The sequence below is a fragment of the Miniopterus natalensis genome, chromosome 1 (genome assembly GCF_054644295.1).
Source record: "Miniopterus natalensis isolate mMinNat1 chromosome 1, mMinNat1.hap1, whole genome shotgun sequence".
Classification (NCBI taxonomy): domain Eukaryota; kingdom Metazoa; phylum Chordata; class Mammalia; order Chiroptera; family Miniopteridae; genus Miniopterus; species Miniopterus natalensis.
The window spans coordinates 60,419,870-60,708,227 of NC_142081.1; the positions used below are offsets into that span (position 1 = coordinate 60,419,870).

A 288,358-nucleotide genomic window follows, 5' to 3' on the forward strand; every position below is an offset into this window, starting at 1 on the left:
AATAATGCTAGTTTGCTTCAGAAAGTCGTTTAGAATTCATATAACATTTTAGATAAATATGTATAAAACATTGAGTTTAATGAATTAAAATATTCTGGAATTCATTTATTTATTATTTAAGTTTCCATCTACTTAAAACATATCTAAAGTGAATGCAAAAAAAAAGCAAAGAACGCGAATGCAATATAAGTACATTTGCATTAACTACTTCAAGTCATCAGAATATTATTTAGAAGATCATAATTTTAATTTATAATACTCCAACTTAAAGTTTATTCCCTTGGTAGCATTTGGCTTCTCATTGTCTGCTTTGTATTTATATACGATGTTTCGCTGGAGGATATTAAAACACAGCCCACGGATTTTCTGTAGGAAATGATAAGATCTCTGTTTTGCAGCTGGGGAAACTGGAAGCACAGATGGCCACATCATTAGCACTGAGATGAAACAAGTTAGAGGCAGGGCTAAAAACAGTACAGAAGGCGTTAAAGCCCAATTCTCCCACCGCAGCCTCCAAAGCACTGATGATCATTATCATCTATCGTTATTATGACTATTTTTGAATGCCCACTTGGCACATATTATTAAACTGTACTGGCGAATGAATTAAAATCCTTAATGCCTGGCAGCTGTTTTTCTCGATGCTATTTCCCAAATTTCCTTCTGCTTCATAATGTCCCGTTTTGCTGTAAAGGCGGTCAGTTCAGAGCAAATGTTAAAAAACGCTTAAGGGAATGCCAAGATTGAGATCCCCGGGCCGAGTACTCACCGGCACCACCTTCTGCCTCATGTGCTGCTTCTTAATTCTGCACCGAGTTTACCCTTAGCTTCATTTAAGCGCCTTGGTCATCCAATCAATCACTTTCATCAGTTGCCCGTGCTCCCTCGGGTCCCTTGATACTCTCCCCTGCAAATGTCTGAGCTATTAACAAGGTTTATTCATTCATAACAGTAAATATTGTTGCATTTAATACACCCAATTATAATGGAGTATAAGGTGTCCAAGGTGTGGTCCCTGCCCTCTGGACAGCTGAGGGGAGAAAAAACCTCACAAGACACAGGGAGCAGAATGACCGAGTGCTGACGGGAAGGGCTGACGGGAAGCGGAAACTGTTTGAGAGTGTGCGTCTCCCTCAGTGATACTGTTTGATGGATAGCATGGCTTTTCTTTAAATCCAGGAAATTCTTTCTCCATAAAATGCCTATTTGCTTCATATAGTTACAGCCCTTGGAATTTGGAGGGCTTTAGCCTAGTTGTAACACCACCTCTGTAATTTAAGAGGAAGAAATCGAGACCCAGGAGAGAGTAAGTGATCCCCCCCCACCAAGACCTTGGACCAGAATTCACGGTTTTAAAAAATGCTTAATCCATAAACAAGATGTGAGGAGCAGAAACCAGTGCTTTTAAATGTCCTTTTTCGTGATGAAATTGAAATAATTCAGTAGATCGTAGATTGTGAAGATAAAAAAATTATTTCCCTAACTAAGGCCTTCAGTTTTCTTCCTGCTAGTTACTGTGAATAGATAGGCAACTACGACATAGTTAGCACTCAGAAACTCCCCTTACTCCTGACACTTTCTGTCTAAAATAAGTGGAGGTAAGAAGCTGAGGGGATTCGTGTGAACATCTAGCTTCAGCCCCTGGCAGGACCTCTGGGCAACTAGGCATGAAAATAGAAGGAAAAGCTCACTTGTCCAGAAATAGCTTACTAGGGGATTTGACTCAGAGCACACGTCCAATACAAGGTAGACAAATCAATGCACGAATGCAAGTTTGCCAACTGGGTAGTAAATTCCCCTAAATTTGGGCCAAGGTAGTGTTCTCTAGATTCATAACAAAAAATAGTTGGCAATTTTCACAAAAACACCAAGTCATCTGTAGCAAAACGTACAAGGTAAATGAGCATTTAATGGATGACAGATGTGACTTGAACCTGATAATTCACTTTTTCCCCATTTTCCAGCATAGATTGGAAGCCTGTTTTATTTGAAACAAAAGTCCTCATTTTATTAACCATTGCAGAGAAACATTCAATCTGGAATCTCAAGAACATTTAAATTTCTCTACAAAGTAAGAAGAGTGCTTTGGAGTTATCTTCCCATTATTTAATAGATGGGCTGGTAAATGGAGAGGTTTGTCCTAGAACCGGCAATAGAGGGGGCTACAAACCCAAATCTCACAACACCTAAACCAACTTTCAATTCATTCTATTGCATCATGCTATAAACGTAGGGCACACCTATTGTGGTTTTGCTTTGTTTAATTTTTTGTTCGTAGATTGCAGAGGACAAGGCAGATGGCTGTTACCATTACCCTGATGTTTCTAAACAGGCAATTCTTGCTGCCCAGCCCATTGAGCAGGTGCTTTCACGCTGGTATGAATATTGCTGTAGTTTAAGGTGGGACACATGAGCAGGTTGTTTCCTAAGAGAGCCCTGCCTGCTTAAATCAGATTATCACAGAGTCTCGGCTGAAAGTAAGCATAGAAACCTTTAGCCAGTCCCTTATTTTACTAGATAAAGAGACAGACTGAGAAAGGTGAAGACACCAGGCCCAGGCCAGCTCTTAGCAGAGACCAGATGAGAAGCCAGGAATGCATTTAAATTTAATAAATTAATTAAAATGATTTTGTGTGTGGGTGTCAATGTATGAGTTACATAACAAATTTTGAGCCAAATTAGAATATTAATTTTAGTTTGTCTGTTAGGATAAAATGAAGAGGAAATAAATCAGCCTCTGTTAAATAAGGAGTTTGGATAATCAAATGAGAAAAAGATTTAGATAAAGCCAGTAGCCATCAAAATGATGATTAGTTCCTAGTCTAATAAACATGTATGTTCAGATGGGAACATTACTTTGAATTTGAAATAAGAAAAAAGATAAGTAAGAAGCAAGATGCTAAGCTTGCCAGGATGGCAGCCTGACCACTGACCGAACAACCCCCTGTGGCTGTTGACCCAGTTCTTCTTTATCTCTGTCATGTTAACTCTGGAAAAAATAATTTCTCTACATTGCTGCTTAAGACCCTTAATTTGGTTTGAATCCCTTCCTTCCTTCCTTCCTTCCTTCCTTCCTTCCTTCCTTCCTTCCTTCCTTCCTTCCTTCCTTCCTTCCTTCCTTCCTCCCTCCCTCCCTCCCTCCCTCCCTCCCTCTCTCTCTCTCTCTCTCTCTCTCTCTTTCTTTCTTTCAAATGTGTTTATTGATTTCAGAGAGAGGAAGGGAGAGAGAGAAACATCAGTGTTGAGAAACATTGGTTGGCTGCTTTCTGCACACCCCCTACTGGGCATCGAGCCCACAACCCAGCAAGTGCCCTGACTAGGAATAGAACCAGTGGCCGCCTGGTGCATGGGATGACTCTCAACCAACTGAGCCACACCATCTGGGCTGAACCCATTTCTAATATGCTATGCGAATTGCTTTTAACATCTTTTACTCTGTGTTAAAATATAAAGGTTCACCTAATAATCAAGGTTTATGTAATTTATATACTAAAAAATGCATTTTAGTGCATAGATCTGGAGACCAATTTAAAGCAACAAACAAACAAAAAACCCCCTATAGGATCAGAGACCTAGGCTTGATACAGAAGTTATGGTTTGGAATCAAAGACAAGCTCACCAGTAGATTGAAGCATGAAGCATGACACTCAATGCATGGACAGTGTTCAGAAACTGCGGCTTTCAGCCCTAAGATCAATTGTTGCAGTGAAATTACTAAATTTCTCTTCAGCCATTATCCACAGCAGTGTCTGGTCCATCTCTTTGGCAGGGGCAAAATACCAAAACAGAACACCATAATCTCGACTGGCATCAGCAATGGAAACTGCAGCTAGCCTCGGGAAGCTTCTGGAAACTCTTTAATTCTTTACAGGTGCAGAATTGCTGCAGGCAACTGAACTATGGAGCCAGCAATATAACAAGAGAGTTGACCAATCTGTTACTGTGAGGGAATTATCTGAGAAAAGAGGAGAAAGATTTCTCCCTTTCTGGTAAAAAAAATGACTCACTTGGCAGAGCTGATCTCTTGAGGACTGAGCTGAAATGACAAACAAAACAAAATAACACACCCACCACCAATAACAAAAACCTCTGGATTTTAGAAGGTATATTTATTTTATTTACTTCAACTATCTTTTAAAAAACAAGACTTTGACAACTTTCTGGGCCATAAACATATAGCTGCCCTGCGTGCGTCTGTGTATGTGTGTGCATGTGTGTGCATGTGTGTGTGTTGATTTTTATGTAGTGTGCGTGTGTGTTGATTTTTATGCATCTCCACAGTCACCTAGCACAGTTCTGTTTTTTCCACACTGATATTCATATCAAGTGAACAAGTTAAACAAGGTCACATGACAATGCATGGACTAAATTTCACTGACAAAATTCAAAAGGTATCATGTGTTTGGGCTAATGAATATTGAGAAGTAGCGAGCTTCCCCCCCCTGATTTTTAAAACGGGGACACCCTCCGACTAGCACTTGATGCTTTGCAGCTCTCCACAACAGACAGGAAGAAGAAGGGGTTCAGGATCAAACAAATGGGGAGGAGACCGTCTTTCAGTTTCTAGCTTACTGTTCGCAAAGGAAGCACTGGCTGTCTCTGCCCAGGGGCCCTGTGTTGCCCCAGACCTACTAAATCAGGGAACAGAGACTAATGTCAACATTTCAAATAGCACCGGAAATGATCCTTATGAACAACAAAATCTGACAGCCGATTTTTAGCAGATTTATTTCATAGTTTTTTAAGTACTAAGCACGTACTAAACTTAAAGTGCATTTTTAAATAAAGATAGGATTGCCTGTTCCAGAACTTGACTTTTATTTTTTTGTTGTTAATCTTCACCTGAGGCTATTTTTTCCATTGATTTTTAGAGAGAATTCGAGCGAAGGACGAAGAGAGAGAGAGAAAGAGAGAGACATCGATGTGAGAGAGACACATCAATTGGTTGCCTCCTGCACGCACCCTACCAGGGCTGGGGATCGAACCTGCAACTCTGGTACGTGCCCTTGACCAGGAATCAAACCTGAGACCCTTTGGTCTGAGGGCCGACGCTCTAACCACCGAATCACGCCAGCCAGGGCGAGAACCTAAGTTTTGCTCTTTAAGGCTTTCTTTACTTCCCTGTTCACGAGTCTTGGCTACATGGATGGTATTGTGGCCCAGCTGGATTGGCAGGTGCGGGAGGGAGTGCAATAGGGATAAAAGGGTAAATGAAATAAAACATGGACTTCTTTTTAAGTCTGTGTGAGGGCTTCATTCTCTCAAAGTCACCAATTAGATATTTATATGTACCAAGATATTTTAAAAATCCATTGTTTTTTTGAGATCTAATTTTCACTTTCCCTATTTGGATAGCTATTTAAAGATGTACCCAAGCAGAGTTCAAACATACAGCAGATTTCAGTTCAGTGGTTTCTTGAATCACACCTAAAATCCAAGCAAAGTGAGTTTCTGAAAGAGCTGCTGCAGTTTGTCTTTAACAGAGGACAGTCAGCACCATCTAGTGGAGGCAAAGAACCTCTTTTCTTGAATTCAGTCCAGTGAGGAGGTGAAGAGAGGAATCTTCAGAACTTGGGTTGGAATCCCAGAGTTCGTTTCTGAGTGACTTCGAAAAAATTACTTACCCCCTCCGTGCTCTGCTTCTCAACTATAAATCTGGATAATAATAGTGCCAACTCATCGGATGTTATGAAGTGAAATAACGCATCTAAAGCGTGTCCTAAACACTTAGTAAATGTTGTTTTTTAAAAACCCTGAGCCATAGACTCACAGGAGGTAGAAACTGTCCAGTGGCTCACACTTTTAACTGCCCCTCAGAAGAAATGACTAATCCAGTTTCTAGATTATATGAGGCTTAATGAGGTTCCTCTTCTAGTGTGTTGCTGTGTTTGGCTAAAGCTTATGGTGAGAAAAAAGAAATTGGGGCAACAAGACTGGAATGAGAGTTGCAGCCCAGATGGAATACAATGTGGGCTCTCTCTCAGTCATTCAAAATCTGACTCCACTCAGAAGGAGAATGTCAAGAATAGAATGAGATTGAAAACAAAAACGAAAACCAGCTCTGAAACCAGCACTGCCATATGTCCCCAACCTGGAATGAGACCAGGGGAATTTTAGCTTAAAATATCTTGACTCTAGAAGAAATCTTTATGAATTTTCTTGGAAGACACAATACCTCCTAGATATGTTTGGGGTTTTTGAACACAATATTTCAGAGAATAGCATAGAAACATATGGTGCTCTCTGACTTATATCTGAATGTGATTTGTTTTGAGGGTGTCACTTGCAGTAGCTGACACAGAAGTATTTCACTAAATTAAAAACAAAGACACAATTTATTATGCACTAAAACACAACAAATGCAGTTTATTAAAGTTTGCCCTCAAGGCACATACGGCTTCTCAGCAGTTTGCGAAATGGAAGCAGCAGGAGGTAAATAAACAAAGTGAGAATGACAGAAAACAATCCAGGAGGAGATGAGTTTTATGCAAAATGTAATCAGTGGGGACTTAGTTTGGAAAGATTACAGTGAAGAGACAAAGTTTTTATTGAACCTGAATTTTCTTCTCACTTGCTTTATCTTATGTTGCAAATATTTTAAAAGCAACAATTTAAAAAATAAAGACACGAATTAATCATGGGCATTGATCATAGCCCTGATTTTAGTTAGCTGTTTCTTTCCTTCCACATCCCCTCTAAATCTGAAATGCGTTATTTTCTTAATGAGTATCACTAGATGTCAAAAATAACAATGGAAAGAACGGCCTTTATTCATAGAATATTGGAACTGTGCGGGCATTTGGAAATTATCTGGTCCGTGGACCAGAAACATTGGCATGACCTGGGAGCCTGTTTGAGGCCTGGGCCACCCAGCTATTTAGTATCAGAATCCAAACAATGGCATCTCTCCTCCTTATAAAAAAAATAAAGCAGAGTCAAGGGCACAGAGGGTAGGGAGTGTGGAGATGGGGAGGGATTATTTTTTATAGGGTGGTCAGGAAAGGCCTGCCTGAAAAAGCCATCTGAGCGAAGAGAAAAAGTGAGCCACGTGGTTAGCTGGGGAGCTGTATTCCAAGCAGAGTAGTAGCAGGCCTCTGTGTGTGTGTGTGTGTGTGTGTGTGTGTGTGTATGTGTGTGTGTTGGGGGTGGTTAGTTGTACTGGAGGAACAGCAAGGAGTAGTGTTTCCAAATTCCCAACAGATATTAAAGAATCAAAACTGCCAGGAGTTCTCAAAATCTTATTCAAAAATACTTCTAACCACCTTTGTATTCTTTACCTGTTATGACTATCTGAAGCATTTGTTTAAAAAGTGAGAACTCTTAAATTAGAAGTGTTTACAAGAATTGTCACTTATAGCAAATATTCAAACACTGGAGAACACAGGGAACATCATTGGGTGCCACTGGAATAATGGAACATACAAATCTCCAAGCAAGGTTAACAGCACTTCACGGAATTATGAGTTGGAAATTGCCATTTAAGGACTTACTTTGAATCAAAACGTATTTCTTGAAACACCACTCACAGAATTTGTATAAAGTACACAAGTAGTATTAACTTATTAACATTTAAATTATTTGTAAGAATGACTCCCTGTTAGCAACAGACAGGGCCAGGAGCACACACTTATAACATGACGCCAGCTCCAAGCAAGGTCAGATTGCGACCACATCCTCTCCCAGGTGCTCCTGGCCCCCAGAATCTGGAACGTTCACCTCAACTTCTGACTCAGAGCATCAGCGTTTCCTGCTCTTGCTTTCAACTTGACATCAGTGAGAGGATTCCTTCAGCAACATCTCTATAGTGATTGCTAAGGTTTCATTCTCATAGGAGAATTAGAATGCTTTCTCCAGTTTTCCTGATTTCTCAGCTGATTTTTTTTTTTTTTAAATTTGGAAAACCATAAATTTCCTGAGAAACGCTGGGAAGAAATTCCTGTGTAGAAACACTAACAAGGAGGACAGTGAGGCTGAACCAAAGTGCACGAGGAAAGGATGGTAGGGCTGGAGGTCTGAGAGAAAATGGAGGGCCTGGTCATTTAGGACTTGTGGGCATTGTCAGGACTGTGAGAAACGGGGAGCCATGGAGAGTCCTGAGCAGAGAGTGACATGGTTTGACCTAGGTCTTAAAAGCATCATTCAGGCTGCTGTTAGAAAACAGTAGGGGCAAGGGAGGCCACAGTGAAACGGTTACTGCAAACATCCAGATGAGAGAGCGACAGGATGCGCCTCAATGGAAGCACTGAAGGCAGTGAGAAGTGGTTGGATTTTGGATATTTATTGAGTGTAGAGCTGACAGGATTGAGAAACTGATCGTAGAATGTGAGAGGAAGAGGAACCGAGGAGGATTTCAAGGTTTTTGGTCTGAGCCTGGCAGGATGGAGTTACTTTACTGAGATGGATTAAGAGGGTCGTGGTGGTGGAGGAGACTGTGGAGAAGGTGTTTTTGTTTTTTTAATCCTCACGGGAGGATATTTTTTCCATTGCTTTTCAGAGAGAGTGGAAGGGGGAGAGAGAGAAAGAAACATCAATGTGAGAGACACACATCGATTGGTCCCCCCCACGGGGGGCTGGGATCAAGCCTGCTACCGAGGTACATGCCCTTGGCTGGAATTGAACCCGGGACCCTTCCTTCTCCGGGCCGGATGCTCTAACCACTGAGCAAACCAGCCAAGGTGAGAAGGTTGCTTTTTGACATGTGCAGTCTGAGATGCTTCTTACACCTCGGTGGAGCTGTCTAGGCGGACACGGCACAGTCAGATACAAGACTGTGGAGTTCAAGGGAGAAGTCTGGGCTGGGGGTAGAAATGCAGGATTTAGCTGCATATGGACGGCACTGCCCTAGATTTTAGTTGTGTGTTTTTTGAGTAACTCACTTAACCTTTGTCTATCTGCTCTGCTGAAAAACCCGTAAAGAACCCACCTCCTACCTACCTTAACCAACGACGATAAAGGGGCCAAGTATGTGAAAATGCCCTGTGAACTGTAAAGTGCTGTTTAGACTGGAAAAAAAGCAGATATTTCATGGTACCAGGGATGCAGGAAATCAGTTTATGGACTTAGCCAGAGCCTTCATGCTCTGAGAATGACAGGAACCACGAAGAGCGATTATTACCCTTTTGGGGCTATAGCGCAATTTGTGCAATTACTATTTTTAATTTACATGACATCCAAAGTTTACCAAGAACGTCACATACATGATCTTTTTGAGCTGCACAACCGTCTTGTGGGGAAGGAATTATTATCATCCCCATTTTACAGAGGAGCACGCTGAGCCTCAGGAGGGTAGTGGACCTGCGGGGCGGGCACCATATGACAGTGAGGGCCAGAGCCCCACAAGCATCCAGACATCCTGGGTCCGAGGTCACCCCAAACACGAACAAACTCCTCCCCACCCCACCGTCCTCGGGGAGCCCGGAGGAGCCCGCCGGCCCGCCCCGGCTCCGGGCTCCCCACGCTCCCCGCTGCCCCGCCCGCGCCGCAGTTCTGGGCGGGGCAGCGCTTTTTTCTTATCGCGAGACTGGAGGCGTCGCGACTCTGGTTGCCAGGGGAACAGCGTTCTCAGGAGCCGGGGAGCTTTGGCCCCGCTGCTCCTTTCCCCTGCAGAGTAGGTAGCTCTCGTGGCAGGAAAGACCCCCTCCTCTGTGGGGGACAGTGGGTGACGGTGCGAGCGTCAGCGGTGCGCTTCTGAGCCCTCAAAGCTCTGACGACTGGCGGCTAGTTCCTGGAGGTTCCTCCCGGCAGGTGAGGAGCCGCACTGGTAAGAGCCGGCTCGGTACCCGCGACTAGCCAATGAGTGAGCGACAAGCCAATGAGTGAGCGACGACAAGCCAATGAGAGAGCGACAAGCCAATGAGGGGGCGGAGCGGCGTGCTGCAGGCTGCTGCGCCCAGAGGCGGGCTGTTAGGCGCGGAGCGGAGCAGGGCAGGGCCAGTGGGGGGCGGGACGGTCCCGGTGCGGTGGAGGGGCCTGGAGTCTCACCAACATCCTCGAGTTTATATTGAAAATCAATCACTGGCTTTTTAAAATAGACCGTAAGTGGCAAAAGGTGCAAATAGGCATTTCAACGACAAAAATGAGAATACAAGGTGGCCAGCAAACATTTAACGAGAGGCTCCACGTTTCTCGTAATGAAAGCGATGTAAGTCAAACTCCAGGTGCTTTTTCACACCGGGCTGACAAAGATGAACAAAGCTTTGCTGTTAACCAGATCGACCCAGTTCAGTGTGGGGAACCAGACTTCCATCTCATCGCACCTTGTCGGTAGTAGTGTGATTTGGAAAGGTGTTTTTGGAGAACACTTTCGCAGACTACCAGAATTTGAAATGCAAATGTTCTTTAAGCAATTCTCATTTATCTTCTGGATGTATAAATATAACAAGACAAAGACTTGTAAAAGAGGTTAACTTAAAATTGAGGTATGCTTTCTACATGGTAAAATCCACCCTTTTAATGTGCAGTGCAGTTCAATGAGCTTTGACAAACATAATTGCAACAACAACCAAGACACAGAACAATTTTCCCCAAATCCCTTACTACTCTTTTGTAGTTAACCCCTCCCTGCCCTCAGCCCTGGCAACCATTTCTCCTATAGTTTTGTGTATTTCAGAATGTCCTACAATTGGGCAAACACTGTGGAGTCTTTTGAACCTGGTTTCTTTCAATTTAGTATAGTGCAGCTGAGATTCTTCCGTGTTTTGTATCAGTTGTTTGTCCCCTTGTACTGCTGAGTAGTATTCCTTTGTATGGATGTACCACAGTTTGCTTATTCCCTAGTTGAGGGACATTTGGTTTGTTTCCAGTTTTTTGGCAATTGTTAATGAAGCTGCTATAAACATTCATGTGCAGGTTTCTGTGTGAATATATGTTTTTATTTCTTGGGTAAATATCTAGGAATGAGATTGTGGAATCATATGGTAAGTGTATGCTTAGCTTTTTAAGAAAATGCCAAGCAGCTCTGTAACACGGCTGCCCCATTTTGCATTCTCACAACCAATATATGACAGTTCCAGTTACTCCCCAATTTTGTCATTTGATTGCTTTCTTTTTTGTACAGTGCTTCATTTTTCTTGTGGCACTTTTATGCGGCTATTGAGGTTTCTTCTTAAACACACAAATACATCAATAAGACACGAATTCAATGCCCTTTGTCCATACTTTTTTCTGTATGGCCAAATTAAAAGATTGTCATTTACACCCCTACTCACCCTCGGAACTGTATTTTGTTTAATTTATTATTTTCAGAAGCAAAAATAATAGAATAGACCTATTTGTAAAGCAAATTGGAAGATTTCTGGAGCCTTTTAGCTGATCTCTGTCACTGACGATTCCCTGGGCCTGTTTACTGCCATGTATTCTACTGGCTCTGCACATGCTTCCATCTCACTGCTCCTTCTGTGAGCTGCAATAAGTCTCCCTGACAAGCTGCGTAGGCCATTTATGAGACATCTGGCCTTTTGGTGCCTTATGCTTTTTGATTGTGACATGATGGGCCAGGGCGATCCGTCATCCACATAATAATGTCAGTGCCTTCCTGAGTGAGTCAGGACCCTTTTTCAGAGTTGAATAACGTTGAGATCAATGCCTTTTTCATTTGCTGAGATGGAAACTGTTGACCTGCTGGTCCCTTAAGCATCAGCTTTGGCACACTGAATAGTTGGAGGCCCAATCATGTTATCCCTCTGTGAGCCTTGGAGAAGCATCAGGTGGTTTATGTTTGTGCTTCCTCCTGTGTCCAAAAACTTCCCTGAACTCTGCCTGTGCTGTTTAAAAAAAACAGAGAAAGATGAGTCATTTTGTAGGGTAAGAAAAGGACATTGTTACATGTGCTGAGACAGATGCAATTGCCTTTTCTTCATTCTGTTATGAGAGGAGTGGTTTAGTTCATAATTTATATAGGAATTTAGGAAAGGATTTGTTGGAAGATATCCATTCACATATAAAGCTAAGTATTGAGAAAGCAAAATCTGGAATTCTCCCTATTTCTTCCATTTAATCCAGCATGTATGATATCTGTACATTCCCGAACAAATCTGGACCATTCCTGATCAGTGGCATAGTTTGGAAGGATCAATGTGCCCACGATACCCAAGTTCTCCCACTAGTTTAAACCACCCTGCCTAATATTTCTTCCTTCAGAAAGCAGCACTGGGACTAGAGCAGCCAGAGTGGTAAGAAGCCTGTGGATGGTGTCACACGAAAAATAGTTAAAGAGATTGGCAATGTATAGCCAGATAATGAAAATTTTCCCCTAGTAGAGAGAGTAGGTGTTGTTCTCTGTTGATCAGAGGGCAGAAGTAGCATCATGGGTCTTAAAAGGGGAGGGTTGATAGAAAAAGAACAGTGACCTGGAGGTAGGTGCTCCATGAAAATGTGGCACCAAAGAGGAGAGGAGAAATCAGAGCTGAGAGGGAAGACTGGGCAGGAGGCTGGAGTAGGGAAGGCAAAACCAGGAGGCAGAGGCTTTAGCCAGTCATCCTGACAAAGCATGAAGTCTTGGTTGAGAGGTGTGGTGCTCCACGAGTGTATTCTCAACTCAAGGACACAGAACATGTTTCTTGGAGGCACAGGAAGCCATCAAGATTGCATTCACTTCTGCATTCTTTTTTAGCCACTTTCAGAAGCTAACATCCTTTACAGAATGTTTTCCATCTACAGTGACATAAGATTTAATGATCCACAGACACAGATGTCTTGTCATGAAATTAGGGTAGTGTGACTTTGGTAGCAATATAATCCTTATAACAAAGGCTCTGAATTGCATATTAACACCAATGAAACACTTTAATACACGTCATAACTTGCTTTAAAATTTTTGTTTCAGGATATCAATGGATATTATAAAGGGGAACTTGGATGGAATTTCAAAACCAGCCTCAAATTCAAGAGCACGTTCTGGGAGCAGATGTTCAACGGCTTCTTTGGAGGTGCTCTCACCAGAGCCAGTCTTCTTCAAGGTACTCTACTGTTTATAAATGGTTTAAACCCTTTCTCCTGACTTCTAGCCATTGATAAACCAAGGTTGTTGTTGGCATCCCATTTTAAGGTTCCTTTTTAGAGGGTGTGCTGGGAGCACTCATAGCTTTCTTAGATTTTACTATAGATCATCTTACATAAGACACTTTTTCCTTTATCTCCCTTTCCTCCTCTTTTTTAAAATTTATTTTAAATCTGGGGTCACAGGTTCAAATTGGGTTCTACTGACCACACTTTATGTGATTTTGGGAAACTTACTTTGACTCTCTGTGCCAGTTTTCTCATCTGTTCAAACCTCATAAGGGTAAAATGAGATAAAATATTTAAAGTTCTTACAACAGTGACTAGCACCTAGTAAGTATTCAATATTGTACTCTTGGGCTATTGGTTTCAATTCTTTTTTTAAATCCTCACCTGAGGACATGTTTCTATTGATTTCAGAGAGAGGAGGAGGAGAGAAAGAGGGAGGGAGAGAAAAGGAGAGAGAAAGAAGCATCGACGTGAGAGAGAAGCATTGCTCGGCTGCCTCCCGTACTTGCCCCGACCGGGAATCAAACGCATTACCTTGTGGTGTATGGATGACGCTCCAACCAACTGAGCCACCCGTCCAGGGCTGCTTTAAATTCTTTAACTCAGTTGGTCAGTCCTTTCTATGTCATTCCTAGCATTCAGCATAAAATGTGGCTCATAGTAAGTATTCACGAAATTAGTGTTCAGTAAATTTAGAATGAAGATTTCCCCTCTTGAGGTAGGTAGGATAATATACAAAGACCTGACAAAATTTAGATAGCCTAGAATTAGTATTTCTGCTTATATAGTCCCGAGTCATGATTTTTTTTTATAAAGCAGCAACTTCATAATATTGACACACAGATTTTAATGCATAGGTTTCTATTACTTTGTTCAAGACTTATTTAAAAGAAAAACATCAGCGATCACTTCAAGTTAAGATTTTATTTGAACCCATAAGCTATAGTTCAAACCCTAGCATATTTATTAGTCAACAAGGACTTTGATAATTATAGCAAAAGGAAAGCCTCCTAAAAATTGTGATTTGTGTTAATCAAGTTCATGAAAAATAAGTAAAGTTTGTCTTAGGCTGGGGAAGAAAGCCACAGATGTGCTGCATGCTGGCTGCTGACTGCAAATGATTCAGTGTCTGTGAAACCTTATATATTGTCTGAATAGTAAATCCTGGAATTTTGATTAGTTTTATTGTTCAAATTTGGCTTTTATTGATATCTTACCCAAATTTTCTGTATGGCAGAAAATAAGTTTAAAGTGCTAGATTTTTAATGAAATTGTTTTAGTAATAATAGATTTCTCATTCTAAAATGTTTGGTTTACTGTTGCTTACAAATTTTTTTTAAAAAGAGTCTATAGTTGTAATTCATTTAAAAATCCTACATCTTTCAGGTAGGGAATATAATTGTTAGGAAGGTTTTTACAGGGTATTTACCTTTCCTGGGACTAACATGCAGGTACGGAGTGGGGGTCATGGAGCAATGAAACATGGAGGTGGACTGTGGCTTTGAGAATGAAGAAGAAAAGAAAATCATACGTACAGGAGGCAGGATAGACGAGCAGGAGGGTTAGGGACAGAGAGGCGAGCGGCAGGGAACAGGCTGGGAGAGGTGGGTGGGGAACTACGGGTAACACTGAGAAATGGGAAAGTCTGCCTTTTGTTCTTCAGTTTCATCTTTTTACCTTATTACTTCCTGCCCAGTCTAAGAGTTAGAACCATATGGGGTGATACATGCGAAAGAGCCTTTGTGTATCCGAGTATATTGCTAATACCTAGTTATCTTTTGTATATTCTATATTCCTCTATATAAAAGCCCACCTCAGGGTATGGTTGGCTCACTTCATTTATGCCGTGATATAAATGACTGACAAGTGACCTCTCCTAGCATTTTCAGCATTTTCACAGAACTATATAGCTTGAAGGATTTACTGGATATTATGGAATTTCAGGTTTTACCTGGCCTTTGACAGAAGTATTTTTTTTTCCTAAATATACCTTTATTGATTTCAGAGAGAGGAAGGGAGAGGGAGAGAGAGAGAGAAACATCAACGATGAGAGAGTCATTGATTGGCTGCATCCTGCAACCCGGGCATGCGCCCTGACTGGGAATCGAACCCCGATCCCCTGGATCCTAGGTCAATGCTCAACCGCTGAGCCACGCCCGGCTGGGCCAGAAGTATGTTTTTGAACAGGGAACCCTCTTTAACATGTCTGAGACTACATAAAGTAGGGATTATTTTGTTTGCTTCTAAGTTGGGCCTCCACTAGTTTCATTCTGTGCTGGATCTGTTACATTGGGTAGCAGTGCCTTTACCACAGGGTCATTGTGTGGAGTGAAGGAGCCAGTATGTATAAAGTACTTGGCACAGGACAAGGCCAATAGTAATTCATCAATAAATGGTGGCTGTAATTATTATACCACTGACTCAGCTCAGTTCCTCTGGGATTTATGTACCAGTTCAGGCGAACAGAGATGCTTCTGCAGCCCTGTATCCCTGGCACTTTAGTTCTCAGGCCCACGAATCCTCTGCCTTGGAGATTCACAAGGGGCACAGATTACAATAGGGGAGACTGGTCATGTGGGTGCAGCGAGAACATAAAACCCTCCAAGGACCGAGCCCTGAAGGGCTGGAGCAGACAATTCTTCCGCTGGGAGAGAAGAGGTACTCCTCTCAGAAGCGGCTGCCTCTCTCGCCCTGGCTGCTAGAGTGGCTCCGTTGGTTGAGTGTCGTCCGCGCAGTCCCTGCATCGTGCATCAAGGGTTGCTGGTTTGATTCCCGGTCAGGGCACATACCTGGGTTGTGGGTTTGATGGCCCTCAGGGAGGGAGCATATAGAAGGCAGGTGATCGATGTTTCTCTCTCTGTCTCTCTCTCTCCCTCCCTCCCCCCCTTCCTCTCTCTAAGCATGTCTTCAGGTAAGGATTAAAAAGAAAAAGTGGCTGGCTCTCTACCCCCAAGGTTGCGACTGTCCCTTGGGCTGTGTTCATTTCCACTGTGACTCTCACTGCCATGTGCCCTGTGGTCCCTGTTTTCTCCTGACTCAGCCATGGATGTCTTTTCTTGTTCTCTCTCAGGAAAACACAGCTGCACCACTCAGAATGAACTTGTGTAAAATGGAAAGAAAAAACATAATGAAATAGAAAAACTGTGACTAGCATAAAAATAATCACCAAAGTACATGGTTCTGACTTGAAGAATCACAGTAGAAGCACATCTCAGTTCAGACTGTTCACTTTTCAACCGTTCAGTGGCCGCGTGCGGCGATCGCGGTGGCCTGGGCGGCACAGCTCTAGGCCTTGACTCTCCGCCGAGCGTAAGCTCCGGGAGCAGGGCCTGTCGTGGCTCATCACCGGAGCCTGGCAGCGAGCCCTTCTCTTCAGGAGCGATTCCTGACTTTTCTCCAGTATTGCTAGAAATTGCTAGAGAATGGCGCATAGTTCTTTGGTGCAGATTGTTATTACATTTAATTGTGTAGTTAAATTACATTTTATTAAAAGGTGTTACATTCCTAGAATACTTTAATGCTAGTGTATGTGTGTCCCCACATATATTTCCATCATCTAAAACAGTCCAGAAACTTAAAACAATACATTATTTTTGAAAAATGTTTCATTGGAAATCATTTTTAGATTGACACTGCAATCAAGTTGAACTCTGATAAAGAGCGCCACTCAGAAAGTAGTAATACAGAGGAAAGTGGAGACAGTAATGATGATAAAGGGGAAAACTCTGAGAATATAGGACTGGCTGAAGAGGGGTCACATGAAGATTTGAACTTGGTTCAACATCAGATCGTCTCTAAATGTTCAGGTGGGTGATTGGCTAATGATAATTACAGATGTAAATATTAGAATTAGATATGTTTTTTATCAGCTAAGTAGAAATAATTAAAAAATGAGTTATTTTTTGTGAATAAACAATCATAAGTTATTATTTAGGAGAATATTGAGTCCTTAAGTATACTTAGAAAATAATAAGATACGTCATTTAATAAAATTGTTGTTGTCATTTTACATGAATCAAGTGGGAAGTATTTCTACATTTTATTACACAAGTTGTTGATCTTTTTGATGACTAAAATTGCACAATAAAATGTATCCTGTAATTTATAAATACTTTTTTAGGGATGATCCCATTTGATCTTAGTAATGTTTGGATTTTAAAAGACTCCCATTTTCATGGTTATTAAATTAATACTGGTCACAGTGAATTAGAACAGCACTTCTCAAAATGTGGTCTGCAGAGCTCTGGGGGTCTCTGCAAAGTAAAAACCACTTTCATCATAATACCTACATAATATATTAGTAATATAGTTTATCATAATACTGAGATAATCTCTTTGCTTTCTTGTCCACAATTTACACTGCTGGTGCAAAAGTAATTGCTGGTGCTTTAGCATGAACCAAGGCAATGGCATCAGACTGTACTATTAGTCACTGTATTCCTCATGACCAGGCACAGGCGGAAAAAAGAAATAGCCAGTGTCACGCAAGAATGTCTTTGGAGCAATAAAATTAATAATTTTATTAAATCTTGATCTTTGGATACACATCTTTTTAATATCCTGTGTGGTAGAATGGGAGGCACGTGTAAAATAATTCTACAATATACCAAACCATAAAGGTCATGTTGAGGAAAAGTATTTGTGTGGTAGTTTAAGTCAAGAGCTGAAGTGGCCACTTTTTAAATGCAACACCATTTTTTCTTGAAAGAATGACCAACAGAAAAACTGTTATCTTCAGACTGGGTATTTGGCATTCACTTTTTAAAAAATGAAATGAGCCTGTTGCCTCAAGGAAGACAACTGACAATATTTTTGGTCAATGACAAAATTTGAACTTTCAAGTGAAAATTAGAATTTTGGAAAACTTAATGTATGTCCATGGGAGCTTGACAGTTTCCCAATACTTAGACTTTTCTGATAAAAATTGATGGCCATATTAACAAGGTGATTTCTTTGCTATTGTGTACTGAAATGTGTCAGCATTTGAAGATCTACATAATTTAGTGAACCACTGTTTTCCGAATGACCAATGCATTGGACATGAAAGATAGATCCATGGATTTTAATGGAACAAGTACAAAAAGCTCACTAATGTGGTTACAGATTTTGCATTACAACTAACCTTTTAGAGACCACCCTTTGTTGAATTTTGATATAATGCCAAAGAAGAATATTTACCATTATCTGAAAAGGCTATTAAACTTCTCTTCTTCTTTCCTACTATATGTCTGTGTGAGGCCAACTTTTCTTCATATACTTTAACTAAAATAACAGATTGCTAGAGATTGATGTTAGAAGCAAATATGAGAACTCAGCTGTCTTCTATTAATCCAGATATTCAAAAATTAAAACAATGCTATTCTCAGTATTTTTCGGGGAAAATATAGTTTAGTTTTTGTTAAAAAATGTTATATTTCTGTTAACATATAATTAGTAATAACATGTTTATCATTTTAAAATAAATATTTACAATATTTTTCAGTTTTGATATCTAATATTGTAATTATCAACAATAGAACTCAAATAAACAAAAGCTACTTTGGGTTCTGAGTAATTTTTAAGGCTGTAAAGGGAAGCTGAGATTCATAAACTGTGAAAATTGCTGATTTAGAACATGTTTGGAATGAGATTAACTCTAAAAGTAAGGCCAGGTGATTCAGGTTTACAGCTCTCAGGAAACAAGGTATTGTAGTTGAGATTAGCTATCACCCAGTTTACATTGTATTTGTTGATATTGTTTCAGTCGTGCATGAGTTACTTCAAAATGCCTGTCCTATATGGAGCCTGCGAATGCTAGGATTTGCAGTTGGGAATTAGAACTAGAGGCTGTTGCATTTGAAGTATGTAAGCATTAAGATTTGCAGAGCCTCCTTAATAGGTTCAGTATTCTTTTTGAATAAGCTTATTCCCTTTAAAAATATTTTATTTTCCTTAAAAAGGACATCATTGGACTCTTTGGATTTTCAAAAGTCACAAATTTGGCCTTTCTTAGTATAATATAATATGCCATGTCTAATTATCTAAACTAGGGTAGCTGAGACTTTAGTATTTGAGCACTTATGCTTACTGCCAGATTATCATCTTTCACCAGAGCTTACAGAGGAAGTATCGCCTGCTGGTGAAGAGCTTTGGCTCTGGAGTCAGACAGATCTGGGTGGAAGCTGACTCCGCTATGTGTAGTTAAGTCATCTTGGATATGTATGTAACTCAGTTACAAAGTAGCCTCAGGTCACAAATTCGTAAAACGGGGACAATAATGATACCACCTGACGGGGTTATGGCGAAGATTAAATGAGATAATGCATGTAAATAAAGCACTTGACACTGTGCCTGTCAGGTAAGTCTGCAAATGTTAGCTGCTATTATTAACATCATTAAATGTAAGTTAAAACCTGAACGATGGAAGTTCTATAGAGTCCCTAATTTCAAATAAGTTACTACCAATTATCCACAACTCAAGAACATTTTTAGGTACTTCAAGAAAATAGAACAAGCAGGAGTGGCATGGATAAAAGGTGTCTGGGTTACGTGGAATACTTTTCTGGATTTGTTTCCATACGTGGGAGCTGTTTTGTGTCGCTCATGACATGCTCCATTTTACTGTAGCGACTGTGTGCATGCCTTCCCTTTCAGTTAGTCTGAAGCAGCTTTAGCCTTACGCCGTATTTGTTAGTCATGAGTACAGAACATACAGCAGAACAAAGGAGAAAGAATATGGGATTTTAAATCATGCAAGACCCACTTCTGGGTTCAATGCTATCATTTATTAGCTATTTAAAGGGACCCAGTTATCTCAACTGTAAAATAGAGATGTATGTCTATTTCACAGGGTTGTTAGATAATGATATAAAATAATATATATGTGAAAGCACCTTGTAAATCAAGATACTTGACCCCAATGTTACTTATTACCGTCAACTATAAACATTTGTTGAACGAAAGAAGAAAGAGTAAAAACGAAACAAAACAAAGCTTTGCAGTTGGCTAAACTTCCAGCTTATTCCCACTTTATTCCTACAATATAGATGAACCCAAATTAAAAGAATTAGATTCTCAACTTCAAGATGCTATTCAGAAAATGAACAGGCTTGATAAAGTGCTGGTGAAGAGACAAAACAGAGAAAAAGAAGTTAAGAAGCAAGGCCTAGAAATGAGAATCAAGCTGTGGGAAGACCTCAAGGTAAGACCCGGTGCCCACGTGCTGACAGGTAAGAAGTGATCCCCCTGCGCCGAGCCGCGCACCGTGGCGGTGGTGAACGTGGCCCGCCTTTACTGACCCATTTTGTGGGGGTGGGCGCCGCACTGGCACCGCACTGGCACCGCACTGGCAGTGTCCTCATTCCCCACCCGCAGCCCAGCGGGCCTCTCACCAGCGTCGGGCTGGGGCGCCTCCGCTTCTGGAATAGAAAGGGCTGTGATGCCCACTTTCATTAAGGGTGCATGTCTGCTTTTTCTTCAGCAAGCTTACATTTTGGAGATAAATATACAAATATACAAAAATCTAACCTCCCGTTTCTCATTATTATTTGAGTAAACGCCTGTGACCATGAAGTGGGGGAGCTCATTGTCTCATGAGCTGGTCAAGATCTCCCGGGGAAGCTGTGACATGCTTGAGGTCTGGGACCGGGCTCTACTTGCTTGTGTCTCAGTATTTCTTGCGCAGTGAACTTGCCTTGGCCTTCTTGGGCCTCTTATTCTCTGTAGTGTTGAGGGGTGGATGTTGACCAGAGACTGGCACTGACTTGATGTATAGCTATTGGCTCACACTTGAACTTTGCCCCTCAAAGGAGAGCACTGTAAGGTAAGGAACATTGAAATAAGTGGTTGTTTTTGATGAATTCCTCCTTGATCAATTGCCTGACTTTGGAGGAAATTTCCAAGATGATAATATGAATTAATATAATAAGGTAATTTGGCTATATTTTTACAAGGTTCCCAGGAACACCACTGGGATGGAAAGAAAGCAACATACGAAATGCAGTGCTTTAAACTAGAGAAGTAATTTGTTAACAGAAAAAAAAATTAGCCTATAACTTACTCCTGTTGAGTCTCAAAGCAAAGTTTACTTGCTTGGAAACAAGAATTATAACTGGAAACATAATAAAATACCATAGTGATCTTGAAATGTCTGAAATTGTAATTTGACAGTGTACTTTTAGGTTACTCATTAGTTAAAGAAATATTAAACAGAAACTTAAGAAACTTTAAGCAAGGTAATTATGATATAATGGCAGACATATGCTCAGACTCTATTTGGGAATACTTGTGGACAGAATTTTGTGGGGACAGGAAACATTAATAGATTTCCTAATTAAAGGAATAAAAATGACCCGAGTTGTCTTGTTTGTATGTACATGATTGGAAACCATGTTGAAATTTAACAAAATATCAATGTTGCTTTTTTTCCTCATATTTAAACTTTCATTTCTCTTTCATTAGTCTGCAAAAAATAGTGAGGCTTTGCCAAGTAAGGAGGAAATGGAAAATACAAAGAAGTTTCTAGCTTTGACTGCTGTATCAGAACAAACTGTTGGTGAGTAAAAAGTGATTCACCTTTATCTTTATCAGTCATTTAACTCTTCTTTAGAGGAAGTGGCCACATTAGGTGGATTATATGAAACTACCTTGGGCTGAGGTATGTTGCAGAGTTTTTAAGGGCTTATATCTGCTCAAAGGTGGGGGGCCAAGGCAGTGAAAAATTGGGAATTAGACAAAGCCTGTCTTTGCCTTTACTCTCTGTATGTAACAGATACCTCTAGACACCCAGTGCATGGGTGTTTGTGATTTCTCCCTTCTGCAGCTTTCTTTTCCTTTCCCTCCTTAGTTTCCTTCTTACACAGAACTGTTGTGGGATCACGTAACCTAGTTAGCCTAGTTAGATACTGGGGGCAGTTTTAGGGATTGGGAAGCAGTTGGTATTTTTTGGCAGGACTTTCGAAATCCTTTAACCTACATCACATAAGTGGTCATCTAGTGTTGCTTGGGCATTAGACTGGCTCCAAGCAGGGGCCTCTGATTTCCCAGAGAACCCTGGAATCCATTGATCTTTTACAAAATGGGTGTCTAACGTTTTCGAGTCCCAAGAACCTGATCCAGGCGACTGCGACTCTTTAGCCTGAGCTTTGACGTGGATGAAATTCCTTCAGGCTTGTTCCTTTCCAGGCCCAGCACTGGGAGCTCAGAAGCTTCCTGGGTCTGTCTCCATGCAGAGAGAGAATGATGCTGGCCAGTTGCCGCCTCTAGGGAGCTCAGTAGTGTCCCTCCAAAATTCATGTCCACTTGAAACCTCAGGATGTGACCTTATTTGGAAATAGGATCTCTGCATATGTAATTAGTTAAGATGAGGTCATACTAAATGAGAGTGGGCTCTAAATCCAATAATTAGTGCCCTTGTAAGAAGAGAAGACTGAGAGAGACACAGAGAAACAACGACACAGGGAGGAAGGCCTTGTGAACATAGAGGTAGAGACTAGAATAGTGTAGCTACCGCCGAGGAGCACTACGGATTCTGAAGCCAGCAGAGCTAGGGGGAGGCAAGGAAGGATCCTTTTCCAGAGACTTCAGAGGGAGCATGGCCCCGTTTATTCAGATTTAATTAGAATATATGTATATATTTTTTGATGACTGGTCTTTTATAGAAGTCAAATTCCTTAATGAAATTTCCTGCTGGCTCTTTATATTATAGGTATGTATTTAGCAGTAATATATCTAATTAAAAAAATCTTTAAAACCAAAAGAGAGAGTATTTACTTCAGACTACATTATTAGCCTAATTGCATAATTAAAAATATTTTACATAACATAATTATTACCTTATTCCAGAAGACAAAGCTTTGCAATCTTTGGTTTAAGAGTATTATTAGCAGAGTATGAAGGAAATGAATAGAAATGCAGGAGCCAAGTTTGACCACATAGCAAAGCTTTTTTAAAGTCTTGTATCCCTACTGTTAGAACATAGCAGCATATTATAAAGTGATGTGAAACTTCCTATGTCTGTTTCATTCAGAGATTAGTTTCTTTCCCATGTTTTTTACTGAACTTCGGTTACCTCTTTTAATTAAACATATAAAATATCAAAAATTAATAAAAAATTGTTTTGGTCAAGCATATATACAGCCATAAGTTTTAAAGTAAAATGTCCCTATAAGGCTTATTATGAAAACAGAAATCTTTTCCCCTTTTTTCCTCCATGAACGTGCTTTCTTTGTTACCAGGAAAGCACAAAGCCCTTACAAATTGTCCAGTAGATGGCAGCATCTAGTTAAAATACGTACTACTTTATTTAAAAATCTCTTGAAGATGTTACAGCCAGATGTATTTGGACTTGAACTTTAGGCACACATGTACAAACATACCGAAACCTACTTTCTACTTTTATTCTTATTTTTTCCCTTTAAAAACAGGGTAAATTCTTAGGGTGAGTATTATTCTTTCTTTCTCCCAGTCATTTCCTTAACCTTTTATTTAGGAGTAACTTGACAGACTTCAGACTGGTGTCAGAATGGCAACTTCCAACCTGTTTTCCAGGCCCTTAGAGCACAAAATACATCCCAGTCCCCTTCTCACATCACAAATAACCAATAGAAAAAAAAAAAAAGAGATAATTGTTGTTGAGTTGTTATTTAGCTTTATTTATAGGTTCTGAACACAAGTGAGGCCTTCACTCCAAGAGAAAGATGAAAGCCACGATAAACTGATTTTTACCACATTTTGATTTTATAACCCAGAGTTAATAGCCTCAAGTTTACTGAGATTTTGAAGTAGACAATATTATACTTGCTAGAGATTTTGGTAACCTTTAAAAAGTCTATCCCACCCCATTTTTGAGAGATCACTTTTAAGTTTTTCTAGAGAATGTTGTGAAAATCAAAACTCTTTTTTTAAAAGGTCATTGATTTTACAAGATACTTAAAAAAATATATATATATTTAATTTTTAGAGAGAGAGGAAGGGAGAGGGAAAAAGAGATAGAAACATTGTTTGGCTGCCTCCTGCACGCCCCCTACTGGGGATCGAGCCTGCAACCCAAGCAGGTGTCCTGACCAGGATGCAGGGGGGTTGCTCAACCACATTTATAAGTGACATAAGCTGTGTGTGTGTGTGTGTGTATGTGTGCGAGAGAGAGAGAGAGAGAGAGAGAGAGAGAGAGCGAGCGAGCGAGGGAGCGAGAGAGCGATGGTGTCCCCCACCTGCATGTATATTGTGGTGTTGGGGGTTGGGTGGGATTGGGGCGAACATATGTGTGTATGATTTGTTAGGCTATGTTAACTTATAAAATGAACGGGGCATGGCTGTTCATTTTCTCTGCTTTAAAATAGTTTATATGACATGGGATTATCTGTTCCCTAAAAATCTGAAAGATTTCACTGGAAAAACCATCTGGTTCAAATAATTCTTTGGAGACAATTCTCTGACTTTTTTCAGATTCTTTCATATTTACTATTGTATTTCAGTTTACTAGTCTTCTGGAGTCAATTTTGGCAATAGAGCCATGTCACTGGGGTTTTAAAGTATCTATTTCACTGAGGTTTTAATTTTTACTAACATAAAATTTCTGATACCATAGTATTTTTAACTAATAATTTTTTTTATTGTTTATATGTCCCATTTCTTATTTCTAACTTTGTTAATGTTTTCCTTCTACTTAATCTAGATGGTTTTTAAATTAACCTTTTTAGCATAATTTTAGATTTACAGAAAAATTTTGAAGATAGTACAGAGATTTTCCATATACCTGCAACTAATTTTCCCTATTATTAACTTTAGTATGGTACGTTAGTCACAAATAATGAACCAGTATGGACACATTATTAACTAAAGTCTATACTTTATTCAGACATTTAGCTTTTACCTAACGCCCTTTTTCTGTTCCAGGACCCCACCCAGGATGCCACATTTCCTTTAGTCCCCATGTCGCCTCAGGCTCCCCGTAGCACTTTCTCAGACTTTCCTTGTTTTTGATGACCGTGGCAGCTTTGAGGAGCGCCCGTCAGGTATTTTGTAGAATTTTCAGCAATTGGGATTGAAGTCATGGTTTTCTCACGATGTGACTAGGGTCGTGTGTTCTTGGGAGACCAGAGTGAAAGTGCCTTTCCGTGACATCACATCATCCTATCGACATAACAGAGTCGACCTTAACTTTGATCAGCTGGCTGAGGACACGTTTGTCAGAATTCTCCGTGTGAAGTTCCTCTGTTCTTACCCCGTTTCCATAGTATCCTCTTCGGAAGGCAGCAACTACGCGCAGACCATACTTAAGGAGTAGGGAGTTGAGCTTCACCTCCTTGAGGCAGAGTATTTACATACATTATTTTAATTTATTCTGCAAGGGAGACTTGTCTGTTCTCCCTGCTTATTTATTTACATCAGCATAGACTCGCGGATATTTGTTGTATACTTTGTATTAAGATCCGATAGCACTTTATTTATTTTGTTGCTCAATTTTTTCCAGCTTTGGCCATTGGGGAGCTCTTTCAGTGACCCTTGTGTCCCTTTGACATAGCTCCATCACGGTGAGCTTTGTTTTGTTGTGATCTCTGAGCACTTTCTTACTTTCTGGCATTACAAGATGCCCAGACTCATCTGCTCTATATCCTACCTGAGTCCTGGATTTGGCCACTTTCCCCAAGGAACCCTGGCTCGTCTGATTAGAGACTCCTAGAAGCCAAGATTTGGATGTTAGGTGTGCTTGGTGCTGCTGGGGAGTTGTCGATTCTGGGCCCTCTGAGAAAGGAAACATTTATGTGTATATTAACCTGTTATACACGTATCTATAAATATTTCTATGTGTAATCATCTGTATCTATATTAAGATAAAAGTGAGTTTATACTGATGTCTCCGGCTTTATTACCACATGGATTGTTCTAGCCTTTCCCCGTGCTCTTCTGTAACCTTCACTCCAACAGTGAGAAATCTGGCTCTCACCACTGGCATCTATTTACTTAATTGTTCAGTTCCACCGCACATGCGTAGTGATATCAGAGTTGTTGACCTGTACCCTCGTAGCACCCAACTTAATCAACTGGAGCGCAATGCTCAAGCGCAGTTTCTGCTGCCTTTAGTCTTTCTCCACTCTTTCCGAAGTTACTCAAGGCGAGCATGGTTTTCCTCCGCTCAGTGAAATTGTTTCCTATGTCTGTAATGCAGTTAGGTTGTTTTGAACATTCTGTATTCCATCTGGGATTCTATGACATCCTAAATAATTTTTTGAAAATTTGCACACGTTAAGGTTCACTCTTAGTGCTGTGAGGTTACAGGTTTTTGAAAATGTGGTGTCATGTAACCACCATTACAGTATCATACAGAACAGCTTTGCCACCCTAAAGACCCCCCGTGTGAATTTCTACCTAACCCCCCTTCTTCCCAAAGCCCATAGCCAACACTGGTCTTTTTACTGTCTTTAGTTTTGCCTTTTCCAAATATTATGTAATTGGAATCATGCGGTATGCGGCCTTTACAGACAGTTTTTTTTTCACTTAGCAATATACACTTAAAATTCATCCATGTGTTTTTGTGGCTTGATCACTAGTGTTCTTTTTGCTGCAGGATGACATTTCATTCTATGCCATGGTTTATCTCTTCACCTGTTGAAAGAGACCTTGATTGCTCCCAGGTTCTTGTGATTATAAGTAAAAGCTCTTTAAACATTTGTGTGCAGGTTTTTGTGTAGGCACAAATTTTCAGTTTATTTAGGTTAAATATCTAGGAACGGGATTGCTGCATCATGTGATAAGACTGTTTAACTTTGTAAGAAACCACCTGTGTTCAAAGTTGGCTATATTATTTTCCATTCCTGCCAGCGAAGAATTAGAATTCCTGTTGTTCTGCATTCTTTCCAGCGATTGGTATTGTCAGTTTTTTGGGATTTTAGTCATTTTAATTGGGTATATAGTGATATCTCATTTTGTTTTAATTTGTATTTCCCTAATGATATGATGTCAAATATTTTTTCAGATGCTTATTTGTCATCTGTATATTTTCTTTAGTGAGTTGTCTGTTCCTATCTTTTGCCTATTTTTAAAATTTGATTTCTTTTTCTTATTGTTGAGTTTTAAGAGGTCTTTGTGTATTTTGGATACAAGTGTTTTATCAGATATATGTTTTGTAAATATTTTGTCCCAGCCTGTGGCTTGTAGTTTGGTTCTCTGTGTCTTTGCAGAGTAGAAGTTTTAAATTTTTAATAAAGTTCAACTTATCAATTTTTAATTTCATGGATCATGCATGCTTTTGGTATTGGATATAAAAACTCATTACCACACCCAAGGTCACATAGATTTTTCTCCTATATTTTATTTTAGATGTTTTATAGTTTTGCATTTTACATTTAAGTTTATAATCCAGTTTGAGCTGATTTTTGTGAAAAGTGGAAAGTCTGTGTCTAGGTTCTTTTTTTTGCCTATGGACATCCAATTGTTCCAGCACCATTTGTTGAAGAGGTTTTCTTTGCTCTGTTGTTAAACATTGGTTGACTACAATTTTGAGGGTCTATTTCTGAACCCTCTATTCTATTTCAGTGACCTGTCTATCTGTTCTTTCACCGGCACCATGCTATCTTGATTACAATGAGTGTTTTCTCTTTTTAAAATTATACTTGCAGATTTTTCTTTTTGTACCTTTAAGAACTAGTTTTGAATTTCTTTGCTAAATGTGGCTCTATTATTTCTTTTCTTGAACTTGTTTTTAAATTGGTTTCTCTAGCTTTTTCCATTAACTTAGGTAAGCTCATTATATTTTCTCTCCAAATATGTATCTTAGTCTGCTAGGGTTGCCATAAAAAAATACTGTAGCCTGGGTTGCTTACAGAAATTTATTTTCTCACAGCCTGGAGGCTAGACGACCAAGGTTAAGGTGCTGGAAAGTTTGTGTTTTGGTGATGTCTTTCTTCCTGGCTTGCAGATAGCCACTTTCTCACTGTGTCTTTATATGGCTTTTTTTTTTTTTTTTGCAGAAGGGGTGGGGGAGGGGTGAAGATATCTCTGGTGTGTTTTCCTCTTATGATACCTATACTGGTTCTATCAGATTAGGACCCCACCTAACGCCTTCCTTAAAGGCCCCGCCTTGAAGTACAGCCACACTGGGGTTAGGGCTACGACACATCAACTTTGGGAGGATACAGCTCAGCCCAAAATAATAAAAGCATCACTGCTGTGAATTTGTTCCTGAATATAGCTTTATCTCTATACTTTATTCTTTGGTATGTTGCCCTTATTCTTTATAAGTTGTTACTGCACCCTTATTTCCTCATTGATCTAAGAGTTAATTAGGAAATGATGGTGCTTTTCTTTGTTCTCAGAATTTTTTATAAACCCTGTAGTTTAAAAGCTAATGTAGAAATTTATAATATTGTGGTCATTGTTTTGATATTTTGAATTCATTTAAATTTTCTTTATAGTCTAATAGAGTGGTTCTCAGTGGTAGGGTCATTTGGACGTGTGCATTTTGGTTGGCATAATGGTGGTGGGGGGGGAGGGCTTCTTCTAGTTCACAGGCTCGACTGAGAAGTTCTGAATCTCCCCCATGCCACAGGCCAGCCATGGGGAATTGTGTGGGGTGTGTGTGTGTGTTGTGTAAATGAGAGAGTGACTATTTCAGGCCCTGTCTTCCTTTAAACATGGCACACTGCTGTTGCGGCTTTGCAGCTGCCGTGGGCAGGTTGAGCACTGTGTGAGGAGTCTGCTCCCAGAGCTCCAGGTGTGCAGTGAGGCAGCGCCCACGCTGCTCGGGGTTTCCACATTGTCTTTGGGAATCTCTGTCCAGCTCCAGGGTTTCACCTCTGCGGGGCTGTGTGCCAGGCAGCAAGCAGCCTCACACTTGTGTCACTTGTCACTTTCATCTACTCTAAATTTGTCCCCTCTTTTAGGTCCTTCCCTGTTGCCTGGGGTGGGCTTTCATTTCTTCCCTGGGTGGCAGCAAACAAATTATATCCTCAGTCTTTCTCTTTCAAGACTTGTTAAAAATGGTGCACGGTCCTTCAAGCTCTGGCTCTTGATCTCTGAAGAGATTCTTTTTTCCAGATAAATGTTTGTAGTGAGGAGAGGAATGTAAAAAATTTTCCTATTAACTTTTTATTTTGATGTAATTTGAGACCTAAAGTCTCCAAACAAGTACAAAAAATTCTCAAATACCCTTAACCCCGATTCTTTCTCTAAGTGTTAACATTTTACCACATCCTTTCTCTCTCTGTACACACACACACACACACACACACACACACATCAGGAAATTAACATTGATATAATACTCTTATCCTATCTATAGGTTTTATTCATATTTTGCCAGTTGTCCCACTAATATCCTTCATAGAAAAGGTCACGTATTGCATTTAGCTGTCACCCTCTCTAGGTATCCTTTGTGTTTCCTGGCGCTGACGCTTTTGAGGCCTGCAGGCCCCTGTGTCGCAGGCTGCTCCTCAGGCCGGGCTGTGTTTGTTGCCACCCTGTTTGGTTCGGGTTATGCACGTTTCCACAGGAATCCCATAGACTGGATACTGTGTCCTTCTCAAAGGGTCGTATCAGGAAGCACACGGTGTGGTGCTGACTGTCCCATTACTGGTGACATTCACTTCGATCACTGTCTGCAGACTTCTCCACTGTAAAGTTACTGTTTTTCCTTTTGTGCTGCGTGGGTTGTCATGTGAGGAGAACTCCGAGACTATTATCCTGCTGTTCTTCAAACCTCCACCCGCTGGTTTTATCATGCATCGGTGCTTTTTACCTGAATTGGTTATTATTATGATGGTTTCCAGATTATTTTCTAAATCCATCAATCTTCTACATTAATTAAGATCCCCCCCTTCCCTTCCCTTCCCTTCCCTTCCCTTCCCTTCCCTTCCCTTCCCTTCCCTTCCCTTCCCTTCCCTTCCCTTCCCTTCCCTTCCCTTCCCTTCCCTTCCCTTCCCTTCCCTTCCCCTTCCCCTTCCCCTTCCCCTTCCCCTTCCCTCTTCCCTCTTCCCTCTTCCCTCTTCCCTCTTCCCTCTTCCCTCTTCCCTCTTCCCTCTTCCCTCTTCCCTCTTCCCTCTTCCCTCTTCCCTCTTCCCCCTTCCCCCTTCCCCCTTCCCCCTTCCCCCTTCCCCCTTCCCCCTTCCCCCTTCCCCCTTCCCCCTTCCCCCTTCCCCCTTCCCCCTTCCCCCTTCCCCCTTCCCCCTTCCCCCTTCCCCCTTCCCCCTTCCCCCTTCCCCCTTCCCCCTTCCCTCTTCCCTCTTCCCTCTTCCTTCTTTCTTTCTTCCTCTGACTGGAAGAACTTTCTAAAGGGGGACTTTTGGAATTCAGAAAATGCTTTTTTTGTCTTCTCAAGGAGTTAAACTCCTGCACTGAATGCTTGACTTTCAAAACTGTTGACTTTTAAATCCAAAGCTGAGCTCCGAGCCTTGTTGGCTGCCCTACCACCTTCTGTCTGAGGCAGGGATATCACCGAGACTGTGGGTTAAGAGTCACAGGCACAAGAATAATAATTTCAGCCTACAAGAAGCCCCAAGGTTTAAAGTGTTTAGTGTTGCAAGGTTTTATATTTTTGTGTTTTTATAGGTGCTTTATTGTATAATTGAGCAAAACTGCTATTAAAAAGTAATTATGGGATCAAGAATAAATATATTGACACTTCAAGTATAGGAAGTAACTTAAGCCTATAATATAATGTTGCCAAATTGCTGACTTGCTGAGCGTGCTTTAATGAATATTTAAGACTCTTAATAATAGTGGTTGCCAAAAAATTAAAGTTTGACAAAATTGAAACAGACTTATAGATACAGAAAACAAACTGATGGAGGTGAAAGGGGAGGGATATTGGGGGGTGGGGTGAAATAGGTGATGAGATCAAGAAGTGCTAATTGGTGGTTACAGAATAGGCCTGGGGCTGTAAGGTACAGCATAGGGAATATAGTTGACAATATTGTAATAACTACGTATGGGGCCAGGTTGACACTTGAATTATTGGAGGGATTATTTTGTCACCTATATGAATATCTATCTGCTGTGCTGTACACCTGAAGCTAATACAAAATAGTGTTGAATGCAAACTGTAATAGAAAAATGAACTAATTAAGAGGTATATACAAAAAAATTAAAGTTTGAAAATAATTTGAAACTTTTTTGTCTTTTGAATGGCTTACCCCTTTCCCCCCAAGGCCTATACCACCGATTTGATAGAATAACTCATCAAAGATTGTACAAGGATTAAAGTTGTAATGCAATCCCAGTGATACAATATTATCATGATTGCAAATTAGGGAATTCAAATTGGTGAATTTGTTTTTATTATCCAAAATTGTACGTGTGGAATTTGGTGCTGTTTGTGTGTTGGGGTGAATGTGCCTTCTGCCTGCTCCTTTTGCCTGCGTCATCTCAGGGGCGCTTGAGCCAGAGGTTTGCTTCAGAAGTAAGTGGTGGATCCTATAATATCTTCAAGATTTGTGTTTTATGAAGCAAAAACATTTCTGTGCCACAACCTGGCAGATTCTATCATGTTAAGGCATAGAGAGAGAGAGACTTAAAAAAGGGGCTACTGACTTATGTTAGCAGTTTCTTGCAAATATAGTGTCTAAATTAGGTAAGAGGAGAACATAAATTACATTAAAACAAAAAGAGCTGAAAAACACAATGTCCTAATTTCTTTACAGGTATTAGCCCAAGAGACTAAATCACACAGTCTTTGAATATATTAAAACCCACTGAATTTCATATTTTAAATGAGTGAATTATATGGTATATGAATATCTCAGTAAAGCTGTTATATAAAAAACATCACAAAAGGATAAAGCTAAGAGTCTCTTAGGTTTTTTCTTTCAAACACACTCTTCTATCTTTTTATTTTTATTTTTAAAATATGTTTTTATTGATTTCAGAGTGAAGAAGGGGGAGGGAGAGAGTGATAGAAACATCAGTGATGAGAGAGTCGTTGATTGGCTGCCACCTGCACCCCCCTGCTGGGGATTGAGCCCAAAATGCAACCCGGGCGTGTGCCCTGCCTGGGAGTCGAACCCTAGTCTCCTGGATCATAGGTTGATGCTCAACTGCTGAGCCACGCCAGCTGGGCACACACTCTTCTACCTTAATGACTGACCATATATTTGAGGCCTTCACCTTGGTGATCTAAAATAAGAAATAAAAACACAAAGTTACTCAGTGTGGGTGACCTCTGTATTATGAATGTTGGAGTTTGGCTGCATTATCTCTGGGAGTTACTGTGATATTTTAGCACGCCCTTGTACATTTTCTGTGCACAGAAGTTTTAGGGAAATGCTGTTTGACTACCTTGATTTCTATTGTTTGTTTCAGTGGCTCATGTGTACAAAAGTGATTATCGTTTCCACCTGGAAGTGACATTATCTTAAAAAATGTGCGTGTAGAGGGGATTGAGGACTATTGTAGAGAATATTAGATCTTATATTTTTCTGTAAACTGTTCATGTACACAATTCCTTATTTATTTGTGTGTATTAAACAAGTGATTTTTAAAAATCAATAGATCCTTCTCACTATGAGCGTGAAGACACCTGTATCTCAGTGTTTCATACTCAGGTCCCTCCAGAAGACTATGAAAACCATATACAGTGTGTCAATCAAGGTATGTTTGAATTTGTATGATTTTTTGCATATTGTTACAAAAAAATACTAGCTGTGTACAGAAATCTTTACAGATGAAATGATTTGATGTGATTTAATCAGGAGGTGGGTGGAAGTAGGTAAGGTTCTAGATGAAACAAGATTGGTCTTTGTTAATCGTTGTTGCAGTTAGTTGTTGGGAATTCAATATACCATTCTTTCTACTTTGGGATGTTTGAACTTTTATATAAAAAGAGTTAAAGGAAAGCTGGCTGAAAGTAATGAAAACCTAGCTTAAGCAAAAAAGAATATTTATGGAAAGAATCCTGGTGGTAGCCTCTTCGATTCCCAAGAGCATATTTTGTGGGTAGTCATTGAGAGTGACTCTATTCCAAAATCTTAGAGATCAACTGATCCATCTTGGATTAGGTGCCCACCTCTGCTTAAACCAACTCCTCCAACCCAGCATGGGCTGGGTCTCTGTAGGAACATGGCAGCTTCTACCATGGATCACCACCAGATGGGGAGGAGAGGAGGATATTTCTAGTGAGACACTTCAGACCAGACAATCCAGTGTTTCCTCCTACAGTTTATTAAAAGTATATTTTAAAGAAACTCTTATAGACATGGATGTGTTTAATTTGAGTTATTTTAATATATTGTTTAAGAGTATATGAAACTTCAACTGAAAGAATAAACCTCATACTTAAAAGACTATTTACAACTTGGATTATAGAAAAAATTATACATTTTATATCTAAGGGAGCCACTCACCAAAAAAGTAACTCCTACTTTAACTATTGGTAGTTGATTTAAAAAAACTATGCTATTGATTAGAAAATAAAAAAGCACAGATTTATTTGTCTAGAAACTCGTAACTTAAATTTGACTACAACTTTTTTTTTACTCGAATTTATTTCTGCTTGAAAAGAATTTAAATCCAGAGACCTTACTCTTTTCCTGGTTCTTTTCAGCTATTGTTATCAAAATTTATTGTTTAATTATTAAATTTGTATTGAATCTTGGTTAATTAGCTACAAATACCCTAATCCTTTTTATTGAGGTAAACTCTCTTATAAAACAAGGATAGCTTTTAAATAAACCTTGTCTGGAGTTTTTCCCTTTTGGACTTTAATGTGGCAGTTTATCCTGTTTTGTAGGGTGGACTCTGTTTGTCATTTAAGAAGACTCTCCTTTATGCAAAGTTTTAAAGATTAGTGAGGGGTTCACGTGATGTTTTAAATGCTTTAAATATGACTTTAGTGAAAACAAGATATTTAATAAAGGGAATAAGAGTGCACAGGTATTTTTTTTTTTTTTTTTTAAATATATCTTTATTGATTTCAGAGAGAGGAAAGGAGAGGGAGAGAGAGAGACAGAAACATCAATGATGAGAGAGTCATTGATGGAGCCCACAACCCGGGCATGTGCCCTGACCGGGGATCAAACCCTGATCTCCTGGATCCTAGGTTGATGCTCAACAGCTGAGCCACGCCCGGCTGGGCAACACAGGTATTTTTATTGCCCTTGTTTTGAGCACTCAGGGTCTGAACAACTCAGAGGTTGACTTAAGCCTCCATTCAAAGGTTGAGAAAACTGACAAACTAGGATGGGCTCTAGGGGTTTGTGCAGATGGGCTGTAGACCATCCAGGACACTTATGCAGACCTTGCTTAAAAGACAGGTTTGAACAAAAAGTTTATTGTTCAGAGAGGGTGATGGCAAAATTAATAAAGAATCTAATCTTTAAGGAAAGTTCTATTTCACATAAAGACTAAAGTAAAATATATTTAAAAATTCCCATAACATCAGAGATTTCTCCTTCACGTGTATTACTTGCAGTTCTTTTCATATTCCCCATGATTCCAAAGGAATCAACAGCAAGCAGTTTGCCACATGATAATGAATGACAGAAGTTTTATAAGAACTTGCAAGTTATGGAGCACATTTATCTTTTTAAGAATAAAACTCTCTATATTAGGATTTTTAATCTGGGGCTTAATAGTTCTTTTATATGTGTTTTACTTCTTATATATTTTATATATGATTAAGGTAAAATTTTAGCATAATGGACAATTATAATTATGAAAAAATTTTGAACTTTTAAAATATTAGATTTTACCTGTGATGTGGAAAGAAATGAGTCACTGATCAAAGCAGAAAAGAGACCTTTCTCAAATACAGAAAAGATTGAGCTCAGGGGTAAACACAGCCAGGATTTTATTAAGCGAAATATTGAGGTATGTATTTAGAAATTTAGAAGCCAGAATGTGAACTAAATGACTTGTGATAATAGTTGTGTTTAGTGTCCTTAAATATTTTTTGACCGTGATCCATGTATATGTAATTTAAACAGCGTATATGACTGAAAGAAAAGTTTTATGAACCAGTACTTCACTATTTTCTATTCAATTTTATCTTATTCTATCCTACCCCCTTTAAAAATGCTACTGCAACTCAATACACTTATTTCATTGCTCAGAGATGAATTTTGTTCCTGCAATTTGAAAAACACTTATTTAGATGAGAGCTTTGGAACATGTTTCCCAGATTTTAAATTGCATATTAGTAACATTGGTTTTTTTAAAGTAATGAGACTGATTTTATAGCTGGTACAATTAGAAATTTGAATGGAAAATGCTCCCAGCACAGCTGGAGAGGCCCACTGGTTGCTCCTCCCATCCCTACCTGGCCCCACCCAGCTGAGCCTCCTGACAGCCCGTCCCTTGTCACTTGCCTTGATTAGCTCCCTGCTTCTAAGGCCTGACCTTGGTCTTACAGGTCTGCAGCCTGACTTGGTTTGTTCTCAAAGCAGACTCAGACTAACCAAGGGCACAGAGGCTCTTGTAATAGGCTAGAATGCTAATTCATTAATTTACAGCAAGAAATGTACGTGTAGTGGACAGAAGGCTCATGACAAACCACGGAGGCAGTTAGGTCACTAGAAAACTGCATTGGTGAGCGTGAAGTAGTAACGAGAGCAGAGAGTTAAGTGATTTTTCACAGTGGAAGCCTGACCTTTTCCCCACAGTGGTTATGTCATTTCCATGCAGCTGTCTGACCCAGTGCTCATGGGTCACCCTGCCCCTGCCAGACTGGACTCTGGAACCCTCAGGTTTTCTTTGCTCCACGTTCCTGTGACCTGAAGGAAACCTTTTCCAACTTGACCTGTGAATTTGTGCTGGCCCATTGTATGTTGATTTATTGTTTAATTTTCCAAGAACAATAGTGTTTTTCCCGTATCTAAGTTCTTGCTGACACAGCAGCTCCACCATAGATTTCCCTTTTAACAACAGTAACTGAATCTTTACTTAAACTCCTGATAGGATTTTCTTGACATTTAAAAGCAGTTTCACTTAGTGGATATATGTCACATAGGAAATAGCAAGAAGATTCTTTGCATTGATATAATATAAAGAGAGGCTTGAAAATGGCTTATGTTTTATATTATTATTATTATTTATTTATTTGTATTTTTTAAATATATCTTTATTGATTTCAGAGAGAGGAAGGGAGAGAGATAGAAACATCAATGATGAGAGAGTCATTGATCGGCTGCAGCCCACAACCCGGGCATGTGCCCTGACCGGGAATCGAACCCTGATCGCCTGGATCCTAGGTCAATGCTTAACCACTGAGCCACGCCCGGCCAGGCTATATTATTTTTTAAATAAAATGTTTGTTAAAATGGTTAACAGGAGGGCCTGTTTATAGTGTAAATGTCTTTGCTTGGAGAATGACCTGTACCAAAAACTTGACATAAAATAAAATTACCTAGCAAATGAAAAATGGCTAATCTTACCAATTTTACCTTTGTATATCTGTACTGTAGTAACCTCACGTTTCATTTTTATTTTCCTGAACTATGAATTGCTTTGAGTTTTTAATATTTTTTATTAATACATTCTGTAGTTGGCCAAGAATTCAGGAAAACTAGAGGTTCTGGTTGACAGAGAGAAGAAGAGGCTGATGGAACTTTTGAAGGACTTAGATGACAGAGATTCTGGGTTGTCCAGTTCCGAGGTATGTAAACTCTGATAGTCAGTGACCTCTATGCTTCTTTTTGTGTGTGTGTGTGTTTTAAAATTTATTTATTGATTTTAGAGAGACAGAGAGAGAGAAACATTGCTTTGTTATTCCACTTATTAATGCATTCATTGGTTGTTTCTTGTATGTGCCCTGACCAGAGATCGAACCTGCAACCTTGGTGTATCAGGATGACACTCTAACCAACTGAGCTACCCAGCCAGGGCCACTCTACACTTCTTAATATTTATTTTTATCATGTTATTGACCTATTCGTATAAATTCACAATAGTTTTTTAAATTATGAAATAATGTTCTCTCACTTTAGAAAATCCTGTTTCACACGTTTCTTTTTGTTGAACTTTTCAAATTTATTCTTAGTCAATTCATTATTGACTTCCAAAGGATTATTTTGTGTCATTACAAGAGTTACTGCACACTGGCTATCCCAGTAAAACCGCTGCCTGACATGTCATGGGCTTAGTGCTGCTGACATATAGTAGTTTCCCTGCATCCCTTTCCTGTGGGCATTTCTTATTACCCCTGAACTGGCTCCGTGATATTTCCGTGTAGTCTCCCGTAATCCTAAGGGACCCTGTCCTGTGCCTGCCCAGCATTCAGTTCCCTGACGAGTCTGGCGGGAGCACAGGCAGACAGTCTAAGAACAGCACGTAATCCAGGGTGCAAATGCCAGTATTTATACCACCCTGGCAGGTCAGAAGGGGGGTGCAGTGGCTCAGCATTTACACTTGTTTGCATACTAAACTTAGAGCAATATTCTTTACTTCTACAAAGAAATATCTTCTTCTGTGTTCCCCAATGCTCTTAGCCCTATTATCTAGTTTTTATTCCCCTACGTTTAATGGAGACATGATGTAGTGGATGCTGCTGGACACCCTGCTCAGATCCCTTTTACCTGGCACCTGTCTGTGTACCCACCCCCTGCTCTGCTCCAAGGGTGCACAGCTGCCCCCTTCCCTGGGGGATTGTCCTGGGCTAAATGGGAGAAAAGCACCCCTCCCTAACCCCGCCCTCCCACTCAAGGTGAGATTAGAGGTGTGATGCTGTTTGTCTTCCAGAGCTTCCCCAGGGGTCAGCTGATCTTCAGCTGAGACCACATCCTTGCTTGGTGGTGTTTCCTCGGCCTTGGCCTAGGCCTAGCCTGCTTCTCTAGCTCCGCGCCCCCTCCCACCCTCACCATAAGTCACTTGAACAAGAGTCCCTGTCACAGGTTCTGAATCTAGGGAACCCAGCTGAAGACATGTGGGTTCAGAGGGTAATTTTGTTCTAGGTACTAACACAGTGCATGTGCAAGCAGTGCCTGTGGCCCATGGGGGAGGGCTTGCCAGTCCCTGGGAGCCCGCACTCAGCATCAACTGGCCGCTGCTGTGTAGAAATTCCAGCCAGGGCTGCCTGGGTCCTCCAATTTGTCAAAAGAAGCTAGAAAATCAGATTTTTTAAAATGGGAAACATTCCTTTTTTAAATGATGACAACTAATTTCAATTAAAAAAATTTCACGTGGGCAAACACAATCTCTGCTCCAAACCAAAAGCAAATCTACAGAACAACACAGACTCTAAGCTCTAAATAATCTTTTCCAAAATGGTGAAGGCTCAGCAGGGGCTGTGCCTAGGAATGGAGTAAGGTGTTGCTACATTTGGGGCTGGCGAGATTGCCCAGGGAGTTCCCCTGACAACCCAGAGGACAGCCACCCCTCCTAGCATCCAGTGTGTTTTGTGAAGCAGGGGCCTGGAATGGGTAAGACAGATTGCTGAATGCCCACATAATCCCGAGATATTTTAGCTTTAGGATCCATGGGGTGATTTGTTTATCTTATAAACGAAAGCTAAAGTAACAGTAAGAATTATCTACACACCATCATTTCTTAAGGGGAATTTTCAAAAAAACAATAAACCATAATAATTCAAGAGAAATTATTTGTAATGAACAAAATGAACTAACAAGCAAAATACAGTAGAGACAGACTCATAGATAGATCAGATCTTGAATGACATCTAAATCAGTACCAAGTGGGTGAGTCTGGTTGTGGACCCTTGGTGACTACCTGGGCCCTGGCTGTAAGGGAGGGTGGTGAAAAGCATTTTCTGGGCTCTGTCTTAGGGAGGTAAGCTCCTAAAAGCTACAGATTTCCCCTACACAGCAAGGGTGTCTAGAAGGTGCTAGACAGACAGAAAAACATGATAACATCTACTACACGTTACATATAACTTCCTTCTGTAACTGCATAGTGAATGATGCATTTAAATTTCTATTGAATTTAACCTGACATGTTCTTTTACCTCCAGTGTCATTAAAAAAGAATTCCATTCAGACAAGAATTTAAAATTTATTAACCAATATTTAGTCATTGTGGTTTCATAATTTTACATTTTGTGTGATTCTTTATTATTTCTCATTTAAGTCATTTATATCACTTTTATTTAGGAAAAATTAACCAGAGTTTCTTATTTGTGAGTAACTAGGTGATATTATTTTAAAAATAACTATGTGTGACTTTCATATGCCAAATTACAAGTGTATTTAAAGTATTTATTACTATGTCATATCCTTGTATGGATATGCTACAATCTACTCACTCTTTGATTACTTTTAGACACTTAGGCTTTTTGCCTATATTCTTTATTATAAATAATTTGGCAAAAAAATATATTAGTCAGTGTTCTGGGTTGCAAGAAACAGAGGTGGACTTTGGTTAAAAAAACAGAAACTGGGGAGTGATCAATGGCCTACAGAGCAACATGCCTAAGTTTTATTGTGACTACTACAATACATACCTCATCCATGACTCTCCATCTGTGAGAAAGACACACTGCAATGGTAGGAAACACAAAGACAATGTGAAAGACTACTATCAGAAAAGCAAGGAGGAGCACACTCAGGGCCTGATACAAAACAATGGCAGCCTTTCAGCAAGGACAGGTACCTCCTACTCCATTCTCTGCTCCTCCGCCTGCAGGGGCAATGATTCCCTCTCCCCCCAGTCTTCCAGGTCCATCTCGCCCTGGTATGATGCCAGCACCCCATATGGGGGGCCCTCCCATGATGCCAAGGATGAGCCCTCCTCCTCCTGGGATGATGCCAGTGAGACCTGCTCCTGGAATGAGGCCGCCTATGGGAGGGCACCTGCCCATGATGCCTGGGCCCCCAGTGATGAGACCTCCCGCCCATCCCATGATGGTGCCCACTTGGCCTGGAATGACTTGACCAGACAGATAAGGAGAGAGGGGAGCCTCTTCCTGTCAGTTTTATATTATTGTTTTACTTCTCTAGGAGCTCATGGTGCTGTGACTCTGGGTGTTTTCTAACAGCACAAGGAAAACTCACTCCCTCTTTCTAAGAGAGAATAGTTTTGGAGGGGAGTAGTGGGACAAAAAAAAAGAAGCAATTTTCATTTGTATTGTGAAATGTGAAAATAAAATTTTCAAGTCTTTTAGTTAAAAAAACAAAAACAGAAAATGAATTTATTGGGAGACTTGGGTACTTCACAGACTTAATGGGAAGTTTGGAGAACCAGGTTTGTAAACCATGCCGATATCAAAGTGGCCAGAAACAAGGCCACAGAGACTCCTCAGAAGCAGGCTGCTTAGGAGCTGCACCGTAGGCGCTGGGTACTCCCGCTGGGCATCACTGCTGCCACCTTCATGGCTGCCAACACTGGACTCACTGCCCTGCTGTCACCTTTAACCACCTCCCGCTTTCCCTGCATCTCTGCATCTCTCTTTTTCCCTCAGAAGTCAAGGTCCATGGTGTTCGCTTGTGATTGGCTGAATCCAGGCCATTTGCTTGTCTTCTTGGTGCCAGTGGGTAGGGAGAGGGAGTGTCTGCTGGGGACCTGTCTCCTACCAAGACTCATGCAGTGTTTGGTTTCACTGAGCAGGAAGGCAGATTGGATGCCGGGGCCAGGGACACACACATATAAGTCCTTTTGTATAGTTTTTCACACGTATTTCTTCTGGTTACCACCTAGGGATTGATTCCTGGTATAAAAGTCACAAAACCAAAGTGTTTGAAATTCTAAGCTTCCTTGCCCTCCACCTACTCCTTTATTCTAAAAGTGTTCTTCATGATTCTTCCGTCCCCATACTACACGCTTCCCTGTGTGACCTCACCCATTCCCACGGTCCGGGGCCTCAAGCCACTATAGACATATGGGTGAGTCTAAAATGCTCATTTCCAGCCCAGGTCTCTCTCTCTTGAACTTCAGACATATATTTAACTACCTAACATAACCTGTGTTAGGGATACCTGGTGCAGATGTCAGTAGGTCCCAAACAGAATAATTTTCCTTCTCAAACCTACTGCGTCTGTATTCCCTAGTTTGGTCAATATGACCCCCACCCCACTAGTTGATAAAACCAGGAATTTAGTTTTCATTCTTGACCCTTCCTCCCCCCTTTACTCTTCCATCAGATTATCTCCAGATTCTATAAATTGTGTTTCCTGCGTTTCTCTGGAACTGCCCTCATGTTCTGCACTCCCAGGACACTCCTTAGCTCAGGTGCTCATCACTTCAGTTCTAGATTATGGCCTCTGCTTCCTGACTGAGTTTTCTGCCTCTAGTCTTGCCTTCGCCCACGCCAGTTTTAAAGTGCATGTTGTTTCTTTTATTAAGATGTGGTTAAGCTTGATTATTCCTGCCAGGAAGCCTTCTCCACCCACTTTGTCCCTTCCTGTCCAACTAACAGAGGGTCGTTAACCCCCCCTCCATTCTCATGGAGCCCTGGGCTTACCAGCTTGTTAAAATCTTTGCTGCCAAGAGACTGAGAACTCCTTGAGGGCAGAAACCTGTGAGATTCATATTGAATCACCAGTGTAAGGCCACACAGAGTAGGCCCTCAGTATGAGATTTCGGAGTGAATATTATGAATGGTCTTAACCTATTTACGAAACTATAATGTTAGTTAAATGAGTTAGATGACCAATTAAGCTCATAAAATCCAAACAACTGAGTTTATAGATCCTATGTTACTTTTCAAGGACAAATTTTGAAAATACCATGCCATTTTAGGGTAAAAATGATTCCTCCCTGTTCAACATATCACAACCACTTTTTCAAAGTGGAGACATGAGAATGCAATGAGAACCAGACTGTGAGGCTGAGATTTATTCCACAGGGCAAAAACCCTCAAAGTGCAATTTATGAAGATACTTTGCACAGAGTTGGCAGATAATGAAACCATAAACTATTTAATTTTTTTTCTTTCACTGTGCCAGTGCTCATTCTGTGCTTTTGTTTTATTTTCTTTTTGTTTTCTGTTTGAAATTTGTTTTTTTGTGAACTCCTGAGGATCGAAGTCAACAGTCTGAAAGTTATATTATATTTTGGAAAAAATGTGGCATGGGAATGATTTGGTGACTGTTGTTTCCTCCTAGGGCGATCAGTCTGGCTGGCTGGTTCCAGGGGAAGGCTACACACTTGCAGTCACTCAGCATCAGCAGCTTGCCGAAATTGACACAAAACTCCAAGAACTCTCTGCAGCCTCCCCAACAATGTCCAGCTTTTCTCCAAGTCTTGAACATCAGACTGACCAGGTACATTAAACTCGAGTGCATGGACGGTTCAGGTTTATGTGTGCCTCAGCGAGTTCACATTTGGCAGTCTGCTTGTTAACTAAAGAGATTTCTTCGCAATTGCTTTTCATTCCATGATTACAACCGCAGGGACAGTAATTTCTACAACTGTGTGTATTTTCCTTTGGTGACTTCTCGCTATTCAGTTTTATTTCAGTTGATAATTTGCTGGGATAGAGTCACTGAGGAAATTTTATTTTAATATTATTATTTCTTTATGATTTAAGCTAATTTTTAAAAAATAAATCGTTATTTTTTAAAATATATCTTTAAAAAAAAAACTTTATTGATTTCAGAGAGAGGAAAGGAGAGGGCGAGACAGACAAACAGAAACATCAATGATGAGAGAGTCATTGGGGATCGAGCCCGCAGCCCCGGCATGTGCCCTGACTGGGAATCGAACCTTGATCTCCTCGATCCTAAGTTGATGCTCAACCGCTGAGCCACGCCCGGCCGGGCTAAGCTAATTCTTGATCATGATCACGAGAGAGGGGAGGGAAGAAAATCGCTCTAGCACTCGGTCCCCTGAGAGCCGTGTTTCTGTACGTTCCTCTAGCTGTGGGTCTGAGCGCCGGCAGCCGCCTGTCCCTTACTCTGACACATTCTTTTAACACCAAGCAGCGAAGCTCGCCAGGTTGATGACTGCTCTCCTATGAGGGTTTTGACATGAGTGTTTCCTCTCTCTAGAGCTCCCTAAAATATTCTTTTACAAAGCTCGTAGAAGATGTAGAAAAACAGAAGAGCAGCAACTTTGGAAAAGTGAAATTCTTTTTCTTCCCGCTGTATTCCAGCACTTCATGGCATCTAGTTCGGGGCTGGGCAGTAGTTTCACCTGAAGAGAAAATGGCTGGCCTCTTGTTATTTTTACTGACCCTCTACCAGTTTTGTGGACACCTCACCAAATCATTTTGTGTACGATCTTAGATGCATGTGATTTTCTTGTTTTTTAAAAAGATTTAAGTATCAGTAGCCTGTAGGTAGTAATTCTGCTTTATGGTGAACCTTTTCTCCAAGCTATCAATTGAAGGTTAGGGATTTGGCTTTGGGCAAGTTGAAACTACCTCAGGGGAAAGAGCAGTGTTAAAATGTTCCAAAAAAGTTTGGTCACTGGCAAACCTTCATGGAGCCAGCTCAGCTTCCTTAGGTTATGTGTGTAAGGCCAGACATGCTGCTTCTGAGCCCTTTACACAGCAATAGTGGTGGCGGTGGAAACCGCCGATTTCTGGATTGCGATCAGAGTTCTTGGAAAACAGAGAATTGGAATCCCTGTCCCCACCCAAATGCACCCCTGGACATTGACACTAATTGCGTTGCTAGTTTATTTATGTTACTGGGTGCCATTTCTCCAAAGGAGGAGGCCAAGAGAAAGAGAAGGGAATAAAATTGTTCAGGGATATTCTTTGTTCTTTTTGTGTTACAGCTGATTTTTTAAAAATTTGTTACTGTTTTTAGAGTTCAGGGGTAGCTGAAATCTCAAAGCTGAATAATGGTCCTAAGGATAGAAAATGTCCTTTTCATGGCGTCAGATGTTATTCTTGAAAGAGAAACTGAGAATTTGGAGATTTGTTTAGCCATTAGGACTTTACATAAAGCATGACTATGGTCAGACTCTGTCATCATCATCTAAATCACATTTTCAGAATTCACATTTATGGTTCTGATAAAATATTTAAAAATAATAAAAGGGAAACCAATATATTACTTAGTTGTTCCATACTGAGATTATATATTTTTATGTGAAACATTAATTAGAGGGAAGAGAGAAAACTGCATTTTGGGACTCCTGTTGGATGGAGAAACAAATATAACATCCTAGTTGTTGAAAAGAAATGATGAATGCTTCTTGCATGCAAAATAAAGAGTGTTTTTTGAGCTTTTGTTCAATTTCCTCTTGGCATTTCCTCATTTCTAACTAAAACCAGCATTGCACATTGAATTTTCAAGCCAGAGCTGCTAACTTGGCACATTATTTTACGGATATTATTTTTGGATTGGAATTCTTTTTGAATAAATACTCTGAAAATATCTTGGATAAACCCAGAGTATCTATTCAGTTGATGAATGGGCTCCAATCTGTTGCTGAACCACAAATATTCATAGTGAATGTTCACGATATTTTTATTTTTCAACCCTTCTGCAAACCATTAACTGATTAGTAATTTTTCTCCATGCTTCTTAAGAAAGAATGTCTTTTAAGTGAAATATAAACTTCTGTTTTCAGCAATTGATTCAACAAATATTAATCAAATACTTGCTGTGTGCAAGGAATTATAGGGCACTTAAAGATAAGTCAGGCAAATATAGAACTGTGGAGTTAAAAGCCTCACTTCAGTTTCTGGCTCTTTCACTTACTAGTTCTGAGGACTTGGGAATTAATTAGAAACACTTCTAATTCCAGTTATCTCATCTATAAAATAGTAATAATACTACTATTTTTTAAAAGGGTAGATGAGTTAATATATGTAAAGTGGCTCAGTGGTTGAGCATCGACCATGATCCAGGAGCTAGAGGTTCAATTCCAGGTCAGGGCACATGCCTGGGTTTTGGGCTCAGTCCCCAGCAAGGGGCGTGCAGGAGGCAGCCGATCAATGAATGACTCATTGATGTTTCTACCTCTCCCTCTCCCTTCCTCTTTCTGAAATCAACAAAGATATATTAAAAGAAAAAAATGTATGTGAAGTGCTTAGCAGTGTCTGACACAGAATTCAACCAATGATATTATTTTAGTCATAATAAGCAACTTAAGGAATTTATTTCCTTATGGGAAGCACAGATTATACAGATCACTGAGGTATAAGACAACCTAGGTTAGCACAATAGAAGCTATAAGCAAAGTACTGTGGTGGTTCAGAGGGGAGAGAGAAAGCACATCTAGAAGGAATATTAAGAAAGTCTGTTTCTGTGAGAGAGAGGAGGAGTAAGGGGAACTTATGAATGAGGGAGAAGGGGTCAGAGGCCCAGGAGAAGGCTGCCATTATACAGTAGGGGGTTGAGAACTGGTCGCCTGTAGGGCAAATCTGGCTCACAGATGGGTTTCCTTCAGCCCACATAGGGTTTGCAATCTTTTTTCCCAGCCAACATTTAAAAATTGGGTGACCTCATATAAAAATCCAACTTTTTAGTTTCTCTTAGAAAACCTGGCAACAGTAGGCCTGAATCCTCGCTCCGCCCACTACAGGACTGAGCGCTGCAGCAACTGCTGCTTTATATGGAGCACAACTCTCTAGCTGTTCCAGCACCCACCGCTCCGTATTGTATTGCAGGCCCAGAGGCCTACTGCACGCATTTATTGTTGCTTGTCCAGCCCCTGCATAGGCCATCAACACATCTTTGAATGCCGGCTTATTTCATAGGAGATGCTGTGGTGGTTGATGGTACGCATTCAGATTAGTATGTGGCTTCATCTCTGACCTTAAAGCAGATTTGTTACTGGAGGATCGGATGTAAACACAGAACAGATTGTGGAGTGATCATATAATGAAACAAAAAGCATAATACGGGAACTGAGAAAGAAAAGGTTTTTTGATGAAGGCATGATATTTAAAAGATTCCTTTGGAAAGTTTAAAAATTTTGTTTTAAAAAACGGTTTCCCAAACAAGTTGAAACATGCAGACTTTCTGATTAACCTGACTGTGCAGCTATAAGGTGCCAAGTTGGTAGGCACCTAAACCTAGGATGACAAAGTACCTGAGTCATAATAATTTGAGAGATGCCAGGAGTGTGACTCACAGATTAAGAAAGTGTTTGTTGTTGTGAAAGGGGCAGAGAGGAAACCTTTTTCTTATGAGCTTGCTGATTACAATGTTCTCATCTAGATGCCCTGGCCTGGCTCTTAACTTTATGGCAATATTTTAAAAGCAGCATTTGGCTTTTACGTATCTGATTTCCTTAGTGTAGAACAAAGCATGTGGTCACATTCAGGAGGACGACTGGCATATTACTGCTCTTGCTGTGATGTGAATGATATCATGTGGCTGCAGTTTTTACATCTGCTTTTTATTTTCATTTCATCATAGCAAAAGAGAACTAATTGAAGGAGCTTTTTTAAGATCTGTGGTTTAACTGTGCATACCTTTCTGTATTCATCTCCTAACTCTCCAACAAATCAGTTAGTTCTTCCCGCTATTGTAAATCCCACCATAAAATTGAGTGAGGTTCCATAATTTTCTACTGCATTTCTTATTTGTAGCTGTATTAGATTCTAGTTTTCTCCAGAAATATCTAAGATATAGGAATTATGTAAGCATTCAGTTTCTTAAATCCTCAGCAACTGGATTCAATAATAGATTTATTCAGTTTGGCTCGTGTAAAGAAGTGTAATTTATTTATCTTTCATGCAATCAGTCCCCTAAATCTAGAATTCCAGTTCATGGTAAGATTTTTTTCCCTGGTTGGAAGAGGGTCTTCAGAAATGGATCTCATTGACAAGAGGTATTTCTTTGTTTTTAAACCAAGTAGATTAATTGAATATAAAGATCCTGCTTAATTTGATTTATTTTCTTGTTCTTAAAATATTGACTCAGTTGTACACAATTTGGTAAGACCAACAAAATATCAACAAACATTTGATTGAGGAAAGTTATAGTTGTGTTTATCTCTTCTTGCCAAGAGCATACTATTGCTGATAGCAACAACTAACTGTTTTTTGCCTCTTCCTGTTTCAACAGTAGCTAAAACTAAGGAAGCATAAACCATCGTTTGACATGTAATCCTGAAAGGTGTTTTATTGTTGAATCCAGGGATTTGCAGAGTTCCAACAATGGCCATGTAGTCCAGTGGACTTCAAATTACTTAATGCACTGGTTGAGGGCAGGAATCTGGGAATTCTTTATGTATGCTAGTCACAAGCACAGAAATCTTATTGACCATCTGTTCATTTTCAAAAATTATAGAAGTGTGCCACTCTTAAGAGCATGGAAATTTGGACTGATGAATCAGCAAGTTACTTCAGAGGTTCTTGCCTCTAATGTTAACCTGTCAAACATTCCCAATTAAATCTGGGGGATTCTTGCCACCTATGTTTTATAGATTACTTTGAAGTTTATATACATATATATATATTTGTTGTTGTTGTTAAGCCTCCTGTGTAGTGAACGTTTCTTTCATTTTGTGGCAATATTCCAAGATGATAAAAACAATCTGGCTGAAAGATTTTCCCCCTACTTTTTGCACTGCCAGGCAAATGATCCATCTGATGACAGGAAATTGCGGTAGCCTGTGGCAAAGCATAGCATTAGTTTAAAAACACTGGGAAGCTGGCTTTATTTAGGAAGGTTTGTGTTTTTCTGGGCCATAACTCATGCCTTATTTGCATGTCAGATAACTTATGGAGATGTGAAGATGTGAGTCATTTCCTCTGTGTTTGGCTTTTGGTAATAAGTTTACTGAGCTTCAAAGACCCCTGTTGGCTCAGTCAACACCATAGATATTTTTCTAAGGATGAACTTAGAATCCCTTGGCAATCAATTAGTCAAATCATCAAGTATCTATTGACCTCAGGGATAGTTCTCTTCTTGTGGCTTCTTAGATATTCTGTGCATATCACGAGAGCTTTTACCAAACTGAACGTTGCTGAATAAAAGCATTCCTATATGACTCAGAAACACAGAACAGATATGGATGGTCAGAGTCTGCTCAAATATTTCTACCATAGGAAGTCAACGTATTTCCTGATGATCATGAAAACAGACAGTACTAGTTGGCACGCTGATGTGTCAACAGCACCTCCCCTGGCATCACAGAGCTTCTTTAATATGCCCCTGGGCAGTTCTTGCCCGAATTGGTGGCTGCCTTTTGTTTCTTCCTCTTAGCCTCTGCTTGCAGCATACGCTGTCTTTGAAATATAGGAACTATGTGGTTACACTACAGAGACCATGACTGAGGAAAGATGTTACATGCTCTTAGGTCTAACTATGGAGGATTACAGACATATAAGCTAAATGAATTTGAAGAAACTTTATCAGAAGAAATTGATACCCAGAAAGAGAAAGTAAGTTGCTCAAAAGCACACAGCTGGTCATACCAGTATAACTGGGGCTAAAACCTAACCTTCAGGCCGATACCTTTTGGATACAGAGAGTCACACTGTTAGAGAAAAACAAAAATAGCCTTATTTGTTTTCTTAAAAATAAAAAATGACTTTTTCTACTTATGAAATGAATATATGCTTAATGTAAGGAACTCAGGAAATACAAAAACATCTAAGAAAAAAAGATAAAATAATCATGATTTTTAGTATAAAGTTACATTTTCTTCTAGTCTTTTTCTCTGCAAGTACACACACATACACACACACACACATACATACATACATGCATACATACGTATAAGCAAACATAGTACTCCAGTTATAGTTCTTTGTAAGAAACATAAAAAATACTCAGCTTGAATTTTGAAGATAATTAAATGAAGGAACTATTTAGAGATTTAACGGAGCCAGTAAGGGGTGTTGGGACACCCACGGACTAGCAATAGTGGGTGGGGTAAGGAAAAGTATGTCGGAGCTTAGGGAGGTCTAGAGCCACCGTCGAAGAATCGGCCATCCAAAATTGTAATCATAGAAGGTGTGGGCAAAGGATTAACCAACCCTTCCCCTTCAGCATGAGAATATGAGCTGCTGTTAATTTCCTAATTATTTCCCTGGCAATTGATGAAAGTTGGAATGTCAACAGTGTTAGGAGGCAACTTCACTTATGCTAAAAATGACCCCTGGACTGGGAGAATTATGAAGACCTGATGGGGAAGCCATACTTTGAGCTTCCCTAAGTGTACTGATTCCTGTGGCTGAGCATGCCCTTGCTGGCACCTTGGATGCTGTACCTATAGAGTTATTTCAAGAGATAATGCTCCTGTGAGATACAAAGCTTTTAAACCAGGGTAGCTTCTTTGCCCCTTGTGCCTGTACTGCGGTGACGTGAATTGCAGCAAAAACTCCCATCCAAGTGGGGTACCTGACTGCCTTGCTGTGTTCCTGTCCTAAATCCTTCTGAATAGACTGACTCCAAGTGTGGCCTCTGTCTTTGAGCTTGAATATGCAGCTGAACCTAAGAAAACCTTCCTGATGGGCACCTCAGGGATACATCACTGCCCAAACCATAATGCCAGAGCAGCGAGGGGAAGGGGAAGATACCCCAAGCTTTCTCTCATTCTGCCCTCCAATCTCTTAATACTCCTCTCCCACATTGACTAAACCTAACCACAAGACAGAGGTCAAGCAGAAAGAGTGTGACCATCCCAGCTTGCATCAGGCACTCACCAGTTTATCATCCTCATGTTGATGGGCACTTGGGATGTGCGTAAAGTTGCTACAAACATTCGTGTACAAACCGAGCAATGCATTTGCCTTTCTCTTGGGTAGATTCACAGGAGTGGAATTGCTGGGTCATAGAATAGACAAATGTTTAACTTTTTAAGAAACTGTCAGTTTTCTGAAGTGGTAGTACTGTTTATTCTTCCCACTAGCATATGAGAGTTCCACTTGTTCCACTACTCTCCAGCATTTGGTGTTAAACTTTTTCATCTGGGTCATGCTAGTGGCTGTGTAGTGATACCCTGCTGTGATTTTAATTTGCATTTCCCCGATGCCTTATGATGTTGAAGACTTTTTCATGTATGCATTTATTTGTCATTCACATATCTTCTTTTACGAAGTATCTGTTCAAGTTGTTTTAGAACTGGACTGTCTTTTTATTATTTATCTTGTTTACTATTAAATTGCGTGAATTCCTTATATATATTAGATTCAACTCCTTTGTCAGACTTGTGCATTATGATATTTTTCTCTCAGTCTGTGGCTTGTCTATTAATGGTGGCTTTGCAAAATTAAAAAATATTGATGAAGTCTGATTTAAAAGTTTTTTTTGGTCTTTTCTTTGCCTACCCAAAGATTTAAAAAAAATCATAGCTATAGATGGTTAAAGTAATGTCCTTTTAAAAAAATTGATTTTATTTAAAAATGAAATCCAATTTGGATATTTTTTTAGATCACTATGTTGTGAGACCTAATGTGTCCCCTCCAAATTCATATGTTGGAATATAATACCCAGTGTGATAGTATTTGGAGGTGAGGCCTTTGAAAAGTGTTCAGCCACGAAGGTGAAGCCCTCTTGAATGGGATTTGTTGTGCTTTATAAAGAAGGCGTGCAGAGCTCCCCTGCCCCTTTGTCCCTGAGGACAAAGCCAGAAGATGCCATGTAGGAACCAGGAAGCAGGCCATCACCAGACACTAGTGCTTACAGAGTTTCAGGACTAGAGTTTGTGTTGGGATTCGGAGTGGGAGCAGTCAAGGTCTCTGGCTGGGCAGTGACGGTGTGGTAAGTACAATGATGCGGAATGCTGGAGAGGATGGTTGCCCTTCCTGGGTATGTCAGGGAGTATTTTATAGTAGATATATGTTTGTATTGGGCTCAAAAAGAGTAGGAATCTCTGTGAGGAGTTGGAGGGAGGAGGTATGGAGTAGAGAACTAGCAGTAGTGAATATTGCTGAGGTTTTGGGTCTAAGATGCAAGTATTGGGAGATGAGACTGAAGAGATAGGCAGGACTCGGTCACGGAGTGGCGATGACTTTGCACCTTGCTCTGTGGCTTCTCTGCCAAAGGTTTCCACCTTTGTGTCCACCTTGTGAATGGGGAGATGGGTGGCACTGAGCCCCGTTAAGAGGCTCAAGAAGTAGCTCAAGTTGATAGTTCTCAAATTCTCAAGTGGATGTGCTTCAAGTTGTCACTCCTCAGGCCTTACCTATTGAATCAGAATCTCTGGGGTGGAGGCTGGGCCTCTGAATATTTTCGAAGGCTCTGTGGGTGAGTCTGCAGCACAGTGGAGTTTGAAAACTACTGGTTCAAGTGAGTGAGGAGTAGACAGTGAGAAAGAGAGAAGGGCCTGATTAAAGAGGTGTTGGAAAGTAAACGGTGACCATTCTTGATGACCAAACGTATGTAAGGATTGAGAGTGTGAGGAGATTCTGGCTTGAGTAACTGTAAAAATGACATCTATGCCAGTCACCTACATAGCAGCACAGAGTAAGAGATCTGTGGGAGGGAGGATAGGAACTTTAGTTATAAAAATAGGACTGACTTACTGTCAAGAAATACCCTTTAATATAACTAGAAATAATACTAACTTTGGGAGAGTATGGCTCTCTGAGCTCAAATATTGCTGATAATAAAATACTTTCATTATATGATGCTTACTCTTTTCAGAGGACACATTCAGCTCACATTTGTCAGGTACTAGGGTTTGGTGCATTTCTACATGGACTTTCAGGCTAGATCATCATCATCTCCTCTTCTCCATTATTATTATTATTATTATTATTATTATTATTATTATTATTATTATTATTACTATTATTTTGCAGATGGTGAAACTGAGGCTCGGAGAGGTTACTGATTTCCCTAAGTCCACCTTGGAAACCGGGGAGAGCCAGGATTCAAAATTCTTGACTTTGCCAAGTCTAGATCTCTTTTCGCTACTACACAGCTGCCTCTCATAACATGGACGGGCAGGGTTTTTCCTTATGATTTATATGTGATGAGCTCGAAGTCTATGGAAATTGTCATTTGCCCAAGATCCCAAGCTGATAAGTGCAGAGCAGGGACCAGAGCCCAGGTCACTGCTCCCTGGCCACTGCTTTTTTCCATTCTGACTTCCTGCTTTCCATATGCTTGAGTTTATTTCCATCTTTGCTTTATGCACAGTTGGACCTTTCCTTTCTCAAATAGGAAGAGTTTAGGGAATTATAAATATCATTTTTAAGTGAAGGAATATTGTTTGAGAAGCAAAGCCAACTTTAAGGCTCAATTGCTTTAAAGCGTTGTATGTCGGTACATTTTCAACCTGTGCATGTTTATTTTTTTTTAAAAATTAGGAACATGACCTTAATGATGATGATAGAAATATGGAAATAACTCCAGGGGAAAAGGCACTTCGGAACACCAAAGAGCAACGGGATCAGCAAAATCGGCTGAGAGAGATAGATGAAAAGCTGAGAAAGCTGAAGGAAAATGTGGTAAGTCTTTTTGTTATTTAAAGTTTAATTGTGACCAATGATTGTATTTAAGAAGGTTCCAGTTTCCTTTGATTGTTTTATGGCTATTTTTGTGTTAAATCTGTCTATTGAACTGACATGGGAATTTGTCAGTAAGAATTAGAATGAAAGCTGATAACATGGTTTATAGAACTTAAAGGCGTATTATACTTAATTTATGTGACAAATAAATCTGTGAAATACTACCTGAAGTCAGAATAATGATCCATATGCCTAATATTCTGTCTTCCAGTGACATAATGTCCTTTTTATTTTTTGTGTGGAAAATTTGGTAGTAAATTTATCTTTACATACTGAACTTATCACTTAAATATTCCCCACTTTTTGTTCATAATTCATAAAATATTGTTACTCATTATTATTTTTCTTTTTTTAAAATATGTTTTTATTGATTTTAGAGAGAGAGGAAGGGAGAGGGAGAGAGAAGTGTTGATCTGTTGCCTCCTGCGCACCACCCCCTACTGAGGATTGAACCTGGAGCCCGTGCACATGCCCTGACCGGGGCTCGAACCCAGGACCTCTGAGTGCATGGGACGACTCAGCCGAGCGCATCGGCCAGGGCATTACTCATTATTTTTAATCCATTCCAGATCCTTCAATCTATTTCATGTTTTAAATACTTGCCATTTAAAGACATATTGCTGATGAGAGAAAGCTCTTAACTAAATTGTGAGCTCCTATTAAAAAATGCTCTATGATATTATGATTTTTCCAGCTACTCACAGGATGTTAACATGACAAGGCTGAACTTGTGATTCTACCACATCCTCTCTCCCAGGGCTGGTCTTGGCGTAATCGCCAGCAGTACCTACTTTCTGTCTCCTGCGAAATCCTATTATCTTGGGTGATCTTCGAGCCTCGTTAAGTTTTAATCAGTCTGTCTAATTTGTTGCCATATCTTACCATAGTTCCTTATGGCTCTTTGAAAATATTTTTGTCCTGACTATGTCCTCCTTCTCTTGGCGTTGCCACCTCCTGTCTTGCCACTTACAACCTCGTCACTTTCTTCTCTCATTATTCCGTTTTATGTGCTGCTCCGTGGGAGTGACACCAGGTAAGTGATTTGGGTTAAACTCTGATCTCCTCAGAGCTGTCCACGCGTGTGCGCCGGTGCTGCCCGAGATTCTGCGCCCCGCACGGCCACGTCCCCTGAGCTGCTCTTCCCGCTTCCAGCCACCGACAGCAGCCCCGGCCTGGAGCCGCAGGGTAGCCGGTGGCCTGGGAGCCAGGCAGCGGATCTGAAGGGAATAAATGCGTTGCGCTTCTCTTTATAACTCACTATTTACATTATGGGAAATTGAATGCGGATTATATTTCAGGGAGACCTCTTTTATTTTCTGAGGGATTTTTTTTCTCCTTGCGTCTGTAGCTGTGGGGACGGGGCAGAAGTAGGAATGGCTGGCAGAGCAAGGGGCGTTTGGCCAGCACTGTGCTGGTGGTGGAGCTTTGCAGACTTGCTGTGGCATATAAAACGTTTGTGGTTTGGCTGGTTTTGAAAATTGTTGTTACTTCTTACCCCACACCTGCCGACCAAGGCAGGCAAAGCCTGGTGTTCTCTATAACTCAGCTTTCCTGATTTCTGCTCATTTATCATGTGCCCTGAACATGTATCTGTTCTTTTCCACCACATCTCTATCATTATTTAATTTTCAACTCAAAACCTGGGTCCTGTAGGAATCTTATATTTTATTCCAGTGTCGTCTGAAGGTTGGCTAGACTTAAAGAGACATGATAAATATCAAGAGTTGGTTGTTGACTAAGTGGAAATAACATATAAGTAGAGAAGAGCAATTATTGTGCACCTACTATATGCCAGGCACTGTTCCAAGTACAATTCATTAATCTTCACAGCCTCTCTTAGAGGTAAACACCACTGTCTTCATTTTACCGGTGAGGGAATGGAGGCCGGGAGATAGGCCGAGTAGCTTCCTCCAGGTTATATAGCTGGTAAGTGGAAGAGAGGATCCAAATGACTAGCTTTCAGCATCTGTGCTCCAGTGCCTTTCTGGTACCTATTTACTTTTCTTTTAATGATTAACATTTCTTTTGATAATTAAAGTATGATAAGTTTTTAATAACCAGTAATATTCATGGGAAAAATGTTTGGAATCTCTCCTATAAGTGATAATTTCACAGTGTTGTGTTTTATAGTCAACACTTTCAGAAATTGGTATCTGGTTGATAAAGGCACATGAGTGTTGATCTATATTGTCTTTATGTTTTAATTGCTTAGTGTTTCACAGTATCATATTGTGTACTGTGTGTGTACTTTTGAGGGAAGAGACTGTGTCTCCTTCAATCTCTGCAAAGCCCATCATGCCTCACAAGCTTCTAGATACTTTGTGGGTTGGGAATCTGGAGACCCAAGTCCTTGTTTCAAAATTGTCAGTACCCTGCTCTGTTTCCTTGGATAACTCAGTCTTGGTTTGTTACTTTGAAATCAGGGCAGGGCTACATCGCCTTATCCTTTGCCTGTGATTCTTGGAATACTTATTTTTGGTGAGAGATTATGTTATTTATAGTACTTAAAACTCAGTTTGTGTGCTTCCTAAATACTTAGTATTAATTGGCTTAAATATTCTATTGAAAGTTGCTTTTGGAAGTTTAGTAACACTTTTTACAAGAATGTGAGATTCTCATGTGTGTGTGTGTGTGTGTGTATATATGTATGTATGCGTGTGTGTGTATATGTATATATCCTTATATCCTGCTATCTATAGACCAGAGAATGTTTTCTGCATGATAGCTTCTGGAAATGGCTAATTTTACAGTTTTGTTTTATTCTCTCTATTGCAACAGGACATTGTTTTAAATCACTGATTTGGGTAAAGAAGTAATCTGTGGCCATTGAACTGATGATTTAAGGATCAAATCCATATTCAGTCTTAGGGGTGGAAGAGGGGAAGAGTGAGCTGAGGGGCAATGCAGGAGTCCTGGGGCGGGTACTCCTGGAGTCACATGGATCCCAAGCTTGATTTGTCAGTAAAGGCTAGAAAAGTGACTTAATTCAATGTTTCAGAGGGTGGGCTGAGGTTGTGGATGCACATCGCCTTGGTTAAGATTGGCTGAGGAAGTGGGATTTGATTTAGTCTGAAGATGGTGGCGGTGGTGTTGCTGGTATCAGGGGATCTAGCTGGTAGGAGCTGGGGGAAGTAGGCGTGACGAAGTGAGGTGGGGGCTCACAAGTGTAGTGTGAGATTCAGCGGGCGTGCAGGGGCCCCGAACACCAGCTGCCTAAGTAGAGGAAGGACGAGCCATGCAGCTAGAAGCAGCATATTGAAACAAATGGTTAGGATTCACTCCGTATGAGTCAGCAATGTAGTGTAGCCACTGTGCTACACATTCAGGGAGAGGTAAGCACAGTGGGTCATATTTGGATAGTAGAGTGACAAGGATCTGGATGAGATTTAACACCAGGCCGTATGAAGGATTGTTGATGGGACTGAGTGTATTTAGCTTGGCCAAGAAAAGTGTGTGTGTGTGTGTGTGTGTGTGTGTGTGTGTGTTGTCGGGAAGAAGGGGTGGGATGGTTTGGTAGAAAAAAAAATCACACGTGATCACTTCCCAAAGAGATTTAAAGGACTATTATTTGAAGTATTACTTTTATTTTTATAGTGTAGGGAAAAAACATGGCGATTGGCAGGCCATAAAGAGACAGATTTCAGACAAATATTAAGAAAGAAAGTTAGAATTATCTCAGTGGAGATGGTCTGTCTCAGAGAGTCTCTCTCTATTGCTTTGGGTGCTCTAAAAGCTCCTGTGTCTACTCAGTCTTCTAACCTCATTCTGCTTTATATTACCTCCTGGGCTGTCCTGCATATAAGCTCTATAGATGGGATGTCGTGCTTAAGCGCCAGATAATGGAGCCAGACTGCTTGGGTTTGAACCTCAGCTCTGTACTTACCAGCTGTGTGACCTTGGTCAGGTCTCTTGATCTCTCTGTACTTCAGTTCCTTTATCTGTAGAATGGGGATAGTTATTATTACCACTTACCTCATAGGCTGTTTGAAGATTAAATTAGTTAACATATGTAAAGTGGTTTAAACAGGTCTGGCACACTTTAAGTGCTATATAAATGCTTGCTATTAGTACTGCTATTGTTATTAACACCCATTGACCCGTCACGAGTATACACGTGTTTCTGTGCCTGAACGTTGCTGACCGTTCATGAGATAACTCGTGTCTGCACTTACATTAACTTGAGTAATTTCAAACACCTTGCTGACCAAAGTAGCCAGCCACACGGGCGAGTTGTGTCTCGAAGGAGCCCGTCAGCAAGGCTCAACATCCCTAGTGTGGCATTTACACAAGCTTGTTTCTGTGGCACGGATGGGGAGGAGGCAGGAATCAGGATGAAGCTGGAGTGTCTTGGAGGGGAACCGCGATGCCCTTTTTATATGACTCTGGAGGCAAGAAGGGCAGGATGGGCCTAGAAAGGCAGGCGTAGAGGCGAAGAGAAGGTGACAGAGGTCACGTCTGCATGTTCTCTGCTTGCTCTGTAAATTAGCATCAAGCCGTGAGGCTAGAATGGGAGGGCAGAGCGGGGGTGGGATCTTGAAGCTGGGTAGGAAGGGGTGGGACTGGGCTCTGTGGGGTGAGGAGAGAGCACCAGTAGACAGCGGCGACAACCTGCTCAGGCCGCAGGGCACAGCGATGCGGGGAGCCGGCGGCCAGGCATTGAGTCGCCTCCAACAGCCCCCAGCCCTCAGCGGAGATGGGGGGGGGCGGAGGCTGAGGCAGAGCAGAGGCAGAGGCAGAGCTGAGGGTGGGCTCGGTGACCGCAGTGGAAGATCCAGGGGGCAAGGCAGTTGGTACCTGTGAGGCCATAACGAAAATACAAAAAGAAACAAAAGTAATGCACATACCTCACACATCAGCTGGGACGGCTTGGCCCTTCTTCGACCTATTTTCATAGCTTCTTGTGTGTGCCCTTTCCAGAACAGCCTGCTGCTGCAAACAGATGAGGTCGTGCTAGATTATGATTCTTTACATATATTAAGATAATGCAGACGATATTGTTATAAAAGGTGTAGGTGTTGTGCTGTTTCTGAATGAAGTGACACATCAAGAAAGTGATCTTAAAAATGAAAATTTTGATGGCAACTTTGTTATACCTGTTTTTTTCTTTACAACTTTATTGTTGAGCAGAGGCTCTAGAAATAGATAATAAAGCTAGCTGGGTCCTGTCCAGCCGGTGTGGCTCAGAGGTTGAACATTGACCTATGATCCAGGAGATCCAAGTTCAATTCCCTGTCAGGGCACATGCCCAGGTTGCAGGCTCGATCCCCAGCAGGGGGCGTGTAGGAGGCAGCCCATCAATGAATCATCATTGATGTGTCTGTCTCTTTCTCCCCCCCCCTCTGAAATCAATAAAAATATATATATATATTTTAGAAAGCTAGTTGGGTCCTAACATAACTCGCCCTTTGCTTTCTGAATCAGCTTTCAGAGTTCATTGGTTGAGCCACGTGCCATGGATGTGGTTATATGGAACAAGTGCATGTGCATGCTTCAGGAAATAAGCAAATAATATCTCACTGAAGGATATAATTAAATGTAACTATATAAGGTAAAATAAATATTGTAAAAATTATAATATGCTATATATACACATATAAAACACATGTAACCAGTATAGCATTTATTGACATAAAATTAGAGTGCATAAATAAAAATTATGACAGTTTTAGAGGTTGAACTCAAGCCTATTATTTGGATGTTAACATCCCATTTAATTTCTTTTCTAACACCTAAGGTCATTTTTAGTGTCATTCTTTTAGTATATTAACCCTTTGCGGTAGTTTGTCTACTCTCAGCCACCAAAGCTTTTTTACCATTCTGGTCGTATGTCTGCTCTCAGCCACCACAGCAAGGAACCGTACGAATCTTAACTCTATTCATTCATGTATCGGTTCATAAACTTATTTATCCTTCATAATCTTGCATGTTATGTATCACTGCTCTTTCAATGGAAATTAATTCCAACCGGTACAACACCCATGTCCAAATTTAATACGACCGCAAAGGGCTAAATTCTTGAATTATGTTTTCAATGGAAGTGTTATTAGTATTCATGTGTCATCTTTACCCTTCATTAGTTTTTAACTAGCTACAGCCAGTTTTTTTTTTTTTACAAACCTTCAGATCCTAGATCTACCTCTAATTACCTTCTAAGGCTACTTCCTGCCAAAGTAAGATTATCTAAAGCAGTGATCTTAATGGAGAGGGTCAGAGAACTGTATTTTACTGTGGGGGTAAGGAACTTTCACCAGAATTTAAATCTATACATTCTTTACTTCATCAAGAAAAGCTTGCTCTGTGACTTAAATGGTTGATTTAAATCCTGGCATAGCTCCTTATCTCATAGCAGACGGGTAACAAACACTTAGTTGGAGGACCAGCACTGGCTTTGAGGAGCACTGAATGCAGGCCCATTCCTGATCTCTGATGTGGAGGCGATAGTTCTGAGCAGCCAACCTCCTGGATCTCAGTCATGTGGACGTAGCTGCCCTCCCCCTTCTTTACCTTCATCTGTGTCTCCTAAACTATGTTCCTTCTACACAGTGATGTTTTGATATCACTGGATTCTGCCCTGGTCTTTGATTTCCAGCTCTTTGGCTCATGTATATTATATGGAACTCTAGAGGCCTCCATCTCTGGTTTATTGGGCTCAGAGGTTCATCAATTTAAAAAAAAAAAAATCTTTATTAATTTCAGAGAGAGGAAGGGAGAGGGAGAGAGAAAGAAACATCAATGATGAGAGAGTCATTGATCGGCTGCCTCCTGCACGCCCCCTCCTGGGGACCAAGCCTGCAACCTGGGCATGTGCCCTGACCGGGAGTCGAACCACGATCTCCTGGATCCTAGGTCGATGCTCACCCGCTGAGCCATGCCCTGCAGGGCCTTTATCAAATTCTTGTTCTCAACATCCTGTATGAGTCACATGATACCATCAGTCACTGACACTCTAGCTTTTATACTAGTGTTTTAGGAGAAATGAAAAAAAATTGCTCGTGAAATTCTACCTGAAAATTCTATAAAAAATAGTTTAATCTTGATTTCTGGTCAAGGTCATGTATTGACCTAAATCTACACTTACCGTGGCTCCAACCATGTAGAAAATGTAAGACATAGCATAACAGTACAGCAAGACGTATTACTCTATGGAGCAGAAATGCAATAGGAACATAAAACTCAGCAGGCCTGAAGCTGGGAGTTGGCTGCCATGAGATGAAAGTGATGCACGTGAGGCTGGGGCCAGGACCAGATTCATCGCGTGCAACTGGGGCCAACGTGGGGTTTCCATGGGCTTGGAAGGAGGCTGGAAGAAGCTGAAACAAAATGAAAAATACTGCCTTGGACTCTGAATCATAAAAAGTTTCATACTTAGAAATAGAAGAAAAGGTGCTGGTGCAGTCAGCCCCTGTGCCAGGTCTCTGCGGAGGAGAGTTCTGCTAGTTGTATGGCAGACTAGATGTTCGGAGAAACTCCCTTAGTAGAGCAAAACGAAATATGGTGGATAAAATGTATTTTTTTTTTTTTTTAAGTAATTTTTAAAGCATGGCTGAACTGCAGAAAAGTGAGGGAATTCCTTGGAGGACAGAGATGACAGGCTAGTATGAATCAGCAAGGGCAAGCGGCCACTGGAGGCAGCGTTTGCCCCGAGGGTTCTGTTGATGTCCAATTGCCTAAGCCTGGGTTTAACAGACCGTGCAGGGGCTCAGGACACGGAGCCTGAGGCTGGGGAACCGAATGGGTGCTCCCACCCCCCACCCCGAGTCGCACCCAGTGGCTAAAGTCTCAGGGGATGAACTAGGAAAAACCTGCCCTGGAGAGGGAGGGGTGGAAATTTATCTACATAGCCGTATCTTTATCTGTGTCTGTATCTGTCTGTCTATCTCTGCTTTGGTTGTGGGTGGACTGGGAATCAGTCTCCCACGAGAATTCCTAGCTACAGGCCTGCATGAAGGTAGGTTTTGGGTTTGAGTTCATACTTCTTGTAGGGCCTGAAAACCCCAAGCTGCATGTTTAGTTGAAAGTGGTCTTAGGTTCGCAGTACTCTTGGCTCCTGGTAGAAAGAAAGGGAAATCTCTCTGGAAGAACACAATTTAAAGCTAGACCTTAAAGAATTCCCACAAATAAAGTTTGAGGACCATGAATTCACAGTAAAGACCCCCCATCCCCAGGACCACATAAGGAAATAAGCAATAGTTAATAGAAAAAACACACTATAATCAGTTCTACATAGACTGCAATTTGGAATAGTCTATTTCAGAATGTAAAGTAAGTCTGTTTAATATATTTAAAGAAATAAAAGGGGCTTTTGAGAGTTTGGCAAAGGAAGATTTGAAATGAAACCAAGTAGAACTCACAGAAATGAAAATATAATGAAAGTGGGAATTTTTGGAGCTAGGCCTCCTTGATCTCTGTGCAGAACCCTGGCACTCACACTTATTTTCCCCTAATTTTCCTGTAGATTCTCTAAAGCTTTATACCATCTCTCTAGTAAGAACGACACCAATATTTTTTAAATAAGCCATAGAAAAATTGTTATGCAGCATTTCTGGAACAGCACATCAGCCTCTGAACTTAGGGCAGAAGAAAGAAAAAGAAATATAATCACATACAACCTACATTTGCAAGAATACATCACTATTATTTTTTCACCAGTAAGATGGATTTTTTCCAACTGTTTACCTGCTTTTCTTACTGCCTCTCCTAACTTTAGTTTTTTAAAGTGTTAGCTCTTATTACTTGAACTTTTTACACTTTACAGTTTTTTAATTGGGACACACACTAGATTTAATAAAGAAATGTATTCCCTGACAAATTAAAATTTTTAATAGACTTTATTTTTTAGAACAGTTTTAGGTTTATAGAAAAACTATACAGAAAGTATAGAGTTCCTGTATACCCACTCTCAGTTTCCCGTTAACATTAATTGGTACAACTGATTAATGCATTAATGTGGTACAACTGCTGAACCAATATTGACACATTATTATGAATTAATGTCCATATTACATTAGGGTGTATTCTTTGTGTTGTACAGTTTTGTAGATTTTAACAAATGCATAGTCATGTTTCTACCATTATTGTATCACAGAATAATTTCATTCCCTAAATATTTTGTGTTCTACCTATTCATTCATTACTCTTCCTATCCCCTCAACCCCTAGCAACCACTGATCCACAACTTCCCCTCTTATTAACATCTTGCTTTAATGTGGCACATTTCTTGTAATTGATGAGTCCATATTGATGCATTATTATTAACTGAAGTCCATAGTTTACATTAGGGTTTACTGTTTGTATTGTATATTCTGTTGGTTTAGACAAATATATAACGTGTACCCATTACAGTATCATACAGAGTAATAGTTTCATTGCCCTAAAAATCACCTGTGCTCCACCTGTTCATCCCTCTCACACTGTGCATGAATCCCTGACAACCACTGACCTTTTTACTGTGTTTATAATTTTTCAGAATGTTTTATTTTTACTGTCTTCATGGTTTCCAGAGTATCATATTATTCTAGTTGGAATAACACAGTATACAGAATTTTAGATTGGCTTCTTTCACTTAGCAATATGTATTTAAGATTTCTTCATGTCTTTATGTATGTTAATGGCTCATTTCCTTTTATCAATGAAAAATATTCCATTGTATGGATGTACCACATTGTCTACTAAAGCACATCTTGGTTCCTTCCAAGTTCTGGCACTTATGAACAAAGCTGCTACAAACATTTGGGTGCAGGTTTTTGTGTGGACATAAATTTTTAGCTTACTTGGGTAAATACCTAGGAATGTGATTCCTGGATCCTGTGGTAACCTATGTGTAACGTTGTGAGAAATTGACTGCCTTCCAAGGTGGCTGCACAGTTACATTTCCCCCACGAAGGAGAGAGAGTTACTGTTTCCCTATAGCCTTGCCAGCATTTGGTGCCAGTGTTTTGGATTTTGGCCATTCTAATAGGTGTGTAGTGGTATCTCGTTCTAATTGGTAGTTGCCTAATGACAAATGATGTCGAACATCTTTTCATGTGCTTATTTGCATTCTGTATATTTTATTTAGTGAGGTGTCTGTTCATATCTTTGCCCATTTTAAGAGTGGATTGTTTGTTTTCTTCTTGTTGAATATTAAGAGTTCTGTGAATATTTTGGATGGAAATCCACTTACCAGATAGGTGTTTTGCAAATATTTTGTCCCAGTCTGTGGCTTGTGTATTCATTCTTCTAATGCCTGATACATTTTTCTCTGCTTTAAGGATATATTATAAATCAGAAAGTTCTAGAATATAATTTAAAAACAATATGAAATACTGGAGTTTAAAAAATATTAGTTTGAACCAGAGGACTTCTGGGCAAGATGGCGGGGTAGGTAAATGCAGAACTCACCGCCTCCCACAACCACATCAAAATTACAACTAGATCACAGAACAACTATCATTCAGAACCTGAAATCTGACTGCATGGAAGTCCTATGACAAGGAATTATGGAAGCAGTCACACTGAGACTGGTAGGAGGGTCAGAGACATGGAAGGGGCTGGTCCCACACCCACATGTGGTGGATAAAAGCCCGGAGGTTCTGGGCTGCAGAAGTTCCCCCATGAGGAGTGAGGGGTCCCAGCCTCACACCAGGCCCCCAGCCCAGGGTCCCAGTGCCAGGAAGAGAAGTCCCATGACTTCTGGTTGTAAAAACCAGGGAGGATTGAGGCTGAGTGAGACGGAGGGCTGCTGGAGCCCCAGGCAGTTCCTCTTAAGTGATCCACCTATGGGCTTACTCCGGCTCACTCCCTCTGAGTTCCAGCACTGGGGAAGCAGCTTGAAAGGCATCAGAGACATCCAGGGAGGAACTGAATTGTCTAGTATCAGGGCGAGAGCCTAGGGGAACAGCTTTCTCCCAAACAGAAGTGCTGGCAGAGGCCATCACTTGTTCCTTTTCTGAGCCCTCCCCCCACAGAGCCAGCAGGCAGGCACCATATCTGAGACTCCATCAACCTGGCTCACACTGTTTGATCCACCCTGGTGACTCCCTGAGGCCCTGCCTCACCCAACTTTTAGGCACCCCCCCAAGCTGTTTCCAGTGTTTTTTCCATACAAATGGGCTATCGTGGCTCATGCTTAAGATTTTTCTAAACTCTCTCAAATAAGCAGTATCTGGCCTCAGCAAACCCCATACCTCTCGAAAGTGGCCCCATGCCTGGCACTAGCAGCAGCCAGCCTTGGTTCACAGCTTGGCCTTGCCTGGGCACCTCCAAGCCCAGCACAAGTAGCAGCCATATGCAGATTGCTTTGTTGCTCGTGCCAGGTGGTCCCAGGCGGAACACAGGCAGCAGCTGATCTTGGCCTGCACCTCCTGGGAAGCCCCAGATCCATGCACTTGGTGGACAGCTTCAGACCACATTGAAGAACCACCCAACTACCTCTACAAGTGACATACTCAAGGGATAGACTCAGCACACACCAGAACTCTGCTGAAATAAGTCCCACTCTGTGGAGTGGGCCCTGCACAGCTGATCCTGCACTGTGGTTGGAGGTTGGTGGTTGGTGGTCACAGCCAGTCCTTGCAGCTGGTTGGCTTGAAGATAAATATCTCTCACCGACATGCCAACAGCAATCAAGGCTCAACTACAAGAGGAGGTTTACACAGCCCACATTAGGGGGGTGTGCACTTCAAGCGCCCAGCTTGGATGATTGGGGAGGCTGTGCCACTGGACCCTACAGAACACCTACTACATTAGGCCACTTTACCAAGTCTGGGAGACATAGCAGCTCTACTTAATACATAGAAACAAACATAGGGTGGCAGCCAAAATGAGGAGACAAGGAAACATGTCCCAAATGAAAAAACAGAACAAAACTCCAGAAAAAGAACTAAACAGAATGGAGACAAGCAATCTGCTGGATGCAGAGTTCAAAACACTGGTTATAAGGATGCTCAGTGAACTTAGAACCTCAACAGCATAAAAAGGGACACTAACTCAGAAATGAAGGATACACTAACTGAAATAAAGAATAATTTATAATAGAGTAGTTAAAGCTGAGAATCAAATCAGTGATTTGGAATATAAGGGAACAAAAACTACCCAATCAGAACAGCAAAAAGAATTAAAAAAAATGAGGATAGTGTAGGAAGCCTCTGGGACAACTTCAAGTGTACCAACATTTGCATCATGAGGGTACTGGAAGGAGAAGAAAAAAGCAAGAAATTGAAAACTTATTTGAAAAAATAATGACAGAAAACTTCCCCAGCCTGGTGAAGGAAATAGACATACACGTCAGGAAGCACAGAGAGTCCCAAACAAGTCCCAAAGAGGCCCACACCAAGATAACATCATCATTAAAATGCAAAATGTTAAAGACAAAGAGAGAATCTTAAAAGCAGCAAGAGAAAAGCAGTTAGTTATCTACAAAGAAGCTCCCATAAGACTGTCAGCTGATTTCTCAACAGAAACTTTGCAGGCCAGAGGGATTGGCAAGAAATATTGAAAGTGATGAAAAACAAAGACCTATAACCAAGGTTACTCTATCCAGCAAAGATATCATTTAGAATCGAAGGACAGATAAAGAGCCTCCCAGAAAAGAAAAAGTTAAAGGTGTTCATCACCACCAAACCAGTGTTACATGAAATGTTAAAGGGTCTTCTTGAAGAAGATAAAAAATATGAACAAGAAGATTAAAAATATGAACAATAAAATGACAATAAATACATATCTATCAACAATTGAATCTAAAAATCAACATAAAGGAACAAGCAGAACAGAAACAGACTCTAGATACAGAGAACATTTTTACAGTTGCCACATGAAAGGAGGGTTGGAGGATGGGTGAGGAAGGTGAGGGGATTAAGAAGTACAACTCAGTTGTTACAGAACGGTTATGGTGATGTAAAGTACAGCATAGGGAATATAGTCAATATTCTAATAACTATGTATGGTGTCAGATGGGTGTGAGATTTATTGGAATGAGGGAAATCGAGGGCTGCTGGAGTCCAAGGCAGTTCCTCTTAAAGGGCCCCTGCATGGGCCTACTTGGACTCACTCCCTCTGAGCTCCAGCACTGGGACAGCAGCTTGAAAAGCACCAGAGACATATGAGGAGGAACTGAATTGTCCAGTTATGTAATGTCTAATCCCTGGGGTATACACCTGAAACTAATATAATAATGTATGTCAACTGTAACTGAAAAATAAAAATGATTTAAAAATTAAAAAAAATTAAAAGGCTGGCCATTAAAAAATATTAGTTTGAACCAAGTGTAATTGCTCTTTTCATAGGTCAAAAAATGATGATAGAGTATTTGCAGTTTTGTGTACTTCAATCTAATAGAAGCCAAAAATCTTTCCCCACAATTTTGTGTGTGCATATCCATCAGCAAGAAACCATTATCTTGTCTTTGAGGCGATTCAAGGAAAAAATTAAGCTCATATTGGAATCAAAAGCAGATGTACATGTTATAACACACAGCTTTAGTTTGCAAAGACCGCTCTGGTTTCAAAGTGCTCTGGTGGACACTGGGAGTGTCCCAGTTATTCTAAGACTTTTTGCCACTTAAAGCTACATATTAAATGGGAGCTCACTTGGAACTGGCACAAAAATCCTGCGCCCTAATTTTTAGTTTAGGAAATCTGCTCATTCTCTGCAGAAGCTCAAGAAATGTTGTGTTATTTGGTTCTGCTGCTAAATTTTTTTGGTGGGGGGTGGGGCAATAGGCCGCACAGTGAAATAGTGAGTGCCTTGTGTGGACACCCATAAGCAATCTTTCTTCCCTGCTCAGAAAGCCATGGGACATCCCTTAAGATGTTTAATAGTTTCCTCTGGACCTCCAAATGAAAAGCGATGGGTTAATTATTATTTTGAGGGTCATAATTCATGACCAGATTTTAAAAACCATGGCAGTCAATAATGTTGCAAGATTAAATAGTTCTGTCAAGTAGAAAAAAAGAAATCCAGACTTAATTAAATGCAAACAAACTTTTGTGTGTTTAGTATCTATAAAACTCTCTTCGAAATGTGGAGTATAGAGTCAAGCGTTCGATCAAGTGGTAGAAGATAGACTGAGTAAACAAATATGATAATATAAGGCAAAATAAAGCAAGTGATGTGAGAGAGATGCAAAGAAAGTGCTGTATTTGTTCAAATCAGAGAACGATCAGAGTGGAGAGATCCAGAAAGGCTTGTGGAAAATGTGGAATCTGAGTTGAATCTTGGGGAGCGAGGAGGGCTGCACATGGCTTAGATGCAGGTGGGCATTACAGAAAGGAGATACTTTGTGGAAAAGGGCCGGATATGGGAACACTTGGGCATGTTAGGGAACAGTAAGCAAGATAAGTAGCAATTATGGACTAAACATATAAAGTTTTGACTTTATGCTAATGACAAAGAGATACATGACACTTTAGAAATTTGAATTTTGCTGCAGCAGGAATTTGAACCAGGCTTTCTTCAGGGCTCTTGTTTGGGAGCGAGTCACTTATGAGTGCCCCTGGCTGCCGCCCAGCAGCCACAGCTGGGCCAGCAGAGCCCCCCTACCCTCAACTTGGCAGCACGTGGACCATCACATTAGTAAAGTATCAAAAGCTATGCGTATATGTGTGTGTTTTTTTAATTAAAAGCACTCCTAGTAGTGGTGACTGAGATTGCAAAGAGAGCAAATACAGTAGTAAAGTGGGTAAAGCTTAGTAACAACAGCAGTGCTTCAGATAAAGGTTAGCGTGGGATGTTGAATTGTTACTAGGTCAGATTGTTGGAGTTTGGAGTTTTGCAAATGACTCAGGACAAATTTCTTTGTGTGATGAAGGGTCTACTTTTATCCAGGTTGATGGGAAGGGAACAGAGGAAAATAAAACCATAAAGGTACAATGGGGTCATATTTAATAGCAGCCTGTGGCAGGCTGGTCACAGTTTTCTGAGCAGCTGTTCGATATGACCTGAACTGTGCTTTCAGAAAACTTTTTATTAGTGTGTCATTAAACTTTTACTATCAACAGAGATGATGCTGAAAGTTAATACAAGGACTATTCGAACAAGTAGAAGTTCAGTAAAATGAATAGATTCACGTTATAGGTATTAGATTCTCAAGGCTTTTAGTCTCCCAATTTGTACCCTACATTAAGATGGTAGATTGTGTTGGACTTTTCCTGTAATCTTTCTGTCTGTAGGAATTTTTCTCTCTAAAAGAATTGCAGTGATTTGTTGTAAAAAATATTGCTATGGTAGACATTACCAATTGCCTACCCCAAGTTCATTTACCCTTCTTCTTACTGATAGCGCCCAGTTGAAAATACTCACCGTCCCAGATTCCTTTATATTTAGGGATGGTCATGTGAACCAATTCTGGCCAATGAGATAGAAACAGACATGTGATAAAAAGAGAAAGAGAAAGGCTCAGCTGGCATGCACCTTTCCCCCTTCACCCCTTCTCTTTTGCTTGGAGCATAGTAATATTGCCGGAACCTTCAGGTGACTCTTTGAGACCCCAAGGGCTGAGCAGAAAGGCAGAGGCAGTGATGGCATCGTGAAGCCGCTGCGTCACCTGTTGTCTGCTCATCTCTGACCTATTCTTAAGGAAGAAAAGCAAACTGACCTTGGCCACCTCAAGCAGGTTGTCTGGTTTCTCTCATGGAAGCAATCCTGGTACAGCAGCCCACTTCCAGGCAGATATAAAATGGTTAACATTTCATGCTGGTGTCCTGGGGGAATGAGAGGAATTAATGAGTTTTGCTGGGGACTTGCTGGGGCGCTCGCAATGTGTCTGCCTCGTGGGAAGTGAGCTTCAGCCCCCAACCGAGAGCTACATCTTCGGCCGGTGGGAGCAGGCTGCAGCCCCCCTGCTCCTAAGGCCCGCGGGCACAGAGCAAGGGGACGGCCGGCTGGAGTAGCATGGGGCTTCCGGGAAACACAGAGTTAATTTTTTGGGAAGGCGAGTAATTAGCGTTGGGCGTTTTGCAGACTGTGGTGGAAGGAGCAGACCTCCCGCAAAGGGCCCCTGGTGCAGACTCACTCTTTGCAGAGTTACAGAAATGGTAACGGGAAGGCCGGTGCGGTGTGCTGACACTCCAGACCCGCACTGTCCAAAGAGACGCACAGTGAACTACTATGTAACTTTGTCTTTTCGTAGTCACTTTAAAAAAGTAAAGAGAAACAGATGAAATTATATTTAACTCAGTATACCCAAAATATTGTTTTAGTATGTAATCAATATAAATTATTAATGAGATACTATATGTATATTCATATAAAGTTTTGAAAACCAGTGTGATCGGACCAGTCATATTTTAGTTGCTCAGTAGCCATATGTGGTTACTGACTACTGTATCGGACAGGGCAGTTTTAGAGAGGAACAAAATGATTTCTGTGTTATAGAGATACACTTATTCTTTAAAAAAGTGAACATTTTCACCAAAATTCTCATTTACTAGGGTTTTAGAAGAAATGGGCATTAGTAAATGTCTAGGAGAATCTAACAATGGTGAAGGAAAAGGTCCTATGGGAAGTGTCCAGCTGTCTTTTTAAAGTAAGCCTGACTTGGGTTGTTAGGTATAATCTAAAAAAAAAAAAGATGACCAAGAAACGAAAACTGAAATAAAAGATTTATTGTAACCATATGTGTAATCTTGGAAACAGAATACTCTCAATTTCACCTCTTGGGTATATTAAGAAGTAGGAAGCTATTTGTTTCTTTTTAGAATAATTCACAATGTCTTTCTAAAATGGTGGGACTTCATTGAAATTCTTTTACCATCCGCTCCTATGGCCTGTTCCCTTCTTTAATTGGGAGAGATGAGAGAAGACAACTTTGGAGAACACAGAGAAGGGTTTATTACTGCATCTTTCTGGCTGGTGAGCTTGATATCAACTCAGTTTGTATTCAATTCCTGAAGTTAGAATATCTCAGTAATCTTTCTTTGGGCGTAATATTTGCTAATGCAACTGTTATTTATCCCAGTGTATTTAATGATTGAAGAATACTTCATTTTTCTTTATTTCCTTTTTGGTCAACAGTATCAGATACTCTACCAGTGGCAACAGTCTGATGTTTCAGGTCCCGCCTCCACTGGAATGCCTCTCCCATTGGAAGTACTAGAGAACATTTTTAAAGTGTCTCTGCAGACATACAGGAAGTTTTAGTGGGTTTTTAAAAAAAAATAATATAACTAGAAACACGCTTTGTGAAGACAAAGGATTCTCCTGGGTCCGAGTATAAATAATAGATGACTAGTTTCTAAAGATGAAGGAGAATGTGTTGAAAGATTAAACATTTTTAAAAATGAAATTTATTGAAAGAAATATTTAATTATAAAGTAATTATGCAAACCTGGTTACAACTTAAATTTATTTTCATAGTGATAATGGCTTTTTATAGAATTCAGGCAACCAAGAAAATATAAAGAAGAAAGGAAAAAATCACCCATAATGTTACTTCTTAGAAAGGTAACCTGTAATACAACCATAGTTAACCTTGGCCATGCTCCCCGCATGCTCACAACTCCCACCACAACACACAGACACCCTCTTCCCCTCTTCTCTCCTCCCATCTTCTCTCTTCCCTTCCTTTCCTGCTTTCTTTGTTTTTTCACAACATGGGCATCATATGCTAAAGGCATTTTGTAGCCTGCTTTTTCATTTAACGATACATTATGGACAAATTCGTATGTTAAAGTATATACCAACTTCATAATTTCAAATAGTATGTCACTATTTGAGTGTGTCTATGGAATCAACCCTCTAATTGTTCATTTGTAGTCATGTTTAGTATTTTTGTTATTCTAAATCATGACACAGTGAGCATCCTTGTCTATGTATTTGTTGAATTATTTTCTTAAATATGTGTAAAGAGTTTGCCTCTATGTTGCCAAATTAGCCTCCAAAGATGATATTTAGTTTATACTTGTACTAACTGTGTTCCCCAGTGCTATATCTATGCCAACAGTGCTATCATTAAAAAAAATTGCCAATCTGATAGTTTAAAATGATATTGTTGCTTTAATTTGCATTTTTTGGTTACTAGTGAATTTGGACATGTTTCCAGATGTTTATTGGCAGTTTGCATTTCCTCTTTGGTGAATTGCCTATTTGTATCTTTGTTTATTTTTTAATTAAGGTTTTTTTTCTATTTCATATATAGCTATCATTATATATTTAAAATATATACTCTTTGTTACATATGTTACAGATTTAACTATTTCCAAAACATTTATTCTACTTACAGTTTTGTAGTGTTACAAATTTTTGAAAGGTCCTTTTTTTCTAGCTTATTCTCATATAGAGCCATTTCTGAGAACTATATGTTGGCTGTTGCAACTTGCTTTGTGTTTCTTGAAATGATCCATCAAAATTATTTATATCCTTTTATGTCTAAACCCTACGTCATCTCTAGAGTATGTTTTGAGTAAGTAATGTCAAGGAAATCACCGTCTAATTATGGCCTTGCTTAAGTGCCTGTTACTAGCTTTGAAGTTTGTAGCTAATCTCTCCTACACTTCTTTGGATCTTAGGTTTAGATAAACAGTGACATGTAAAAACATAGAAGAACATAATTTCTTTTCTTGAGTGAGCCTGCTTTTAATATCTTAATTTAATGTTAACAACTGAGAATTAGCAAACTCACTGTTGTTATTTTTATTTACTTTATCTCTACATTATGTGAAAACACATGATCAACATCTGTGGTCTAAGAATATCCTTCAGAAAATTTCTGATCCAGTTACTCAAGCAATATGCTGCCGTCGGCAAACTCTTTGATAACGTATTAAGATTTCAAATCCGTGGTAACTGATACTGTATTATATCCTGGAATGTTGAATGTTCTCTTCACAAAAAAGGAATGGTAACTATGTGACGGGTGGGAGGAAGTAGCTAATGCTGTGGAGCTAATCATGTTGCAGCATATGAATAGATCAGATCAACACTTTGTACACCATAATCTTTATAAAAAAATTTTTGTTGTTAATCCTCACCTGGGGATATTTTTTCCATTGATTTTTAGAGACAATGGAAGTGAGGGAGGGAGGGAGAGATAGATAGAAACATCTGGTGGGAGAGACACATCGATTGGTTGCCTCTGTACGTGCCCCCGTGCAACCCAGGTATGTGCCCTTGACCAGGGATTGAACCCGTGACCTTTTGGTGCGTGGGCTGATGCTCTAACCACCGAGAACACTGGTCAGGGCTATACACCATAATCTTTTTTTTTTTTTTTTGATATGTTTTTAATGATTTCAGAGAGAGGAAGGGAGAGGGAGGGAGAGGGAGAGATAGAAACATCAATGATGAGAGAGTCATTGATCGGCTGCCTCCTGCACGCCCCTGACTGAGGATCGAGCCCACAACCCAAGCATGTGTCCTGACGAACTGAACCAAGATCTCCTGGATCCTAGGTCAGTGCTCAACCTCTGAGCCACGCCAGCGGGGCCTATACACCGTAATCTTATACAGTGTTATGTGTCACATCTCAATAAAGCTGGGGGCTGGGGAAGAGTTGAAATACCTGTTTGAAAAAAAATAGGGCTTTTCATGGTGTGGAAAGTCCACATACGGAGTGGTGTTTTTACCCACTGTCATAATTTTGGGTATGAAAGAACATGGTAATATTAAATTTGACTATGAAAGATAGTAACTTAATGCATTTGTGCCTCTAAGAATTTAAAATTAATTAGGAGACAAAACAAACAAATATATAACTAGTGGGAGATCATAAACAGTAATTCAGAGATTTCTATAAGTCTATAGGCATATAGGCTTATAGAATTTTTAGAGGTAAGTCTGTAAGGTGGTATTTGATACTTGGGCAAATAGGGAAGAAAACTTCACAGGTGGAACTCGAAGTATTCAGAGGGAAGGAGCGGGGTGAAGTAAGCAGGGGAGAGCAACTGGGACTGGGCGCCAAAGGATACAGGTGGCGCCTGGCAGCCACGAGGGCGGCTGGCGGAGAACGCCAAGGGCAGTGGCCGGCCATCGATCCTGATGTAGATGGAGCCAAGGACCGGAGAACGCCAAGGGCAGTGGCCGGCCATCGATCCTGATGTAGACGGAGCCAAGGACCCACTCAGGTAGGCAGCTGGAACCGTGTCAGATGGGGCCTGGCAGGGCTGTTGCGGGCAGTCTCGGAAAACCGGTGTGATGCCCACATATGCAAACATTGGAAAAGCACAACCTGCTTATACAAGCGAGACAGAGCTGAAACCCTATGGTTCTGCGATTGTGGATGCCGGGAAAATGTAAACCCCACTGACAGCACATCTCTATTATAAATTTATGGGGGGAGTAAATGCGCTAATAAGGAGACATTATGTAATTCATTATGATTTTCCTATGGTGCCCAACTTACAATGGGTAGATTTTTGAAAAATGAGTCATAGTGTACTACAAACTTTGCACATAAACATGTATAAAGATATATATATATAATTTGTGTATATATAATTTGGATCTTTTAAAAGTTGACTTTGTTTTATAGTGCTTGCTGTTTTTTTTTGTCATCCATTTTAAGCTTTATTTCATTTAGACAAATTTCATAATTCTTAAAATGTTGATATTCTGACTGCTATACTTTTTACTTAAAATTTTTAAAAATTTTTAAGTAAAATTGAAATTTAAAAATTTTTCCCAGTGGTTAGAGTGTCAGCCCACAGACTAGAGGGTTTTGGGTTCCATTCTGGTTAAGGGTACAGTTGCAGGCTAGGTTGGGGTGCGTGCAGGAGGCAACCAATTGATGTGTCTCTCTCACATCGATGTTTCTCTCTCTTCCTTCCACTTTCTCTGAAGAGCAATGGAAAAAATATCCTCAGGTGAGGATTAAAATATTTTTTTCAATTACATTTTATATTTAATATTATTTTGTAGCAATTTTGGGTGTATAGCATAGTGGTTAGACAATTGTATATGTTACAAAGTGTTCCCCCTGATATTTCTAGTGCCCACCTGGCACCACCTATAGTCATTACAATATTATTGACTATATTCCCTGTGTTGTACTTTCCATCCCCATGACTATTTTGTAAATACCACTTTGTACTTCTCAGTCCCTTCACCTTTTCACCCAGTCCCCCAAACTCCCTTCCCTCTGGCAGCCATCAGTCTGTTCTCAGTATCTATGAGTCTGTTTCTATTTTGTTTGTTAGTTTATACTGTTCTTTAGATTCCACATATAAGTGAAATCATACGGTATTTGTCTTTCTCTGACTGACTTACTTCACTGAGCATAATACCCTCTCGGTCCACCCATGCTGTTGCAAAGGGTAAGATTTCATTCTTTTTTATGGCTGAGTAATATTCCATTGTTTATATGTACCACAGCTTTTTTTATCCACTCTCCTATTGATGGGTACTTGGGTTGTTATAAGGTGAGGACACCAAGACACTGGGCTTTAGTGGCCTGTCCGTAACCCTTATCTCCTGAATTCCAGGGGAGTTCTTTAAATATATATAGTCTCTACCATCCTTATTTGATCATAGCTCCTCAGTTAGGTGATACTGTGAGGCAGTACTTTGTATGTGTTGTACTTTTTCTAGGCTTAGCAGAGTTGGCATTCAAATATTTGAATGCATTCTTTTTCTTGAGAAAGGTAACAATATAACTCTATTAAATCTTACTCTGACAGATATTTTGAAAAATGAGAGGTAGGGATAGGTCAACGGCCAATCAGCGTGATTCCTTGGCAGAGATTTATTGCAGCAGCTAAGCGTGGAGAGTGAATGGGCAGACAGATCTCTTAATGAGCCTACGATCATGGAGCTTGCTTCATTTGCTTAAAAATCCGCAAGGGCACAAAAGAAAGGTTGTTTCAAATAATTTTCATACTGTTTTTTGTGGCTTGTAGACTTGACCATTCAGGAGCTACTAGACCATAAAATCCAGCCAGTGAGAACATTGGAAGTCACAGAGCTCAGAGGTTTATTAAGTGGTGTGAAACTCTGTTGTTTTGTGCATGTGTTAAATAATTGCTGTCAGTGCAAGACTGTTAAAAATTCCCAGCTAGTAATAACACAAATAGTACTTTGTGGCCTTAAAGGGAGATTAAAGAAATTTCTTAGTCAGCACTTTGGCGCTATCACAGCATATGTCAGTTTTGTTATTGTGAGGACTTCACTTTTGGCAGATGTTCTCGGGCCTGGCGGCAGCGCTCTCATTACCATATAAATGAAGCTGGGAAATGAGTGGGGGGCACAAAGCCCGGGCCTCCTGCTCCTACCCTCCTCGAGAGGGCACGCAGGCGTAATGTGTGCCGACGGGGTGGCGAGGGCGCCACTCCTCTTTCTTTCCATTCAGGATGATTGGGAGGCACATTAGGCTGCTTAGCTGCTGGGCAAACACAAGGGTCATTCTTTCTTTTTTTTTTCCTTCTAATTCCTTTTTTTTTTTTTTAACTCAGGGTCTTCTCTCCTAAAGCATTCCACAAATTAGCTTAATCCATCCTCCTTTAATTCATAGGCACTAATTATATTTCAGCATACATTTTTACGCACTAAATTATAAGTGTCCTTACTTTAATTGGCTGTAACTAGTCCTTAAATTGAGGGTTTAGTGCTTTCCTTTCATAGGATAACAGGCTTTGCTGTGTTATGTGATGGGATTAAACCCTTTAGGACGGGAGTTGAAGATGTGGACGATGCCATTATCCCCCCCTCCCCAAAGAGCTCTGTGTTTTTTTCTGGCCAGAATGTAATTCAAAACTTTATAATGTCCCTTAAAAATGTGTAAAGTAGTTGTTAACGCTTAGGTAGATTTGGGATGTGAACTAATAACCGCAATTTGTAGGGACATAATTATAATACAGGTGAATAATGGTTTATAGTTGCAAAGCTTTCCTCACGTAATCTATTTTGTCTGGTGTTTAAATAGCCCTCAACATGGGTAATTTAGGGATTAACGCGAGGTAGTTGCTGAAGGCCACTCAGGTAGTTGGTTGCACAGCTGGTGTTAGAATGAGTTTCATCTCCCTTGAGGTGAGGCTCTTTCCTCCCACCGCACGCTGCTTGTTGATGGGAGGTTTCCTTAGTGTTCAACTTATATTCTTATAAAGTTCTGTATGAAATATCTTTTCCTATCAGCATTCTTTATTTATATTGGTATTGGACTTTGTGGAAAATTATCATAATTTAAAGAGAACCCACCTGTGAGCATTGTGCAAAAATTTACATTTATTGATAGCATAAAATAAGAAACTATTCTCCCCCCCCTCCCCCCCCCGACACTATTTGGCAAGTAATTGATATTCTAGCTGTGAAATGAAGAATAAATGTGGAGGTGAGTGCTTGGCTGGAATGGAACTTCCCCAGCTACCGCTGACATGCTGCGTAGGTGTCTCCTCCAGGCTGAGGCCAGGCCTCTTCCCTGCTCCATCTTATGACCCAGGACAAGGCTCCCAAGGACGAATGTTGCTGCTCTTCTTTGGAACCTTGACTGGGCCACATTTCCCTAGGGATGAAGCTCTCGTGTGAGTGTGTGCTGTTTTCTTTCTTTTTCCACTGGCTGGAGTTGTGTGGGAGTTGCTTCTTCGACATGGGAAGAGGCCTGGCCTGTCCCCCCTCCTTTCTCTCTCTCTCCCATTCTCCTTTCTTGTCCACGGGCAGGTAGGTTCCGGGGCCGTGCCCGGCTAGGTGTGGCCTGGGGTAGGTGGCAGTAGGCTTTGCCTGTGGTCTGGCTCTGTGGTCCGGCTCTGTGGTCCCTTTTCCTTCCCTGCTGGTGTGCATGCCTGTTTGTCCCTGTGCCGTGGGGGTTGCCCTGAAGCTTGGATTTGGGCATGGCAGAAAATATGGTGGCCTTGTGCCCTGTTCTGGTTGGAAAAACACCTTTTTCATGGGTGCATTGAAATCTCAGCTAACATTAAATTTTGCCCTTTGCACACAGCAACTTCCTCAAGGATCTCTTAGACTGGACCAAGGCAGGATTTTTTAATTCTTCAGAAAAACTCCACTTCAAACTGTCTGAATCCAACCCCGAAAGTCTTTTACATAGGTGCTGGCCTCCTATCTATAAGGCTAGTCTTGATTGATGGTTTAGATGTTGGTTAAAGGGAGAGTGGAAGAGTAGATTTTCATTGTGAGAAATGAATGACTTAAAACCCACACTGGAAAACAAAAGGTGGAAATAAAATAATAATGCACCCAAATGATTCTCCGTTTACTTCCAATATTTTCTCTTGGAGGACTTTGGTGATTGACACCGTTTTTCCCCCCCAGGTAACTGGTTTATTATTATTATTATTATAAATATAATAATTTGACCTAAGTTGGCTTTATCTTTCTGATGAGAGGGTTTGCTGTATATATATTCCTTTTATCTTCTGCCTGTAGTTGTGGTTTCATTAAAGTACTTATTTTGTGAATACATGTGGTTGCAACAACCTTGGAACAAACTGGCCTGTTTTTCTTCATAGAGACTAGCCTGTCTACTTTGTGTTTAGGAGATGCTACTTATAAGCAGAGTAGGTAGCTTCCTACTGAAATGGTTCTGGGGTTGCTTGGAAGGCCCCTTCGACCAATAATATACCTCTTTTCTGATTCCTCACATGTGAAGTTGTTAGCATGTTTTGGTTCTACATTTTTGGGGTTAGAGACCCCTTTTAGAATCTAATGAAAGCTTTGAACCTCTTTCCTAGAAAAAAAAAAGCTTATATACATGTACATAAAAGCTTGTTCTTTAACTCCAAGATTAAAAACTCCTGCATTAAATGGAGGGAAAACCTTTCTTACCACAAGTAGAGAAGAGGCTTAAAGTGTGGGTAGGGCAAGTCAAGGGGAAACAGTCATTAAAAAAGCAGTTCTCGAGGACTCATTTGCAAACACCGAGGACAGTGACAGAGGGAGGTAGTAAGGGCTTAACAAGGCAGGTAACAGCGTCAGGGACCACGTGGGAGGGAGGGAGGAACCAGCTCTGCCTAGTGACTGGCACGTATTTACCTTAAAAGGAAATGGCTGATTCCATTTCCGGAGAAAAGGCATCGAGTGTCAAGAGCAGTAGATGTTATTGAACAAGAGGCTGAAAAGCAGGGAAGGAAACAGGTTGTGGAGGCAAAGGAGACATTGAGGTTGCCTAGGAGAAACTGCACGTATTTTCACATTTTTCTTGGGAACCAGCCCATTGGTAGTCGTCTGAAACGGAAGTGATATTTTGCAAATAAATAGGCAGAACTGCCTGCTCCATGCCCCTGGCCCTGCCAGTGAAAAACAACAGAAATTTAAAAATTACAAATAAACAAAATGCCCATTACTTAGGCTTTCCTTTTCAATCTAACGATGCTACCCAAGTCTTGGGAAATTTATTGATTGCTTGTGAATGGTGTAAGGTCATAGTCTAGACCTGTTATATATATTTAAAAAATCTTAAGAACCTCAACCCTGTTTATTTAAAATGGATGAAGAATTTATATACATTCTACCTGTCTGCAGGGTTATTTGACATTTATTACCATTGACTGGGATTTGAAAAGTATTAGAGGTTACTGTTTATTATTTCTTTCAGTTAGACAGCCTAATTTGTCAACTACCTTATATAGGGAGGGGCAGAAAGGATTCCTGTTATGTGAATTTAGAATATATTTATGACAAAAAAAGAATGAAAATAAATTCATCTCAATTCTATATATATTATAACACTGGAATAGTACATTGCCAAAGAGAGTGGGAGACAGAATATCAATTTATAATTACAGTATGGTGATTATATCACAAACCATTTTATGTAGAAAGTTACAGGAAACATTTTTTTATTAAAAATAAGTTTTGTAAATTTGTTTTTATTATTTTCTTTGTTAAAGTGAGACACTGCTTTGAATTTTGCACTGCTGATATTTTGGGAAAGCTAGAGTAAAGGAGGAAATATTTCCAGAGGAAAGAAATGGTGTGAAGGTGCCACCTAGTGGTCACATTGTTGTGTTTATGGTCTCTTTCTTGCCAGTGGTGATTGGGTACCAGTGGTGGGTTGCCCCCTAGTGTTGGGGTTTCCGGGAGAATCCCTTTAAGATATAAGTGGTAAATTCGATTAGCTTATTGCTGTCTTTGATAAGATAATGTTTTTCTTCTGTTTTATGGTCACTAAAATTATCCTACTCCAAATTCATTATTTGAAATTAGTTTTATTAGCTGGGTGGTTTTGTTATCCTTTTTGCTAATGCTTTTATCTAATCATGTCAGCAAAGATTTGACTTAAACTCAAAAATCATAGCCCGGTAATGGTTTACCATTTCATTTTAATGATATCACATGTAAACTGATAGAAGACATATAGATTGTCTGGAGTGTATCATGGGACCTCACCAAAGGTCTGAATGACAGCCAGGTGCAGTGCAATTTTATTAAAAGTTTTTCTTGTTTAAAACATCACCCGAGGATGTTTTTTCCATTGTTTTTCAGAAAGAGTGGGGGGGGGGGGGAGAGAGAAACATCAGTATGAGAGAGACACGTCGATTGGCTGCCTCCCACACACGCGCCAAGCAGGGCTGGGGTTCGAGCCTGCAACCGAGGTACGTGCCCTTGGCCAGAATCAGACCCAGGACCCTTCAGTCTGCGGGCCAAAGCTCAAGTCCCTGAGCCAAACCAGTGAGAGCTGTTTGTTTCTTTAGGATTAATTTCTCTTTAGTAGAATGTTATAGAAGAAAAATATCAAGGGGAAGACTCATCTTTTGGAAGTTTTGTTGTTGTTCAGATGAGCTATGTTTAGCAGGCACACACTTCATTGGAGAGACAGCCACCTACAGGTGGCTACAACCATTTCTTTACCTTTAAACAACACACAGTCCAGAACTGTGTCAAATATTGAGATTTTCCAAAACAAACTGTTAGGACAGAGACCTTAAGAATGATCAAAATTCTCAGAGGCCATGTGTACTTTGTCTCCTCAGTGACAGGAATTCTTTGAAGGTTCCTCTGTGTGTGGGGGTTGGGGGGAGGCTTTTAGTAAAGGATGTTCACTGGAATATACAATAAATTTTCTCAGGAGGATTTTTACTTTATTAGTATTGTTTTGGTACATTTTGGGCAATGTTTACATAAAAATAGTAACATATGACTAAGTACTAATATTTTGTCTTTATTACACATGAGTAATTTTTTTTTTTTTTTGGTCAAGAAAATTCTCATGGTGGAATGAAATAAAACATTAAAGAAACTATAGGTGAACTCTTCAGAACAATGCAGATTTTAGCATCTTCCCCCTAAAGATGCTCTCTGAATTCGCAAAGACAGCACAGGCAACATGCCAGTCATTTAGATTGTAAAGTGGCTGTTGGATGCCCAGCACTGTGTTAGGTAATATTTGCTGAGATGTGTGATGGAGTCTGGGTTCTTAAGGTCCTAGTAAGAGGGAGTATTGAGACAGGTAGTACGGAGCCAAATTGCCTGTGTTTGAGTCCCTGCTCTGCTCCTTACTAGTAATGTGACCTTGAAGAAGTTACTTGACTTCTGTGCCTCAGGTTCTTCATCTGAGTGGAGATATTAATAACTGACCTTATAGAGTTGAATGGGAAGTGCTGAGGACAGTGTCTGGATATATGGTGGGGTCTCAATCCTCATTAGATATTTTCATTCTCTCTTTTTTTAAAAAAATATATCTTTATTGATTTCAGAGAGAGGAAAGAAGAGGGAGGGATAGAAACATCAATGATGAGAGAGTCATTGATGGAGCCCGCAGCCCGGGCATGTGCCCTGACCGGGAATCGAACCCTGATCGCCTGGATCCCAGGTCGATGCTCAACCGCTGAGCGACTCCCGGCCGGGCGATATTTTCATTCTCGTCATCTGGTTAGGAAGCCAGTGGAATACAATGGATAGTGTTCCATTGTATGGATGTACCATAGTTCATCCATTCACCCACTGAAGGACATTTGGCCTATTTCCATTTTTTGGTAATTATAAATAGAATTGTTATAAACTTCATACACAGGTTTTTGTGTGAACATAAATTTTCGTTTCTCTGAGGCAAATGCTCAAAAGTGAATAGCTGAGTCATGTTGTAAGCATACGTTTACCTTTAAAAGAAACTGTATAAACTCTGTTTTTCACAGTGGCCGTACCATTTTGCATTTCCCTCTGGCAATGTATGAGGGTTTCAATTGTTCCATATTCTTGCCAGCACTTGGGATTGTTAGAATTAAAAATTTTAGCCATTCTAATAGGTGTGTAGTGGTATCTCATTGTTGTTTTAATTTGCATTTCCCTGTGGCTAATGATGTTGAATGTATTTTCATGAGCCTATTTGCCATGTATATATTCTTTTTGGTGAAGCGTCTGTTTTTGGCCCATCTTTTAAATGGGCTGTTTATTTTCTTACTGTTTAGTTCTTTATATATTCTCTTTACATGTCCTTTATGAGATGATGTGATTTACAAAATATTTTCTTCCAGTCTGTGGCTTGTCTTTTCATTCTCTTAACAGTGTAATTTGCAGAACAGAATTTTAAAATTTTGATAGAGTTCAATTTATCATTTTTTTCTTTTGATGGCATGTTTAACAAGTCTTTGCCTAATCCCAGATCATGAAGATTTTCTTTTAAAAGTTTTATAGTTTAAAATTTTATATATATAAGCCTGGCCAGCGTGGCTCAGTGGTTGAGCATCAACCTATGAACCAGGAGGTCACAGTTCGATTCCTCGTCAGGGCACATGCCTGGGTTGCGGGCTCGATCCCCAGTAGGTGGTGTGCAGGAGGCAGCCGATCAATGACTCTCTCATCATGGATGTTTCTATCTCTCTCTGCCTCTCCCTTCTTCTCTCTGAAATCAATTAAAACACACATGTGCGCGTGTGCGCACACACACACATACACACACATTTTGAATTAATTTTTGTGGCATGTATAAGGCTTAGGACAAGGTCCTTTTGTTTTTGCATATGGATGTCCATTTGTTCCAACATCATTTGTTGATGAGCATTCTTTCTTTCTTTAAATTGATTTTTAGAGGGGGAGAGAGAGAGAGAGAGAAACATTGATCAGTTGCCTCCCGAACACCCCCCGAATGGGGATCGAACCCACGACATGGGTATGTGCCCTCACCAGGAATCAAACCCTCCACCTTTAGGTGTATGAGATGATGCTCCAGCCAACTGAGCCACACGGGCCAGGGCGAAGACTATTCTTTCTCCATCGTTTTTACACCTTTTTTCAAAACCACTTGGCCATATTTGTGTTGCTCTATTACTGGACTCTTTATCCTGTCTTTTGGTCTTTTGCCAATACTAAACTGTCTTAATTACTGTAGTTTTATAGTAAGTTTTTATCTTAAAATCAGGTCATGTGATCTCTCCAACTTTGTTTTTCTTTTATCAAAATTATTTTAGCTATCCTCGTTCATGTGTCTTTTCATATAAATTTTAGAATTAGCTTGTTTGTATCTACAGACAGTCATGCTGAGATTTTGATTGTGGTTGCACAAATCTATAGATAAATTTGGTGAAAACTGACATCTTTATTATGTTGAATCTTCCAGCCCAACAATATGGTATGTCTGTCTATTTAAAAAGGTCTTCTTTGATTTTTTTCAGCAGCAGTTTGTAGTTATCAGTGTATAGATCTTATACATTTTCAGATTTAACAAACTTAAGTATTTCATTCCTTTTGAAGTATTGTAAATGGTATTTTTTTTAGTTTCTAGTTGTGCATTGCTACTATATATAGAAATATGATTAATTTTTGTGTTGACTTTTATCCTGTAGACTTGCTAAAATGACTTACTATTTCAAGTAGGTTCCTCCTCCCCACCCCCCTGTACCTTAGGACTTGCTCCATAGCCAGTCATCTTGTCTGTGAGTAGGAATAGTTTTATTTACTTCCAATCTGTACGCCTTTCATTTCTTTTCCTTACCTTTTTTCTTAGGACTGTTGGAACTTCCAGTACAATGTTGAATAAAAGTAATGGGAGTGGACATTGTTGCTTTGTTTCCAGTCTTAGTGGGGAAACGTTCAGTCTTTCTCCATTAAGCATCTATGGCATTAGCTATAGATCTTAGCAGGTTGAAGAAGTTTCCTTTCCTTCCGACTCTGTTGAGTTTTTATGTGAATTGTCAAATGCTTTTCTGCATCAATTGATGTGATTATGTTGCTGTTTTTTTCCTGTAGACTGCTGATCTGATAGCTTACATTGGTTGGCTTTAGCATATTGGACTAGTCTTGCATTCCTGTGATAAACCCCATTTGCTCATGCTCCATGTCAAGTTTTGAAGTTCCAACTGGAAATGTCCAATAAGGGATCAACTAGCAGAGAACATATAGCTTGTATTTGGGCCGATATACTGGAAGTGAGTTGGCTATTTGGGCTGTTAACCACCCTGTTAGCTTCCGCTGACCTGTTCCCCTCCCACTCGTGTACCAGCCATGCCTCTGATGCCAATATACTTTGCCTCCACCCCTTCTATCTACTTAAATTTAGTTTCATTGTCTTTCCTTGCCTGTACTGGACCAGGAACTTCTATGGGCTGGTCACTTCTGGGCATCTCTTTCCTCCATCTGTGTTTGGCGTATTTAATTTATAGTGGGAGAGTTTGGGGATAAATTGTATTTTTAAGAAACAAACACTTGCTCTAATATAAACACATCTGTGATTAGTGTACTAAAATTTAAATGATATTAAATAATTGTTTTCACAAATTCTTTTCATGAGGCAAGAAAAGAAATAATATGGATGTCTTGTCATATGTAGTCTTCTAAGATCTGATTTTAAAATGCCATTTTTTTGGAAAGGCATGGAAACAAACCAGAGAGTAATATAAATGTTTGCATGTGGTTAACATAATTTGCTTGCCTTCCCAGAGGCTAAATTCCAAAGAATTTGTGTCCATATTTTTGAGTCTGGAGACGGTACAAGAAGACAGAAAGATCCCTGTGAAAGCAAGCCCTCATCCGGGGACCTCGGCATGCACGGCCACCCACTCGCCCCTCCTGGGGAGCAGTGAGATGCGTGGGTTGTGGCATGAGCTCAGTGCTGCTTTCTGTTAAAACATAGTCTCAGTTTCTTTGAGCAAACCATTAATAGATGTCAATTTCACATTATAGGTTTTAGTTCTCAAGCAGTGTTAAAAGCAAATGTGTGGGGTTTTATATTTCCAGCTGCCTTTTTTTTTTCCAAAGTAAAATATGTAGGTTTTGGTTTTCAGCAGGCCACATTTCTTCTAATATAAACAGTTGGAACAAAATGTGTTTTATAAGCATATAAAAATGTCAGACTATAATGATTTTAGTGCTGCCTATTTAAAAATGGGTCACTAATGGTTAAGATATTAGTATCTGCAAAGAAAGTAAATTATGGAAAGTAAATTGCAATATACCGTTTATATAAAGGAGTAGGTGGTTGGAAACTAGGCCACTATATTGAGACCATTTTATTTCAGCTTCCATATAATATGCATCTCTTTCAGCTTTAAGTTATTCAAATTTTAGACTAAAAATTATTAAACTTTTGTATTTGTAACTGGGCCCCAAAGTTTCAAAAATCCTTTTTGTGTTTGGAGACACAATACATTTTGTGAAAAAGTACCTTCTTTCTGTGGCCTCACCAGAGAAAGCATCTCAGCAGGTTCCAGCTTCAAAACTAGTTGTTCTTCCTTCTAATGGCTCACTTCCTGTCATCTGATTGACACTCTGAACTTCTTTGTGTTCTGTCTGCCAGGAAGCTCAGGAAAAAAAAGATTCAGCCTATCTATACCAAGGCTACAGGACTTGAACCCGTGAATTCTGCACACTGAAGACATCTGGAATAATTTTCCTGTGCATTCTTTCATATTTATTTTTCTTTTGCCTAAATTAACTCTCCTCCCATGTTATATTATAGTTAGTGTTACAAGCTGCTGTATATCTCTATTGGAATAATATAGTTGGAAACATGTTTTTAAAAGTCTGATTTTTTTTCATCACTTTATCCACATCATTACATTTCTCTAGTACTTTGGCATTTCATCTTCATAAGTTACAATTACACATTCTTAAATGATAAAATTCCAAACAGGAAAATTCCTAGGACATGTTTTAAGAAACCTTTATTGCCTTTTCAGGTAATAAAAGTAATTCCAGCTAGTTATAAAACTTCAAACAGCGTAGAAATACATCATGTAGAAAATAAAGGTCTTCTATAATCTCCTTTCATACATCATGTAGAAAATAAAGGTCTTCTATAATCTCCTTTCATACCCCCCAAGACCAACAAAAAAACAACCCCAAAAGCCAAAACTGTTAGTTATTTGGTATGTAGCTTTATAGCATGACTTTAAGTTGCATTATATTGGAGCGGCAGGGGGAATGATAGTTTTCCTCTGTGAATCTTGACTATTTAACACTCTCATTTCTGTGCTGTGATGTGGAATGATATATATATCACAAATATATATATTTGTCTTCTGCACAGTCTTTAAGATATGCTAGTAAATCGGAGGGACATACAGCATGTTCTTGGAGTGCTTTGTCGGAGGGGATCATGGTTGCTCTCCATACCAGGCAGATGGAATTGAGGGTGTGGAGGGTGGTTCACAGCCTGGTCGTGGCATTGGCATCAGATAGGTCTGTCTTCAAGCCCTGGTAGCTGAGTGGATCCAGAATTGGTTGCCTCTCCCCCACAGGCCTGGTTTTAGAGTGTTGTTACGAGCAAATGAGAGATTACATGCAAAGCACTTAGCACAGTGTCTGGTACTCTAGCAAGTGCTAAGTAAATGTTAGCTGCTGTATTATTTTGACTAATCATTGCTTGCTAGTTATAGAGAAACTCTAAATAATCATGGTGCAAACAAGATAGAAATTTGTTTCTCTCCCATATGTATGTCTAGATAGAAGGTCCAGGGCTGACTGTGGTTCCACAGTTACCAGGAACCGGATTCTTTGTACCAAGATGCTCGTATATTGTCTTGTCTTGCAGTCTAAGACGGCTGCTAGAGCCCTGACCATCTCCACCATATCCCAGCCAGGAAAGATCACGACTGAGGAGGTGCACATAGCATAAATACTCACATCCTATTAGCCCAAACTTAAGTATGTGGAGATACTCAGCAGCAAGGGAGACTGGGAAATGAGTGTTTAGCTAAGTGGCAATATATCCAGCTAAAAATACCAGCTATAGCACTGTCTCTGAGGCAGGGCAGGTGCTCTGAACATGTTCTCTTTAAGAACTGGCTCCTGCTCTATCATCTATGCATTTATCAAATACTTTTGTAAACTTGTTTATATTTCTATCTTTTACTAATTCCTTGGAATAGTGATTGCTAGATCACTAATTAATAGCTTTTGAATAAAGAACTAGTCAGCTTTATTCTAAAATTACTTTTTTTTTATGCTTCAACACCTCCCCAATATCTAGGATTCTGAGCCTTAGTCTTAGCATTTCCCCAGTTCTGTGTTTTAAGACGTACAATTCGTTTATTGAAATTAGTCGAGTACCATGAGAACTTGCTCAAGAGTTTTACTTTTTCAGACTAATGTGGTATAGACTTCAATTTATGATTATAAACATTCAGATGAATGCTGAACTGTTTAGAGTTGGAAAAGCTGAATGTTTATTATCATAAGTAATAGCTTTGGTGCCTGTGGCTATTTCAAATATTAATGTTAAAATTTGTGCCTATGACAAGTGAAAATTATATAGCCAGGGATACACCTGTGGTAACATTGCCGGTGATGACATTGTTGGGTCTCCCCCCATTAATAGATGAGTATTTCTTAGCACTGATGAATCATTAAAGTGCTTTAACATAAATATCCTTGTTGGTATCTATGATATTTTTGCATGTGGTGGTAAAGTCTCCGGTTTGATTAGGATATCTGTATACCAAATTCTGTGTCATCTCAGATATAGCAGAACTCTTATTTTTAAATTAGACTTCATGGTTGTTTCAGCTGAATAGTAGCTGAGACTATGACCAAAATTTGGGTGTTACTTGGGGCAGACATTCTTTTCCCCATGCCAGTTTGCTAGGGCAACAGTTCAGAAAAATATACATGGACTTGCAATATTTGTCCAAATCTGTTTGGTTTCTAAAGCTCAATTTAAGATACTCAGGGCTCTTGGTTGCTTAGCTTTTAGCCTACTTGGACTCCTAGGCCACGTCAATAATTATACTGAACTCCCCATCTTTCTTAAAACCCTACTGTTGGTTGTCCGCATACAGAACTTCCTAAAACGTCATGAAAATCTATTTAGCTTGTTTTAATTAATGGAGAAAAACGGATTCAAAGACACTAAACGGTGTAGTAAAAATAAACTCAGCTGAAGAATGAATATGTGCATTTGAATAGCCTAACACCCAGACGAGACCCACGATGGCTTTTTGAATTCTGTTTTGAGACCTTTATAGTGGGGACTTTTCCTAGATTAAAAAAAAAAAAAAGACAACAACAATAAAATAACACCTAAAGAATTAAAAATCCTAACAGCCTTTTGATTGCCTATCAGTGAATCTGGTTTCCACTGTTTAATTTTAGCAGTTTTTGTGACTTGGTGCAGACAGGTTACAAGGGAGGCAGACTTGGGCATGTGGTTTCAGATTGCCTTCCTGTAGGGATGTGTCATTTCCATCAGATGAGCCCAGAATTCTGATACAGTCATTGAATTTATGCAGCAATAGCATAAACCAGTATTAAAGAAGGAAAATCTGACATCCTTGATAAGAATTGGTAGCAGAATTTTATTTTTAGAAAGCAAAATTTGGAAACAAATGTATGTGTTATTTTAAAAGACTTTAAAGTATTTTTATAAAGTATTTTTCACTGTTATCATTACTCTAAATATGAATGCTTCTATATTTCAAATAAAATGTTCACTAATATTTACCTTTCCAATGAGATATTTTATTTGCATGACTATTTTTAAAACATGTGCTCATTTTGGTGGAGTTGCTCTTGTGTTTAAACTGTATTTACATATTTTCCTCTCCCTTGTGAATGTCTCATTTCTGTCTTATAAGACTAAATGCTAAATGCTTTTTTTTTTTTTTTTTGTGGTTGTTGGATAGCTTACAGATAGAACACACAAAAAAGTATGTTTATTAGTAACTAAATTTATTTATATTTCATTTATTAAGGGTAATTTTATTTTTGTAAGTTTTTAAATATACTGACTGCTCAGTTATATTTATTAGCAAAATGCAACCACTTTTTTTTAACCCTCGCCTGAGGATATGTTTTTATTGATTTTTAGAGAGAGAGGAATAGGGGAGAGGGAGAGAAAGAGAGAGAGAAACATCAATCGGTTGCCTCCCATATATGCCCCTACCAGAGACTGAACCTGCAACCTAGGTATGTGCCCTGACCGGAAATTGAACCCCCAACCTTTTTGTGCATGGGATGGTGCTCCAACAAACTGACCCACCCAGCCAGGGCCAAAATGTAACTACTTTTAACATTTTGGTGTATTTTTTCCCCCTATTAAGTTCTTTTTCTATGGATACAACTATACACATGCATACCTATATAATAAATTAGAATTTAGTGTGTATATTATATATATACTATGTATATGCATTATATAGATTGTATATATAATGTTATATTGGGAAAATTCCCCTTGTCAATAATTATACTTTGTAAATACATTTTTAAATAACTGCAGGTACTACATTACATTGTGTGATGTACTACATTTTACTAATTCCCTTGTTGTTGATCATTTAGATTTTGGGTTATTAGAAATAATGCTGCAACAAACATCCTTGTTTATTTATCTTTGTGTCTCTGATAATTTCCTTAGGGCAAACTCCTAGGAGTAGTGCTGCTGTTTTAAAGGGGTGTGAAAAATGCTAAAGGCTCTTGATATATAATGCCAAGTTCATTCATTCCGTCAAAAAAATATTTTCTAGGCAGGAGTATGGTGTCATGCCCTGGGGATACGGTCATGAACAGGACGCCCCCGCCCCCCGCCCACGGCCTGGCGGGGGCCCTGCCGCAGCCCCGTCGCGCCCCGGGAGGGCTGTATAGTTGGCGTGTCACTAACATTCTCAATACATGCAAGTGGGCTGGGAATGTGCATATGTGTTCTTTTGAAAGTATGGCATTCTGGAATACTTTATAGGGAAAATATTTGTGTTTTGGTTATTGTGTATCATGAACTGCATCCCTAATAACTGGAAAATGATTGATTTAGAAAACCAAATCCATTTCGATGTCCTCATCTGTGTAGCAAGGTGTCTATCTCCGTTTGTATGGTGGTGTCATTTCCGTAGCTTTGTGGGCACCTTTCTACCGTGTTCTCCCAGCATCTGACACTTTCTGCCACTGAAAATAGGACGCTACTCTGACACTTGGGATGGTTGATAAAGATCACGAAATTCACGTTGCTTAAAACCCTTACCACTATTTTGTTTTCCATTTCAAAGGAGAAAGACCCTTATTTTAGATATGTTCTTTCTAAGTGTGGATAAGGCATGGAATCTAAATAGTGAAAACTCATAGTAATGCGATTATATTTAATTTGCAGATTCTCCAGTACCCACTAAACTCTGCCTTAATATTCAGGACAGAAATTTCAGATTCTCTAGTTTTCAGGACAATAGGTCGATTAGTTGTGTCCATATAGGTAGTATATTAAATGTCTGGCAGTCAAAGGCAATTATTTGTCATTAGAATAGACTAATGACATTAAGGAGGGACCCCCCTCCCATATTTAGTGCTTGGGAATTGCGAGGGCAAATGTGGCTTTCAAGGAGCTCTGAGCTGCATCCCCATGTCCAGAATACACAGTCCTTGGGAATAATTATCCATTCACTACTCAATAGGTTTCCCACATGTGAAGGCTGCTAGGCTCCTCGCTAATTTAGGAGCTCAGAGATTTCCTTACTGGGCTCAAAAATGATCTTTGAGCAAATGTATGGCCTTCCCCATTCAGTCAAAAATGGCTACAGATGGATGCTGTACCGAGTGGCAAGATAAATTATGTGACTAAGCTGTTTTCCAGAATGTGCCTTTTCACAATAATATAACTAATGTTTTTCTGGTTCACTAGCGTTCTTCAAGATTGTCTTTGTGACTGAGTGGGTGATCTCCATCCTTAAATGAGCAAGCAAACTCTTCCTAATAAATAACTAGAGGTGGTAGAACATTTATCACTCTGCACTTTTAGTTTTATCCATTTGTAATTTCATTTGCTCTTGGTGAAATACTTAATTTTATATATCAAATGAAATAAGTGTAGTAGATTGCATATAACACCATGGAATTCTGGAGATTTATACTTTTAGGATGAGTTTTTAGAGAGGTAGGGGTTGATTCTTATTTTGATTCCTGGTTTAACATACCCTTAAACTTTATATTTGATAAAATGGTATCTTGGTATTGGTAATCTTTTGGGACTTGATTTTTCAGGCAGCATTATGTTGCCGATATTTGTCTATATTTTTGTGTGCACCAGTACTATGCTCTTTTTGAGGGCAGCATAACATTTTCTAGTGGGAATATACCTGAATTTATTTGCTATTTTCCTGTAAATAGGCATCTGGGTTACTTCCAGACTTTTGTTATTATGACTGCTGTTGCTGTGAAGAGTCTTGTATGTGTTGTCTGCTATATATAAATGAGAGTTCCGCCTAGTTTCCACCTAGGAGTGGAGTTGCTGGGTCATCGAGTATTTATCTGAATGTTCAGCTTTACAAGATAGTGCAATACTGCCTTCCAGAGTAGTTGCACCAATTTTCATTCTTAACAGCAATACGTAAGAAACCTGTCATTCATATTCTCTCTAAACACTTGGAATTACCAGACTTTTACATTTTTGTTAATTATGTGGGTTTATAATGGTCTTTATTTGCATTTTTCTGATCACTAATGAGGTTAAATATTTATTAGAATACTATTGCCATATGTATTTCTTCTTTTAAAAAATGCCTATTTATGTCTTTTGCCTAGCTTTTAAAAATTGGATTAATTGAGTTTTTATTATTATAGGAGTTTTAATTATGTTCTTGATACTATAGTAATCCTTTGGTGATTAAATGGGTAGGAGATATCCTTTCCCAGCTTATAACTTATTTTTTCACCTTCTCTAAGGTGACATTTAATAACCAGATGTCCTTTTAATAGAGTCAAATTTATTAATTTTTTTTTAGAACGAATACTTTTGTGTGTTTTTTAAAGAAAGCCTTCCTTGTCAAAGTGAGAAAGAAAAAATATTTCCCACTAAAATATAAACTTTTTCTTTTGATATTTTAAGTTCTGATCCATTTGCAATTAGTTTTTGTATGATGTGAAATAGAGATTCAGCTTTCAATTTTATCATATAATTTACCACCTTTATCATATATTAAAGTTATACGTGTGCATGGGATTTTTTTCTGAGCTGTCTTATATGCCATAGATATGTCTATCCCTCCTCAAAGTCATACTCTTTTAATTAGTGAGCTTCATGAGAAGGCCTAGTACCTGATGGGGTGCGGTTCCCCTCTTGCCCTTCTTTTTCGGAATGTCTTGGCTGTTCTTGGCTCTTTGCTTTTCCATGTGAATTTTAAAATCAGCTTCTAAAGTTCCACAAACAACCCCTCATAGAATTTTGATTAGCATTATATTGAATTTTAAGGTCAATTTGGAGAGAATATCATCTTACTGATATTAGGTCTTTCTAATTATAAACCTGGTATAGTTCTCAATTTATTTACATATTACTTAATGTCTCCTAATAAAATTTTAAAAGTTCTTCTGTTTGAAGCTTGCATCTATTTAAAAAATGTTTATTCTTAGTTATCCTTGATGTTTTAAATGCTATTTTAAGTTGTCTTTTTAAATTATGTATTTGCTGGATACTGGTGCATAGATAAGTGATTAGTTTTAGTATATTGATCTTACATCCAGTCATCTTGCTAAATAAACTCTTTTAAAAAAAATAATAACTTACTTTAGATTCTTTTAGTCATAGTTGACATTTTCATTTCCTTTTTTCCATTTATTTTGCCTTTTTTTCTTGTATGGTTTAGGAACTCCATGACAATATTGAATAGATGTGGTGATAATATTTATATCAAATTTTTATCAAATGCATTTCTGAATCTATTGACGTATATCTTCCTCCTTTAAACTTCTAATGTCTTAGAATACAACATAGCTAAACTAAACAATATGCTTTTAAGATATGCAATATCTATGATAAACTATATTAAAAAACAATTCAGTGATAGACATGATTCAGGACAATAGTTAACAGAGGTGGGCTAGGGAGAAGCACTTGGTAGATGTAAGTTGTTGTTAATGTTCTAGCTGTGTAAGGTGGCGGGTCCATGAGAGTCTATATATTACCTCAAACATACAAATATATGCATAAAACACAAATTATTAAATACAAAAGCAGATCACGCTGGGACCATTAAGGAAAGATAAGTGTATGTATGTGAACTAAGAAGTATAATCAATCAAATTTTGTGTTTAAAAAATTCATTATTTGTTTTCATGAGATTGTTGCATTTATTCCTGAGTTAGTGAAAAGAGTCTTTAAAATGCCCATATTCATCGTTATTGCTTAGGCTCCTCTTCTTTAGAGACCCTTTGGGCAATTTTTGGTTGTAGACTTAATGCCATGACTCACTTGTGCTTTAGGGTCTACACACCCTAGAGCGAGAAGTTCCGAGACTCTCCTGTGCTCTCTCTTTTTAGCCCTGGAATCACTCGATGATTAAGTGGCCCTCATTTTAGGCTGACGCTTCATGCAGAGTGGCCTGTAGCGCACAGAGGGCTTGACCCTCTCTTTCGGGTACTTAGACTCACCCTGAGTTTCCAGCCGGCCCGTTCACGCACTTCGCCCCGTCGCGTGGCGCCGCTGTGAGGTTTGTAGCCTGCGAGGGGCCTTTGGCGTATGTTAGGAGCAGCTGGAGGAAACGGACTTGGGTTTGAACCTCGGCTCTGCTCTTGACCGGCTGAGTGGTCTTTAGAAACTTTAATAAGCACTCTCAGCACCTTATCTGAAAAACTGGAATGACATTTTTCCCAAGGCGGTTGTGTTAAATTGTATCTGCTGTTACTATGATTATTTTCATATCATCATCATGTATAATTAATTTTTGTACCTCGAAGTATACTGGATACAGTTTCAAGCTGCTGATCTAGATTTTTCTGTGGGTGTGCTAAAGGTACCTGTTGTTTTATTCTTCAAGTGCTGGAAAAAACCATATGCCAAAATGTCCTTACTTTTACTTTTTAACCAGTGATTTTTCTACTTTGTGCCATTTCTGGAGACAGGGGAAGACAGGCAGTCAGTCATGCTGCTCCCGGCCAGGCCCCTGCTCGGCGCGGCTGGCGGACGGAGGCGCTCGGGCTGATCTCGATGTGAGAACAACCCCGCGCCCGCGGCGACTGCCCCGCACCCAGCTCCTCTGTGGCAGCCACTGCGCCGAATGCCTTACCCGCAGCATCTCACCGAGATTCTCACCCAGCTCCCCAAAGCAGGTCTTTCACCTTCATCTTGACATGAGGAAGTTGGGGCTTGGAGAGGTTCAACAGCTGGCTGGCCCATTGTCACACAGTTAGTAATTGGGGATACCGGGAGGCACCCCTGGCCTCCTTGACTCCCAAACCCACACCCATCACCTCCGCCTGTACAGAGCCTATTCCCTGGCGCCTTTACATCCCCGTCTTCTGGATGCTGACTTGGAAGTATATGGAGCTGGGAACTCAGTGGGACATGCGAGGAGGGTGCCTAGTTGGATTCTTGGTGGTATTTGGGGGAAGCCAGCTCCCTGCTGAGGCCAGAGAGGCTCTGGAAACTTTGGAGACCATCTGGCCGTTTTCTACTGAAAATTAAATCTAGAGTGATTTAATTCTGGGATGGGTAGGTTTGAGAGAATTTTGCATTAATCACTTTGGATAAGGAATATTTAGATGTGTGGCATTCATGGTATATTTTGGACTTTTCAAGTCAGAAAACTAGAGGGTTTATAAAAACCTTTGGAAAATATCTGTAGCGTGCAGAAATAAAGTGAGAGCTTAATAAAAATATGCATTAATGCAGGAATCCACTGCCCTCACACTAAGCACAAGAGATCTCTGTTGAACCTTGGGAAAAATAAACTTACTTCCTTGGCTTTTATGGGGGTGGCACTAAAATTTGGTGGTTGTGCCCAGGAGCGGGGTAGTGGCATAGAATGAAAACAGTCTGCAGGAGCCTTCAGGTTCTTTAAAACACAACCAACTTAAACATTAACTTAGTCTTTGCCGAATGAATCCCTCATTCCCTCATCCCACACAGACAGTTGAGTTTTTTTAAAAAAGAAATTCAACTTAAAAAGTTAGTTTGATTTTCTCCTTTTACCATGTATTTAATTAACCATAATTAACTGAAGGGTAAAAGAATACAATTTGAAGTTTAAAATTCTTTCCTTCTCCAGCACCCCCCAAAAAGTGACTTATTAGATTTTTGTTTTTTGCTTTTTTTTGCTAGTTCCCTACCTTGATCCAGTTAATATTAAAATGCTCAAAAAGCAATTAAAATTCATCTTTCAACTTGATGAACAAGTATTTTCATTGCAAATGAAATATGTCCTGTAAATGATTAAACACTAATAAAAGCAGGAATCAACCTGATTTGTTTCAACACCTCTGCTTCTCTGCAGGAGGTGACATTTTTCTGTCAGTGTGTCAAAGTGTTATTTTCACAGCCTCCCTTTCACTCAAATACTGTATATTTGGCTTGGTTTTAAATTCAGTAAAGAATATGGCTGAATTCTAAAATGAAAAATAATATCATACTTCTCAGATTCTGTTTATAAAAATGTTGCATAAGCGCTTACAATACATTTAGAAGTTGGTGACTCCCAGGAATTTCTATCCCATCCTTCCATATCCGGTATTCGCAGTGTATTTAATTATTGGCAACACTGCCCAGCCTGCGGTGTAACGTGGCAGCCCAGCAAGCGGGCTCCCGACAGGCAGCCTTCGTGAGATGGTAGTTGATTGAAAGCTCACAGCTCTTTCTGCCTGTGAAAGGAGCTGGGGTCAACATTCTAGCTGGACCAATGGGCCAACTGACCTGTCTCCCGCATTCTTTGTGCACCATTAAGAGAGTAATAACCACTACTCTTTAGTTCACCTAATGTATGGTTCTTTAATTTACTCCTAATGTGTAGGAGCACATTTTTTTGCCATTTTCACGTGTGGGATTTTGGTCCAAATTTGTTTTCTGAGTTCTTGCTTCTGTTTACCAAACAAAGCAATTACTACTGGAGTAGATGTACCCACCCAAACATTGACTGACACATAATAGGTGCTCAATAATGTTTGAATGAATAAATTCCAGACAGCGGATGCAGGGACTTTCGGCCCCTCTGCCTATCTAATTCAATGGTCACCATGGGTGTAGAGTGGACATTTCCTTTCGTATGTAGGTAATGTTTTAGAAATTAATCTTACCCGGATGGCTTACATTCCAGTGTTTGACCATTACCTCCAGATTTAGATAAAAGTGAAATTGTAGCATTAGCTATAAGCAAGCAGGGAAATATATCAACTTCCAGTTTCTTAGGAGGGTTGGAAGAGAGGCTTTCCTGGAAGAAGCATGGTGATTTCACCCTAATAGGACTCAAATGAAGTGGCTCTAGTTTCATGAAGCCTCAGCAATGACTCATGAGTGGACCTTCTTCCCTTTGCTGGTTTTATATATGTGCTTTGCTGGCAAAAATGCTGATAATTTATTGAAACTGAGCAGTTACAGGACCTGCTTTGTGCAATACATTGAAAACCAGAATAAAGGCTGTCACATAGGTCATGGTTATTGTGCTTGGCTTTCTACTCTTTTGCATTGTGGAGCTGCATGTGCACATTTAAAAACAACTCTATTGATGTTATTAATTATCTTTTTATTTATATTTCAGAATTTATTTTTTAAGATATAGTTAAAAGTTCGTGCTCTGGAAGAGTAGAGCGAGAAGCCCTTTGAAAGATAACCTGAAATAATCTATTATGAGAATACATGTGTTATTGCTATTTTTGAAGTTGACACTTTTGTTTTGATATGATATTGATATGAAGGGAAATGCTCACTCTAAACCCTTAAGTATACGAATTACATGTGCAGAGAGGCCGAATGTCCCCTTTTGTATTGGCTCCAGAGGAGTGTTGCCTATTTTTAACATAGATCTCTTCCCTATAGTGTGTGGTAGAAGTGCCACTGTCACCCTATTAGATGTGCTGTGTTAGTGTTATCCTCTTATTTTCAGCTTAATAACTTCTTTCCAAGTTATTTGGGATTAAAAAGTCAAATGTTCAAACTTGGCACATAATTAAATTAATTTGAGATTTTTTTTTTCCCTAAAGCATCAGCTAGGACTTAACTTGCTTAAAATATGAAATAAAAATATATTTCTATTATACTAGAACAATTTCAAATCAAGTTACTCAGCAGGTCTGTTCTTGGCATTTCGGATATGTAGTTAAGTTTTATATTGACCTCGTTAATATCTCCAAAGTAAGTAAGAAGAGTGTGTGGCAGTTCGGGTTCTCCAGGAGATGGGGTTTGGGGTGGAAGATGTTTATTAGGAACCATGCCCTGTAAAAGCAGGGGGAGGAAGCTCACCCGGGCAGAGGGAGAAGCTGAGCCTCCGTGCGGACCTGGCAAGCCTCCGCGGACCCAGCAGGGAACTGTGGAGCGAGCAGTGCCCTGTGTTGGCTGAAGTGGCCGAGATATTTCTACCCCCCTTGCTCAGTCACTGAATGTAGGCCCTCCGGGAAAACGTGTGACTTCATGCAAGTGGCTTTAGGCAGCTGAGGTGGTCCAAAGAGCTGCTTGCTAGAGACTGTCTGCTGACCACACTCCCTCAGCTGGGCAGAGGTCCCTGAGGAGGGACCAAGCTCTGTTGTTAATAATTATTATTAACAATGTACATCATTATCTTCATTTGACCAATAAAAGATGGAGGCAAACAGTTTGCTTAAGATCTTGTGGTTAATTCCAGGCAATGCCAGAAAGAATAACTCGTATGTCCTAACTTATTAGCCTTCAGCAAACTGACATGTTGCAATGGACATGTTTATTATTTTTGACTTGGTGGTCAATGTATGTGAGGAAAAAGTGAGGGAAAGGAGTTGTAGCTACTCAAGGACTAGTGTGGTAAACAAGAAAGGGCAGAGGTTTAGGCTCCAACTGACTTGGCCTCCCCGTTTGTGTTTTCTCTGGCTCTGTGACAGGCAAGTCCCTTGGTCACTGTGACCTTCAGGGTTCTGATCTATCAATAAAAGGAATGAAGCTATGTGTTGACTAAAGAGTGTAGATTAAAGTACATAGTATCGGTGTTCATAGTAGGAAACGCAGTGCATGCTTATTTTCTTAAATACCTGAAACAAGGCAAGCAGGAAAATGTTGGTGGGAAAATGAAGATTTGAACTTGAAGGCAGAGAGAACTTTCCTCCCTAATATTTTTCTTTTGTATCTCTCTTTATCTTTAGTGCTGTTGGGCCATTGTAGACGTGGGGAGGGCACTTTTTAAAATAAGGAGAGGAAGAAGCATGGAATGAAAAATACTGACTGACTCAACCAATATTCATGAAATACTTATGGGCCAGGCCTTTTATTTTTAAATTTTTAAAAAATTTAATGATATTGTTCATTAGAAGATCAACGTAAGTACCAGGTCTGAGATCATTAAAGACTGCCGGCTTCTTTCTTTTCCACCGCCATCCTCTTGGTTTAGTCTCCTGTTATCACCCTTGGTTCAGTGCAATAGGCTGGCAACTATTTTCCAGCAACTTACTGCAGGCCCACCTTCAACCCATTCTCTGTAGACACCCTGATCCTATTATACCCTACTTCACATTATTTTCATAAAGACCAAAATACTGTACTTGGCATTGATTATTGCATGGAACCCACCAACCTCATCTCTCACTGTTTACACTGCCAGACCCCAACCCCCAACCCCAGCCCCACGCCCTTACCACTCCCTTCTGCCTCGATAGCTCCTCCAACAGGATTTGTCTCTCTTGCTTCAGGCCTTTGCCCTGGTAGGTTCCTAGTCTTGGAACGCTCTTTCCCTTTCTTTCTACGCCTGGTTAGCTTCCACTTAGTGTACATATCACTTCCTTTGACAAAACTTTCGCTGATCCCTAGACTTGACTGGGTCTCCCCCTTACTGTCCTCGAATAGTCTCTCCTAGAACTGGTCACAGGAGGTGATTACATGTGACTGTCTGCTTCCCTCATCAGACTGCAGCTCCGTGAGAACACTGACCAAGTCTGTTTTGGCTCAGTTGCCAAGCACAGTGCCAGCACAGAGGAGGGACCCAATGAATCTTTGAATGAAGGACTTAGAAGGCTCACATAATCCTTTCCTGACCAGCCTGTGGGTCCTACCTCACTGCCGGGGTCATCTCAGGATGCACATAGACCAGTGTAAATCTCACCTATATTAAGCTATACATTTGCTAGCGCAGAGACTAAGAACCAAGACTTAACTCTGATGTCTACATGTAAAAAAAATTCTTATCTTTGTTTAAGCATAGTATTCTTTATGTTTTAGCGTATATTGTCAGGTTAAAAAAAAATCACTGTACTGTTGATTTATTTAAAAATTATTTTCCTAAACTAAGTCATTGAATTATGAGAAATGACGACTTTTAAATATTATTCAAATCTTTCTTTTAAGGACCCATTTTTTTGGGGAAGAGAGAATTAAGCACTTCATTCACTTCTAAAAACTCTCCAGATCTAATATTTTCCCTTGGACTGAAAGCTCATCTCTTTACAGTGCCCAGCGTCTTGTAGGGAAGGGCTGAGAGGAAGAGTAAGGACGGGACTGAAGAGTGGAAATCTCTGGCTTGTTTAAAGAGCAAACCTATTCGTAATAAGGGCACGTCTTGTCTATTTTGTGCTAGCGTGAATTCAGGCTGGCCTGCTTTAGCGTGGCCATCTTCTATTTTTATAGGAAGCGCATGGAATGTCTGGAATTCTGCTTAGAAAAAAGGACCTGCATCCCGCTGAGAGGCAGAGAGCTCTGGCTTTTTGTTGGCTGTGGTCTTAGCTTCAGTTCTAAAGGCGTCCGAACAATTGGCCATGACTGACTCAAGGCCGCGTCGCGTTGTAAGAAAACACGAGAGTAGTTCGACGTGGAGCAATAAAAAGTGAGAGGGGCTCTAAATATTTAGCTTGGAAAATCTGAAAATTTGTGCCTCATTTGCTTTGATAGTATGACTTAACTGGCCAATCTGTAATAATTTATTTTATGAAGCTTTTTACATGGATGCTTATTTTCACTTTGAATAAATGAAAACAATGGGTAGTTGAATTTAATTGTTGCCTCTTTGCCATTCCTGTGGTTGCTGTATATGAATGCCAGCACCACTGGGCTGAAAAATAGTGTGAAATCATTTGTGCAAATAACAGTACTTAAATCACAATAACTTTATTTGGAACGTGCTCTTATCTTTTTAAAATCATTATTAAAACAACTTAGGAGTTGTAGGCTTAGGGTTTACGGGTGATGTTAGTCTCTCTAAGTCTTGGCCGTGCCCCTCTGCCATGTATGTTAACTGGGGCTGGCTGAGTTTTTTAGCCACATAAACATGGTTTTATCTTATTATTTTCAGGACAGTCTGCCATTTCAGTTTGAGGAAACGATATGACAGATGGACAGGGTGGGTTAACTCGGAGTTTCTTGCTTCACTGTTTATTTCCTTCATGATTAACCACAGACTCCAAACTGCTGATATTTCATTTAGTTTTTATGTTTACTAGGGTTAATAAGTATGTGAGATTGTTCTAAGAGCATCGGTCTCCACATTAGGAATGTGGCTTCTCTTGGGAAACGCAAGAATTCAAGAAAAAAGGAAATTAGGTGTTTTTCTTGCATGGTCATTATCTTGTAGGAATCCACGCGGAGAAGCAGCTATTGTGCTCTGAGGGAGTTTTTAAAAAGTGGCTTTTGTTTAGCTCTGTGTGACGTGGCCCAGAAAAAAATCTTGTTTGTTCATATTAATAGCTTTCCCACACTGCATTTTACTTAGTACGATTAATTAATTAAAAATTTTACCTTGATTTTGTTAATAGACAAAATAAAATTATCAACTACATAATAACAAAAATCTTGAAATCTAAGGATGTGGATGGATGGAAAATGAAAGCTTTTCTTCGGTGTCAGTGAGATAAAGAGTAGTTAACTGACTTTGCCATGGCCTTGGTCTAAGACGTTGGGGAAGAAACATTTTCAGTTTTCAGTTCTCTCTTTACAGACTTAGACTATCTTTCCATCAAATTAAGTGGTACTCTGTTTGTGAACTTTATGTCTAAATGCGTTTTGCAAATAAAGAAAAGTAATTTTTTGTTATTCATTAAATAAGTATTTTTTCTTACACATTTTTTTTGTGTGTGTGTGTGAAAAATACGAGATGAGTTAGGAATTAATTTATAAAGCATTTTTGGAATTTCCCCCCCAATTCATTTAAAGAAACTTAGTGAGTTCATTCAGGCGTGATTTAGAATCCAAGAAACAGAAAATAATGAGACGCAGTCTTTCCCCATACGTACCTTATTTTATAGTGGGGGGCGAGAGTCAAAATCAGGGCGCCCTGGCGGGGAGCCGAGGTGGCGGGCGCCGTGCCCCGGCCAGAAGGCTGCGGCCTGATTCCCAGCCAGGCCCGACTGGGCGGCAGCCAGCAGATGTTTCTCTCTCCCATCCATGTTCCTCTCTCTTGCTCTCTCTCTAAAATCAATAAACATATCCTTGGGCGAAGATAAAAACATAAAAACTAATAAGGGAGAATATAGTTTTTAAAAGTCCGCCCTATGCTGTAAGAGGAATACAGATGTTATGGGAGCGCTTCATTTTTTTCGGGTGTAGTCGGGATTGTACTGATGGATAGTGCTGGTGATGGGAGTGGCGGGAGGAGAGAATGTAATTTTCAACAAGTGTTCAAGGGAATGCTTAGTGCACACCTGCCACACACGAGCGCTCTTTCACGTGCCGGGGAGCCAGTGTGAAGAGGACAGCAGAGCTGCCCGCACGGAGCTCTGTTCCAGTGGGCGGAGTAGAGACTTCTGACAAACAGGTAGTATTTAAAGGTAGAGAGGAGGAAAGTTATTTCTGGTTCTCCACACACTTTCTCCCCTTGGATGGGTCAGGAATGCTCTGTGGAAGGTCAAGAGCACATGTGGGGGCTTAGCTTTGACTGGAGGAGGGGCCCTTCTCCCTAGAAACAGGAGAAAGAAAGGGAAAATGGGAATCGATGCGGGGGTTCGTGACTTGATGGGGGGGGGGCTTTCGAGAGCTCTTATCTAAAGGCTTTTGTTTCCCAGCAACATGGAGCAAGGTCTTCTGCTGAGGTTTGGAGCCAGGAGTGGTTGAGGGAGAGGAGCGGGTGTGAAGCAGTTGTCTGAGATGAGAGACACACTCACAAAGGCCAGAGCAGGATTGCTGGGCAGCGCTGAGGTGAGCGACCAGGAATCCAAAATAAAATACAGCTGCTTGGTTTGATTTTTCTTTACTAGTCAGCTCCTTGGCTACAGGTTGATGCCTGGGTTCATTTAGGACTGAGGTTTTTGGTTGCCAATAAATTTGATGAATGGATGGATTCTTGACCAATTTTATATGGGTCTGATGAAACCCAAGTATTCATTTAAAAAATCCTCTAAAATGTACTTCATTTAGTCAAAATTATAACATTTCTTAATTCTGATACTTTTTGATCATAAAGACTTTTGCAAATTGACATTAAAAATATGCCATACTCTTTTTCAATCGACATGTCAATTCATTAGCCTGCTTTATAAAATGGAACAAATTGAATCGGGTGAAACTTACTGCTGAACATTTTTTAAAGAATAATATAATTTTAGAAATATGAAAAAACCTGCTTTCTGCCAGTGCTGTCTGAATGTGAAGGGTCCACCCCCAGCCCTTGCATGTTATTTCATGGCTGTACTGCTTTCTGGATTTGTTTCTTTTAACGTTTCAATTCAGAAAGCTTTTAGTTACCATTAAGAGTAGATCCAAAATCAGTGACAGAAATTAAGAGACAATACAGTGCTTTGTTACGTTCCACTGCACAGTGTCTATCTCATAAAATTCTTTCCTTGCCAGTGAAGCAGAGTTTGAATAAAGCATAGGCTCACTGAATATGCTTTAAGAAATACTTTTAAAAACCTAGTTATCTCTTTAAGACTTTTGTCTATTTTCATCTCCCCTTGGATGGTGTTTTATCCTGGATATTAATTCTGCAACCCCCCTTTTTTCATACCTTATTTTTCTCAGTACATTTCACATTGTTACTTCTGCTCAGGTTACCTTCAATGAAAATGATTTAGTTCGTTTTCATTCCTAACCCTATAAGGATGTATTGTAAGTATACGAAATATGCCTGTTGTTTTGAGTTGAACGTAACTGCCGCTCCCATAGAGACCGGAGTGTGAATTTTCATTACCTTCCCTTTATTCTCTATCAGGATTTAGTTTGTACTGGGTATTGAGTTGGATATATTTATCTTAGATATGGATGCAAATAGATAAACAAATAGGGTGGAGATTATTTGTATCTATTTAGATACAAATTTAAATTTATATATATTATATTCCCTGGGTAATAAATTTATTCTGTTGTGACATCGATTATTTTTGGTGTTTTAGAAATTCAATGTGTTAGTGGCCCTATAGGTTTTGTGGAAAAACTGCTCAAGTGTAGGAAGGTATAGTAATGTGATTGCCTCATTTTCAAGTGGAAAGCGTTGGATTAAATTTAGTCGCTATTCTGTAGCTTTAGGGGTTTGAAAGCCACAGTGTAAGCCTGTAAGGGATCTTTATTTTACACATCATGAATCTTCCAAATTTTTGGCAGAGTTAATTTATCAAAACAAATTTATAACAAGTGAGCTTGCTTGAGTTTGGCAAGGATGTTTTCTATGATTATGTTTTAAATATACCATTTTGTATTTTTGCTAAATAAGTTTTTGGTGGTGAAAAACATACAGAATTCATGAGGCAGTAATCCCTGGGCTGTGTTTTGATTTATGGTGTCTTATTTTATGACACTAACCAGATTTGTTTATATTTCCAATTAGCAGGGAATTGTTTTGCTTTTATATGTGCTATTTAGTAGCACTTACATTTTATTTTCATTAATGGGCTTTTTAAGAAAGTCAGTTAATACAGAGTATTAATTGTATCATATTTCCCTTAATCTGACAGCCTAGTGCTGGATGCTAAGGCGATTCCCCGTCTAGCTGAGGCCGCTGATTTAATTCCCCGTCCTGCTCCGTGTGGAAGCTGGAGAAGACCTCGCTGCCTGTTCCTGTGCCCACTTCATTCTTCTCCTCTGAGTGACATTGTGCAAATTAACTGAGAAAATAGCTACAGACTATGAGACTGCGTATCCTTCATTTCCAGAACATCTATTATTTCAAAACATCTTACCTGCTAAATCTTTCCTTCTCCTTTTTGGGAAGATAATGAGATAATTCGTGATAATTCATCTTCTAAAGAACCTTTTAGGTCCTGGGTTTTCAACTTTTCTAAATTCTATATTCATAGCTGATATTTTTTAGGTTAGATTTATTCTACACATTTGACTCCTGCTAACCAGTATAATTTTATTAAAATTTAAACAATGCCATTGGCTTAAATTTTTTGCTTGAGTGCTTTTGAGTAATGACCTTCACCACCACCCCAACCCTTTCCATCACCCCTACTCCAGCCAGAGAGGTAAGCAGTAGAACATTAAATAAAAAGTATCTTGAAGCTCTAGTTTACTGTATTTCTGAAAATTGGATACTACCCTTCTTCCAGTTAGTCCTATGACTCATTCATTTGGGGTATAGTATTCTTTGGGAGGGGGGAACCTAATAATTTTTCAAAGACATCCTGGCCTGTCCAAGAATATAACCTTTTCAGTGCTTGTGCTGTGTTAGAAGGTGTTAATGGAATGCAGGAGAGCAGGCCCCTGAATGGCTAATTAAATAATATTTTTATATCCTGAAGTAATGTTAAAACCAGGCATCTTAGTGGGAAAAAAGAGTGATTTCCAGCTGGGCAGAACTCTACTAAACATGACCTAAAATTAAAATTTGTGGTTGGGAAGCTGTATCTCTTACAGAGTCAAATTTTCTCTGGTGTGTGACTTGAGGGAAAGACTAAGGTAATAAGCTAATTAGTTCTGGCATCTGTAACCAAACCCGTGATGCTTCGACTCTAGATTGTCACATTTCCAGAGATTTTGACAAAATGAATTTTTACCAACATTGCCCAGAAAAAAATGTATGGCCATCTTGGACCTTAAGGTGAATGAATGAAATCCTTTTTGGAATTATAATCTAATTTTCATTTCATTCAGATTTTCCTCAGAGTAATTAGGTCCTAGTATGAAAAATATCCAAGTAATAAGATTATATGAAAGCATCTGGGATTAATTTAAGCGTGTGTTTTTTTTGTTTTTTTTTTTTTTACATTAGCTAAACTTGGCTCAGAAAGGTCAAAATCTGTAGCAGAAGTTCAGTTTTCCAATTATTTATCTAGATCTGTTGTATAAAGAAAGCCACCTCATCACTTAGATGCAGTTTAACTGGAAGTTTGCCTCTGTTCTATATGCTGGAAGTTTGTTAAGAAAATAGAAGGGAAGAAAAATTCCAAAGGGAATGTTTAGCTCCTTATATTTTGAAGTTCTTAGTTTACATACCAACAATCTAGTATGTTGTTCACTAGAGAAGCCAAGGGGTCTCCACATACTTCATTTTCTTAATTATTGTATCTGGGTCACATGCAACTCGATGAGGAATCCGTTGACTTTAAATACAACTTCTGGATAGAAAGCAGTCAAATATAAGCAAGATTTTGGAATTAGATTACTTTGGGATAAGCTAAGTATTGCTATAACTAATTTAAACATCTTATTTTAATACAACATTCTTATTTTATAATTATAGATAATTTAGGGAGACTTGTTTGGTTGTATAAGTTAAATTGCTTGAAGGGATAGATTATTATGTCTGCTGAGGCTGAAAGAAGATTTCCTGGTAGAATACTGGTTCATTTGCATTAATTCTTCATATCTCATTTCCTAATATGGTAACCTGATAACTAATGTTAACAGATTCCGCATATTTTAAAGGACAGAATAAAAGAATATAGCATAAATATTTAAATAGTGGAAATGTGTCCACATGTTTTGTTTTAGGTCAGAGTATATAGTCAATGATTCTTTTGCTAAATTGCCAATTGAGCGCTTCGTCAATATCCCAGTGTTCCTGTGCTGCCCATCACTTGGTTCTACTAAGTACACTGTTTTTTTTCGAATGAATGGCCAAAACACTAATTAAGCATTTTCAGAATTCTTTTGTTGCTAATGTCTTTCCTATGAATTTATACAGTCATCCATTTCTATGATATCTTTCTTTTTACCCACGGTTCATGATTTTGGGCACCTTTTTTGTACTCTTGGATGAAATCACTCCAGTTCCTGTCTGCTGGCTCTGATTTTGTATTAATATTATTTTATGATCAGAGTGTAGAGACTTTGGTTGTCTTCATTTTTCTGTCCCTTAGGATTCATATAGTGTTGGCCCATTGTGGGTGCTCCCAACGTGCTTGAGTAAAGGAGAGAGTGAATGGGATTTGATGCTGTACTATTTTATTTTCAAGAAGGAGGAACGGCGGAGGAAGAGTTTATTTGCTATTTTTATAAACATTGTTTAAGCCTCCCAAAACACAGGAAATTCACTATCGAATTAAAGGTGTGCCAGTTTTTCCCAAGAACAGAATATGTTTGCCACTATTTTCTCTTTGTCATGATACCAATTTAACCTGGTGACCGCGCGGATCAGTTGGGATGTGTGAAGCCTCCTCTGTAACTTGTGCCTGCTTTTTTGCTCGAACCCTCCTGCGAGTTGAGGACGTGAGATCCTTGTTACGAAGCTGACCCACATCGAAGACCTTTTGGTTGATGCCCTTACTGTTGGTCTCGATTCAGGTTACTGCTCCCCTGCTCGCCACGCAAGACAATGTCTCTCAGATGATAAACATTTCATGGACTTCTGGACTGAGTCTGGATTTGAAAATCCAAATTTCTTACTTCTTGATTTTATTACCAAAGTTGTCTTTGCTGCTTTTCATCATAGAAGGACCTAGAATTATAGTTTCCCTTTCCAGTTATTTCTAGCAAAGTTTAATTTATTTTACTTAATCTTAATGCAAGAATTCTTTAAATATATAAGGAGGGCTACCAGAAGTTGGTAGAATTATGTTCATACATGACACTCATCCTTTCTAATGGGTATGACTTTTCTGTTATTTGCTGTTGGCATTTGAAAGCCTTGGCATGATTCTTTTTCCTGTGGCGGGGAGAGTCAAGCAAATGCACTCTGTGCTAAGCTCCTTCAGATTCCTGCTGGTGTAGTTCCAGCAGCCACAGAAACGGCTTCTGCGTGTCTCCTTTAGTGGATGCTCCGGGCCCTTCATCGGGCCAGACGGCAGAGCACCCACTCTCGGACGGAGCAGCCTGGCCCGTCAGAGCGCAGACACTGGGGAACAGGGGGAGCTTAACTGACCCTAACTGTTACCATCTAAAACTTGGCCATCCCGGCCAAATGTGTCTGGATCTTGCATCTAGATCCAGGGTGAGTGTTGTGATGCCTGTTTTCAGGCACCGGTGGCACAGGGCCAGGGTCCTAATATCAGTGCTGATTGCTTTGTACAGGGTGTGCCAGACACATTTGTCCCACATCTGTGTGAGGTCTGTGGGAGGGGGCGGCCAAGCACAAAGCCCAAACCTCAGAAAGCAGATTTGGCTCTGGCGACTTCTCTTAGAAACTGTTTTAATTTAAAAAGAAAAAGCAATATTTTTGTCTAGATTTTTATTTAACAATTCTCCAAAGTTGACTTTTAAGTGCAAGATGTATTAAAAAACCCAATATTTGGAAAAAGAAATAAAACATACACAGTGTAATAGTTCATAAGATTCTGGAAAGTACACGATTTCATTGATACTAATAACTCCACTCTTAAAATAATTCCTTTTGAAAGGGGCGGGGGGAGAAAACCAATGTTTAGGGAGTTATAAATATGATAAACTCTGCCTGAGAAATTGTTCTGGAAAAGCGAGTTACAGGAACTAGGGGCAAGTGTGGTATCAGGCTGTCAGGCCAGAGCATGAGACATGGGTTGATGTTTCGGCCTAGTTAGGGTACTGCCCCTCTTTTGCATGATGTGTTGGGGTGAAGAATCGCCTCTGAGCCAGAGCACTAGTGAGGGTCCCAGGGTGCTGAGACCCTCCGTCTCCCTTGGAACTGCTGTGTCTGCTCTGAGACCCACTCTAGCCCACTGCGGAGTCTGTGCAGGTTCCAGGTGACACTTTCCACATAAGGCAGTGCTTTTCCTTTCTCTTAGCATTATCATCAAGCCTTTGGGCTTGTAATTGGTGAACAGATCTGGGATCCAGGAAGCCTGGGCTCAGTTTGCCTTTGTTAGTAACACACGTGGGACCTCAATCTGTCTGCTTTGCCTCTGTGAACGAGGGCATGAGATAGGGGAGCACACGATCCCCTGAGGATAAGTAGTTAAAAATAATTACCTCTCACCCAGGAAAATGTAAACTGTGATTATTTTCTCTTAATAGGTGAGAACACTTCCAAAAATGTAACTTAATTCATCAACTTTTGGTTGTCTTTTGCATGTTAATGTAAGTTGATAAGATGGTGAGAGTGGGCACTGCTTAGGAAATGCTTCATAGGTCGCGGATGCTTTCCACATTACCTCTTGATCTTCACAAAAACTCGGTGAGGTAGGTTATTTGCTTCCTTTATAGATGAAGAAATGGAGAACTCACCGTGATTAAGCAACGTGCCCAATTTTCCAGCTGTTAAGCAGCAAAATCAGAAATTGAACCCAGGACCTCTGCTTTTAAGCGCCAGCCCTCAGACAGTTGTTAGTTCACAGGAAGGCTGTGGGAGCCCGTGAGAAGTGTCCAGTAGAATGAGAGGCCAGGCTTTAGGATAAGACTGTCTACCTTTGCCCGGCTGCCATGGCTCAGCAATTGTGCATCGACCGAGGATCCAGGAGATGGCGGTTCGATTCCCGGTCAGGGCACATGCCTGGGCTGCGGGCTCGATCCCCGGTAGGGCCTGCAGGAGGCGGCCGATCAATGACTCTCTCATCATTGATGTTTCTTTCTCTCTCTCCCTCTTCCTTCCTCTCTGAAATCAATAAAGACATATTTTAAAAAAAAAGACTCTACCTTCATAACTTTGGTTTTTAGCTTCATAAATGTTGTACATATTTAAGTAACATTATGAGAATAATAATTTAATTTTAAAATTATTTGCGAGTGGCCTGTGCAATACTCAAAGCTGAGAAGCATTGTGGCGAAGCGTTAGCCACGGAAGACTTTTCCTTCCTTCTACTCTCACCTGAACTGTTACAACTCTTCACTGGCTTCCCAGCCCGACGCACTCCCTGCTCCCATCTACTCGATGCTAACAAAGGCATCTTTTTAGGCTTCAAACCTACTTATGTTCTCGTTTCCTCTGTGTATAGTTCTTGCCTGCCATTCAAAGCCCTTTGAAATATGTACAGCTGCTCTTCCAGCTGCATCTAATCTATAATTCCTTTCAAAAATTTTATTTTTCAATTACAGTTTACATTCAATATTATTTTGTATTCGTTTCAGATTTACAGCATAGTGGTTAGACAATCATACTCTTTACAAAGTGATGCCCCTGATATTTCAAGTGCCCACCTGGCACCTTACATAGTTATTCTTTTTTTTTTTTTTTTTTTAAATATATCTTTATTGATTTCAGAGAGGAAAGGAGAGGGAGAGAGAGAGATAGAAACATCAATGATGAGAGAGTCATTGATTGAGCCCGCAACCCGGGCATGTGCCCTGACCAGGAATCGAACCCTGATCTCCTGGATCCCAGGTCGACGCTCAACCTCTGAGCCACGCCCTGCCGGGCAAGTTATTCTTGGCTATATTCCCTGTGCTGTGCTTTACATCCCCGTGTCTGTTTTGTAACTGCCAGTTTGGACTTGTTAATCCCTTCACCTTTTTCACCCAGGCCCCCAACCCTCCTGCCCTCCGGCAGCCACCAGTCTGTTACTTTAGTCATGTAGGTCTATACTGGATTCTCTGCAGACACCCTCACATGAGTCAGCCAGCGCCTCCCTGCCTCCCCATTCCCAACTTCCGTGTGCAGAGCTCTGCAACCTTCATAGCCAGGTCCAGATCCTTCTTCTAGATCAAACCTTCCCGTAAGACCCCAGGCAGAAACAACTTCTCTCTCATCTCGGGTTGTTTTTGTTTTTTTAATGTTGGTAAAATATACATAACATAAAAATTATATATTGTAATCATTTTTTCAGCTTATTGAGGTATAATTGACAAAATTATAAGATATATGAGGTAAAGGATGTGTTAATTAACTAGATGATGGGAATTCTTTTACAATGCAATTGAATGTCAGATCACCCCCATGTGCACTTTAAACATCTTTGATGTTAGCTGTTTAAAATGCATAGTTCAGTGGTAGCATCACCTTCCCGTTGTTATGCAAATAGCACCACCACCCTTTTCCAGAGCTTTCACCTTTCCGATCTGGGACTGAGTACCCCTTAAATAACAACGCCCCTCCCCCCCAGCCCTGGGAACTGCCTTTCCACTTTCCGGCTGAGTTCGTCCCCTTCGGGCGCCTCGTGTAAGTGGGAACATGCAATGCTTGTTCTTTTGTGCCCAGCTTCTTCCGCTTAGAGAATGTGCTCAGGGTTCCCTCATGTGTCATGGAGCATGTGTCAGAATTTCCTTCCTTTTTAAGGCTGAATAATATCCCATTGAGTGTACGTGACAGATTTTATTTAACTCATTTGTCGACGGACACTTAGGTGGTTTCCGTCTTCTGGCTCTTGCGAGTAACGCTGCTGTCAGGTGGGCATGTACGAGTGTCTGTCTGAGACCCTGCTTTCAGTTCTTTTGGGTGTACACCAGAGGTGGCGTTGGCATGTCACATGGTAACTCTTTGTTTAATTTGTCAAGGAACTGCTGTTTTCCGCAGCGGCTGCACCATTTTATATTCCCAGCAGCATTACACGAGGATTCTGATTTCTCTACATCCTTACCAGTACTTATTTCCTCTGTGTGTGTGTATGTGTGTGCATGCGTGTATGAGTGCATGTATATGTGTGCACGCGTGTATGAGCGCATGTATATGTGTGCATGTATGTATATGTGTGCATGTGTGCATATATGTGTGTGCATGTGTATGTGTGTGTGCATGTGTAGGTGTGTGTATGCATGTGTGTGTATGTGTGTGTATGCGTGTGTATGTGTGTGTGTGTGTGTGTGTGTGTGATAACTGCCATCCTGATGGGTGTGAAATGGCATCTCATTGTGGTTGATTTTCCTTTCCTTAGTGATCAGGGATGTTGAGCATCTTTTATATATATATCTTCAGAGAAATGTCTATTCAGGTCCTTTGCCTATTTTGTAATTGTTGAGTTGTCCCCTGTTGTTTTTAAGCACTTAGTCTTGTTTGTCTTGTAATCCTCTCCATGGTCTGGCTCGCATGGGCATCATTTATGCGTGTCTCTGTCTCCCTCCTAGACTAGATGAGCCCCTAAAAGACGACCATATTTACCTCTTTTGAGTAAGCCTTAAATATAAAGTTGTTAGATGGGTAGTAGAAGACAGCATGGTCATTTATTTAACAAATGAGTGTCAACTGTGGTTAAGGTGCTTTCCCAGGCGCTGAATCCGAGCGTGGGGTGGGGTGCATGGCAGCACTGGGGATGGCCGACTGGGGAGCAGTCGTTTGGACAGTGTGGTGTGACGTCTCCATAAGATCGTTCCCATTAAAAAATGCTCTTAGGCCACAAGTAGAACCATGACTTGTGTTTTAAATTGCACAACTGATTTCTTATTTTCCTACCCTTCTGCTTTGTTTCTGATAGTTACTTTTCTCCAGCCCCCTTCCCTCTTAGGGGCTGCTAACTGGGGCATTAACTGAAAGGCTGAAATGTTACCTGGGGGCATCGGGGGCCATCATGGAGGTATGAGCCCCTTTCACCCTCTTCCCTTTTGTAGGAAGCTTAGGTTTCCAAAATCCTGTGGGTATTCTCTTTGTCCAAAATCTCTGATATTGATAACTCAAGCTATGAAGAGTGACAGTCTTTTTAGCAAGACATTGCCAACCTACTACTCAGGAGTGCGCCAAAAAGCATATGGTAATTCATGACCTTGCTGTGACATCTGATAATCCAGATTTAATTGTGACCTGTGAACTCTGACCTCCTGGGTAAGGTGGTGTTGTTAGCTCCTGTAGAGCCACTTATGTCCCTAATATTCCAAAGTCAGAGCTAATCACTTTAATGACCTAAATTTCTGAAGTTTTAGTAGAGAAGTTATAAATTGTGCTTTTGAAATATTTTTGAACCTATTCACTTATTTCCATGGCAACTACCTTTTAAATATTAGAAATGATAGGCATTTATAAGTGTTCTCAAGTGCTATCAAATTACTCTAATTTAACCAAATACAACTGCATTGTTCTCAATAATACTGGCATCTCTGAATCAAATTTATAGAGTTTGGGCTTTATATAAATGAAAAATTCTATAAGAGTAAGAGTTGGCTGAACACACCTTTTAAGCATTTTTATATATTATTAATTTTCTCTGGAATCAGTTTTGATTGTATGTTTTTCTAATACACGAGTCCCCATGAAAATGGTGTTGAACTTGTTTTTCTAATATGTGCGACATTTGCGTGAGGGAGAATATTTAAGAACTAAAGAGAAGAGGAGTTTGTGTATTTTTTTGGTTAGTATCAAATGCCTGCAGATCATCTGTGACAAGTTATAAAATTTGGATCTAGTGTCTACTCATGTCTGGCACACTTTCTTGGTTTCCATCCTGTCACTATTTGGTCAGTATATTTAGGTGTTTTAAAGAATTTAATTTTAAACAAAATGATTGTAAGAAAAATTTGTTGGGGGAGATAATTCAATAACTTTTCATTCTAAGATGAATACTAATGTTTTCTCATTTCTGTGTTTTAGGTGTTTGTTATTTTTATGGCCAAATATTGGCCACACACACACACACACACACACACACACACACACAACCTAAAACACTTGAAAATGCTGTAGAAATGGAAGCATATAAATAATAAGACTACAGTAATCATGTGTCATTTGTAATTGTTGAAGAAACTTAAGTCACTCAAAATCTTTAGATGTCAAGACATTTCAGTTTGGAGCATTTCTAAGTCAGGGTTCCTATAGGAAAGAGATGGGCTCTCAAATGCGGTAACTGAGGCGAAGTTAATAAAGGGGCTCGTTACAAAGGTGTGAGCAAAGTCAAGTGAAACCAGCCAAGGATGGCACCGCACCCTGGGAGAGCAGCTGCTGGAGGCTGTTACCTTCCTGTTCCCACCCTTGCCAGAAAGGGTAAGGGAGGGAGAGTTTCCTAGATAACAGAGGGCAGGGGCTTCCTGACACGAGCTGTGACCTTTGTTGAGGGATGGTGCTGGCCCCTGGTGACCTGGAAGGGAGGAGATGGGGGATAAACTCTTGGCCTCGCTCTCACTCTCTACCTTCCCTTTAATCTCCTGCCGATGCCTCCTGTTGGCTGAATCCATCAGGAAGCTAGAGCACAAGGGAGCCCATCCGTGTCTGACTGCCAGGGGCACACAGCAGATAGAGCAGGGCACAGAGCAGATCTCTAGGGGAAAATGAAAAATATTATCTTGAATGTGTTCCTTTTTTTTTCTCTCCCTATCACCCCATCGTGATATCATGAATTAGGTCTCAAAAGAAGAGATTTAGCTTCTAGCTGTCTGGGCAATGTGAACTGTTTAATAATGGAAGTTCTGAATGTTGCTTCCCCAGAAATCCTGTTCAGCCCAGATAAAAAAGAGTGAATTGAGCCTTGCTTGTGCACTGCCTGTTTCTCCTAGTGGAGGAATGCCAGGGGCTGCCTTTAAATATGGCTCAAGCATTGCTTGCCCTGCATTCCGTGATTTCACACTGGGGATTCTTCATCAGGACTGTCTATGCATTCTACAAAATTGAGCACATCCAACGTGCCAGGTATGGACTAAGTTTTGGAGTCAGAAAGACAAGACATGCCCAGCCGGGCGTGGCTCAGCGGTTGAGCATCAACCTAGGATCCAGGCGACTGGGGTTCGATTCCGGGTCAGGGCACATGCCTGGGTTGCGGGCTGCAGCCGATCAATGACTCTCTCATCATTGATGTTTCTCTCTCTCTCTCTCCCTCTCCTTTCCTCTCTCTGAAATCAATAAAGATATATTAAAAAAAAAAAAGACAAGACATAGTTCTTTGAGGAGCTTATAGTCTAACAAAGATGCCTGACCTTTAAAAATTACATGCTATAAAATGTTACAGGCAAGGAAGTCTTCATAGAGGAAATTAATCTTGAAAAATGAGTAGATTCCTCCAGGCGAAAGGTCATTAGAGCAGCATGAACAGAGGTTTGAAGTGACCTGACATACCCCAAGACCTTATCGGGACAGTTTTGAGCCAGCCATCTCCTCCAAGCCAATCAAGGCAATTCTGTCTTTAAAGCCACAGAAGGAAGATCCCTAGCACCTGGCCTTTCCATTTGGAAGTATGCTGGTGGCAGCAGGCCAAGGGTGACAGAACCCCACCTTCCACTCCCACAACCAGCTAGGGTTCAGAGGTTCCTGGGATTTTTAGGCACTACTGTCATATTCTGTTCAATTTCTACAGTCTTATTGCTGTCTTGACCAACTTCCAAAAATGGAGTGAGGGTCCACCTGGACACCGGCTGTGGCTGAAACCTTCCGAGTTCTTCATCTCAGTCGCGTCTAGGCCTACACCTACCTCCATGGTTGCTTGCAGTGTCTCAGTGAGTGATCCTGTTCTGGGACCAGTGGAAGAGTCCAGAGCAACCTGCCTGAGATTCTGAGTTCTATCCTAAAAACATTTCAAGATATACCATAGTCTTCCTCTGGGGTGACCCGTGCGCCTCCTTTCATCTGAGCGAGGAGAGTGATGTTCCTCACTCTTGTCTCGTACAAGGCAGCTGCATGGACGCTCTAGAGGCATGGACGCTGACACTTGAGGTTTAAGAAACTGACTCAGGGTTACACAGGTTTTGAGGTTTGGAGCCAGGATTTCCAGGCCTTATAAAATGATCACAACATTGAGCTTGGTAGTAGGCATTCGATAAATGTTTGTTGAATAAGTGAGTGAATGAATAGATTACCAATCTTGTTGGAATGTTACATTAGCAGAAGAATTGGTTGGATGATTGCAACTGAACAGAAGAGTTACATTTTGAGGTATGTTGTTATCTGAAAATATTGCTAGGATGTAAATGTCCTTTTGATATGTCTCTAAGTTCAATATTTTCGAGCTTAAAAGGCTCCTGGAAGAAGGGATGGTGAATATCCATTAAGACTCTTAAAAAAGATTCCCTAGATGTTTAAATTTCTTTTCCAGAAGGACAAGTTCTCATATAACATAGTCTGTGATATGTCTTAAATCCTTTTTTATAAAATACTCCTTCTCACGTTGCTAACAAGGAGAGAACAGGTGTTGGGAAAACTTTAGTTTGAGGAACACAGATAAAGTGGAATTTCCTTGGGATTTTTCTGAATTTAAGTTTTATAAACTCCCTTACCCTGATATAATTTTATTGATGGAACTGATGAGAAGGAGAGAATGTCAGCTTGAGCAATAGCACATGATTATAAATGTTTTGGTGTTTTTCACTTATTACTGGAGAAACTGTCATTTTATCAGCTAGTGTGTGTGTTTCCATAACATGAGCAATTTCCTGATTCACTTTTAAGCCTATGGACCAAAGACTTTCGTTAAAGGAAAGGAATTTATGTGGTCAGAATAGGCCAGCTTTTTCCCCCTTGTCATTCATCATTTACCATAGTTGGGGGCCATGGAATTTTGTTCCCTGTTTAGTCCATTAGTCATAAGAGCCACTGGTCACAAATATTCCTGATTGATGTGGTGTCCCTGTGAACTAGCCTCAGTGAGCCTATAGTCCCTGAGACAGGAGGAAAATGAATACACTTGTTATGTCTAAGATAACACATGTTCTGCCTCCTCTTAAAACTTCTGAAGGGGCTGTATTTTCTCTGATTGGGCAGACTTGGACTTATTTTGTCTCAAAGGACTCTGGCCGTTTTTCTCTGTAGATGATCTATGTAAAGTGTTTCTTCAGTTGTAGTGTTTCAGGCATTCAGTATTCTCATTAATGTTTTTGTGAAATTTTCTACCTTTGTGGGTAGAAATAAATACAAGAGAAAGGTTATAATTTTCTAATCTAATGAATGATAAGGCCAATCCTTCTTGTTTAATCATAAGAAAAACATGTCTTTCATACAATTTATGTGGCTTTGAGAATGCTTACTGGGCTCATGGGCACGTGAGAGGACAGCTTCTCTTCCATTCTTAGGCAACCTAGGAAGTTTGGCTTAAACAGCTAGGGTAGAGCAGATTATCTTGCTATCTATTGCACTAATTAATTTAGCAATTTTCATAATCTTTCTTCTGGTGATAGAAAGCTTGCATTGGCAAGACTTAATGTCTTACGGATGTGAACGAGAGGGAAATGTAAGAGGAAACACACCTTAAATTGTTTATTGGTCATTAAGTATATTCATTCTTGACTTCCCCAAGTATATACTTGGACCTCTAAAATGTCTTTCAAGAAGCTTGGTGCTTTACACATTAGATTTTATTTATTTATATATTCAAATTTAATTTGGAACAAGAGTAGGAAAATTGGAAAAATGGAAATTGCTACACACTATACACAGAGAAATAAAAGTATATTATTGAAAAAGTGCAGGTCTTCATATATAGAATTTAGAATTTATAACCCTCTACTAGGTGAGCCTCTGGAGGCCAGAAACTGTGCTTCCATTTCTGTAGCATCCTTAGTAACCTCTAGGATGCTGCTTTTCTTACCAAGTTAAAGAGAGTAGAATTTTCTGAGGCCCGTTTACTTCTAGACTACATCATCCAGGGTTCTCACATTGTTGGAACTCACCCAGGGTGGGGACTCTAAGGAGTCTTGCTCTCTGCAAACATCTAGCACAACATACAGTTAATGCTTAATAGATTCCTGTTGTTAATAAGTTAGTTATGTTTGACCCAATCCAAAGGGGACAGTGTCTGCTCGAGGAGCTTCCCTTACTTAATAATTACTAAGAGTCATAACAGATGAGATGGGCCGAAGACTTAGAAAAGGGTGTTTGAGCAATTTCATAGATAAGCTTAGTTTTCCTTTGTTTCTGAAGTTATTTAAATTTAATCCAGTAGAAAGGAAGCCTATTTAGATACGTAGGATCCAAGGTTAAGAAAAAAAAAATGGAGGGAAAGTTTAAGTAAATGTTTGTTAAAAATTCACAACAAATTTTTATTTCACCATCCCTTAGTCCTGTATAAGTAGAATTTGCTTCTGTAAACACACATGTGAGTTCAAAATATCTAACTAACAAAGTACTAACTGTGAATGTTAGCAAATGTTTAGAATGAACTTTTAATCAAAACATCACTTCATATTATCTTAATCTGCGTTGGAAGCTTTATCTATGTAAATGAGTTGAGATTGTACTCCTCCAGGCTGAGTTATGCTTCATTCTTGAATAGCACTGGGCTTCTTTTTCAAATAATATTTAGACCGATCCTTGCTTTCAGGCTTGGCTTTACAGAAGGCAACATTGGGCTTTTGAGGCCGGTGCTGAGTGGGAAGGGAACTATGGAGGTCACCTAGTGTAGCAGTTTCTCGACCCGCGCACAGTCACACAGCTGGTTATTGACGTTTATGGGAGTACAATTCGTGCCTCCTGCCTGGGGAGGAAAAACATCTTATCCTTTCACTTCTTAATTCGCCCTCCAATCTGTGTGTCAGCATTAAGCTGTTTCTATCTGGCTTCATCCAATTTCATTTTACTTCTTTCTCCAGTTAATTGTACTAAGCTTCTTGGATGATGTGAATTGGGGGAGACAGATGCTTACTGGTTGAGCTGGGGTAACTGTAAAAGGTAAAAGAGACCATATGAGAATGATTTTCTGGGCTTTTCCAATTTAGATATAACTATTTTTATAGGTTGATTTAGAATAGTGCAGTAAGATTTTGGCTTTCAAATCAAAGTGCTGTAATCTCCTTAAGAGGCTTCATAGAATCCTTTTAACTGTCCTTTTTTAGAATAATAATAACGCCAATTAAACAATAGCAACAGCCACCATAATAAAAACAATAACAGTAACAATAGCAGCAATGTTTTGAACAGTCAGTGTTTTGAATATATTCTTTTCTTGAACACTTGTGACAACCTTATGAGATAGGTATTGTCGGAATCCCCACTTTACAGATGAGAAAACTGAGGTATAACTTGCTCAAAGGCACACACTTAAAGCTTCTCAAGAGAAAGAATGCATCTTCCATTTATTAGAGCTTGAGCTGAGTATAACACTTCTCCCTTTTTAATAGATGCTTGAATGAAAAATATGAAAATGTGGATCGCTTATCGTTTTGCATTAAACATTGTGAGAAAACCATATTAATGTTGCAAAATTCATTAGAATAATGGCACAGAGAGTTTCAACAGTTATCATGTCAAGATTCATAAGATATTTTTCAAATAGGCTCTTGAAGCCTAAGAAATTTAATATTGGGTAAATTAGAAATCCCTAAATTCTGAAATGAACTGTTTGCTTGGTTGTAAAACCACTAGAACCTGAACTATAACTAGACATGCAGACTTACGCCGGCTGTTCTTCACAGGTTCATGCCTACCCTCTCCCCTAAGCGAGGTCCCCTCTCCATGGCCAGTGCCCTCAGACTCCACCCGACCAGCTACCGGAGCTGCATATTGCAAACCAAGGAGCGCGAGGAGCGTTGCCCTGACTATTGCAGCTGAGGCGTTCCACTGTCTGTCTAGTAAAACATTTGTAAACTCAAACTCAAACCTTGAGAAACCCAGATTAACAGGGGTGGTTTTCATTCAGAGGAGGCAAATAATAAGAAAATAAGTTAGTCTTAGAACGATAAAGCAAAGCACAAGCACAAAGACTTCTTAAGAATGTTCTGGGCATAGTGAATCTGGTCTAATAGCTGATCACTTTGCTCTTACCTTATAGGATTGTGCCGGGAATACTCTAATTTAAGGAATCATAGCCCCGAGATGCTGGAAGATAGCCCATTGGGACTGGGGGTTCCCCTTACTGTTTAGTTGAGGACCTGAGGCCCAGGGAGTGGTCCGCGTGAGGTCATTTTTAAGAGCGGTACCATTGCCCGGCCGGGCGAGGCTCAGCGGTTGAGCATTGACCTGGGATCCAGGCGATCGGGGTTCGATTCCCGGTCAGAGCACATGCCCGGGTTGCGGGCTCGATCAATGACTCTCTCATCATTGATGTTTCTATCTCTCTCTCCCCTCTCCTTTCCTCTCTCTGAAATCAATAAAGATATATTAAAAAAAAAGAGTGGTGCCATTGTCTTTTCGTGATTCCGCCCTGCCTCAGGCAACAACGCTTCATTCCTTGTACTTCTTACTGTGGCAGGGAGGTAAACTGATGCTTCTTAGAAAACCTTCACCAAAGGTTGAGAGATTGCTTTGCTCTAACCCTTTGCTTTTATACATAAGGGAGTTAGGACTTGATATTTTGGATCTTTGAAAAGGATTGAGATACACGGAAAGGCCAGAGGCGTGGCAGGATAATACCGGAGAGCCAGCATGAAATGAAGTGGTAAACCCCCTGGGACCAATTTTCAGTGCCAATGAGCAGCGTTTCCCAGACAAACCTTCCCTGGCTGCGGGCAGAGGGGCACAGCGAGGGAGCGTTTGGCAGGAACACCCTGAGCATGGTGTGCAGCCAGGTAGGGATGGAAAAGACCAAACCTACGGTGAGGAGCAAGGAGCCTTGCGAACCTCTGTGGGTGGAAAGTGGTCACACACTGGTTTTCATACACGTCTAAATAAAAGAGAAAACAGGAGAGCTTTTTAAATATAAGAAATAAGCTAGACTCTTCAATCATAATCAAATTCGATAGTTGGAGAACAGAGAGATAGTGAAGTATGACCATAATGGGTGGAAAAATAGGCCTTGGAAACACGAAACCTGCGCTGTCTTTATAGTAAGATGTATTTGTCCTTTGTTAGGCTTGCAGGGTGTGAAATTCAGGCTAAATGACTGTCAGGGAACAGCCACCAGCTAGAGCTCCTGGAGTGGGCTAGACGCTGGCTTTCTAAGTGGCTTTGGTGTCCTCTTATTGCAAGACTGTTTATGTGAATAGGCATGTCATTTCTCTTTATGCGTCTTATTGCTGCAGAAAGCTGTTAGAACTCAACATAATTTTATTTCTTAGAGAAAGAAACTAAAATAGTGTTCAGTCAAATGCTTATGTGCTTGCCTTCATTTTTGCAGATGAATTATTGGTTATTTTCTGTTTGCTCTACTGAGTTCTCTTTCATTCATTCTTACGTTTGACAAAGAGTTCACTTCTCTTTGGGGTGAAATGTTTTCCAGAAGAGTTATAAAAATTAACCCAAATAGAAAAGCTCCCACAAATATATCCTCAGTCTTAAAAAGTAGCATTCCTTTTTAAACATGATACAAAGATAAGACACTTTATAATTATAGCCATTACTGCTTGGTGGCTTGAATGCTCAGATTATTTTAAGGGGTTGTCTTGAAATGCCTGCCCATTTGTTCTGTGACTCATTGGCCCCCTTAACCTTATAGTTCAATTTAGAAGATCTTTCCTACAAGTCTTCCCTGAGAGGCCCCAAACCACCTAGGCCATCACGCATTCCACACTTTCCAATCTTCTCATATATGTGTGCGCAGATATTAGTATTTTATTTACATGATTAGTATTTTCTATTTGTGGACTTTCTTCTGGGTTTTTAATTGTTGCATGCCTTTAAAATTTTTTAAATTTTTATTAAATTTTTTTTTTTTAAGAAGGTACTATCTTGGAGATTATCGGTCTGTGTCAGTGGTTCTTAGTCACTGAAGATGAGAATCACCTGGAGAGCTTTTTAAAAATTCTGGTGCTTGGGTCTCACCCTCTAAGATGATAATTTAATTTGTAGAACCACTGATCTACATCAAACCAAAATTATGAAAACAAGTGAGTAATACAAAAAGCCTTGGACTCTATGAACATAAGGCAAATGCTTTAGATTAAATTAGGGCTAAAATGAAAATTATCAGGAAATTTCAAGCTGTTAATGCAATGCCAAATTCCTTTCTTTTTTGTAACAATTTTATACAGATTCTTGTGTGCATTTAATGCTAGGTGCTAACATAGTTACTAGAGCATAGTGATAATAAAGTCACTGTGGGATTCCAGACTTCATATATCATTCAGGTTTTCTTTTTTAAACCAACATATACTTCAGTATCTATGATGTTCTATGTAGCATATATTTTTACAACATTTGAATATGCATTTTTTAAAAATTAAAAATTAAAAAGAAATATATTTTTTAATATGCTCCCCTCCATTCTTGCTGTGTTTTCAGCCTTTAAGTGATCATTTTTTTTTTTTGAATGACTGCTTTGAAATTTTAACTATAAATTATTGTCCCAAGGCCTGAGACTGTTGGAAAACACCCAGACCAGAGTAACACCCCATTGGAGTCATGGGTGAGTGAAAAAGTGTGGAAAGGGCAAAGGTGTGGTGTGCCCAAGGCAGAAAGGGGTGGGACAGACACCTGAGCCCCATTACCAGGATCGAAGCCACATATTCAGTGTTGAATAAACTCCCTAATTATGTGTCCATAGGGTTTTTGTTCTCATGCCTCCTAACAGCAAGTTTGTTCTGAAAAGCTTCTTTTGGATGTAACTGCTTGTTAATTGCCCAGCTCACTGATGCCCGTATGAAGAATGGAATTATGATATTTTACATGAGCTATTTGAAAACTTGAATGAAATAATTTTATTTTCTCAGCTTTTGAGGGCAGCAGACCTTGAAAAGGATTTTCCTGAACAAATAGAAGCAACTGTAAAATAGTTTTACCTTTAGTTACATATGAAAAAAAACCTCTGCTAAATTCATTTTTTCAGTACTTGCTTATAAATCAGTGCCTTTTGCGGGGCTTCTGAACATTGTTCATCTAGATATTGCTTTTCGGTCCTAGTGGAAATACTTCTTTTCAACTTCTGATTTTGAAACGACTCTGTAAAAGTTCTCTTGAATTCTTGGAGGCCATAAAGCAAGTTATGGACAATTCAAACAAAGGTTTCTCTCCTTGTTTGTGTCTCAGATGCACACCTGAAAAGAATCATTTTGGCAGATTGGACTGATAAATGAGCACTTGTTAGAAAGGGGACGCATGGTGTGTTGGTTCAGCAGGACATTTTGACTGGTGGCAATAACACAGGGTCTGGGGTGACCTGTCCCTGGGGAAACAAAAGGGCTGTGCATTTCCAGACATTAATCACCCCACGAGCAGCTGTTTGAAACCCTCAAGTCTAACCGGCAGGGACACAGAGCGCTCAGCCAGGTGGCCGGAGGTTAATGCACTTTCCTGCAGCGAGGGGCAGCGTTTTGGATGCTCACACGAATTCAGTTGTGATGAGCATGAAATTCCAGGAGGAGGTGCATTTGGAGGGGTCAAGTGTATCGGGAACATTTCAGAAATTGAGTTTTTAAAGTCCTAAAGGCCTGATGAGAAATCTAAAGATGTAATAGGATGTCTCACGGACTATTTTTGCTGTTAGAGATTTTCAGCTGAGGAAAATTACTGTCACCAAGGTTTGTCGCTCAGACTTCATGACATTAGGTCCTTCGTGGACCTGTAAACTATATCATTACATTCTACCCCTCAGACTTTAATTGATGCCTACCCACCCTTCCTTCGCTTTGCAGAATTTTCCAGTCACACCAAAGATGAACTAGAAGGTTGAAAAATGTGATTTTTGAAGATTAGATCCAATTTAAATAACTTGTTTATGAAAGAATGTTTATGTTGAAGAGTAAAGTACCAGAACACTTCTGTAAAATATGTAGCAGGCTGCAGGCAAATCCAGAAACAAGGGCCAGACTTGATGTTCCTACTTGTTTTCGGTAACATCCACTGTTTCTTACAAAAGTTAAGGTGCACATCATCTGGATATTTCCAGATATGTCCAGAATTCCCAGAATAAATTCAGGCAAACTTGAGACTGACAAGCATTACCTGCTCTCTCATGAGTGCTGGGCACACATGTTTCTGATCAGAAAACAGGCTTGTTCTTCTGGTTCTCCATTCTTTTTTTTTTTTTTTTTTTTGCATCTACCTTTCTTTTAGGGAACCTCAGGATTTGGTAATGCTCAAATTAACATAGGTGGGCAGCACCACGTAGAAACATCATCCGGAACAGACCCAGGAAGGATTTGTGTGGACAAATATTTCCCAGAATTACTTTTGGCACTTGGAAACTCAGTTTTAATTTTCTCTAATGACTTCAGGTTTGAAATCCATAGGAAGAAAACAAAATTCTTGTGATTTCATTGTTGTCTAACTTGTCTTTTAAGTATTTTCTTATACATATAATCAGTTATACTAAAATAGCAGTTACTTTATAGATATAGGACCTTTCTCTTTTTTTGCTTTTCCCTTCCCACGTTATAACCGAACTTAGCTCTGCTCTGCTGTGCCTAACACGGTGCCATATTCCACCACATTTCTGAGCTCAGGTGCAAAGGGTTAATTATGCTGCCACTGGACTTTCTCCAAAGACAAAATCTGAATGTGAATTTATTGGTTTAACATGACTACCACAAAAAAATGAATGTTTTCAATGACTAAATCAATTGTGGAAAGAAACAGTTTTTGTTGAGGAATTTTATTTTCTCTCTAAAGCTCCTGGGGAAAAAATTATAGTACAAAGTTATTTTAGAAACATCCCCAGTGAAGGTCAACAAGTACAATGACAATAAACAGACAATTTATGCACTTTACCAAAGGAAGAAACATATATATTTTATTTTAGAGCCACTTAGTGGATCTCAATGGTTGTCATTTCATGATCCTTACCACTACTTAGAAAAATCTAAATCATTTTGAAATTTTATTCTACATATCCCTTATTTAAGAAAAGGCTTTGGATTTTTTGTTTCCTTATTTTCGCAGAGACGTTTTACCCCATGAAATGAAAAATGACTTTATAACTTTGAACTTGCAAGCTGAGTCACAGCAGGCCTGAATACAAAATAGCCGAAAACGTGTGTGTGCATTCCTAGCCCAAGCAGCATTCTTTATTCCATAGATCACTGTCACTAAAGAATTCCCTTAAATACAAAGACCCTCAGGTAGAAATGGGTGGTTAAGAGCCACCCCCGGGCCTGTGAGTCTGCCAGTGAGCTGGAGAGAGCCACTCATATGTGCCAGCCCTGCTGGAAAGGTCATTAGCAAATGCCTATCACTCCATGCTCAGAAATGGTTTCTTGGACCACAGGCAGGTTAAAAATAATAAAATAAATAAGAAATAGGGGAAGGGGGAGGAAAGCTTGCATCAAGACTTTTCTGTCTTATTAAAATTAGCCAGAATGCTCAATTCTTTCTTCATTATAATGAAGGATCAGCAGCTAAGGTTTTGGGTCCTATGGCATTCTGCTTCTGCACCATGAATACTTATAATGTTATATAATGATATGGTAACAATGGAGTCATAGATAGTAACTAGGACTCATTTTAGCTTCATTAACTCTGACAAGTATAACATTAAAATTGAGGCTTTATAGCAAAATATCAAATGTGAGGTCAAAAAAATGAAGGTTGATTTCAAGGGTCCCAACCCACTCCTATTATGGTGACAGCAATTTGCATTTTTATAGCATCCCTTCATTAAGGACTTGCTCAGTGATTTTGTGAATATTATCAAGGCTCACAGGCTGCTATAAATTTATGCTAGCAGCTGAGTGATCTATTCAGAGTTCTGGATTTTTTCTGTTTTACATTTGCTGGTTGCTGCAAATGCCCTAGAACACAGGTGGTGGGGCTTGTGTTTTAATCCTGTGTAATTTTGCTATAATACAGGAAACGGAGCAGATTTTCATCCTAAATCATGTAAATGGTAAAGCGGCAAACAGAGCCTGGGAGCCATGACTCATAGCTCTCCCACAGTAACTCCGCCACCACATTGCATCAGGTAACCTGGAGCACAACTTGCATCGGAAAGTGGAATAGAACTGGTTCTATGTCATTTTTATGCATCCTATGGTATGGTATTAGTCATAGTGCTTATTTGATTTCAAATACCATAAACCCCGCTAATTACAGTCAGTAAACAGTTTTGAGGATTTTTTTTGGCCTACTTCTACAACTGGTTACTGTATGATGTGATGGGAGGCAAATGACAGGCACCTGTGGAAGTTGTGTACATTTACCCCTGGTGCAGCTGACAGTCGCCAGCCACCCGTGTTGATTCTGAAACGAGGGCCTAGACTTTGCCCCTGTGCTCTGGTGGTGGGGATTATGTTGATACCACAGCTCAGACTACAGGGAGAAACTCCTGCTTTCTTCTCTATGGAGAATAGGAATTAAAATTTTGTTTTCTGTTTTCAGGTTGAAATAGAAAAAAATCTGAATCTGTAACTCGTGTTATCTTCCTTACACCTGTCTTTTTATGGCTATTTGAGGCATTTTTGTCTAAAATTTTCCACGTGCCTATTAGGCCTTTATATGTAGTAATGCATCGTTTTTGTCTGTGAGAATTGGGATTAAGAAACTTGAATAAAGTAGTGTACACTTTTGTGTACCCTGCAGTACCCTGGTGGATGACTTCGGAATAGTTCCCTGTAATTCCAGGGAGAAGAGTTTGGAGGATAATGTGTTTTTTAAATATATCTTTATTGATTTCAGAGAGAGGAAGGGAGAGGGAGAGAGAGAGAGAAACATCAATGATGAGAGAGTCATTGATGGAGCCCGCAACCCGGGCATGTGCCCTGACCGGGAATCGAACCCCGATCTCCTGGATCCTAGGTTGATGCTCAACCGCTGAGCCACGCCGGCTGGGTGCAGATAATGTTTTAACGTAACCTCTCTCAGCCTTGTTTCCTCTGATGCAGCTTTCATTTGTATCATCATTTTAGACTCCTCTGAGTATGCACCTTGGGGAATTGAGCACCTGTCCTTCTTCTAAGCATTTGGTTCCTGCTCTACCAGCTGGATTTAGGGGGGCCTGGTATCATCATTTAGACAGTTTAATAAGTTAGCTTATTAAATTTTACCTAACTGTAGGATTAAAAGTATGCCCGGGGTTAGGGGAGAGGCTTAACTCATGAGTGGGAAATGGGAGACTAGAAATCTAAATGTTCGCTATAGAGCTATTTCCACCGATTACATACACATTCTGACACCACAGTGGGACTCAGCCGATCCATGTTTTTTAGAATGACTGTAACATTGCTATGAAAATGGAAGTAGAGGCAGTTTAAACCAAGAAGTGGTTTGAAAAGTCTTGAATTCCTAATGAATGGTTGAAACCGTGGTCAGTGCAAGCAAACAGGTATCTTGACTGCATAAGACATCAGGATTCTGCAGAACCAGAGGCTCAGGTTTTCACTCTGCTGCCAGGGCACTGGGGCGAGGCTCTCAAACCTTTTGAGAAATTACTCTCCTGTGAATTAATGAGGTTGAATTAGGTGGCCCATATGTTTCCTTCCAGCTCTGAAATTCTCTGATTGTATGACAATACTGCCTGGAAATAATTGCACAGCCTGACGAGACCTCATTTGATGTTATTAGGCAAAATGGGGCAGAAGAGGGGACCATTAATTATGCCCAGAACAATATTATCTCCCTGGAGGTCCCTGTAGCTGTTCCTTTTGAAGAAGAGCCTCTAGCAGTTTAAGAAAGAGTTTTCAAGGCACCGCGATCAAAGGATAAACTGCAAATAACATCTTCCAAAGACGAGAGCTGTTTTCTTCTCCCTCTCCGTCTTTTTGTTTTAGTCTCTCAGCCTTATATTTTCTCGCCTGTCCCAGCTCTGCTTATTTCTTAATCGACATTATTTGAGGCCTAAGTATATTTTAGTATACATTATGTGTGTGTGTGTGTGTATATATATATATATATATATATATATATATATATGTAAAGATAACACTTAAATATTCATTGAATTATTGTTTTATATATTGAATATTCATTTATTCAATCAACATATATTTATTGAGCGGCTTCTCTGTGTCAGGCACCCTACAGGCGCTGATATTAAAATGAGACTACAAACTTGGCTCTTGCCCAAATGGTACTTGTGGTGCAGTGGGAATAAAATATTACTCCTTGTTTAAATTTTGAGAAGAATTTGGAACGAGTGTTTTATAAGTAAATTAGCTTGCTCTTATTTGTGAATATTCATTTTTTCCCCTTTTATGGATTAGTGAGAATTTATATGAAAACATACTCCCTATATATCCCTGTAGTATACTCTTGGGTGTCCAGAGTATGGTATTGAGTTTACAACCCTTCACAATATGTTCTTATTTGCCTTGTGGTTTCAAACAGGAAAGGTGCTCTCCATATATCTCTGTATACTTTAGGGTAGAGTCAAAAGGATTATTTGGAGGAAAAAAGCATCTGAAAATCATAGGATTCATGAGAAACCCTAGCATATTCCCTTGTGTTGCAAAGTTCCGATACAAAATACTGTTTATCCAGTTCTTGACTACAACCTTTACAAAAGCATAATTGTAGAGTTTTGTATATCAACTTCTAATTCATCTTTGTTGTTACTGCTTTCATTGCCTTTTACTGAAATTGTTTGTTTAATTACAGACCAAGCTTGTGGTTTCCTAGCTTTCTTTTCACTTGCTGGCAAGGGTTTTTAAGGCAGACCTAGGAGGCCTATGTTAAAAACATTAAAAAAAAATGTTGTTCAAGAAATAAGGCAAATACTTTCTCCGCTTCATCACCTCCAGTGCTCAGTCATTCTTCTTACATTCCTCTGGGCCCCCCGCAGGTCTTCTAGCTTTGGCAGTGACCCCTATAGCTTCAGCTTCAGCAAAAGGAAAGTGGTGAACTTCGGCCTTAGGTGTTGGTTGGGACCAAGAGAATTTGGTCAATTTTTAACCTGATATTTTGAAGGTTATGCTCTTTTTTTCTCTCTCCTGTATTACTTTTGATTTTATAATATCCCTCTGACTTCATAGACTACACCTTTATATTTTTGTCAACAGAGCATTTGGTCTTAACCTGGCGTTAGCTATTTTCCCATCCAGTTTTACTGAGATGTGATTAACGTATAACACTGTGTAAGTGTAAGGTGTACAGTGTGATGATTTGATACGTGTATAGATTGTTAACATCTCTGTCACCTTACATAATTACCGTTGTTTGTGGTGAGAACATTTAAGATCTTCTCTCTTAACAACTTTCAAATATGTAACACAATGTTGTTAACTATAGTCACCATGCTGTACATTACATCCCCAGAACTTATTCACCTTATACTGGAGGTTTGCGCCCTTTGACTGACAGCTCCTCCCATCCCCTCCCTCCCCGCAGCCCTTGACAATGGCCATTCTACCCCCTGTTTGTTGGTTCTCAGGTGTCATCTGAAACTGGCCCCAGGAAAGACTGAAGAAAGACGCAGACCGCTCCAGATCGGTAGGTGGCAGGTTTGGAAAGCAAGGGCATTTACATCAGAGGCTTGTCTTGGGGAGCTGCAAGATGAGTGGACTTCACATTCGCCTGCCAGAATCTTAACGTGTATATAGAGGCCTTCACTGGGCTCAGTCACATGTATCAGCCGGATAGTCTCAACACCACCTTCCTCTCTCAGGACTGTGTCCTCGGAACAGCTCCCGCTATGGGAAAGGGCAGTCATTCCAAGGACAGTAAGGGGAGGCAGAGCCTCTGATTGCCCTGGTCCAGCTCGAGGGGCAACCTGCAGTCACATCCTCTTGATTAGCTCTTCCAACAACGAGTTTGGCTTCTTTAGATTTCATATATAAATGATATCACACAGTGTTTGCCTCTCTGTCTCATTTAACTTAGCAAAATGCCCTCAAGGTCCACTCATGTTGTTGGGAATGGAAGGATTTTGTTGTTTTCATTGCTGGATAATATTCACGCGCGTGTATTTTCTTTCTCTGTTTGTCCATCTGTAGACACTGAGGTTGTTTCCATGTCTTGGCTGTTGTGTGAATAACTGGCATTAGTTTTTATACTGTCAACCAATAGCTGCTGGCGCCAAATCAATGCCAACAGGAATCCCCAGCCTGGGGTGTGGAGAAGGGAACTTTTTTTGGTACAAACAGCTCAACTGTGGTTCAGCGGGGCTGGGAGCACAGCACGGCTGTGGGGAGGCTCAGGCGTGTTACAGCTGCGGCGCCCTGCGGGGCACGCTGTGAGGCGGCCCGGGGCCAGGCGTCTGTCAGGCTCGACAGGTTTGCTCTCCTCTGGTCCAGACCTTGCACAGTCTGCTCTGCTCCCTGGAGACATCTTTGGTGGTTCATCTTTGGTACTTCAGCTCCCGCTTTGGAAATGCACGCTTCAGTCTTTGGTAGAAAGGGAAAGGGCCCCCTCTCAGCCAGAGGAGGCCTCTGTGTAGAAATGGCTCCTCTCCTTTGTTTTTTAAAAACATTAGCCCGGTTAGCCACCAGGAGCCCCTCTTAGTAGGTATCTTCTTTCTCAGGGGTCCATAATGCTTAGAAAAAAATTTAAAGATTTGTGAAGTTTAAGGTTTCTATTGAAATGGGACAAATTTGCTAGTCAAAACCACACACAATCACACACACACACGCACACACACACACACACAGAAGGAACAGTAAAATAGTACAGTCACTTCCCTTCCCTCTTCTCACTACACCCTTTCCCTCTTCCTCTCTCTTTCCTCCTTATGGCCCATCTAGCCACATTTTTAAGTGTTTTGTCTTTCAGATGTCTATAACCAAACACACACAGTGAAATAAATGCAGCTATTCAAATGTTAACAGACAAGTTAAAGAACTTACATAGTGCTCAGGCGATTTATAGCCAGAGGGAGGAAAACGTCCCTGCTTGAGTGGAGAGATCACCGTGTATTTCTGTACTTGTCTATCTTTTATTTTCTTAATATGGAGAAAAAAATGCCCTGCTTCTCATCAATGGAAAAATTATCTAAAACCACCTGTAGACAGATTACCACAACATACGCTGCTGTAATGTGCTCTAAACACATTAAAGGGAAATATGAGATAAAATTATAAGAGCTTTTCTTTTCTTTGGTGTTTATATCCACTCACATTGGTAGCAAATGTAGGTCCTCATGGAATATTAAAACATTCTTGAGAAATATTAGCAGATATTTTAAATACTTTTTATGAATCAGCCTTAGTGAGAACTGAGGAAAGGGTGAGAGAACAAGAATATTATTTCCAGATTCTCTAATTTGTGTGGTTAAACTCAAGGGAACTTTTACACATTACTAGATTTTCTTCTTCTTTGACATTCCTCTTCCTCATAAGATACCAAACACCCACAAATGAAATAAAACTTTTGCAACACTATTTTTCCTATAAAATGGAAAATGTCCAACTTTGGCTCCCATAAAAATCTGTCTTCTTCTGTTGTAATGATGCTTCCCAGCAATATAAGAAGGGATCAGTAGGGGATATTTATTTGTCTTTTTTTTTTTTTTTTTGCTGGTTGCCTAGCATATAATTCCTCTTCCTGTGTTCCTGTGTTTGGGAAATTCCCCACCTTGTGAATCTTAGCAGAATTCAGATCTTGCCTCTCACCATAGAATCTGGGAAGTCCCACTATTCAGTTTCCTAGTGGCCTTTGCCATAGGACGTATGCTAGACCTCGCCCATCAGGCGTTCCCACCCTGAACTAATGGATGGAGCAGGAAGACGAGAACCCCTCAGTGTCGGCAGTGGTGATAGAAGTGCCAGTTTACTGAGGCAGCGGGGGCAGCGGCTCTAACAGTGGTATCCTGTCTCCGGGGGTGTGATGCTGGTCACTTAGCTCAGGGAGCTGGCTGAGTGGTCGGCCCAGTGGGAGCAGCAGCCTTGAACCAGGTGGCATGATTTTGGTTGTGGTTGGTAGCCTCCTGTTGTTCCTGATTGTTTTCCAAAACGCTTCTCTAGCTTTCTCAGTGATTACGTGGGAAATATCCCACAATGTTTTAATTCCACTTCAACTTAAAATAGACAGTCTCAGTTTTGTTATTTCTTATTATTTGCAACTAAGAACCCGGATTGGTATGAAATTTGACACCAGGAGTGGTTGCAGGAAGTGGAACCACAGAGAAATGGGGCAGGGGAGGCTGGGGTTGGCTGTCTGGCTTAGCTGGAGTTGAAAGTATGAAAAATCCAGCTGCGTAAGGGATAGACCCTGGCACACCATAGCATTCAGTGGCGAATCAGCAAATAAGTCACCTGTGAACTTCTAGAAGTAAGTGCTCACGGAAGGAAGGGTTTTTTGGGAACCAAGTGGGAACTTCCATAAAATAATGTGAAGGGATGGGAATTTGAAGGACAGGGGTGGGGTAGCTGCTCCTGATAGTGCTGGGCAGCCTAGAGAGAGCATGTGGGCTCAAATTCCTGACTCTCTGTGTTTCTCAGCATGGATTAAAATCTCATGGTTTGTAATTCAGGGTTGAAAAGGCCAAAAGCTAAATGTGGGCTGCCAAATTAGAATGCCACTTGAATTCACAGTCAGGTCACTATGTTAAAGTTTGGGCATTTAGAGAGAAAGGGTGGTGTCCTGAGAACTAGAACAGGGGTATGTAGGGTGTGGTGAACCCAGGGCACCTGGAATCCCCACAGTCATCAAGCGGCCTTGCCAGCCCAAGCAGCATCTGTGCACCTCTCTGATGAGGCTATTCCTGTCTTGATTGAGTTTCATGTCACCTGAAGGTGTTGCATTACAAAGTTAGTTATCCTTATGCCCCTTAAGCCTTATTTCCAGATTTATAACTAAACTTAGATGCCAACACACTTCAAAATGCCAATGAGAAAGTCAAACCTAGGAGGAGATGGCTTATGGTGCTAAAAAATCGCAAGACTTTGCCAATTAATATTGTAGAAAAATCTAGGAAATATGTATGAGTGGATTTTTTTGAAGGTTCTCTGTCCAAGAAAGAAAAATACAAATTTAGATGGGTTGAACTTACTGCTATGGGAGCACTTAGAGGTTCTGGATTCAATATATGAGCGTGAATAGGTGGCATTGATTTCAATTGTTTCCTTGATTGGCTGACCAAAACTTGAACTTGAGCCCACTGAGATGCTAGAAATGTCTTTATAGACTGTGGGAGCTAGGAATTTGAATGCTTAGATAAGATTGTTGGAGGGGATGTATCATGGGTATTGAACACCATATTTTAACTATGTCCCTTGAGGGGGTCCTGATGAGACTCTCTTCACCAAGAGCTTGAGAGAGACAGTGATGAGAGACCCACTAGAATTTTGGGGGAAAAATGAGTGGACATTCTCTGCAGGCTAGTGGTGCTGATAGAAAATGCTCAGGTTGAAATGGGACTCTCTGATCCTGGGATAATGGAGCTTAATTAAGTAGCAGCACCTTCCATCAGACGGCAAGGTGGGCAACATGGCTACCCTAACAGGCAGAAGGATGGGCATTTTAATGGAAATGATGGAAAGGGAGCTTTGGAAGTGGCACAGATAATGGGATCTTTGTGAATGAAACAGGCACTTAGCTGTGCTACTTGATTTTTATAACCAAAAAAACTCTGGGTCTTCTGGCCAACAGAGGCTTGATTTTAGCTGTTATAATAGGAAATCATAGTCTTCACCAAATTCTCAGACAGAGATCAGCTTGTGAGCTCAACATCCTTTAAATGGAAGCAAGGTCAAGAACTGCTAGATAGGGCCTACTAAAGTGCAAAGATTTAAAGCTTTCACTGCCTTTTTGGTATTTTTCAGCCAAGATATTTTAACATATTCAATTAGGTGATGGTCCATCACCATCACATTGGACGTCGACTGTACCTCCCAGTCTTGGTACCATTCATTTTCCACTCTAAACAGGTGACCCAGCTCCCGCAGCTGGTGCAGCGGCTGGAGCTCCTCGGAGCTCTTCGCTGGAAGTCAAAGGAGAGTGTTAATATGACATGATTAGAAAATATGTCCCATGAAAGGTGGGGATCCTATTTTGGCTTGTTGTTTATTTGAAGTATTTATATTTATTAATAAAGGACCTTTGAGAAGGCTTTTTCCCTGTAAACACTTATGAAAGGAAATGGTTTTTGCCATGCTTGGGAAGCTTTCTGTGTAAGCACATGAGTAGATTTTCATAATTAAACCCGACCACAGTCAAAGACTGTGATTATTATTTAGTTCTATTTTCATGGCAGACCAAACTAAACCTCTCTTCAGACTGGCGGTGAATATTACAGTGATAGGCCCAGAATGTAGGCTTTCACTGCACTTGGGAATTTTTGTGAATCTGAAGTAACTTTTCTTGGTCAGGGGGCATGAAGTTGGCGGATGCGGGAGACAACCCTTGTTAGCATCACCTGTACCCTCAGGTGAGGTGACTTGTTGCCTGTGGAGGGTGGTATGGCGAATACAGAAATCCCCTCCCTTCAGCCAATTTGTCTGTCTGTCTACCCTGGCCAGGATTTGAAATTTTGGGAACTATTCGGGAGTTAAAGCATTGTTGTCTGGTCTGCTCAAATCATAAGTGAAGGTTTATTAATTGATTAAGCCATTACCTTCCAAAGTCACGTGGGGGGGAGAGCAGGGTCCAGAGGGAACAGGATGCGTGGGAGAGACGGGCCGAGCCATATCCTGGGACCACTGGCTAGTAAGGGGACAGACTAGGACCACTGAGTTTAGTTTCTAGGAGTGTGGTGCCACTGCAGGAGTGGATGGGCACCCCAAGGAGGTTTTGTGTAGCCAGCAAACCTTTGCCTTGTGTCCATCTTGTGCGGTAGGCCTGGGGACTAGGAGGACGGGTGAGGAGGACCCGGGCCCAGCCCTGGGAAACTTAACATCGGTCAGGAATGCCGGGTGCTATGTTAGTTTACCTGGAACTCCAGGTTTAGGGGTGCAGAGGGCAGCTGTCACCCACCAGGAAGGAAGGGGCCTCTTGTTCATATTTTTTGGGTTTATGGCGTGAAGGGGGCTCTGACTGTGTAACACTTTCAGCTGTAGAATAGACTGTGGAGGGGGCTTGCGATGGCGCCACGCTGCTGCACTTTCCCTGGAATGGCGCTTAATCCACTCTTTTAAGCATCTGTGAAGACAGGACTGTGAAAAGCCCTGACTTTATATTCTGGCTTCATTTTTTATTAGTTCTGGGTCTTGGACCGAGGTATTTGATTTCTCTGAGCCTTAGCTTCTTTATCTGTTTGATGTGGATGGAGCATGATCCCCCAGCCCCCCACAGCAGTAGTGGAGAGGGTGAACCGGGATAATGTACGTCAGCATTCCTGGTGCGTGGTGGATGGCCGGGGCCCACACACCCTGTCCACTCTGTGCCCCGGCCTTGGGGCAGCTGACTAGGGATCAGGGCTTGTCTGCACACTTGCCTTATTTGGGGCCTGATGACCAGGGAGGGAGGTGGAAAGAGCTGTCCCTCTCGTGTAGCCTCTTGCTATGTGGAAGGGAAAATTTACATTTAAAATTTCACTTTAAGCATCATTTAAGAGAGAGAATGCATTAATCTGTTTAGATCCTTCTGAATTTGGATTTAATTCACTAAATGGCTCTTTTGTTTGATTTCTAGAGAGTTTAACTCCCACAATTTGGCTCATAGCAGAATTCGGAAGCTGTTGTTCCCAGTGTGTTACCCTTATTGTCAGTGGCAGCATGACTCCACTTTCAGGTTGGCAAACGTAAAAGGACAGTTCACTGAGCAGCAATATTCATAGGGAGCTTCATGCTTGTGCAATGACGTCAGGCTTTGTGTGCTGTGCACAATGTACAGGGGTGATTAGATGTTTCAGTTACGTGTGTAGACGGGGAAAGCTTCAGGAGCACTTGCTCAACCCTGGGAAAAGCTCAGGTCACCCTCTTGTGACTACAACAAGCTCTCCTTGATCAACATGTTAAATGTGGAGTTAACTCTCTGGTGCTGGAATTACACCCAAGAGGAAAATCAGACCTGATGAGATTTGACAGGGCCCATCATTTGTAGAACTAGACTGGGACTGACTGTGTGGCCTGAACTGAGGGTGTTATAAATGGTATCGCCCAATTATCTTTCTACCATCTAGCTGTGGGGCCCAGATTCCCATTTTTAGAATAATTTCTATGTATTAAGTCATTCTGATTTGAAGAGGCTCCTGGAAAATGCGAGCTAGTTCCTTGGATGGGTTATACATTGACCTAGATTGCTTAGTCCTAGGTACAGTAATGAGGAAACACATCTTAGTACAGGTAAGTTGTGATGTGAGGGCAATAGGACATTTTTAAACGTTAGAATTGAGTATACATTTTGAAGGGTATGTGCAAAGCTAAGGTGAAGAGGGCTGAAGAGACAGCATGAGGTCTTCAAATGTCTTAAGGAAGGGAGCAGAAAAAGGAGAGGAAATTAGTGAAAGGGGAAAGTGTCCTGTGTGTGCCTTTGTTGTGTGTGTGTGCACATGTGTGTGCATGTGCACAACAAACAAGGGATAAATCCATTTCCCCTACATCCCTCTGCTTCAGAAGTTTCATCTTGAGCCCTAACATTGAGTATTTCAAGCAAAGATAAAAATATCTCAAAACCAGCCCCTTTCTGAGTCCTTTCTGGTGCTGAGGGCTTAGCAGTGTCTGCCTGGAAGTGTAAACCATTCTGCAGGAGTGAGAGAGATTCACATCCCACCTTTTCCCATTGTGTGCCCTTGCCCAGCATCTAGTGGCCTCTGTAGCCCCAATGAATCCACTAGAATAAACACCGCAGTTTATCATTCATTGCAAATTGTTGTGCAATGATCTGTAAAGCTCTACTCCTGGTACCCTCGAGAGACCCTCAAGGGTGGGGGCCAGTTGAACTTGGGATGTGCAGACTTCAGTCTATAACTTCCTAAGAGTGGTCATCTAGTCATTACTGCTATCAGCTTCTCAAACTGAAGCTTGAGTGTCACCACTGGCGTCTGGCATTGATCGAGATCCTTCCTACTCTGCATGAGGTGCAGTGCTAAGCAGCTTCACACGCGTCTCATGCTCACTGCAAATTGTTAGTTAGTATTTCTCACAACTAGTTGTTAGGAGTCAGCTAGTTGTTAGTGTTTCTATTTTACAGTTTAGAAATTTGAGGCTTTGAAAGTTGAGTAATTTGCCCAAATGGAACAGCTGGGGAGGAGCAGGCTGGGATTTCAACTTAGAAACGCCAGCCTCCCTCTCCTACTCTATGCTGTTGTTAAGGGTATTTTCTCTCCATTTAAGAGTTTCTGTGCATTCCAAAAGATAGCACACAGCCTAAGGGACGCTTAACTTGGGGAACTTTGCCAAATGGAATATAAATGGCTGTGGGAAAACAACATGGAGAAAGGGTGCTGGACACACATCTAAGATGGGAGGAGTGTTGCAGATTTGCATGGCTCGCCTAGCCCCTCATTTTGGCCCCTTGGTGGCTGCTCACTAGTAGGGCCTGCTCTGGCTGAACTCCCTTCAGACCTCAGGCCTGGTCTTGTACCCTGCCCGCCAAGAGTGACGGCAGCCTCCCCGTCTCTGAAGTGGATGTGCCTTAGCGCTGAACACCATCCCATGGCATCTTTTACACCTTGTGTTTGTCAGTTTCTTTCTGTTTATCTTGACACTCAAACTGAAGCTGACCTTGGCTTTCTCCCCTGAGCTCCAATTCACAGTCTCCCTCCAGCTATGCTCCCTCTGGCTGCCCTGGGCAAATGTCCTCCCAGGACTCCAAGGGATTTTCTCTTTTGACTGCACTCCTTCGTCTGTGCCTTGAGAATCCTGAGTCATCACTTTCCCTCCTATGGCCTTACGTGCTGGCTAGAGCTCTGCAGTCCCGGCACCCCGCCAGCACCCTCCTGCCAGCCCTTGACCAGCTTGCCGGGGCTGGGTGGAGCTGTTGGCTCTGTGCTCCCAGGCCCACTCTGGGCAGCCCAAGCTCCACTTCCAGAGCCTGGCCAGGACTTGGAAGCTATTCCTTGTTGTGACCATCTTAGTCTGGAACAGCAGAGCCTGAGGCAAAAGCTTATAAGCTACCACTTAATTGGCGAGAGCAACACCAGAGAAGCAGAAGTGAGGGGAAAGGGAGACAAAGAAGGAGGGAGATTGTGAGAGATGTATAGCTGCATGTTTGATCTTGTGGGACATCTTCAGAGAGAATCCATATGGGTGACTGTTTCAGGGCAGTATTCCCAGGGGAGGAAGGAAACGGGTTTTGTTCATTGGCTCCTCTCCCTCTTGGTCAAAGTTTACTCCAAGGGCAGACTTGCACTTCTAGTTTGCACAAGCCTAGAAGTGGCCAGCTGACCATCTCACACCTCATTAGCACTCACACCTCAGCAGCAGTAGAGAAGTCCTGGGTCGGAGGCAAGAGAGGCATGATGTGCCACGGGGGATGTGACGGGCCATGAAGTAGCATCAGGAGTGATACCTGCATCCACAGCTGTGGGGGCACCATGAGCCATAGGAGATCTGCTCAGCCCAGCAGCAGGCAGGCGCACAGATCTGGGTGATGGGTAAACGGAACTTGGTCACCCTGGAGCATTTCATGCCAGTGCAGCTTGGCACCTGGGCTTGTTTGTGATGGTAGGAAGTTTCTTGTTCATTAAAGGAAATATTCAGTTTCCTTTTCCAGTTCAGAAGGTTGAGCATCATTGTGAGGGGTTCCCTTGTGTGGGTGGGGTTCACCTGAGTGTTCTTTCTAATTGGAGGGGGGGTATCCGGATAATGTTACAATAGTGAGATACTTTTCACATCAAGAGGCAGAAAAGCTGTCCTTGGAGCAGCTGATGAATGTGGCATTGATCACAAATCGAGGGCTCATGTCTCTGGGAAGCTGTAGTACTTGTGGTCAGAGCCTGGAGTCCTTCTCCAATCCATTGACAGGCCCGTGGGGCTCAGGTACTACCTTCTAGGCTGTGATAGCTCCACCTCGTTTTCGCAGCAGTAGATGGTCTCCATTGGGCTCTCCTGACTGGGAGTGAGTGGTGATTTTTTTTTTTTTTTTTAATATATCTTTATTGATTTCAGAGAGAGGAAAGGAGAGGGAGAGAGAGACACAGAAATATCAATGATGAGAGAGTCATTTATCAAGCCCACGACCTGGGCATGTGCCCTGACCAGGAATCGAACCCCGATCGCCTGGATCCTAGGTCGACGCTCAACCGCTGAGCCGCGCCAGGCCGGGCAAGTGGTGATTGTTTATCTTCCTTAACACCTGCTGGATGTACTCCCCTGACCTGGCCTTGAATGAGCCCTTGATGGGGGTGTTCCTGTAGGGACCACAGTACCACCACTGGCTAGCCCAGAAAGTGCATGTTGAAGATCCCAGAGACAGAGTTCTGAGGTCACCTTCTCTTCAGTTGGGAAGTTTACATGATGTCAATAGAAGTATTTAGAGTTCTAGCGTGGCAACCCTGTGGACATAGAGATGTTCTTTAGGTTTTAACTATACTGAATTTTTCTGACTTGACTTATCTTCCAGCTGACTTCCTACCAAAGGGTGAGGCTTGAGCTGGACTCTGGCCCAGGGTAAGGCATTTAAATAGTTAATGGCCTTCTTGACTTCTGACCTCATCATGGCCCAACTTATCTATCTCTACATAGTGAAAATAGACCTTTTAAACCAAGAGCAGGGAAGACTATGCAAATGACTTTCATGACTGTTATTGTCCAGCAAACCAGCAATCTGCAGAGCATTGGGAGTTAGTTGTTCTAAAAGTGACACACTGGATATATTTCCCCAAGAAATGGGGGCTAGGTGTGTGATCCAGTCCCCTGTGACCAGATAAAGTGCTCTCTCCCAGTTTGCTCACCTCATTTCCAACAACCTCCAGGTGAAGATTTGTTTTGCTGGGAGTATGTGGGGCAGAGGTGCCAGCCTCCTTCCAGCTACAGAGCTGGAACCCAAGCCTTGTTTCTAGAAAGGAAGATAGATGTGCAACAAAAACGCCATTCAACCAACTTGCTCAGATCAAGGGGAATCTGATGGAAGTGGACTTGTTGTCTCTGTTGCTAGAAAACAGCAATTGGTGGCAATCCTCAAATGATAATTTTCCTACGAAATGGAAAAATTAGAGTCCCTTTCACCAGTCATCCTGTTAGAAATCAAAGTAGTGAACTTGGTCTAGGTCAACTCCGAGCACACCTGTACTCTTCTGACTGTTGCCAATTAAAGCTGAGTTCTTGGACCCTTTTCAAGTTGGAGGAATTGAGAACCCTTCCTACTTCTGGTTCCTTCCATTTATGCTATTCTTCCTTTGTACACTGGGATCCTCCTGGCATCCCACCTCTCATCCTTGTAGATAGAAACAGAAAGCCTGGATTCCTGATGCCATGGAGACCAGCGAAGGCACCTAAGCTGAGAAGAACCATCACAGAATGCTCAGGGACACAGCAGACTTTCACTAGGCAAACCCATCAGACAAACCCTTCCAAGCCCTGCCTCACCCAGCTGTTCAGGGAAGATTGGTGACCTGGGCACGGGTGGTGTTGTTCTACATGGTTACGTTGACACCCAGACCCCACATAAAAGCAGGCTTTCAACACCACTCTGACATTCTCCAACTCACTTCCGAGCCTCTTGCCTTGACCTACTTCACACTCCGTATTATTCTATCCACAGATCCTCCCTGCTTCTGACCTGGGGGCTGACTCACTTTCCTGTTTACAGCCTTGCCTCAACCCTAATGTTTTACATATTTTCTCTGGCAATGACCTTCACTTCCCTTTTGACTAGAGTTCAGACTCTCCTTTGGCGAGAGAACCCTGAGTATTCTGGATAAAAATATGCCTGATCTTTCCTAGCCCCTAGGACCATTGGTCCCTGATATGGCCTCTTAAGAGCACTGTAACCTGCCCGATTTTCCCTTTTATGATTGGGGTAGCCTTACTGTAAGAACAGAATAGGGCTAGAAGGAACTAGGCAGGGAAGGGTTAATAAGGCCATTCATTCTTTTTATCATTAGCACAGTTCATGGAGACTTTCACATGAACACCAATCATTTTACCCCATGATTTTTAGACTTATTTAATTTCAAAGGGCCACAGCAAGTGATATGAACCCAATGAGCCGATATGAGCCTATTGAGAACATATTGACTCGATAGTGCTGCTCTGTAGTCCAATTTATTATTCTATCCACAAGTGCATACTTTCTGACAAGTAATTCGGTGTTTATATGTCAATTAACTATTCAGTGAGTACTCAGGTTGAATGAAATTGGTGAGATTTGGAAACACCTTGATTGTTAATCCTTTAGTTGGCTATAGAACTTCATTAAGTATTAGGTTCCTTCTGATGGTATGCACTTCATAGCAATTATAGTTTAACAAAATGATAGATTTATTTTTGGGTCCCTGCTCTGCTTATGCCTTCCTCTCTGGGAAATCCCCGTTACCCACAGCCCTGCCAATAGCACCATGTGACCACAGGTGATTGGACTAGTGGTGAACACTTGAAACTGACATCATCATTTCATAATCTGGTCAGTGACCAACCAAGTCATCTTGCTTTAAAATTTGAGTTAATGGACATAGAGACCATTGTCACTCATTAGTGGGTGCCAGACTCTTAAGGTCATGTTGAATGAAGACCAAAGTCAATTCATGCTACATAGGGAAGCTGAGGTCGCGAGAGAGCAGAAACCATCAATAAATAAATCAGAAAGCTGGTTTGCAGAGAGGAAGATGCATTGGATGAACAGTGGGTTAAGAGACCATAGGGACTCAGTAAGAGAATGATGAAGCACATGACTTTGGTTCCTGCTGGCTTCTCAGCTCCAAACCCCAAAGGCCTTTTCAAACTTCATTTCCTGCTTGTTGGTATCCATGAGATGACTTCTTAGATCCTACAACACCCACCTCTACCACCTGAGATAGTTTTTCAGCTAAGCAAAACAAAAGGTAAAGGAGTTTATTGCCCTCCCTTCCTTTCTCCTTCCCTCCTTCCCTCCTTCCCTCCTTCCCTCCTTCCCTCCTTCCCTCCTTCCCTCCTTCCCTCCCTTCTTTCTCTCTCTCTCTCTCTCTCTCTTTCTTTCAATAAGGATTTTTGTTCCTTATGACTGAAAAACCTTGACTTAAACTAATTGCAACTTAGGTGTTGTCAGCAGTGGCTGCAACAGAGAGTTGTAAACTTATATCTTGGTAATTAAACAAAGGGTGGAACGTTTTCTAGTTGCTTATTTTGAAGTAGAACTTGATGTCATTGAAAGCTATCTACATCTATACTCTTGTTGTTAATCATTTAGAACATTCTGGCTTTCCACCCTTTTCTCACTTGTGATAATCATATTGGCTTTATAGGGTGGGTCTTTAGGAACTCAGCATTTGTAGGGAAAAAACAACCCACCCAACATTGGACATAAGCTTACATCAAAGGACAAAACTGCCTCTGCTAGTTTATAGTGGTGGACTTTCTGATTATCTGCACCAGAGACATAATCTTAATTGCCTTGTCAACAAATCCAGTGTCCAAATAACTGGAGGTTTTTATGGCCGGGGAAACTCTGGATATATAGCATAGGAGGAGGGGCAGAGATGAGGGTTAGGTAATCTACAGTCTGTGATCCATCTCCAGCAATTACAAGTTGCACTCCTCATCAGATTTAGCTCCTATACCAAACTGGTTATTTATCTGGGTGGAGAAGTGTAAACAGCAGGCATCCTGGGAATGGAGGAATGGAGCTGGGGTTGTCTTTTTTGTTTTTCTGAAGTGACCCAAAAGAGAGGGCACTCTGTAAGTTTTTGTAAGGACACTAAGCAACTCTGGGTACTAAAAACCAAAGTTAAGTGAAATGCTCTACAGGAAGTTTTTATATCTGAGGGAGTGGACAGGAAAATGAATGTCAGAGGGAGAGCCCATTTATAGTGAGAGGCTGTGCAGCCTAATAGTTAAGCCCATACACTCTGCACCCAGACCTAGATTCAAATCCCAGGTCCTCCACTCAGCAGCCATAAGACCATGGACAGGTTACTTAATTTCTCGGGTTCTTCATCTATAAAATGGGAATAACAATAGTACCTACCTCGGAGGTTTCTGTGAAGGTTAAAGGGATTGATACACTTACATGCACCACAGTGGGTGGTTCATAAATGCTAGCTACCACTATTTTGTAGGACATCACCCGGTGTGCAAAATGTCAGCAAAATGCAGGAGAAATAATGCCACAGTGTTGTATATTTTCATCCCGATGAGAAAATCCAATACATTTACTCTGGCTGTGGAATGTGTGTGTTTTGGCTAAAACAAGAAAGAAGGCTACTAAATGAAGATGGGAAGAGAGGGGCTTTCATATAAGGAGAGAAAATAGATTGAGCTCTGGTCTGGGAAAATGAAGACTGAGATGCACTATGATGAATTTTATGAAGGGCAGGAACAGCATGAATAATAACTTGTTTATGAAATACAGGAAAATTAGAACTGGCGTGAAGGATGAATACTTTGAGGTGAGTACTTGAACAGATGGTTACTTGACGGGGCTTGCACAGTGAGTCGTTCAGTTATGGAGCTCGCTAGCTCAGGAGCTTCAAAGCAGACTGGATGCAGGGCATGTGCTATGATCCCTTAATTATCAAGGGTAGTCAGGGATGTTTGTGATAGAGCCCTAGTTTAGTCCAGTTCAGCGTATATAACTAACTTATATTAGTGTAGTACTTAGCCATTTCCAAACACTCAGCAATCTTAATTCATTGGATTCCCATGGCAGTGACTGGTTGAGTCTATACCATGGGTAAGGTCCTGCAGGGAAACAAAGGGCGAGAAAGATGACTCGTGTGGAGGGTCCTGTCCATATGGGCACCCAGAAACACTGTAATTAAATTAATTTAATTTGGGGGCTTAATATATTTGGTTCACTTTTACTTATAATATTTTGAGACCAGAGAATTTTTAGTTGTTTTTTGAGTTCAGGTTTGGTATTGTGAATAAATTACAGAAACAAAGTTCACTTTTTGTTATGGTTTTTATAAATCCTACTCAGGTGCCATTCTAATGTCAATAGAACAGCTTATTCTTATATTTATTTTTAGAGTAGTTATTCATAAAAAGTCATTTGATAGCTAGAAGTTAATTTAGAGATCACCTTCTTCAATCCCTCATTTCACAGCTGAAGGAGACGGGTTCCTTAGGCGACATGCTTGGGGTGGCAAAACTTGGACCAAAGCCCAAGTTCTCATCTGTGTTTTTTTCTCATCAGGCTTCTTCCCCAGAGAATCAGGGTGATTGGAGTTGAGCTTATTTCTGTGCACACACAGACTCAAATGTGGTATGCTTGGTCTTGGAGCACCCAGAAGCAGACTTACTATGAAGCCAGTGAAGGTGCCTCACTTTTGTGTGCCAACGTTAAATAATTTTATCTAAGACAGCATACTTTCCACTTTACAATACAGTGCTTATACAGTGCGCATTTCCTTTTCCTGTGCACAAAGTCCATGTTCAAGTATCAAGAACACAAAGTTATTTACTACACAGCTGCTCAGCTGTATGGAATTTGGTACAAATTTGGGTCCTTCAGTATTTTGTGTGGAACAACGCTAAATCTATGCTCAAAGTTGGCTTAATCAACCTTTTTGATGGTGGGCCCAGAGGGGGCAGCACCAGATGGCAGCCCCAGGCCTTCGTCCTGGCATGCCTCCTGCGCTCTGGACAGCTTGGGAATGATGAGGTTGCAGACTTCTTCCAGCTCTCTTCGCTGATGTTCAGAATGATCAGGCTAGCTGATGGTTTCATTGCGCCTGTCAGGAATCTTCTGTGTGTCCTCATCTTTGATTTTGCCTTGAAGTTTTTAATCTTCAACAGTTGCTTTCATGTTGAATACTTAGGATCCAAGTGAATTCTTGGAAGGCCCCTTGTCCCGCTGCTTCTTGTCTTCAGCTCTGTGCTTCTCAGCTTCCTGGACCATGCGCTGCATCTTGTCCTTGCACAGGTGGCCCTTGTCCTTAGTGATGGTGATCTTGTTCTCTTTTCCTGTACTCCTATCCACAGCAGAGACACTGAGGATGCCATTGGCAACAGTATCAAAAGTGAGTTCAATCTGAGGAGCCCCATGAGGTGCAGGAGTTACGCCTGTGAGTTCAAACTTGCCAGGCAGGTTGTTATCCTTGGTCATGGCGCGCTCACCTCGTACATCCCAATGAGCACACGAAGCTGGCTGTTAGAGTAGGTAGTAAAGGCCTGTCTGCGCGGCAGGAGTGGTAGTACTGCGCTTGGTGAGCACAGTAATGACTCCACCAGCAGTTTCAACACCAAGGGAAAGGGGAGTGACATCCAACAGGAACAAATCTTGAACATTTTTGCATTTGTCTCCAGATAGTATGGCTGCCCGGACAGCTGCAATATAAGCAACAGTATCATCCGGGTTGATGCTCTTTTTCAACTCTTTTCCATTGAAGAAGTCCTGTAAGGGGTTTCTGAATCTTGAGGACCTGGGTAGAACCACCCACCCAAACAATATCATGGATCTGGGACTTGTCAAGCCTGGCATCCCGAGGAAGGGCCCTCACTGAACCTTGAGTGGGGAGGGGGAGCCGGGTTGCAATCAGGAAACATTACTGTATAAGCATTTCTGGTAAATGACCTAAAGAGATGGCCTAAGAAATGGACTTGACTTTCCAAGGTTCTAGTAATTTGTTGTGATTTTTCACATTCTAAGAAACAAAACAAAACAACCTCACTTTGTACGTATTTTCTATTTGTAATTTTATATTATTTTTCTTAAAGAAGCACCCTTCCCCTGCTCCAAAATTATATAAATTTCAGGCTCCATGAAACCTGGATCTGTTTCTGATGTCCAAGGTATAATCAGTTGGGAATTTCATTTCAGATTTTTATTTTTAAATTAATTTTTAAAAATTTGAATACATTTAATTTTTATATTTTAAGTTAATTTTATTATAGTAATAAAATAATTATTTTTCTATTAAAAATTATAAATCTATGTTTTAACACAAAGGTGGCTCCTTACCCCTCCTTCCCCACCTCTTAGTTTGTTCTTCAGATTTAGCCACTTTTGATTCCTTTAGAGTCCTCCCTACTTTTTACCTCTATATTGTTTCATAATAACTTGTTTTCTTTAATTGATCAGTTTTATATCAATTTACAATGATAGGAAATTATTTATTAATAATGGTGTTATATTGTTATATCAATTATATATTGACTTTCTGTGATGGTAGCTAAGAATCTAATTTTGTTACTCCAAATATCCTTTCTCTCTCCTCCCATTTTCCCAAAATAATTGTCACAATTTTTGGTTACCTCAATTATCACTATTCACTGTGTAAATATTATTTATAGCAAAAGCAAGTAGTATCCTATGGCATCCTTCCTTGTACAACTTTTTGTTTGTCCTAGAGTTAATAATGATTTTATTATCTTTTGCTTAATTTTCTGTTATTTATCTGAAACACTACCTTTCCTTTCTTTTCATATAGCTTTCTGTTCACAGAGTTCACAATTACTTTGTTTTTGCTTTTACTTAATTTTCTGTGTGTCTAGCCAAATACATAATCAGAACTGTCAACCAGCTATCTTATCAATATTATTTGTGGAAGTGGTCCAACATTTCAGGTAGCCTACCAGTCGCCCCCCTGCCAAGACCTCCTTCCACAATTCATCCTCTTGCTCCAGTATGGACTGATTTTTTTCTAGTACCTGGAAATTTCATGTGATAAGCCTTTAGTGAAGATGTTTGGTGAGGATAACACTCAGTGGACCCTTTCTAATTCCTAGGGAATTTGTATATTCAGTATAAACTATTTTATATAAGCAGATTTGAAAAGGTATTTTACCATACAAGGATGACCTTCATTTTTTAGTTGAGTAGGCTTACATAGTAGGGTGAAGAGAGTACTCCTAATAATAGATAAAGTACCACATCTGGATGCCTGAAATGTCCAGTGAATGAAGTAGGATTTGCAAATATATAATTTAATTCCTATTTTTTGACAGGTATGTAGACTGTAGGGTGAATTACATGAATTTTGAATCCCACATAATTATAAAGAATATATTCCCAATTTCTTGTTATTCTCAAACTCATAATGACACTTGCCACTATGAAAACTAGTTTTTAATTTATAGAAGTTAAATATAATTTAAAAACACATGATATATTTTAAATGCATGATATAAAATTCATTTTTTAATTTTTTTATATGTTTTTATTGATTTCAGAGAGAGGAAGGGAGACGGAGAGAGAGAAAGGAACATCAATGATGAGAGAGTCATTGATCGGCTCCCTACTGGGGATCCAGCCGGCAACCCGGGCATGTGCCCTGACCAGGAATCAAACCATGACCTCCTGGTTCATAGGTCGTTGCTCAACCACTAAGCAATACCAGCCGGACCAAAATTTGTTTTACATACTATTTTTTGTTAGCTGCATTAGAAGCATTTCACAACAATGAGGAGTTGACTGTACTAATTCCAATAACCGCGTCCCTGCCCCCCAGTACTTTACATATGCAGAATATTTGGTTAATTCTTACTCTGTACCATGAAGTAGGCCAATAGCATTGTTTTACTTTGCTGAAGTAGAAATTGAGGCCATTGCAATTAATGTTCAGGTTCTCTTACGGGGGCTTCCTGTTCTTTGATAATTCATTGTAAAGGAGGACTACGGTTTTTCTAGGTAACCCACGATATAAATCAGGGATGGTGCTGATTCTTCAGAGAAGGATTTTTTTTTTTTCCCCAGTGTGATTCAATATGTTTTAATCCCATCCATTTTGAGCTTGTTGCAACCCAAGTGGAATGCTGTTTAGTTGAATCCTTGTAGGACATGGCCCTGCAGTTTCATTTGATACTTGATTTCCTGAGAACCTCTCTGGAAAAAAAAAAGTTTTTAAATCCTTAAGATCTTGGTTGAAACACTCAGCCCTGATAACCTTCACAGGCAGAAATTAAATATGTTTGATCACATCTTCCTCCCGGAAGGCACTGCTATTGGAATGCCCCTGGCCCCTGTCTATACCTATAGCTTTGAAGCAACTACGCGTCTCAGGATGCAGCACCCAGTCACCCTTCCTCTTCTGTCTTCAGTGCTATTGTCCGCTGAAGGTTGTGGACAGACATATGAGTGGTGACTCCCTAGGGGGAGGTGTAGTCTGCCCTGTTTGCCTGAGACTTTTTTCCAGTTAAGGAATTGGGTGATGGTGGGGTTCACACTGGGTGTGGGGGGAACAGAGGAACACTTACAGGAGATTATGGCAGGATCCCTGGCTCTTTATCAAAGAGGTGGTTGCTCACTTACCTATTTGATGTTCCAAGATTTATAAAATTGAAGGTGCTTTTCTAACATCTCCATTTCAGCTCAAGTTCCTGATATGTCTAGAGAGAGTGTTAGTGGATAATTTGGTGAAGTAATTAATTTCCCTCAGTGTTGTGGGACTTTTCCCTGTATTTTAGGATGTAATTGAGTCTGAACTTGTTCTCGGATGCTGTACATTTCTCCTGCAATTTTGGATACCTTAAAATGAATGATTTTGCTATTTGGGTGTTTTGTGTAAGGGTTTCTGGACACTTGAATTTATATTGTGTTACTGGAAGCTTACCAGAAATAAATGTTTACTCAGTCAGCTGACTATGAAAACTTCTGGTTTGTTTCATCAGTTAGATTCAACATCACTTCTCTCTGAGGACCAGTTAAGGAGTCTTCTGGATGAGTGCACATCCAAACGAAAAACCACAACTGGACTTTCTTCAGAAAGAGAAAAGAAAGATGTTGAGGATGTAACACCTGAGTCCCCCCAGCTTTCCGGATCTGTCCTCTCTGAGTTAATAATTGAGTCAGAAACAAAGGCCGAATGCACAGAGGTGGGAGGTGCAACTATGCCCGAGAATGCAGAGTGCGACACATCCAGGGGCTACTATCTCAGCAAAGCCCTGACTGGACATTATGTGTCACAGGCTCTTGTCATTGAAGCCGAGAATATGAAATGCCTCCAGTTTCCCAAGGACGAGGTTATTAGTGACATAAAGGACTATTTTATGTCGAAGACCCTTGGCATTGGAAGACTGAGAAGGCCTTCTTTTTTGGATGATCCACTGTACGGCATTGATGTGAGCCTTTTATCTGAAGACCAACATCTGAAACTCAGCCCTTCAGAGAAACCAAAAACTGGTAAGGCTTGGAGACTGTGTGCTTTGGTGAATAATTCTTACTGAAGGTGCTTTTCTAACTGAGTATCTCAGTATAAAGGTATTTCAGGTTAACACAGAGTAAGACATGGAGGGGTGTTTGTGAGTCACAGGTGGTGTCGATTAAGAGCATACAAACATGATATAGTTATCAATGTTCACATGAGATCAAGGTTGTGGCTAGTACTCTTATGAAATACATTATTCTTAATGGCAATTAATACATGTCCTTTTTAAAAAAATGTGTTTTTATTGATTTCAGAGAGAGGAAGGGAGAGGGAGAGAGAGAAACATCAATGGTGAGAGAGTCATTGATCAGCTGCCTTCTGCATGCCTCCCACTGGGGATTGAGCCCGAAACCCGGGCATGTGCCCTGACTGGGAATTGAACCTTGATCTCCTGAATCATAGGTTGATGCTCAACCACTGAGCCACACCGGCTGTGCAATACATGTTCTTTTTAAAAATTGAGGTAAAATTGGTATGTAAAATTATGTAAGTTTCAGGTATATAATATTTTAATTTGGTATTTGTATACACTACAAAGTGATCACCACCAAAAATCTAGTTACTGTTCTTCAGCACATGACTGACCCCTCACTCATTTCGCCCACCCCAACCCCCTTCCCCTTTGGCAACCACCAGTCTGTTCTCTGTATGTATGAGTTTGTTTTTGTTTTGTTTTATTTGTTCACTTGTTTGTTTGTTTTAGATTCCACATATGGGTGAAATCATATAGTATTTTTCTTTCTCCATCTGACTTACTTCACTTTGCTTAATAACCTCAAGGTACATCCATGTTGTTGCAAATAGCAAGACTTTGTTCTTTTTTATGGCTGAGTAGTATTCCATCATATATATATATATATATATATATATATATATATATATATACACACATATGTATATATATATATATATATAAATGTTGATTTCAACAGAAAAGAGAAATTGGTTTAAATAGGTATAAGTAATTTTAATAGACTTGCTTAGTGTTTCAATTTCTAGACTTCAGTGATGAAAATTTGTTCCAAGGAATGAATTTGTAAAGTGCCATATATCATTGCAGTTTTATTAGTTTCTGTATGCAGACTTCCCATCTCAGCTACTCGTATATTCTCAGGTATTTTGTCTTGATCGAATGTCGCATCTTACAGTGGTACAATGATACAGGATACAAATACTGTGAGCAGCTTTTGACATAAACAAATATTGAATTATTTATCTGTCAGAAGCCTAACATATTATGTGTTGTATTTGGCGAATCTCTTTAAATAGCTTCAACTTTTCTTCTAATTTAGATTACTTCAAAATATATTGTCTGTTAAATCTCTATCTATTACTTATTAAACCTATCACCAATTAATTCTGAATAATTCCTCAGTCCTGTATTTCTCCCTGCCTGCTAGCGCTCGCCTGGATATGGCCCTAACCTGATTTCCTCAGCTTTCTCTCTCAGCTCAGATTTCCTCTTGACCTCTGTTTCCTCAGTCACCCAGGCTCCAAAATCTGAGTCATTGCTGCACCTTTCCTCTCCCTTGCTTCCCACTTTCAACCTCAAATATCATTTTTCTACTCTTGCAGTGTCTCCCATACCCACCCCTCCTCCCTGTTACCTCGCTGGACCAATACGATAACCCTCCAGTTAGGCCTTCCTGCCTCTGGCCTCTCCCCTTCTCTGGCCATTGTCAACCGCCACCAAACGAATTCCCCCAAAGGACAGCTTTGATAACCACACCTCCGGCTCAGAAAGCTTCCACGGCTCTCCACGGCCTACTGCGTGGAACCCGAGTTCTTTCACTCGCCCTTCAAGGCCCCCGAGTTCTGACGTGAAGTTCTCCTCCTAATCAATTTCTGACGAGTCCCCTAAATGTCATTCAGGTTATAGCTGATCTGGCCGCAGGGTTTCCCGTGTTTTCCTGGGCCTCTGCTGCCGCCCGGCCCTTTTCTTCTCAGAAATGTTCAGGTCCCACCCCTTCAATGGTAGTTGAATTCCAATCCCGTCTACTCGGAGTGTAACCTTCCTGGGCCCCTCTTTTAAACGTTTTATTTGTCCTCTGAATGTCCCACAGCACTGGGCTCCTCTCAGATCATTTTACACAGAATGTCTAGGCCTTGTTATGCCCACACACGTCTCTTCCGTAGAATTGTTTAACTTATTAATGGTTACGTCTTCTGTAATGTCCAAACTCAGTGCCTGTTTAATAAAGGAAAGAATTTAAATTACCCAGTTTTAGAATAATATACTGAAAACATGGCTCACATTTATTCTCACATTATGAATGAAAGCAGGAGCATCACTGAAGATTTATGTAAGTCTCACATTCTGTATTCAGATTTGGAACTCTTTTCTCCTTTAAATGAAATTTCACAATCTGTTTTATTCAGCAGCACAATGTACTGGCAACATGCAATTCAATGAGATGGGTGTTGTCTGCCTCCCCCACCAAAGATCTTCATTTAACAAATAAATGAAAGAACAAAATAGGCAAACTTTGTTCTGCTCTAAAATTGCAGTGTGTTCTCTCTTTTTGAACATAGGGTTTTTATTAGAGAGAACGTATCTGCATCTCCTCTTTGCCCCAATCAAACTTACTAAATTGGACTCGATTTGTCATATGTGAGGTCTCATTCCCATGGGATCAGTGTGTGGGGGGGTGGGAGGAAGGGTTAGAACGGAGCTTTGCTAAGATATGACTTTACTTCCCTGTGACCGTGAGTCACACTGATGTATTTCTGTTGCTGAGAACATGGAATGAACTAGATGTTAAAGTGATTTAATGGAAAGAAGCTACAGTGGCTTAGCTCTGACTCCACAGGACATGCTCTGATGGCCCCAGATAATCCTACTGTATGATTATGATAACCCTTGTGAGCATGGAGGGTTAAGATGGCATAGATGTGAACATGTGGACCATATTTTATTTTTTGTTTATTACACGATAAACCTTAAGGAATATCTTTGACATTATCATTTTAGTACATGTTAACATATCTGAAGTTGGAGGTTTTTAAAAAGTTTTTACTAACCTCAGCATTTACAATGATTAAAATAATCAATAATACAATGAATTGCTAATCAATTCTATTCTAAAATACTAAATTGTACATTATATGTTTTCTACAAAAGTGAGCGCCAGAACCCCATGTGAATGCAGTTTTCTTTCAAATGCCCTTTGAAGATGTAACTGCACTGAGGAGCTGCAGTGCCTTCAGCTGTTACCTTATATTCCGCCCTTTCTCAGGAAACAGACGTGAATGTGGTTTGGAAGAGGCTTCTGTAAGCGGACAGGACGGAGGTCAGAAAAATCCTGTATCGTTGTCTCTTCCAAGAGCAAATATTATTGATATGTAGTTTTCTTTTTCTGTTAAAAGTATTAAAATTCTGCTTCTAAAAGGCAGAGTCAGATAACACTTCAAAAAGAGAGCCAAACCTAATGGCACCGAGGGCCGGTTTAAACTGTGGTATTGAAAATAAGGATCGGCTTCACAGCTAGACGAATTTTTCAATGTGAAACACATGATTTTTCATGTTTGTGCTTTAGACTTAGTGGTAACTACTGCCTCTGGAATTTCTGCGATTGAGGTCCAGTAATTTAATTTTACTCACTGTTGGGGTTCTAGGTGATCCCTAACCAGCATCTTCTCTTCCCCACCCAGGTCAGAACCCACTAAGAGATAATAGATAGAGTCCAATGAACCGGGTCAAGGAGGTCAGCTTTATTGCTGGTGAAATGTAGGGGACTGTTGTGACTAAGACAGGTGGTGGTACGCCTTCCCAAATAAACTTACACATGCAGTCGGGCGGCGGTGAAAAAGCTCGAGCCTCCCCTGCGGAGGCCTGTCCACGGGGAGCCAGGAGTGTGGAGAGGCAAAGAAGCACCTCTGGGAGCGGTGCTGATTTCCTGGGAGGAAGGGGCTGAGCTGAGCATGCCATTTCTTCCCCCAACTCACCAACCAGATAGCTGGCTCCTCTTTCCATGGGGAGCGCGGAGGGGTGGAGTGAGGCCCAAGGCGGCCCCCCCATAAGCTCCTCTACGTGGAAGTGTGAGGAGAGAGGGGAGTAGGTGTTCCTTGGCATCAGCCCCGGAGACACCTCTGAGTACACCGGCGCTTCAGAGAGACAACGCTCAGGCCTGTAGTTAGTCTGTTATTTAATCACATGCTGAATTGCTTTCTAGATAACAAAAAAGGGATCTATGCACGTACAGTATTCTCTTTTTGTCACTAACCATTTGAGCTAGTTATCAACAGAAATTTATATCATAAAGAGGAACATGTGAATAAGAAATAGAAATAGAGCAGGGCGCAAAGGGACCCAAAGGCAGCCACATAGTAAAGAAGGGGCACAGAACTGCACTAATTCTTCAAGGAAAACAGTGGAACTTCCCAGAGGACCCAGCTAGTAAATAATGGTCTTAAAAATTTCTGTAACAAAAGCAAAAAATGAGTCAGATAAGGTTGTTTTAAAAATAACACCCCTAAATGAAAACTGGGTGACCACCTATCTTGGTTTGCTTTGCTATGTCCTGGTTTTAACAATGTTCCTTGTCCCAGAAAACCCTCAGTCCCTGGCAAACTTGATTGCTCTAGATTGAAACTGAGAACATAAAACCATAGATTAATTAATTACCCAAAGGGCAAAGCTAACAGACTCCAGGCTAGAGCCTCGGCGAGCAGAGGGGTGCCTGGCTTGCGCATCCACTGGCACGGTCTGGCCTGGTGGCTGAGAGCGTGGGCTCTGCGTGAGGCACACCTGGGTTTGAATCCTTGCTCTGCTAGAAGCAGGTGACCTTAGGCAAGTTACTTAATCTATCCTCCGCACCTTGGTTTCCTTATCTGTAAGATAAGATGGCTTTAATATTTACCCTATAGGGTTGTAATAAAGATAAAAAAAGAAGATCCATATAAATGATTAATTAGGCCAGCGACTGGACTTGGTTAGCTTACATGGATTCAGCATTTAATCAGGAGATTTCCCATGAAAGCCTGGATTTCTGACGTTTCTGACAAATCATCAGGTCCTTCCATCAGTGAGGGAAGCTGAGCAGCAGGTTTTCCCTCAGAAGGCGCGTATACTCTCCAGGAAGACGAGGGCCACCCTTTGGATGCCTGTGATTTCCATGCCATGTTATAAGCCTGTGCTGCTTAGAGTGTGGGCCAATCCCGGGGGCTCATCAGGCCCCACTCCAAACGTACTGAATCAGAATTTGCACTTTAATAGGTTCTGCCGGTGATACTTATAGTGAAGTTTGAGAAGTGCTGTTACGAAGCACAGAGCATATTCCTAAGCAGGGTGAGCATCGGGATTGTCTGGGGAGCTTTTGCTCCTTTTATACCTACGTCCAGGACCCCGGCCAGACTTACTGAAATCAGTGTCCCCGGTATGGAGCGTTCAGCCTGTCAAATTCAGGCAAGCCACAAGATTTTGCTGTGCATATTTGACAAATATGGGTTTCAGTTTAGATGTAAGGAAGTTAATTGTTATCCTATTGTGGTCCTCAGACAAAACAAGTTTTACCCAAAATGGCAACTAGCCAGCCTGAATATACTTCATGTTGAAATTCTGCCCATCCAAAGGTCTATTGGCTTGTAACTTGTTTGATGAAGCCAGGCTACAGGTGGATTGACTTTTGGAAAGGATGTAGCATGGGTTTGAAGGGGGTGTGTGCTAGTATGTTATTGCTCATGCTGCCTGAATAGTTAAAATAAACTAGATTGCGCTGAGAAAGTTTCCTTTGTTTTAATATTGTTTTACTAATTTGCAGCGGAGCAGTGAGATTCTAAAAATAGTAACACTATTAGCTGACTTTTTTTTCTTTAAAGCTATTTTGGCTTGCTCTTAGGAAAATACTTAACTTGTTGCTTTGATGGAGTTCTGGAACTCTCAACCAGTGTGTGCCTTCAGGCCTCCTAGTTATTATTTGTTAAATTACTTTTCAAGGTTGCTAATTGCTTCTCTGATGCTCTTAGTAACCTAACCCTCCTCCAAAGTCTATTTGATCAGATTATCAGAGCTGCCCTATTAGAAATTTCCAGTGTTAATTCCCTTTTATGGAAAACTGGTATATATAGTAAGCTTATATTTGATGAACTTATCTTTTCAAGTGATTTTAAACTAATTTTCTTTAATCCAGCTCTTCTTGATATAGACTTTTCATGTCAATATTTGCCACTTATTTCCTCTACCTATTTATAAAATACCACTTTCTCTGTCATTCTGTTAGTAGTATCGAGTGACTAATGGCAAAATGGAGAGTTTTAATATTTAATTGTAGTACTTAGCACTTTATCAGTTATTGGGAACTTCTGATTCCACCGCTTCATTCAGATTGGGTAAAATGAAAAGTAGCTGACGATCATGACTGTAGACTAGACCCATGGACCAGCAGTATTATTACCTGGGATTTTGTTAGAAATGCTGAATCCCAGGCCTTCTCCACACCTACTGCAGCGGAGTCTGCATTTTAACAAGATGCCCCCAGCAGGTGATTTATGAGAAGCTCTGGACTAGATGGTTTACTGGTCGCTCTACTTTAGGATGGTAAAAAGTACTAGCAGATATGGTGGTGATGAAAATAATGTCTGAAGGTATCTTTCCCCCCATCTGCTCAATCCTGCTTTTCTTCTTAAATTTCATTTTGATGAAGATACTACTTGTCCCAGGTCGTCTTCTTATCTCTTCAGCCAACTCTATTGTCCTTCCTTGGTTAACCTTCCCCGTAGCCATAGAGCAAGCAGGCTGTAGCTTGAATTCTCTACTCTTTCATGGTGAATATTTTATTTGGAGACACATATAGCGAGCATGGGATCGTCTGTGCTTTGTATGCTTTTGAGTTTTAGATCTTTCTACTTGGTATCTGCCTCAAATCTCTCTGGCATTTAAGCTATTCTGAGTCCATCCCTTAGGCAGCACTTTTAAAAATTCTGGTTGCACAGTAGAATCACATGGTGAGAGTTAAAACGTGAATGACTTGGTTCCATCCCTGATGAGTGAATAAATAAATTTCTAAGGGTTGGCTGTGGGCATCAGTGTATTTAAAGTCAGTTTCTGGGGATGGGGTCTGGGTGATCCTGTTGTGTAGCCATGCTTTCACACCACTGCTCCAGGCTCCGTCGTATTTGTCACTAAGGACATCGGACTAGGGTATCAGGTAAGTAGGCCACAATCACTGCTCTGAATTATGTCATAGTCTTTGAAGAAGGCAGGCACGTAAGCCAATAATCACAGCAGGGCGGACATAATCACAGTGGGGTGGGACAAGTGTAATAGGAGTTTCAGGACAAAGTACTTGGCAGCACTGCAGAGGTTTGATAAAAACTGTGGATGTGGGGAGTTGGCATTTGAGTTGAGCCTCCAAGGATGTGTCGTCATTTACTGGGTGGGCAAGGAGAACACTCCAGGGAGGAGGAATAGCACGTATGAAGGCGCAGGGTCGTGGTCTTATCCCTCATCTTAGGTGTGGGATACTGAGGCCCGCTTCTTATCTATCCCGGGTTCCTCTACACGCTGTTTAACATTTCTTCTCCATGGGCTGACCATGCTACATTTTCCACTTTTCTCCGTAACTACAAATCATTTGCCCTTAATTATTAGGTTGATTTTTTTCAAAAATAACAGCTTCGTTGACATACTTTATAAACCTGTATTAGGGTCCTATGGTTGCCGCAACAAATTACCACAGCAAATTGTCACAACAGAAACTTATTGTAGTCCTGGAGGCCTGAAGTCTGAAATCAGGTGTCAGCAAGGCCACACTCTGCCTGGAGGCTCTGGTGGAGGATGCCTCCGTCTGCGGTGACTCGGCTGCTGACATTCTTAGGTTCTCTTGCTTTGGGGTCACATCACTCCATAGGTCTCCACATTGCCCCCCCTCTGTGTGTGTGTCAAATGCCCTTCTCTTATAAGGGCATTTGTTATTGAATATAGGGCCCTCCTGGGTAATCCAGGATGATCAACAGTCTCATCTCAAGATCCTTAGCTTAGTTACATCTGCAAAGGCCCTTTTCCCCAGTAAGGTAACTTTCACAGGTTCCGGGGATCAGGATATGAATGTAACTTTTTTGGGGCCACTGTTCAAAAATACTGTACAACTCAATGATTTTTAATATAGTCACAGAATTGTGCATTCCTTACCACTATCAATTTTACAACATTTTCTTCACCCCCAAACGAACACTGTTTGCTACCCATTAGCAGTCACTCCTCATTCCCCCCCCCCTTAAGCAATCACTAATCTACTTTCTGTCTCTATAAATTTGCCTGGTCTGGACATTTCATGTAAGTAGAGGCATACAATATGTGGCCTTTTGTGTCTGGCGGCTTACACTTGACATAATGTTTTCAAGGTTCAGCCATGCTGTAGCATGCATCAAATGCCCTGTTATTTTTATCTGTTGCTTAGATGTGCCACAATTGATTTATCTATTCATTAGTTCATGGACATTTGGGTTGTTTCTACTTCTGGGCTGTTATATGTAATGCTGCTGTGAATATTGGTATACAGAGTTTTGGGTGATGTATGTTTCTCTCTTGGGCATATACCTAGGGATAGAATTGCTGGGTTTATGGGAACCTTTTCAGGAACTGCCAGACAGTTTTCCGAGGTGGCTGCACCGTCTTAGAGTCTCACCAGCAGTGATGTGGGCTCCTGTTTCTCCTGATTCGGTTTTATTGTCTTCTTTTCTTTGGTTCTGTGGTCAGTTCTGTCTTTTCTGATAACCTCCTCACTAAGGTTGGCAGAAGAGTATTTCCATTCCACTTCTGTTAGTGTCATAATTTTGAAGAAATGAAAGGTGATCAGTTCTTATCTACTCTTAAATATATTTATTTTTGGTTTTACCCTACTTCCCAGAAACTTAGTTTAAAGCAAAATTTTTTTTCGATGCCTCTCTCCAAATAAACCATTTTAGCTCCCAAAACCCCAGAAGTTCTAGGTCAGCTGTAACCTTGATGAAGGTGGGCACCTTATCTTTGGCTTTTTCTTGTAAACTTAGTATGCAGCCTCTGGGGACTGTCCGATAAGTCTTAAATGAGAATGTGATTGTTGTCTCATGTATAAAAGGGTTTACTGTTTTACAGGCTGAGTGATTTTTCTGAATTATGTACACATTTCTGGTGGCCTAACAACTTTGTTATTGTTTTTAATGTGCAGATGAACAGGAGACCGAAGATGTGGCGGAAGAATGTAAAGAATCTTAAGCAAAGACCTGCTGGGATATGCTTTAAGAAAGTTGGTAAACTAAGTTAAATTATACCTTTTCTGATTCTTTGAATTCAACAGACCATTCCTCAAATAATGATTTTAATATTTGGACACTCTCTTTCTGGAATGCATTTCTTTGATAGTTTTGAGACTTGCGGTATTATGGTTTTCTTTATTGAAATTCCTGGGAAAATTGTTTTTTATTGCTAATCTCTCAACATCGGGGATACATTATAGAAACCAACATTTTTTTGTATATGTGCTGTTTTAAAACTAGTCGACGTACTGATTGTTCTGTATTTGATTTTATGTGTTACAAACTTAACTGTGATTCAGGCAGATTTAATCACTATGAATGTTTGTTTTTGGCCCGGACTTTCCTTCTTTCCTCCAATCTAATGCCTGTTAAGTACAACTTGCCATAGGAATAAATGAATTTGCTCAACAGCAATGCTAAGGTAGGCTTGACTATCTTATTAGCAATGATACTTTTCTCTAGCAGGAGTTTGAATTATTTGATATATTACTTTAAGTTTGTTATCTTTTAGAGTTTATCTTTTAGAATGCAGCAAATAAAGATCAGCTACTTTAAAAATACCTCATGATTCTATTATAAGAGAGAATGTCTAGTTACAAGTCAGTAACCTGGATTCATGAGAAAATTTCATGCCAACACTCCATAGGACGAATTGGTGTTAGAACCAGAAGTCCAATTTATTTTTTATTAAAAAAAAAATGAGCTGGCTGTTGTGCTGCCTTTGAAAAAATTTGGGGTAATGTATATGTAGCATTATTATTTTTTGCTTGCATTATTTTTTTTTTAAATCTGAAAAACAGATATCCATAGTTATTCAATAATTTTCCAGAACTCCAGTGAGTGGAGGGATTATGAAAGTTAGTAAAATGACATATGTGAATTTTAAAGCATTTAGCCTCATGTAATAGACACAAATTCACCTCGAGAGAGGCCATATAAATATGTTGTAGAGAGCCTGGGTTCTGGAGCCAGAGATGTTTTCAGATCCCAAATTGCATTTAGTTGATATGTACCCTTGGCGGCGGTTTCCTAATATCTCTGAGTCTTAGTCTTCTCCTCATGTGTGAAATGGTTAAATCAAATAACGCATATAAAGCTCTTAGGATAATGCTTGGCATATGGCATACATTTCATAAATGTCAGTTATGACACTGCCCATGATGGCAAAATTGTTCAGTGCTGGAATCCAAATTTCACAAACATTGTTATTCTTTTATATAATATTCTCTTAAACCGACAGCCACATGGACACAGAGGGGGTGGTAGATACTGTGTGCACTGTATGGATTCTCTGTTAGTTTGGAAATACAGGCTTTCTTCCTCCGCCACTGACTCAGTCCTTTAATCCTCCTCCCCTACCGGAGCCTTCATCAGGTCGAGCCTACCCTCAGATACGAGTTGTCTTCCACTTGCAAACGACACAAACCCAATTCAGACAGATGTGAGCAAAGGGTTATGTAACTGGGATGTCAGCAGTTGGGATAATGGTAGTGATTGCTTACACCAAATTTTCTTGATTTTTTAGAGTGAAGAATTCTGTAGCTACTGTTTTCAGAGCACTCGCCACACACTTTTAAAGCATCTCCACAGCATGCAATTGCGTTGCTCACCCAGTGCCGTCATTCACGGGTTAGAAAAGTAGGTGGGAGAATTTATATGCTTCAATCCTGTTTGCCTTTGTTTTGTGTTTTTTTTGAGTTAGATTTTGAAAAGCATTCAATGAATGACATTAATAAAATGCAACATTGTGTCCTTTATGGGAGCTCCTTCTCTTCTGTATTTTTAATGTGGCAGACTAATTTGTTCTTTTATTCCACAAATCCAGCAAGTGTGTATTTTGAGCTGAGAACTCAGTCTTAAATTGTATGGAAACCGTGAATGTTAACCATATGTACTGGGATCTCTTTCTGGGTATGCCATACTGATTAGGGAATGGAATTTATCCATACCTCACAACATAAAGCCAGTCGAGAACAAATAAACGTGGATACGGTAAGTATAAATATAAATTTCCATATGATTTATTGTTGTTCCTTGTACATAAGAAACAGTAATATACAACTTACACTGCTTTAGAATGTAAAATGGATAAAATGTACAAAAAAAAGCACATTCCTAGAAAAAGGTATTGGCAAATAGTAAAAACTGGGGGTGGGGCAAGCAAAAAACAAATCAAAAACAAAACAAAACCCAACAATTCTTCAATTCAGTGTGCAAACATTTTATAAAAATAGAAATACTAACTCTACAGGCAGTATTTCCTGATAAATTATTTAAATAGCGTATCTACACAATCTGAGATATCTATTCCAATGGCAATGAGAAAATAATTTATAAAAATAAAGCAATGGTATACAAGATGATAGAAAAAAACATAACTTTCAGAAAATGTATTTAACATTTCCATGCTGTTTCCTTACCGGGAATACTTTTCTGCAAAGGATTTTTATACTATGTACAACTGACTTTTTTAGGTACTACAGTAGCTTTAAGTTTGTTAGACACTTAAACTCTTTCTGCTTGAGCCAAAATTCTTTACTCAGTCACACAACAATGAGGTAATATTTGTATATAAGTTTCACCTTTGTCATTTTTTTTTTTCTTTTGGAAAAATGAAAAAATAGTAAGCGTAGATGCTTTTCTTCTCCCTGGAAATAGGCACAAGGGGTGGGGTAAGACAGTATCAAAGGCCTCATGGCTTTCTTTGCTATCTAAAAACACTTGCAAATGGACAACCAGCTAATTCCACTGGAAAAGACAAAGAAAAAAAAATCCCAAATCATTGAAGCACAAAGTGAAGAGCAGCTGCTTTGCCAATTTCCCTTGTGCCCCTTTCTTGCCAGAGATTTGCTGATAAAGCTGAACTGCTTGCTCTCGCTTTCCACACGAAACCTAGGTTCCAGGTAGAACAGAGTTAATAAATAATCTGTATTTACAATCTTACAGTCACGAAGACTCAACAAAGATGACATGGGTAGTCCTTACGCGTCGTCCTGTTCCATGAAGTCTTTCAGACAGGTTCTCGAGTAGGTAAAAAATAAATATTTTACATTGTAAAGTGTAAAAAAAACAAAACTACAGTCTAGAAAACTCCATGATATTCAGGAAAAAAGAGAGAAAAGGAATGTTTTAGTTAAGTTGATACATTTGTGCCTTTCTAACCATAGAAATACAAGCATGGCTGCCCCTCCCTTGGGAGGCAGCCTGGTGCTCACTGAGATGGTAGGTTTTACTCTCCTGCTGCGTCTACACAAGCTACATCTGGAATAAAGCCAATTCCAGCGTAACCAGGCAGTGGCAGCCAGCACTGCCTCACACGCTAGTTAAATTCTGCCTCCCCATTCTGGTCACTACATGTGACGGGGAAGGGGTGGGGATCCATGAGGAAGTCCAGCCGTCAGTCTGTCCCTCCCTCCCTCCCCTGCTTCTGTTTAAGTGCCACTCAGCTAACACCGGTCAGCATCATGAAATCCAGCAAGTCTTTCAATCCCCTGAAAATGGTTCAGTACCGAACGTGTAACAGTTCCTCCGTATCTTCCTCACACAATCACCCCTTGGGTACGTGCCCTCCCCTCAGGGCTTTGGCCCCTGCTCCCCCCATTCCCGAGGGAGTAGTCAGGAGTGGTTTGGTTGCCAATTCTAGTGAGTCCTCCCCTCTCTCACGTGCCCAAAAGCACTCCTGAGTCCACTGCTCAGATGGCTTCGCAACAGCGGCCTGCTCTGGCAAAAGCTGGGTGGAGCTGGCACCTTCCAACCGAAGCAGGCGGATGCTTCTGCTTTTCCCAAGAGCGAACCAAAGTAACTGTTTATATTCTTGGAAGATTCACTTCTCATTCAGAGGCTGAATGCTGATTTGGATAATTGCATTTTCTTGAGTCAAGTCACGTTTTAGGAGTTCACACTGACGCAAGCAGAGAAAAAGGCAGGCAGGGAGGAGTGATCCTGGGGGTTTTCTTAAGCCCATAGTTCCAGAAGGTGCAATGCCAGCATTGGTTATGATCAGTCCTTTGATCAATAGTTTGAAGATTAGGAATCTGTTAAATAAACAAACACAAATATATAAATAAAAACTCATAAAAGCACTGTCATCTTAATATCGGCTAATGAATTGACAATCTAAGTAGAGCTCTACTTTTATAACGACAAAAGCATAATTTAAGATGATCAGTTTATAAAATTAAACGTTAATGTGTTTGAACACTGTTGCTAGGAGACGGACACAGCATGACCTTGCAGAACTTAGGCTATGCTCTCTAAGGCCTTCGATGTTTAAAGTTTAGAGTGCTTTATATTAAACACTCAGACTCAAAGACTGTATCAATTTAAATATTTTGAGTAAAATTAACCATTTTTTTCACACTCTAATTGACCTTGTTGGCATGAGGCTTTGTCCCAGTAAACATTTATGAAGCATTCATTTATTTTAGTAGGCCCAATGCTGGACCCATGAGATTAAGTAACCACTGAGTGAATGAGAAAGGAGAAAACACAGCTAAGGTTAGCGGTGAACATTAACATCCCAGTATGAAGGCGATACTCTTTCCCTTCCTGCAGAACAGGGCAAGTGGTGAAAGACAACTTGTGCCGCAGCGGCACAGATACAACTACGAGGAGTGAGGCAGGGACACATGTCAGGTGTTAAGTACTATTCGTGTGGCCTGAGCTGTGTAGGAGCTTGTCTGCAGTTTACCTTCACACCGTGTAGGAAGAGCACAGAGATTACTAAGCAAATTAACACCGTTAACAAGGCTCAGGGCTTCACAAGCCACAGTTCACAGGCCTTATTTCCTTTTTATCACTGTGTCTTCAACAGCAAACTACAGATAATCCTGTCTGTACAACAGTCTTTAAATCAGACTCTCCCATAACTGGCATCTCGATGTTAGTCTGAACCGGAGACATCAACCATCCATTCGCTGTCATGTTGCTCCTACCTCTGCATTCGTATTTCAGGTCGGAGAAGAACACCATTTCCTGAGAGAAGACAAACAGCCCTAGCCGCCCGCCAGCGTAGGTTTTGTCGTAGATGGGTCCCGAGTCAGCCATGATCTTCTTCCCCTCATACATCACCACTCTGCAGGGAGACAGGAAATCTCGTTAGCGACACCCCTATGCTGTGGTCTCTTCCTCGCTGCCCACCATGTGGCTGTCGGTGGAATTTAATCAGGGCCATCTTACCTGATGAAACCAGTCTTGGGCCTGTGGCTGAGACGCCATCTGTAGGCGGTGAAATCTTTCCAGCCTATGTGACGAGGGTCGTGCCACAGGGTGCGCACCTGTAGGACAAGGGAAAGGGAAGGTTGAAACACAGCTCCGTGACAAAAAGACTTATATTTCATTCCATAAGAAACAGTGCTCGAAGGGTAAGGCTGGCCCAAGTTAGAGGGGTGACGTAGGATTTTCCTAAGGCCTTTCATTTGCTGTGTGCCCTTGAGCACATGTAAAGCAGAGACGGGAAGGGAAGGGAAGGGGCCTTCTTGTGGGAAGAGGCTGGAACTGCCTGCGGATCTGAAGGGTAGCCAGTTAGGGTGCCTGTCAGACACAGTTGTGGTTTTACAGAGCAGATATTAATGCTGCACTGCCGCGGGGACCGTGGTGTCTGAGGCCCCCCGAGCCCTGGTCACAGCACAGCACCCCAGCGCTAGCCCAGCAGCCGTGGTCCCTACCTGGCCGGGGGTGTTTCCCGTGTGCCACAGGGCGTTCCGCAGGTGCTCGCCAGGCCCTGTGGTGGAGTTCACGACTTTCACGGAAAGGCCCGAGTACCCCTGAGCCCGTGTGGGGTTGGTGTCCCAGTAGGTCTGGGTGATCTGCTTCCACATCACAACATAGAAGCGGCTGCTGGACTGGTAGCCAAACACGAAGCCGGCGTAGTCGTCGTCCCTTTCGGTGTTGATGAAGAAGGTGCCACTGAAGTCCACGGCATTGAACTCGTCATAGCCTGGGAGGGGAGGCCAGACCCAGGTTAACACGGCAGCTGCCAGAAGCTTCTCCATTCCGCTCCCGGACACCCTTAGTACCCACAGGGCCACACGCACTACCCGCTTTTATATTTGCTTCTTTCCCAGTATGCAGTAGCCTTTGGTTCAAAGGACCCCCAACTCACCTATAGCGAGTCCAGGGTCACAGTTGACAGTCTGGACGAGTTCTTTACCCTGATGGCGTACCACCCAGTTAGGGTCGTTCTGCGACGTCCCTTTGGGATCTAGAGGAATCATCTGGAATCGGCGGAAATCAGTCTCACTGATATCAACGTTCTCAGGACAGATGTCATCGATGTCTGGCACGCTGTCATGGTCAAAATCATCTTTGCAAGCGTCACCTCGACCGTCACCTAAGGTCAAAAAGGCAAGGAGAGTTCAGTGAAATTCTGAAATACTATTATTACTGGTGTCAGAAACTCGCTATCTTTTCAAAGTTGGCATTTAGTCCCTTCACCCTCTCGAACGCATTCATCTTTGTTTTTATGTCCTCAATCTAGAGAGCATGGTTTCAGGTACTCTGGAAAGTGGCTCTGCCGACTCACCATCAGAGTCCTTCTGGTCAGGATTGGGCACGAGTCTGCAGTTGTCCCTGTCATCAGGAATGCCGTCATTGTCATCATCGTGGTCACAGGCATCTCCCTTGCCGTCTTTGTCGTGGTCAGCCTGGTTGGCGTTGGGCACATAGGGACAGTTGTCCAGGTTGTTCTGGTGGCCATCTTCATCAATATCCTGATTGTTGTCACAGGTATCCCCAATGCGGTCCGAGTCAGAGTCAAGCTGAAGGAGAGAAACGGAGGGTAAACGGAGGTATACGTTATTAATGTTACTGATAACATGGAAGAGTCTCCAATGTTTGATGTGGCCAGTGGAGTTTCAAGTCTAAATGCTACTGCCAAAAGACAGTAATATTAACAAATTTTAAGTTTTTCTTCCTTGAACCTTGTTTTTTATATGAAAATTTTAAAAGGGATATTGAAGAGTTTTTAAAAAATATAAAACATTCTAAATAAAATTAAATAGAAGGCATTTTTTAGTCACTAAGGATGAAATGCAATGTTAACTGCTTCTACCTTAATGTTAAATGAAACTCTTTGGGTATATTTTGGTTATTTTTCCATTGAAGGGTTTCAAGTGTAAGTTTGTTGACATGTCAACTTCTACTGTAGGCCATTAAGTCATGGAAACATGGCACTTTTTTGTGTACAGTGGGTAATTCATATGGCAGGGATCAATTAGTTTCTTTTATTTTTAGGTATTTGGTTTTATACATCTAGTCCATAAGGACTGTCATCTGTTGGCTCAGGTAAAGTCAAAACTATATTTCTCAGAGACCTTTTACATTATCCAGCATGCATGGGATGCTTGAAGATTATTTATACACAAACTGGAATTTTTCTTGCCAGTACTGATGCCTGAATTTTGTTATAAAATTTAACCACAGTCTGAGGAACCAAAAACTCATCCAGGGAAGTTAAATGACTTTGAAGAGGTTTAATTTACGGTAAGACCCAATCTCAAAATATGACTCTCAATGCCATTTGGTGAGCAAACCTCTCTCAGGTCATTCACACTTTCCCATTATGGCCCCAAAGTGCCTTATCCTAGTGCCTTTGTTTTACAGGACCTCATAAGAAGGAACTAGGAGGAAAAACCTAGGTTTCTCATATCTTGAGTCTTATAAAAATATTCCCATTTTTTAAAAGCTGGTTTCTCAATTTCCAGAACAATGCATTTTAGAAAAAAAGTTCCTTAACTTTTGTCCCTAGGAAATAATGATGGGCATTTGCACAAGAAAAGAAATCCTTTCAGACATGGAAACTGTCTGTCTGATGTCAATCTGTAGACTTCCTGGTCCGGGCAGACAGTGATATTTGTGTGCAATGCCAAGTGCTTTTGATGAATGACAAGGAAACAGTGATTTCTCCAGTTTGGGGGAGGTAGTTTTAGTTTGATGATTTTCTTCCAGTTGGATTATATCATTAGCCATGGAAATGGTTATTTTGCTTAAGGATATTTCTTTCATCTCTTAGTCTTAAATATGAGTAATATACAAGAGTTGTCAGTTACAGATTTCTACTTTGTATAATTTATCTTAATGGTACATCATGCTGAACAAGTCATGTAGACATTTTGTACAAGACAAGATTGAAGCTACAAGACTGTCATGCTAAAGATCTGTGGGACTCAGGCAAACTGTTTACATAAAAATATTATGCCTGGCTGCCAGACCACTGAGAGCCATGGTAATGAAAGTGTCTGCAGTATTTTTTGGAGGCCTAGAAAAGGATATTCCAATACTTTACTGAAAGATTTTGAAAGGAGTCCACCTACCTGATCTGGATTATGTTCCAGAGGGCAGTTGTCACACTGATCTCCAACCCCATCCATGTCGGTGTCCTTCTGGTCCACGTTGTAGACATACTGGCAGTTGTCTCGTTCATTGAGGATACCTGCAGAGAACAGGGGACAAACAAAAGCTGAAATCTCTGCCTCGGCTGTTTCAACCAAACTGCATGCTTAACAGCCAGGGTTGGAGAACCATCATTCGGAAGTTGAGCACGGTCACCATCCTCTACGGGCCTGCTGGAGTCGGGGCGCGCCTTACCGTCCCCGTCAATGTCTGCAGCACAGGCATCTCCTTCCCCATTGTTGTCTGTGTCAGCCTGATCTGGGTTGTGGTTGTAGGGGCAGTTATCACAGCGGTCTCCCACATCATCTCTGTCATAGTCATACTGGGCTGGGTTATAATGGAATGGACAGTTGTCCTGTAAAGAGAAGAAAGGGAACATTTTACAACATTGTCTGTGTAACCAGCTGAAAGCTCAAACCATATGCGTAGCACATATAAAACTGCAAAAATCTGCAACAGTTATCTTTTACCAAGTGGATATATTGATCAAGCATTCAGTATAAAATGATCACTGCAAAAGTTAAAAACCAGGGCATAACGAATGAGAAATGGATTCCTGCTGGTTGTAAGTCAGCGAGATGTAAATACAACCTCATCTCAGTTCTCATATGCCCAAAGTAAATTTTACTCTAATTTAGGTAAAACATTTGAAATAAATCTGGGGAGCAAAGTGTCACTTGTGTATATATGGACTATCTTGCTCAAATGGGGTGAGGGAAGGTTGGGATGAAAACCAAAACCCTCATTTAAAAATTCTCTTGGCAACACGTATGTCCTCAAACTACTGAAACATAATGAAAATTTTCCAATTATCCTGTGTGTGTTGGTATATTTTTCCTTATAACTCCAAGTTCTTAAAAGCGTTTCAGGCTATCACTGAATAGAAAAGATGAAAGAGGAATGGAAAACATTTGCTTTTACCCTATCATCTGGAATCTTGTCATTGTCATCGTCGTCATCGCAGGCATCGCCGATTCCATCCTTGTCGTAGTCTTCCTGCCCTGAGTTGGGAAGGTTGGGGCAGTTATCCTGCAAAGAGAAGGCGCATGTTACAGCTGCGGTCCGCGTGTCCTTCGCTCAGCTTGTGCACGAGACAACCGAAGCTACTCTGTAACAACCTGTATTTTTTACAGGAAGGCAAAAAATTTAAACGTTTTCTTGGAGTATATATATAGACTTTTCATAAGCGCTGTAGGCTTCATACAGGCTGGGAACACAAGCCATAGTCTGGCATCTGGTAGAGAAGCGCACATCTCTTTGAACAAACTACTGGACTATGGGACACAAGTGCCCAAGGGCCACCACACGGACGGTCTTGGCACCAGGTGCTTTACTATTATTGAGAATTAACACTGCTCTGCCTTCGGGTGACCTAATCTCTCATTTGCATTTTCAAACTTCAAGCATTTAAAATGCCCTCTCCTGTTCTTTGGACAAGGGTGACGCGCCCTCTTTCTGGAGGCACGTGAGGGGAGCTGGTCGTACCTTTTTGCAGTGGTAGGTTGCGTTGGCCACGCACACCAGGTCCTTGTTGGGCCAGCCGTCCAGGTCCGTGTCCTCCCCGCAGATGATGCCGTTGCCTGCGTAGCCGGGCTTGCACTCACAGCGGTACATGGGGTCGCTGTAATGGCCCAGGTAGTTGCACTTGGCGTTCTTGTTGCAGTCGTGCGTTCCGTCTGTGCATGGGTTGCGGGGCTTGCACACCTGAGGGGACAACATCCTGATGTGAACACAGAGCCTTCAAGGGTCCCCAGGTACTGCAGAAGCAAGAACCCAGATCCTCGTCATCTCATCTCCGAACAGATGGGCTCCCTGGGGAAGGGCGTGGGCTACTTCTGCCATTCCCCACCCTCCCTGCAGATGTCCGGGCTATAGGGTAACAGCGCTCTCTGCGTGTTTTTCCTGAAATCGCTCAGCTCCATGGGCTCACAACTTGCTCCAGAGCAGCATTTCAAATCATGGATGGACTGTCCCTCTGCTGCTGGATTTACAATGGAGTTTCCAACCATGATTCTAAAAGCCGAATTGTGCATTCACCCTGTCCCTGGTTTTTGTGAAGGGGCTGAAATTAAATTCCCCCCTTTTCTAGTCGTTTCTGTCAAGGACACCCTCCTCCGTGCTGGTCTGCCACTCTGGCTACTGTACCTGCTTGTTGGCAGTGGCCTGCTCCACGCCCCGGCCGAAGGGCTGCGGGCCCGTGAAGCGCGGCGGGCAGGGCAGGCAGTTGTAGCCGGGGTCTGTGTTCTCGCACCTGTGCTCTCCGTTGTGGCTGAAGCAGGCGTCGGGCACTAGTTTGCACTATGGAAGAAACAACGGTTGCTCAATGTTTAGAAAACTGCTGCAGGAAATGAGTAGGACAGGTTCACTGCTCTCCTAGGTACAGTAGCTCTCAGCCATCAGTTTCTCACCTCATCAACATCTGTGCAGTGGATGCCATTCCCACCGTAGCCAGGGGGACAAGCACCGCATTTCCAGCTGCCATCGGGGTAGCTAGTACACTTGGTCCCAGCGAAGCAGGGATTGGACAGGCATCCATCTGAGACAAGGGAGACAGGGAAACGGTTGGTCTAAGCTGCTGCTAACTGCCACACCAGTCACTTAAAGTCCCATACAGTGTAAAATACCGTAGGGTCTATGTAACTGATAACTTGAGGTTATGCTGTCCATCTGGCATTGAGAACAATTAAACCACTCAGGACCACTCAAAGCCAAAACTCCCTTGAATGCTGACGATGGCAGTCAATTAAAAGAAACCCCAAGGGCGGTTTTGTCCCAGGCTATGTGACTCACCAATGGGACAGTCTTGCTTGTTGCAGATCTGGTTTTCTGTCACATCACCAACGCAGTCCTTGCCGCCAAACTGGGGTGTGGGGTTGTTGCAGAGTCGGCTGCGTGTCTGCACCCCTCCTCCACAGGTGACAGAGCAGATGTCCCACGGTGACCAGGGACCCCAGCCTCCATTGACTGTAAAAAAGCAAACCACATGCAGAAGTTAAGGTCCATTTCAAACACCTTACTTGCCACAGAAGACTTTCCTAAGTTTGTTCAAGAAACCGCTGCTACCCCGACACATGGAGAATGTTTTGAAATGGTTTTCTTTCTGTTTTTCATTAAAAGAAGCTGCTGAGTATGTAGGAATTTGTTTGTTTCTCTAGAAAGTAACCTCTTCCCCTCCACAATCCACTGAACAGATAGGTCAGATGCCAGGCAACCAGCTGGGCAGAGCCGGCGCTCGGGGCTCAGGCCTCAGCCGGGCAGTGTGCTCACACTCACCAGGGCAGGCATCTCTCTGGCAGGCTTTGGTCTCCCGAGCTTCGCCTTCACAAGGTTTCCCATTCATCTGGGGGCTGGGAGAGTTGCAGAGCCGGATCCTTGTGATCACACCATCGCCACACGTGACAGAACAGGACGACCATGGGGACCAGTGGCTCCAGCCGCCATCCTGTTTAACTAAAGTACAAAGCTGATGGTTACAGGGTGCGTACCATGAGCCAACCTCTGTGCTAACTGCTTTAAATGCATTATCTAAATAAATTCCTCAAAATAACCCTATGGAGAACTATTATCCCCATTTGTAGACGAAGAGTCTCAGGGAGAGTAAACAGTGCTCAAGAGTATTCAGGTAGATGATCTAGAGAGTCTAGAACCTGTGCTCTTAACCTCTAGGCTCTGGAGTTGCTCTTGGTGATGACAAGGACAGGTCAGTTCTCCGCATTCCCAAGCGGCCAAGATACTTACATCTCTTATCACACTCCTGAATGTGGCAGGTCCGCGTCTGCACGGAGGAGCCCTCGCATCGATTGTTGAGGCTGTCACAGGAGCGGCCACGCTGCTGGATCCCGTTGCCACATGTTGCAGAGCAGGAGGTCCACTCAGACCACGGGGACCAGCCATCATCCGCAGAGTCACTGGCTGCAGAGGAAACAGGTTCACTTACTGTGTAATCAGTAAAACTATTCTTTAGACTGCTTTGTTCAGGACTTGCTTCCCTTGCCAGAGAGGAAAGCAATATATTTCTTAGGCCAACAGCAAAGTAGTTTATCCCAGGTCACGACGGGTTCTGCACAGGGCTAAGAATGCTCTGCTTGGCCCAGCACAGCTCCGCCCCTCGCAGTGTGCTCTCCTACTCATCTGTGCCTTCTTTCCCCCCTCTCTGCATTTGAAATGAGTTGCCCCTTCCTGACTTAAGGTCTCTGGCAGGCATTTCCAGTCCCAGGCTTCCAGGAACACCAGAGTTTTAGGCAGCTTACAGGAGTCACTTCTGATTTTTAAGGGAGCCACAGACCATGTGTTTGCTGCTGGCTCTGGGCACCAACTCGGCCATGTGGCTCATCGGTGTCGCTCCTCTCACCTTAGCATTCGGGGCCTTCTCTGCACATATTTTTACAAGAGGAGAATGTATTTGTTTACTTTGCGCCCAGGCACCCTGACTACAGTCACACCTAGCTGTATCAGACATAAGATAGAGAACTTGTTTTCTCTTGCCATCAGTTGGAAGTTTTCCTAGCAACCCCTGATTCAAGTTCAAAACTCCGCCAGTCTCCAGCTAGCTTTGCTCTCTTTAACCCGCACCCGAAGTGAACACTGAACAGAAACAGACATGCAAATGGTGAGCACAGTGCCAGGATCGCGAACACGATCCTCGGATGGGACCGGTTAGCCTGAGCTGGGACCAGTGTGTGTAGGTGTTGGGGTGTGTGCAGGGCAAGCGCTACTTCCCTGTTTTAATTCTTATCTTAGTTGTGATGAATCACTTTTATGACTTGTACCTACTACATTCAATATTGTCTCAGCACAGTGATTAATTTATACTAGCAACAAAAACCAGGGATACGGTGCCATGAACAATGTTAGTTTCTTACTTCTTTTAGTGCCCTAACTTAACTCAAACTGCTGTTACTTTCTTAGGCCTCTTATTCTTGCAGATAAATTAGGTAGAACTTTTAGGCCAAATTAAGTCCAATGATTGCACTATAGCTCAACTACAGCTCATCAATTTTTCTGATGAATGGATTTTTCTTAACTCCAGGCCATAAGGCCAAATTCTAGAAGCAGTCAACTTGGAGTTATTGGTGCTACAAATTTGTCTCTCTTTTCCTCAGAATATACAATCGGGATCAATAAGCTATACCAAGATTATGATTGCCCATAGCATAATCCAGTGGGGTAATTAAGATTCAGTCATAATGAAGTTTTGGGCTCTGTACAGCAAACAAGCCACCAGTTAACCAGATGCTATAGCAAAAAGCTGAATGAAAACAGGTGATGGAAGTGGTGGGGTTCCAGTGTTGTGCTCGGCTGTCCAGGGTTTGTGTAGAATTGACCTCGTCACTGAGGAATGGCTATGTAGTTTTAGGAACTTACGCCAACACCGTGGGCAGCATTCTCCATCAGGAACCGTGGCATTGGAGCAGGGCATAATGGGGCAGGACACTTTTTTGCAGATAGTAACAGAGTTCTGCAGGGCAAGAGGGAGGAAGAGACGGGTTACTAAACATATTGCAAGCAGACCTTTACATCCTATAACATTTCACTTCCAAAGTGAATGGTCAGGGCTATACTCTACTGGGATGATTTTCATAGGTCTGTCTAATTTGCAGCCACCAGTATTGTAGACATGGTTCTAGTGCTAGTTACTTGTCACTCCATTCCTTGGAGAATTCTTTCTTAATCGCTACTTAGTCAATGGTGGATGTTACCATATGAAGAATTTATCCAAAGGGAATCACCAATTATCATAACCAAATCTATTAATCTGCATCTGAAATTGAACTCATAAAACTCGGTACTTTTAAATTTAAAAATTATCTCTCTGGGAAAAAGAAGATTAATGAACATATTTTTTCCCCGCATGGACAGATCTGGCTTTATATTATATTGCAGAAGAATGGGAATTTAATACAGATGGCTCCAAAATCGAGCAATTCATGATTTGTATTTAAGCTTGCCTTTGCTCAATGAGCCAGATAAACCCCCATACTCACCTGCCACTGGGGAGAGCTAGAGTGACACACACACTGCAGGCAGGGCCATCTGAGCTAAGGGGACAGTTACATCCTAACAATGCCAGGCTGAGTTATTTGAACAGCCAGTACTGTATTAAAAGAATTTCCTTGTCATAGCTGAATACAAATCAGCGTTGGGGGAAAAAAGGACATTCCAACCAGGTGTTATTTACCTGACATTCAACACTAGGTCTTTGAAATAAAGCAGGTAAATTATTCAGATGTCTTAGATTTGTTCTTTTAGATACTAAGCCTGGGGTATAATTAAGACTTTGAAAAACTTTCTGAGAGTTAAAGAAGATTTTATAGATGTCATAATTGCATCTTACACACACACACACACACACACTCTGGTATCAGGCCATGGAACATAAAAAGAGCTTGTGTGGCCAACTGGGTATTTCCCCAGAGACTGTGGCTTCAAACACATGCTATTGATTTGTATTTCGGTGTGTAAAGAGCCCTTACCTGACAGCGACACTCAGTGCAGCTATCAACAGTCCATTCCTCATTATTTCTGTACTGAACTCCATTGTGGTAGCAGAGGGGAGGCTTCCTCAGCTCAATGGCCAACTCTCTGTTCTCTTCAGTCTAAAAGAGGGAGAAAGGTCATTAGTGTCCAATCTCATTTTCAGTCATTTGGGATCATACTAAAGGCTAAACCTTCAGGGGCTCATGCTAAAGGGCTGAGGGCGGAGGCCACTGACCACTTTGCGGATGCTGTCCTGAAGCGTGGTCACGATGGTGCGCAGGCCCCTGAGCTCCAGGACCATGCTGGACAGCTCATCACAAGAGATGCCGCAGATGGCTTGCAGATCCTTTGTTTTATGGCCAATATAGTTAGTGCGGATGGCAGGGCTGGAACCGTTCACCACGTTGTTGTCAAGGGTGAGAAGGACATTGGTAGCTGCTAAGGAACAAACAAACATAATGAGAAAAATAACAGAAGATGCTCTCACCAGAGTTCCTAGTTGTAAAAGACAGTTCATTTGGGGCAAGGGATGCAGGTAGAGGGGATCTGTGTGTGGAATAGCTTCTAAGGTCACTTTTATATACCTCTTACCTGGGTTACCCAGGGTAATTTACACACAACCAACATTGCTTAAGTTTCTCGGCTTGTTTTGGGTGGAATTCCCCCAGGTACCTTAAAAAAATAAAAGGGTACTCACAGCTGGAGCAGCCTTTGTTCCTGAGGATGTCTTCTGGTGTGGTTCCAAAGACAAACCTCACATTCTGCAGCACCCCCTGTGGGCAGAGGACACATGTTACTTGTAGAGCGCTGGGGAGAGGGACGTGGGAGGCAGAGACTGCTTACGCTAGGAAAAGCGCACAATAGATGCTCTAGAAGTTTGAAAGAGCTCCCTTTTAAGATCACCATGTCAAAATAACACACCAACATAAACTGCCAAACAACTTCAAAATCTTAACTGTGTCTTCTGCCAAGTCTTCAGTATTTTACAAAGAATTCAGTTATCAGCCCACTTGGGTACACAGGAAATGGAATCTGATACTACAGCTGAAGATATGACACTTTTCAGTGTCAAAGAGTTAAATGTGGGCGTTTCAAAGCGACAGTTGCAAAAACCTAGAAGTTTAAGCAAAGAAGAGGCTGCAGCAGCAAATCACTACTTTAACCTTTTATCTGAGACCAGCTATATCCCCATGAGGGATCAAATAGCAAAGTGGTATTTATTCTGTTTGAACCAAGCATCCAATTTCACGCAATATTACAGTTGGTTGAATGCATCTGAAATAAGTTACTTTCTTGAGAAGAGTATAAGGAGTACCTAAAGCTTGAACAGGCTTGTTATAGGAAAACCATTTATTTCCTTTAGTGGCTTTCAAAGTGTAGTCCCCAGAACACCCCCACCAGCATCAACCTCACCTGGAACTTGTTAGAAATGCAAATTATCAGGCCCCAGCCCAGATCTACTGAATCTGAAACCCTGGGGGTGGGGTGCAGCAATATGCGTTTTGACAAGCCTTCCAGGAGATTCTGAAGCTCTCTAAAGTTTAAGAACCACTGCTTTAGTCCACAGGCAGTATTTTCTGTACTGGGACTCCTGCCTCTCCTGCTAGAGCCCTCCTGACAGATCAGCTGGCCAGTAGACAACCCCACAGGCCAGGAATTGGAGAAGAGACCTCACCTGGAAATTGTCGTTGACACTCCCTTTTGCGATGCGCAGTCTGGCGATGCTGGCCAGGTCCCTGGTGAAGATGCTTTGAATGGGGACGTCTAGCTCAGCATTCTCCATCTTCTCACAGTCGATGTACAGCTGGGCCCTGTCCTCCTGCACAAACAGGGTGATGCTCTTCCACTGGCCCGTGGCCAGGAGTGCTTCTTCCACTGACACCACATGCTGCTTGCCCTGTACGGTCAGGCTCAGGTCCAGGGTGCTCGCTTTGCCATTGGAGACCACGCTGAAGACGTGGCCAGAGTGGTCTTTCCGCTCCACCGCCAGCAGTGTGCCTCGGGTCTTCTTCATCTGCCTCAGGGAGGCCAGGAGGAGAAAGCCTTTCTCTGCCCGCACAGCATCCACTAGGTCTTGGAATTTGTCATCAGGCACAGGGGGGATCAGGTTGGCATCCTCGATGCGGAAGGCTGGGCTGGAAGGGTCAGGACCCTTCACCAGTCGGCGCCCAGAGCCCTTGCGGGCAGCCCCGGTGAGTTCAAAGAGGTCGAACACGCTGTTGTCTCCCCCAGACTCTGTTAGGAGCAGGACACACTGTGAGCTTTCTAGACAGGGGCCAGGGCTTGGGGGCTCAGCTCTGAGGGCTGGGGCCAGAGGGACTGTGAAAATCACTGGAAGAGCTGGGAAACACCCTGGGCAGAGGGAACCTGCATCCTGACGGTCAGTCAGGGCTCAGGGAGAGACAGCTGGGAGAGGAGAGCTGGGAGGGAGGCACACCTGGGGTAACCAGCACCTCCTCATCTTCCCTCCCCCTCAAAGGCATTAGACAGACTCACCTGGAATGCGGCTGGAGCCACAGGCATGCAACAGGAACAGGACACTGAGTCCCCAGGTGAGCCCCATGATGGAGCTGTTTGTGTCCAGCAGGGAGCCTGCAGCAGAAGCAGAGCCAGGGTTAGAGATGGCAAAGCAGGTAGACTGGGCAAAAACTGGGGGCTGGGCATGGGGCCAGGTCCCTGGGGATCCCCTCTTGGCCCCACATTTGCTGGAATGAAGGGGAACAGAATTTACTTTGGAGAGGGCATCAGGAAGAAAGTGAGAGTTGAAGGCAAGAGTTTGTGGTTTTAAAGTTTGTGTGTGGGAGCAAAACCCAATGATGTGGGGGGTTTCCTTGGGAAGTCGAGGGTAAACAGCAGGAACAGGAGATGTATTTGGGGGGCTGTGGGGAGGGCATGGGGAAGTGGACTCTTCTCTAGAGAACTGATAGATTTAGGGGGGACTTAGAGAATAGAAGAAAATATTGGGGTGCCCCGAGGAGTGGTTTGTGAACCCCAAGGCTGGAGAAGATGGCTCTGGATCTCTTCCACGAGAAGAGACACTCCCAGCGGCTGGGAGGGACAGAATGGGGTCCTAAGTCTCTGAGGGGCTGGAGCCTCGGAGCCCGAGGCTGGATGGCCCGGGCAGCGTGGGTCCTGCGGCCGCCCGGAGACCCCCTACCTGTGTGCACACGGGCCGGGCGCGGCGGCGCGGGGCGGCGGCGCGGGGTCAGCGACGGGCGCAGAGTCCTGCAGAGCGCGGGGCGCCCGGGGAGGCGGCGGAGGCCGGAGTCGGAGGCCGGAGTCGGAGGCTGCGCGGGGAGGTTCGCGGGAGCCCGGACTCGCCGGCTGGCTGCGCTGGAGCGATTGGCGAGGCGGCCGAGCCGCGCGCTTTTAAAGCGGCGCTCGCATTCCTGGGCCTGCAGGTGGCCAATGGGAGGCGGCGGGGCAGGAAGCGGGAGGGGGGCCAGTCTGGGTTCCTCTCTCCGCCCCCCGCCGCTCGCCTCACAACTTTCCAGCTAGAAAGTGAAGGGAGAGGCGGGGGTTGGGGTTGAAGAGCCCTGGAACTTCTCAGAAAACGAGGTGCCCGCCCACGCGTCCTTGGCGCGCGCAGGCTCGGCGCTCTGGCTCTTGCGCCACGCCAGCCGATGCGCTCAGGGCGAGCATCCCGACCAGCGACGGTCACCCATCCAAGGCCAGTAGGGGGCTTCCAGACAAACCCGGCTCCCCGGCCCGCTGGTAAAAAAAAAAAAGCCCGAGGGGCTAAATGGGAACCAAGAGAGAACCAGTGATTAAAGAAGCTCCCTCGTATGTGCTTGGTACTTGTGGGTGGGTACTTGTTGGGTGGGTACTTGTTGGGTGGGTACTTCCCACCCATCCCAGTGGGAAGGGGTACACCGCGCGCCTGCGCGCGCCTGCCCCCCGCCTGGCCCTCTAGGGGAGGCGAGCGCGGCGTGGCGCCGGCTGGCACGGGGGGCACGGCGCTCGCGCCCTCGCGGGCCGTCGGGGCGCACTTTCTGCGGAGCCAGACTCCCGCATCCTCGCGAAAAGTCGCTTCCCCCAATTGCTACGGCGCGTACGCGGCTTGCCGCTGGGGGGCGGTGTGCGTATTCTGATCAAGGGGACCTGTGAGGGCAACTTCTTTCTAGTCAGGAATGCTAAGGAAGCTTACTCTATCCAGTTCCCTCAAGCCAGAATTGAAATTGTGTCTTGAAAAACAGTTTTTGTGCCCACTCGTGCTTCTTAACGTGACTCCTGGTTGGAGGATTTGCAGAACCATCTGGCCCCAGAGTCTTAAACTATTTAGAGGACAGACTCATAGAGTCATAAATTGCCCCCTGCCTATTATTTTATTTCCTTTTTTTCCTCCCTAAACGTTCTTTTCATTTTTCGGCCTCTGAAACCGAGGTGTGGGTTACATTTCTGTGGGTTCACCAATTGCCGTGAGCGCTGCCACTTAAAGCTCCTGTCATTGGAAGTCTGGTCTCCAAGCCACTGTCCCAAGCCAGCATGACTCCAGCTGCCTGGAATTCCATTCATCTCTTTGGGCTGGGATGTCCAGCAGCCACACTTCCCCTGCTGTGGTCCCCTGGCCTTGAGACACAGGGCATAGGTAGGAACTTTATCAAATAAGGATCCCAGCCACAGGCTGGGAAAGCCCTGGGGTTCACCTCCCTTCTCGGCACTCACACCTGGCAGGACTCCTAATTGCTGGAAACACCCACGAGTTTACATTCATCAAACAGCAATTTCACTTTTTGTGTGTGGGAGTGTTGTGTGACAAGGTGCATGTGTGTGTGTGGATTTTGGAGTGAGTGTTTCCCAGTTGCTCAATATACATTAAGTACTTCTAGAAGATGACCAGTATGTTCCTAAGACACATGTTTATTGGTTGCTTAAGTAATCACTAAAGCTGACAGTCAGAGAGATTTCACATGTTGAGGGACAGAAATAAAAGGCTCTATCAGATGATTAGTCAAATCAGATTCCTGTCGTGGAAGTCATAGGTGATGACTCATCCAAACAGATCTGAAGATTCCAGAGTCAGCAGACGTACATGCCCCTCCTCTTCTTTCTCCTTCCTGAGCATCCTGTTCACTCCTTGAAAGGTAATTATTTTTGTTACATGCTACTAATTTATCATGATACTAGGTACTTAGGAACAGTTTTTGGCCCCCTGCTCCTTTGGCACACTTGCTTATTTTATGCAGGTCAGCTGAGGGCTTGAGGTCCACAAGAGGTCCACAAAAACAGAGCACATCTCTCCTTTTGTAAAAGGATCATCTCCTTTGCCTGATCCCCGTGGATGGTGTAGAAGCTCACTGGACAACGCCTTCAGCCTAGCCACTTTCCTGACTAAGTGATGGTAGGAATTCCTCTGGAGTTTTTTTGGAACTTAACTTTCAACAAAACAAGGAGAAAAACTTTAACTTTCTACATGCTTTACAAATAGGAAGGTGACCCATATGGCAGCAGGAAAGAGCTTTCTTATTAGAGAAAGCTAATAGTTACAGGAGCTACTTCATGAAGGCCTTCCCCAAGCCAGGACACCCCAGTTGTTCTGGTGGAAAAAGACCACAGTGGAGGGGTGTCTGGGCAGCTGCTAGGAGCTCGCCTACATTGCTGGTTGATGTGTGCTGAAAATATTCCCCAGAAACCTCGATACCTCTGAACACTTTGCGTGAAGCAGGAATGGGAAAAGGGGAAGGAAAACTGATACCTTTGATGCTGGGGATATTGTCCCTCGTGTGTGTGTGTGTGTGTGTGTGTGTGTGTGTGTTTCCTTAACCTACAAATGCTGGGATTTCAGGCCAACAATCTGACATGGACGCAAGTGCTGGGCCTTCCAGGGAGAGGGTCCGGTGCTCTCCTTGCCAAGTTGCCATTTTTAAGGATTACTTATTTAAAATAAAATTGTAAGGCAGGTGGCATTTTGCTGTAGGGTTTCCTTTTTCCAAGTTCCTCTAATTGGACATGGGCTTGACCTAAGAACATTGCCAGTAAATAGGAGGAAAGGACTGTCAGTAACAGCTAGTTTAAAAATTGTGTATGATTAAGGAGAGCAAGATAATTGAGGAAAAAATTTTGTTTATCTAGCAAAGAACAGCAAGGTGGGTTGTGGTTGTATGTAGGGATTTAAAAACGTGTTGGACATGTTCAGCATTGGAAAATTTCTTAGAAATGAGCAGCAATGAAAATTTGTCGTATTTTAGAATAGGCCCAAATCACAACATCTTTAAAATGAAGACAACATAAATTCATTCCCCCTGACTAGTTTCCCTAGATCATGGTTGCAAGTCGTTCAGCTGCTTTCATGGTCAGAGCCAGAGGGAAGTTACCAACAGATTTTTGGGGTGGATGAGGTGATTGACTCCCAAACATTGCCCCTTCCTACAGAACTAAAGCAGTACACTCGGGGAATTGATCTCAGTGGGAAAGGGGTAGGACTATTGGTTTAAGGGTAACTGCCTTTTCTACTACCATCTCTTGCTCTCCAACTAGTGATTGATTTTCAATTAGCATGTGACCCAATTCTGGCCAATGAAAGGTTTGCTGAAAGTTTCTGGGAAAACTCCTTTCTTATTATTTTTTTTTTTTAAAAAAGAGCCATGTGAAATGAGCCTTTCTCTTGCTCCCTTTGCACAGAACAAGAATGCTGGTAACTGCTGTTTGGTGCGGTTGGCCACTAGGGGAGCCCAGCCCAGAGCGTGAGCATTGTTGGAGAAAGAAGAGCAGAGTGATGGAAAGAACCTCTATGTTACACCACATTTTTGAGCTGTTAAATCTACCAACCCCAAAGGCCATTGCACCTCGAGATTTTTTGCGTATATGCTTATTATTGAATCCAATTTGTTTCCTGTTACTAAGAGCCACAAACATCAGAATTCATGCGGCTCCCCTTTTCCTCTGCCTAGATAGCCTTCCACCCATCCTTTGTTTGAATCTCTTCTGATTTCTGTAGGAAAAGAAGACCAAGAATGGGTCATAACATTAAAATGTTTTAAGGAGTCTTCATTTAGATCATTGAAGTGCTTCCCAGAAAAGTTGCACCATTCTCTTTCCTCCCTGTCCCTTTGCCAGCAGACTCCAGTCCCAAACACTCTTCACTGCTGCCTGGTGAGCGAGCCTTTCTTCAGGCTTCACCCTGTCTTTGTGTCCCTCTCCTGGGTGCACAAAGAAAACACAATCTGGCATGAGCTGATCCAGCATGCAGGCGCTGGGAAATCCCCTTGCTGGGAAGGGGAGGGTCTGGGGGCAAGAAGATGGAAACAGGAGATGGCGGGAACTCAGCCTGGGCCCAGAAGTGGAAGTGGGGAGATGAGCGCGGAAGGGAAGGGAGGGCAGGGACAACAGCCTCTTAATATGTGCTGACGATAAACCCCAACTGTCTTTGATAAGAGACCGTTAGTGCTCCGGATTAGGAGGAAGAGTTACGTGCTGTTGATGATGGAAAACCTTGTGCTTGAGGGCAACCTCTCTGATTATTCAAGTTTTTTTTTTTTAAGCTTTAATGAGGTATAATTGACAAATAAAATCATAAGATACTGAAAGTGTATAACGTGATGGGTTGATGTATGCGAATGTTGTGAAAGAATTCCTTCCATTGGGTGAATTAGCACATCCAGCACCTTGCACATTTACTTTCTATTTTCTGGTGAGAACACTTTAGTTCTATCGGAACAAGTTTTGGTTGTACATTATGGGGCTACCAACTGAAGTCACTGTGTTAGGCATTCGATCCTCAAACTTTGTTCCCTAACTTTTATGCTTTGCCAGCTTGTGTCCCTCTGGGGCACCATTAGTGTGGGCCGGTTTGGGTTTCGGTGCATAAACTTTTCTTTTCAAGTGTTTGTCACCTCACAAGATGGTCACACATTGAAAAGGAGCCTTATAAAAAGGGGAGGGGCTGGGAAATTATCAGTGTGACTTAACTTGATGAGTCCCAATCACACTTTCTATTTCCCAGTTTCTTCTCTCTCCACCAGGGCTTCAGATTTCTCCAAAAAAAAAAAAAAAAGAAAACTTAACCCAGGAAAGCCATCTAGTCCAACCACTCAGTGAATAGCTGAAGCAGTTGGTTCAAAGAGGTGAAGTGACTTGAAAAAGGTCACAGAGCCTGTGGAAGTCCAGAAAACAATTCCGGTGCCCTGACCTCCAGCTCGAAGACCTTCCCTTTTTGGTTCTTCCCTTCTCTTTGAGGTTCATTTCATTTGGTTTCAAAGATGTTTCAGCATTAAAATGAGCGGAAATGCTTTCAGTTTGCCAGTTAACAACCAGGTATGGGCCCAAGATAAGGAGATAGGGAGAGGGGGGAGACTCAGGAGGCGAAGGAAAGAGGGAAGGCCCGGTTGGGCCTGGCTTAGTGGCTAAGCATTGACCTAGGATCCAGGCGATCGGGGTTCGATTCCCGATCAGGGCACATGCCCGGGTTGCGGGCTTGATCAATGACTCTCTCATCATTGATGTTTCTATCTCTCTTTCTCCCTCTCCCTCAAATCAATAAAGATATATTTAAAAAAAAAAAAAAAAGAGGGAAGGAGGAAAGAGCAGAGGAAACTGAAAGTAGCCTGTTGCCCAAAGGCTGATCTGCGTTATCTCATCCTGTCTGTGGCCCCTCAGGGTCCCCGACTTCCCTGGTGCCCTGACTCCCGGAGGAGTAACATGAGTAATGAGTCACGGGTTGCTCCGTGACAGCTGCTCCTGGGACGGGTGCTGCATTTCACCTTCGGGCTGCGGTGGAAGCCGCGCACTTGCAGTTTCCCCGGCCCGGGATGCGGCAGAGAATCACTTTGGTTCTGAAGCAGGTTCTGTGGACCTAGAGGCAGCCTGGCCTCCCAGGTTTCTAGGAACCATGAAATAGCCTCCTGGCCCAGCACCGACCATTTCCCTTGCAGACAGGCGTTTGCTTGCTCTGCCCACAACTGAAGGGCCTGGGAGCATCTCAGTGATGTTCAGGAGCCACACGGACGATTCAGGGGCTAAAAAAAAGTCCAAGTTAGCTTGAGGAAGAAAAGAACGTATGTTAATGCTGTACCATTTTTTTCTTATTGGGGTTGTAAAGGTGTTGATCTTGTCATTTTCACAAGGGATGAGGTCTTTGGAAATAGAAATTTCCTAAAAGTGAGGCTTGTAACACATTGGAAAGTTACTGAGCTAGGAAAGTTAATGAGTTAGTGACACATTTTCTGGATAGCTTTACCGTAGTGTGGATTATGGAGTCAGTCTGGGGTCAAGTGGCTCCTGGAGGTTCCTGTCACCCACAAAATCTCTGAGTCCACACATTCACGCAACCATGGAGCCTCCAGGGCCTGCATGGGGGACTTGGCTTCTGAAGCCAATAAAACACATTCCTCCCAAAGAATTTCACTTCCCTGAGCTTCAACATGCTGCTTCGAACCACCCATTTCTAAATTATAAGTTTTCAACATTTCTGGACAGTCTTCCCATGTGCAGTCCAGATTAAGTGTGATTTCCAAGTTTTCTGTTCTTACTTTTTCCCCTGGAAGAAAATTATGAGCGTCAGTTAAAAGAATAAGACAAGCAAACACGAAGAAAAGCCCAACTGTTGTGTGAAGAATTTGAAGATTGAATGTGACATGGAGATTGGTGTCCAATTTCAGTCTGGACAAAAGACTCACATGCCACGGGGAAACGTGGACAGCAACCACATGGCTGGGTTTCTGGGCATTTGTTTTAAGTGATATCAATCTCTTGGGAGATTACTTTTCCATTTACCCTTTTTTAATAGTGAGGTCATGACGACTTGCATTTTGTAGAACTGAGCCAAAAGAACTGTCACTCTTTCTAATTTAAGAGGATGAGTGTATAGTCTGAAGAAAGCTTTTGATTTTATTATAACACCAAAGATAAACACTGCTGCTTCCCAGGGAAGAGGTGTGACGTGGAGGAAACTACTTTCTTCTTCCTTCCCCCTTTCTTTATTCATTTCCTCCCCCCGCTTTTCCTCCCCCTCCCCTGCTCCATTAGACTAGTGAGGATGAACTGCAGTAACACATGTAGAGCATTATCCGAAGACCTGGAGTCCACTTGCTTGAGTCCAAAATCCCTGCTTCCCTCAGAACTCTTACCACTCCCTCCCTCCCTCCCTCTTTGTCTCAATACTCGAAGGCAGAGGGCCCCTGAACGACTTCACTCTCCCTGTTTCCTTTGTCAGTCTGTCTGTCTTTCCCTCAGGCATGATGCTCAGCCCTTTGAGCCTCACGACCGTGCTGAAGCTTGTACTTTGGGGGTTTCATTCTGTGGGAGGGGGTGTGGGAGGAGAACAGGGGTGGGTTCACCAACAAGCTGATGGAACTTAAGTTTCAGGGCCCCTCATGTATCTGGGCTCCTTCCCAGGCCCTAGAGGGGCCCTACGATGTGGTTATATGTTTGGTAACATTCACAAAAGTAAGATGTTTTAACTGCAACTAGTTAAGCCCATTGGCTTTTCCATTCTAACTTGCCTCGTCGGTCACACTTCTCACGTTGGAGAGTTAGAGTGACTACAGGCATAGTTGGTATCTGACTAAGGGGACATGGTAGAAAGGTATGTTCATATGGTGTGCAGTCACGTCTACACACGGTGAAGTAATCGCTAGCCATCCTTGCATTGGAATGGCTTCGTGAGTAATTCTATTGCCGACCTGGTACCCTAACGTGAAGGTGCAGGTTAGAGATGCCATCATAACACGCGCGGCTCTGACACCCGGTGCCTGAGGAACAAGACTGAAGTGTGTGGAACCAGAGGGTAGTCTGCGGAGAGGTTTACAGAAGTATATAATACAAATATCTTGGGTTTTTTGGGGGGGATTTTATGATGTTTGTGGTATTTGTTACTTAAAGTATTTTTTAGTTTGTTGTGACTTACCTCATTTTAAAGAAACATTCATTTTTGCTTAATTTTGAATTTGAAATTTTATATTACATTTCTAAAATGAGACCCCCTAAGCTATATACGATTCAGGCCCACCTGACTTGAATTCTCTGCAGGAGGAGGGGTGTCAGAGTGAGCTGTAGAGAGAGACTGTGGGACCACTGCCCGAGTGATGACAGAGGGGCCCAGAGGCAGGGTGCGCAGGACTTTGCCTTTTGGTGCCCGTGCTTGTGTGTGTGCGGAAGCCTCGCCAAACGCATCAGATCAGACACACTGGAGACGCTGACGGGTCTACAGGGAGCGGGGAACACACGAAGCCAGAGCAGGGAAAGGAAAGTGTAACTTAGCTGTACTAATTATTATAATAATCTTCATGAATTGCTTACCACTTACACCTAATTACTATACAGCAGAGTAATAATTACGTACGCCAATTAATGTTTCAGATGGACTTGTCTAAATTTTATTTGACTGTAACGTCACACGTTCTCTAAGTGCAATAATCTTGCGAAGTCTGGAGAGTGAGCGCCAACAACTAAAGCTTTAATTGCTCCAAGATTTCGGTAGCTCGCATCATGGCGCCTTCCCTGTGTATGTGCGTCAGCATCCTCTTCTGAAATGCTCCCCACTATTAAAAATAAATGGACCCCACACCTTTAGTGGTTAGAGTTGAGCATTACCTTTTGGCTAATTACCTCTCTTTTAGCAATTTGGAGGACGTGGTGGGTTCCATATACCCTGTGAGACAGGCCGTTGTTTATCTTCTACCACATGCCAGATTTTTTTCTGTTTATAAATGTAAATTGCCCTTACTATAGTCTTTATTATTTAAATGTACACAGTAACTATTTCCTTTTTGTGTGTTTCCTTAAATGCTCTGAAAATTTTATAACCTCTGTATTATGCGTCATTTATTATGTGCCAAAGACCTGACCTGTGTCCACCTGGCCCCTGAGGGAGGGAACCACAAGCTCACGATGCTGGTGCTGAGGGCTGGGCTCTGAGGGCTGAGCGTGGGCTGGGGGAGAGCCGAGGGGGCCCAGCCTGGCCTGGCTGTGTGTGCGGGGCTGGGGTGGAGAGGTCACAGGAGGTTTTCTTGAAGAGATGTTGTCTGAGCTGAATCTTTAAAGACGGTTCAGAAAGCCTTGGACCTTTGAGTACAGAAGACTAAGTAATGTGTTAATATTCACAGCTACCATTTTTCTTCCACTAAGCTCTTTTAGGGTCTGGCCAGGCACAAGAGCCCAAGTGGATTTTGGAAGGATTGTTCTTTCAACCTTTGTTTGCCTTCTCTTGCCTTCTGTGTAAAGATAACCCTGCAGAGCCAGGAAAGCAATTAACCAAAGCCAGTAATTAACTTTCTCCTTGGATGGGCATAATGAATTGAGGTTTCTTGGCTGATGAAAACTACTGTGGATTTTTCTGCATGATATCTCCTTTGTTGGCAGTTTTGCCAGCAATATAGATGCCACTTTTCCTGAGCTTTCATTCGTCCAAAATCTTAGAAGCTCAAATTGTAGTACCTTCAATTTGTATGTGTATCAATATCCTGCTCTTAAGTGCTCCAGGCACCTTCCTGTATATTTCTCTTAGCACAATGCCTTGAACCTGATAGGTACACAGTCAACTTTTGTGAATGAAAGAGTAGATGAATGAATGAATGGATGACCAGAATAAACTCTGTTATCAACACCAGTAAGTCTTAAAGTATGGGGTAGTACGGAAAATGGTCAAGTTATTTTCATTTTTTATCTGCTTAATTATACTAAACTTCCTTCCTTCATTCACAAAAACAATACCCACTCATAAAAACACTTTAAATTCCAAAGAGATGGGGCTTAGGAAATAGTTGTTAGTCTATTTTTAAGCTCACAGGGGTTTTAAGATGAATTCTCTGTGAAAATACATCTAATTCAGAAAATGTGCTTTGTGGAGGTCCAAGGACAACATGTATTTTCTTTGAATAGTTCAGGTCTTAGGTCTTAAACACACACACACACACACACACACACACACACACACACACACCCCTCCACCCATAGTTATGTCTAAATGGTAAGCACAGAAGAGTGAATTACCCCAGATGACATTCATAAAAAATAGCAGTTCCCCCTGGCTAGCCTGGCCTGGCTAGGCAAGATATGTGGGCCAGGTTCAGGCATGAAGATCTTGTTCCCCTCAGTCCCCCAGCCAAGGAAGCTTCTGCTGCCACCTCAGAGGATGCTGATCCAAAGCCTAGCTGAGTTGTTTTCTAAAACAGAAATGGAACAGAGCAAGACATGCCCACATGACCCTGTAGTGAGTCACTGCTGAGGCTGGGGGACCCCTGCCAGGGTGAAAGGTTGCGCGGGTAGTGCACCTTGGCTCTCCAGTCTCCAGTAAAGGCCCCCCTGTGCTTCCTTTTCTTGTACCTCTCTCCACCACCTTGGGTTATAGATCTAAACAGAAATAGATATTTTTTCTTTCCCAAGTTATAGTCCCAGCAACTAAGAAAACCCATTGTATTCATCTTCCAGACAGACTTAAATAGGTTTAGAGATTAAATGTAAATAAAAATAATCCTTAAGAATGAGTTATAGGAGTTACTTTAAAACATCCTCTTGGCAGTAGAGATGAAAACAGTTGTGACCTTGAGCAATCTTCTCTCTAGGACCCTGTTTCTTCATTTGCAATAGATGATTGTTACAGTCCCTTCTACTTCGGACATGACATGATTCTTTCATTCCTTCCCTTTCTACTTTAGGCCCAATCCAGCCAAATGTAGGCAGGTCAACTGGTCAACCTGTGATTTACTTGCGTGAGAGAGGAGACCACTATAATATGTATGTTTTCTAAAAATAAAGTATGATATATACACTGTACTATATTTGCTTTCTGGAAATCCAACGATTGATAATTATCAGTCAGATGACTTGACTGCAAAGAAACTAATTGTGGCTAATTAGACAGAAAGAGGATTTTTCACAAGAACTGTGTGTGAGGTAACTCTGCCTCTCTGGGAAGCGGAAAACCACTTGAAATAATGAAATGCGGCCAAACCCCACACAAGGTTGCTCCAGTAAGGACATTGACCAGTTTATGGACAGCTGAGGCATTTGTTTATAGCCTCCTGAGTGTTGCTCCCTAACTAATCCTCGGGTAGGTTCTCTATTGAGGTAATTGGCTGTCCCTAGAGTTGAAGCTGGTGTACACATAATGTCACACTGTGTTGGCTAAAATGTGAAGAGAAATACAATGACTGTGAAAGAGAGCCCAAGAGTCCTCACCTCCTAGTATAAAAGTCAGAAACTCACTTCACCAACCTCCCTTGCTACTAGGCTCTGTCTGTTGGGTGCTTTGGTACCCGTTTGAATGTGAAGCTAGTGATATAAAGAAGCAGCTGAGACTTTATTGATTTGCATAGTAAAAATCAGAAATGTGTTTTCACTATGAAAATTTGTGACTTATGAATTAACAAGATGAACATTAGATATGCGATACCATTTTGATAAAATCAATATTTAGGATATTATTATTATTTTTTTTTAAAGTTTTTTTTTTTTTTAATATATCTTTATTGGTCTCAGAGAGAAGAAAGGAGAGGGAGAGAGAGAGATAGAAACATCAATGATGAGAGAGTCATTGATCGGCTGCCCCCTGCACGCCCCCGACTGGGGATCGAGCCCGAAACCGGGCATGTGCCCTGACCGGGAATCGAACCCTGATCACCTGGATCCTAGGCCGACGCTCAACCGCTGAGCCACGCCCGGCCAGGCTATTTAGGATATTATTATGGGTTAATCTGTGTCCTCCCAAAATTCATATGTTGACTCAATATCTCAGTATGTGGCTGTATTTGGAGATAGAAGCTTTAAAGAGATGATTAAGTTAAAATGAGGTCATTAGGGCGGCCCTAATCCAACATGACTGGTGTCCTTATAAGAAGAGGAAATTTGAATATACAGGGAGACACCAGGCACATGCACACACACAGAAAAGTTCTTGTGGGGACACAGCAAGAAGGAGCCTGTCTGCTCGCCAAGCACAGAGGCTTCAGGAAAAACCAACCCTGGTGACACCTTGATCTTGGACTTCCAGCTTCCAGAACTGTGAGAAAACAAATTTCTGTTGTTTAAGCCTCCAAATCTGTGGTATATATTTTTTAATGGCAGTCCTAGCAAACTAATACAGATAGGTAGATTGGCTAAAATATTAGAGTCATTCCATGACCTTTAATGACGGGGGCATAAGAGTCTGGTGAAGCCCGTAGCCTTTATGCAGGGATAGTGCCTGACTCGATCCCCAAGTAGTCCTGTGCCCAGCCACTTAGCTGAAGGGTCCCTAGTTGTCTGATGTGGAATATGAGGCTCCCAGAGCCTGCCTCTGGGATGTGTCATGTTTGCTCTGAGGAGATGCTTCACTCAAGGTGGTGGTGAGAGCACCTAAAAAGACAGAAAATTGGGACTTCTCTGAGCTTGCCAAGCCTGTTACATGAGCTATTAATAAATATTTATCTAATCAGTGTCTGCATGGGGAACAGAATTTGGTGCAAGACTTGCTTTTATTATGATTGGTAGTAAGATGATGGGAAATAGCCACACCTCACTCCCCTCAGGCATGACCACACTGGCTCGGGTTGGTTCTCTGCTGGTGTTCACAGGTGCTGAGCATTCCTTCCAATGACAAATTTCCTCTTAGTGACCAGAGGGGGAAATGGGGTCCATGACAGGAGCGAGGCCTTGGTTTCCTGTGGCCCAAACCTTAACCTTCCCCTCACCTGCTAATTCAAATAAGGTTGTCTTTTCAACTAAGCACTTAATTATGCTTTTCTTTCCTTTACAGTAGATTTCCAAAATATGTGCCACAAAACATTTTGGAAAAATGGGGTTCTGTGATTAAGTGAATTTGGGCAACAATTAAATGCATAGTTAAGATTGCACTGGAGATTCAGAATGCATGTCAGCGTCATGTTAAAGACATCGGGGCATCTATAGTAAAGAAACTTGTTTAAATGTATTTAATCCAGCATTACCCATGTGGCCACAGGTCCTTTTTCCCTTTCAGAACACCTGTTAACGTCCCGAGGAACTGTTGTTCCATGGAACACACTAACGTGTGGCCTCGACAGAGTGATGAGATTCACATAATAGAGAAAGTTCTCTTTCACTATTCACACTTGTGGGCAAATAGAGCCAGGGCATAGTTTTAAATCTATGGTGAACCAAATAATCGATGGACTTAATTACATACCATTTCCACAAGTTCAGTGCTTATGTTTCGAGAGGCCGAGACTGCGCTTGGGAGGAATGAAATGTTCGATGCATTGGAGCCTGGACAGAACCCCCAGAGCAGGCTGGAAAGGCTTTCCTGGGCCCTGCTGGTCATGACGTTCAAATGGCAATCCCAATCCTATGCTTTATTTCCTCAATTCCACCCTTTGCATGTTGGAATTTAAATGCTTATTCTTTCCAATACCCATCACTTCCTAAAATTCAAATAAAATAAAAAGGTATAAGATTAAAATGGTACAAACCAGACATTTCTGGATACAGGTCAAAACCACCACAATAAAGGAAACCCTCTGGCCGTTAGTGTCATCCGAGATGGGGCACGTGCTGAGCATCAGTCAGAGTCTGGGCTGGTGAAAGGTGGTAGGTTTGAAGCGAGGACTGTGCTCCAAGTGAGGACAGACAAAGACTAGCCATTTCTGGGCAACGTCGTTGCAAAGGCTAATATAACCCACGGAGCCGGGCCTGCGTTATATTGGTGTGGTAGCTCGCTAATGCTGTCCACACATATTTTCAAGTTATCTTCCTTTTGGGAAAATGGTAGGACTGAATTTCTGTGTCCTTTTGAAGCCAGGCAGGGCTATGTAACTTGATTTGGGCACTAAAATGTCATAGAAAATGATGCGTGTCACTTCGAGACAGAGGACTGTGAGAGCCAGTGCATAACTCCCTACCCTTCCTTCCCCTGGCCTCAGCCATAGCATTCGATTGTAATAAAATACAAACTAAAATAAGTGTATACTATTTGGAAGCAGAGGCGAAATTATCAGTATAAGTTATAAGAATGACATGATTGTATATCTAAAAACTCAAGACAATCACCTGAAAAATGATTAGAAATTGAACAAGATAAATGTATTTAAAAAAATGTTCAGAAATCAAGTTTTCTTTGATACCAATCATAACCAATTAGAAAAATTATTGGAAAGAGACTATCTTTTTAAAAATGCAATACCCTGTACAAATTCTAGAAGAATCAAGTCAATTGTTTTAAAGTTTGCAAAAAGAAGCACTGGGGCCCAGCCGGGCGTGGCTCAGTGGTTGAGTGTCGACCTAAGATCCAGGCGGTTGGGGTTCGATTCCCGGACAGGGCACATGCCCGGGTTGCGGGCTCGATCCCCAGTTGGGGGTGTGCGGGAGGCAGCTGATCAATGACTCTCTCATCATTGATGTTTCTATCTCTCTCTCTCCCCCTCCTTTCCTCTCTCTGAAATCAATAAAGATATATTAAAAAAAAAAAAGCAGCACTGGGAAGATAAACAAGACATTAAAGAAAATGGTTACGTACAGGGAATGAGGGTGACGGGTAAGGAAGGTAGGGGTAGAGAAAAGACCTCTGTATCTGCCTGTCTCTAGAGATTTGCCCATTTAATCAAGTAAATGCTTGATCTTTTAAAAAGACAAAAATTAAATTATATACCAACTTGAAGTAAACAAATATGGATGTTGGATCATGTGGGGAAATAGTCTTTATACTTAAAAACATGGGAAAAAGCTGAAAAGAAAACGTGGATGGATTTGACAGAATTTAAAATTCTGTCTGTCAAATCACACTGTGAATCAAGTAAAAAAAAAAAGACAAACCATGAAAATATTTGTAATATATATTTGACCAAGGAAGTATTTTATATTCACAATTTTTTCAACAACAACAAAACTAAGAGTAGTCCAGCAGAAAAATAGGTAAAATACACAAAAGATAATTTATATAGAAAAAAATACAAGTGGCTATTAAATCTAAGGAAAGGCAAGACAAATCTCAATAGTGATCAAATAAGTGAAAATTAGGATGAGACATAAATTTTGGTTGATAAATATGGTAAGGATTAAGAAGAAAGTTAATATACAACATTGATGGCACAGTGATACAATGAATAATTTTATAGCAAAAAAGTAAAAAAGTAAATTATAAAGATGTTTATATTTTACAATTAAAGTCACATATGTTTAGAAGAAAAAAGTTGAACAGAAATATAATGGAATGTTAACAGAGTTACATGATGTTGGCTGTGCATAATTTATACTTTTAATTTTGAATGTGTTTTTCAATATTTCCATAATATACTATTTTTATAAAGAGAAAAAACTGTCATTTTCAAAGAATGTGAGATAAGAATCTCAAGCCCTCCTGAGTCCAGATTTCCTCATACTTTCTACAAAAATCTCCTTTTCATCAGATTCTAATTAAACATTACTTCCTTAGGCTGTCATTAAAGATAACTCTCCTAAATACTTTTCTTTAAAGTATTTTAAAGTTATAACAATGCAGCAGAAATGTCTTCATCGCACATGTATGACTGTAGCTGCATTACAAATTCATTAGGTTTGAACTACATACATCACACAGTCCCTTTGGGAAAACATGTTCTGACCTTTAAACAATGAATTTAAAAAGAAACTTTTGGGATACAACCTGTTTGTAAGTAACCTGTGCTTTCCAGGTCTTGTAATTTAAATTTCCGATCATGTATAGTTCTTTAAAATTCCACAGGGGACCTTAAAGTTGTCTTCTCATCTCAGCTGCGAGCCTGGACACTGCTCTGGCCTGGGATACATGCTGGGCAGAGGACCATTGACCGCCCTTCCAACAGTATCCACCAGGCCCGCGCCAGCGCTTGAAGAACAGACTAGGAAAGCCTTGGTTTAAGGTGGGGCATCAGGTTGCTGCAGTGAGGAAAGCCCATTGCTGACAGGCTGCATTCCAGTAGTTTCCAGGTGAGCGCTTGGCATTGTCTTTCTGGTCCCTTCACCTGGATACAGTGTGCAGATTGCTTTTCACTTCAGTGGCTTAAAGTTGGGAACTAAACTCCCCAGTTCCTCCTTCATCCTGTTTTTCATTTCTCTCACTCACACACCTGGTGAGACATTGAACTCCTGGTCCCGGGAGGGGCTGCTTCCTGAACTCTAAGTTTTGTGTGTCTCAGACTTGAGCCTTCAAAGACACACGCTCCCAAGACCAGTCAGCTTTTCAATAGAACATCCTTCAAGTCTAAGGCCCTTTTTTTCTCTCCGTCAGAGTAGGCAGAGGAATGCCCCTTATTATTCTGATCCTCCTAAAAATCCATTAGAATTAAACCAGTAATAACATAAAATTAAATTTCTATGATGCTTTGCAGGATGCTAAGTTTCAATGTACTTATATTTTATAATAATGGAGGGATTGACCCTGTCTTTCTAAAATGAAGCAATTAAAACCTCTGTTTTCCAGGAATTTTCTCTTCAAGGGATACATGCTTTTACATCATGTGATGAGAATTTTAGTGGGGCAGGGCTGCAATTCAGATAATATTTCTCTCCTTTTCTTACCACTCACCCCCACTGGAATCTCCTCTTCTGGTTGACCTGGCGCTCGTTTGCTGAAGAGTGGGTTTACATGCCATCACCCCCAGAACATTTTGGTCTGCATTTAGATCTTGAAGGCTGTGGGGTCCACTAACTTTTGAGAGACTAAAGAGATCCTCTGGGGGAAAAAGGTGGCCAGCACTCTGATCATCTTGGAAGCTAATGGTAAGGCTACCAACCAGTTAAGTGAGACCTAGAGCAACTGTTCCTCAGACTCTGAACCACAGACCACCTGGATTAGTCACCTGTGGATCTTAAGAAAAGCAAATTCCTGTATTGCAAAGTTGAATATATTTTGTAAGTTTGTCAATGTTTCAATACTCATTATATGTAGAATCATGACTGTATAAGGACTGTAAAGAAAGAAACTGCATGATTAAAAAAAGGAATGCTCTTATTTCTTTTAAAGATACACACTTGAATAACAAAGTCACTCTAGAATGTTCATAGTTGCTTTTAGTAGACAGAATTCCACAATGGCCCCAGGATTCCCATCCCCTGGTGTGAATGCCCTGAGTGTGAACATGATGGGATACAACTCCTGCTATATGGCAAAGGTGCAGGGATTTTGCAGGTGTCCCTAATCAGCTGACTTCAATTTAATCAAAGGGGGGATCGTCCTGGGTGAGCCCTTTAAAAGGGGCCTGGAGGTCAGAGAGATTTGAAACAGTAGCTGATGTACTCTCACCGGCCTTGAAGAAGCAAACTGCCGTGTTGTGGAGACAGCCACGTGGCAGGGAACAAAATGTTACCTCCAGGAGCTGAGGACTATGGTCCTACAACCATAAGAAACTAAACTTCACCAACAATTCTATAAACTTAGTAGAGGACCTGGAGGTTCAGATGAAACCCCAGCCATGACAAACACCTTGATTTCAGCCTGGTGATGCCCTGAGGAGTGGACCCCTTAACCTGTGCCTGCACACCTAACCCGTAGAAACTGGGAAATAATACATTTATATCATTTGAAGCCACTAAATTTATGGAAACTTGTGACACAGCCATTGAAAACTAATATACTTCTTTATTCATGATAGCCAAAAGTCAGAGACAACCCAAGTATCCAACCCTGCAGCCAGAGAAAGGATAAATGAACTGTGGTAACTTCACACAATGGAATAATACTCAGCAATACGGAGGAATGAATGACTGATACATGTAGCAACTTGGATAAACTTCAGAAACATGTTGAGCAAAATAAGCCAGATCCAAAAGGCTGTGAGTCTATGTTTATATTCTATAGTTTCATTTACATGGTATTTAAGAGTAGGCACAAGCTATCTATGCCAATAGAAAGCAGAACCATGGTTGCCTGTGTGGACTGGGAGTGGGGGAAGGGGGTGGGAAGGATTCACTGAAAAGGAGCATAGAGAACTTTCTGGGGTGATGAAAATGTTTTAAATCTTTATTGGGGTATGGGTTATATGAATTTTAGTCATTTATGAAAACTCATCAAACTGTATGCTTAAGATCTATACATTTCACTGTATGTAGATTATCCCCAGGTTTAAAATAATATTTCTACTCTAGGTATTTGGGAAAAAAAGAAAAAAAAGAAAAGCAAGTTCCTGAGCCCCACCCCAGAATCTTAGTTCTTGGGGAGTGGAGCTCTCGGATCTGTATTTTTAACCAGAGCCTTGGGAAATTCTTTTACACACTAGTCTAGAGGCTCGATGCCAAGTCTGGTTCTCTTTCTACCATGCTGGTGCGTCTCTCATCATCGCAGGCCTTTCCTACCTAAATGCCTTTTCCCTGTCTTCCCTGGGTACAGTGACCCAGCCACCCTCTCCCTTTCTCTCCCCCCCCCTCCATGCATGCTTTCATTTTTTTTTTTTTTCTTCACTCTGTAGATGTGTTTTGAGAACCTTCTATGTTCTAGATGTTGGAAAATCTCAAGGAACCCAAGAATGGCCTCCAGTAGCTGTAGCGAAACAGTGTATATTATCATTCGAGTCCCTTGCCCTTTCCTGTTGCAGGCTGCGTGCTAGGAAACCCTTGCATGTGGGCCCCACCCACTGAGTAAGCAGGGCCCTCATCCAGCCCTCTCTGCTCTGTGGCAGAAGCAGTTGTGGGTCACACCCACTTTGCGTCTTGGTGGCGGGCGGCAGCAGCAGTGACAGCTGTCACCGCAGAGGGTGTTTGATAGATGGTGAGATGTGGTGGGAAGAGGAACCGCAGGCTGGTTTGGACTCGTTCATCTTGGATTCGGGCACCCTGTGTTCAGATTTAATTTTTCAACATCTCAACAGCTTCTCAGTTTGCCCAGGAGGTCCAACACATAAAAGACTTATCAGTTAGGAGAAGCATCTGTTGTTGCCGGAAATGTTGGCTGAACCTTTTGGAATCAAATTTAATGATCATTTCTCCTTCATCCCCACCCACAACTTCTTTCTTTTTTGCCCAAAGAGGCCCATTGCTGGCTGCTACCCAACTTCAGTGCACACTTTGCTTGTTTGTTATTCCCATCTTACTTAGGATAAGTAGTTGCCAGAACAACTTCAGAGGGGTATTGTCTACACAAGACAGGAGAAAGGAGGGGTCGTCCCTGGAGAGGTAAACGAGGTAAGGCAGCAAATGAGAAATCTTCGGCTAGGACATTGAGAATGCGTTTTGAGGCTTCTGGAATCTGTCTCTACCACATTATTTGTTATTTAGCATTCATCCAACATTTCAAAGTGCTGTACCCTCATTTTACTTATGAGGAAACTGAGTCAGAGAGAGTTGCTCAAACTCACATAGGAAGTGCTGGAGCCAAGGTTTACACCCAAACACTCTAGCTTCAGCATCTGCCCTCTTAACTGCCCCGCTACCAGTCCTTCTCTAGGGACGCTGCATCTCCCCCATGCCCTTTGAATGCCTGACGACCGTGCGGCACCTTCTCAGCCCCTGAATCTGCCTGATTCTTGACCCACTGGGCCACAGGTTGAGTCCTTAGAAGTCAGAACCACAGCATTCTGCGTGAAGCGTTTCCCGGGCGTGTGGGCGTGCCCAGAAGAAAGGGATCTTCGCCCACCCCTGGCCAGAGGCCTGATGAGATTGGCGGAAACCGTCTATGTATGCGATGGCTTGCTGATTGCCTGGGCCACAGGGAAAAGGCCTGCGTGCTAGCACCGTCCAAGGAGGCTTTCAGGGCTCCAGAGGCAGAACTGAGGCCAGGAAGAAAGTGTGGGAAGAGCCCTCTTACAAAAAACAGTGGGTGACTGACTGTGCAACACAGAGATGGAAAGATCATGGGTTGTGGGGCTGGAGTGACACAAATTCAAATACAGATGACTGCATGCTTAACTTCTCTAGGCCCTAGGTAAAACCACGGCCTCACAACTCTGCCGTGGCGGTTAAACAGAACACTGGGGATTACGCGTCTAATGCGGAGCTAGACCCACAGCAGGCATTCAGCACACAGTGGCTATTGAAAACGCCTTTCTCCCCACGACCCAGCCTCCCTTTTCTGTCTCCTTACTTCAGGCTGCTGTAGAAGTACAGAGGCTTTTTAGGTTTTGGCTATTTGGACATGCTGATCAAAGCATGGCAGGGATTGGGGGAAAGATCTGGAAGTGAATTATTTGGCTAATAGACATTTCTTATAACATTTTGTTTTTCTAGAAAGAAACCACCTACAGCTGGTAATCCATGTACTGAGCATTCTTGGCCTGGTTCTGATCTGAAGGCTGGGCAGGACTGGGAGGGATGGGGCAGGCTTTCTGGGTCCCGCACAGCCCGACCTCCTCACCAGGGCGCTGTCCACTCTTACCCCTGTTAGCTTAGACATTTTAGGGGGTCTGGGTGCTTTTGTTTCTGCAGCATAAGGGTTCTGATTAGTGTCCCTCTAAGGAGCTAGTTTGCCTTTTTATAAATTCTCTCTGCTTTCTGCTCGGTTAAACCTTGTGGGCTCATCCACCTCAATCTGCTCCGCTCCTTGGGGTTTGCCAACACTCCCCTTTGCAAGTCTGCCTTAGATTTCTTGGGGTGGGGTGTCTTTTGCTCTCTCTTCCACTTTGCTAATTAGAATGCAAAATTAAATCTAAAGTGGGAAAGCACTGACCCAAAGGCACCCTGCTCAGCACCCCTTCTTGCCAGAGAGCCTCACCTTTCCTTCATAATCTTTTCTTAGTATTCAACCCACGGGACTTGCTCTCTCTGCCAATTTGAACCACGTTAGCAATTAAAATTTCATGACTTGCTGTATAAACTGCTGCAACTCCAGTCCAAAATCACGACCTCTGCTGTGTTTCCTTTCTCCCGTCATGTGCTTGCCCTTTCCAAAACAAAGACCAAGATACTGAGTTGTTTTGCATTCTTTGTCCTTAAGCGAGACTTTCTGCTTAGTGCTTGAGAATTCCACTGTCCTAGATATATTTACCGATCATGTTTTCCCCACAACTGTCCCTGCTTTGTTAATTACAGACCTACAGGTGCTGGTTTAGTTCAAGACAAACGGCCAGACATTTTAGTTTCCACTCCCTTCCACCCCTCCGCTTGCCAATAAATTCTCAGAAATAATGAAACCTTTCACTGGTTTCTTACCCAGGTCTTTGAACATCCCAAGCTACTTATTACCTGGCCCCTTTGATTTGTAAACGGTCAGGTTGTCCAACTACTGCTTTTTGTCTGATTTTCCATTAGTTCTATTTGTAGAGACTTTGAAGTAATAACATGGTATCCAGTTTCTGTTATGTAGAAAAGTCCTTACCTGAGAGCAGTGTTTTTAAATTAGGGCTGTACCTTAAAATCCAAGGTGGAGCCTTTAAAAAATATAATGCCCTGGCAACCCCTGCCCCCAAAGTGTCCTGATTTAGTAGGTTTGGGTTGGGATCTGGGCTCTATATGTTTTTAAAAGCTCTTGAATTGATTCTAAAGGCAGCCTGACTGAGAGCCAGAGGCTGCAGTGTTCCGCTGAGAGGCTGGTCCCGGCCGACCCCTGGGCCCTGGACACAGACCCTGGGCACGGCTTCTATTGCCTCCCCCTGACCAGAGAAGGGCCCGTTTGAGCTGGAATGTGGGTGTGTGGGGAAGGCTGAAGGGCGAACATGAAGGGAGGGCTTTCTAGGTGGAGGGAGGAGCAGGATGAATGGCTCAGAGACAGGCAGGCAAAAGCTCATCGCACGGTGGGGAGAACCAGGCTGAGCTGGAACCGATTTCGGGCTGCCTGACAGTGGGAGTCACGGTTGGATGTGGGTCAGGGCCTTTCCTCTATATAGGAAGCCGTGGTGCAGGCTGGCCCTCGGGTAATGCCAGGTAAGAGGCTGCGCATCCCAGTGACATCACCTGTATAAATAAAGCCAAGTCCAATCTTTCTTCTCTTCATAATTTCTAGGACAGACTATTTAGAACCCAGAGCTTTTTGAAGCAGTTAAGAAGACGCTTTTCAGCCTCTTTCTTAGGGGGGTTATGGTACTGATGGCTCCTCCACACGCTTGGCCCAGAGGCCTGGCTCCTGCTAAGGTGCTTCCCTGGATCTGTGCACGGTGCCTCACAACCCCTCTCCCACCTCCCGGCGAGCAACAGCAGCGAGCCCAGGAGGGCCCCCTATGCAGCTTGGGGCTCTGCCAGTGCCTGTTTAACTTCTGTTTGCTGAGCTCTGTAGGTTCCCTTCCAAGGTGAGGAAAGATGGCACAAGAAATGAAGAGCTTGTTTGTATTTTAATCTTTCCCAAAATGTATCTGGGCAGCATTATTATCTACAGTTAACGGCCAAGAACACCGAGGCTGAAAAGAGGTGACGTAACTCGCCTACGGTCACAACGCAGTAAGTGCCGGAACTCAGGTGGAGAAGCAGGTCTGCCTGGCCCCAACCCCAGGCTTTTTCCATTACACCTCTTCTGCCTGTCTCCGTGGAGGACTGGCTAGGGGTTGTTGATGCATCCCTGAGGTTAAACCTCATTTGCATTTTTAATCAGACACTAGTCTGATGGCATGTCTAGGCTTATTGGAGGGTTTGGGGCAGATTTAAGGCAGCTTAAGTGCGTGTAGTGTCTGGAAAATTGATAATGAGGCCAAAGCTGGGACGGTTGCAAAACCAAGTTCACCTGCTCTGCAGTTTCGCCCAGGGCTGCAGTAACGCCCAGGGCTGCTGCTGAAGCTGAGCTATCAGCTTCTCTGGAGTCCCTCACATCTGCTCTCTCCAATTCAATCTTGTCTCCCTGCTTGGCAGGGCAGAGGGAAACAGGTGCAGCTCTGCAGATTTTCTCGAGTTGTCCCAGGTAAGAATTTTCTCAGGAAGCTTCTGGCTGGTCTTTCCCTTTCTCAGCACTCCCGGGGACATCTGAGGGCTGGATGAGCCCACAGCCCTGCTGCGTCTGACAGTGTTGCTCAGCCTCCCAGATATTATGGGACAATCTTCTATGAAATCTCTGAGCTGCTGGAACACGATTTCCAGGAGGGCAGGTTTGAGGTCGATGTATCTCTAGCATCTAGCACAGCGCCTGATGTAGAGCAAGTGTTTTAAACATATTTGTTGAATCGACACAAGTGCTCCGGTTCCACACAGACTTTTTTTCCATTGATGGTTCTTACGAAGAGATTTCTCCAGTTCTACAGACAGAATGGAGAGGAACTGAATGTACTACACTACCCTCACTTTTTGGTTTTCTTGTTTGACCATGCAGTCACTTTAGGGTCCCTTTGTCTAGAAAGTTCTCCGACTAATACCCTTGATGTGTTCTTACATTTTACTCATGTTATAAAGAAAAACGATGTGAAGAGGGAAGGAAGGCTGTCAGCACACCCTGGTGACTTGCTGAGAACACAAAATCATGGGTCCCATTTGCTCTGAGGGACCTTCTTATCCATGGCCAGGCTAGGACATCCTTGGTTGCAGAGGGCAGGGCAGGGACAAACAGGGCTGACACGCCTCCCTGAAGGCTGGGCACAAAGAAATAAGACAGGGCTCATCTTTCCATGGAGCGTAAATGTAATCTCCTCCTTCTGTGGCACAGGCCGCAGTCATGGGAATGTGGGGAGTGGCTGTGGATGGTGTGTCTCCCTGAAATTTCGCTCCTTAAAAAACCTTCAAATGATCCATTCTAGGTGTTTGAACTATTTTGGGGTGGGGGTAAGGGACTGGGAAAAGGAGAGTGTTTGATTTTTATTTAGACCTTGGAAATGTCAGGGGCTTGGTGGTGAAATGGGGTCAGATTCTTTGAACTGCTTTGGTGTGGTTGGGCTCTGCCGAAAGTGAGAGAATCCCACAGGGGACTAGTTAAACATGAAACATGACTTAGCGTCACAATTCGTTTATCCAAATATCAATCTTATTTTTAAGAAGCACTCCCCCTCCCTTATATCAGGGCTGGGTTACTCCTTATTATTGCCAATATATTCCTACTCTTGGTGGAACCACCTTAAGAGAGTTTTTTTTTTAATTTGAATTCTAATTCTTGTGATAAACGTCTGAGGATGGTAGAGTTTCGAGGTGAGAATGATCAAGCAATTTCCTTCTCACCTAACTGTTCAAGTAAACCGAAGAAATCAGAAGTCTTCAAGAATCAAGTTGTTAACTAAGAAAAACCAGCTGGAGCAAAGCAAGCCAAGGGAAAGCACAGGGAAGTAGATGGAAGCCACGTCTCTGAGACACTTGTCCACCGTGGGATGGAATTCCAGAAGGCCAAAAGGTACCTTAAAAAACAACTAAAATTAATACTAAATCCCACTCCCCATCAAGTTTGCCAAGTGGTCATTATGATATTTCTTAAAATATCCAGCACTGAGAAACTTTTATTTTATCTAAAAATTGGTCTGGCTCTGAGGTAAAATTTTACTCAATTTAACAAAATTTGACGGCTTTCTTGGATTTTCTTCTTGTATTTACCATTGAGCCATCTAATTTCTCTTACACATGACAGAACTTTAAATAATATGTTCGTGAATAATTTATAGTTTTGTATCCTGCTATCACTTAAATTATATTGTAAATGCTTTTCTATATCACTATATATTCTTCAAAAACTGAATTGTAATGGCTTTAAAGAAGTCTATATTATTATTTTACTTCTTCCTCTCTTGTTGAACATTTAGATTATTTATTTATTAAAATTATAGTGTCATAACAGTAAACTAAAAATCTGATCCCATCTCTCATTATTTTCTTAGACTATCTTAGGTGTGACAACTGGGTCAATGTGCATGAATGTTTTTTGGGGTTTTTATGTATATTGTGTTTCAGATCATGATGCGAAGAAATAGACTGCAACAGAAATTTGTGTGTAGGAAGTTTACTCAGGAGTGCCCTCAGCCCCCGTGAGAGAGTGAGGGAAAAGATTGAGCAGAGAAAGAAGTTGAACCATGATGTATTGCAACAAGGGCCCAGCGTATCCTAGAGAGTGCTGGAGTTTGGAGGTCCCTTTGGACTGGTCCCAGACTGAGGCAAAGGAGCTGAGCCTTTGTGCCCTTACATTGACCACTCACTGGCTGCAGGTTGTTTTCGGTGAGCAGGCACGACCTTTGGGGGGACTTCTACCTTAGCCAAGGGCAATTCCTGGAGAAGGATTCAGCTGCTAGCTGTCAGCAGCTAACAGTCTTGGAAGTTGGGGGAGTGAGTTCCCAGCACTTAAGGGGATAATCTGGTGTTGTATCACAACATCCATTGAAGTCACCTCTTATATCTCTAGGACCAACTTATTTCTTATGAAAAATTTATCCTACTTGGGAACAGATCCTCTAAAATTCTGGTCAGCCTCTTTTCCTAGGAAAATGTACAACAGCAAGTTTAATGTGACAAACTATAGTTCTCATTGATGCAGCTGTTCTCAGGGACACTCATCAATTCCTTCCCCTGCAACCCATTATAGATTCCTCTCCCCCTTGGCTAGCAGTTCTTCTGGCCCAGGGAGCTTACCTAGTGGGTGACCCAGATTCTCATCATTGAAGAATCTGAGCTCTTGACTATCATACTCTTTTCAATCCATGACTGCTATTATTATCCATTTACCATTACAGTTAGTTATGGGATTACCAAGAGATGCCCCTGAGGACCTTTTGAGTGTCAAACGGTCTTCTCTGTCCCCATGGTGTAATAACAACCTAACCTTCTTCTCATGACCAGGGTCAACTGCCCCTGAAAGGATGGAGATGCCTTTCCTTGCCTGTTGATCTCTTGGCATAAGAAGTCCAAAGTGCCTGGGTAGCAGCCATAGCTTTAAGTTTAATGAGATTTTTTTGTCAGTACTCCTGGTGAAAGTATTTCTATTCTTGGTAACAGAATCTCTAGATTCACAGAGCCCAGGGATAGAAGGCGTGAAATCCCTGGGTAGATCATTGGTTGAGATGGTAAGTGTCATGTGCTCACTACTGTTCTTCCTTCATTTAAAGTGAGTTCTTTGGAATGATGTGATGTCATGTGGGATTCTTTGCTATTAAATTAAACATGAGGTAAGTCCTCACGTAGTGATGCTAGATGAGGATCTATGGGCAGCAAAGGGAAACCCATCCCCTGAGCAGGTGTTGGTTCATTCAAGATGGATTGCTGGCCCTTGCATAGAGAAAGGGGTCAGTGTAATCAGGGCACCACAAAGTAGCTGTTGGCCTCTTTGAAGAATGCTTGGCAATAATCCCTGTTCCTGGTAGTCTGACCACTCAGCAGCAGCAGGTAGGCCAGTTTTTTTATAAGCTGGACTCATGCAGAGCCTCTATCCCTGCCACCATGGTTATTACTCTGTTCATATGCCCATTGTACGAGCACTGGTGGCTAATGAGAGAGGCTGTCTGACACCAGCTGGCCAAGTCATTCGGTTTACTTGACTATAAAGTGCTTTTTCCATGGTGAGTGCTCCTCAGTGGGCATTTGCATGTATGCAAAGATTTTCTCACTTCATGCAGAGTTCCATATTCCTCTTTCTCAGATCTTGTCTCTCATCTTTTAATCTTTTTCCTTTCAGGTCACTAACCAACCAACCAAGTCATTTACCACTGTCCGTAAGTCTGTATGGATTTCACAAAGTGGTGGCCTGGTATATCACCTGAAGCCCATTTACAGGCTTTCTCCTCACAGCTATCCCTCAAGATCACTCCTGGGTGGGACTGAGAACTCTATAAGGTCCATTTCTGATTTGCATCCATACATTAAGCAGGCCCCTCTGTGAACAAAGCTTGGCTTTTTCCCTCCTCTATCAACTGAACTGTAGGTGGTACAACAGAAGAGAATGACATGGGATTCGGATCACCAGCTCATGCAACTGACTTGTGATCAGCCCTTTTCATGCCTCTTATTACCTGGCCCCATAGGTCCTCCCTCTAACAGGGGACGCATGATGTGTTTCATTTCCCCAGATATCCATGTTATCTTGGACTCCGTATCTACAAGTTTTTGAAGTGTTGGGACATCTCCCTTTCCTCAGTTTGTGGTGATTTGAGTAAGTGGCCATAGGGCTTTTTAGAGAAGACTGAGGCAATCATTACCTTACACATTCGTTGTGAAATTGCAAGGTCTTTTCTTTTTCTTATTTTTAAAATATGTTTTTATTGATTTCAGAGAGAGGGAGAGAGAGATAGAAACATCAATGATGAGAGGCATTGATTGGCTGCCTCCTGCACGCTCCCTACTGGGGATCAAGTCTGCAACCCGGGCATGTGCCTTGAGGGGGAAGTGAACGTGACCCACTGGTTCATAGGTTGCCGTTCAACTGCTGAGTCACGCCGGCCAGGCAAGGTCTTTCCTTCTGGGTATTTGTCCTTTCTTTCAGTCAAAAGGTGGAAGATCTAAAAAGTGGTTTAGTTCTGGAAACTGGGCAAGAGATCACAACTTTTATTGGGTGGTTGCCCCTAGCCTCCAGATTATCCAGTCTTGGTTTCCTTTGACTATACAGATTGAGAAATATTCTTATTGACTGCCCATCTATCTTACCCTTAGGGATGTCATGTTCTGTAGCTCCCTGAATGTCAGGCAACTGGGCTGCCATTTCAATTTTGCTGCTCAGTACAATCATTGCATTCATCTTGTTTCTGACAGTTAAGTGCTGCCATTTGGTCTCCGTTATGTTTATTATTTCCTTTCACCTCCACTGCTCTCAGGGAACCCAGTTCTGTAACTGCATCTGCTATGGTCAGCCCAGCCTATGGAGGACAGTCACCACTGGGCTTCACGCTGCTGCTACTGCTCTCCCCAGCACATTGCTCACCGCTCTGCAGTGTTCTCCTGGCCTCCTGCAGAACAACCTATTGGTAGGTTTTCCAGCTTCCATTGTATGTCCCACCTCATGCCCACCTCTTTGAGCCTTTTGGTTTCTTTTCCCATAACATAGCGTGGTGGTCTGGCTTTTCTATTTTATTTATTGTGGGCCATTACTCTTCCCTTGTTTCCAACAGCCTTTCTCGTAGCATGTTAACAGCATCTGCATGGGTGCTCGCCAGGGTTAATCAATCCTGCATTAAAGAGAGTGCTTTCATAGCAATGATCTCTCCCTTATTCAAATTTATATTCCATTCCCCTTGATGTGGCACTCGGAGGATTCATTCCCATTTAGAGTTTACTAACCCCCCCTGGATGGTACATGTTGTCTGAGACCTGTAGTTCCTTTGTAATATGGTCTCTTCCTTCTAATTACAGACCTACAGTTAGGTTGCATTTTGACCCTCTGGTGGCCAGGAGGAGACACCATACTGTTTTGGCAGGCAGAGACCCCTGCATTGCCTTCAAGTAAGGAAGAAGCATTAACCTTTAACAGGACTGAGGCTCAGGTCAATTGTGTATCTCTAAGAAAGCACAAATTTTCCTTTTGTCTTTCACTTCTATGCCAGTTTCTTTCATTCATCATTGCCTATCTCTACTTTTTCAAAAGTTTGACTTCCTGTTTTTTCTGTGTATTATTTTATATATTGCAGATGGTGACTTCCTCCTCTAAAATAAATCAGAGAGAACAGAGGCCTTCCTCAACCCCTAACTTCTCCTCTAATAGGGTGACCTCCCTCTCCCTCTCCCTCTCCCTCTCCCTCTCCCTCTCCCTCTCCCTCTCCCTCTCCCTCTCCCTCTCCCTCTCCCTCTCCCTCTCCCTCTCCCTCTCCCTCTCCCTCTCCCTCTCCCTCTCCCTCTCCCCCTCCCCCTCCCCCTCCCCCTCCCCCCTCCCCCTCCCCCTCCCCCTCCCCCTCCCCCTCCCCCTCCCTCCCACACACATACACACACATGTGTGCACACAGTCCTGGTGGAACAAACATAAGGGCTAACCTGGCGGGTGGCTGGGGCAATGTCTCAGCACTGATACCCTTTGCCTAGAGTTGGCTTCTCAGGTGAAATTACCATCCTTTCATTTTGACACCACTTTTGGATAATTTCTCTACTGCAGTAGCAAGATGCATTTTAGCTGTGCCGTCTACTCCAACCTTAATTTGCAAAGGGCACCAATAAATCATTTTTTACTTTGCTCCCTTCTTACTCCATTCCTGGTACTTCCCTCCCTTAAGCCATGCACATTTATTTGGAAATTCTTGGAAAATCACTGCCAGCGGGCTAGCTCCTCCAAACAGTTATTGGTTTGTTGTCTATCCAGTAAATAGAAGACTTGGAAACATTGTAGGGAATTTCTCACCTTTCCTACCTTCCAGTCTCTGTAGCAGGGCCAAGCTGGGATCCTACTCCAGAGTCTGAACACAGGAAATAAGCTTAGGAACCACCTAGGTCTGTTGGTTCCTGGGCATTCTTGGGATTGGGGAATGTTTCTGTCTGGCCAAAAATGCTCAGCTGGCTTTAGGCCTTGGAGGGCAAGGCAAGGACAGCTCTAAAGACAGAAGCAAAACTGTACCCTATGTTCTGAGTCTGCTATTAAAGCAAAACAGGAAAAGACACACATCTTTCAGACCCTGTGTTAATTTTGTATGAAGATGAAATGCTATGAAGGTCACAGATTCATGAAGAAACCTTTTCCATGAGTTGCCAAACTTCTTGCGGTTGCCTTTCTGTTGAGAAAGTTAAAGTTCATTCGGTCTTTGGGATAGTTGGGTGGCCATTCAGCTCCACAATGCTGAGTCTTTGTTTCTTTTTTTCTATGTTTGGCCTTGTGGCCTTGAACTTAAATACAAGGCAACTTTCTCTTCTCTCTGAGATCACATCAGACCTGGTTTGCCAAAATGACAGATGTTTTTCTCTCTGGGAAAAGGTGATTCTTGGTTTCCTTAAATTGTTTATGGGACACAAAATGTAGGGAATTGGAAGGTTGGTTCTTCAACTCTTTTTACTCCAGCACACTTTCAATCAATATTTTTCTGGGAGAAGTAACATGTTACAAAAGACACACTATCAGAGAATATCCTATCAGGAAAGACAGGAACATTGTGGAGTGAAGATGTTGGTTCTCTTCTGCTTAGATGGCTTTCTGTTCCCATTAGATTTTCATCTGAGCCTTAGGAATCTGGAATGCAGTAGACTTGGCTCAAACCCTGGACTAGCCCCGAGGAAGGGACCTCTCCAGGGATCTCTCATCTTCATGTAAAGGAAGCAGACCTCAGACCTATGAACCTTCTCCCAAAGTGTTCACTGATATCCAGTGAGGAGGGAACCCCTATGGCTGACTCACCATGAAGCAGCGGGGACCCCAAACAAACACTCTGCAAGTCTTTATCAGTGAGGGATTCTTAGGGAAGTGAAGAATGGCTTTTCTACATTTTATAGAGTAGATATAAAGTAGATATTTCTCACCTAACTTGCCTAACTATTGCACTCTCTCTAATCAAGCTATAGGTCTAGGCTGCAAATCCCTAAACCTCCAAGGGCGGGACTGTGGCTGGTGCTCACTGTCATGGAAACTTAGCAAAGGTATGATTAGGGAGATATAGGGCTTGACAAGTCTTTTTGCTTTTAGCTCCTCGCTTAATTAATTTGAGCCTGTGAATTAAAGGGCAGATGGACATCTGTGGGACTATATTCTCATGAGAGGGACTCTGGATATATTTATATTTGGCATCCACATGGATTCTCCCATGGGTCAGATTATTAGCAGTATTACTTATTTTAATATTGTGAATCCCACTCACTAATTCTAGATCTGGAAGGGCCAGGCCACTTGCTCAGGTACCAACCTTGTTTCTTATGTGTGATTTGAACTGTGCACCTAGGGTTACCTGATGTGTGCCTTTGCCATACCACTGGCTTCCAGATGCTCCTCTGAGGCTTATTCACCCCAACGATCGCTTGGGCCTTGAATCTGTGCTTCCTTCGGGGCTCCAGACTTAACCCTCAAGTTCTGAATGTGTCAGTATCTATTCCTCCAGACTTTGACCTTAGGTTTGTCCTTAGAACTTGGAGTAAGCACACCCTCTACACAAATTGCTTTGGCCAACGTGTTTAGTCTGACCAAACTCATTTTTGATCAGTGTTTCTCATATTGTAAACTAGTGACCATCTATATTAGAACGAACTGAGAAACTGTGAAAATTCAGACTCCTGCTTGATTCCCCACCCGGCCTGCTGACTTGGAACCTCTGGGGTCGAACCCAGGAATCTGCATGTTAACAAGCCTCCAGGTGCTTTTGGTTATACTTACTTTGTGTTTGAATAACCATCTGTTAACCCTGCCACTTTGGTGTGGCTCAAGGTCTTTGCTCCTCTGGTTTATCCTGTTCTTCGGCAACCCAGGGCCTGGCCTCGGAAGGCCCTCATGATGGTGTATCAGACAGCCCTGTATGCGGGGATCCTAACCCTGCGGATGCCTCTTCAGTTTGCTCCCTTGTCTCTAGTCCCACACTATCCTCAGTCACCCTTGGGAGGGACCCACCTCATGCTGGAATGTATGTCAGCTGCCTTCAGAGGGACCGAGAGCCACGCTAGAGTTGGAATGCATTAGCTATTGTTTTCTTTCCACTCAAAAAGGGACGTAACCGTGCGACATACAAGAGGGTAATTGAAAACAGGCTGAGGCTTCTGCAGCTTCAGTCATAAGTGGGAAACATTTCTGGTGTCCATGTCCAAATAGGGGAGTGGGGGGACTGGAAATGCAGCAGCCTGGTTGCTAAACAGGACAGCAGATAAACAAAATAACTCCTGATTCTTTCTCTACTCAGTGTTGTGCTTTTAAAAGGATGATGAAATGTCGAGATTATAAAAAATAAGGGCAGGCTTTGCCAGTCCCATTATGAAAGGGCCTTTACAATCTTTCATTCTGATGGGATCTTAACACAGGAAGCAGGAGGTGAGGAAGGCAGGTCCCCTCCTGGGACTTCTGCCGAGGCCTGGCTCAGCCTCCGGGTCAGAGGTGGGAAGCTCCCCTGCGCTGCCTGCCTGGAGAAGGGACAGCAGCCCCTCTGTAAGTTCCTGCTCATAATGCTGCAGACCGCGTGGGCAGGCATGGCTCACCCACCGGCTGCAGGGGATGTGGGCCTCACAGCAAGGGTAGTTCCTCACCTTTGTGTACAGTGTGGCTTGGCAGGCAAGAGAGCTTTAGGAGGCTGTTGATTGAAATCCTGTTGATTGAATTCTGTGTTTCAGAGACTCACCCAGAGGTGATAGCTTTGGAGCTTTGTTGGGGTGTCGTCAAATCCAAGGCTAATGTTCTTGAGAGTGTGGCCCCTCCTTCAGGTCTGTTCCTACTTTTCTTCAGTCCTGTGAAAGCAGGGAAGAGCTAGAAACCCTTTTTCAAAAGGGGATTCTGAGAAACAGTTCCCAGACTAAACTCTGCTCTGTGCGCACTCACGTACTAGTTTTTCAAAGGCTGTGAATTAAAAAGAAAAAAAATCATGTGTTCAGACAAGTAAGGACAAATAGGCTTGTGAAGTGGTGAAGGAGCTCAGAGGACTGAGAAGGTGGCTCAGGACAAGGGTTAGTTTTGGTTTCTCAGAGTCTGACAGCCTGGCCCATGTATCCTAGGACACTAAGGCCTATGGGCAAGGATTTTAGAGCCTGGGGGACACATTGTCTGGGGAAGGATGTGACCTTGGCTTTGCATTCCCTGAGGAACCATGATTCTTGTATACAGTTTGCACTCAAAATTTAATTGCTGGATATCTATGATTGCTTCTTTTTTTCTTCTTCTTCTTCTTTTTTTTTTTTACTTTTTAAATTTCTTTATTGTTGAGAGTATTACAGGTATATCATTTCCCCCCACAGTTGATCCCCTCCACTTCCCTCCCACCCCTTTCCCAGGTCTTCACCCCGTTATTAACTGTGTCCATGGGTTATACATATAACTTCTTTGGTTTATCTCTTCCCATACTCCACCCCCCTTCCCTCTTTCCCCTGAAATATGATCCTCTGTTACATGTGTCAATGTCTCTGGATCTATTTAGTTCATCAGATTATTTTGTTCATTAGCTTCTTGTTAAAGAAGACCCTTCAACATTTCCTGTAGTGCTGGTTTGGTGGTGATGAACTCCTTTAGCTTTTCCTTGTCTGAGAAGCTCTTTATTTGACCTTCAATTCTAAATGATAGCTTTGCTGGGTAGAGCAATTTTGGTTGTAGTTCTATGTTTTTCATCGCTTTGAATATTTCTTGCCACTCCCTTCTGGCCTGCAAAGTTTCTGTTGAGAAATCAGCTGACAGTCGTATGGGTGCTCCCTTGTAGGTAACTAATTGCTTTTCTCTTGCTGCTTTTAAGATTCTCTCTTTGTCTTTAACCTTTGGAATTTTAATTATGATGTGTCTTGGTGTGGGCCTCTTTGGGTTCCTCTTGTTTGGAACCCTCTGTGCTTCCTGGACTTGTAAGTCGATTTCTTGCCCCAGGTAGGGGAAGTTTTCTGTAATTATTTTTTCAAATAGATTTTCAATTTCTTGGTCTCTTTCTGCCTCTTCTGGCACCCCAATAATACGAATGTTGGGCCTCTTGAAGTTGTCCCAGAGGCTCCTTATACTATTTTCATATTTCTGGATTCTTTTTTCTTTTTGCTCTTCTGGTTGGTTGTTTTTTGTTTCCTCATGTTCCAAATTGCTAATTTGATTCTCAGACTCCCCTACTTTGTTGTTGATTCCCTGTAAATTATTCTTCATTTCGGTTCCTGTAGCCTTCATTTCAAATTGGTACTTTATTATATTATCTATTTTCTCAGTTATCTCCCTAACAGTCTGCTTAAACACCCTTATAACCAAAATTCTGAACTCTGTATCTGTTAGCTTGCTTGGATCTATTTCATTTAGTTCCTCTTCTAGAGATTTCTTCTGTTCTTTCCTTTCTGACACCTTTCTTTGCCTCCACATTTTGGCTGCTTCCAGGTGTTTGTTTCTATGTATTAGGTAGAGCTGCTCTGTCTCCTGGAATTGGTAGAGTGGCTTTGTGGAGTAGGTGTCCTGTAGGGCCCAGTGCCTCAGCCTCCCCAGTCACCTGAGCTGGGCCTTCTAGGTGCTCCCCTGTGTGGGCTGTGTGCACTGTCCTGTTGTAGTTGTGCCTTGGTTGCTGTTGGCGTCCCTGGGAGGAACTAACCCCCAGGCCAATCAGCTGTGAGGACCAGCTGCAACTATAGCCAGAGAGCTGCTGTGCTGGAGACACCCCTATGGAGCAGGATTTACTTCAGTGGAGCTTTGGTGTTCACCAAGTGCGCCCCTTGAGTGTCACTTGTGGGTATGGTAGGGTTGTAATACAGTGTGGTTGAGTCTGACCACCAGGTGCACTGTCTCTGGGGCCTTGGGGGAGGTGCAAAGTCAGCCTCTGCCAGTGCCTTGCCCAGGGCCACCCAGCATGAGCTACTCAGCAAACCGTAGTTGGCTGCTACTTGTGCTGGGCTTGGCGTTGTCCAGGAGAGGCCAAGCTATGAGCCAATGCAGGCTGCCACTGGTGCCAGGCCTGGGGCCACTTATCAAGCCGTATGGGGCCTGCTGCTGCTTGTTTGAGAGATTTTAGGAAAGTCCTAAGCATGAGGCTCGAGAGGCCACTTGCACAGAAAAGCCCTGGAAATGGCCTGGATGAGCTGCAGGTGGGGAGGGGCGGGGCCTCCGGGAATCACGGGGCGGGGCCAAAGGTGAGAGTCAGGTGCTGGCGATTCAAACATGGCGCCTGCCTGCCGGCTGTGTGCGGGGAGGACTCGCCAAAGGAGCCATGGCCTCCGCCAGCCCTTCTGCCTGGGAGGAAGCTGCCCCTCCGCCTCTCGCCTGGATCTCAGGCAGGTTAGTTCCTCCCCGAGTGTCCCAGGTCCTTTCAGGCTGCTGCCCGGCGCTGGGCTCAGAGGGAGCGTCCGAGTGAGTCCGTGCTGGGCCCTTTAGAGGAGCTGCTGGGGCTCCCGCAGCCTCTGCGACCCTCAGGGACAGTCCCCGCTGGTTTCACAGCCTGGAGTTGTGGGGACGTCTCTTCCCGGCCTGGAGCCCTGGGCTGGGGGCTGGCTGTGGGGCTGGGACCCCTCCCTCCTCCCTCCTCCGGGAAACCTCTGCCGCCGAGATGCCCTCCCGGGTTTCAACCGTGGCACCGGGTGTGGGCTGGCAGCATGTCTTTGTGCTTCAGCCCCGATCCGCCCGCATCTCCGCCCCTCCTGCCGGTCTCGGTGCTTCTTCAGTTCCCTGGTTGCAGGGCTTCTGTTCAGCCAGATCTCAGGAGGCTCTGAGTGACAGTGGTTCTGTATTTTAGTTGTAATTTTGATGTGGTTGTGGGAGGCGGCGGGTGCAGCTGTAACCTACGCCGCCATCTTGTCCTATGATTGCTTCTTAATGGGCTTTTTGGTTAATTTACCAGCACAGAACTATGCTTTCTTTGTTTCATTCATTCACTCATCTGGCAAACATGGTTGGTAGACATCCTACTCCTGGTAATACTCAGTGAGAGGTACCCCAGGGACCAGGTCTCCTCCCTAAAGAATGGTTCCCTCACTTTCATGGGCATATTCTTCCTGTGCCCAGAATGAATTAATGAATAAATGTGCCTGAGACATGACCAACTATTTGTAGAGTATTGCCTTGTTCCTCTTAAGTTTCTATGACTTTTGAAAAATATGCTGCCTATTTCATAAGCAAAGAAAGCCCCCCCAAAACCCACTTAGCCTCAGGATGGTTTCTATCCCTACTGTATTAGGAAAATAAGTGCTTTATCTAGAACATGTCCAACCATTCAGGCTTCCTTGGCATCCTGTAGCAGGGAGGGGTCAGGCTAGAAACGTAATGTTGTGAATCATTAGTGGTGTGAAAGTCACAAGACTGGTGAGATCACCAGGACACTGGATATAGAAGGGAAAGAGAAGAGCCTGAAGGGCTGGGGGCACTGTAACAGTAAGTCATCAGGGAGGGAGAAGCCAGTGAAGGAGACCCAGTAGGAGCAGGGAGAGGGCTGGGAGGAAAACCAGGCGTGTGTGTGTGTGTGTGCACGAATGTCCTGGAAGCCAGAGGGAGAAAGGAGAGCAAGAATGAGGGAAGAATGATGCTGACAGGTGTAGTAAGGGGGAGATAAGCCCTCCCATTGGTTCTAACAATGTGAGGTTTTTAGTGACCTTAAAGAGGGCGATTTTGGTGGAGAGGTGGAGGTAACAGCTGATGGAGTGGGCTCAAAGAGTTCATTCACCTTTGCTGTTTAATGAAATGGAGTAAGGTAAGAGCCACAAAAACCTCTGGTCAGGGCAGACAGTGCCCCATCCTGCCTGTATCATCTCCTTTTATAGCGTCTCTGGAACTTTCTACACATTCCTCATTGGTGGGAACATGGACCAAGCTCCAACAGTGAGGAACTGTGTCATCAAACTCTGGGATTATGACAGGTATTGCAAGGCTTTGAAATGAAAGCCTTGGCCTTTAGATAGGATGTAGAATGTGTAAATAGGAAGTTAGAAATCACCCAGCTGAGTCCTTCTGGCTTACATATGGGGAAACTGAAGCCCAGATTAGGGAGGTGACTTACCTAAGATCACACAGCGGCACTGTGGCATCGCCTCTTCTTTTACTCAAGAGTACCTGGTAGATGAGTATCTGTATTTTTAAAAAAGATTACTATGGACATATTGTACCATTTCCTTCAGATATCAATTTTGGGGCTGTCAAATTCTCTATAAATAAATTAAACAATTCAGATTGCAGTGAAAGCCAGTTTTCCATATAAAGGATTAAGCTTACTGAGGTTCAATAATGTGGGAAGACCTAGTGAGGCAACCCATTCCTTGGGAAATGAGAGGAATCCTTTGGCCCAGTAATGTCTCACATTCAGAAAGCCCTGCCCTGGGACTTCCTGTCCTCCTCCTTGACTTTTCTGTGACGTAAGCAGAGTCCCTCTGGCCAGTTTTCCCAGGTTTATTCCTTCATCGATGGCATCTGTCTACCTCTGCCTCTTGCCAGTCGGTGTTGTCATTCTTGGACACGGCCCAGGTTGGACTGTGCTCATGTGATTAGAGCTTGTTGGTATTAGGGTGTTCATTAAGGCTTCACCCACTGGGCCTTGATCCAAAGGGAGGAAAAGAGCTCAGAGCCTGCTGTGAGGAGTTATAGATCCTTAACCAGGAACAACAATGAGCCTTCAGGCCAGTCATCTGCCTGATTTGTCCCTAAAATTCATCTGTCCTTGTCCAGCTATTAAATGACAGGTCCTTGCTCTGCCCTCTAAGGGGCTTCTAGGCTGTGGTTGAAAAGCTTTCGGTTTCTGGGCTGGACTCGTGGCTGCTGCCTCCTTCCCTAGACCTGCCAGCTTCATGGATGATATGATATAAACTTGGGACTCATTAGAATTTTCAGCACTGAACATTGATTTAAAATCCATTTATAACCTAAAGAGAGCTAATTATTGTTTTGCTCAGTAACTGGACATTGAATGAATAGAGATCCAATTGGAGATATGCTGAAGCAGTGGCTTCCTGTTAGAATCACCTGAGGAGCCCTCAAAACCCTCAGTGCCTACATTATACCCCACACCGATTACATTAGAATTATGAGAGGTGGGACTTGGGTGTCATTAGGTGTTAAAATTCCCCAGGTGATTCCATTTATACCCAGTTTGACGACATGTCTGGTAAAGCAGTGCTCTCAAAGGTTGCTGTTTGTAACATCACCTGGGGGCCTTGCTGAAATGTAGATTCTGATTCAGTAGGTCTGCGGAGGAGCCTGTATTTGTAACAAACTTCAAGGTTATGCTGAGGCTGCTGGTCTGGGGACCACAACTTGAGCAGCAAGGTGCTAAGGGTCATTCATTAACAGTAAGCTGAGGGGCTTGCTGCTAAGTGACAAAGGAGAAGCAAAGGTAGAAAGAACTGTGAGAGTTTCAGGGCCCAGGAGAGGGGTGACTCAGGCCCTCTCCTGGGCCCTGAAGGAAGGGTAGGCCCCAAATGAAAGAGAAGGAAGATGAGGGGAGAGGAAAGGAAAAGAGGGGGGAGAGAGGAGAGGAGAGAAGAAAAGATGCCCCTGCTGCTGCTGAGGTCTGGATCTTCCAGGGCCTAGAACATAAAACACAAAGGCCTATTCAGTAGAAACCTTGAAGAAAGCTGATTGATGATGACAAATCTACTCCTTTAGCATTATAGTCTTAGGACGTCAGCATTGGAAGGCCCTGGAATGATAGATTCAACCCAGCCCGTTCATTGCAGATGAGAATACTAGGGTCCCTCAGCGGGCGTGGTCTCAGTCACAGAGCCCACCAGCGCTGGGCCCAGGACTGCTAGGAGCCAGTGGGCTCCCTGCATGGCTGCCCCTGAGTCCCTGGGTTGTGGTGTCCTGGTGTGGCTGCCATGTGGATGGAGCTTAGTTCACAGCAGAGAGTGACCCCAAGGGCTATGAGGCCCTTGCAAGGGTGGGGGTCCAGGATAGTCTCATAGGGAGGCAGGAGTCACATTTCTGTAGGAACCTGCTCCCTGCCATGGCCAGACCCTGCTCCTCCTTAACAAGTTTAATTTATTTTCTATAATCCTGAAATAGCCTGCCCAATCTTTACATTTGTAGGACCTAATAGCCCTCTTGTTAATTAATGGGAGATGCAAGATTCGGAAGAATGTCCTCCTGGAAAGCAAAGAGTGGCTTTGGTCTCCATACTTCTCTATGAAAGAGGTTGTGGGACAGTGGCTCAGAGAGAGCCCTCTGCACATGCAAACCTCTGAGAAGACCTGTCTCTCATTGCGGGACTGTGCTTTCACTTCCAGTCAGAGAGAAGTTCATGACAGGTGGTGGATGTGGTGGGCTGGAGAGGGTCATATCTGCCATGGAGCCCCAGAAGCATCTGAGCTGGCTGGTTGGACCCCGAGAGCACATTTATCATATGAAGGGCCATGTGATGTGTCTGCTCCCCAGGGCAGTGGGGACACATATTGACCACAGCGCTAGGCCTTGGATATCCAGAGATGAGCAAGTCCCCTCCTGTGAGTTGCTCCTCTGGGCTAGAAGGGAGACAGATAAATACAACAGTATTCACACTGAGAGTCAATGTTGGAGGCTAGGCTGTCCCTGGGCACAAGTGTGAAGTCTGCAAACTGTCCTCAGGCCCCTTCTTCTTGGGTTTCTCTCCTCTGGTCCTCCAGCCCTCTGTTATTCCTGTTTCCTCCCCACTCCTTCCCTCCATTCTTCCCTGCCTTCCTTGGTGAAGGTGGTGGTGGTGGGCTAGACATGCACTCTGCAGAGGTATCTTCCTGCCCCTCAGGCCCCAACTCTTTACCACAGAGCTCAGGTGGGCTTTGGCAGGGAGCAGAGGATTCCACAGCTGCGGACCCCGACAGTCATTGCCACAGGAGCCCTGCCAGCCTGACACTGAACCTTGTTTGAAGGGAGAAGGAGTACTCGGAGGAGGAGGCAGGAGTGCCAGGCAGGGACTATGGGGCTGTCAGTCACAAGTTCCACATCTCTAAATAGGGAAGGCCCAAACGCACAAGCCATAAACAACAACTCAGACACAGAACCAGGTAAGGGTTGTTTTCAGCCTTCAGTTAAATGGGAGAGAAAATATCAGGCATAAACAAGGTAGAAAGTTGGTGTTTGTTGTGCTATATTTATTGCCTTGGAGGTGAGTACCCGTGGAGGTGAGTCCCGTGAAGGTGAGTGCCCAGGAGGTGAGTCCCATGGAGGTGAGTGCCCTTGAAGGTGAGGCCCATGGAGGTGAGGCCCACGGAGGTGAGTGTCCATGGAGGTAAGTGCCCTTGGGCACTGTCTTTAGTGCCCAGCTCAGAGACCCACAGCTGCCTCCTTGCTCTCCTGGCTCACTTGTCCACTGGCTTCTGTTTGCTTTTCCATAAATGGTGCTCTGTGGCTGGAGGACACTGGTGCCAAGGCAAATACGTAGTTGCTTCAGGCCTGTGGGGTTCTGCTGAAATTTGGCATGAGCTCCACCATCAAATCCTGATAATATCACTTCACCAAAAGCTGTTGCCCGCTTAGCTCTCTTCTTGATAGAAAGCTCCCTTCCTGAACAATGGGCTGTCATTTGGAGAAAGCTTTTAATATGTGGTTGTTTTTGAGTGCCTTAGGACTGTGCTCACAGAAGAGTGCACAGATGAAAGGGGAATGGCTAAAATCCAGAGGTAGGAGGGGAGGCTAAGATGGAAATCCACAGTGGACTTGAGGCTTCACAGGAGAGTGCTTAGGAGAGGGATGGGAATGGGGAGATCAGCCAGTATTGTCATGGCCACATAATTGAGACATTATGTAGGGGAGGTTTTGGCAATAGTGAAGGTATCTACTTACAAACATCAAAATGCAGTTTAACATCTGTGCAGATGTTCCCAGTCCCCAAACACTCATCCAGCAATCAAGGGTGTTCTTCTCATTTTTTATTTCATCCCCTCTTCTGCGCAAGGGTTAGATTTCCACTGCTCACCCACAGCATTTTCTCACTTGGTTTCTCTGACTCCTTTCCCTCTGTAGTAGGAATGGGGTTGACTATTTTATCTTAATTGTTGATGCAAACAAAAGGTAATTTCTAATTCTCTGTAATGAATTTAATCTTGCCAGCACCCTCACCCAGATGGGCAGAAAAGAAAACACTTTGCTAGTGTTTCAACTTCCAATTAAAGCATCAGAGACTCTTTTGGTTGAAAAGTCTCTTTCAGGTTAAAGCATTTACCTTTGGGGAAACGTTGGTTTTGGGTCAATTTTCAGTCTTTCAGATTTCTACTCCGATCTTTTCTTCTCTCCAAGGAGGGGGTGGTGGGGCCTCACAGGGATGCAGAGGGGACGTCAGGAGCATGTGTGGTGCCGGGTGGTAGGGGGTCTTGTCCCTGGGTCCCTGTGCAGAGCCTGCTCATCACAGCTGCCCTCCTAGAATTTCAGGGCCGTTCACTAATGAAGCCCATTGGCCCAGCTATTTGCTAAATCACACTCTGTTGGGAACCCAGCGCCTTCCCATTCTCTCAGTGAGTTACACAGGACCTTCTCCCCTCAACTGGACTTTTCTGGAGCCTATTGTACTCTCTCTGATTTAATCCCTTCCCTCAGCCCCCTACCCCCACTCGTGTGCTATGTCCATGAAAAGACATTAAAATCCTTTGGATCCATGAAGCTATTTTTAAAAAGACAGGTGTTATGGGTTTACTTGTGTCCCTCCAAAGAAAAATATATTTGGGAGTCCTAACCCCCAGCACCTCAGAACATGACCTAGTTTGGAGACTAGGTCTTTACACAGGTAATCAAGTTAAAACAGAGCCACTGACATGGCCCCAATCCAATAGGATTGGCATCCTTACGAAAAGGGTTGAAGAGTGGGAAATGTGAACACAGAGACACATATAGAGGGATGTAGAGACACAGAGAAAGCAGCCATCTACAAGTCACGGAGAGAGGCCTGGAGCAGCTCCTCCCTCACAGCCTCGGAAGGAACCAAACCTGCCCACACCTTGATCTCGGACTCTAACTTCCAGAACTGTGAGGTGATAAATTGCAGCTTTGTAAGCTGCCCAGTTTGTGGTACTTTGTTATGAAGTCTTGGCAAATTAATATAGGAAGAACTGACTTTTTACCCTGAGTGAGTGGAGTCGTCCTCCAAATTCCAGTAGTCGGCCCTTCTGTAAGTACTGGGTGCTCTGGATGCTGGATTGTGAAACCTCCTTGGCGACTCTGAGCATTGAGATTGGCTAGAGATCGATGCCTTTCATATGTGTTCAACAGGGTAATTCAGGAGGGACTAGGAAGGAAATTTCCCTTCCAATCCAAGGAGGAGGTATGGTTCCAGGCCTCTCCGTGAAGTGAAAATGATTAATCACTGTTTTGGCTTGTGGTGCATTTCCATTCAATCCAGGTTCCACCCTGATCAGCTCAGGCCTCTCCCATGTTTAAACCAGACTGGAAGGACCATAGGCCCCAGTCCTCTGACTGCCCCTATGTCCAAAGGAAAGCTGCTCCAGCTTTCTGCAGCCACCCAAAGGGACACCTAGTGACAGCGTGACATACATTGCTGTCTATTATAGCAGGTGCTATGGGCTTTATCAAAGTCAGGGCATTATTGAAATACAGACTTTGGAAGTTCTCCCCCAAGGGTGGCTGCCAGATGCTGGGTGCCCTCGGATGTGATGACTGCAGCCGCATCCAGCCATCCAAGGTGGCCTCATTCTGCTGGAGCCCAGCTCTCTCCACCCAGATCTGGGCTTAAGCTACTTCATAGTATTTCTGTGGCCTCTGAGCCTTTCACAACATTCCTGATGAATCTTGCTGGAGGAGAAAGTATAGCTAAAACCATTGCTAGAGACTTTCAAGCTGAAAGAAGAACTGGGAAACTCAGGAAAATATATTTGGCATCAGATGACATGTCAGCAATCATGTGGCCCAACTGCTTGGCTTTACTGATGATGCAATGGGGTCCCAGAGGTGAATGGTTTACCCGGGGATCACAGGGTAAGTTAGAGGCCGAACTGGGAACAGGACCCAGACTTGCCTTCCAAGTCGGGTCTCCTTCCTCTTCAGAAGTGAGGTGAGGCGCTGAGTTTATTGATTGACAGGTCAATTCCCTTCCAATTTAGTGATTTTTTTCCTGAAGCAAACGTAGTCTCTTTCTAACACACATGAAAATCTTGAGGCTGCCTCTTTCTAATCCCTTTCTCTCTTCACTCAGAGTCCCCCAGCCCATGGCCCTAGCCTACATTTCTCCCCACTACTCCCATGTGTTTGCCCCCAGGTTCTTTGGGTAAAGCAATACCATCCCCTGACCTTGCCTCCTGCCAGTATGTCCCAGATCTTAGTACTGGCAAACTCTTCTGGAGAGACTGTGAGGATGGAGATGTCCTGGCCTGCCTTTCATCTTCAGAAGTACTGGACCAAGAAGCTGGAAATTCTCACAAGAATCCTCTGATTCTGAGGCGGGGAGCCAGAATCATGCCTTGAAAGTCATTGCTTCACTATTTCCCACCTCTGTTGGGGCAGTTTTCTGCTAGTGAAATTGCAGGCTTTGGAATCCCCACTTTGTCGATTACTACTTAATTTGAGCTTGGTCAAAATGCTTGATCCCTCTAAACCTGATTTCACAGCTGTCAAATCTGGATACCAGTTCCAGTATCCTAGCGGTGTTGTGAAGGATTTAAAAGACAACATTTAGACTAGTGAACATTGGCTCTGACCAGTTGGTAGTCACAGAAAACAAGGTGTAAAATTTTCTTCCTTGGGGTAGGTATGGTATAAAAAGTGGTCTGGAAAAAACGACAAAGCTCTCAAAGTTTAAAGAAATTAATGGCAAAATATTAAGCAATAGGATGTGTAGAGAAAAGGGTGGGATTTTGATCAAGACTTTGCACAGTCCCCATAGGACTGGGGGGTTGAGACCCAAGCCTGACAGGTCACCTGCCCTGTGAGACGGTAGTGCTGATCGAATGGGACACACCTAAGCACTTGGTGACTTATAAAATTCTCTGGGGATATAAGTAAGCTATTTTCACACCAAAAAAGGGAGATGCCTAATCCACCAGATATTTTTCTCAGGATCAGAATAAAGTGACCAGTTTGAAAAAGCAGACTGTCAGGAAAAACAACAACTCAACATGGAGTCAGAATTGGATCAGTGCCTCACGTGGTTGAGAGAAGTATTCAGTTACTGTTTCTTTTATTGACCTGTTTCTGGGAGCTGTGTTGCTGCTTAATCATGTGATTAAGGCTTTGGAATTCCTATTCTATTCTTCAGTGGAGGCCACACAACCTGTAATCCCTTCTGTTTTTTTTTCTTATTGCTGATGTTATCAAGCTCAAATTTTAGGGCCTAAAGCTAAAGCCCATGGGCAGTAAAAACACCAGAGAGGGGAAAAAAAAAACCCCAAAGAAATGAAACAGCTCACTAAGATTTCCTGAATTAATGCTGATAGGAGGTTGATGAAAGTTTAATGAAGTAGCATCTGGTTTATACTTGTTGCACACAAGCCTGGCTTTTACCACTTCTGTAGGCTGTGCCTTCACTTGCCTTTTGATTTTACCTCCCAGGCCTGTCCTTTGCAAACACTTTCACCCGGCTTAGTGGTCTGCTTTCCTTCCTCAGTCCACTGCATGTGTTCCAACAGCTGCCTTTGTTCAAATTGTCAAGCCAGTGCCCCAAACATGAGTCCCCTTTGCTGTGCTGTCCTTTGTCAGTGCCTCTCTCTCTTCTTTAAGGGCACACAGCTTCCTCCAAATGGCCTACCGGAGGCCTCAGCCTCCTTGGAGGATCTCTGCCCCTGCCATGCATGTGCCCTTGGCCTAGGCTGCCTCACACTGCAGGTTGTCTGTTTGGACAGCTATTGCTGTCAGGCCCTCAGGCCTGCTTTTTACCTTCATGCCCCAGAGTGTAGCACAGGTCCTGCAAACATGGGAGCACAGTCATTATTTATTGTTGTTGATTATCTGATATAGTCATCTTCTTTGATGAAGAAGTGTAAATAGGGACAGGTACTAACTTTTAAAAAAAATCCTCACCCCAGGAGTGAGGATATTTTTTCCATTGATTTTTAGAGAGAGTGGAAGGGAGGAGGGAGGTAAAGGGTAGGGGGAAGGGAGAGGGGAGGGGGGAGAGAAACATCAATGTGAGAGAGACACATCAATTGGTTGCCTCCCACACGTGCCCCCACCGGGGGTGGGGATCGAACCTACAACCCAGTTACATACCCTTGACTGGGAATCAAACCAGTGACTTTCTGGTTTATAGGCCAATGCTCTAACCACTGAGCCACGCTGGCCAGGGTGGGACTGGTACAAACTTTTAAAGAGCAACCTGACTTGTGACGAGCAGGTTCTGGGTGGAATGGTTATGCGTGTGGGCTCTGGAGTCATACTGCAGGCCCATTTCTTGCTTTCAAACATGTGTAAGCATTAATTAAAAACTTAAAAAATTGGGCACTGCACCTTCTAAAATAAAATTTCTTTAAATTTATTTATTTATTCATTGTTGACACTATTACAGATTAAAACTTCTTTCTTCCTGACTTAGCATTTACGCTGTCACATTCACTGGCCCATGAACCAAAATGTCTTTTCCTTTAGGCGTTGGAAACAGACATGGAGGTGAATATTGAACTCATTTAAAAGAATTTGGAACAGCAGATATTTTGCTGAAAAACTATTTTTTTTAACTCAGCAAGAGATGCTATTCCTTCAAAGGCGGTAAACTCATCTCTCTTTTTTTTCCCCACCACTGTGACCAGTCACAACTGAAATAATCTCATCAAATGAAGGCATTTTCTTACAAGACAAACTGAGCACTGAGTCCCTACCATGGTGTTTTCCAAGGGAGGCCAAGTTTTCCAGGTATTCAGGGCTCAGGGTCTCAGAAATAAATGTATTGATAGCATAAACTTCTAAATAATACTTTGACAATCCAATGCAAATTGTATTACAAAAAAATATCTTTTTTTCTCAAGACATTAGAGATCTAAATTAAATTGACGAAACACACACACATATACATATACATATACATATACATATACATATACATATACATATACATATACACAAGTCTTGAGTTCAGTCACCAGTCTTGTTTGATAACCTAACTACCGTACCTTATTTTAAACGAGTATTGTGAGACATCAGATGGATGAAACTTAGACAAAGGACAGTGGTGCCATGGAGCAGACAACTGCTCATTGCCCCTGTCCGCTGGTGACAGGAGGACACGGGGCCGGAGCTCTGACTGCTGCTGATTGGCTGGTAGCTGGTAAGAGGTGCTGCAGAGAGATACCTGTTGGCCCTCCTACCTTCTAAGTGGCAAAACAGTCTAGTCCAGACCCAGACATGAGGAAGCAGTGAACTCCTAACTGGAATATAATGAAACCTAATGAAAGTATTTGACCCAGCAGCTTTTCGACACTCATGAGGCCCTGACTGCCACATTTACAGACTGATTTACCAGGTAATGATGAAAGGAGACTAGCAAAGCTGTGCCAAGATGAGGCTGCTCTTGGTGAGACAATCACATTGTCGGCCTAGAGCCCATTTTTGATATACACCTGAGCAGGGAGCAGGATTAAAATCCTTGCCTTAACAAATGACTAAAAATGGGTCATGGAAATGGATCATGAATAGTTTACCTCACAAATACTGAGAGGTCCTGTATAAAATATTTCACCCTCAGTTTGTTTCTGGGACAGGATGCTGAGAGTTAGCCTGTTTTGGCAGCCTCGGAGGCATGGAGTCTTGTCTTGGCTCTAGGATTGACACCAGAAGAACACTGAGCTGTGCTTGTGCCTCACTTTCTCCATCTACACATTGGATGCTTTAGGCTTTGGTGAATACAGTGCATTTGGTAAAATGAAGCTGACCTTGAACTACTTCCATCAAGGCTGGAGGTCTTGGGATGCATGGCCTTCAGTAATTCAAACCTGGTGCCAATTGCCCCTATGCAGAGCCATCTCCAGAGATTCTGTACCCATGGCACTGTGAGAAACCCAGCAGCCTCTGCCTGAGGAAAAGGCTTCCTTTTTTTCTTTCCAAAACAAATTTGGGAAAGAAAGAATACTGCTCTTTCTCTCTGCTTCTCCCACCTGGCCAAGGCCACAGAGTATTTTGCTTTTTACTCCCTGCCCCTTTAGGCAGCTGGAAAACAGATGAAAAAAGGCAATGGCAGCTTTGCATGGATCAGGGCTGCACACAAGCTGTCCCAAACTCAGGCCTGAAGAGTGTTTTTTAAGCCGGCGATCCTTGGCAGGAGCTGGCCAGATAAGTGTTGGAAATTTTCTGTGTTTAGTTCTCAGTCTTCTTCTCTTACTTTCTTTCCTTAAGGAAAGGAACACGACAGGAGAGAGCAAATTTGTTTACCTTCCTGACATTCCTTTATCTCAGAGCCTTAACGGCCTGTTTGTTATGGTCTTGGTTTGCTACTGGGCCAGAAAAGAAGAACTTGGAGGTACAGGCAGAATGATCCTTGATTTAAAAAGACAACGCTGCAACCAAATGAAACACACAAGCCAAGCCTCAGGCCTGGGGCCTATTGGACAAGACAGTAAACAAATTGCCCACGTGTTCGAGCAGACAGGGAACATTATTAGCCTTCTGTGCAGTGCACCTCTCTTAGTCATCACATCTCATCCTGTTTCTGAGCCCTGACCTAGGAGAGCTCTGTGATCGCCCCTGATCCCGGCAGCCTCTCTCTATGCTGCAGCAAGTGAGCGAATGAGTGAGCAAAAGCATTATAGCCCCAAATATTGGAGCTCAGGGAAACTCTTCAGTCTCAGCTCAGGGTAATGGAGATTGCTACCAAATTTGTGAAGCTATGAGTGTGAGCCGGCCATGCTAAACTCCTGTGTTTTCTTCAGACTGGAAACTCATTTAGAGCAGGAAACATGGCCCTATTGGAAATATAACTAACTCTCAGGGCACATTCTCCCTCCCCTGCAGTGTATGCCTCCTAACTGGGGGAACCAGTCTCAGCTTCTCATACGGGTCAGACACGGGATGGTTTCTTTCCTAGTTGTCACACCTGGGACAGTGGCACTTGTTAAACTTGAATTTGGTGCTGAGGCCCCGTCACTGGAGATTTGAGAAGCACTCAGAATCCCTGTCACCTTTGCCATTGTGTGCAAAATGATTTTTAGTGGCAGCCCATGTGTTGGTTAATGGATAGGGGACAGTTTGTTTTTAGACTTTTAGAGTACGAATTATCCTTATAGGTAATTTTATCGGTCTTTTCCACCTCCCCATGCGGAAGCGCTTTTCCTAAGATCCTTAAAAGAAAGGTATTTCTCCATGTTCTAGTTGAAATCCATCAGTCCTTACGAAGGGCTGCAGCTAGAACACATACAGGTGACAAAATGTATATTGATGACTGGGGAGTTCCTGGCATATGGTAATTTTAGGTAAATACCAGACCCTTCCCCTTGCCTCTGAGTAAATTGGGGGCTTGCCCAGGATGCTGGCTCCTCTGAGTTTGCGGAGTCACATCATTGTAACTTGGCCTCATCTGTGTCCCTTCTTCACAAAGCTGGAATAACTGACAAAGCTTGGCTGTGAATTAAAGTAAATTTTGATTATGATTGGCAGGTAAGAGTCACCAGGCTACCTTGTTTGGCTTAACGTAGTTTCCTTCTTAAGAGGGGAGACAAAATTAAGGAAGAGTCAGGAGTTATTCACAGGAGCTTCTGCTCACATTGTGAAACTAATTGAGTTGCTGTGAGAATTCTCCTCCAGACTCAGGGCAAATCCAGGCCATAAGTAATGCTGTTGTCTGATAAGCAGAATGGCAACATGTGGAGGCGGTGATATGGTTTAAGGAGCCCTAGACATGCTGTCTGAACGCGGTTTCTTGAAATGAGACAGCCCCTTTTAGCTGTGTAACTAGCAAGTCACAATCTCATTCAGGCTCCGTTTCCTCATCTGTCAAATGTGGATAATAATACTTGCCCCAGCCACTTCTTGGGGTTATTCTGAAAATCAAAAAGGATACAGTGAAGTTTCCTCTCACATGAGGGTCCTAGAGTCAGCCTATGATGAAAACCAAGTACAGCACAAGTATCCTCATGACTAGGGAGATTCCTACCCAATGATTATTTTCCCTGGTTCTGGGACAGGCTGTTGTTTCTTCAGCTGGAAAAAAAAATGTTAAGAAAATACATTTATAGAATTTATTGGGAAAAAAAAGCAGGTATAAGTGGACCCATGCAGTTCACACCCGTGTTGTTCAAGGGTGAACTATACTCATGCAACCATCACTATAGTCAAGACAACAAACATTTCCATTACTCACAAATCTTCCTCGTGGCCCTTGGCCATCCCTGCCTCCCTCTACCCTCATTTCCAGGCAACCACTAATGTACTTTTTGTCAATGCATATCAGTTTGCATTTTCTAGAATTTTATATGAATGAAATAATATGTATGTATATATTCTTTTTTGAGGGGAGTTTGTTTTCGTTTACACAGTATAATGATTTTGAGATTCATCCTTCCTATTGTATGTATCAATATTTTGATGCACTTTATTGCTGAGTAGTGTTTCATTGGATAGATATACCACAATCTGTTTATCTAGTCCCACCTGTTGATGGACATTTGGGTTGTTTCCAGTTTTTGGTCATTACACATAAAGCTTCTACAAACATTCATATATAAGTCTTCATGTGGACTTACGGTTTCATTTATTTTGTGTAAATACCTAGATGTGGAAAAAGTAGCTGGGTTGTACTGTAGGTTTATGTTTAACCTTTGAAAAAAACTGCCAAACTTTTCCAAAAAATTTGTATTATTTTATATCTCCACCAGTAGTTTATGAGCATTCCAGTTATTCTGCATCTCACCAATACTTGGTATGGTCAGTCTTTTTAATTGAAACCATCCTAGTTTACATGTAGTGATATTTTATTGTGGTTTTAATTCACTATTAACTGATGATTAATGAATGATGCTGAACATTTTTTTTATGTCTTTTGGCCCTACATGTTTCCTCTCTTTTGACGTGTCCAATTTTTTTGCCCACTAAGGAAAGTTCTTTTTTTCTTGTTTTTGTTGAGTTGTAAGAGTCCTTTATAGATTCTGGGCACAAGTACTTTGAATATTTTCTCCCAGAAAGTGGCTTCCCTGTATGCATTCTTAATGTTTTTCAAAGAATAAAAGTTTTTAATTTTGATGAAGTGGCACTGACCTGAAAACATTTTTTGAAGGGTCTCTATTCATTTTCTATCAGAAAAAACCTAGCCTACCCCAAGATCATAAAGCTTTTCTCTTTCACCTTTCAAAAGTTTTATGATTTTAGGTTTTACAAAGAAGTTTGTGATCTATTTCAAGTTGCATTTTGTGTATGGTGAGAGCTAAGGATTAATCTTTATTTTTTCCCCCACATGGATATCTAATCGATCCAGTACCACTTGTTAGAAAAACTACCCTTCCCCCAGTGATTTGCCATGGCACATTTGTTGAAAATCAAATGGTCATACATGTGAGGGCTTTCTGGCCTCTAGTCTGCACAGGGTTTGTAGTAGTAACCTGAGGGAGAAATGGGCACACGGTGCTCCTCCTTCCATATAGAACCAACCAACCTCCTCATACTTCTTTTGACATAAAGTTTATATTTTTAATTATAAAATTAATGTACTATTGATTCCTAAATAAAATCAGGGGAAGAGTGGAAAAGTCAAGGAAAAAATCCACTCATCTCACTCTTTGAAGAAAGTCACTTCACTTGAAAAGTGCATCTCTTCCATTTCTCCCTCATGAGTGTTTAAGGCAGAATTGCCAAACGGTTGACAGTACCATCCGGAGTTAGATTACTGAAATTCCAATCCCAGCTCTCCCACCCACCAACTTTGTTATCTTGGGCGAGTAACAACATCACTTGGATTTGTTTCTCACATCTATAAAATAAGATCTATAACACATGCTTCTTAGGGCGGTTGAGATAACTTACGTGAAGCACTTAGTGGAGTCTCTAGAACAAGATTAATGCTGTATAATTCTTGGTTATCCTTATGACCTCATTGCCACTTTTCATTTCTAAACACTGCTATTTTCCTCGGGCCACATGACCAGACTGAAGCAGGGTCTATGAAGAACTGACCAAGTCTCACTGCGGGGTACTAGCATTTTAATATGGTTATCGTCTTACTGTATGTGTCATTGTATATACTCAGCAGATGAAGCTGTGTGTGCAGATGTCAGCACCGTGTTTCACGTCCAGAGAAGGCCTTGGGCCCCCTGGCAGCTGTTGGACAGTGGGGCTGGATGCCAGTTAGCAGGATGTCCACCTACCTAACAGCAGCATTGGGAAAGGCCTGCTGGCTCACAGGCTTGTCCCTGCTACAGATATACCAGCACTCCAAAAGCAAACTAATTTACTTCCTTAATTCTAGAATATGTTTCAGTCTTTTTACAATTACAATATGCAGTACAAAGATAATATGCAAATGTGGGTAGTTTTGAAATATTACAGATAGTAATGGAGTTAATTTATTAAAAAATTACTCAAGTATTGCAAACATTTAAAAAATGTACTTATAGCTTATTCACGCCTGGATTCACCCTTCACTTTTCTCAAAGAACAGCAAGTGCATGTAACCTTTGCTGGACTTTACATGTAGAAATTTATAGTATGAGGAAAGACAGATAGCAAAGGTGTGAGATAGCTGTGGAATCAACTCCACAGAACACCTGGGCCCCAGATATTTAGATTCCCCCAAAAGGAAGAAATTCAAGAATTTCAAACTCTCCTATTGGCCTCAGTTTTTTGGAAAGGGCCTTGTCTTTTGTAGTATAAATCGGCTGTGAACATATGTAGATTAGAAAGATGGCTATGGACATAACCCTTTGGAGAGTTCATGGCTGTCCTGGGTTTTCTCCATTTACACCATCAGATATAGCCCCACCCTTTCCCAGTTGGCTCTGTGGAAGCTGACCCACATGGACCTCATCAAGGAGCATTGGGCTTGGCCATCGGGAGGCATCAGCAGGAGATCTGTGGATGGGGGAGAGAATGGGCATGGTTTTCATTCTCCCCCTTCCTCCAAGCTCCACTCCTCCACTGAAGGATTTAGCTTCTCTGGAGCTGCCCTCTAGTTATGGCTCTCTTTCAGGGTTCCTGTAGCAGCTGCCCTCCTTGACCCTTCAGGTCTAGGGGAGGTGACATCTTCTTTTTGTTGTTAGTTCCGAGATGTTTAACCATTCCCTGCTGGTTCCCTTAATCCTGCCCCACTGCTCCGAACGTTCCTTCATGAAGCTCTCCTCAACTGGAATGCACCATCTGTTTCCTGCCAGACCCTGACTGATACAACGGCCAAAATAAGCTCCTCCTTTGAGGAGAGGCAGAAAATAATGATGAGGAAGATAATACTAGCCACTGACTGCAGCCTTCCAAGTGCGAACTGCAAGGCATTTTCATGTATTTAGTAAATATTTACTCAGTGCTTACTGCAGGGTAAACAATGTTGGATAAAATAGTCTACTCTCAAAGAGATGAAACGATTTGATCTTCATAACAACGTTGTTATTGTGATCACTACTTCAAACATGGGGAGGCTGAATCTCAGAGAGGTTAAGTTACTTTCCCAAGGTCACCAGTTAGTAAGTGCAGAGCTGGTATTTCCCAAGGTCACCAGAAAATCAGTGCAGACTTTGGCCCTCTGACTGCATAGCGTGTGCCCTACTCACTCCATTGCAACAGTGGTTGCTCAAGTTTCCTTTCAAGTCAGGAGCTGAATGAATTCCTGGGAATGGAGCTGGTTTGTTCTGCTTGGGTTGTGAAAAGTGTAAGGGAAACCTGGAGTCTTCATGAGAGAAGGCCATGGGCTGACCTTTCTTAGGGACGACTGCATCACAGATGAGCTGGTGGAGGGCTGAGCGTGATGGATACAGGTGAAGACGGTGGGTACAGATGAAGCAATGCTGGCGCCATTTAGGCTGAAGAGGAGGCATTCAGACTCTCACCCAGCCCTTCCCAGTTCTGTCATTAGCAGAGTTGACAACAGGTAGAAATAGCTTTTGTGTTCAGGTCAGGCATTTTCCTCTATGCTAGCAAAGAAATTTGTGTGCTATGAAGGGACTAGTTCCACATGTGCAGAAACCATCGCTAGGAGGTCACCTTCCTCTGCAGTTTCCTGAAGGACATGCTAAGCTCCAGGAGCAAAAGTAAATTTGTGGCATCTAGGTTTTGGAGTCAGGATTCAAACCTTGGGTCCCCTCCATTCTTCTGAGGATTGTTCATGAACTTCTGAAAAGATTGACCTTGGAATGAACCAACTTCCTGAGAGCCATTTCTGAGCAGCAGCAGAAGTGATCTGAACACCCACAGCAGACCCTGCGGGGGCCCTCAGAGCAGCCACCCTTGGCGTGTAGCCCTAGACACACAGACCATGGGGACTGCAGGCTGCAGCCCAGGTGGCTGCCCAGTTCTCCTCAGTTTTGAGGCTGACTGGGGCAGGACACAAATCAGGGGGGAAGCAGGAAAGACTTTTTCATTCCCTTTTATTATTAGAAGAACCAGGTTTCATTATTGCCATGACTTTTTTTTTTTTTATAAAATCCAATGGGCTCCTAGCTGACCCAAGGCTCCTCCTTCCTTCCCTCTCTCCTTCTCTCCCCTCCCCTCCCTCCCTCCCTCCCTCCCTCCCTCCCCCCCACCCCCCCCCTACTTTCTCTCCCTGCTTTCCATGTCTCCTTCCTTTCCTTAACAAGCCACCTCAGTCATTGGATTAGGTGCTGGCATTCAAAGCTTGAAGGGACTTCTCCTTTGAAGGGTATATCTTTCTGTGGTACCCACTTGGAGATTCCTGAGACCTCATCTCATCAGGTAGATAAACACACATCTCTTGACTTAGAAAAGGCTTAGCCTTAAAATATTCAAATGAGGAAATCACAGCTAATTAAAACATGGGCATCAAACTAGAACCCTTTCTTCTACGGGGTTCAGAGACACATTGATCCTATTCATGCCTATTTCCTATCTGTGATGAGAAAGCAGGTATAGTCAGGCCAAAGGTATCAGCAATTGAACAACAAGAGAAAAGCTCATTTTTCATGGAACTAAAATATAGGCTGATTTTAAACTTTCTTTGCCTCTTGGCTTTGGGAAAATCAGGGATGGGCATGGGGGAGCCCAGATTAGGTGTCAGATTGTCCAAATTCTGTGGGGGTTTCTCTCCCCTTCTATATAGCTCTGCTCATCTTTCAGTGAGCCAATCTGCGTTCCCTTAACTCTTCCACTGTATCTCCATATATGACCAATAATGCAGGATTTTCCCTGACCCAGAATAACAGCTGATGATAGAAGTGAGGGGCAATTGCCAAGAATTTTTATTTGTAGAGAACTCTCTAGAGAAGCTCTTCTCCATCCCCACCCTAATCCAGTAACTATCCCATTGTGATTGGCCCAATATCCATGCAACTCAGTCCAAGAAAATGGGCGAGTCTGTCCCCAAAGGCCTTATAACTTCAAGCAAGGGAAGGTCTAGAGGTGGACATCTATCTTCCACACTGCCATCTGGTATAGACTGGGTGGTGTCCCATAAATGAAGCACCTGCAGTGTCAGAGTGCCAGGACATAATCTTGACATCACCTGGCACACACATAGAGCCGGGTTCCCCTGAGTTGTGAGCTCACTCCCCAGGATGGAAAGAAGTAGATTATCTGTGTGTTTTCTGTCTCAAGATGGCTGCTCCAGGCCTGACCTTGAGGAGGCTTCTTGGCTTAGGGGGAGGTGATGTCACTTAGCATTTCTGCAGCTGCTGTAGCATGAGAAGTTGCCCCCACCCCAAGGCCCCAGAGAGAAGTTGTAGTTGAGAGCCAGCGTGTGTGGGCTTCATGACCGCAATGTCATTCTGCATGGGGAGGCAGGAAAAAGTGGTATTCAACATAGCGAATGGGCTAACAGTGGTGGCCTGATTGACAGAGAACCTATGTAACCTCAAAGCATAGCTACGTCTCCTCCCCATTCTCCAGGGTGTGGTCCACACCAGGTCAAGACCAGAGTCAATTTTGGGTCCAAGTGCTCTACATGGACCTACTGAGTTGTTCTTAGAAGAGGTCAAAAGTTCCTGAACACTACCACTGGGTTAGGTTTGAAGTTGTTTTTTTCAGTTTTTTTCTTGTAAGTAGTGGCCAGTCAAAATCTAATATTCTAGAACATCATTTCTCCCAGCTGATTATCCACAGAATCTCAATCTGCAGAACAACTGGGGTGCATTAAACAAACAAACTCAAGTAGAAATGTATTCAAATACATTTAACAAATGCTGAAAAGTATATTCTTTTTGACATTTGAACTGCACATGAACTAGAGGATCAAAAATCCTGCATAAATTTTTTAAACCTAGTGTTTGTCAAACGTATTTGACAATGCCAATTCCTAGCACATCTGTTTTATCTTATGGAATACAGCATTCTTGGGCTGTTCTCCAGCACATTCTGTTCCAGGTGAGAAGACAAAGCCTACCTTGTCACTGACTACACCTCTGAAGGTCTTTCTTTTCTTCTCACCTTAATTTGTCATTCATTCAACAGACATTAATTGAATCCATTTATTTATTCACTTATTCATACATTATATTAGAAAATATATGAAATGCTTCCTGCAGAGTAAGTCTTCATGGTAAATAAGGCATGATGCGCATCTTTGAGGACCTCACAACCCAGTGAGTAAACTGAGGCAACCACTGAGGTAAAGCAGCTGAAGATTCAGAACCCAAAGCACAGGAGAGAGATCTGCTGGGAGCCAAGGATCTGGGAGGTGTCAGCAAAGAGATGCGAGTGGAAGCCAGGAGAAGGGAGGAACACATGTAGGGTGGGTCAAAGATAAAATTCCAGGAAGCCAACACACTTAAGGGCTGGATAAAGGGAAAAGCATCCATAAAAGAGACAGGAAACAGAAGGCGGAAGGAAGCCTCCTCATGATTAGAGCGAGTCTGGGCTCTGAGCAACATGAGGCATTGCATGATCTCCCTGGGTGGGGAGGAAGAGAATGGTTGGCGGTGTGTAGTTGTGTTTCTCTGTGTGTGTGTGGGGTGGTGGCATATAATGGAGGGTAGTCGGGAGAAAATTTTTGCTCACAGATTATAAGCAAATGGGAAAATTACTTGGGAATATGACTGTAAAAGTTGAATGGTCTCGTGTTAAAGAGCATTGACCATAAAATCAGACAGATCTGTGTTCGAATCCTAGGTCTGAATCAAAACAATTTTTAAAAAATACTTTCTTTTTTAAATTAACAAGTTTAAAGAAAACCTTCATTAAATCAGGGATGTAATACAAATTATGGCAACCTACATATAAAACCTGGCACCAAATTTGGCCTTTGGGAACATGTGTATGTAAAAATATGTATTCAACCTGCACCGGAACACAGTGCAGCTGCTAACCAACAGCGCTGCCAGGAGTGCTACAAAGGTGGGTCTTGTCTATGGACATAGGGAGCTCTTGGTCCTCAGGGGTGAACCCAGGGCAGAGTTTGTCTTTGAAGACAGAACCCCTGTGAGCACCAAAATGTCACAGCGTGGCATAAAACAAAAATGCTGCTGGGTAAGAAGACAGGAGATAGAAGGGTCACCTTTCTTGATGACCCTAACAAAAGCAATTTTTTAAAGGACGCATACCCCAAAGTTTAACAGAGCTTGACACATGGTAAATGCTACATCAATGCTATATCATAATGATAGCATTAAAGAGGCCATATATTAGCTTTCTTAAGATGTATATATCTTTTCCCAGGAACATAAGTGGCAAACAACTTCAAATAGTGTTTTTTTTACTAAAGCAAGAGTAACATTTGGATCTTTCCTGCAGTGCTGTCTCCTGCCATTGTAATTCCCTTTGACTTTGCCACTGTGTAGAAATGAACTGTGTTAACAGACAAGATCCTTTCCCTGACAGCTGTTTTAAAAGTAAACAGAAAACCACAACAGCAATATCAAAAACAAACAAACAAAACATCCCAAATTTAAAATATCTCTAATATCCCTATCTGTACCAACGTGGTCACACCTTATTGTCATGGGTAACTGTCTGCTTTGCTGCAGTTTTAACCTTGTGAATTTTCAGGTAGCAGGGATTATATAAGATGGCTTTAGATCGTGTTGATGAAATGCTATCTTCTCTGTCTTTTCCCGGTTCTTGTGGGAAGTGCTGAGAGGATTGAGTGAATGGGATGGTCACCTGAGACTAGATTGGCTGGTAAGGCTCCTGTACTCAGAGGGTGTTAGGGGTACCTTCGTCTCCTGGAGCCAGGCAGTTTAATACTGAAGCCTTGGGTTGGTGTGGGCTTTTGGGCTCTGCCTCTCAGGATCTTCCTTTTTTTAAAATTTAAGTATTGTTGGTATACAATATTATATTAGTTATATTAGTTTCAGATGTACAATATAGTGATTCTACATTTTTATACCTTACAATCACCACATTAGTTCTAGTAATTATCTGTCACTGTTCAAACTTCACACTATTATTACTATATCTCCCTTCACCTTTTTTACCTATTCCACCCCCCACCCCACCCCTTTCTGGAACACATCCTTTTGATCTCTGTTTCTATGCCTGTTTTTGTTTTGTTTTTTTATTATTTCACATATAAGTACAACCATATGGTATTCGTCTTTCTCTGCCTGACTTATTTCACTTGGCATAATACCCTCTAGATCAGCAATTTCAACCAGTGTGCCATAGTACGCTGGTGCCACGAGAATCTTTACAACATGCAATACCTGATTGTTTACTTAGGGACACTGACCTCTTTTCCTTTCGATTGTTAAATTAAAAAAATGACAACAGCCAACACAACAATAGCCATCCATTGTGAATGCCCTGTCTTGAACCATAAATATATGTCATATAGTAGAGTTGTAACTTATTGGTCACATCACATAATAAAGTTATGTCTGATTGGTTAACTCTTGGTACCAGAAATCCTTATATACAAGTATAGGCACCTGTTTTTTTAAAAAGTCACATTGGAGCAAAAACTGTAGGTAATTACTATTATTATTATCATTTTTATAAATCAACCAAAGTTTTACCTAATTTTTTGTCAGATTGGCAAAAATATAACATTGTTTAGTATGCCACAGAATTTTAATAAGTTTATGTGTGCCATGAGATGAAAAATGTTGTGCTCTAGATCCATCCAAATTGTCATAAATGGCAAATTATTTTTTAAAAAGATTTCATTCTTTTTTATTGCTGCATAATATTACACACACACACACACACACACACACACACACACACCCCACATGTTCTTTATCCATCTATTGATGGACACCTAAGTTACTTCTGTATCTTGGCTATTGTAAATAATGCTAATGAACATAGGTATGCATATATACTTTTGAATTAGTGTTTTTATATTCTTTGTATAAATACCAAGAAGTGGAATTACTGGATTGTGTTGTATATCTATTTTTAGTTTTTTGAGAAATCTCCATACTGTTTTCCATAGTGGTTGCACCAATTTGCAGTCCCACAACAATGCACAGGGGTTCCCTTTTCTTCACATCGTCACCAACACATGTTATTTGTTGACTTTTCGATGATAGCCATTCTGACTGGTGTGAGGTAGTATGTCATTGAGGTTTTGATTTGCATTTTCCTAATGATTAGTGATGTTAAGCACCTTTTTATTTGTCTGTTGGCCATCTGTATATCTTCTTTGGAGAAATATTTTTTATGTCCTCTGCCCATTTTTTGATGAGACTATTTTTGTTGTTGTTATTGAGTCATGTGAGTTTCTTATATATTTTGGATATCAACCCCTTATTGAATATGTCATTTGTGAATATATTCTCCCATTCAGTAGATTGTCTTTTTGTTTTGTTGATGGTTTCCTTTGCTGTGCAGAAGCTTTTTAGTTTGATAAAGAAACGTAAAGCATCTTAATTGGAAATGAAGAAAAGTAAAACTGTCAATATTTGCAGATGACATGATACTATACATACAAAACCCTAAAGAATCCATTAAAAAATTAATAGAATTAATAAAAAAATTCAGTAAAGTAGCAAGGTACAAAGTTAATATACAGAAATTTGTCACATTACTATACAGTAACAACAAATAATCAGGAGGAGAAATTAATAAAACCATTCAATTTACAATTGCATCAAAAAGAATGAAATACATAGAAATACATTTAATCAAGGAGGTGAAAGACCTGTACTCTGAAAACTGTAAGACATTGAAGAAGGAATTGAAAAGGACACAAATAAATGAAAGAATATACCATGTTCATGGATTGGAATAATTAATATTAAAGTAAGCATACTGCCCAAAGGAATCTACAGATTCAGTGCAATTCCGATCAAAATACCAATGACATTCTTCTCTGAACTAGAACAAATATTCCCCAAATTTACAGGGAACCACAAAACATCATGAATAGCCAAAGCAATATTGAGAAAGAAGAACAAAGTTGAAGATATCACACTCCCTAATTCACGCTATATGACAAGGCTATAATAATCAAAACAACATGGTACTGGCACAGAAACAGACACAGAGATCAATGGAACAAAATAGAGAGCCCAGAAGTAAATCCTCACTTATATGGCCAATTAATCTATGACAAAGGAGGCAAAAATATATAATGGGGTATGTAGATAGTCTCTTACAAATTGGTGTTGGAAAAATTGGACAGATACATGCAAAAAAACAACAACAAACCTGTATCATATATCTCTTATATCATATACAAAAATAAACTAAAAATGGATTAAAGACTTAAATGTAAAGCCTGAATTCATGAAACCCCTAGAAAGAAACATAAGTAGTAAACTATTTGAAATCAGTCTGAGTAATACCTTTTTGGATACATCCCTTTGAGCAAGGGAAACAAAAGCAAAAATAAACAAATGGGACTTCTCACGATCTTCTCATGAGCACAGGCTGATCCCCTGCAGCAAACCACACAGTTGCTTTTCCATCAGAGCAGCTGGCCCACCACCCAGCTGGCAAAGACACCAGTCCTCACTATTCCCTCAACACCACGGGCCTCAGATGGAGCTTTCCAAGTTGCCTTGGGAAAGCTCCTTTCCCTAGGTTTGAGGGGAGAACAAAGCCCCTATGCTTCCCCCTCATCTCATGGAGTGGAATAGGGCTCACAGCATACCAACAGCTCTCTCCAAAATCCCTCACCTCACCTCCAATAACCCCTGGCCTATTTATATTCTCAGTAGAGGTAGAGGGTTAAAAAAAGATATGCAACTGGTTTCAGAACTCCTCCTTAGATCATTCTGCACTATGTTTGGAATGTTCTATCTGTTGCTTCAGTATTTCATTCAAAACTTCCAATGATAATAATGATAACACCCTAATTTGACTGCTCCTCTTTTGCTATTACTGCCTTATATCTCTCCCCTTTATCTTTCCTGTTCTTCGCCACTGAAATCATTGGTCTGGAATTCTCTCCCTTCTCCCTGTCCTAATTGGAGCCCACTCACTCATCCTTCAGATCTCAAGCCCAGCATCCCTCTGTCCATGCCTCCGTGACACCTCACTATTATTAAATCTCAGGGGTCAGTAATCTTCCCTTTGGACACTCCACAATTTCATTCTTACATTTATTATGCGGTTATTAGATTAATGCTTGCCTATTCATCACCGTATCTCTGGCAAGCAGCGGTGCTCAACAAATACTTACTGAATGAATAGATGTCTGTATCACCCATGAGACTGTGGTATCTGTTGAAATCCATCCCCTCAGACTCCAAGAGATCCTAGTAGTTGTTGCTAAATAATATTTTTAAGTCTTAATCTGCTCTCTCAGTGGTTTTAATAAGATAAGAACATTTCTTTTCCAGCTTCATTTCAGCATTTTATGGAGTCTCTACTACATCCTTGGCAATGCTTTAAGTGTGTTCTGGACGTTATTATTTTGTTAGTTCTCAGAGCTTCCTATGTAGTTGACATTAATGCCTGTACTTTTCAGGTGAAGAAGCTGAAGCTCAGAGAGGTTAAGTCACTTGTCCAAGGCATCTAGGTAATAATTATGAATTTGAGTTTGATCCCATATGTGTCTAACACCAAATGTCTTGTACTTTTTGTTACTGTACTTCTGGTATTTCATATCTCTATAGTTAGGCATGAAGTAATGTGCTCTAAATGGGTGGATGAGCAATCATACAGAGTGAGCTATTGACACTCATATTAGAAACAGAGAAGCCAGGAAATATCCAGGAGAACACTGCTCCTTCCTGCTGGTATATGCAGTTTGCACATCTGTGGTCAAGCAACCAACTCAGCAGTGAAGTCCAAATTTTTCTGCACTGGGCAGGTGAAGTTTATTATTTGCATAGCTCTCAGAGCTTATTTTATTTTCTACATTAGCATCATCTGCTGATTTCAACAAGGGGACTCACACTAGTGTATTCTGGCCATTGCACTTACAGTAACATTGTATTTTTTGTTCTATATACAGACCCTTGAAGAGCTAATGGGAATTGTCTGCCTGCTGTCCAGTAAAAGGTACACACTGATTTTGTGTATTATTTCAGAGTCTCAATACTCTGAATTGTGTAGAACCCAAGTTAATTACCCCTAGTCTGTTTGCAAAGTCTCAGAAATCATTGGTTTGATATCAACTGAACATCAAGCGGGATGGATGACTGAGCACTGGAAATGCGTGTAAGTAAAGAATATGCTTTATTAAAGAATCATGGAATAGCAAAGTGAAAGGATAATCAGCTCCCCTTCCATCTAACCATTTCAAGCATTAGGTGGGCATTAGGTTAGGTGATCTTTAGGACTTCTCTATCTCTGTTCCCAGTTCTCAAGTCCTGTGAAAATGCTAAGTAATAACTTTTTCTGCTGTATGCACATATGCATACACTACCAGTCCAGTGTGACCCCTTACTCGTCCCCATGGTGGTCAGCCATTGTTTCAACCAGGACTTCTGTTCTGCAGGAGAGTGCTCAGTCATCTTACACAGTCCACAGCTCCTCAAATTGCTCTACCATTGTAGTGACACTCGTTGCAAGTTTCCTCGATTAAAATTAATGACTGCACTTTCTAGTATTTCAAAGTAAGTTGTTATGAATTTAGCAGAAGCTCTGGAAAATTAAGAAACTGCTTTGTTTGTACTGCGGAGCATGGATGAATCAGACCTGCTGATGTGGGAATCTTCACTGCTTTGGTACGTGTCTTCTTGACAGCATGCAACTTCTTGGACAAACCACTGAACCTTGTGGGTCTGAAACTTGCACCACAGATGAAATTGCTCTCTCTTAAGCGTGGGATTCTACATGGGTTTTATTTTTATCTCACTTAATCCTCACATCCTCAAAACAATATTATAATAGCTTGCTAGTGCCATTGGCAAATGAGGACCCTGTGATTTGAAAAGTTAAATAATTTACCAAAGATTACACATCAGTGAAGGGCAGAATCAGGATTCAAGCTTGGCTGTCTGGTCCAAAGCTTCTGCTATGTCACCAGGTTTTGCTACCAAGAAGCACAGGCGCCCCTCATTTGGAACTTAGGGGAAAGCTAGGCAACGAGGGCCCACCGCACAGGCTCAGTTCAATTCAAGGCTCCGCCTTTGACTAGCTGTGTGACCTTGGGCATGTTACCTAATCTTTCTGTGTCTGTTTCCTCTGCTGCAAAATGAGGCTACTAACAGTAGGCACTTAATGGGGTAGTTGTGAGGATTAAATGAGTTAACATATATAACTACTTAGAACAGAACCAGGCTGTTATACAAAATGCTGAGGTCCCAGAAAACCTCAGCATATTGTTCTTGGATTCCAAAGAAATAACCCAGATGACTGGCTATGAAAGACATGGGTTTATTAGTACATATGTGTGCACTGGTGGTGGCCGGCTGGTGAAGTTTACTGCCACACCAGCTGCCACTGGTGAAGTTGAACCACTGAGTCCCATCCAGCCTGCAGAGGGACAGGCTGAACCTGGGGTGGCTGACAGTACTGTTGTTTCACCGCCACCCAGACTTTCCCTTGTACACAAGGTTTTATAGAGTCCAGAAAACTGAGGAAAAAGGGTATCGGGGGAGCGGCATGTGCATGAGATCCAAACATACTGTTTTCTTGACTGAGGAGCTGGCCAGGCTCCCAAGGTCTCCCAGTTTGCTTCCTGGTGGCTTTCACTATATGTCCCACAGGGTGGGAGGGGGCGTTGGAGCATGGGAAGGGGCCCACGTTCTCATTTACCATACACAGGCACAGAAGCCCCTAGTAAACACGAGCTGGTTATTACCTGAAGCTCTTTGCCCACTTCCTCGGAGCTTCTAGGCCCATTTTTCTAGGGTGAGAGCATAAGAGAAACATTTGTTCTTTAGTAAAATAAACTTTTATAAAATTTATCTTTATTGCTGAAAATATTACAGTTGTCCCCTTTTCCCCTCATTGACTCCCTCTACCCCGCAAGTATAAGCACCTTTTAAGGGAGCTATGGCCTAGTTAATCACAGATCCTTTGTTTTTTGAATGCAGGATTTCTTAATACTTTCTGTTTTGTTTTGTTTTTTATTTTTAGAGAGGGAGGAAGGAAGAGAGAGAGAGAGAAACATGGATGTGAGAAAGATACATTGTATGTGCCCCCACTGGAGATCAAACCCAAAACCTAGCTATGTGCCTGGCATGGGAATTGAAACTACAGCCTGCTGGTGCACGGGATGGTGCTCCAACCAGCTGAGCCACATCTGCCAGGGCCTGAAATTTTCTTCCCCACTTGTGTTTCATTTTGGCAAGTAAAAAAAAAAAGAAGCAGAATTAGCTTGCTTTTCTTTATTCTTGCCAGCTGATGGTAGGGGTTGGTGACTTGTGGGCAGACCAAGGGCCAGCATTTTATTTATTTATTTTTTAAATAACCTGAAACTTATATAACTTTATTAACCAACGGCACCCTGATAAATTTAATAAATTAAAAACATTTTGAAAAGCCTGGTGGCTACTTTGCAGCTTCTAATGTAGATGGTCTACATTTATTCCAGGACCACTGAGTGGTCTCTTCTGATTGTTGGACTCTGAGTTCCTGAGGACAAACACGATGTAGGCTTGCCTCTGTAACGCCCTGCCTGGCAGAACTGGCAGGTAGTGGGAAACCAAGAAATGGTTGTAGAATGAATTAATGAACAAACAAACCTACATTCAGGGCATCCCCAACGTGTTTTCCCTGAGGGGCATGAGCTGCTCTGGTCTAGAATGGAGACCAGCTCTGTGATTGCTTAGCATTTGGGTTCCTCGCCCAAAGCAAAGATTTTTTTTTTTCTTTCTTTCTTTCTTCTTCTTTTTTTATAATTTTTATTTTTGTTTAAAGTATTACAGATGTCCCTTTTTCTCCCCAATGACCCTTTCCCCCCCATTCCTTCTGCCTCCCCAGTCACTCTCCCCACCATTGTCTGTGTCCTTGGGTTGTGCATATATGCATATAAATTCTTTGGTTACTCTCTCCCCCTCCACCCCCTCTCCCCTTTCCCTCTGACATTTTGTCAGTCTCAACTATGCTTCCATGTCATTGAATCTATTCTGCTTGTCAGTTTATTAAGTTCTTTAGATTTGACAATGGCAGAACATCAGTAACTCAGTCACAGCTTCCTCGGCTCATTGCCAGTGATCTTCAAAAGAAGCCTAGAGGGTCAGTTTGGGGAAAGTGCCCCCTTTACCTCTTATCTCCAGTGTGGATCTTTTGCCCAGTGGGCTCTGAGCTGCCTCTTTCCCCTCCTCCCAACCACCTACCTAGTGTCACTACATGATCAGGGTGGCTGGCTGCCTTGCATTCTATCCTGTGACATCAGCATGACTCATTTTTTTCTTGAAAAAAATGTTGCTTGTCTTAAGCAAGTGCTAACTGGCTTGGGTTTAGAAGGGCCCTGTACTGGATTAAGGTAATGCTGTTATTATCTTATCTATGTTACCTTCTCGTGGGTGGTTATTTAGTTTGGGCTTTTTCCGAGGAAGAAGTGGCTAAACTGTCTGAAAGGAACATTCTGTTTCTCAAATAGGAATTCCATGGTCACAGCTTATCTCAGCGAGAATCATATATTTGTGATGACATGAGCCAGATTCTCATACTATGTAATTTCGTTGGAATTCTTCACCATTCCTGCAGTAACTTAATGCTGACCTTATGTTTCTTTCAACGGTGATGCCCTACAGTGTCCCCTTTGAGCTTGGATGTTGAATAAGAGAAGCTCAAGCTGGCTGAACAATCTTGGATGATAAGTGGGGAAGGCTCCACCCAGATTTTGGAAAAACCCGGAATGTGTTTTTAGAATGAGATGGCAAAAGTTCCCAAATTATTATAGATTGAGTTCGCTTACACTGCATTTGGACTGCGCTTATATTGAAAATGCTAATCAATAGTTAGTTTGGAACTCCCTTTCTAGGGGCTGATGGTTGGTCCATGTGCACTTGATTAAGGACCTCTGACCTGTTAGATGCTCACTTTACAGATAAAGGGATTAAGGGGAATAGACTTGTCCAAAGTCACACAGTCAGTAAGTGTCAGAGCAAGATTTTTTTTATTTAAAATATATCTTTATTGATTTCAGAGAGAGGAAAGAAGAGGGAGAGAGAGAGATAGAAACATCAATGATGAGAGAGTCATTGATCGAGCCCACAACCTGGGCATGTGCCCTGACCGAGAATTAAACCCTGATCGCCTAGATCCTAGGTCGACGCTCAACCCCTGAGCGACGCCTGGCTGGGCCAGAGCAAGAATTTGAATCCAACTCTTATAACTCTGGTGCTTTCATCCAACCCCTGCTCTGGGAAGCCACCAGCCCCCTCCATTCAATTGTTCTGAAGTCCATTGAAATATAGAGATCAGATAGGAACCACTGACCTCTGGCACATGTTTTATTCAGGAGCCCATCCCCTCGGTTCCATTCAGGATTAGGTGGTTCTTGGCTGAAGTGAGACAAGTCTCTCATGATTCCTCTTTTCTATTAGTCATCTCCTCAACTGCTCTCCCTTTCCCAGAACCCTGGTCCTCAGGGCCGTCCCCATTGATTTGTGTGAGCAGCCAAGTCTAGCTGACTTCGGTGCTGGTCATGAGCCCAGGCCTGGTCCATGCAGAGGGGAAAGAGAACTTGGCTGGAGGAGGCGTGGGGATTTGAGCACAGTGTGAACTGGGAAGACTGCTTTAGCCCATCCAAACACCAGCAAACTGCAATAAATGCAACAGAGCAGCTCCACCCAGGTTAAATGGTGGTTAGCTACAGGACTCCCCACCATGTTTTTCCTGACTGGAGTTGCCATACAGCATCCCTGGAGACCTGGGCTTAACTACCCAGATATGACACTCTGACACCTGTGAGCGGTGGTGGGCAAGTGGCTGGAGTATGGAGGCCAGAAAAATCAGTTCTTGGAGTGGAATAAATGATGTCACATATGGTGTCTGAGTCCCTGTCCAGCCCCACAGGCCCAGAGAGGGTCAGTCCTAGGCCACCTGCTGCCTGAGCTGAGGGGTCTGCCCCTCTGGTCCTTGGGATGGTATTTCTCACCTCCAGCCTGGGTTTCCAGACACAGAAGCTGTCTTAGGTAATAGGGCTTTTGTTTTTCAAAGAAAGGATGACCCCAACTTCAAAAAAGGGAAAGTTTTAGTTTTGGCTTCATTTCAAAAATAAAATTATGTTTAAATAGCAGCTCAGGCACAGACCAAACCGGTATTTTCTAGAAATTCTGACTGCTCTAGTTATGAGTTTCAGATTTGTCCGTCACAATCTAAATTGTGAGTAAGAATGACGATAAACAGAATGCTAGTGCTGACTGTGCTAGGTGTTTTATGCTAATCCTCCCCCAAATCAAGGGAACTGTACTGATGAAGGCATGGAGTGGGGGGAAGTAAGGGACCCCCAGGCTAGCGAGGCAGAGCTGGGCATGAAAGCAAAGCCTGCTAGGCTGGGCGGCTCTTTTTGGGGCTCTTAAAGTGCCCCTCAGTCAGCTACTCACTGTTCACCTGAAACACTTTTTATAAGGAGAAAGGGTATAAATAAAATAATATAGCATTAATATATGAATTCAAGACTGTTAGAATTGCATCACACCTCACAGCCTCAATGTGTTTTTATTTCATTTATCTCATTTATTTGCTCCAACTAAGTCACTGTATCTCCATATTATAGAAGAAAGTACCTTATCATAGAAGGTTCAGGAGGTGACTTGCCTGAGGTCACACTAGTAGCAGGAGGCAGAGAATAGACTCAGCTCTCACCTCCAGCTCTCAGTTCCACATCTCTCTTTATTACCCCGGACTGTCCTTTCCTGTGACAAACACTATGGAGCAAATTGTAAAAAGTGACCCCCAAGGGACCCCACTTTTCTAGGTTTGTACACTTTGCAGTGTGACTTCGCTGGTCTCCCATCAAGAGGTGGAGCCCCTCATTGAACCCAGCTGGCCTAGGGACTTGCTTTGACCAACAGAACGTGAAGGAAGTGATTGATGTCCTGGCGCTCCCAGCCCAGACCTTAAAGAGGACTTGCAGCTTCCACTCTTCCTCCGGAATCCAGCCACCATGTGAGGAAGTCTTGGCTATCCTGCCGGAGAGAGAGGCCACATAGAAGAGATAACAGCCAGCACCGAGGCCCAGAGATGTGGGTGAGACCATCTTAGATTCTCCAGCCCCAGCAGAGCTGCCTCAGCCAACACCACGTGGGGCACAGAGGAGCTGCACCTGCTGAGCCTTGTCCAAACTCCTGACCTACGTGCAAGTGCATGCAAACAAATGTCCTTATTGTAAGCATTTTGAGGTAGTTTGTGACATAGATAGCAGATAACATAGCCACAGATAACAGATACACACTGGCTGTGATACTATGAGACTGTAGATGACTAAGATACAAGCTCTTCCTTTAGAACTTGTCAACTTATGTTCCAGTCTGCTAGTTTTGTTCATATTATTAATATGCAAGGAATAATGGCCCTATGACAGGCCAGGTGAAAATAGAAATTAAACTACATTGGGGACAGATGTCAGTCTATTTTTTTGGACTACTCTCATCAGACTCACTCAAATCCTAGCTCTTGCCCTAACCCTGGCCATAACCCTGACACTACCCTCCCGTGCCCTATCCAGCTGCAGTTACTTTCTCAGGACTGGTTGGACTCAGAGCAGATATACACAAAACAAGATTATCCAGGCACTGATCTCTGGATGCTTTGTTAGGTATCTGCAAACAGGTGGGGTGGGAAAAAGCCTGGGCCTGAGGTGAGGGAGAGGGACATGCCAGATCCACTTCTCAGTTAGCTCACCGGGTGTTATTAGACAAGTCCCATCACCTCACAGAGAGTTGGGTGCCTCATTTGGAAAGTAAGCTGATTGGATGAGATATATTCATTTGTAAGAACATGGCACGGGCTCTGGAAGACTTGGCCCACCTTGCTCCAAAGCAGGGGTGGGGAACGTCCTGCCCACAGGCTGTATATGGCCTGCGAAATCATTTGGTCTGGCCCTGCCAAGGCAACCATAGGTGGGACTTGAAATTCAATAAATCTAGGAGCTTTTTTCATAGCTAATTTTTAAGGATAATTTTGTACGGCCCCTGAGTGATGTTATAAATATCCAAGTGGCCCTGGGCAGAAAAAAGGTTCCCTACCTCTGCTCTAAAGCCTGATTCTGAACAGCTCCATGCTGGGCTCCACAGACCTCAGCAGCTCTCTGGTGGCAGGCAGCACCTGAGTGGTAAGGGACAGTCTTCAGGCAAGATATTTGGGAAATGTTCATTTGGAAGAAATTGGAAGCACCTCAAAAATGTAGATGGAAAACTGCTGGGGCCCAGCCCAGCCCAGCCCAGCCCAGCGCGCAGCTATCCACACTGAGCTGAAGTACGCTCTTCTTTCCCTGCCAATCTCACAGCCAAATAGGAGCCTCCTTGTTCTCTACCTCAAGGGAAATTCCTGGACACAGGACCCATGGCTTTATTTGAAAATGTCATCATTTCCCAGTTATTCTAGTCCTTGGACTGTTTATCCAGTGATGGCGGGTTACTGCTACCTCCTGCTTGGCCTGAAATGGCTTCCCACTCGGGGCCCCCAGTGCCGCTGCCTCCCAGGGCTGTCCTTGGCACACGCTGGGAATGGAAATATGAAACCCTCAGGGCCTTCCTTCCACAATCCCTCTTTCAGTTTTATGCAAGCTATGGCACACACCGTCACCTCCCAGTAGGAGCTGGGGCAGAAAAGTACCTTAAGGGGTTACAAGTTGGATGACACTGAGCCATCAGAATGCACGTTATTTTAAAAGGAAGTCTTTGCAGCTGTTCCAAGATGTTATCAATCCTAATATGATCCTCACACAATTGTGAACATTTTCCTCTCTGTCTCATTCAAATTCGCTAGCTGCGAGGTGAGTCAAAGTCCTGTTTGGGTGTGGGAATGGTGGGCTAACGCTGCCGTTCCTCACCTTCTTGTGTTACCGCAAGGGCCGTCAGGAACCCTTTGGTGGAAGGCGGGAGTCAGAGCATAGATTTCATTTTCCCTGATCCTTTTTTACAGTGCTCTTCTGAGTTTGTGATTAAAAGTGATGTTACGTACACAGCTCTGGGTTTGGGCAAATCCTATGAAAGGACAGCTGGTGACTAAAATTGCTATGGAAGTTTCCTGGAGCGTGTGTGAGCTTAGCAGGGGGAGAGAGTCTCGCAGATCCTCTTGTGCAGAACAGAAAGCTCCAACCTCCCAGTAGCACTTGGTGCTATTTTTCCAAACCACCTGCACCTGTCTCCAAGTTTAGATGACAAGCCCTGTTCGCAACCAGTTTAGGTGGATACTTGTGCTCATTGGTCCACCTCACTTTCCACTTATCCTGGGAAATGCCTCTGTAGGAGAAGCGATGATGTAATGATGGTTATGATGATGCTAATGATGAGTATAGTTAGGCCTCTGTGACAGTTATCAACTTATTATCACTCAGTTCCAAATACACTGGAACATTTCTTCATCTCTTGCTGCTGGAGAGCAATGGAGGGACCCCAAGGGCTTTTCCCCTGGTCCTGGTGTGCTATTTTTGGCTGCTCCTAAAGTGTGCAGTGGACAGTAGCACCTGGACACCCCCTGGTGCTCGTCCTCCACCTGTGGTCCCCTGACTGGCAGCGTCTCCGCAGGAGGCGGGTTTGCTTCCTATGGTTTGCTGCCCTGCTGCCCAAGGCTCCTCCACCACCCGTGGCCTGCAGTCACGCCTTCAAATGAGGTCTGAATCCCAGCCTTGAGTGTTCTCCTCCAAGGCTGTTCCTTCCCTGAGTGCTGCACTATTGTGATTTATAAGAAATATATATATTTGGTCATTCAGTTGACCAAATATATATATTTCTCATTTATACTTGGTCTTGGCCTACAGTCCTGGCTCACAGCTTCCCAAACCTTGGAATTTCCTGAGCAATAAGGGAAATGAAAACATCTTTTGTCATTAAATTTGGTCTTTTTCCCTCAGTGTCTGAAACTGCTTCAGAGCCTTAAAGGTGAGATAGGTGTCTTGTAATTCATAACAAGCCCCTTTCATCCATACCTGGGCTTATGTTAACGAGATGACCTTTGGAAAGCACCTAAGGATGGGGGCTGTTTATCAAGGGAACTAACTTTGAATAGAGGCCTGGAACTTTCAATCTTACTGCTTGATTTCTGGGGAGGAGAGAAGGACTGGAAGGTGAATCAGTGGCCAATGATTCAATCAATCATGCCTATGTAATGAAGCCTCTATAAAAACCCCAAAGGACAGGGTCCAGAGGTTGATGAATATGTGGAAATTCAGGGAAAGTGGAGGTTTAGAAACTCCATGCCCTTTCCCCATACTTTGCCCCTTGCATTTTTTTCATCTGGCTGTTGCTGAGTTATATCCTTTTATAATAAACCAGTGATTTAGTAAGTAAACTGCTTCTCTGAGCTCTGGGGGCTGCTTTAGGAAATTAATTAAACTCAAGGATGGAGCCGTGGGAACCTCTGATGTATAAATAGATGGTCATCAGAAGCACAGGTGACTTGCAGTTGGCATCTAAAATTGTAGGACTGAGCCTTGAACCTGTGAAATCTAATGCTGCCTCCAGGTAGATAGTATCAGAATGTAATTGAATTGTGAGACACTCTAGCTGGTGTATAAGAATTAACTGCCTGTTGGTGCAGAGAAACTGCCCGCCCCCCTCCCCCCAACCACATTGGAATTGGGTCTCAGACTCCCGTTAGGTTCTTTCATTCAGACTTAGAGTTCTCTTTTATTTTCTTTATTACCGAATCCTCTGTAAATCGTTAATAATTATTTATATTAAACCTTCTCTGTCCATAATCTCTGTTCATATAACCACATTGTCTGGTTTCTGTCTCCTGATGAGACCCTGACTGTTACACCCTCTTACCAAATCATCTCATTAAATCCTAACAATGTATTTATGAGGTAGGTGTTCTTATTAGTCCTATTTTACAGATGAGTAAACTGAGGTCTAAGTGGTAGTCCTCAGATTCCAGTCTGAGTTCCTGACTCCAGAGCAAATGATTTGGTTCAACATAATCTCTTTTCATAATTTCCTGAGAAAATTCTCCAGAAGCGTTAAGCCTGTTACTTTGTCAGCCTCAGTTTATTTATAAAATTGCCATGACATTTGTCCCTTTTGAGAAAAGAGCTGCAAGTGGCATTTCTAACTCTGTCATGAGCCTGAGTGAGAATAAAACCCTCTAGGCTGGATTACCAGGCCTTTACTGGCTTATCGCGTTGTGTCTTCCTTTGCTTTTCCCACTCCTAATGGCCTGAGCCTCCTAGGTCTCCTCTCCTGGCCACTACATGTAGCTACATAGACAGTTGAGATTCTGAGACTTCTGAGTAAATGTCTTAAGCTTTTGGAGTCCTTGTGTCTCCAGCCCTCTTTTCATCAGCCTTGAGTGAGATCGTAAGAGTTGCTGGTTTGTCCTTTCCATCAGGGATGTGTCCCTGGCCCACCTGCACCAGAGCAGGCCTGCTGGTGGGGCTGTATGGACCCAATCTGAAGAAGAGTAGCATTTGGGGTCCACTGGTAGTGCTTTGGAGAGACCATGTTCCAGCTTTTGCTTGGGAGGGAGCTAAAAGGAAACCTGGAAAAGGCAAAGGATATTGGTTAAATCCAATCTTTTGATGAAAGAGATTGATTTTATTTTCCAAAAAGAAGAAATAAGAGCAAGAGGTTTATTTTCTCTCTAGAGAGACAGCTGGAAGCCCTGTGTCTATGTTTTCTGGAGAAGGAGAGGGAGCTTGAAATATTGGAGGACTAACATCATTAAAATACTTTTTGCCATGTAATGGGAAATCTGAAAATGTTTTGGGCTTGTCTTTGGATCACACCGCGAGGGGCAGGCTATTCCCTCTCCCTGTGTGGTCTCTGGCAGCCAGGCTCCTGGTGGAAGTCGCGCCAGCGCACAAACGTGAGGCTCGCGTGGCAGGAGCCTCTGTGCCGGCTTTTGGGGCACTAACGTGGAGCAGACATGAGGCCTAACCTCAGACTCCTGCCTTATCCCCTACTGACTGCACAGTTTCAGATGATGATTTCATGGTTTTGTTGTTGGCTTCCTCAAGTACAAGTATCGATAATACCACCTTCAAAAGTTGTGGTAGGTAAGCGAGAAGATGGAAATCCGGGGTGGGGGATGTCTTGGCTGTTCAGCCAGCTTAAGTTCTCTTCTCTGGGCTCTCTGTCTGTGTGAGCTTGCTTGAAAATGGGGTTCAGTTTAGGGCTTTGTGAACTATATTTCTTAAACAAATATAAAGTATGACCACTTTTATGTTATCAAAAAAGAAATGTTGGATTTAGCCATCAAGATGAGGCAAAGTGCACATACTTTAGTCACACAGCTATCTATTTGTATTCTGGCTTTGCTGCTCATAGTTCCTCAATAAAAAGTAGCTATTTTTCCTCTAAAAAAATTCCCTTTGCCACCATAGAAACACTCAGTAATTAAGTGTTAGGAATAGGCAAAAATAGTGCCCAGGTTTTCCATGACTCAGTTGACTAACTAGTAGATTATGCTGCTGTTTGCTCAGTTATTTAACAAATGCACAGATGTCTATTAAACATAGGCTCTATTAATATTTTACATAATACTGCTAATAGTGATATTTCATTTTCTTAAAAGGTGGTCTGAAATGTTTACTATGTGCCAAGCACCATGTTAGCAATTTTACACAGATTACTTTTATTGTATAATGACCACCATCATTTATTGAGGGTTTGCTGTCTGCTGGGAGGTATAGTTGATGCTTTATACAGATTGGCTCTGACTTTCAAAAGCATATTTATGATATTGTCATTTATTAATCACTTATATGTACAGACACTGTGTGAAATGGTTTTCATACATTCTAGCGATGTTGCAACAACACCTCTCCCCCAAACACTTTCCTCAATTTTATAGCATGTTCTTACCATATTGGAATACTTCCCAATTCCTGAAATTCATCACTTCCGACCTCAGGGATTTGCACTTGCTGTTCCATCTGCCTGTGTGTTTGTACTGCTGTTTCCTTCACACCATGCCGACCTCAGCCCCACCGTCACTTTTCCAGCGAGCTCTTCTCTGACCGCATCAAGTCAAGTAGCCGCTACTCCCACAGCAAGCTATTCTCTACCTTTTCACCTGTGTTCAAATGAGATTTTTAGTCTTTTTTTTTTTGGTCTTGGAGCACCTTTATTTTTTGATATTCAATATTATTTTATAGTAGTTTCAGGTGTACAGCACACTGCTTAGACAATTATATAATTTACAAAGTGATATCCTCCTGATAATTCTAGTGCCCACCTGGAACCACACATAGTTATCAAAATATTATTGTCTGTATTACCTATACATTCCCATGTTTAGTCAGCTTTTAAAAAACAAATTTCATTTACAAAAACCAAAGGTTTTCAAAGAGGCTCCATCTGCAGTTCACTATCCCTAACACATAAGCTGAGAATATCCTTTAAAAAGTATTCCACAAAAATATGACAGGCTCTAATTAATTTCTAAGGAATGTCTTAAAATGCTGTAATTATGATTTAATTCCTCTTGGAATTACAGTGTTATCAAACAAATACAATTGAATGGGTTTTTTTTTTTAGAACACTAACTGGATAGCCTAAAACTGGATTCCCCACCACCCCCCCCAAATTCTGCCAGTCAGTAGTTGGCAAATTATTGTCCTAGCTGCCTCTTCATCTGCACAATGAAAAGGTTGGGTTGATTGATCACCATGGAACCCTCTGGCACAATTTTCTAAATATGCATATAGCTACATTTATTGAGGTTTGATTATGTGTCAGATACTATTTAGTACTGTCCATGTAGTATCTGATCTAATTCTCCCAGCACTTCTGAAAGGTATCTGGTTTTAGTTCTATTTTATAGATTATAAAACAGACACCCAGAGAAAACAGGTCTTGCCCACCAACATCACCCAGCTAATAAGATGTAAGTTCATCTATAACCATCTGATTCAAGTATTAAGCTCCTAACCATGTTGGGACACTGCCTATCTCAGGGCCTCTGGGGGTTGAAGGCCTATCTTCTAAGCAGAAGGTTAGATGACTTTCAGAAGAGAGATATCTCTCTAAATGAGAGTCATGGAAATTATTTGTAGCTCCTGTTGGAACTATAAGCTGAGCAAAGCAAAGACCCACTCAACCTGAAGCTTCTGCCTATTCTTCCAAATCCCCTCAAGGCATTTCTTGTGGATGTGGGCCACACTGTCTCTGGAATTTGGATTTAGTAATTTCACAGCAACTTTGTAGAATTCTAATTAATTAATTAATCAATTAATGTCTGTACCACTCTTTTAGAATCTTGACTTTCAAATCCTTTAACTGACCATATTGGCACTATTTTCTTCTTGGCCTTCTTCAAGTAAACTATGCTCCTCCCTGCAACAGACAACTATGTAATGTTCAGCTCTGTGTGTTGGGGAGGTAGAACTCATATATTTACCATGTTATATGGATTTAATTATGTAATGCAGACATAGTTCAAATTTTTTTGAGAGGATTTGTTGTAATCTCTAGAATTAGATGTAAGCGCGCACACACACATGCCTGCAGTCACGTATTTTGAATTTGTTCCTCGGTCTCTATAGCCTTCCTTTATTTGATTGACCTGGTCTAGTGTGTTCCAGAAAAGGGTTTTTTTTTCCCTTAAGGAATATGTCTTTGATTCCACATCTGTGCACTTAAACCACTGCTGTGTATGGAAGAGTGGTTAGTTCATATTGTTGACATTGTGATGAAAAGGATCTCAGAATTCCCCTAATCTAGTGTGACCCAAGCTTGCCCGGTCATAAGAATTATCTGCATACTCTTGGGCCCGAGTCAGAACTTTGGAGTCAGACTCTGCAGGGAAGGTACCAGGTAATCTGTATTTTTAACATGCCAAGTGATTTTTATCATCATACAGGTTTGGGAAACTGATCTTCATTATTACAAAGCGTGTTCAAGTATTTCTATAGCTTCACCAGTGATTTTGGGCTTCAGCTCTTTGGTTTTCTGAAACAGAGACCCACTTACTTTAATCCATGGCAAGGAGGATTATAAGATGAAGAGCCTTCTTTTGGGAATCCAAAGTAGGCAGTGAAGTACAGCTCGGCCCCATGCAACGAAGGCTCGGTGGTCTTTAATTTATGATGTCTTTGCTTCTCTCTGTGCACAAAGTTCATCTTCTTTCTTTCCACTGGCCAGGTTTCCCATGACTTCTGCTTGTCCATGGTCCATAATAGCCCCTTGACCCTGAGTCACCTTACTCTCAGATCCTTCCCTGGAGCCCACTGATTCAGTGTTTCAGTTTCCCATTTTAATATTTCTAAGACATTATTTATAGGCTCAGCTCATAGTTTTGAGCCAGGTTATTAGAGATATCATCACAGGCAACCCATGGATATGTTTAAAATAGCACTTCTGATGCAGTTGAGAAAGGGCAAAGTACAATAATTTTATTATTTGACTATCATGATATTAAAAATACATCTCTAGGTTATAGATAACATTTGTTGAAAAACCTCATGGCTCTAATTTTGGACTACTGGGGAGATGTTTAAAACCAGTTTGCACTATGGTTTACCTGGTTGCAGACAAATACTCTTCAGAGTTGTGGAACGAGGGGTAGCAGCAAGTCATAGAAAATATGAGAAAAACTTAAATAGCAACATAATTTTGTATAGTCAGAGTTGCCAGAGTTGCCATTTTGGCTTTAGCTGGGGGAGTGGGGGGTGTTGAAAAGTCCCTTCTAGAATGTACTTGGTAGCTATGAGAAAGGATCAGAAACATAGAGGTAATTGTCAAGGAGAGACCTGCTTTTCCTAAGATTCTGTTTCATTTAGAGTGGGCCAGCTGGCCTTCTGTTTCTTAGAGACCAAGTTAGAAATTGAGAATCAATCCATTTTATCTCTTTTGGTCCCAAGTTTCCAGTCCAGGTGAGCTGCTGTCCCAAGGAAGAACACAGCATGGCCTGACTACTTTAGAATCGCCCCAGCTTTTTTCTTGGGATTGGCACATACATAATATGGCTGTCCGTTGACTCTCTCATTGAGCAAAAGTTTAAATCAAACTAAAATAAAATTCCCTTCTGTCTAATCTTAGGTTTAATGTTGTTCTGGAGAATGTCATAGAAACAAAGGCCATGTTATTTCACTAACAATAGTTATGTCAGAAACTAAGAGTTATGTCAAGGACTTCTGGTGCTTTTGGCTCTAAAAGCCCATGTGATGTCTGGTGACAAGTTCATTTGGGCCCAAATGATAAAATATCGTTTAGAGATAGAAATAAATGAGTCTATATAGCAACTATATATAGAACTATATAGCAATCTAGCTCACATACTTATCACCCTTGCTCTTCTGCCCTTTTCTTTTTGCTTGTCCTCACGACTCCAGGCGGGAAAGGCTCAAAGAGGAGGCCAGTCTCAAAAGAGTCAGATTTTCTTCTGGTTGAAAATGTTGGTAGATGTTGAGGTTAAGGCTTGCTATAGTGAATTTTTGGATTATTGAGGCTGAAGTTTTAAATTACATAGATTTGTTTTTAAATGTGCACATTTGAATCTGGCTGTTGTTTCATTTATCCTAGTATGTTTGCCCTTTCCTTCTCTGTGAAGAGAGTAAACAAGATGTCAGTGCATCTCATATTTGCAGTATGTTTTGGGTGCAAAAGAACAAGGTAAGCACACACACACATATATATGTGTGTGTGTGTGTGTGTGTGTGTGTGTGTTTTTCTTCCTCAAACAACAAAAAGAAACAAACTCAACAGCAAATTTAAGTGTTTACAGTGTGCTTGGTGTTGTGTAGGTCCTAAATAAACCTCAGTCCTGCCCTAGATAGTTTATAACCAAAGTGACAGTAAAGGTCTATGGAAGCCAGTCCTGACCCTGTTCCTCAGGCTGCATCATTCTCTGTCCTTGTTGGCTGGCACCTTTCCTTCATCCTGGAGCAACAATACTGCCCTCTAATTCAAGGTTCTTACGATTGGCCGTTCCAAACGCGCAGGTGTGAGAGTAGCCCTAGACTCCATAGTAGCAATCTCCAACAGACCATGGTCCTTCTTACATTCAAATTACAAGGACTTTTGAAAGCCGTGAGATGTTTTTTAACAATATGGAATTCCTGCAAACACTCACTTTATTACCTCTATACATCTTGTCAAGTAGTTTTTGGCAGACTTTGCTTGTGGAATTCCTAAAGTCCAGAAGACTTGCCAGAATATTTCCTTTGCTTTTTCCGCTTTCCTTCCTCCTTGCCAGGCTTTGAGGGGAGCCCAGGAGTGTGGGTTTTATACGACAGTCCTCTTGGGTGGATGTGAAGTTTTAAATGATGTCTTTCTTTGCAGGTATGTTGGCAGACAGAACACTGCTGAAAAATTGGACGATTTCAGACTCTCAGCCTGGGACAGGAGGGCCCATGTTGAATTGCTTATACATTCTTCCTTTAAGAGCTGGTGTCTCAACATTTTACTCCATGCTCAGCTGGGGGAGTTTTATTTGCCCCTTCTTGCAGAGAATTTTTTTGTGCGAAAAGGCAAAATCAAGTTTATTATTATTATTTTTTACCTCTGCTTTCATTTTCCTTGACAGGAAATAGATTCATAGCTCAAAGCCTTTGACTCTCTTGGACTTGGCATGCCTCCTTAGGGCCTGCTTGTCTTATCTGTCTCTGTATTTATATTGCTGTGGACACCCTGACTTCTTTCTCCCAAATAGCACGTGACATTTTCAGCTCGTACTTGGCCACTGGCCCCTGGAGGGCTGGAATACTCTGAGGCTATATTAAGGTGTGTGTTAGAGAATTGAAAGGGAAATGCTTCTTTGGGCCAAGCTTCTCCCTGGACATTACATATTACTCTCCATTTCTTCTCTCCCTTCTCACTGGCCAAACAAGCATCATGAGCTTCCTTTGGAGAACCTACCTAGTGACATGATACATGGTTGTGGTATCCTTAAATTGGGGCATTATTGTGTGATACATAGTGCCCCATGAATTGGATGAATTCTTTGTAAATTGTAGTTTGGACAAGAGAGTGTGGGAAGGAGAGGGTACTTATAGATTGTCATTTATTCATTCAATGAACATCTACTGGCCAACCACAAGGGATTCAGACTTCAAGCATGATTCCATTGGTAGCATGGCATAGCAGAAATACCCTAGGACGTGGAGTCAGAAGATCTGACTCTGCCATCTATTGACTTGGGAAAGTCAGCATGAGTGCAACATAGGGGGGCACAGAGGAAGGGGTGGTTAATTTGGCCTGAGATAGTTGAGGAAAGCATCAGAGAGGTGAGTTGCATTTGAGCTGTTTCTTAAAGAATTGCTGGGAGTTTGTCAGGTGAGAAGGAGAGATGGGGATGGATTCTAGGTAAATTGAATAGTGAAAGGAAAATCATGTATAATGAAAATGTACATCTTAAGGGGACAGTGAGGATATTGCTGGAAAGATAGGTTGTAAAGGCCGTTGTTGAATGCCTTGAGAAGGAGTTTGGACTCAATATGCTGTCAGGGCTACTCTAACCTCAGTTTTTAACCAGATGGGTCAAATGGTCATATTTGCATTTCATATGCTCCTGGCAGCAGCACTGAGGTGAATTGGAGAGATTGGACCCTGAGAGGAGGGAGGAAGACAGGCCAATCCTAGTTGAGGTGAGAGCCGAGGCATCATTGACTTTTGTGCCTATTTCAGTAAAACACCACTGATGCCTCTGCGACAAGGCAAGTCCAGTGAAAGGAAAAGCATGTGTGGACGTGTAGGGGAAGAATGTCCTAGACAGTACGTGACAACTGGGTATCTGATTGTACTGTGGTGACTGGCAAGTCTCAGGGGAATGGGCTGGAGATGCCCTGAGATTCTCTGGTGCCAGATTTCAAAAGCCTCAGTGGTGAGGACAGCCACCTTTCCAAGGGAAGCCTGCTAGCTCCTTGGGGCAGTCCCTTGACCCAGATAGCAGGACAGAACGGTCCGTTTTCCCTGTGTGAGCCTTTGAGCCTCTTTGAAGTCAAGAAGATTTTCCCTCTGCCCCAGCCAGAACGTTAGTTCCCTTTTATGTACTTTTGTCATTCGACTCCATGGGGAATCCATTCTTGGCAAAAATCTTAGTTGTGCACTTGGCTGGAAGCCACTGTTGTTAACATTTGTTGGAAACAGCTGGTGCTCTGTCGAGCCCAGAAAGTAATAGTAGTGATGACCGTGATGCCAATCAGAGCTAATTGATAGAAAGAATATTATTCTATGTAAAGGAAAGGAAAGGGCCCTTGGTGTGGCCACTGTGCTATGGTTATGAAGGGGTATTTGTTGCAGGGTCATGCAGAGAATAACTGGTGTCAGCAGGATGAATGAAAGGTTCTATTGTAACTGGATGGGAGAAGGAGCGAAGTAAATATGGTATCCTGCTAATTTATGACTTTGTACTTTATGTGAAATTTAGACTAAAATAGAAGCAGATAAAAGTTAAGGATATGCTTATGTAAGAAGTAGTAAGGAAAGCACTGTCTTGTTATATTCTTGGCTAAATTCCCTACCCCTTTTGAGCCACGATGTCATCTGTGCAAATAGAGAGGGATTGAACCAGGTGATCTCTAGGATATCATCCCTTTCAGTTCTAACACTGGGCATCTGTGATCATACTGTGCAAACCTGCCAGAACCCATAAGGCAATTCTGAACAGGCAAACAACATAACGAGCCAGAGTTTGTATATGTTGTGAAATGATCACCACAAAGAATTTAGTTAACGTTGATCACCATACATAGTTACAAAAGTTCTTTTTCTCATGTGATGAGAACTTCTAAGATCTACTCTCTCATCAATTTTCAAATATGCAAAATAGTATTTTTAACTATAGTCGCCATGCTGTACATTACATCCCCATGACTTACTTACTTTACAACTGGAAGATTGTACTTTGTTACCCCTTTCATCCATTTTGTCATCTACCCCTCCGCAATATGTTTTCTGTATCTATGAGCTCATTTTTTTTCTATTCCACATGTAAGTGAGATCAATCATATGGTGTTTGTCTTTCCCTGTCTGACTTATTTCACTTAGTATAATGCCCTCAATGTCCATCCATGCTGTTGCAAATGGGAGGAAAGATCTTGAGGTCTTAGAGAGCTGATGGCTTTATGTGGATTTCTCCTCCTGTCCGTGGTTCACAGGTTAATTCCTGCATGTCTAGCTTATCTTTTCTCTCTCTCACAATAAGGAAAAATGCAATAGAATGCAACAAAACACATTTTGAAAATAGCTTATTGTATCTGGCCTAATAAATCACTATTTTACCTTATTAAACATATTTTCTTATCGCTATAGTACTGTTTAATTATTATTAATATAATGGTAATTGTTAAAATAGTAATTATTATATATTACCTATATTTGTATTTACTTATTGAATGTATTTCATCTTTTAAACTCTAGGAGGATTTCTGATCAGTGGTTTGCCACTCTGTGAGCCCTTATCACACACATAGTGAGTACACACCTAAGAAGACTTGGTCAATCAAAATCCACAAGTGTGGAAGCAATAGGAATAGATCTCTGTTATTTCTAGGCAAGGCTGTTGCAGCTTTCTCAAACTTCTCTCAGAGCTGGTAGGGACTGGGACTTCAAGGATAGCTTTCTATTCTTGAATTAAATGAAGTGCCCACATTTGTGTGTGATAATGTTACATGTTTCTCAGGCTTTGAACTTGATCACTTAATTTATTAGTGCCAGAGAATTGCGTAAAATGAAGCTCCCAAGGTATATAAAATCTTTATCAGATGCCAATCCCAACTTGTATATCAAAAATTGCCCCATTGGTTGATTAAAAAATGGATAGAAATATTATTTCCAAATGGTAGTGAGCTAGTAATTACAAACTGTCCTAATAAAGCTTGTATTAAATATGGTGCTGTGTGGAATTCTATATGGATTGAGTTAATCAAGACTGTTCCTACCCTCAGGGGTTATGCCCTCAGCTCTCAACTTCGAAGACTGTTATGCAAAAACACCCATCACCCCATAGACAACACCCTGTGGACAACCATCTTGTTATCACCAAGTTCACTGAAACAAATTTTTATATCAGTGTGAGAAATGAAGCTGGTGAATCACAGCGTCTGCTCATAAAAAACAAAAGCAACAAACAACCTCCAAAGTTTACTGGTAACAGAGTAAGAGGATCCTGGTTACTTAGGACTTAGGAAACCATGGATACATAGGTGTGGGTCTTTTATTACCATATGGCCTCCGGGTTAGATTGAGATTCAGATAAAGCAGGAGATGGGAAGAAGGCAAAAATAATATGACCCTAATAAAGCTATGGGTTTATCTTGTTATGATATTGTGAAAGTACTAACAGTTTATTTTGGGTGAATGGGTAGAAGCTTAGAATCTATTTATGGGCTCAGTTATTACCCAGGAGGAAAGGAGGCTATTTGCAGCAGGAACAACTTAAATATCTAGGGGTTTAGTGAGTCACAATTTTTCTTGATGAAGACTGGGTTTAGAACCTCCCTGAGGGACCTGTGGTTCACCGTTGTGAACCACTTCATGGGGTTCCTGTTATTGCCCCTATCCATAGTTACCAGGATGTTGGAATAGAAAAAAGATTTATACTGATGATAAGGATGACGATGATGATTGTGATGCTGATGAAAATAGTAATAGCTTCCGTTTTGAGGGCTTATTATGTATCAAGGGCTGTTAAGAAAAAACAATTTGTAAAAATAAGAGCAATTAGCAGTTAATTTTGCATTCATATTGTCTGGCTGTGGCAGCTATTGGTGGCTCGTCTCTTTATTAGGAGATTTAATTACATTATTTTTACACACGATGCTGACAGCTTCATAAGTTTTCAAGGTTAAGCTCAAGCAAAACTTCAATATTTACTCAGTCTGAACATTTTCTTCCCAATCTATGCAGGGAACACTTCTGAGAAGGGACAGGACCTGGCCAGTTTCTTCAAGGTCTTGGCCCCAGTGTACCCTGCCTGGGCATTGAGGCCCCCAGGCAGTGCCAGCTTCCTGCTGGGAAGAGGCAGAGACACATCACCTTGCTTCAGAGGTTGCCCCCAGGTCTTACTGGAGACCTAGTGTGTGTGTTTTGTGCACAGAGCCCACCGGGGCAGGAGCTGCACAAGCACAGCCAGCTGTTTGTAAGTCTCTTAGGTGGCTCCTCTGTACCCCAACAACTAGTTGGAAATGTCACAAAGGATGTGAGTGAGGATAGGCTAGACATAAAGCCTTGGCTTTGGAGTGAGGTCCAGTTGTATGTATAACCTCTTTTAGGTTTTCCTTTTGCAATAGGGGGCTAATGCCTTCTGCTTCATGGGTTTGTGGTGTAGATTAAAGAAGATTAAATAGACTATTCATTGCTCAGATGGCTTACTCAGCTAACTCTCTCAATTCTTTTAGGTCTCAGCTGTTTTTTGCTTTCTCGGAAGGGCTTATGCTGCTACTCTGTTTAAAATATACTCTACCCCTCTGCCCATAACTTCTTAGCACCTTAGTCTGCATTAGGTCTCTTTAATAGTATTTATCACTATTCAAAGTTTGTATCTCTGTCAGCTTTCTTTTTTTGTTAACAGTTTGTCCCTTTCTCACTAATTTTATGAGGGTTAGGACGTTTTGATCTTGTTCTCTGCTGTGTACTTATCTATTTAGGGAGTGATGGCACATAGAAGGTACTCAATACATGTATTGAATGAGTAAGTGGATAAATGCACTGAATGAATGTAAATGCTCTGCACAGTAGCTGACACATAATGAATCCTGAAAGTATTGAAATTTCTGCTATCAATTATACGAGGATTTGCACTAGGTGGAAAGCTCTCCTCTGGGGAGAGCTGTGTCATTCTACTCTTGGTTGGGCCTGAGAGAATGTGGAAGGCCCAAGGGCTGGTGATCGATGAATCATCATCTAGAGAACTTTATCAGGCCTTTGGTGATGTAGGGTACAGCCAATGGGATCTGGAGGAAATTCCTTAATTCTCTCCATGCATGGAAACCGGGCAATGCTTGTAGGTCAGAATGAGATCCTATGAATGCTCACTTGGGAGGTCACCATGGCCAAGGCAACATTGGCCTGCTCCCAGGTACACATCACCTGCTCCCGCTTTTCCTCTTGTTATGGGAATAAGGAAGGGCCTTATGCTTGATGCCTCTCTCTGGCCTCAACTTGCATAATAAATATTTATGTTTTTGAAAGTGTTGCATGCAAAATAAAGTCACAAATACAATTAATCAACTTGAGCTTCTATATTATGTTTCCTGACTTCCATACTTATGATAATCTTAAGAAATCCCCAGGGTGCTAATTTATATTTAGGGGGCAATCCCAGCCTTGTCTGCTTTGTTCCTGAAGATACAGTTCAAATGTCTGTCCTTGTGTTAGTCGAGGTCCTCCCAGAAGCAGGCACCCAAACAGTGCTAAATGTTGCAAGGATTTTCTTGGGGGAAGTGCCTGTGTGGAAGGACCTATGGAGGGAAATGGAGAAGGCTGGTTAGGCAGTCAGATCATGATGTGAGAGCCTGACTGAGTGAAGGGGAGCAGGAGAGAAGGCTGGGTGGAAGCAGGCTAGGCTGCCAGGCAGGCTGAGAAGCTTCAGCAAAGCCACTGGGAAGTCCCTATGCTGGGTCAACCAACTAAGGAGTCCTGTGTCTCCCAGGATGGAGTTCTCCCACTACACTGGCAGGGAGCAACCCTTGGAAAGTGGAGTCCTGGTGCAAACACACCAATAGATTTAAAAGTGCGGCAGTTGGGGCCCTGAGTCAATTTTGTTCCTTGCAGGAGGTTCATGAGGCACAGTCTTATGGCTCCCACTCCCCATGAAGCTGGATGAAACCATAACTGTCTCCTGAAGCTGGTTACTTTGCCATGAAGTATGAGGCTACCAATTGGGAGAGCTGGTGTAGAACCTTTCACTCAGGAAAATGCAAATTAAGAGTTCACACAGACACGAGAATGGAAGAGTAGAGTCCTTCCTTCCAGCAGCTGCTCCAGCAACAGTGGTTCTCTGAGATTTCCTGACCCACGAATGCACCACTCAAAAGTTGTCTGTGTCCTCTTAGATTCCCCTATATTCCTCTCCCCTAGGAACAGTGTGTGTTCAGTGTGTTCAGCAGGGCTGGGTACCAGTTCTGAGAGTTATAGCTTTCAAGACCCGGAACCAGTACTCGCTCTCAGAGGTCCGTGTGGTGTACAGGCCCGCCCACTGGCCTACTCTCTTTCTATCATGATAGTTTCTCTTCAGGGGGATGGTAGCTCTTTCTTGTCCTGGTCCTTGGTTAGGGTCACCCAAGTCCAATGCTGTTGAGTTCCCATGAAGGAGCATCTCAAGGAGCTGGGCTTGCCCTCTCCTTCCTCTCCTAAGGCTGTCTGGGCTCCTTGTGAAAATGTCCTTAATGTTCCTGTATCGATAATTTACTTCTGGGGGGGGGGGGATTATAAACACCTGCTTCACTGTAGCTCTACTATACTTGCTAGCGGAGAATAAAAACAGTTGAAATAACATCTGAGACAAATATTTTCCATAATCTGTAGAGAGTAATCAATACTTGGGAAGTGACTTGGCGGCAGTGCCAACATTCCATTTCTGAAGCATTCCCGTTGCTGGACCTCGAGGCCCCAGGCCTCTCATTCTCTCTCCAGCCCTGGCGAAGGTGACTTCTCAGGTCCCAGGGTCCTCCTTGTGCGGGCGTGTGCAGCCCGTTTCCGCTAAGTTCCTTTTATTTTCCTAGAGGTTCGGTGTTATGGGGCAAGGTCTAACGAAGCAAGTCAAGTATGAAGAGCTGATTTCGTTCCCCGAGCCCTCTCCTTCTGGGGAACATCTGCCGTCTGGCTTGTCCGTGGGCAGGCGCAGCTGCTGGCAGGCAGCCCTTGTGCCCCAAAGCGCATGAGGAGAAAGAAGCCTCCCTGTGAACTTCAGAGCACATGTGGGGGGTGGAAGGACTTTGTTTTTCACTCTTAGAGCTTGTTGCTCCCAAATAAGTGGCTGTAAATGGAGATGAAGGGATAAGGCTTGTGACTAATTTCTCTGGGGAGCCTAAATAGCTCCACTCCTGACCCCATTGTGTCGCTCGCCTCCCCCTCTTCCCACTGCAAGACTCACGGCAGCTTTATGACAAGGTGGGTGTTTGTGACCCAGCTCAGGATGGGGGCTAACCCCGGCCTCCCTCCGGAGGTGGTGTTCTTTCCATGACGGGGCTGACGCTCGGCCCGTGGAATCCCAGTGAGCTCAGGGAGCGGGCGGCGCGGGTTGATTCAGCCGAGGAAGTCCTGGCCTCGCTCTAGCCTTATAAGGCTGTCGTTCCGGTGCGGCGAGACTGCCTCAGCTTGAAAGCCCTAAGCTCTGAGCATTCCCAGATGACATCTGTAGCTTTTCCAACACACATTTGGCCTCCTTGGTTCCTTGCAGTGCTGTGATTATGCAATCACAACTTGGCAGGTTCTTCATCCTGTGAAATCTGTACATTTTCCGCTCTGACATCTCAAAAATAATCGCTGAAGTGTTTTTTATCAAGGGTGGGTTATCGTAAGCGGAACCACTCCCCTGACATTTCTTGTAACTAGTACTAGGAGGGTGACAACTTGGGAGGCGGAGAGGTGTAGCAGAAGGAGGGCTGGCTTTGGAATGGATAGACCAAAGTTCAAGTCTTGACTTCCTTTTTTTACTTGTTGAAGGAATTAGGCCCTAAGGGCATAATTAATCTTCTGTAAAATGGAGAAAATAGTATCAACTTTGCAGGGCTGTTGTGAGCATTAGAGATAATGTAAGCTAAGACTTAAGCAAATAAATGGACTCAGTAAGTTTTGTATAAATATATATGTAGTGTGTGTGTGTGTGTTTGCCAGTGTGCGTGTGTAGTGATGGTCCTAATGTAGAGATGGGAGTAGTTATAAGCTGACTGTAGAGAATGCTCACTTTTTAGACTTCAATGAGTCACACACACATACTCACACATGTACACACAATCTCTCCCACGCACAGATACACAGACATTCCTTGTAAACCTCAATTTTTGATTGTTGATAAATAATTTGCTCTTGAGGCCAGTCCAAGACTACGTGTCTGTGAGCTAGTCCTCAAGCCTCCTCACTCTGGGAATGTCAGGACAGGGTCTCTGCTGAAACCCACAGAGGTGGTCCTAGGCTTCTCCTTTGCAGCTATCAACTGGTAGCAAGTACAATCAAAAGATGACTAATTGCTTCTAATTCTCTCACTAATGTCTGAAATCTTAGACAGAAATGATTCTGCATCCCAGTTTGAGCCATCTGGGAAAGAGAAAACCATTTTTCTCCAACTCTTGGAATCCTTTCCAAAAGGAGTCTCTTTGTCAAAATCTCAGTCACCGGCTTCCTAGAATCGTTAGTAAAAGGTTTGATATCTCATTGTTATGAAATGGAGCCTCAAGCAATATGTTGGAAAAAATACAACCACTCCTGCCTGGAACAAACTGCAAACTTGACTTGTCATTTCTTTTAGTTATTGATATGTTGAGCTTTGTTTTATTATTTAATTATTCAGCCAATCGATTAAGCAAAATATTTGCTAATAACCCATGACATTACATTGAAGTACTGGGGTTACAATGATGAACAAGGCAAATAAATTTATTGTCCTTTATGGAGACTATTGTCCATGAGTTAAGAAACAAGATACAAGGTGCTAGAGGGAAAAAGTAAAGGGCACTGTGGGAGCACAGGGGAAGGACTCTGTGTTTAGACTTGTAGAGAGAGAAGGCAAAACTGAACTCTCATCACAGAACATCGTAGAGTCACTTAGTGTGGATGGGGCCTGAGCACAAGGGAAAGGTGGTCGTGGTTGAGGCCGTGGAGGGGGCGAGGCCAGATCACCAGATCTCCCAGGCGCTAAAAGCCACTGTGGAGAGTTTGGATTATATTCTGAGGCACTGGGGAAGTTATGACCAGACGGGTGGTCATTTAAGCCATGAGGATTTACTCCCTAGCAGGGTGTGGAGTGAGAATTGGCCCAAGGGCAGATCTCTGAGGAATGTAACACATCAAAGGTGGTCAAGGGGAGAGAAACAGGCACAGGGGATAACAGGGAGCAACCAGAGAAGCAGGGGAGGGAGGAGCTTGGTGCAGGAGACGGGGGAGCGTTGCTAGGAGGCAATGGTCCAACGTGTCTAGTGCAAGTTAGAGGTCAAGGGAGATGGGGATTGGAAGTGCCCTTTGGAGTTTACAAAGCGGGTGGCGCTGGCCTTGGCAGTAACAGTTGAGGTGCAGTAGTAGTGAAGGAAGCCAGGCTTCAGCGCGCTGGTGAATGAGCGGGAGATGAGCAGGTGGTGAACGGATGTGCCAGGGTGGTGAGATAGGGCAGTAGTTAGGGGGCATGGGGGAAAAGCAGGCTTGGAGTTCTTTTATTCTTTTAAAAAATATATTTATTTATTTCGTAAAGTTAGGAGAGGCTTGAGAGTGTTTAGAGGAACTGAGGAGTTGTTAGGGAGGAGTTAAGCTATGAGAGGGAGGGTTGAGAGGATGTCCCCTGGGGGAAAGCGGGGAAGTTGCAGACACCTGTGAAGGAGTTAGCCCCATAGGGGGCACCTTTCCTACTGTAAAAATGAAAAGTGGGGATGTATACAAGATAGTAGATTGGTGGCTGAAAATGTAATTTTTCCTGTCCCCATCACCTCCCCCAAATCATGGCCTCTTATTCTCAGCTTTCTCCTTGTATTTTGTGTCTTACTTTAAAATACAAGGATTTCTCTACCTGGGCATTAGCCCTTGTGTTTTAGGTTATCAGTTGGTATGTTTAATGACTTAACTGTAAATTCTGGAAGTGCTGAGAATCTGTTCACTTTGTCCTGCCACGAAGCATTTCGCCTCTGCTGAGTGGGTAGTCAGGGTTTAGGGCCCACATTGTGGCCTTGAAACAGAACAAAATACACTTAAGGCCTGGCCTCCATTTGCCTAGTGCTCTAACTTGCTGCAAATCAGCCACAGATGCTACTCAGCACTTTAAGCAGGTTGGTGCTTCATCTTTCATTCTTAAAAAATACTTTAAGAGCTGTTATCAGCTCACTAAGGAAAGGGAGTCTGGGTTGGTTTTGCTTACCTTTTCATTGCTCCAGCAATTTGAAAGCATGACAAATATAAGACTTGTCTTCTTAGGAACAATTTCCTTTAAATTCATTTGGTTGGCTGGGCTCTAAGTGAATTTATGTCTTAGGGTAGGACTCTCCTAGGGTCAGGTGGCTTAACACCTATTTAAATACTGTTTATATGTGTAAAGATGAACTAGAATGAGTAGTAAAGGCAACTTTGAATGGGGAAAAAGGTGCCACAATGTGGCCACCGATTTGTGTCCTGGAGCTGTTGCTGAGGATTAATACTAAGTCCCCTGGGTGTCTTCAGCCAGCAGACTTACCTTCTCCTCTCCATCTTCCTGTTGTGTAGTTGGGCTTCACTTAAACTGTGTGGCCCAGGAGAGCAGATGGACTATCCAGACCTTGGAGCATTCAGCTCCAGAGAATCTGTAACCAGGGAGAAGATTATTTCTGGGGTTGTCTCTGAGAAAGCAGCCATACCTTGGGGCCACTGTCAATGTGATTGAGAAACCCTCTGAAATCTTGCTGGCTTCTGCATTTGGTTCTCAAACTTAACTGTGCATTGAAATCATCTAGGAGGTTCAAAAAAATACTGATGCCCAGGTCCTATATATTCTGATTTAATTAGACTAGACTATGTTCAGGGGCACTGAGGTTTTAAGAAATCTCTCTAGATGATTTTTTTAAAAACTTATCTTTATTGTTGAAAGTATTACAGGTATCCCATTTTTCCCAATTGATCCCCTCCACTTCATTCCCACCCCCTTCCCACGCCTTCACCCCGTTATTGACTGTGTCCATGGGTTATGCATATATGCATATAGCTTCTTTGGTTAATCTCTTCCCACCCTCCACCCCCCTTCCCTCTTTCCTCTGAAATATGATCCTCTGTTGCATGTGTCAGTGTCTCTGGATCTATTTAGTTCATCAGATTCTTTTGTTCATTAGCTTCTTCTTAAAGACCCTTCAACTTTTCCTGTAGTGCTGGTCTGGTGCTGATGAACTCCTTTAGCTTTTTCTTATCTGTGAAGCTCTTTATCTGACCTTCAATTCTAAGTGATAGCTTTGCTGGGTAGAGCAATCTTGGTTCTAGTTCCATGTTTTTCACCACTTTGAATATTTCTTGCCACTCCCTTCTGGCTTGCAAAGTTTCTGTTGAGAAATCAGTTGACAGTCGTATGGGTTCCCCCTTGTAGGTAACTAATTGCTTTTCTCTTGCTGCTTTTAAGATTCTCTCTTTGTCTTTAACCTTTGGCATTTTAATTATGATGTGTCTTGCTGTGGGCCTCTTTGGGTTCCTCTTGTTTGGAACCCTCTGTGCTTCCTGGACTTGTAAGTCGATTTCTTTCCCCAGGTAGGGGAAGTTTTCTGTAATTATTTTTTCAAATAGGTTTTCAATTCCTTAGTCTCTTTCTGCCTCTTCTGGCACCCCAATAATACAAATGTTGGGCCTCTTGAAGTTGTCCCAGAGGCTCCTTATACTGTTTTCATATTTCTGGATTCTTTTTTCTTTTTGCGCTTCTGGTTGGTTGTTTTTTGTTTCCTCATGTTCCAACTTGCTGATTTGATTCTCAGAGTCCCCTACTCTACTGTTGATTCCCTGTAAGTTATTCTTCATTTCAGTTCCTGTAGCCTTCATTTCAAGTTGGTACTTTATTATGTTATCTATTTTCTCAGTTATTTCCCTAATAGTCTGCTTAAACATCCTTATAACCAAAATTCTGAACTCTGTATCTGTTAGCTTGCTTGGATCTATTTCATTTAGTTCCCCTTCTAGAGATTTCTTCTGTTCTTTCCTTTGTGACATGTTTCTTTGCCTCCACATTTTGGCTGCTTCCAGGTGTTTGTTTCTATGTATTAGGTAGAGCTGCTGTGTCTCCTGGAATTTGTAGAGTGGCTTTGTGTAGTAGGTGTCCTGTAGGGTCCAGTGGCTCAGCCTCCCCAGTCACGTGAGCTGGGCCTTCTAGGTGCTCCCCTGTGTGGGCTGTGTGCACTGTCCTGTTGTAGTTGAGTGTTGGTTGCTGTTGGCGTCACTGGGAGGAACTGACCCCCAGGCCAATCATCTGTGAAGACCAGCTGCAACTACAGCCAAAGAGCTACTGTGCTGGAGACACCCCTATGGAGCAGGATTTACTTCAGTGGAGCTTTGGTGTTCACCAAGTGTGCCCCTTGAGTGTCACTCCTGGACGTGGTAGGGTTGTAATCCAGCGTGGTTGAGTCTGACCACCAGGTGCACTGTCTCTGGGGCCTCCAGGGAGGTGCAAAGTCAGCCTGTGCCAGTGCCTTGCCCAGGGCCACCCAACAGGAGCTACACAGCAAACTGTAGTTGGCTGCTACTTGTGCTGGGGTTGGAGGTGTCCAGGGGAGGCCAAGCTATGAGCCAATGTAGCTGCCACTAGTGGCAGGCCTGGGGCCACTTATCAAGCCGTATGGGGCCCGCTGCTGCTTGTTTGGGAGATTTTAGGAAAGTCCTAAGCATGAGGCTCGAAAGGCCACTTGCACAGAAAAGCCCCTGGAAATGGCCTGGATGAGCTGCAGGTGGGGAGGGGCGGGGCCTCCAGGAATCACGGGGCGGGGCTAAAGGTGTGAGTCAGGTGCTGGCGATTCAAACATGGCGTCTGCCTGCCGGCTGTGTGCGGGGAGGACTCGCCAAAGGAGCCATGGCCTCTGCCAGCCCTTCTGCCTGGGAGGAAGCCGCCCCTCCGCCTCTCGCCCGGATCTCAGGCAGGTTAGTTCCTCCCCGAGTGTCCCAGGTCCTTTCAGGCTGCTGCCCGGCGCTGGGCTCAGAGGGAGTGCGTCTGAGTGAGTCCGTGCCGGGCCCTTTAGAGGAGCTGCTGGGGCTCCCGCAGCCTCTGAGACCCTCAGGGACAGTCCCCACTGGTTTCACAGCCCAGAGTTGTGGGGACTTCTCTTCCCGGCCCTGGAGCCCTGGGCTGGGGGCTGGCTGTGGGGCTGGGACCCCTCACTCCTCTAGGAAACCCCCACGGCCGAGATATCTCTCCCGGGTTTCAACCACAGCACCGGGTGTGGGCCTGCGGCACGTCCCGGATTTAGCCCCGATTCAGCCCCTATCCGGCCTGGTCTCCGCCCCTCCTACCAGTCTTGGCACTTCTTCAGTTCCCTGGTTGTGGGGCTTCTGTTCAGCCAGGTCTCAGGAGGCTCTGAGTGATGGTGGTTCTGGATTTTAGTTGTAATTTTGATGTGGTTGTGGGAGGCGGCGGGTGCCGCTGTTACCTACACCGCCACCTTGTTTCTCCTCTAGATGATTTTTATGTGCAGCTATGTTTAAGAATCACTGCTGTAAATTACTGGGACTTCTGAGAGATTGACTGGGCTGCAGATAACAATATGCACAGGACCACAAATAATTGATGAGTTCTTTTTTTTTTTTTCTTTTCATATCTTTATTGATTTCAGAGAGAGGGAAGGAGAGGGGCAGAGAGAGAGAGAAACATCAATGATGAGAGAGTCACTGATCGAGCCCGCAACCGGGCATGTGCCCTGACCCGGAATCGAACCCCGATCGCCTGGATCCTAGGTCGATGCTCAACTGCTGAGCCACACCCAGCCTGGCTAACTGATGAGTTCTTAAAAATACATTTTATTACCTGAAAGTCATGGCAATGTAATGGACTCCTATACATAATGTTTTTCAGGGCTGCATTCATGCTCATTTCCTGGAAACCTTTGAGGTGAAGGGCTCATTCATGACCATGGTTTACTACATTTGATATCCCACACTCCAGGCATAGTCATCAGTGTCGCTCATTGATGTATAAGACAAAAAGGACTATCTCTGGAGGAAACAAAATTTGGCTTCCAAGTAAGTAGCCTCTGTGGAGAAGATGGAAACTAAGGAAATATACCACTCTGAGGAGCCTAAACCTCATTTCAATCGTACTTGATAGCATTGTTTAAAGATGAATTTAGAAATAGTTTCTTTGCAGGATCAGAGTCCTGAGGAACTGGGAGTAAGAACAGGACCCCATGTAAACCCCAAATATGCAGGGCAGTATGTTTGAATTCCATACTGTGCAATTCTAGCATGACTGTGGAAATGAGCCAAGTCATTCTGCAATAGCCCAGATTTTATTTGTTAACGTTACTCTTAGTTTTAGAATCTGTATGAACTCTGCAGGAAAAGAACATACTAGTAATTTCTATTGGAACCAGACATGAATTTTTTTGGGTGAAATAAATAGAACTCAAACACATGTTCTTACTTAATTAGCAATACTCCAATAGGTTAATCTAGGGACAGTGTGGTACCAGAGAGGATTTAAGGTTCAAGAAGCTTTCTTTGTGACTTGAACACATCTTGTCATAAGCATGATACCTAAACTCTATCTCTTTGGCTTCACCTTGTCCCCATAGTTCCTCAGTATTTTTCAAAGACTTACTAAAATGCTATTGAGAAAAAGTCTTAGTCTTTTCATAGATAAGAACTTCAGGACTGGTGACTCTTCAGAAGGAAGTCTTCATACATAGAAAGCAAGGACTTTTCCTTGATGGACAACTTCTTTTGTGGTTCTCAGTTCCAGGTTGTTTATCTGGAACTGAGTTATTTATTTTCATTTCTTTCTTTGGCATGTTTATAATTGATTTTGTAGTTTTCTGAGCTTTGATTATCTAGAGCCACATTAGCATTTTTAAAAAGTTATGGGGTCATTTTACAGTTCTTCTCAGTCTTGCCTTCCAGGAATTACATTAATCTTTTGTTCAAATGCTCTCTGAGAAGGAGATGCTGGTTTACTAGAACCTCTCCTTCAAACATCAGCTTCTTTAGCAGCCTTGAGCTGAATGTGATAAGGGCCACCGTTCTTTATGAACATGGTCAGCTCTTCCTGATGTGAAAAATGTTGGGGTTTTCCATAGGCAGAGTTGGCTATCATCTTGTGATTCAACCCATAACGCATCATAAACTGTCAGCCGTTCAGCATTAGAGCTGCCTATAGAAGTAAACAGGGCCAATGCAAAGTCTCTCAATCCATAAGCTAGAAAAACTGGCTGTCAGAATCTACATTTTTTACAGCAGGGGCTCAGTGATTAGGGTGAGAGTCAGAGGAACTGTGGGGCCAGGCAGCAGTCTAGTTATAGGGAAGTCCATAATTCAAGGCGAAAATGGAACTTGTAACAAGATCAACTTGTGCTGAACTGATGAACTATTGACCTTCTCATTTTCCCTTTAGAACATGTTTGAACGGGGGAGTGGTGGGGGGAGTTGACCCAACCAGTGGAGATTAAGTTGCCCAGTGGTGAAGTCAGTGGTAAATAAATCCATCAATTGTTATAATTGAAGGGTTAACTTTTTTACTCCATGGCCTTTAGTGGAGAAGCCCTTAGTGCCCTTCTATGGGCAGTCCTAGCAACTAATACAATTGACAAAACCACTGAAGTGTTTTTTCTCCACAGTTTAACTAGCACAGTCCCCAGGCCCCCTTCCCCAGGCTGCCAGAAGTGCAGGACACTGGTAGAAATGACCTCCTGCCTGTTAGAACCATGGATCTCTTTGGGCAGTGGTTCTTAAATAGGGTCTATGTGTGGGCTTCAAGGATTCTTTCTTTTTATATTATTTCTTCATTTTTCTACCAATAGGGTCCAGAACTTCCGCAAGATCCTCAAGTCTTTATAACTTTCCAAAAGTTTATAACCAGCATTTTAGGATTTGTCACATATTCTGGTCCTCTCTACCTTGGCTGCAGCAGAGAGTGTACCTGAGGACTACTGACCATCCCTGAAGCTGGAATTGTCCACTTTAGATTTTGGTGGTGATTACATGACTCTAGGCATTTGTCAAAACTCACAGAACTGTAGACAAAAAAGTGCTAATTTCACTGTATGTAAATTTAAAAATAAATTTCTAAAAACAAAGAAAAAGAAAAGAAAGTAGCTTTTGGCTGGAACAGAGTTTGTTTCAGAGCCAAGAAGGGAGCTTGAGGTTATAAGGGGACATTCCTCTCACTACTGCATGTTCCACTGGCTTTAGCCAAACCCTTGGTGTAGACAGGCAGTTGGAAGAATGTGGCCATTCTCATGGTGCAGGAGCCCTAAGGTTTGACTCATAAAACTAGAAATACAGATAAATCTTGGGAAAGAGCAGTTGTGTTGAAGTGGACAAATTGGTCTTCTCAGAATGAAGTTAGGAACAAATATTTTGGTGTAACCACATTGGAAAAGAACAATGCAGAACAGGGCTCATGGCGTTTGGCGGAGGGATCTGAAAAGCTGCTGGAAGACTTCCAAAGCTTGGACCCTTCTCCATGTCTTCTCTGCTAGCAATTAAGTGAGAAAGACTGTGACTGTAGATGGAAACCAACTTTGTGGGGATAATCATGCTTTATAGAAGCCGATTTTAAGCATTTCTGTCAGAGTTGATGGATTTTGCTTTTACTTTCAATTAGCAGACAGGGGAAGAAACCTGTTGTGGTGGCGAGAACAAAGGGTTAACCTCAGGCTTACTTGGGTTATAATAAGCTTTGTGACCTTGTGCAAGTTACTTTCTCTGAGCCTCTGTTTCCCCTCCGGGATATAAGGTTGTTGTGGAGCTTGGTGATGAGGAAAAATGAACTGAGAATGAACTATCTCCCCATACATGCATACACACCCCCATGTGCACACATGCATATCTGCGAGGGCTGACAGAGTCATCCTCAGCCAGTGTTCGTGTTCACAGGAAGGATATCTTTTCCTAATATGGGACGGGAGAAAGTGGTGGGGGTTATCTCCAGAAAAATAAGATGCCCACTTTAGCGTGGCAGCATGCTCCTTAGGTAACTAGTGAGAAGTTTATTGCAGCTCTTTTCAGCAGGAGGCTGGACAGAAATGAGAAAGCCTGCTACTCCCTCAGTCCTGGGACCAGCATCTACTCCTTTGCCTTTGGATTTGGCAAGATGTGGGGAGTGAGGGGAACCTTCAGTTGCCTCCTAACCAAGCTTGAGCCTCTAGAGACTGATAACCCCCATCTTGTGGGGAGGGTTGGAGGTTCTCAGGGTGGAAATACAGGAATGGGAGGGTGTTGAGGAGAGGATTATGATGCAGGAGACAGAGAGAGAGAGAGACGGGTGGGGGGGAGAGAGAAACACAAATAATTGTGGGCTATGGTGCTTCCTGACCCCCACTTCTGTGTGTAAGCCTCCTTTCCTTTGTGAGGTAAAAGGCAACAAACAAGTTAGAAGACCTCACTACCTCTATTCCTTTTATACTGAACTGCTCGGTGGTGTGGTGTGAGTGCCCCTTCAGCTTCATGTGTGCACTCCCATCGTGGTTCTGCCTGTTAGGTCTGGGAGAAGACTAATTAAGTAGGTAGATAGAGATACTTGGATCTCAACTGTTGTGTGGTCATTATTGTCATCACGACAGTTAATGTCTACTAAATGCTCACTACGTGCCAAGCCCTCCTGCAGGCATTTTAATAATTTCAACATGTATTTAATCCTCACATTAACCCCACATAAGTACTTTTATTTTAGAGATGAAGAATGTGAAGCACAAATGGGTCAAATACCTTGGGCTTGATCATACAGTGAGAGAAGAATTTAAACACAGGCCATGCTCTTAATTGCCTTCCTACACAGAGAGCCCCCAGCCACTCACACCCTCATGGGAAAAGCTGCAAGAACAAATTTTCAGACAGAAGCTCGGGTTATCAAGGAGCTCTGCTTGGTTTTGAGAACATTAGGATGGGTGTAGCAGAAATTAATGACTTGGAAGGACTTCACATCATCAGTGTTATTATGATCAGCACTGCCATCATTGTTATCATGAGCTCTGTGTCCTGGGGAAGATGGTGTGGCCATCTCTCCCTGTGTCATTTTTTTGTTGTTCTCTCCATGGCTTAGCATAATGAATTGCATTTTGGTTAGTTTTTTATTACCTAGATGAACTTTTCATTACAAGGAGTTGATTTGAAAACAAGTAGAAAAAAATGAGATCTTGCTTGGTATCAATGATTACATATTATAACAAAGTATGCAGTCAACTGAAATGGTCAACAGAGATATAGGAAGCCTGAAAAATATCCGAAGATCCTCTAGTCCCTGCTTCTATAGAAGGGAAGGCATCTGTTTGTTTAAGGCAGTTTAAGTGTCACATGTCTTATAAAAAATACTCTTGGTGACTTTCTATTTTCCACACACACGTTCAGTTTGTGCCTGGTGTGTGTAGAGCCACACAGGCTTGTGGTGCCTGGTTCATCTCTTCAGGAAGATAGTAGAGGAAAACCATGAAGAAGTCAGTATAGATACAAGGTAAAAAAACAGGATGGGATTTAAATTGAGTACCTAGGGTTCAATTCAAGGCCTTCCCTTCCCAGGTTGGCCTGAAATCCCTGTGTTGAGAGCTAGTCATTACCACCCAGTAATATTCAGATGAGTGGGGACAGAAGTCTTGTTGAGCGGTCTTTGGGAGGCTGTTGTTGGAGCCTTTGCCTCAGTTGGTTCACGTGCAGTGTTTGAGTTTGGGCCAGTCCTCCTGATAGGTTCACACAGAGATGCAAGTCTTTTCAACTTGCCAGCAAGTGTTATGTACCAATAATTTTTTTGTTTTTACCCATGTCTCGGAGCTGTTTTACTAATAATACTCTAATCAAGTTATCAAGGACTACTGACATTTACTACTCAAGACACTATTATATACAAATTCTTACTGCCACGGAACATTTGACATTTTGCAAAACTACCCACAGTTTTGTCAACTACCCACAGAGTTGACATTTCCAACTTTTTGGAAAGGACTCCTTGTTATCAGTGTATTATTATCAATGATGTCTTAAATTGGTCATTGATATTTTAAATTGTTGCTCTTCTTGTATTAATGACTATATTTAAAGATTTAAGAATGTGTTTTTTTAATCCTCACCCAAAAATATGTTTATTTAGAGAGAGAGTAAGGGGTAGAGGGAGAGAGAAACATCAATGTGAGAGAGAAACATCAATCAGTTGCCTCCTGCACATGACCCCACCAGGTATGTGCCTTGAGCCAGAATTGAACCTGCAACCTTTTGGTGTAGGTGATGATACTCCAACCAACTGAGACACCTGGGCAGGGCAAGGGTGTGAGTTTCTTAATTGTCTTGCCTTAGTGTCATGATTATATTATCACCATTTTCCTTTTTTCATTTATTTTTTATCATTGAGATCTTTCCACTGATAAGTGGAAATGTGTGGGGTAGATGAGTCACTTGCTCCTTTTTGCTTTCTCTGTAAGAACCACTAGATAGAACATGGTATTAAGGATTCAGTATAAAGTTATTTTCATTGATACATTCCTGTGTTTTTGCCAGGGTGTCCCTCTGGCCTTGCATTTGTGAGCTGTGTGTAGATCTATAAGTGCAGATCAGAACCAACAGGGCAGGTCAGAACCACAGTCTGTGCCAAAAAAAACAAACAGACAAAAACCCCCAAACACCACCAACAAAAAAAACAAACCCTAAAGTGCATGCTTTATTGCTGCAGAACAGTGGTCTTTCAAATAAGAAGAAAGACCATAATATAACATCTCCTTCAAACTCTGAAGACAGGTCCTATTGTCTATACATTCAAGTCTTGACTCGATTCTTGAGATGAGACATTTGATGATCTTCACAATACTACTGTATTGACATTGTCCAGCTATAAATCCTGCCACTCCTTCATTATCTCACACTTGGATTAGATGACTGTGTCCCCCGCTCACACACATCATGCACTGCCATCTTTATGACTTTGCAGAGCCTGTCATCTGTGTGGGAGTGTCTGACTCCTGCTCCATCTCCATTCATGTGCCTGTATATGCATGCACACACATGTACAGTCCCCTTGACTTTCTGGTGAACTCTAACACATCCTTAAAACCTAGTGTCACCCTTTGTGATTCTCTCTTATAGCTTTTGCAGTATAGTAAATTTTGGGGATCAGGAGAGCTGATTTTGTTCTTAGTTCCATTGTGCAATTGGATCAAGACCCTCAAGTCTCTCTTTTTTTTTTTTCTTCCGTAAAATGACAATAATCCCTTTCATCAAATGAAGTTTTAAAAATATTAGTGGAAATATTCAGATAAAAGAATCCGTTTAATGCAATGAGTTTTGTATAACTTGAGCAATCTTTTGTGCCAAATCCTTGAGCCAAGTCCTTTCTTGCATTTGATTCTGATTTACATCTGTTTGTGTGTGTGTTTGCAAGAGAAAGGCACATGCGGAATATATGTATATTGTTTCATGCTTTCCCATGAGCTCAGTCAAATGTACCCTGTGGTATTTACATTTTATTCCACAGAGTATAGAAAACATTGACTGCTCAGTCAGTGACAAGTTTCCAACAAGCATCAGCTTTGGGAGGGACATGTTGTTAGGAAATGTACAAGGTGACACAGTAGGGCTATAAATTTTGATTAGTCCATATTGAACACTCTGTACTTTGCAAGAGGAGTAAGGCAGATGTTTGTCTCAATTTCATTTAAAAGCCATTTCCCCCAGATTTGTACATAGAACCATGTGACCGATAGGGGTTTTTTTTTATAACTTTCACTCCATGTGTTATACATTATGGATTTAGAAGGCTGCACGCACCACAGCCAGTGTGAGTCAGCAGAGGCCATATGCAGATAATAGGTTGTTCTGAGTTATCCCCTCTTTGGGGCTTCCTTCAGCTCATCCTGATCATCACACACCAGATGCCCTTCAGAATCCGGAGTGGGGTTCTGGCACTCCTGGGTGCAAAGGCCAGGACTTCAAACTGGATCTTCTGGTTATCCTCTTGTGGCCTTTCCATTAGACTTCCATACTGGGGGGCACCCTTTCATTTACGGAAAAAGAAAGAAACTTAAAAATAAGTTTGAGATATTTCCTTACTCAAGATATAGTTGTATATCTAATATGCCCAGGCACTTTGCTGGGTACAGGGCTATAAAGGTGAACAAGAATAAATTTTGTCCTTGAAGAGCTCCCTGTCTGCCCCTGAGAGACAAAGACACCACAGGTCTGGATGGGGTGTCACTAGGACCTTGAGGGATGGATGGATGACCAACTCTGACTGGTGAGGCTGGGAAAGGAATCACGGAGAAGGTGACATTTGAATTGGGTTGAAGGATGATTAGTATTTCACCAGTTTCAACCTTATAGATATAAGCAAAGTATTATCTTGCTTCATTGCAGACAAAATAAATCGACATATCAAAATCAAATTTATTTGGCAAAGAGTAAAAAATAAGATTTATTAGATAATTCTAATTCAGTTGTCAAATATAAGCTACTCTCTCTATTACAATTATAAGCAATTATATTGATAGGACATAATAGTTGGTTTCCCATCCAAGAATTTACCCAAAATATGGTAAAACAAAGATGTCATATAAGATTTCAGAACCCACTAAAAGGCTTCTAGCAGAATATTTTGCAATTCAGGTAGTCATTACCTTGCATGGTTCTGATACATATATATGAATTTCAGTTACCATGGTTTATTTAAATTATACCAGTCCCCCAACAACACAGTTCAGATGCCAGTTATCATGGTGTATTTTACCTGTGAACAGATGCATAAAGTACAAACTCTGCTGCAGCCTCTTCAGTCTACAAATTACGATGTAAATAGCAGGTGCACTTCATGATAAGTGACCAATCATATTGTCTCCTTGTCACTCAGTCAGAAGGTGACATTTTATAAAAATGCATCATTGAAAGAGAATTGGCCAGCAAAGATAAAAATGCAACAAAGAACAAAATTTGATAATGCTGGATAATGAAATGAGAATCAAATATAAATGGAAGTATAGAAAAGAATAGCTAACTGTAGAATTGTTGACCCTGCCTCTAAGACACCCTAGAAATTCAGCTAGAAGAACTTGGTGATGATGAACTCATAAATGTAAAGCAGGAAAGTATGTGAGACACAGAGAATTAAGATGTCCCAGAGGAAGTGACGCCAGCAAAAAATCTTCACGTTAAAGGGACTTTTGGAGATATTTCACAACATCAAACGCACAAAGAATAAAGTGTTGGAAGCTGACTCAACTTTAGGAAAGAGTATGACCATTTGCCAAGGCAGAGAAAATGTGCTCACACCATAGTTATGCTATGAGAAAAAGAATGCAAGCCCAGTTCAAACTCCTCTTGAGATTTTATATATATATATAGAAAGAAATAAAAATATTGTAATTCTCAGTATTTTTAATTTTTAAATTATAGTGTACTAAACAAATTTTAGTTTTACTACTTTTAAATTTTCCTATACATTTATAACCAACAGTAAGAGAGTTTTAAAAGTTTTGACAAAAATTTTTAAAGGCTATGGGACAATTGTAATTTCCCCCATTGATTACTCAGGTGCCTTTGCTCGTTTCGGCTTGCAGTCATTTTTATGGTTCTGTGCCACCATGCGAAGCAGGAACTTCCTGTAGTTTGAAAAGACTGAAGACACGAAGTGCCAATGAAAGCCCATCTCAGGGAAATAAATACGTGAATCTGCTTCCGTTGTCAATTCCATTTTTAAAAGCAGAGGCTCTAGCTGTGTAAATAGGCTGCTTTGCTTTTACAGTTCAGAACTTCCATTCATTGAGCAGAGGCACTTCCCAGAGGCAATGCTAATCTTAGACAGTTGTATATAAATATAGTAGAACGAACTCTTTGGCCTCCTAATGATTTTCCCACTTGCTAATTGGACCTGTTATGAGAATTCACCTTCATGGAGGGCAGTTGTGTAAATGTCCTTTAAGTAGAGAGAAGTTCACGGTGATATTTGCTTTTTATATGGGGTGGGGTTACCCGTCGAAGGCTGTTGTGAGAAACACTGGGTTTTGCCTGTTCGGAGTCCATTCCCCAGTGTCTGGTAACAGTCCTCTGCTTTGGGATATACATTTTTCATTGCACACTATGCTGTATTGATGGGAAATCTCTTCAGAGGCCTCCTACTTTCTCAGCCTTTCTGCCTGAAGCTCAGTATTAATTAGTATACCATTGCAGCTGACTCTCCCCAGGCAGATGTGCCCTGCATTGCTGTCCATTAATTCTGCTTCTTAATTCTCATTCTTTCTGAGTTTTATTATTTAATTTTTCCTTTAATTTTGTAGACTACCTTGTCTTCTTCCAATAGATTTCCATTTTGGGTGGGGGGGCGGGGGGGAGCAAATTAGCTGGAATTACTTTCTTTGCTTGTTTAAGAAACGTAAACTGTGTTTTGTTCCTGAATTAGCCCTACTTAAAAAGTAAAGACAAACCTTAAAATCTGCACGTAAAAGAGTAATCATGGGATGCGGTTCCAAATCTTAAGTTAAAGACTAAGAAATATCAGAGGCACTTGGCTCAATTCAATGGATTTTGCCTTCTTTCTCCAAAAGGAGAATTTTGCCAGGGCAGGGGCCCCAAACTCACAAAAAAGTAATTAGATGTAAAAAATGGCAGTGTATTAGTGATTCATTCTTTTGTTTGATCAAGGTCCAAGAGAGGCGAGAAAGGAAAATCCTGCCGCAGATTTCATTTATTTATTAAATTATTTGTTGAGCACTTACTACTTAGCAGGCACTTGGGATCAATTAGTCAACAAAACAGAAGCAAATCTCTGTCTTCTTTGAGCTTCCATTCTAGTGGGTGGAGACTGAAAGGGAACTCTTCTTGGCCATTGTTATTTTCATCTAGGGACTACTAGATATAACAGATATAACGTACAGATCAAATAAAACTGTACTTGAGATTTTGACTTTTTGCCTCAAATAGAAATCAGACCCAAACTAATAGCTTTTGTGAGTGTTAACTCTTTGCCTGTTTCCGGCATTGTCAGTTATTTTTCCTTTTGCCAGTCAAAGCTAACATTGGGAAACAAGCATGTTTAGCCTGGGTGAGTTTAGAATATCACCAAGACACCCAACAGTGTCTGTTGCCTGGAATTTGGCAAAAGATTCTCTGCACTCTTGTTACTCAATAAGTATCGAATAATGGATATTTCTGGCCTGAAGTCGATTTCTCAATAGAAGGTGGGAGTGATCCTGCCCTGGGGGAGGAAAACTCCTTTTGCCTCTCTTCCTCCCCCAAACTCTGGGATGAAGGGGAAATTACTATGGAAATGATACCCAGAGGACATTTACTGGCTCAATTTCATGATCTTAAAGGCTAGGGATGGGTGTTTTGGCATTCAACGTGAATTCTATCATCTCTAACTGCACCTGGCCAGTTAGCCATTGCTATATAAGGAAAAATTGAATTCAAACAACTTTTTTTTTGAAGCTACCAACCATACTGATTATGAATCCCTAAAGAAATATGTTTTGAAAACAACTCATTGCCCTGCTTCTGGAATCATGGCATTTGGGAACGGCTTAGTAGAAATTGTGACATCTGATGTACAAGGCGTAAGATGTGCAGTCAGTGAACACTGCGGCCATCCGGAAGCAGGAGACAGAAGGAAAGCTGCAGATAAACTCTATTTCCTTCCAATGGACAGTGTAGAGGTGCTTCCCCCCCCCCCCCCCATGTAGTGTGTCTATGGACATCCTGCAAGGCTGTGTGATTGGCTGTGTTTCTTCATGAATCTGTAGCCAGTGCAGTTCCCATCGCCTTGCTTCGCTTCCCACCCTTCCTTATCTTATTTCTCCTTACCCAGCCCTTACTGCCCTGGAACTTCATCTTCCAAAAAGCATTAGCACTTAAGCCTTGCTTCTGCTACTATCTCTGGAATATCCAAATTATGAGAGGAAGTGATTTATTTTTTCCCAAAAGGATAGCCCTTTGTCTTCAAACTATTTACTATTTACACCATTCCTCACATATTCCACTGATTTATTTGTCATTTTCTTCACAGCTATCAAACTTTTAATTTCTATGGATTTAAGGTTTGAGACCTGGTAGGTTCTAAATAATTCTTAAATTTACTATCAGCTTCTTTCCTTCCCTCATGCTCTGCTTTCACTCTGCTTTGATTTTGTTCCGGTCCCACTCTCTTTCTCAGCGTGGAATCTGGCACCGAGACCTCTGGTCTACTGCCAATGTTTCAGCCAGCTTCACGTCTTAATTCAAAATTCCTTGTGAATTGGCTGTTAGAAGAGATTGCTGGTGATCTCCTTCTTCATGGTGATAGAACTTCTGACTTTGACTGTATATACAGTCTGCAGGATGAGAATCCCATTTCCTCGATGCCCTTGTATGTAGTTTTAGCCAAGTTATTAAGTTCTGTTCGCTGGGATATAGGCAGAAATGTCATGTGGAATCTTCCTATAAACATCATGTGGGCGCCCTTTGCCTCTGCCTCTCCCTTAGCACTTTCTCCACCCTGCTGCCTGGAGTGCACCAGCTACCACCTTGGATCATGAGGTTGAGGCAACCCACAGAGGAGCAATAAGGTAGAAGGGACCTGGGTCTCTCTGGCTTTTGGGGGAACCAGCCCAGCCCTGGACCTCTTACACTGAGACATGAAGTAACTTTCATACTGTTTAATACACTGTTACTTGGGGCTTTCTGCCACTCACTGACAAACTGAATCTGAGCTAGCATGTTGGGAAAATGAGATGAAGGTTTCAGTGAAGAAGGAAGGTATTGGCCAGAAGTGCTAACTAAAGTTTTCTCTCCTAATTTTATTGAGAACTTTGGGCACCTTAACAAAACTTTTAGCCTTGGTCTAATATGACCATTGTGGACTTTGGGTGAATTGTTTATCAAATGATCAACTGACTCAGAAAGGGTCATCTAGAACTGACTACATCCCAGAAGCTTAGACATTCTCACTACTACCCCATACTGAATTGTTTTAATGTTTCACAGAAGTCAAACACTGTTTTATTTTACATGGTTTCTTGACAAAGGGGAGTGAAAAGAAAGAATACATATTCTGGTTATATGATTAAAATATTCTAAAAAGTTCTGCTGGATGAGACTGATTGAGAAGAGCTATTACATATATACTTCTGTTGCTGAAGAACATGCAACTTTAATTATTGAAAAATGGAAAGAAAAGACATTAATGAGGATTATCTCCTTATAAAAGTAGGACCATTTTTTAATTTTTCTATGTTGTCATCTCAAAAATGAGCGCTGTCTTCCATCTATGGTCTTGACTTACTAATGAGTCAACATATACTTGTGCAAGCCTTTTTCTGAAAGGTTCTTCAGGAAACCTGATAGACATGATAAAATTCGTCCAGTGAAGGGAAGAGAGTCCTGGCTCTAGAGTTCAAGGATGGGAAGTTTATATCTCTTCTTTGGGGCATATGTTTATATGGACTCATGCAAAGGCCTTGTTCTCCCATATACCTGCAGATCTGGTTACACAAAAGATTCCAGGAAACCAGAACTAAATATCTTTTTATTTTCATAATGACTATCAGAGAAAAAGTACTTGAGGCAGGAAGAAAGAAGGGTAAAGCTCCACCACTCTGAGATCTCTGGAGAGTTTAGTCAAAGGAAAGAGTCATTCAATTTGTGGCTGGTATAAGAAAATTGACAAGGGTGAGGAACATTGGCTAAAATGAGTACTTATTTAAAATAAAACCACCCAAAGTAAAACCAAATAGTGTAATGCTTGTTTTGGTGGTTATTTCACTCACCTTCTAGTGAAAGACTGCTGGGAATAAGAAGGAAGAAATCACAATTAAAATACAACAAGCTCTGCAATCACTATGTGGAGAGTGGCAGGCAAGAGAGAGAGGCCCATGATTCCTGATGTGGCTTCCCCATTAGTCCCTCTCTTGCTCTATTAGTCCCTCTCATTCCTCTATTCCTTTAGATTAAGGTAGTGCTTCCAAAACACTCTGTTTAAAGGTAATTGTGAAACCTGAGAGAGTTGGTTCACCAGTCCACCCTTACAGTGGCAGACTAATTGGTTAGTTTAGGAGTTCAGGGCCTGTGGGAATTGAACCCAAGACAGGTACATTTTGAAAGATGTTTAGGGGCAGGAAATTTGAAGACAAGGCCACTTCTGGGTTAGAAGAGAAGGTGGCTGGGACAGTGCTCATCCAACAGACAGAGAGCCAAGAGAGCCAAGGGTAGGGTGGGCAAACAGTAAGGCACAAAAAGGTCAAAGGCTACATGGTTTTGTAGCAAGTCAGCTTTATATTCGACACTTCATTAAGAAAGCATATGTTCAAATCCTCAGCATTTCATTTATTAATTTAAATCTTTAAAATGATGGGCTTTGGGCAAACACAAAAGAGATGCAATGATCACATGATCAGATGCCCAACACCTGTTCACCAGTCCTGTAGCTGGATTTCCCCAGCATAGACATTGCCCTCATCTTTCTGGGCACATCTGCATCTTAACTTTTGCTGTGTGTGGTTTTTGTAAAGTTTTTGTTGTTGTTTTATTGCTTGTATTCCCTCTGGTCAATTCTACCAGGCATGGTGTGCACTGAAATTTACTTTTTAAAAAAGTCCTCACCTGAGGTTATTTTTTCCATTGCTTTTCAGAGAGAGTGGAAGGGGGGAGGGAGAGAGAGAGAAACATTGATGTGAGAGAGACACACCAATTGGTTGCCGCCCACATGTGCCCTGACCTGGGGCGGGGATCGAGCCTGCAACCGAGGTACATGCCCTTGACCTGGAATTGAACCCGAGATCGTTCAGTCCTTGGGCCGACACTCTAGCCACTGAGTTAAACCAGTCAGGGCACTTTTTTTTTTTTTTTTTAAATAACAATTATAAAGAAGAATAGATATATCTTCTTTCTGGCACAAACCTTGAGGATAGATAAATGACAGATTATACCAGAATTTCTTTTAATAGCTCTTCCAGGTAACAGGGAAATGCACCCCTGTCTCTCCACAGCTGAGCCCATGGCTGCGTCTCCTGACAACCTGGCACATGATGTCCCCAGAACCACTTCTTTTCTCCTCTGCTGCCTGTAAGCAGCAAGGAATTTTTTTTATTTTAAGGATTCTGTTGTTAATCATTGCATGGAAAATAGAAAACAGAAAAAAAAATGAATACAGGAGAGCAAAATTTTATAAAGCTCTATAGTAGAAGTGGGTCTTAAGTTAAAAATTAGGGTGTCAGAACAAGCTCTTAACTCTCTCAGTTTCGGCCTCCTAATTATATGATGGGAAACACCCCTACTTCATCAGGTTGTCGGGCGGATTAAATGAAATACTGCACGTAAGGACTCAGAACCTCAGTGGGCCCACAGGGTGAACGAGAGAAAAGGAATGCATGATTGTTCACCTGGAACCTCTCCTCTCCTCAACAGGTTCTTTCACTCAGAGGAGTGTGTGACTGCTTGATTCAAAAAGTAATAAATTCACAATAGCTAAACATGGGAGCAACTCAAGTGTCCATCAACATATGAGTGGATAAAAAAATGTGGTAAATATATACAATGAAATATTATATAGCCTAAAAAGGAAGGAAATTCTGACAAGTGGTTCAACTTGGATGAACCTTGCAGACATTATGCTAAGTGAAATGAGCCAGTCACAAAAGGGCAAATACTGTATGATCCTTTTATGTGAGTTACTGGAGTCTTGAAATCCAGAGACAGAAAGTATCATGGTGGCTGCCAGGGTTGGGAGAAGTGGGGAGTGGAGAGTTAGTGTTTGAGAGGGTCAGAGTTTCTGTTGAGGATGTGGAAAACATTTTGGGTATAAATAGTGATGATGGTTGTATAACAGTGTGAATGTACTTAATGCCACTGAAGCGTATAATTAAAAATGATAAGTTTTATGTCCTGTATATTTACCATGATAAAAAATAATAATTTTTGAAAAAATGTTAAAAATGATGGGCTTTGGGTATAATGAATGTGATCACTTTATTTTTCTCACTTATGGAGTTCAGATTCAGAGCTTTAGAAATCAGATGAGAAACAAGGGAGCTGGAAAAGCTCATTTGTGATAGTATGTGGGGAGGTTCCAGCTTGAACTTAATCTGTGTTTACTTCTTGAGATATATCTGGACTCCTGATGGGGCACAACCTGAAAAGTGTATTTGCCTGAAAAGTGTGAATGCCTGATAAACCTCCTAGGAGAAAACTTATCCTAAAAAAAGAGAGAGTAGGTTAGATGCACTTGACCTGGTGAAAGAGACTTAGTCTGTTGGCCATCAGAGGGGAGAAGGAGACTTTTGAGTAATTTACACTATCTGTCACTTGGTATTTTTCTGGCCCAGCCTCTCATGGAGTACTGTCTGAGTCATAGGAGAATGGAATGGAGGTTGAAACCTGAGTCCTTCATGAAACTCTCTGTGAGACATCCTTGCAAAACAGTATTATGTTGGTATCCAGCTGGGCAAGGATAGTCTACAAAAGAGGCATAGGTCCCACTTCTGTGTGGAATACAGTGTGGCTTTGGTGGACTGAGGACCCCAGAGGACATGCTTTGGAGGCTTCATGATGTCAACCTGTTGGTCCCAATGGTGCTCAGAGGGAGGGTGTGGTACTCCAGGGAGATGGCTTCAGTGGTCAAAGGAAACCACAGAGGAGCCAGTTGGACAGAGAAGAATCCTGCAGATGGGGACATGGATAGAGAAGTGGAAGAAAAGTGGGTGATGCCATATGGTGGGAGACCTGATTGATTGTGAAAACAAAATATCTCCTGGGGCCCTGTGTTCTTTTTGAGAAGGACGTCAAAGATGCTGCTCAGTGAAACACAAAATATAGGGTGTGTGTGTGTGTGTGCGTGTATGCGTGTGCACACACACAAAGGTGCTCATGCATGTGTGATCTCTTTCATTAATATGGTCACTAACCACTGAAAGTAGTTGGGATCCTTATATCCAGATATTTTCTAGGCCTATAGAGTTATAGAACCCATCTCCAGAGGCACAGGTCCTAGGTAACTACTGCTCACAATATCTGCTTGCCTGCTGCTTGATGGCTTGAGGTGCTAAATGAGGACAAGGTCCTGGGGCCAATTCCTGTACTGGCTCATGAGATGCAGCTTTCTCAATAGATCTCATACTTGACCTCTTTAACCCCCTTACACATGAGTGCTGTCATTGGAACCCATGGGACTCAATAAAGAAAATGTGTGCATATGTGTGTACCGACTACTGATCCTACTTTGGGGACTGCAAGTCTGTGAATGTCCACTTGACAGGTATACATGTATAAAAGGCGCATGCTCCCATGAGTAAAACCAGTGCAATTTATTGAGCACTTATGATGTAAGTACTTCACAGAGATTGTATTATTTACTCCTTAGAATAGTCTTATTAGATGGGTACTAATGCTGTCTTAATTCTGCAGATGAGGAAATGGTGGCTTAAAGAGATTGAATAGTTTGCCCCAAAATGCTCAGCTACTAAATGGCAGAGGCATATTTGAACCCATAATTCTAAAGCCCACATTCTTAATCACTGTGCTATGCCAGCTCATTCCTTAACTGTGAATTTTTAAATTAAAATTATTTTTAATAAAAGCACTAATAAGTCTATATAAATATAAAAATATGAACAAACAAAAAGAGGACACAAATCTTAAAAATTTTCAGGCTCTCTCTCTCTTTCTCTGTCCCTCTCTCTGTGTGAAAGAGTGTGTGTGTTCTAATGTGCTTTGGTGCACTATTTCATGATTCACTTTGGTTTATAGTTGGATTAACCAAGCACAGTGAGGACATGAAGGAATACAACTAAAGTCACCCTTGGAGGTGAGGTAGGGACAGGATCAGCACACAGGGTCTCTTGGTGGTTCAACTACTGAGGAAATTGCATCAGACAGATAAAATTCTGCCAGGAAGCTGAGCTTGGGGCCATTTCTACCACAGCAAAGAGCAAAAGGCAGCAGGAATCCAAATCACTCACATCCTTCAGAGGTCCCCAGGGAGAGGGCATTTTTTTCAATTTGCTCTGAAGAGTGAAAGGGATCACAATTTAGGCACTTTTCAATCCAGAGGGAGCTGTTTACAAGGCTCTCCCACTCCAGGCAAGGCCACTTTGCCCCGGGGTTCCTACTTGTTGGACCCCTCTTTTGCATCACCATTGTTCCTGGGTTCTTTTGCTAGATCTCTTTCTTGCCCACTTTGGTTAGGGCTCTGAAAAGGCACCATTCCAAGCAAAAAGCTCTCCATGCAACTCTCCAGTTCTTGGGAGAGAAAGTGAGAGAAACCAAACCTAAGTGATGAAACACACATGTGTCTCAGTTCCTGCAGAGCCTCAGCAGCAGAATCTGTCTTAATGGAGTTTGATGCTCCAGTTGGAATGTGCATCTGAAGCTGGAAATGAGCGCCCTGCTCTTGGTACACTGTCCACTAAGAAAGCAGTAAACGTCCTTTCCACTGAGACCTGAAATGTCAGCATAATGGGCAGATTGGGATTAAGCTGGGATCCTGGCAACTGGTAACATCAGAACAAAATAACTTGACCAAATAAAAGATAGGATGAAACTGGTGCCCTTTTCCCACCTCTCACTGATGGCTTTGGAGAAAAGACCTCAAAAATTCCCGGGCTGTTACCTCTTCAACTATTTTCTTGACGTTAGAATCTATCTTTCCTAATAGAGATACTTTAGGATACTGTAGGGGTTTCATAGGCCTTCTGAGAGCCAACTTGCCCACCCATTGCCCCTTTGGGCCAGTGAGGAAGTATTTGTGTAGGAAGCGACCCTTGTAGGAGGATTTTTCAGAACATAATCTATAGACTACCTGTAGCATCTCATCTAGTTTCTTGAGAGGGAAATTCTTAGGCTTTTTCTTGTACCTAATGAATCAGAGTATTTGGGTTTGGCACTTAGGAATCTGCATTTTAACAAGCTCCTGATGATTCTAATTTCCATTAGAATTTGAAAACCATTGGTGTGTAATTGTAACACTCGCAGGTGACACCTTACCAGATGCCAGGCAGGGCACCACACACCCTGCACCACCATCATGTCGTTTCAATATTACAGTTGCCGGTGGTACTGGATATAGGTTCTCCATCGTTACTCTTCCTTTATGATAATTATTTTAGCTTTCATATGAACTTTCTGTCCGTTTAACTGTTCCAGGAAATTTTTAGTATTTTGACACTTTAAAATGTATTAGCATAGAATTGAACACAGTATTCCCTTCTAATGTTAATATTTCTCAGCTATAGTTATATCCCTTTTCTCTTTCCTAAAGATGTTTACTAATTAATATTTTACTTCCATTTTCTGCCCAGCTTATTTTTATTCTTTCTTGTTTAATACTTAAGGCATTTATAAAACCACAGTTTTTCTCTAAAAAAGCCTTAGCCGCACACTATACATTTTGATATATAGTTTTGTCAATATCATTTTTTCCCCCTAAAAACTCAAAAACGGCAAATTTGGTTTCCTCTTTGACCCAAGAGTTATTCAGGGAAGTGCTTCATCAGCTCCTTTCCGACATCATGTTCCTGCGGTGAAATGAAAGGCACAGAGAGTGCATTTTCATAGTGGACAGTGTGGAGGGAAGTCTAGACTGAGGCAGGGCTGGGACGGGCCACGCGGGCCAAGTGCTTGATAAGCAGTTTGGAGGTTCCTTGGTGCAGGATGCACAAAGTAGGGCAGAGGATGCTAGAAGGAAACTTGAATGAAAATTAAAAGCCAACTTCAAGATTTAACCAAGGGCTGGCCATGGCTCTGGCTTCTCTGCAGGGAATGGTTGATGGAGGCTGTTCTCTTTCTTGGCTATCTTTTCTGAGCTTCACAGCTCATGAGTGGGGGCAGGGGCACCAAGAATCGCACAACCTATTAAGCATACAGCAGCCACTGGGGAAGCTGGCATGGGCCAAGTCCTCGATAAGCAGTTTGGGGATCCCTTGGTGTACAAAATGCCAGGTCAACAGTCTACAGATTATCTGTAGGTAAGTACTTATGCCACCTGGGAAGAAGAGGGCTTAACTGCAACCTCCTTCTTTCCATACCTGCAGAGATCTCTTCCCAGGAACTGTGAAAAAGGCCTCCTCTTTCTAAGTGGCAAAGGTGGAAAAACTGGATAATAAAAAAATCTACATTACCTTTATTTTTTTCTACCCTTTTCCCCCAGTTTTATTGAGAAATAATTGCATGTAACATTATATTAGTTTAAGGTATACAACATGATTTGCTATATGTATATATTGTGAGGTGATTACCATGATAAGTTAGTTACATCCATCACCACACATAGTTACAAATATATATTTTTTGTACTGAGAACTTTTAAGATTTAGGCTCTTAGCAACTATCAAATATACAAAATACTATCATTAACTATAGCCACTATGCTATACATTATATCCCTAGAACTTATTTCCACTTTCACCCATTTTCCCCAGGCTTGCTGTCCCCAAACCCCTGCCTCTAGAAATCACCAATTTGTTCTTTGTGTCTATGAGTTCAGTTTTTTTAGATTCCACATGTAAGTGGCATTATTCAGTATTTGTTTTTTTCTGGTCTGAGTTATTTCACTTAGCATAATCACCTCCATGTCCATTCATATCGTCATAAATGGCAGGATTTCCTTTTTTTTTTTTTTTTTTAATATCATTATTGATTTCAGAGAGAGGAAGGGAGAGAGAGAGAGAAACGTCAATGATGAGAGAGTCATTGATTGGCTGCCTTCTGCTCGTCCCCAACCAGGAATCAAACTGCAATCTCCTGGATCCTAGGTTGATGCTCAACCTTTGAGCCACACCCAGCCGGGCTTCTTCTTTTTTTATGGCTGAAAATATTCCACGATATATGCACACTGCCTTTTTCTATCCTTTCATCTGTAGATGGACACTCAGGTCGTTTCCATGTCTTGGCTATTGTAAATAATGCTGCAATGGACACAGGGGTGCAGATATCTCTGTGAGATAGTGATTTTGTTTTCTTTGGGTATATGCCCAGAAGTGAAATTGTTGGATCACATGGTAGTTCTATTTTTAATTTTTTGAAGAACCTTCATACTGTTTTCCATAATAGTGGATGCACCAATTTATATTCCCACCAATGGAGCACAAATGTTGCCTTTCCTTCACCTCCTCACCAATACTTGTTTGTTGATTTATTGATGAGAGCCATTCTGACAGGTGTGAGGTGATGTCTCATTGTGGTTTTGATTTGCATTTCCCTTTTGATTAGTGATGTTGAGCATCTTTTCATACGTGTGTTGGCCATCTGTATGTCCTCTTTGGAGAAATGTCTGTTGCATTCCTTGGCCCAATCTTTTAAATGGGATTGTTTGTTTTCTCTTTTCTACTTGGATAGAACCAGTAGCACCAGTGCCTTTTGCCACAAATGACAGACAACTCCCTTTGGCAAAGATAGACTTCATTTTTGGGTACTTTTCCCCCCTTTTTTTCTTTTTTGGTATGGCTTAAACACTGCCTGTGTTTGGCTTGACAAGTAAACCTTCAAAATGACAAGCAGTGGCTTGGAGGAAGCCTGAAATAAATGGAACACAGGGTCAGCCTGTACTTCTTTCTTTGTCACAGGTGTCGACACTTATTTTTCCTTTCTTTCATTTGGGGCAGGCTAGCTGAGCCCTGGGTGTGGGGTAGCATGTCTGTCCCACTCTTTCCTGTTGTTTTCCATTTGCAGATTGGATGGGGCACTCAGAAAGAGCTGCTGGCTAGGCAGTAGCTGTGCTTTATTCTGAAAGATGGCTTTGCAAGTGAGCTTTCTGGTGGTGCTGCCTTGCATTGGCACTTCTGCATTACAATCTCACAGCAGGACATCACATGATGGCAGCCTTCACCAGACACAGTCTGGACTTTAGTAGTCAGGTCATGCCCTTTGATCTGAAGCCAGTCTAGGGACTATGTGAACTTTGAAACTAACTCTGTGGGGGTAGTGTTGGTCCCAGGAGAAGTTTAGGGAAGTTACTCTTCAGGCCCATTTTCTTATTTTTAAGTGTTTTCTCCAAATTTGCTGGTGCCTCCTTTCTCCCTTTAGAGAATTTGTGATTTCTTCTTCCAGTTCACATCTGTCCTCAAAAAATGATTTGTTTAGCTCATCTATCCTGAGGCTATATTTCTTTCTTGTAGAAGAGAGTACAAGTTGTCCCCTGATTCCAGTCCTTCAAGCAATGAAATTTAATGCTTGATTCATCTGGGCCCTTGGCTGCCCAGAATAAAAGGTTATCTTTGCCAGCCTCTCTTGCAGGTTCTTGTGGCCAAGTGATTAAGTCCTGGCCTCTGCTGCTTCTTCCCTGCCCACACTCTCCCATCCTACTGAACTGAAGGCAGATGGGCTGGGGGCATGTTGGAGCATACAAAGGGGGGCAACAGACTAGGAATGGCAGAGCAACAAGATAGAAGGAGCCTGGGCCTCCACCACTGAGGGGCTTCCACATTATCCCTGCTTATTCTTAGCTGGTTTGGCTTATGTTCCAGCAGTTAAGCCTGATCCTAATGAATGTACCTATGAGGTGTGTGTTGATAGAGTCTGAGTGGTGAAGCAGCACCTGTTCTATCAGAGGGAATCAGTCAAGGCAGGTATCTGGCTTCACATCTCTGCTCTGGGGATTTACAAGATACCTGATCACACCTGTGCCCAGGATCCTATTTTAGGATCTATAGTGACAGTATTTCCATGTAAGCTTTCTATGTTTGAGCTCCCTCCAAGGCTCATCCAACATAGCATATGTAGGCAGGAGAAAGTTCAACACCCTTTCTGAGCAAAAGTTTTGAGCTGTCCTTTAAAATTGTGTTCTGTATATTGACTTTAGAACTGATAAGTCCTTTTCCTTGAATATGAAAATCAGTGTTTTCTCTGTTTCTATAAAAAGCACTTGTAATTTTAAGCACTTCCCTAGCATGAGATATATCAGGTAAAGATAAATAATCAGAGACCACTCATTTGAAAATAAGTTGTGTGAAACAGTGTAGGGAAGAGATTGGGAAACTGTAAAAGGCCAGGCAGTAAATGCTTGAGGCTTTGTGGGGCCAGTATGGTCTCTGTTGCAACTATTCAGCTGTGCTGTTGTAGAGTGAAAGCAGACATAGACAATAAAAACATAAATGAATGGCCGTGGTTGTGCGCCAGTGAAACTTTATTTAAAAAACCATGCAGCAGACTGGATTTGGCCTGTGGTTTGTAGTTTGCTCACCCCTGATTTAGGGCCTATTAACACTATTCACTTGTTGGGGAAGTTGAATGCAAGAACATTTACAGAAATAGTTGTTTTTTGCATTCTGCTAATCTTGAATCAGAAGTATTTTGGCAATTATGTCAATAATAATCATTATTAAAATATGTTAGGATTTCAGTTGGTTCTTTGCTTGAACAAGAGTGACCTTAACCTATTAGATTAGAAGACAGGAAAACTCCCCATACTGACCACCGGATATAAACGTTCACTGATACCAGCGAGGGAAGGGCAGAAACTTGGCTCCCAGGTGTGTGGAAATATTTGGAGGAAGGTAGATTTACTGAAGACAAAAGAACCTCTTAAATGTAAGTTTATTTGTTTTTTACATAACTATATTTTACATTTTTAATGTTACTCCTAGCAGCTGTGTGGAAGACACCAAGCCTAGGAAAGTGTTCAAAGATTTGTGGGTCTTCTTTGCTTTCAGAAGTCACAATTTTAGCATATGCCATCCAAAGTGGGAGCTCAAAGATTATTTTTTTGGCCTTTTTCCCCACAAGGGAAAAATCAGAAATGGTTGGGCATTTCTGTGCTTTCATTTTTATTTAGGAAATCCTGACAGGAAAGGGGCACACCCGTTGAGAATGTAGCGAAACCGGAGAACCATGCCATAATATTGGGTGATTTATGTATGCGCTCTCTGAGGTACTTTTGTAGTAAATGTCCCTGCGGCTTCGGAATGAGGAATGAGATGTTTCTTTTCCTCTTGGAAATGTGTGGCCATGCTTTGATTCCAGTTTCTTTAAATTCAACAAGCCTTCATTGAATACTTTCAGTGTGCTCATTCCGTGGAGGTTAAAAGAGGGAAAAAGGAAGGGAGACCCAGGAGCTTCCTCGGAGGAAGGAGGCTCACAGGTTTTGACTTGATGTCTTATTTGCATTGTTTGCATAGATCAGCATCTTCATCTAGGATAATGGTCACGGTTTTCTCTGCTGTTTTACATTGGCACCTAGAAGAAAAAATATGCATCCCTTTGGTCCCTCAAGCCATCCAAAATGTTAGGACTCTTCTGGGCATCCTCCTTCTTTCAGATGTGTCTTGGGGAAACAGGCTTTTTGAAATATTAATTTTGCCACAGGCCCCCTCAGGAAAGCATCACCCTGTGGTACTCAAAGGGATCCAGGTACTCAAAGGGATCACCTCACCAAACTCCTGCTTCAGACCCAGGGGGAGAGAGAGTGTGTGGATACAAGATAACCCCTTCTGCAAACAGGGTGCCCTTTGACAGCAGAGCAAATATTCGAGGCACTTTCCTTCCCGCCTCTCCTCTCCTAAGCCATGGAGGATAGAGGGGCCAAAAGGAACAGCCTTGCTAGTCTCAATGAAAGGAATTCTTTGATGTGGGAGTCTGAACTGGGCTCTTTTGGCCTGTGGTGGGAGGGAGTTGGGGAGAGGGGAATTAAAGTTCATGGAAGAAGCTGTAGTCTTTAGGTCAAGCTGAGATATGACCCTCAGAGCTTGCCAAGTCCATGAGGGAACGTAAGTT

The 288,358-nt window shown here is 42.0% G+C and overlaps 2 protein-coding genes and 1 pseudogene across 3 annotated transcripts; 2 read left to right on the forward strand and 1 right to left on the reverse strand.

Annotated features, from left to right (window-relative positions):
* Positions 1 to 9,634: 9,634 nt before the first annotated feature.
* On the forward strand, positions 9,635 to 156,156 carry FSIP1 (fibrous sheath interacting protein 1). Its single transcript, XM_087814872.1, has 13 exons — positions 9,635 to 9,760; positions 12,824 to 12,956; positions 16,631 to 16,811; positions 20,031 to 20,185; positions 21,445 to 21,538; positions 21,918 to 21,920; positions 32,467 to 32,565; positions 34,658 to 34,782; positions 36,455 to 36,565; positions 41,964 to 42,122; positions 52,028 to 52,168; positions 145,740 to 146,250; positions 155,422 to 156,156. The coding sequence occupies exons 2-13, from the start codon at positions 12,831 to 12,833 to the stop codon at positions 155,466 to 155,468; spliced, it is 1,752 nt and encodes a 583-aa protein (XP_087670998.1). The 5' UTR covers positions 9,635 to 9,760; positions 12,824 to 12,830; the 3' UTR covers positions 155,469 to 156,156.
* LOC107543030 (U1 small nuclear ribonucleoprotein C pseudogene) lies at positions 39,329 to 39,806 on the forward strand (annotated as a pseudogene).
* A 1,352-nt stretch (positions 156,157 to 157,508) lies between the features above and the next one.
* Positions 157,509 to 173,618, reverse strand: THBS1 (thrombospondin 1). Of its 2 annotated transcripts, XM_087822366.1 has the most exons (22): positions 173,535 to 173,604; positions 172,874 to 172,969; positions 172,053 to 172,612; positions 171,075 to 171,150; positions 170,613 to 170,815; positions 170,374 to 170,496; positions 169,265 to 169,358; positions 167,639 to 167,812; positions 167,174 to 167,350; positions 166,691 to 166,864; positions 166,309 to 166,436; positions 166,046 to 166,198; positions 165,386 to 165,604; positions 164,822 to 164,929; positions 164,096 to 164,255; positions 163,822 to 163,940; positions 162,033 to 162,267; positions 161,613 to 161,840; positions 161,176 to 161,447; positions 160,688 to 160,785; positions 160,444 to 160,583; positions 157,509 to 159,543 (listed from the first exon to the last, which is right to left on the reverse strand). In XM_087822366.1, the coding sequence occupies exons 2-22, from the start codon at positions 172,938 to 172,940 to the stop codon at positions 159,536 to 159,538; spliced, it is 3,516 nt and encodes a 1,171-aa protein (XP_087678492.1). In that variant the 5' UTR covers positions 172,941 to 172,969; positions 173,535 to 173,604; the 3' UTR covers positions 157,509 to 159,535. The 2 variants fall into 2 exon arrangements, with proteins under 2 accessions (XP_087678492.1, XP_087678491.1); XM_087822365.1 differs by lacking the exons at positions 157,509 to 159,543; positions 160,444 to 160,583; positions 160,688 to 160,785; positions 161,176 to 161,447 and having other exon boundaries at positions 161,621 to 161,840; positions 163,822 to 164,255; positions 170,613 to 170,812; positions 173,535 to 173,618.
* Positions 173,619 to 288,358: the final 114,740 nt, after the last annotated feature.

Coding starts and splice junctions, on each gene's coding strand:
- FSIP1 (XM_087814872.1), top strand. CDS start 12,831: ATGGATATTATAAAGGGGAACTTGGATGGAATTTCAAAACCAGCCTCA. Junction 12,957..16,630: donor CAGAGCCAGTCTTCTTCAAG/GTACTCTACTGT, acceptor AATCATTTTTAG/ATTGACACTGCAATCAAGTT. Junction 34,783..36,454: donor TTATTAAGCGAAATATTGAG/GTATGTATTTAG, acceptor TACATTCTGTAG/TTGGCCAAGAATTCAGGAAA.
- THBS1 (XM_087822366.1), bottom strand. CDS start 172,940: ATGGGGCTCACCTGGGGACTCAGTGTCCTGTTCCTGTTGCATGCCTGT. Junction 170,816..171,074: donor GAACAAAGGCTGCTCCAGCT/GTGAGTACCCTT, acceptor TTTGTTCCTTAG/CAGCTACCAATGTCCTTCTC. Junction 160,786..161,175: donor CGGGAAACACCCCCGGCCAG/GTAGGGACCACG, acceptor CTTGTCCTACAG/GTGCGCACCCTGTGGCACGA.